Source organism: Pseudophryne corroboree, chromosome 1 (assembly GCF_028390025.1).
Source record: "Pseudophryne corroboree isolate aPseCor3 chromosome 1, aPseCor3.hap2, whole genome shotgun sequence".
NCBI lineage: Eukaryota > Metazoa > Chordata > Amphibia > Anura > Myobatrachidae > Pseudophryne > Pseudophryne corroboree.
The window spans coordinates 1,250,060,280-1,250,314,385 of NC_086444.1; the positions used below are offsets into that span (position 1 = coordinate 1,250,060,280).

General features: G+C 48.9%; 1 protein-coding gene across 8 annotated transcripts; it reads left to right on the forward strand.

Annotated features, from left to right (window-relative positions):
• Positions 1-11,318: 11,318 nt before the first annotated feature.
• On the forward strand, positions 11,319-219,886 carry LOXL3 (lysyl oxidase like 3). Of its 8 annotated transcripts, none has more exons than XM_063925875.1 (19): positions 35,529-35,778; positions 35,869-36,036; positions 73,052-73,366; positions 76,514-76,677; positions 90,004-90,215; positions 96,126-96,185; positions 111,347-111,406; positions 121,007-121,030; positions 123,272-123,322; positions 139,839-140,073; positions 140,154-140,334; positions 146,688-146,842; positions 185,003-185,158; positions 185,313-185,472; positions 192,259-192,502; positions 193,900-194,015; positions 208,852-208,988; positions 212,828-212,939; positions 218,519-219,886. In XM_063925875.1, the coding sequence occupies exons 1-19, from the start codon at positions 35,739-35,741 to the stop codon at positions 218,590-218,592; spliced, it is 2,664 nt and encodes an 887-aa protein (XP_063781945.1). In that variant the 5' UTR covers positions 35,529-35,738; the 3' UTR covers positions 218,593-219,886. The 8 variants fall into 8 exon arrangements, with proteins under 8 accessions (XP_063782003.1, XP_063781994.1, XP_063781945.1 ...); XM_063925866.1 differs by lacking the exon at positions 185,003-185,158 and adding an exon at positions 161,046-161,213 and having other exon boundaries at positions 35,531-35,778; XM_063925924.1 differs by lacking the exons at positions 35,529-35,778; positions 35,869-36,036; positions 185,003-185,158 and adding exons at positions 11,746-11,787; positions 161,046-161,213.
• The last annotated feature ends 34,220 nt before the right edge of the window (positions 219,887-254,106 follow it).

A 254,106-nucleotide genomic window follows, 5' to 3' on the forward strand; every position in this document is an offset into this window, starting at 1 on the left:
CACCCAGCGCCGTCACTGTCCCAGCCATCCCCCTGCTTGCCACATCCCACCGCATCACTGCTACACTGCCCCCTCCCTGCCTCACCCCGCACTGCTACACTGCCCCCTCCCTGTCAAACACCCAGTGCCGTCTCCATCTTATCCCGCCCGCTGCCTTCCTCACCCCGCCCCCTCACCGCTACACTACCCCCTCCCTATCACTCATCCTGCGCCATCTCTGTCATGCCCTGCCCACTGCCTGCCTTACCCCGCCCCCTCACTGTTACACTGCCCCCTCCTTGTCTCACCCTGCCCCCTCACTGCTACACTGCCCCCTCCCAGTCACACACCCAGCGCCGTCTCCGTCTTACCCTGCCCGCTGCTTGCCTAACCCCACCCCCTCACTGATACACTGCCCCCTCCCTGCCTCACCCCACCCCCTAACTGCTACACTGCGCCCTCCCTGCCTCACCCCCCCAACTGCTACACTGCCCCCTCCCTGTCACTCACCCATCGCCATCACTTTCACACCCCGCCCCCTCACTGCTACACTGCCCCCTCCCTGCCTCATCCCGCCCCCTCACTGCTACACTGCCCCCTCCCTGCTTCACCCCGCCCCCTCACTGCTACACTGCCCCCTCCCTGTCACTCACCCAGCACCATCACTTTTACACCCCGCCCCCTCACTGCTACACTGCCCCCTCCCTGCCTCATCCCGCCCTCTCACTGCTACACTGCCCCCACCCTGCCTCACCCCACCCCCTCACTGCTACACTGCCCCCTCCCTGTCACTCACCCAGCGCCATCACTTTCACAACCCGCCCCCTCACTGCTACACTGCCCCCTCCCTGCCTCATCCCGCCCCCTCACTGCTACATTGCCCCTCCCTATCACTCACCCAGTGCCGTCTCTGCCATACGCCGCCCCCTCCCTGCCTATCCCCGCCCCCTCACTGATACACTACCCCCTCCCTGCGTTGCCCCGCCTCCTCACTGCTTCACTGCCCCCTCACTGTCACACACCCAGCGCCGTCTCCATCTTACCCCGCCGGCTGCCTTCCTCACCCCGCCCTCTCACCGCTACTCTACCCCCTCCCTACCACTCATCCTGCGCCATCTCTGTCATGCCCTGCCCACTGCCTGCCTTACCCCGCCCCCTCACTGTTACACTGCCCCCTCCCTGTCTCACCCCACCCCCTCACTGCTACACTGCCCCCTCCCAGTCACACACCCAGCGCCGTCTCCGTCTTACCCCGCCCGCTGCCTGCCTAACCCCGCCCCCTCACTGCTACACTGCCCCCTCCCTGCCTCATCCCGCCCCCTCACTGCTACACTGCCCCCATCCTGCCTCACTCCGCCCCCTCACTGCTACACTGCCCCCTCCCTGTCACTCACCCAGCACCATCACTTTCACACCCCGCCCCCTCACTGCTACATTGCCCCTCCCTATCACTCACCCAGTGCCGTCTCTGCCATACGCCGCCCCCTCCCTGCCTAACCCCGCCCCCCCTGCATTGCCCCGCCCCCTCCCTGCTCCCTGAGGGTGTTTCTACCGGTGGAGAAAGCGTTGGTGATACAATCAATGGTCCCGGAGGTCCTGAAACCTCCCGGTTCATCAGTGCATTGGCCTTCTGGGGAAGATCGTTGCCTCTTACGAGACTCTACAGTATGAAAGATTTCATGCACGGTCCTTCCAACTGTATCTACTGGACAAATGGTCGGGATCTCATCTTCACATGCACCAGCGGATTCGCCTGTCGCCGAAAGCCAGGATTTAGCTCTTCTGGTGGCAGGTTCAGGATTCAGAATTGGATCCTTCTAACCATGGACGCAAGTCTCAGAGGTTGGGGAGCAGTCACCCAAGGGGAAAACTTCCAAGGAAAGTGGTCAAGTCTGGAATCCATCCCTCTGATAAACATTCAGGAACTAAGGACAGTGTACAACGGACTTCTACAAGTGGCACATTTTCTGCAAGATCAGGCCATTCAGGTTCAGTTGGACAATGTAACGACGGTGTCCTACATAAACCGACAGGGCAGAATGAAGAGCAGAGCCGCAATGTCAGAGGTGACAAGAATCCTCCTCTGGGCGTAAAAGCATGCAGTGGCGCTGTCAGCAATCTTCATTCCGAGAGTGGACAACTGGGAAGTGGACTTCCTCAGCAGACACGATCTCCATCCAGGAGAATGGGGCCTCCACCCGGAGGTGTTCGCGGAAGTAACATGTCACTGGGGTGTACCTCAAATAGACATGATGGCCTCCTGCCTCAACAAGAAGCTTTGGAGGTACTGTTCCAGGTCGAGAGACCCACAGGCAGTGGCGTGACTCCGTGGGTGTTCAAGTCAGTGTATGTGTTCCGTCCACTTCCACTCATCCCAAGGATTGTCAAACTAATAAAAAGAACAAGAGTTCAGGCGATCCTCATTGCTCCGGACTGGCCAAGAAGGGCTTGGTACGTGGATCTTCTGGAATTGCTGCTGGAAGATCCGAGGCCTCTTCCTCTTTGCGAGGGCCTTCTGCAACAGGGGACATCGTTCTCCCCTCGCCGTTGCTTCATTCCCCGCTGACATGGGCAAGTGTGTATGCACTTGGCGATGCCGGCACCCTGCCGGGTCCCCGCTGCTGCCAATATCGGCGTCGGTGGGGACTTGTTTACTGTTTATGGGCCTTAGATGGATAAATAATACAGGAAACATTGAATCCAGCAGGTGGCACTATACCATCATGTACATGGAGTTCTATGGTGTACACTGGGTCTCATTCATGCTTGTAAGCAAAGCAATATAGCAAGCAACTGGGCAAAACCATGTGCACTGCAGGGGGGCAGATGTAACATGTGCAGAGAGAGTTAGATTTGGGTGTGTTATATTGTTTCTGTGCAGAGTAAATACCGGCTGCTTTGCATTGTAGCCCACAAATGTTAGACAGCTTTATTTATACATTGCAGTTTAGACGTCAGTTTGGACCCCCTCCCGCAGATCTTACACCATTGGAGGTATATGTAAACCATTGTGTTTGCGTACATCGCTGCATTAGGGGGTCACACACAATGCCAGCATTCCCGCAATTGGTTGATGCGTCTGAGTTGCTATAAAGCCGCACAGCGCAGAGTCGTGGCTGTCATTGGGAGCATGGAACGGTATGGTCAGATGCATGGCACTGTACCGTCTGTTGCACGTACTATGGGCGCGACGCTCACAGCGGAGACCGTACTGTGACGGGGAGTCTGCACCTAGGCTAGAGTGACCATATTACCTGGGACGCTCAGGGATTACACAAGTTCTGGGTCTGGCTGACTTCTAGCCTACATTCCAGCTGGTTTTTATCTGCCCCAGAACCTGTGTAATCCAGAAGCGTCCCAGGTACAGGGGATATTATGGTCACTCTAGTCCCCATCCTGTATTCCCCCAGTAGCTGTATCTTCATAGCTGCAGTATACAGTGAGAGAGAGACCTCTCCTCGGACGCTGGATCATTTCCGTCCTCCGGTGATACATCCAGATCTCCCTGTTATACACACAGTACTCTATGACTCAGTTGTGCACTTGTGTGTCAGTGTAATTGTAGATCTCCCTGTTACATACACACAGTACTCTATGACTCAGTTGTGCACTTGTGTGTCAGTGTAATTGTAGATCTCCCTGTTATACACACAGTACTCTATGACTCAGTTGTGCACTTGTGTGTCAGTGTAATTGTAGATCTCCCTGTCACACACACAGTACTCTATGACTCAGTTGTGCACTTGTGTGTCAGTGTATTTGTAGATCTCCCTGTCACACACAGTACTGTATGACTCAGTTGTGCACTTGTGTGTCAGTGTAATTGTAGATCTCCCTGTCACACAAACAGTACTGTATGACTCAGTTGTGCACTTGTGTGTCAGTGTAATTGTAGATCTCCCTGTCACACACACAGTACTCTATGACTCAGTTGTGCACTTGTGTGTCAGTGTATTTGTAGATCTCCCTGTCACACACACAGTACTGTATGACTCAGTTGTGCACTTGTGTGTCAGTGTAATTGTAGATCTCCCTGTCACACACACAGTACTGTATGACTCAGTTGTGCACTTGTGTGTCAGTGTAATTGTAGATCTCCCTGTCACACACACAGTACTCTATGACTCAGTTGTGCACTTGTGTGTCAGTGTAATTGTAGATCTCCCTGTTACATACACAGGACTCAATGACTCAGTTGTGCACTTGTGTGTCAGTGTAATTGTAGATCTCCCTGTCACACGCACAGTACTCTATGACTCAGTTGTGCACTTGTGTGTCAGTGTATTTGTAGATCTCCCTGTCACACACACAGTACTGTATGACTCAGTTGTGCACTTGTGTGTCAGTGTAATTGTAGATCTCCCTGTCACACACACAGTACTGTATGACTCAGTTGTGCACTTGTGTGTCAGTGTAATTGTAGATCTCCCTGTTACATACACAGGACTCAATTACTCAGTTGTGCACTTGTGTGTCAGTGTAATTGTAGATCTCCCTGTCACACACACAGTACTCTATGACTCAGTTGTGCACTTGTGTGTCAGTGTATTTGTAGATCTCCCTGTCACACACACAGTACTGTATGACTCAGTTGTGCACTTGTGTGTCAGTGTAATTGTAGATCTAACAACTAATTGACGTTACTATTAAAGCAAAATCAATACAGGCGCTATAATAAAAAAAAAAAAATGTGTTCACACTAATATATTAGTACATAAACTGCAGCTCCCATATAAGGTGTCTGTAACACCTAAAAACACAGTATATTTTTTTGATATAATTATAATTATAACTATATAAGAGAGCGCAAGGTGCTGAATTGATAAATACAATTTATTAAAATGTTTAAAAAATATTAAATACAATCAATAAACAAGAAATAAACTGATTAAGGAGCATAAGATCGACTGACCATCCTAGTAATTAATAGGAATGTCCCATTTTTTGTGAAGCATGGAGTATCCAATTAGTATTAGTGGAACTAATACAGAGTATTAATGAAGAGACGTCTCACTTCAAGCTCTGTTTAGAATACAAAGTCCACCGTGGATTAAAATGCCTCCGTATAAGTTATACTGGAAAAGGTATGTACTATAAGGGAATTTAGACGCCACCCTTGATGAGATTGATATCTCCAAGCCAACGTACTGCTTCACTTTTCAACCCCCACACATAACACTGGAAGCTCACCACAGAAAAGATGAACAGAAGCCGTGTCCTGTAGCAGTCAGGAGGCCAGATAATGCGGGAGCAGCGGTGTGGAGACGATGGCAGGTCTCAGATATCGATAACACCGCAAGAGTGGAGACGATGGCAGGTCTCAGGTGTCTGCTGCACCGCAGGTGTGATGATGGAAACAAGCCGTATCCTGTAGCACTCTGGAGGCCAGGCAATGCGGGAGTAGCAGTGTGGAGACGATGGCAGGTCTCTAGTGTGGTAATGAGCGGACGTTGGCAGGTCCCGGGGGGGGGAAGCAGACGCGGCTGTTGGTGGCGGAGATGGTCGACAGTCAGCCCAGCAACAATTGTAGAGATGGTCAGGACCATAAAGTTGTAGCTCCAGCCCTAATTAACGCGTTTCTCCGACTTAGGGGCAGTCGGTTTCATCAGAATGAGTTCCTGTGCTTTAGAAGTAGCTGATATTTAAAGGGATCATCATCCAATGAGAGACGCCTCCTAAGCACTTACTTTGGATTAAAAGCACCTGAATCAATTAATACCAGTGTGAACCTAGTTATACATAAAATTCAAAATACAGACCATAACCATTGTGCTTTCAAATTTATAGCAAGACCATTACCATTCATTAGATAACATCTTACACTTTCTAACTAAACAAATATAACTATCTAATAATTAATAAATAATTAGTTAAGTAAATAAAATAAAACAAAATACAATCTAGCAGGCAGCACAGAGAGATAAATAACTTACATAATTCTTATATATTAGTGAAATATACCTATTGTTAGCATTGGTTGGTAAAAGTCCCTGTGGCTCACCACACTAATACCACAAGCCCCCAACTGCACAGACCCGGGTTCAAATACCACCACAGAGACACTTACAATTAGTCATTATTATTTTGTTCTATAATTCCATTATTACTATTATGAACAAAAAATAAATAAAAATATAGAACCCAAGTTCAATTAAATTAATTAAATTAACCCCCTTACAGAGTCATAATCCATTGTCCATTACAATTCAGAAAGGACATATGAAAAAAATATATTTTATAAGAATGATGATGCATAGCACCTGTAAATGGATATATATACATACAGAATATTTACTTAGTATAATGTCCACCACATTGATACAACTCGCAATGTAGATGTATTTGAAACCTTGAAAGTTGACTGGTATTCACTCATCAGTTGAGGGAAATCATTAGTATAGATACGTCCAATGACAACCACTTTATCAAGTTTATATATTGAATCCCCTAAATCAGATGTTATTCATTTCGATACAGTCATTTAGACCATCTGGAAAGAGAGTACCAAGCGTATGTATCCAAAAGGCCTCTCGCTTACATAGGCGATTATATCTATCGCCACCCCTAGTAGTAGGTTCAATATGTTCAATACCCTGTATACTTATACATTTGACATCTCCATCATGGTTATCTAAAATATGCCTAACTAGACTGTGTTGACTAGTACCTCTTTTAATATTATTCTTATGTTCCAAAAACCTAATGTGTAACAAACGTATCGTCCGACCCACATATTGTACCCCACAGATACAGCTTATAGCATAAACAACATAATCCGTTCTACAATCAATGCTGCCCCGTATCTCAAATTGTGTGCCATAAGTATGTGAATGGACTTTAGTAGTCTTATCCATAATGAATAAGCAAGTATCACACCTCAGTTTCTTACATTTATAGCACCCATGAGGCCTTTTCGGTCTCTGTAGCCACATATTCTTACTAGCTATTGAATTAGTGTCCAAGGTTTTGAAATGACTAGGGGCAAGATACGTTTGTAAATTTGCAGCTCTTTTGAATGTTATACACGGTTTCTCATCTAATATAGTGGATAAAATTCTATCTGTTTTCAACACAGAGTAATTTTTATTTATAATGGTTTGAAGTTCTTTTGACCCTGTATTGAATTTTGTAATAAATCTGGGCTGTTGTAAATCAACCTTAGGGAGGTGATCATCCCCCAATTTTGGTACTAATAAGGAATCTCTATCCCTCAAACGTGTCTCCAATAAGGCATCCTCCATTAATTTATCCGGATATCCCCGGTCTTTAAATGCAGAAGTAAGTGCTGAGGCTTGACTCTCAAACTGTACTAACTGGGAACAATTACGGCGAATTCTGAGATATTGGCTTTTAGGGATGTTATTGAGCCAAGGGCGAAAATGGCAGCTTCCATAATTCAAAAAATTATTAGTATCTACCTCCTTACGGAAAGTAGAAGTGACAATTGTATCCTCGTTGATAGATAGATCAATATCCAAGAACGTAATATGTGAATCGTGAACAGTGCTCGTGAACTGTAAACCATAATCATTAGAATTAAGAAATGTGAGAAAAGATATAGTGGATTGTAAGTCCCCATCCCAGATAAAGAACAGGTCATCGATGTAGCGACCATATAGTACCAAGTTCGCCCCGAATGGGCCTCCCCAAATAAGGGACTCCTCCAAACGACCCATATATAAATTAGCAAAACTCGGGGCGAACCTGGCACCCATCACCACACCGAGGACCTGTAAATAAAACAAACCATCAAAAGTGAAATAATTATGAGATAATTTAAATTTAATAGCGTCAATGATGAATTGACGCAGTGAGTCATCCATAGAATTATCTGTTTTTAAATAATATTCAACAGCCAATACTCCTAAACCATGCGGTATGTTACTATATAGGGACTCCACATCGCAAGTAAGAAACATATAATTACTTTTCCATTTTACGTTCTTAATCATGTTTAAAAATTGGGTGGAGTCCCTAATATATGATTTAAGAGTAGTGACATGGGGTTGAAGAAATGAATCAATGAAGGCAGACAAATTAGAGGTGAGGGACCCAACACCAGAAATAATAGGACGCCCAGGAGGTGATAGGAGTGATTTGTGAATTTTAGGAAGGTGGTAATATGTGGGGATAATTGGAAATTTATTAAATAAAAAAGCATATTCGGTCTTGGATATTGTCCCATCCCTCATCGCAGAGTCCAAAAGTATCTTAATTTCACACTGAAATTTCATAGTAGGATTCTCGCTCAATGTTGTATAGAATCGGTTATTATTTAATTGTCTAAGTGCTTCAATGACATAATCGCTGCGATCTTGTATAACTGTACCCCCTCCCTTATCTGCTGCCTTAATGATAATACTATCATCCTGACTCAGTTGTGCACTTGTGTGTCAGTGTATTTGTAGATCTCCCTGTCACACACACAGTACTGTATGACTCAGTTGTGCACTTGTGTGTCAGTGTAATTGTAGATCTCCCTGTTACATACACAGGACTCAGTTGTGCACTTGTGTGTCAGTGTAATTGTAGATCTCCCTGTCACACACACAGTACTGTATGACTCAGTTGTGCACTTGTGTGTCAGTGTAATTGTAGATCTCCCTGTCACACACACAGTACTCTATGACTCAGTTGTGCACTTGTGTGTCAGTGTATTTGTAGATCTCCCTGTCACACACACAGTACTGTATGACTCAGTTGTGCACTTGTGTGTCAGTGTAATTGTAGATCTCCCTGTCACACACACAGTACTCTATGACTCAGTTGTGTACTTGTGTGTCAGTGTAATTGTAGATCTCCCTGTTACATACACAGGACTCAATGACTCAGTTGTGCACTTGTGTGTCAGTGTAATTGTAGATCTCCCTGTCACACACACAGTACTCTATGACTCAGTTGTGCACTTGTGTGTCAGTGTATTTGTAGATCTCCCTGTCACACACACAGTACTGTATGACTCAGTTGTGCACTTATGTGTCAGTGTAATTGTAGATCTCCCTGTCACACACACAGTACTGTATGACTCAGTTGTGCACTTGTGTGTCAGTGTAATTGTAGATCTCCCTGTTACATACACAGGACTCAATTACTCAGTTGTGCACTTGTGTGTCAGTGTAATTGTAGATCTCCCTGTCACACACACAGTACTCTATGACTCAGTTGTGCACTTGTGTGTCAGTGTAATTGTAGATCTCCCTGTTACACACACAGGACTCTATGACTCAGTTGTGCACTTGTGTGTCAGTGTAATTGTAGATCTCCCTGTTACATACACAGGACTCAATGACTCAGTTGTGCACTTGTGTGTCAGTGTAATTGTAGATCTCCCTGTCACACACACAGTACTGTATGACTCAGTTGTGCACTTGTGTGTCAGTGTAATTGTAGATCTCCCTGTTACATACACAGGACTCAGTTGTGCACTTGTGTGTCAGTGTAATTGTAAATCTCCCTGTTATACACACAGTACTGTATGACTCAGTTGTGCACTTGTGTGTCAGTTTAATTGTAGATCTCCCTGTTACATACACAGGACTCAGTTGTGCACTTGTGTGTCAGTGTAATTGTAGATCTCCCTGTCACACACACAGTACTCTATGACTCAGTTGTGCACTTGTGTGTCAGTGTATTTGTAGATCTCCCTGTCACACACACAGTACTGTATGACTCAGTTGTGCACTTGTGTGTCAGTGTAATTGTAGATCTCCCTGTCACACACACAGTACTCTATGACTCAGTTGTGCACTTGTGTGTCAGTGTATTTGTAGATCTCCCTGTCACACACACAGTACTGTATGACTCAGTTGTGCACTTGTGTGTCAGTGTAATTGTAGATCTCCCTGTCACACACACAGTACTCTATGACTCAGTTGTGTACTTGTGTGTCAGTGTAATTGTAGATCTCCCTGTTACATACACAGGACTCAATGACTCAGTTGTGCACTTGTGTGTCAGTGTAATTGTAGATCTCCCTGTCACACACACAGTACTCTATGACTCAGTTGTGCACTTGTGTGTCAGTGTATTTGTAGATCTCCCTGTCACACACACAGTACTGTATGACTCAGTTGTGCACTTATGTGTCAGTGTAATTGTAGATCTCCCTGTCACACACACAGTACTGTATGACTCAGTTGTGCACTTGTGTGTCAGTGTAATTGTAGATCTCCCTGTTACATACACAGGACTCAATTACTCAGTTGTGCACTTGTGTGTCAGTGTAATTGTAGATCTCCCTGCCACACACACAGTACTCTATGACTCAGTTGTGCACTTGTGTGTCAGTGTAATTGTAGATCTCCCTGTTACACACACAGGACTCTATGACTCAGTTGTGCACTTGTGTGTCAGTGTAATTGTAGATCTCCCTGTTACATACACAGGACTCAATGACTCAGTTGTGCACTTGTGTGTCAGTGTAATTGTAGATCTCCCTGTCACACACACAGTACTGTATGACTCAGTTGTGCACTTGTGTGTCAGTGTAATTGTAGATCTCCCTGTTACATACACAGGACTCAGTTGTGCACTTGTGTGTCAGTGTAATTGTAAATCTCCCTGTTATACACACAGTACTGTATGACTCAGTTGTGCACTTGTGTGTCAGTGTAATTGTAGATCTCCCTGTCACACACACAGTACAGTATGACTCAGTTGTGCACTTGTGTGTCAGTGTAATTGTAGATCTCCCTGCTACACACACAGGACTCTATGACTCAGTTGTGCACTTGTGTGTGAGTGTAATTGTAGATCTCCCTGTTACACACACAGTACTCTATGACTCAGTTGTGCACTTGTGTGTCAGTGTAATTGTAAATCTCCCTGTTATACACACAGTACTGTATGACTCAGTTGTGCACTTGTGTGTCAGTGTAATTGTAGATCTCCCTGTCACACACACAGTACAGTATGACTCAGTTGTGCACTTGTGTGTCAGTGTAATTGTAGATCTCCCTGTCATACACACAGGACTCTATGACTCAGTTGTGCACTTGTGTGTCAGTGTAATTGTAGATATCCGTTACACACACAGTACTGTATGATTCAGTTGTGCACTTGTGTGTCAGTGTAATTGTAGATCTCCCTGTTATACACACAGTACTGTATGACTCAGTTGTGCGATTGTGTGTCAGTGTGATTGTTATGTAATGTTGTGTTATAGGGTGGCAGGGACGGCGTGCTTTCACATGAGGTTAGTGTGGAGCAGCAGGTGTGTGCAGAGACGGGTGTAATGACATCCAGTCCAGGTTTTCCTAAGATTAGTGGTAAGCCATGAACATGGCTAATTAGCAGCACCTGACTTCTGCCTTTAAAGTTGTGTCAGTACTGATCTGCAGGGCTTCCGATGGTGAACCAGTCGCCCCGATGATAGGCTGAGGGATATGGGGATACGATAGGAAGTCATATGGATGTGTTACCAACTTGCTTCTGAACTGTAAAGTGCTGCGCTGTTACATGTGTGCTGCGTGTACCTAACCTGTTACCTGCCTGAGAATGCAGGATCCGCTTGAACCTTGGAATCCAGCGTATGTGATCCTCTCACGTTATGTACAGGGGTCTGGTTGTATAATATTATTAGTATATGTAATAATAAAAGGCTGGATAACATTAGATCTGACGCTGTTCCCGATAATGCCTCCTGTCAGGGTGTCTGCCTGTTGTGTCTGGTAATGAATTGCTCTGCATTTAGTACAGGTCAGCCTGCCTAGTGTCAGGAGATATGAGACCTCTACTGTGATGTGACCTTTCCTCTCTCTTCCACAGGTACCGTGTATGATTCTTCCTCCCATCAGATGCTGCAGCCGTGTGAGTATATAGCACATTGCACTGGTAATGATCGTGCTGTATACAACTAAGTTATTATCTCTCCTGCAGAGCACTGTAATTAATGACTGCTGTGTAATAATGTGCAGAGGTGACAGCGTTTCATCTCTCCTGCAGAGCAATTAATGACTGCTGTGTAATACTGTGCAGAGGTGACAGCGTTTTATCTCTCCTGCAGAGCATTGCAATTAGTGACTGCTGTGTAATACTGTACATAGGTGACAGCGTCTCATCTCTCCTGCAGAGCATTGCAATTAATGACTGCTGTGTAATAATGTACATAGGTGACAGCGTTTCATCTCTTCTGCAGAGCATTGCAATTAATGACTGCTGTGTAATGCTGTGCAGAGGTGACAGCGTTCCATCTCTTCTGCAGAGCATTGCAATTAGTGACTGCTGTGTAATACTGTACATAGGTGACCGCGTCTCATCTCTCCTGCAGAGCATTGCAATTAGTGACTGCTGTGTAATACTGTACATAGGTGACCGCGTCTCATCTCTCCTGCGGAGCATTGCAATTAGTGACTGCTGTGTAATACTGTACATAGGTGACAGCGTCTCATCTCTCCTGCAGAGCATTGCAATTAGTGACTGCTGTGTAATAATGTACATAGGTGACAGCGTTTCATCTCTTCTGCAGAGCATTGCAATTAATGACTGCTGTGTAATGCTGTGCAGAGGTGACAGCGTTCCATCTCTTCTGCAGAGCATTGCAATTAGTGACTGCTGTGTAATACTGTACACAGGTGACAGCGTCTCATCTCTTCTGCAGAGCATTGCAATTAGTGACTGCTGTGTAATACTGTACATAGGTGACCGCGTCTCATCTCTCCTGCAGAGCATTGCAATTAGTGACTGCTGTGTAATACTGTACATAGGTGACCGCGTCTCATCTCTCCTGCGGAGCATTGCAATTAGTGACTGCTGTGTAATACTGTACATAGGTGACAGCGTCTCATCTCTCCTGCAGAGCATTGCAATTAGTGACTGCTGTGTAATACTGTACATACAGTAGGTGACAGCGTTTCATCTCTTCTGCAGAGCATTGCAATTAATGACTGCTGTGTAATAATGTGCAGAGGTGACAGCGTCTCATCTCTCCTGCGGAGCATTGCAATTAGTGACTGCTGTGTAATACTGTACATACAGTAGGTGACAGCGTTTCATCTCTTCTGCAGAGCATTGCAATTAGTGACTGCTGTGTAATACTGTGCATACAGTAGGTGACAGCGTCTCATCTCTCCTGCAGAGCATTGCAATTACTGACTGCTGTGTAATACTGTACATACAGTAGGTGACAGCGTTTCATCTCTTCTGCAGAGCATTGCAATTACTGACTGCTGTGTGCAGAGCTATGATCAGGTAACCACACTACTATACGTATCCGGCATCTGCAATCAACTTCCAGTTTTTAATTGCTAATGTACTAATTGTATTGTATGAGATCCTGCGCTGTGTGCACCGGTCAGAGCTGGAAGCGACGTCCTGACATAAAAATGTCTTTAAATATATCTACTATACATTAAGCAGCCGGTTGCTGTAAAATGAATAATATAATATCTGACATCAGTGTTTATCCTGACGGGGGAAATATGCTGAGACATAGCGTTGTAATAATAAGCGGTCAGTGTCCCAGCGCACATACCAATATAACAGTCCCCTCCGGCCACAGCTATGTCAGGGAGAGTCCTGCCCCGGGCACTGTGTGATGGGACGTGTGTGCTGGAATGCTCTGCCGCTCTGTGTGATGGGACGTGTATGCTGGAATGCTCTGCCGGTCTGTGTGATGGGACGTGTGTGCTGGAATGCTCTGCCGCTCTGTGTGATGGGACGTGTATGCTGGAATGCTCTGCCGGTCTGTGTGATGGGACGTGTGTGCTGGAATGCTCTGCCGGTCTGTGTGATGGGACGTGTGTGCTGGAATGCTCTGCCGCTCTGTGTGATGGGACGTGTATGCTGGAATGCTCTGCCGGTCTGTGTGATGGGACGTGTGTGCTGGAATGCTCTGCCGCTCTGTGTGATGGGACGTGTATGCTGGAATGCTCTGCCGGTCTGTGTGATGGGACGTGTGTGCTGGAATGCTCTGCCGCTCTGTGTGATGGGACGTGTATGCTGGAATGCTCTGCCGGTCTGTGTGATGTGACGTGTGTGCTGGAATGCTCTGCCGGTCTGTGTGATGTGACGTGTGCTGGAATGCTCTGCCGCTCTGTGTGATGTGACGTGTGCTGGAATGCTCTGCCGGTCTGTGTGATGTGACGTGTGTGCTGGAATGCTCTGCCGGTCTGTGTGATGTGACGTGTGCTGGAATGCTCTGCCGCTCTGTGTGATGTGACGTGTGTGCTGGAATGCTCTGCCGGTCTGTGTGATGTGACGTGTGCTGGAATGCTCTGCCGGTCTGTGTGATGGGACGTGTGCTGGAATGCTCTGCCGGTCTGTGTGATGGGACGTGTGTGCTGGAATGCTCTGCCGCTCTGTGTGATGGGACGTGTATGCTGGAATGCTCTGCCGGTCTGTGTGATGGGACGTGTGTGCTGGAATGCTCTGCCGGTCTGTGTGATGGGACGTGTGTGCTGGAATGCTCTGCCGCTCTGTGTGATGGGACGTGTATGCTGGAATGCTCTGCCGGTCTGTGTGATGTGACGTGTGTGCTGGAATGCTCTGCCGGTCTGTGTGATGTGACGTGTGCTGGAATGCTCTGCCGCTCTGTGTGATGTGACGTGTGCTGGAATGCTCTGCCGCTCTGTGTGATGTGACGTGTGTGCTGGAATGCTCTGCCGGTCTGTGTGATGTGACGTGTGTGCTGGAATGCTCTGCCGGTCTGTGTGATGTGACGTGTGTGCTGGAATGCTCTGCCGGTCTGTGTGATGTGACGTGTGTGCTGGAATGCTCTGCCGGTCTGTGTGATGTGACGTGTGTGCTGGAATGCTCTGCCGGTCTGTGTGATGGGACGTGTGCTGGAATGCTCTGCCGGTCTGTGTGATGTGACGTGTGCTGGAATGCTCTGCCGGTCTGTGTGATGGGACGTGTGTGCTGGAATGCTCTGCCGGTCTGTGTGATGTGACGTGTGCTGGAATGCTCTGCCGGTCTGTGTGATGGGACGTGTGTGCTGGAATGCTCTGCGTGTCTGTGTGATGGGACGTGTGTGCTGGAATGCTCTGCCGGTCTGTGTGATGGGACGTGTGTGCTGGAATGCTCTGCCGGTCTGTGTGATGGGACGTGTGTGCTGGAATGCTCTGCCGCTCTGTGTGATGGGACGTGTATGCTGGAATGCTCTGCCGGTCTGTGTGATGTGACGTGTGTGCTGGAATGCTCTGCCGGTCTGTGTGATGTGACGTGTGTGCTGGAATGCTCTGCCGGTCTGTGTGATGGGACGTGTATGCTGGAATGCTCTGCCGGTCTGTGTGATGGGACGTGTGTGCTGGAATGCTCTGCGTGTCTGTGTGATGGGACGTGTGTGCTGGAATGCTCTGCCGGTCTGTGTGATGGGACGTGTGTGCTGGAATGCTCTGCCGGTCTGTGTGATGGGACGTGTGTGCTGGAATGCTCTGCCGCTCTGTGTGATGGGACGTGTGTGCTGGAATGCTCTGCCGCTCTGTGTGATGGGACGTGTGTGCTGGAATGCTCTGCGTGTCTGTGTGATGGGACGTGTGCTGGAATGCTCTGCCGGTCTGTGTGATGTGACGTGTGCTGGAATGCTCTGCCGGTCTGTGTGATGGGACGTGTGCTGGAATGCTCTGCCGGTCTGTGTGATGTGACGTGTGCTGGAATGCTCTGCCGGTCTGTGTGATGTGACGTGTGCTGGAATGCTCTGCCGGTCTGTGTGATGGGACGTGTGCTGGAATGCTCTGCCGGTCTGTGTGATGGGACGTGTGTGCTGGAATGCTCTGCCGGTCTGTGTGATGTGATGTGTGCTGGAATGCTCTGCCGGTCTGTGTGATGTGACGTGTGTGCTGGAATGCTCTGCCGGTCTGTGTGATGGGACGTGTGCTGGAATGCTCTGCCGGTCTGTGTGATGTGACGTGTGCTGGAATGCTCTGCCGGTCTGTGTGATGGGACGTGTGCTGGAATGCTCTGCCGGTCTGTGTGATGGGACGTGTGCTGGAATGCTCTGCCGCTCTGTGTGATGGGACGTGTGCTGGAATGCTCTGCCGGTCTGTGTGATGGGACGTGTGCTGGAATGCTCTGCCGGTCTGTGTGATGTGACGTGTGCTGGAATGCTCTGCCGGTCTGTGTGATGGGACGTGTGCTGGAATGCTCTGCCGGTCTGTGTGATGTGACGTGTGCTGGAATGCTCTGCCGGTCTGTGTGATGGGACGTGTGTGCTGGAATGCTCTGCCGGTCTGTGTGATGTGATGTGTGCTGGAATGCTCTGCCGGTCTGTGTGATGTGACGTGTGTGCTGGAATGCTCTGCCGGTCTGTGTGATGTGACGTGTGCTGGAATGCTCTGCCGGTCTGTGTGATGGGACGTGTGTGCTGGAATGCTCTGCCGGTCTGTGTGATGTGATGTGTGCTGGAATGCTCTGCCGGTCTGTGTGATGTGACGTGTGTGCTGGAATGCTCTGCCGGTCTGTGTGATGGGACGTGTGTGCTGGAATGCTCTGCCGGTCTGTGTGATGTGATGTGTGCTGGAATGCTCTGCCGCTCTGTGTGATGTGACGTGTGTGCTGGAATGCTCTGCCGGTCTGTGTGATGTGACGTGTGTGCTGGAATGCTCTGCCGCTCTGTGTGATGTGACGTGTGCTGGAATGCTCTGCCGCTCTGTGTGATGTGACGTGTGCTGGAATGCTCTGCCGCTCTGTGTGATGTGACGTGTGCTGGAATGCTCTGCCGGTCTGTGTTATGTGACGTGTGCTGGAATGCTCTGCCGGTCTGTGTTATGTGACGTGTGCTGGAATGCTCTGCCGGTCTGTGTGATGTGACGTGTGTGCTGGAATGCTCTGCCGCTCTGTGTGATGTGACGTGTGTGCTGGAATGCTCTGCCGGTCTGTGTGATGGGACATGTATGCTGGAATGCTCTGCCGGTCTGTGTGATGTGACGTGTGTGCTGGAATGCTCTGCCGGTCTGTGTGATGTGACGTGTGTGCTGGAATGCTCTGCCGCTCTGTGTGATGTGACGTGTGTGCTGGAATGCTCTGCCGGTCTGTGTGATGGGACGTGTGTGCTGGAATGCTCTGCCGCTCTGTGTGATGTGACGTGTATGCTGGAATGCTCTGCCGGTCTGTGTGATGGGACGTGTGCTGGAATGCTCTGCCGCTCTGTGTGATGTGACGTGTATGCTGGAATGCTCTGCCGGTCTGTGTGATGTGACGTGTGCTGGAATGCTCTGCCGCTCTGTGTGATGTGACGTGTATGCTGGAATGCTCTGCCGCTCTGTGTGATGTGACGTGTGCTGGAATGCTCTGCCGCTCTGTGTGATGTGACGTGTATGCTGGAATGCTCTGCCGGTCTGTGTGATGTGACGTGTGCTGGAATGCTCTGCCGCTCTGTGTGATGTGACGTGTATGCTGGAATGCTCTGCCGCTCTGTGTGATGTGTGCTGGAATGCTCTGCCGGTCTGTGTGATGGGACGTGTGTGCTGGAATGCTCTGCCGGTCTGTGTGATGTGACGTGTGCTGGAATGCTCTGCCGCTCTGTGTGATGTGACGTGTATGCTGGAATGCTCTGCCGGTCTGTGTGATGTGACGTGTGTGCTGGAATGCTCTGCCGCTCTGTGTGATGTGACGTGTGCTGGAATGCTCTGCCGCTCTGTGTGATGTGACGTGTATGCTGGAATGCTCTGCCGGTCTGTGTGATGTGACGTGTGCTGGAATGCTCTGCCGGTCTGTGTGATGTGACGTGTATGCTGGAATGCTCTGCCGGTCTGTGTGATGTGACGTGTGCTGGAATGCTCTGCCGCTCTGTGTGATGTGACGTGTATGCTGGAATGCTCTGCCGGTCTGTGTGATGTGACGTGTGCTGGAATGCTCTGCCGGTCTGTGTGATGTGACGTGTGCTGGAATGCTCTGCCGGTCTGTGTGATGGGACGTGTGTGCTGGAATGCTCTGCCGGTCTGTGTGATGTGACGTGTGCTGGAATGCTCTGCCGGTCTGTGTGATGTGACGTGTGCTGGAATGCTCTGCCGGTCTGTGTGATGGGACGTGTGCTGGAATGCTCTGCCGGTCTGTGTGATGGGACGTGTGCTGGAATGCTCTGCCGCTCTGTGTGATGTGACGTGTATGCTGGAATGCTCTGCCGGTCTGTGTGATGGGACGTGTGCTGGAATGCTCTGCCGCTCTGTGTGATGTGACGTGTATGCTGGAATGCTCTGCCGGTCTGTGTGATGTGACGTGTGCTGGAATGCTCTGCCGGTCTGTGTGATGGGACGTGTGCTGGAATGCTCTGCCGGTCTGTGTGATGTGACGTGTGCTGGAATGCTCTGCCGGTCTGTGTGATGGGACGTGTGTGCTGGAATGCTCTGCCGGTCTGTGTGATGTGATGTGTGCTGGAATGCTCTGCAGGTCTGTGTGATGTGACGTGTATGCTGGAATGCTCTGCCGGTCTGTGTGATGTGACGTGTGTGCTGGAATGCTCTGCCGGTCTGTGTGATGTGACGTGTGTGCTGGAATGCTCTGCCGGTCTGTGTGATGGGACGTGTGCTGGAATGCTCTGCCGGTCTGTGTGATGGGACGTGTGCTGGAATGCTCTGCCGCTCTGTGTGATGGGACGTGTGCTGGAATGCTCTGCCGGTCTGTGTGATGTGATGTGTGCTGGAATGCTCTGCCGGTCTGTGTTATGTGACGTGTGCTGGAATGCTCTGCCGGTCTGTGTTATGGGACGTGTGCTGGAATGCTCTGCCGGTCTGTGTGATGGGACGTGTGCTGGAATGCTCTGCCGGTCTGTGTGATGTGTGCTGGAATGCTCTGCCGGTCTGTGTGATGGGACGTGTGCTGGAATGCTCTGCCGGTCTGTGTGATGTGTGCTGGAATGCTCTGCCGGTCTGTGTGATGGGACGTGTGCTGGAATGCTCTGCCGGTCTGTGTGATGTGTGCTGGAATGCTCTGCCGGTCTGTGTGATGTGACGTGTGCTGGAATGCTCTGCCGGTCTGTGTGATGGGACGTGTGCTGGAATGCTCTGCCGCTCTGTGTGATGGGACGTGTGCTGGAATGCTCTGCCGGTCTGTGTGATGGGACGTGTGCTGGAATGCTCTGCCGCTCTGTGTGATGGGACGTGTGCTGGAATGCTCTGCCGGTCTGTGTTATGGGACGTGTGCTGGAATGCTCTGCCGGTCTGTGTGATGGGACGTGTGCTGGAATGCTCTGCCGGTCTGTGTGATGTGTGCTGGAATGCTCTGCCGGTCTGTGTGATGGGACGTGTGCTGGAATGCTCTGCCGGTCTGTGTGATGGGACGTGTGCTGGAATGCTCTGCCGGTCTGTGTGATGTGACGTGTGCTGGAATGCTCTGCCGGTCTGTGTGATGGGACGTGTGCTGGAATGCTCTGCCGGTCTGTGTGATGGGACGTGTGCTGGAATGCTCTGCCGGTCTGTGTGATGGGACGTGTGCTGGAATGCTCTGCCGGTCTGTGTTATGTGACGTGTGCTGGAATGCTCTGCCGGTCTGTGTGATGGGACGTGTGCTGGAATGCTCTGCCGGTCTGTGTGATGGGACGTGTGCTGGAATGCTCTGCCGGTCTGTGTGATGGGACGTGTGCTGGAATGCTCTGCCGGTCTGTGTGATGTGACGTGTGTGCTGGAATGCTCTGCCGCTCTGTGTGATGTGACGTGTGCTGGAATGCTCTGCAGGTCTGTGTGATGTGACGTGTGCTGGAATGCTCTGCAGGTCTGTGTGATGTGACGTGTGTGCTGGAATGCTCTGCCGCTCTGTGTGATGTGACGTGTGTGCTGGAATGCTCTGCCGGTCTGTGTGATGTGACGTGTGTGCTGGAATGCTCTGCCGCTCTGTGTGATGTGACGTGTGCTGGAATGCTCTGCAGGTCTGTGTGATGTGACGTGTGTGCTGGAATGCTCTGCCGCTCTGTGTGATGTGACGCGTGTGCTGGAATGCTCTGCAGGTCTGTGTGATGTGACGTGTGTGCTGGAATGCTCTTCCGGTCTGTGTGATGTGACGTGTGTGCTGGAATGCTCTGCCGGTCTGTGTGATGTGACGTGTGTGCTGGAATGCTCTGCCGGTCTGTGTGATGTGACGTGTGTGCTGGAATGCTCTGCCGGTCTGTGTGATGTGACGTGTGTGCTGGAATGCTCTGCCGGTCTGTGTGATGTGACGTGTGTGCTGGAATGCTCTGCCGGTCTGTGTGATGTGACGTGTGTGCTGGAATGCTCTGCCGGTCTGTGTGATGTGACGTGTGTGCTGGAATGCTCTGCCGGTCTGTGTGATGTGACGTGTGTGCTGGAATGCTCTGCCGGTCTGTGTGATGTGACGTGTGTGCTGGAATGCTCTGCCGGTCTGTGTGATGTGACGTGTGTGCTGGAATGCTCTGCCGGTCTGTGTGATGTGACGTGTGTGCTGGAATGCTCTGCCGGTCTGTGTGATGTGACGTGTGTGCTGGAATGCTCTGCCGGTCTGTGTGATGTGACGTGTGTGCTGGAATGCTCTGCCGGTCTGTGTGATGTGACGTGTGTGCTGGAATGCTCTGCCGGTCTGTGTGATGTGACGTGTGTGCTGGAATGCTCTGCCGGTCTGTGTGATGTGACGTGTGTGCTGGAATGCTCTGCCGGTCTGTGTGATGTGACGTGTGTGCTGGAATGCTCTGCCGGTCTGTGTGATGGGACGTGTGTGCTGGAATGCTCTGCCGGTCTGTGGGACGTGTGCTGGAATGCTCTGCCGGTCTGTGTGATGGGACGTGTGTGCTGGAATGCTCTGCCGCTCTGTGTGATGTGACGTGTGCTGGAATGCTCTGCCGGTCTGTGTTATGTGACGTGTGCTGGAATGCTCTGCCGGTCTGTGTGATGTGACGTGTGCTGGAATGCTCTGCCGGTCTGTGTGATGTGACGTGTGTGCTGGAATGCTCTGCCGGTCTGTGTGATGGGACGTGTGTGCTGGAATGCTCTGCCGGTCTGTGTGATGTGACGTGTGCTGGAATGCTCTGCCGGTCTGTGTGATGTGACGTGTGCTGGAATGCTCTGCCGGTCTGTGTGATGGGACGTGTGCTGGAATGCTCTGCCGGTCTGTGTGATGTGACGTGTGTGCTGGAATGCTCTGCCGGTCTGTGTGCTGTGACGTGTGCTGGAATGCTCTGCCGCTCTGTGTGATGGGACGTGTGCTGGAATGCTCTGCCGGTCTGTGTGATGTGACGTGTGTGCTGGAATGCTCTGCCGGTCTGTGTGATGTGACGTGTGCTGGAATGCTCTGCCGGTCTGTGTGATGGGACGTGTGCTGGAATGCTCTGCCGGTCTGTGTGCTGGGACGTGTGCTGGAATGCTCTGCCGGTCTGTGTTATGTGACGTGTGCTGGAATGCTCTGCCGGTCTGTGTGATGTGACGTGTGCTGGAATGCTCTGCCGGTCTGTGTGATGTGACGTGTGTGCTGGAATGCTCTGCCGGTCTGTGTGATGTGACGTGTGCTGGAATGCTCTGCCGGTCTGTGTGATGTGACGTGTGCTGGAATGCTCTGCCGGTCTGTGTTATGTGACGTGTGCTGGAATGCTCTGCCGGTCTGTGTGATGTGACGTGTGCTGGAATGCTCTGCCGGTCTGTGTGATGTGACGTGTGTGCTGGAATGCTCTGCCGGTCTGTGTGATGTGACGTGTGTGCTGGAATGCTCTGCCGGTCTGTGTGATGTGACGTGTGCTGGAATGCTCTGCCGGTCTGTGTGATGTGACGTGTGCTGGAATGCTCTGCCGGTCTGTGTTATGTGACGTGTGCTGGAATGCTCTGCCGGTCTGTGTGATGTGACGTGTGCTGGAATGCTCTGCCGGTCTGTGTGATGTGACGTGTGTGCTGGAATGCTCTGCCGGTCTGTGTGATGGGACGTGTGTGCTGGAATGCTCTGCCGGTCTGTGTGATGGGACGTGTGTGCTGGAATGCTCTGCCGGTCTGTGTGATGGGACGTGTGTGCTGGAATGCTCTGCCGGTCTGTGTGATGTGATGTGTGCTGGAATGCTCTGCCGGTCTGTGTGATGTGACGTGTGTGCTGGAATGCTCTGCCGGTCTGTGTGATGTGACGTGTGTGCTGGAATGCTCTGCCGGTCTGTGTGATGGGACGTGTGTGCTGGAATGCTCTGCCGGTCTGTGTGATGTGACGTGTGTGCTGGAATGCTCTGCCGGTCTGTGTGATGGGACGTGTGCTGGAATGCTCTGCCGGTCTGTGTGATGTGACGTGTGTGCTGGAATGCTCTGCCGGTCTGTGTGATGTGACGTGTGTGCTGGAATGCTCTGCCGGTCTGTGTGATGGGACGTGTGCTGGAATGCTCTGCCGGTCTGTGTGATGTGACGTGTGCTGGAATGCTCTGCCGGTCTGTGTGATGGGACGTGTGCTGGAATGCTCTGCCGCTCTGTGTGATGGGACGTGTGCTGGAATGCTCTGCCGGTCTGTGTGATGTGACGTGTGTGCTGGAATGCTCTGCCGGTCTGTGTGCTGGGACGTGTGTGCTGGAATGCTCTGCCGGTCTGTGTGCTGGGACGTGTGCTGGAATGCTCTGCCGGTCTGTGTGCTGTGACGTGTGTGCTGGAATGCTCTGCCGGTCTGTGTGATGTGACGTGTGTGCTGGAATGCTCTGCCGGTCTGTGTGATGTGACGTGTGTGTGCTGGAATGCTCTGCCGGTCTGTGTGATGTGACGTGTGTGCTGGAATGCTCTGCCGCTCTGTGTGATGTGACGTGTGTGCTGGAATGTTCTGCCGGTCTGTGTGATGTGACGTGTGCTGGAATGCTCTGCCGGTCTGTGTGATGTGACGTGTGCTGGAATGCTCTGCCGGTCTGTGTGATGTGACGTGTGCTGGAATGCTCTGCCGGTCTGTGTGATGTGACGTGTGCTGGAATGCTCTGCCGGTCTGTGTGATGTGACGTGTGCTGGAATGCTCTGCCGGTCTGTGTGATGTGACGTGTGTGCTGGAATGCTCTGCCGGTCTGTGTGATGTGACGTGTGTGCTGGAATGCTCTGCCGGTCTGTGTGATGTGACGTGTGTGCTGGAATGCTCTGCCGGTCTGTGTGCTGGGACGTGTGCTGGAATGCTCTGCCGGTCTGTGTGATGGTACGTGTGCTGGAATGCTCTGCCGGTCTGTGTGATGGGACGTGTGCTGGAATGCTCTGCCGGTCTGTGTTATGGGACGTGTGCTGGAATGCTCTGCCGGTCTGTGTGATGGGACGTGTGCTGGAATGCTCTGCCGGTCTGTGTGATGTGACGTGTGTGCTGGAATGCTCTGCCGGTCTGTGTGATGTGACGTGTGTGCTGGAATGCTCTGCCGGTCTGTGTGATGGGACGTGTGTGCTGGAATGCTCTGCCGGTCTGTGTGATGTGACGTGTGTGCTGGAATGCTCTGCCGGTCTGTGTGATGGGACGTGTGCTGGAATGCTCTGCCGGTCTGTGTGATGTGACGTGTGCTGGAATGCTCTGCCGGTCTGTGTGATGGGACGTGTGCTGGAATGCTCTGCCGGTCTGTGTGATGTGTGCTGGAATGCTCTGCCGGTCTGTGTGATGTGACGTGTGTGCTGGAATGCTCTGCCGGTCTGTGTGCTGGAATGCTCTGCCGCTCTGTGTGATGTGACGTGTGCTGGAATGCTCTGCCGGTCTGTGTGATGGGACGTGTGCTGGAATGCTCTGCCGCTCTGTGTGATGTGACGTGTGCTGGAATGCTCTGCCGCTCTGTGTGATGTGACGTGTGCTGGAATGCTCTGCCGGTCTGTGTGATGGGACGTGTGTGCTGGAATGCTCTGCCGGTCTGTGTGATGTGACGTGTGTGCTGGAATGCTCTGCCGGTCTGTGTGATGTGACGTGTGCTGGAATGCTCTGCCGGTCTGTGTGATGTGACGTGTGTGCTGGAATGTTCTGCCGGTCTGTGTGATGTGACGTGTGCTGGAATGCTCTGCCGGTCTGTGTTATGGGACGTGTGCTGGAATGCTCTGCCGGTCTGTGTGATGTGACGTGTGCTGGAATGCTCTGCCGGTCTGTGTGATGGGACGTGTGTGCTGGAATGCTCTGCCGCTCTGTGTGATGTGACGTGTGTGCTGGAATGCTCTGCCGGTCTGTGTGATGGGACGTGTGCTGGAATGCTCTGCCGGTCTGTGTGATGTGACGTGTGCTGGAATGCTCTGCCGGTCTGTGTGATGGGACGTGTGCTGGAATGCTCTGCCGGTCTGTGTGATGTGACGTGTGCTGGAATGCTCTGCCGGTCTGTGTGATGTGACGTGTGTGCTGGAATGCTCTGCCGGTCTGTGTGATGGGACGTGTGCTGGAATGCTCTGCAGGTCTGTGTGATGTGACGTGTGCTGGAATGCTCTGCCGGTCTGTGTGATGTGACGTGTGCTGGAATGTTCTGCCGCTCTGTGTGATGTGACGTGTGCTGGAATGCTCTGCCGGTCTGTGTGATGGGACGTGTGCTGGAATGCTCTGCCGGTCTGTGTGATGTGACGTGTGCTGGAATGTTCTGCCGGTCTGTGGGACGTGTGCTGGAATGCTCTGCCGGTCTGTGTGATGTGTCGTGTGCTGGAATGCTCTGCCGGTCTGTGTGATGTGACGTGTGTGCTGGAATGCTCTGCCGGTCTGTGTGATGGGACGTGTGCTGGAATGCTCTGCCGGTCTGTGTGATGGGACGTGTGCTGGAATGCTCTGCGTGTCTGTGTGATGTGACGTGTGTGCTGGAATGCTCTGCCGGTCTGTGTGATGGGACGTGTGCTGGAATGCTCTGCCGGTCTGTGTGATGGGACGTGTGCTGGAATGCTCTGCCGGTCTGTGTGATGTGACGTGTGCTGGAATGCTCTGCCGGTCTGTGTGATGGGACGTGTGCTGGAATGCTCTGCCGGTCTGTGTGATGGGACGTGTGCTGGAATGCTCTGCCGGTCTGTGTGATGTGACGTGTGTGCTGGAATGCTCTGCCGGTCTGTGTGATGTGACGTGTGCTGGAATGCTCTGCCGCTCTGTGTGATGTGACGTGTGTGCTGGAATGCTCTGCCGGTCTGTGTGATGGGACGTGTGCTGGAATGCTCTGCCGGTCTGTGTGATGGGACGTGTGCTGGAATGCTCTGCCGGTCTGTGTGATGGGACGTGTGCTGGAATGCTCTGCCGGTCTGTGTGATGGGACGTGTGCTGGAATGCTCTGCCGGTCTGTGTGATGGGACGTGTGCTGGAATGCTCTGCCGGTCTGTGTTATGTGACGTGTGCTGGAATGCTCTGCCGGTCTGTGTGATGTGACGTGTGCTGGAATGCTCTGCCGGTCTGTGTGATGTGACGTGTGTGCTGGAATGCTCTGCCGGTCTGTGTTATGTGACGTGTGCTGGAATGCTCTGCCGGTCTGTGTGATGTGACGTGTGTGCTGGAATGCTCTGCCGGTCTGTGTGATGGGACATGTGTGCTGGAATGCTCTGCCGGTCTGTGTGATGTGACGTGTGCTGGAATGCTCTGCCGCTCTGTGTGATGTGACGTGTGCTGGAATGCTCTGCCGGTCTGTGTGATGTGACGTGTGCTGGAATGCTCTGCCGGTCTGTGTGATGGGACATGTGTGCTGGAATGCTCTGCCGGTCTGTGTGATGTGACGTGTGCTGGAATGCTCTGCCGCTCTGTGTGATGGGACGTGTGTGCTGGAATGCTCTGCCGGTCTGTGTGATGTGACGTGTGCTGGAATGCTCTGCCGGTCTGTGTGATGGGACGTGTGCTGGAATGCTCTGCCGGTCTGTGTGATGTGACGTGTGCTGGAATGCTCTGCCGGTCTGTGTGATGTGACGTGTGCTGGAATGCTCTGCCGGTCTGTGTGATGGGACGTGTGCTGGAATGCTCTGCCGGTCTGTGTGATGTGACGTGTGTGCTGGAATGCTCTGCCGCTCTGTGTGATGGGACGTGTGCTGGAATGCTCTGCCGCTCTGTGTGATGGGACGTGTGCTGGAATGCTCTGCCGCTCTGTGTGATGGGACGTGTGCTGGAATGCTCTGCCGGTCTGTGTGATGTGACGTGTGCTGGAATGCTCTACCGGTCTGTGTGATGGGACGTGTGCTGGAATGCTCTGCCGGTCTGTGTGATGGGACGTGTGCTGGAATGCTCTGCCGGTCTGTGTGATGTGACGTGTGTGCTGGAATGCTCTGCAGGTCTGTGTGATGTGACGTGTGTGCTGGAATGCTCTGCCGGTCTGTGTGATGTGACGTGTGTGCTGGAATGCTCTGCCGGTCTGTGTGATGTGACGTGTGTGCTGGAATGCTCTGCCGCTCTGTGTGATGGGACGTGTATGCTGGAATGCTCTGCCGGTCTGTGTGATGGGACGTGTATGCTGGAATGCTCTGCCGGTCTGTGTGATGTGACGTGTGCTGGAAAGCTCTGCCGGTCTGTGTGATGTGACGTGTGCTGGAATGCTCTGCCGGTCTGTGTGATGTGACGTGTGCTGGAATGCTCTGCCGCTCTGTGTGATGTGACGTGTGCTGGAATGTTCTGCCGGTCTGTGTGATGTGACGTGTGTGCTGGAATGCTCTGCCGGTCTGTGTGATGGGACGTGTGCTGGAATGCTCTGCCGGTCTGTGTGATGGGACGTGTGCTGGAATGCTCTGCCGGTCTGTGTGATGGGACGTGTGTGCTGGAATGTTCTGCCGGTCTGTGTGATGGGACGTGTGCTGGAATGCTCTGCCGGTCTGTGTGATGGGACGTGTGCTGGAATGCTCTGCCGGTCTGTGTGATGGGACGTGTGCTGGAATGCTCTGCCGGTCTGTGTGATGTGACGTGTGTGCTGGAATGCTCTGCCGCTCTGTGTGATGGGACGTGTGCTGGAATGCTCTGCCGCTCTGTGTGATGGGACGTGTGCTGGAATGCTCTGCCGCTCTGTGTGATGGGACGTGTGCTGGAATGCTCTGCCGGTCTGTGTGATGTGACGTGTGCTGGAATGCTCTACCGGTCTGTGTGATGGGACGTGTGCTGGAATGCTCTGCCGGTCTGTGTGATGGGACGTGTGCTGGAATGCTCTGCCGGTCTGTGTGATGTGACGTGTGTGCTGGAATGCTCTGCAGGTCTGTGTGATGTGACGTGTGTGCTGGAATGCTCTGCCGGTCTGTGTGATGTGACGTGTGTGCTGGAATGCTCTGCCGGTCTGTGTGATGTGACGTGTGTGCTGGAATGCTCTGCCGCTCTGTGTGATGGGACGTGTATGCTGGAATGCTCTGCCGGTCTGTGTGATGGGACGTGTATGCTGGAATGCTCTGCCGGTCTGTGTGATGTGACGTGTGCTGGAAAGCTCTGCCGGTCTGTGTGATGTGACGTGTGCTGGAATGCTCTGCCGGTCTGTGTGATGTGACGTGTGCTGGAATGCTCTGCCGCTCTGTGTGATGTGACGTGTGCTGGAATGTTCTGCCGGTCTGTGTGATGTGACGTGTGTGCTGGAATGCTCTGCCGGTCTGTGTGATGGGACGTGTGCTGGAATGCTCTGCCGGTCTGTGTGATGGGACGTGTGCTGGAATGCTCTGCCGGTCTGTGTGATGGGACGTGTGTGCTGGAATGTTCTGCCGGTCTGTGTGATGGGACGTGTGCTGGAATGCTCTGCCGGTCTGTGTGATGGGACGTGTGCTGGAATGCTCTGCCGGTCTGTGTGATGGGACGTGTGCTGGAATGCTCTGCCGGTCTGTGTGATGTGACGTATGTGCTGGAATGCTCTGCCGGTCTGTGGGACGTGTGCTGGAATGCTCTGCCGGTCTGTGTGCTGGGACGTGTGCTGGAATGCTCTGCCGGTCTGTGTGATGGGACGTGTGCTGGAATGCTCTGCCGGTCTGTGTGATGTGACGTGTGTGCTGGAATGCTCTGCCGCTCTGTGTGATGGGACGTGTGCTGGAATGCTCTGCCGCTCTGTGTGATGGGACGTGTGTGCTGGAATGCTCTGCCGGTCTGTGTGATGTGACGTGTGTGCTGGAATGCTCTGCCGCTCTGTGTGATGGGACGTGTGCTGGAATGCTCTGCCGCTCTGTGTGATGTGACGTGTGTGCTGGAATGCTCTGCCGCTCTGTGTGATGGGACGTGTGTGCTGGAATGCTCTGCCGGTCTGTGTGATGGGACGTGTGTGCTGGAATGCTCTGCCGGTCTGTGTGATGTGACGTGTGTGCTGGAATGCTCTGCCGGTCTGTGTGATGGGACGTGTGCTGGAATGCTCTGCCGGTCTGTGTGATGTGACGTGTGCTGGAATGCTCTGCCGGTCTGTGTGATGTGACGTGTGTGCTGGAATGCTCTGCCGGTCTGTGTGATGTGACGTGTGCTGGAATGCTCTGCCGGTCTGTGTGATGGGACGTGTGCTGGAATGCTCTGCCGGTCTGTGTGATGGGACGTGTGCTGGAATGTTCTGCCGCTCTGTGTGATGGGACGTGTGCTGGAATGCTCTGCCGGTCTGTGTGATGGGACGTGTGTGCTGGAATGCTCTGCCGGTCTGTGTGATGGGACGTGTGCTGGAATGTTCTGCCGGTCTGTGTGATGGGACGTGTGTGCTGGAATGCTCTGCCGGTCTGTGTGATGGGACGTGTGTGCTGGAATGCTCTGCCGGTCTGTGTGATGGGACGTGTGCTGGAATGCTCTGCCGGTCTGTGTGATGTGACGTGTGCTGGAATGCTCTGCCGGTCTGTGTGATGTGACGTGTGCTGGAATGCTCTGCCGCTCTGTGTGATGTGACGTATGTGCTGGAATGCTCTGCCGCTCTGTGGGACGTGTGCTGGAATGCTCTGCCGGTCTGTGTGATGTGACGTATGTGCTGGAATGCTCTGCCGGTCTGTGGGACGTGTGCTGGAATGCTCTGCCGGTCTGTGTGATGTGACGTGTGTGTGCTGGAATGCTCTGCCGGTCTGTGTGATGGGACATGTGCTGGAATGTTCTGCCGCTCTGTGTGATGGGACGTGTGTGCTGGAATGCTCTGCCGGTCTGTGTGATGGGACGTGTGCTGGAATGTTCTGCCGGTCTGTGTGATGGGACGTGTGCTGGAATGCTCTGCCGGTCTGTGTGATGTGACGTGTGCTGGAATGCTCTGCCGCTCTGTGTGCTGGAATGCTCTGCGTGTCTGTGTGATGGGACGTGTGCTGGAATGCTCTGCCGGTCTGTGTGATGGGACGTGTGCTGGAATGCTCTGCCGGTCTGTGTGATGGGACGTGTGCTGGAATGCTCTGCCGGTCTGTGTGATGGGACGTGTGCTGGAATGCTCTGCCGGTCTGTGTGATGGGACGTGTGCTGGAATGCTCTGCCGGTCTGTGTGATGTGACGTGTGCTGGAATGCTCTGCCGGTCTGTGTGATGGGACGTGTGCTGGAATGCTCTGCCGGTCTGTGTTATGGGACGTGTGCTGGAATGCTCTGCCGGTCTGTGTGATGGGACGTGTGCTGGAATGCTCTGCCGGTCTGTGTGATGGGACGTGTGCTGGAATGCTCTGCCGGTCTGTGTGATGGGACGTGTGCTGGAATGCTCTGCCGGTCTGTGTGATGTGTGCTGGAATGCTCTGCCGGTCTGTGTGATGTGTGCTGGAATGCTCTGCCGGTCTGTGTGATGTGTGCTGGAATGCTCTGCCGGTCTGTGTGATGGGACGTGTGCTGGAATGCTCTGCCGGTCTGTGTGATGGGACGTGTGCTGGAATGCTCTGCCGGTCTGTGTGATGTGACGTGTGCTGGAATGCTCTGCCGGTCTGTGTGATGGGACGTGTGCTGGAATGCTCTGCCGGTCTGTGTTATGGGACGTGTGCTGGAATGCTCTGCCGGTCTGTGTGATGGGACGTGTGCTGGAATGCTCTGCCGGTCTGTGTGATGTGTGCTGGAATGCTCTGCCGGTCTGTGTGATGGGACGTGTGCTGGAATGCTCTGCCGGTCTGTGTGATGTGACGTGTGCTGGAATGCTCTGCCGGTCTGTGTGATGTGACGTGTGTGCTGGAATGCTCTGCCGGTCTGTGTGATGGGACGTGTGCTGGAATGCTCTGCCGGTCTGTGTGATGGGACGTGTGCTGGAATGCTCTGCCGGTCTGTGTGATGTGTGCTGGAATGCTCTGCCGGTCTGTGTGATGTGTGCTGGAATGCTCTGCCGGTCTGTGTGATGGGACGTGTGCTGGAATGCTCTGCCGGTCTGTGTGATGGGACGTGTGCTGGAATGCTCTGCCGGTCTGTGTGATGGGACGTGTGTGCTGGAATGCTCTGCCGGTCTGTGTGATGGGACGTGTGTGCTGGAATGCTCTGCCGGTCTGTGTGATGGGACGTGTGTGCTGGAATGCTCTGCCGGTCTGTGTGATGTGACGTGTGCTGGAATGCTCTGCCGCTCTGTGTGATGTGACGTGTGTGCTGGAATGCTCTGCCGGTCTGTGTGATGTGACGTGTGTGCTGGAATGCTCTGCCGGTCTGTGTGATGTGACGTGTGCTGGAATGCTCTGCCGGTCTGTGTGATGTGACGTGTGCTGGAATGCTCTGCCGGTCTGTGTGATGGGACGTGTGCTGGAATGCTCTGCCGGTCTGTGTGATGTGACGTGTGTGCTGGAATGCTCTGCCGGTCTGTGTGATGTGACGTGTGCTGGAATGCTCTGCCGGTCTGTGTGATGTGACGTGTATGCTGGAATGCTCTGCCGGTCTGTGTGATGTGACGTGTGTGCTGGAATGCTCTGCCGGTCTGTGTGATGTGACGTGTGTGCTGGAATGTTCTGCCGGTCTGTGTGATGTGACGTGTGTGCTGGAATGTTCTGCCGGTCTGTGTGATGGGACGTGTGCTGGAATGCTCTGCCGCTCTGTGTGATGGGACGTGTGCTGGAATGCTCTGCCGGTCTGTGTGATGGGACGTGTGCTGGAATGCTCTGCAGGTCTGTGTGATGGGACGTATGTGCTGGAATGCTCTGCCGGTCTGTGGGACGTGACGTGTGCTGGAATGCTCTGCCGGTCTGTGTGCTGGGACGTGTGCTGGAATGCTCTGCCGGTCTGTGTGATGGGACGTGTGCTGGAATGCTCTGCCGGTCTGTGTGATGGGACGTGTGTGCTGGAATGCTCTGCCGGTCTGTGTGATGTGACGTATGTGCTGGAATGCTCTGCCGGTCTGTGGGACGTGACGTGTGCTGGAATGCTCTGCCGGTCTGTGTGCTGGGACGTGTGCTGGAATGCTCTGCGTGTCTGTGTGATGGGACGTGTGCTGGAATGCTCTGCCGGTCTGTGTGATGGGACGTGTGCTGGAATGCTCTGCCGGTCTGTGTGATGTGACGTGTGCTGGAATGCTCTGCCGGTCTGTGTGATGTGTGCTGGAATGCTCTGCCGGTCTATGTGATGGGACGTGTGCTGGAATGCTCTGCCGGTCTGTGTGATGTGTGCTGGAATGCTCTGCCGGTCTATGTGATGGGACGTGTGCTGGAATGCTCTGCCGGTCTGTGTGATGTGTGCTGGAATGCTCTGCCGGTCTATGTGATGGGACGTGTGCTGGAATGCTCTGCCGGTCTGTGTGATGTGTGCTGGAATGCTCTGCCGGTCTATGTGATGGGACGTGTGCTGGAATGCTCTGCCGGTCTGTGTGATGTGACGTGTGTGCTGGAATGCTCTGCCGGTCTGTGTGATGGGACGTGTGCTGGAATGCTCTGCCGGTCTGTGTGATGGGACGTGTGCTGGAATGCTCTGCCGGTCTGTGTGATGTGACGTGTGCTGGAATGCTCTGCCGGTCTGTGTGATGGGACGTGTGCTGGAATGCTCTGCCGGTCTGTGTGATGTGTGCTGGAATGCTCTGCCGGTCTGTGTGATGTGTGCTGGAATGCTCTGCCGGTCTATGTGATGGGACGTGTGCTGGAATGCTCTGCCGGTCTGTGTGATGTGACGTGTGTGCTGGAATGCTCTGCCGGTCTGTGTGATGGGACGTGTGCTGGAATGCTCTGCCGGTCTGTGTGATGTGACGTGTGCTGGAATGCTCTGCCGGTCTGTGTGATGTGACGTGTGTGCTGGAATGCTCTGCCGCTCTGTGTGATGTGACGCGTGTGCTGGAATGCTCTGCCGGTCTGTGTGATGGGACGTGTGCTGGAATGCTCTGCCGGTCTGTGTGATGTGACGTGTGTGCTGGAATGCTCTGCCGGTCTGTGTGATGTGACGTGTGCTGGAATGCTCTGCCGGTCTGTGTGATGTGACGTGTGCTGGAATGCTCTGCCGGTCTGTGTGATGGGACGTGTGCTGGAATGCTCTGCCGGTCTGTGTGATGGGACGTGTGCTGGAATGCTCTGCCGCTCTGTGTGATGTGACGTGTGTGCTGGAATGCTCTGCCGGTCTGTGTGATGTGACGTGTGTGCTGGAATGCTCTGCCGGTCTGTGTGATGTGACGTGTGTGCTGGAATGCTCTGCCGGTCTGTGTGATGGGACGTGTGCTGGAATGCTCTGCCGGTCTGTGTGATGGGACGTGTGCTGGAATGCTCTGCCGCTCTGTGTGATGTGACGTGTGTGCTGGAATGCTCTGCCGGTCTGTGTGATGTGACGTGTGTGCTGGAATGCTCTGCCGGTCTGTGTGATGTGACGTGTGTGCTGGAATGCTCTGCAGGTCTGTGTGATGGGACGTGTGCTGGAATGCTCTGCCGGTCTGTGTTATGGGACGTGTGCTGGAATGCTCTGCCGCTCTGTGTGATGGGACGTGTGCTGGAATGCTCTGCCGGTCTGTGTGATGGGACGTGTGCTGGAATGCTCTGCCGGTCTGTGTGATGTGACGTGTGTGCTGGAATGCTCTGCCGGTCTGTGTGATGGGACGTGTGCTGGAATGCTCTGCCGGTCTGTGTGATGGGACGTGTGCTGGAATGCTCTGCCGGTCTGTGTGATGTGACGTGTGCTGGAATGCTCTGCCGGTCTGTGTGATGTGTGCTGGAATGCTCTGCCGGTCTGTGTGATGTGTGCTGGAATGCTCTGCCGGTCTGTGTGATGGGACGTGTGCTGGAATGCTCTGCCGGTCTGTGTGATGTGTGCTGGAATGCTCTGCCGGTCTGTGTGATGGGACGTGTGCTGGAATGCTCTGCCACGGCAGCCCTTATGTGCCGGCACAAATCCCTCGGAAAAATGGCCGCAGCAGCCATTTCTGAGTGACTTGCGCATGTGCACTGAAGTTGTCCCCGGGAACAATTCGTGCGCAGTACTGGTGCCGGAGAGGAGGCTGCACGCGGGTCCCCGCCTCTATTATAACGCACCTTGCCGTAGGCTGCGCATATTTATCAAAGTGTGATCAGAATTGAAGCATAACGTCAGCGTTACACCCGCGCTGCACTGAGGAGGAGGTTACACCCGCGCTGCACCGAGGAGGAGGTTACACCCGCGCTGCACCGAGGAGGAGGTTACACCCGCGCTGCACCGAGGAGGAGGTTACACCCGCGCTGCACCGAGGAGGAGGTTACACCCGCGCTGCACTGAGGAGGAGGTTACACCCGCGCTGCACTGAGGAGGAGGTTACACCCGCGCTGCACTGAGGAGGAGGTTACACCCGCGCTGCACTGAGGAGGAGGTTACACCCGCGCTGCACCGAGGAGGAGGTTACACCCGCGCTGCACCGAGGAGGAGGTTACACCCGCGCTGCACCGAGGAGGAGGTTACACCCGCGCTGCACCGAGGAGGAGGTTACACCCGCGCTGCACCGAGGAGGAGGTTACACCCGCGCTGCACCGAGGAGGAGGTTACACCCGCGCTGCACCGAGGAGGAGGTTACACCCGCGCTGCACCGAGGAGGAGGTTACACCCGCGCTGCACCGAGGAGGAGGTTACACCCGCGCTGCACCGAGGAGGAGGTTACACCCGCGCTGCACCGAGGAGGAGGTTACACCCGCGCTGCACCAAGAAGGAGGTTGCACCGACGCTGCACCGAGGAGGAGGTTGCACCGAGGAGGAGATTGCACCGAGGAGGAGGTTGCACCCACGCTGCACCGAGGAGGAGGTTGCACCCACGCTGCACCGAGGAGGAGGTTGCACCCACGCTGCACCGAGGAGGAGGTTGCACCCACGCTGCACCGAGGAGGAGGTTGCACCCACGCAGCACCGAGGAGGAGGTTGCACCCACGCTGCACCGAGGAGGAGGTTGCACCCACGCTGCACCGAGGAGGAGGTTGCACCCACGCTGCACCGAGGAGGAGGTTATATGCACAATCACTCATTTATAATAACACGTGCCAGTTCAGCGGGGGGTAAATGTCATGGGGTGGGGGGGGGGGGGTAAATGTCATGGAGGTGTGAGGGTGGCCAGCGAAGCAGCTCTCTCTCTGGGTATCAGCCGGCACACCACGTGGACCAGTGATCTGCTGTTCTCTTACTACTCTTCCAGAATGTGCAGGAGGTGTGAGGGTGGCCAACGAAGCAGCGCTCTCCCTGGGTATCAGCCGGCACACCACGTGGACCAGTGATCTGCTGTTCTCTTACTACTCTCCCAGAATGTGCAGGAGGTGTGAGGGTGGCCAGCGAAGCAGCTCTCTCCCTGGGTATCAGCCGGCACACCACGTGGACCAGTGATCTGCTGTTCTCTTACTACTCTCCCAGAATGTGCAGGAGGTGTGAGGGTGGCCAACGAAGCAGCTCTCTCCCTGGGTATCAGCCGGCACACCACGTGGACCAGTGATCTGCTGTTCTCTTACTACTCTTCCAGAATGTGCAGGAGGTGTGAGGGTGGCCAACGAAGCAGCGCTCTCCCTGGGTATCAGCCGGCACACCACGTGGACCAGTGATCTGCTGTTCTCTTACTACTCTCCCAGAATGTGCAGGAGGTGTGAGGGTGGCCAGCGAAGCAGCTCTCTCTCTGGGTATCAGCCGGCACACCACGTGGACCAGTGATCTGCTGTCGTCTTACTACTCTCCCAGGTTGTGCAGGAGATGTGAGGGTGGCCAACGAAGCAGTGAGCTCTCTGGGTATCAGCCGGCACACCACGTGGACCAGTGATCTGCTCTCCTCTTACTACTCTCCCAGAATGTGCAGGAGGTGTGAGGGTGGCCAGCGAAGCAGCGAGATCTCTGGGTATCAACCAGCACACCACGTGGACCAGTGATCTGCTGTTCTCTTACTACTCTCCCAGAATGTGCAGGAGATGTGAGGGTGGCCAGCGAAGCAGCTCTCTCTCTGGGTATCAGCCGGCACACCACGTGGACCAGTGATCTGCTGTCCTCTTACTACTCTCCCAGATTGTGCAGGAGATGTGAGGGTGGCCAACGAAGCAGCGAGCTCTCTGGGTATCAGCCGGCACACCACGTGGACCAGTGATCTGCTGTCCTCTTACTGCTCTCCCAGATTGTGCAGGAGGTGTGAGGGTGGCCAACGAAGCAGCGAGCTCTCTGGGTATCAGCCGGCACACCACGTGGACCAGTGATCTGCTGTCCTCTTACTGCTCTCCCAGAATGTGCAGGAGATGTGAGGGTGGCCAACGAAGCAGCGAGATCTATGGGTATCAGCCGGCACACCACGTGGACCAGTGATCTGCTGTCCTCTTACTGCTCTCCCAGAATGTGCAGGAGATGTGAGGGTGGCCAGCGAAGCAGTGAGCTCTCTGAGTATCAGCCGGCACACCACGTGGACCAATGATCTGCTGTCCCTGTGCAGGAGACTGGTGGGTGTGTTTGTGTGGCGGCGGGGGGGGCAGCCTCACGGATGATTAGGGTCCATGACGCGATTTGCGGGGAATTTTGTCATTGTGACTTGGCACTCCCATTGCCCAGTGCTATAAATGTTGGCATTGTACAGCAAGGGAGGGTCTGCGATGCCATGTACGCCCCGTGCCCCTCTGTAATGTCAGCCTCTGGGATCCCCTACCAGTTACTGTGGGGCACATATGTAGCCCATAGAGACATTACACAGTAGGACAGTGTGTTCTGGGGTGGGCTATGTACAGACATGACAGCGGCCAGGGCACCTCAGGTTACACACATGGGGGGTGAGTGTGCTCCTCTATAGGTGTGTGTGTATGTGGCAGGCTGCACACCGCCCCCCTTCTCTCATTCCTTGTTTGCCTGAAATCCTGCAGGACGTGGAGGGAAAAGTCTGAACAGAGACACACACACAGAAGCTGAGGAGAGGAGGAGAGAGACGAGGAGGAGGGCGGCAGGAAGAAGGCAGACCACTGAGGCAGACGAGGAGACAGGGGAACCTCAGGCTGCTGCAGGAGCAACTCCAAAACTAGCCCACAACTACGGTCAGTGAGGTGGGACACATTGGAGGCTGGGTGCATGACACGGGGGGCTGCTGTGGTACAGGGGTATATGGAAGTGTGACTGGATGAGTGTGACACAGGGGTATATGGAAGTGTGACTGGATGAGTGTGACACAGGGGTATAGAAGTGTGACTGGATGAGTGTGACACAGGGGTATATGGAAGTGTGACTGGATGAGTGTGACACAGGGGTATATGGAAGTGTGACTGGATGAGTGTGACACAGGGGTATATGGAAGTGTGACTGGATGAGTGTGACACAGGGGTATACGGAAGTGTGACTGGATGAGTGTGACACAGGGGTATATGGAAGTGTGACACAGGGGTATATGGAAGTGTGACACGGTATATGGAAGTGTGACTGGATGAGTGTGGTACAGGGGTATATGGAAGTGTGACTGGATGAGTGTGGTACAGGGGTATATGGAAGTGTGACTGGATGAGTGTGGTACAGGGGTATATGGAAGTGTGACTGGATGAGTGTGACACAGGGGTATATGGAAGTGTGACTGGATGAGTGTGACACAGGGGTATATGGAAGTGTGACTGGATGAGTGTGACACAGGGGTATATGGAAGTGTGACTGGATGAGTGTGACACAGGGGTATACGGAAGTGTGACTGGATGAGTGTGACACAGGGGTATATGGAAGTGTGACACAGGGGTATATGGAAGTGTGACACGGTATATGGAAGTGTGACTGGATGAGTGTGGTACAGGGGCATATGGAAGTGTGACTGGATGAGTGTGGTACAGGGGCATATGGAAGTGTGACTGGATGAGTGTGGTACAGGGGTATATGGAAGTGTGACTGGATGAGTGTGGTACAGGGGTATATGGAAGTGTGACTGGATGAGTGTGGTACAGGGGTATATGGAAGTGTGACTGGATGAGTGTGATACAGGCGTATATGGAAGTGTGACACAGGGGTATATGGAAGTGTGACTGGATGAGTGTAATTCAGGGGTATATGGAAGTGTGACTGGATGAGTGTGATACAGGCGTATATGGAAGTGTGACACAGGGGTATATGGAAAGTGTGACTGGATGAGGGTGACAACGGGGTATATGGAAGTGTGACTGGATGAATGTAACACAGGGGTATATGGAATTGTGACTTGATGAGTGTGATACAGGGGTATATGGAAGTGTGACTTGATGCGTGTGATACAGGGGTATATGGAAGTGTGACTGGATGAGGGTGACACAGGGGTATATGGAAGTGTGACTGAATGTGTGACACCGGTTATATGGAAGTGTGACTGGATGAGTGACAATGGGGTATATGGAAGTGTGACTGGATGAGTGTGATACAGGGGTATATGGAAGTGTGACAACGGGGTATATTGAAGTGTGACTGGATGAGTGTGATACAGGGGTATATGGAAGTGTGACTGGATGTTTGACACAGGTATATGGAAAGTGTGACTGGATGAGTGTGACACAGGGGTATATGGAATTGTGACTGGATGAGTGTGACACAGGGGTATATGGAATTGTGACTGGATGAGTGTGATACAGGGGTATATGGAAGTGTGACTGAATGTGTGACACGGGTTATATGGAAGTGTGACTGGATGAGTGTGACAATGGGGTATATGGAAGTGTGACTGGATGAGTGTGATACAGGGGTATATGGAACTGTGACACAGGGGTATATGGAAGTGTGACTGGATGTGTGACACAGGGGTATATGGAAGTGTGACTGGATGAATGTAACACAGGGGTATATGGAATTGTGACTGGATGAGTGTGACACAGGGGTATATGGAAGTGTGACTGGATGTGTGACACAGGGGTATATGGAAGTGTGACTGGATGAGTGTGACAATGGGGTATATGGAAGTGTGACTGGATGTGTGATACAGGGGTATATGGAAGTGTGACAACGGGGTATATGGAAGTGTGACACAGGGGTATATGGAAGTGTGACTGGATGAGTGTGACACAGGGGTATATGGAAGTGTGACTGGATGAGTGACACAGGGGTATATGGAAGTGTGACTGGATGAGTGTGACACAGGGGTATATGGAAGTGTGACTGAATGAGTGTGATACAGGGGTATATGGATGTGTGACACAGGGGTATATGGAAGTGTGACTGGATGAGTGTGACACAGGGGTATATGGAAGTGTGACTGGATGAGTGTGATACAGGGGTATATGGAAGTGTGACTGGATGAGTGTGATACAGGGGTATATGGAAGTGTGACTGAATGAGTGTGATACAGGGGTATATGGAAGTGTGACACAGGGGTATATGGAAGTGTGACTGGATGTGTGACACAGGGGTATATGGAAGTGTGACTGGATGTGTGACACAGGGGTATATGGAAGTGTGACACAGGGGTATATGGAAGTGTGACTGGATGAGTGTGATACAGGGGTATATGGAAGTGTGACTGGATGTGTGACACAGGGGTATATGGAAGTGTGACTGAATCCAGTGGGAATTGTGGGGGTGAATCGTATCGTATCGCTGGGCTGCTAACTTTGCTGTTCTGCGTTCAGTTAGTCGCCACCCAAGGGGGAGTGTAAATTCGCCGTGTGATCCCATGTGTACGCTGAGCTGTAAAAATTCAGTGTGTGCGCAGCCCAGGACTCACTACTCCAGTGCGATGAGAACAGGCTGATCGGGGCTGGAGCTGACGTCATACACCCTCCCTGACAACGCTTGGTAACGCCTGCGTTTTTCCAGACACCCCCAGTAAACGCTCCGTTACCAACCACAAAATACTTTCTCCTGTCAATCACCTTGTGAACACCCGTGCAAACTGATTTTTCGCACCATCCCGTTGCTGGCCGCCAATGCCCGTTGTTGCTGTCTGACGTGCATGCGCAGTTAGTGAAAACGCACAGCAGCAATCAGGAATGAATTCCCCCCCCAGTGTCCGCTTCCCTCCTAACCGATGCACCAGACCACATCAGGTAGCTTGCTGAAAGCTCTCTGAGGAGAAGAAACCAAACGCCTGCAGGGTCTTTGTTTTATATTGAAGACGTAGAGGTCACTTCGCTGCGGAGTATCCTCAGAAGCCGGGAATGCTTGGACCTCGGTGATGGGAGGGAGTCACTCCGAGGTCTTTCCAAACTTCCTACAATAGCCATTAATTTCCTGATCAGTGTCTGCAATGTGTCTGCCACAGGTCTGGTGGAGCAGCAGGAAACTTTATCAATGAGTTATTTATTCAGTCTCGCCTTATTCCTCAAGAATCCTCGGAAACTCCCATTTATGTTACATTCCTAGATGGGGCCACCACTCTAGGGAGGCACAAATCATTCCAAGCCTCATCCTCTGAAACGTTCTGTATGGGTTCTCCACAAAGTCATTATTTTTCTTAGTCCTCCAGTCACCAGAAGACCCTGAATCCTGAGGTATCCGTGGATAATATTCCATAACCCCTGGCATTGATTGGGCCAATGATCAGATCGGTCATGCAGTAACACTCTCCATCAGTCACGTCTGACCATACCAGTACGTATTACCTCTTAGAATGTACTGGTATGGTCTTAGAATGTACTGGCATGGTCTTAGAATATACTGGAATGGTGTTGGAATGCACTGGTATGGCCTTAGAATGTACTGATATGGCCTTAGAATGTACTGGAATGGTCTTAGAATGTACTGGTTTGGTCTTAGAATGTACTGGTATGGCCTTAGAATGTACTGGTATGGCCTTAGAATGTACTGGTATGGCCTTAGAATGTACTGGTATGGTGTTGGAATGCACTGGTATGGCCTTAGAATGTACTGGAATGGTCTTAGAATGTACTGGTTTGTTCTTAGAATGTACTAGTATGGCCTTAGAATGTACTAGTATGGCCTTAGAATGTACTAGTATGGCCTTAGAATGTACTGGTATGGCCTTAGAATGTACTGGTATGGCCTTAGAATGTACTGGTATGGCCTTAGAATGTACTGGTATGGCCTTAGAATGTACTGATATGGCCTTAGACTGTACTGGCATGGTCTTAGAATGTACTGGCATGGTCTTAGAATGTACTGGCATGGTCTTAGAATGTACTGGTATGGCCGTATGCGGCCTAAGAGGATGTGTTTTTGAAGAATTTTTGCTTTTCTTCCACATGGAGTTTATGGTGTGTATTTAATAAACTGTGGGTTTTTAATTGTTGAGATGTTGCTCATAGCAACCAATCAGACTCTGGCTATTAGCTTCTAGAAGTTGCTAGATAATTGACAAGTAGACTCTGGTTGCTAAGGGCAACATCTCCACGTTTGAAAACTGCACTAAATATAGTTTAAGGTGAACAAACAAAAGATCACAGGTAGCATTTGAGTCATTGTCAGAGGGGGATTCATTGGTGCTTTTCCTTCCGGCCCTCTTTACTTCCTGCCAAGGGGTTCCTGTACTCGAGCATTGGAGAGATGGCAATGCTGGAGTAGGGAAGTCCCAGTCGCGTAGGTCGAGTTTCGGTAGGCCAAGACCTTTACAGAACATAGGGAGATCAGGGTAGGAGTTGAGGATGTGGGTTTTCCCCGATGAGGTGACTTGGAGATTAAAGGGGAAGCCCCAACGGTATTTCAGCTGACGTTTACGGAGCTCGTCCGTTAGGGGCTTGAGGGCTTTCCGTTGTTGGAGGGTGTGCCAGGACAAGTCTTGGTAGATATGGATCATTGAACCGTTGAAATCAACTCCATCGAGTTGGCGTACCTTGCGCATGATGTCGTCCTTCTGAGAAAAATAATGCAATCTGCAGATGACATCACGTGGTCTGTCTGCGGAGAGACCCCTTGGTTTCAGAGCACGGTGGGCCCTATCGAAGGTGATAGTATCGTTGGGATCGTTACCTAATATCTCGTTAAAGATTTTCGTAAGAGCATCAATCAGGCCTGTTTGAGTAACGTCTTCTGGCAATCCCCGCACACGGATGTTATTTCTCCTCCCTCTGTTATCCAAATCTGTTAACCGTGTTTGGAGAGAGCGAATCTCTGTCGACTGAGCTTCAATGACATTCGTCAATGACTTCAGGAATGTGTCGCAAGAGACCTGGTGATCCTCCAAACTTGACACCCGGTCAGAAATGTGAGAAATATCCTGTCTCATGGTAGCCAGTTCACGTCTCACTGTATCTTGTAGATCCTGTTTAGTGGGTAGATTTTTCATATAGGCTAAGATTTCTTGTAGATCCCTACCTCCTGGAGGGCAGGCATGCGGTACGTCCGCATATGGAGGGGATGGGTGAGGGGCAGGCGGGAGAGGGGGAGTTTGAAGCAGGAGGGTTTTCTGTTAATGCGGGCGAGGTGGATTGTAAGAATGATCTCATAGCGGACTGCGACATGTTCCCCCGTGGAGTCGATGTGCCGGTCTTTTGAGAAGATTTCTTGTTCCTGGGCATCACTCAATCAGCATCGAGAAGCTTAGATTCATTAAGGTCAAGATAACGAGGTGAAATGAGGTTGCATAACTCACATAAGAATGCCTTCAGCGGTGTGGCTCCCGGTGGGTTGGCGTCAGCAGTTCATTACGGTATCAGTGGCATCGGCAGCCTAGCGTAGCACACATCTATAGCACTAGACCGCTGGGGCATCTCGGTAAGTCACCGCAGGTGCTCCGGCAACTGGAGGCCGCGGCCGTGAGGGAAAGGGTGCCGGCTTCGGGCGTTGCGAGCCGCTGGCAGGCGTTCCGGGCCGCTCGTCCGAGGCCTCAGGGAAAGCCGCAGGCGCAGTGTTGAAGACTGCCACGGAGGAGGTCAGGTACAAGGAGGAGATATGTTTAGAATGGGGCGATTCTCTCTGTGAGGCCCATTGGCGCCGGAGGGCAACTCCAAGCATCAAGTAGCGGGGGTCAGTAAGGAGGGGGCCCCTAGCCGTGGTGTAGAACTAATGGAGGTTTATTGAGGAGGTTCTGCAGCTCCAGTGCAGTCTGGAAGCGGTGGGCCCAAGCTCTAATATAACTGGCTGTGTGGTTAGAGGCAAGGAGGGTGTCAAGCCATGCATATATGTAGATCGGAGGAGGGAGAGTTCCTCACCGCATTATCGGTAGGTCCCAGCGGCGACAGTGCGTCTCCAGTCTACCACCCTCGTGGGATCCCCAAGCAGTCTCCAGGTGTAGGGAAGGTGACAGGGGCCAATATATAGGTGCAGCAGTCGGGCTCTCCGGGCGGCTGCGGGGGAAGGCAGGAGGCACCCTCTGCGCGGGTCAGGTCAGCGGGCAGCAGTCAGAGGTGTAGGAGGTGGGATAGGGAGGTACACCTTACCAGGATCCAGGCTGGCTATGTGGCAGTGGCGTCCTCCCCTCCGACTCCACGAAGCCGTCCGCAGCAGTCGCGGGAAGATGGCCGCCGGGTCCCGCCGTCACCAAGGCAAGGCATAGCGCGGTTTTCTGTAGCGGGTCCTCCCGCAATGGTTGTTGCGGTCGCGGGCCGAGTAAGACCCGCTGCGGCCAGCGACCTGGGCCAGAGAGAGAGCGGGTCCACACATTGCCAATTCGGAGCTCCCGGAGGTCCGGCGGGCGTGCTCCCAAATTGAGGCCCCGGCTTGTGCACACGTTGTAGGCCGCAGTCTGCGGGAGCGTCCAATCTGCTCCCCGACTCCGCGGCCGCAGGTATCTAGCAGTGGGGGGACAAGAGGGTAGTAGGAGAGAGGTGGAGGGGGCTAAAATAGCAGTATTGAGCGGGCTAGGACGGATATAGGTGGCACAAAGCAGGAGCTGTGAGAAGCTGCGGCTGCTCTCCTCCGTTGCCCGGTCAACCACCTGCACTAAATATACTCATTTTGACTTTTTGAATTCCCGGCGCTAAACTAGTCAAAGGACGTTTTTCTTCACTGTGTCTTCTTACTCCTAAAGCAACTGAAGAATACGTTTCTGAGAACCTTCAGACAGGAATTATTAGGCCTAAAAAAGGGACTTGGACTCTGCCAGATAAGTAAAAAACCAATACCCCCCCCCTGCCTCTTATTCCAGAATTATTGAATCAACTAAACAAAGTAGTCGTATACTACAAGGTAGTCCTCAGAGGGGCGCATAATTTGAACCGGATTAAGGAAGAGTTCTTAGAGATTTCCTTGAACACATTTGTGGCATTATATCTTGATGGTATCTTCATTTATTCTTCATCATTGCTGGATCATTTCTTTGATGTATGACAAGCGCTCCAGAAACGAAGAGAAAACCATCTGTATGCCAAACTATTGCGTATTCACAGTCACTACTACAGAGTCACTTTCATGGGCTACATCATCTCAGCCCAGGGTTTTTCCACGGATCAAGCTAAAGTAAGTAGTACCTTTATTAGGATGGGGCGGCCTGGAAATCTCAGACAAGGTTTTCTAGGTTTAGCAAATAGTTGTGAGACCGTAGTCAGGAATGTCTATTTTGGTGGCGACACTGTCAGCACTCACTAGAAGGAAAGGAGGTTCCTTCAACTGGTCTTTAGAAGCTATTCAGGTATTCCCAGATTTAAAGAAAGCCTTTTTTGTTCAGGCCCCATACTCATTCACCCAAATCGCAGGAAAAAAACATTGTTTTTGTGGAGGTAGACATCATTGGGGCTGGGGGTGGCCTCTCTCAAAAGGAGCCTTCAGATGCCAGATTGCATCCTTGTGAATTCTTCTCTAGGAACTTCTTGTTGGTAGAAAATCGTTATGATATTGGCAATAGAGAGCAGTTGGCAATTAAATGGGCATTAGAAGACTGGCGTCATTGCTTAGAAGCAGTGGAATATGTATTTACTGATCTTGTGCATCATTAATCAGCCCAAAGACTTAATCCTTGAGTCCAGTTTAAGATGCTTATTGTTGGCTTGACCCAATGTTCTCTCGCAGGGTTCTGTGCCTCAGTGATATAGGTATCTAGGACTCTTCTTTCTAATCTCTCTAGCGAGAATAGAAACCAATCCCCCTTCAAACTCTTCAGTCCAAGCTATTTGTACCAAAGACATACGGGCAGGAAGCTCACTACCTCAACTCAGCGGCCATCCTGGCATCAGTGAGACTCTTCCGCTACTCAAATGTTCACTCTGGTGGCCCCATCTCTTCAGTGATGACTGGAAGCTTGTGCGGGAGGGTATAGCAGGTCATACAGGGGACTACTGGGTGAGGAGTGTAGGGGTCATGCAGGGGAATATAGGGTGAGGGGTGTAGGGGTCACGCAGGGGAATATTGGGTGAAGGGTGTAGCAGTAATGCAGGGGAATATTGGGTGAGGAGTGTGGGGGTCATGCAGGGGAATATTGGGTGAATGGTGTAGCAGTAATGCAGGGGAATATTGGGTGAAGGGTGTGGGGGTCATGCAGGGGAATATTGGGTGAAGGGTGTAGCAGTAATGCAGGGGAATATTGGGTGAAGGGTGTAGCAGTAATGCAGGGGAATATTGGGTGAAGGGTGTAGCAGTAATGCAGGGGAATATAGGGTGAGGGGTGTGGGGGTCACGCAGGGGAATATTGGGTGAAGGGTGTAGCAGTAATGCAGGGGAATATTGGGTGAGGAGTGTGGGGGTCATGCAGGGGAATATTGGGTGAAGGGTGTAGCAGTAATGCAGGGGAATATTGGGTGAGGAGTGTGGGGGTCATGCAGGGGAATATTGGGTGAATGGTGTAGCAGTAATGCAGGGGAATATTGGCTGAGGAGTGTGGGGGTCATGCAGGGAAATATTGGGTGAGGGGTGTAGGGGTCACGCAGGGGAATATTGGGTGAAGGGTGTAGCAGTAATGCAGGGGAATATTGGGTCAAGGGTGTAGCAGTAATGCAGGGGAATATTGGGTGAGGAGTGTGGGGGTCACGCAGGGGAATATTGGGTGAAGGGTGTAGCAGTAATGCAGGGGAATATTGGGTGAGGAGTGTGGGGGTCATGCAGGGGAATATTGGGTGAAGGGTGTAGCAGTAATGCAGGGGAATATTGGGTGAGGAGTGTGGGGGTCATGCAGGGGAATATTGGATGAAGGGTGTAGCAGTAACGCAGGGGAATATTGGGTGAAGGGTGTAGCAGTAATGCAGGGGGAATATTGGGTGAGGGGTGTAGGGGTCACGCAGGGGAATATTGGATGAAGGGTGTAGCAGTAACGCAGGGGAATATTGGGTGAAGGGTGTAGCAGTAATGCAGGGGAATATTGGGTGAGGGGTGTAGGGGTCACGCAGGGGAATATTGGATGAAGGGTGTAGCAGTAATGCAGGGGAATATTGGGTGAAGGGTGTAGCAGTAATGCAGGGGAATATTGGGTGAGGGGTGTAGGGGTCACGCAGGGGAATATTGGGTGAAGGGTGTAGCAGTAATGCAGGGGAATATTGGGTGAGGGGTGTAGGGGTCACGCAGGGGAATATTGGATGAAGGGTGTAGCAATAATGCAGGGGAATATTGGGTGAAGGGTGTAGCAGTAATGCAGGGGAATATTGGGTGAGGAGTGTGGGGGTCATGCAGGGGAATATTGGGTGAGGGGTGTAGGGGTCACGCAGGGGAATATTGGGTGAAGGGTATAGCAGTAATGCAGGGGAATATTGGGTGAAGGGTGTAGCAGTAATGCAGGGGAATATTGGGTGAGGGGTGTAGGGGTCACGCAGGGGAATATTGGATGAAGGGTGTAGCAGTAATGCAGGGGAATATTGGGTGAGGGGTGTAGGGGTCACGCAGGGGAATATTGGGTGAAGGGTGTAGCAGTAACGCAGGGGGATATTGGGTGAAGGGTGTAGCAGTAATGCAGGGGAATATTGGGTGAGGGGTGTAGCAGTAATGCAGGGGAATATTGGATGAAGGGTGTAGCAGTAATGCAGGGGAATATTGAGTGAGGAGTGTGGGGGTCATGCAGGGGAATATTGGGTGAAGGGTGTAGCAGTAATGCAGGGGAATATTGGGTGAGGAGTGTGGGGGTCATGCAGGGGAATATTGGGTGAGGGGTGTAGGGGTCACGCAGGGGAATATTGGGTCAAGGGTATAGCAGTAATGCAGGGGAATATTGGGTCAAGGGTGTAGCAGTAATGCAGGGGAATATTGGGTGAAGGGTGTAGCAGTAATGCAGGGGAATATTGGGTGAGGGGTGTAGGGGTCACGCAGGGGAATATTGGATGAAGGGTGTAGCAGTAATGCAGGGGAATATTGGGTGAGGGGTGTAGGGGTCACGCAGGGGAATATTGGATGAAGGGTGTAGCAGTAACGCAGGGGGATATTGGGTGAAGGGTGTAGCAGTAATGCAGGGGAATATTGGGTGAGGGGTGTAGCAGTAATGCAGGGGAATATTGGGTGAGGGGTGTAGGGGTCACGCAGGGGAATATTGGATGAAGGGTGTAGCAGTAATGCAGGGGAATATTGGGTGAGGGGTGTAGGGGTCACGCAGGGGAATATTGGATGAAGGGTGTAGCAGTAATGCAGGGGAATATTGGGTGAGGGGTGTAGGGGTCACGCAGGGGAATATTGGATGAAGGGTGTAGCAGTAATGCAGGGGAATATTGGAAGAAGGGTGTAGCAGTAATGCAGGGGAATATTGGGTGAGGAGTGTGGGGGTCACGCAGGGGAATATTGGGTGAGGAGTGTGGGGGTCACGCAGGGGAATATTGGGTGAGGAGTGTGGGGGTCACGCAGGGGAATATTGGGTGAGGAGTGTGGGGGTCACGCAGAGGAATATTGGGTCAAGGGTGTAGCAGTAATGCAGGGGAATATTGGGTGAGGGGTGTAGGGGTCATGCTGGGGAATATAGGTGAGGGATGTAGGGGTCACACACAGGGCATATTGGGTGAGGGCTTTGGGGGTCACACGGGAATATTGGAACTACAGGATAGAATATTGGAATCTTACTGTTGCTGAGTAGAAGTTATGGAACAGATAATCTGCATAAATCACGCACTGAACATCTGTGTAACACACGTAAAACGCTGAATACCACAAACTAACTCTCCTCAGATGTTCCTGAGCTGGGAACATTCTGCTGATGGCAGAGCATTGTGACGGTCTCTGTACTAGCACACGGGGTAGAGTGGACAGGGGACATAGATGAGATACACCAGACACTAGGGGGCGCCGGTTCTCCTGTATAATGGTCAGGGACTGTGTGTGTACAGGACGGGTCTCTGGCAGAGCATTGTGTCTCTGTACTAGCACCCGGGGTAGAGAGGACAGGGGACATAGATGAGATACACCAGACACTAGGGGGCGCCGGTTCTCCTGTATAATGGTCAGGGACTGTGTGTGTACAGGACGGGTCGCTGGCAGAGCAATGTGTCTCTGTACTAGCACCCGGGGTAGAGAGGACAGGGGACATGGATGAGATGCACCAGACACTAGGGGGCGCCGGTTCTCCTGTATAATGGTCAGGGACTGTGTGTGTACAGGACGGGTCTCTGGCAGAGCATTGTGTCTCTGTACTAGCACCCGGGGTAGAGTGGACAGGGGACATGGATGAGATGCACCAGACACTAGGGGGCGCCGGTTCTCCTGTATAATGGTCAGGGACTGTGTGTGTACAGGACGGGTCTCTGGCAGAGCATTGTGTCTCTGTACTAGCACCCGGGGTAGAGTGGACAGGGGACATGGATGAGGTGCACCAGACACTAGGGGGCGGCGGTTCTCCTGTATAATGGTCAGGGACTGTGTGTGTACAGGACGGGTCTCTGGCAGAGCATTGTGACTGTCTCTGTACTAGCACCCGGGGTAGAGTGGACAGGGGACATGGATGAGATACACCAGACACTAGGGGGCGCCGGTTCTCCTGTATAATGGTCAGGGACTGTGTGTGTACAGGACGGGTCTCTGGCAGAGCATTGTGTCTCTGTACTAGCACCCGGGGTAGAGTGGACAGAGGACATGGATGAGATACACCAGACACTAGGGGGCGCCGGTTCTCCTGTATAATGGTCAGGGACTGTGTGTGTACAGGACGGGTCTCTGGCAGAGCAATGTGTCTCTGTACTAGCACCCGGGGTAGAGTGGACAGGGGACATGGATGAGATGCACCAGACACTAGGAGGCGCCGGTTCTCCTGTATAATGGTCAGGGACTGTGTGTGTACAGGACGGGTCTCTGGCAGAGCATTGTGTCTCTGTACTAGCACCCGGGGTAGAGTGGACAGAGGACATGGATGAGATGCACCAGACACTAGGTGGCGCCGGTTCTCCTGTATAATGGTCAGGGACTGTGTGTGTACAGGACGGGTCTCTGGCAGAGCATTGTGTCTCTGTACTAGCACCCGGGGTAGAGTGGACAGGGGACATGGATGAGGTGCACCAGACACTAGGGGGCGGCGGTTCTCCTGTATAATGGTCAGGGACTGTGTGTGTACAGGACGGGTCTCTGGCAGAGCATTGTGACTGTCTCTGTACTAGCACCCGGGGTAGAGTGGACAGGGGACATGGATGAGATACACCAGACACTAGGGGGCGCCGGTTCTCCTGTATAATGGTCAGGGACTGTGTGTGTACAGGACGGGTCTCTGGCAGAGCATTGTGTCTCTGTACTAGCACCCGGGGTAGAGTGGACAGAGGACATGGATGAGATACACCAGACACTAGGGGGCGCCGGTTCTCCTGTATAATGGTCAGGGACTGTGTGTGTACAGGACGGGTCTCTGGCAGAGCAATGTGTCTCTGTACTAGCACCCGGGGTAGAGTGGACAGAGGACGTGGATGAGATACACCAGACACTAGGGGGCGGTGGTTCTCCTGTATAACGGTCAGGGACTGTGTGTGTACAGGACGGGTCTCTGGCAGAGCATTGTGTCTCTGTACTAGCACCCGGGGTAGAGTGGACAGAGGACATGGATGAGATGCACCAGACACTAGGGGGCGGCGGTTCTCCTGTATAATGGTCAGGGACTGTGTGTGTACAGGACGGGTCTCTGGCAGAGCATTGTGTCTCTGTACTAGCACCCGGGGTAGAGTGGACAGAGGACGTGGATGAAATACACCAGACACTAGGTGGCGCCGGTTCTCCTGTATAACGGTCAGGGACTGTGTGTGTACAGGATGGGTCTCTGGCAGAGCATTGTGTCTCTGTACTAGCACCCGGGGTAGAGTGGACAGAGGACATGGATGAGATGCACCAGACTCTAGGTGGCGCCGGTTCTCCTGTATAACGGTCAGGGACTGTGTGTGTACAGGACGGGTCTCTGGCAGAGCATTGTGACTCTGTACTAGCACCCGGGGTAGAGTGGACAGAGGACGTGGATGAAATACACCAGACACTAGGTGGCGCCGGTTCTCCTGTATAACGGTCAGGGACTGTGTGTGTACAGGATGGGTCTCTGGCAGAGCATTGTGTCTCTGTACTAGCACCCGGGGTAGAGTGGACAGGGGACGTGGATGAGATGCACCAGACACTAGGGGGCGCCGGTTCTCCTGTATAATGGCCAGGCACTGTGTGTGTACAGGACGGGTCTCTGGCAGAGCATTGTGTCTCTGTACTAGCACCCGGGGTAGAGTGGACAGGGGACATGGATGAGATGCACCAGACACTAGGGGGCGCCGGTTCTCCTGTATAATGGCCAGGGACTGTGTGTGCACAGGACGGGTCTCTGGCAGAGCATTGTGTGTCTGTACTAGCACCCGGGGTAGAGGGGACAGGGGACATGGATGAGGTGCACCAGACACTAGGTGGCGCCGGTTCTCCTGTATAATGGTCAGGGACTGTGTGTGTACAGGACGGGTCTCTGGCAGAGCATTGTGTCTCTGTACTAGCACCCGGGGTAGAGGGGACAGGGGACATGGTTGAGATACACCAGACACTAGGGGGCGCCGGTTCTCCTGTATAATGGTCAGGGACTGTGTGTGTACAGGACGGGTCTCTGGCAGAGCATTGTGTCTCTGTACTAGCACCCGGGGTAGAGTGGACAGGGGACATGGATGAGATACACCAGACACTAGGGGGCGCCGGTTCTCCTGTATAATGGTCAGGGACTGTGTGTGTACAGGACGGGTCTCTGGCAGAGCATTGTGTCTCTGTACTAGCACCCGGGGTAGAGTGGACAGGGGACATGGATGAGATACACCAGACACTAGGGGGCGGTGGTTCTCCTGTATAACGGTCAGGGACTGTGTGTGTACAGGACGGGTCTCTGGCAGAGCATTGTGTCTCTGTACTAGCACCCGGGGTAGAGTGGACAGGGGACATGGATGAGATACACCAGACACTAGGGGGCGCCGGTTCTCCTGTATAATGGTCAGGGACTGTGTGTGTACAGGACGGGTCTCTGGCAGAGCATTGTGACTGTCTCTGTACTAGCACCCGGGGTAGAGTGGACAGGGGACATGGATGAGATGCACCAGACACTAGGGGGCGCCGGTTCTCCTGTATAATGGTCAGGGACTGTGTGTGTACAGGACGGGTCTCTGGCAGAGCATTGTGTCTCTGTACTAGCACCCGGGGTAGAGTGGACAGGGGACGTGGATGAGATACACCAGACACTAGGGGGCGGTGGTTCTCCTGTATAACGGTCAGGGACTGTGTGTGTATAGGACGGGTCTCTGGCAGAGCATTGTGTCTCTGTACTAGCACCCGGGGTAGAGTGGACAGGGGACATGGATGAGATGCACCAGACACTAGGTGGCGCCGGTTCTCCTGTATAATGGTCAGGGACTGTGTGTGTACAGGACGGGTCTCTGGCAGAGCATTGTGACTCTGTACTAGCACCCGGGGTAGAGTGGACAGGGGACATGGATGAGATACACCAGACACTAGGGGGCGCCGGTTCTCCTGTATAATGGTCAGGGACTGTGTGTGTACAGGACGGGTCTCTGGCAGAGCATTGTGTCTCTGTACTAGCACCCGGGGTAGAGTGGACAGGGGACGTGGATGAGATACACCAGACACTAGGGGGCGCCGGTTCTCCTGTATAATGGTCAGGGACTGTGTGTGTACAGGACGGGTCTCTGGCAGAGCATTGTGTCTCTGTACTAGCACCCGGGGTAGAGTGGACAGGGGACGTGGATGAGATACACCAGACACTAGGGGGCGGTGGTTCTCCTGTATAACGGTCAGGGACTGTGTGTGTATAGGACGGGTCTCTGGCAGAGCATTGTGTCTCTGTACTAGCACCCGGGGTAGAGTGGACAGAGGACATGGATGAGATGCACCAGACACTAGGGGGCGCCGGTTCTCCTGTATAATGGTCAGGGACTGTGTGTGTACAGGACGGGTCTCTGGCAGAGCATTGTGTCTCTGTACTAGCACCCGGGGTAGAGTGGACAGGGGACATGGATGAGATGCACCAGACACTAGGTGGCGCCGGTTCTCCTGTATAATGGTCAGGGACTGTGTGTGCACAGGACGGGTCTCTGGCAGAGCATTGTGTCTCTGTACTAGCACCCGGGGTAGAGTGGACAGGGGACATGGATGAGATGCACCAGACACTAGGGGGCGCCGGTTCTCCTGTATAATGGTCAGGGACTGTGTGTGTACAGGACGGGTCTCTGGCAGAGCATTGTGACTGTCTCTGTACTAGCACCCGGGGTAGAGTGGACAGGGGACATGGATGAGATGCACCAGACACTAGGGGGCGCCGGTTCTCCTGTATAATGGTCAGGGACTGTGTGTGTACAGGACGGGTCTCTGGCAGAGCATTGTGTCTCTGTACTAGCACCCGGGGTAGAGTGGACAGGGGACATAGATGAGGTGCACCAGACACTAGGGGGCGCCGGTTCTCCTGTATAATGGTCAGGGACTGTGTGTGTACAGGACGGGTCTCTGGCAGAGGCTGAGGACCCCGCAGCAGTGAATAATTAGACATGTCAGGATTTTGGGACGCTGACTGTTTGCTCATGGAATTGAGGTCATGGAATTTGTGCATTCACCACGCTGGAAGGAACAGCTGTGCTGGGAATTCCTCTCCTCCTGTGCTAGAAGCGTTATTATACCATGAATAGCTCATCTATAGCTCTGCCCCAGGCCATAGCGCATTACCCAGAACTAAGAGGTCTTTCTGCTCCAATCAGAGCCTGTTCCTGCACATTCACTACATACTGAGTGCTACCGTGCTGCCACTTCCCAGTCTCCACAGCTACAGCCCCTGACGTGTGCCCCAGACACACAAGTGTGTACTTCCAAACTATGTGCATTATATACACACCGCTATCTGCCCCTTCCTCTGTATATACACCGCTATCTGCCCCTTCCTCTGTATATACACACCTCTATATGCCCCTTCCTCTGTATATACACCGCTATCTGCCCCTTCCTCTGTATATACACACCGCTATCTGCCCCTTCCTCTGTATATACACACCACTATCTGCCCCTTCCTCTGTATATACACACCACTTTCTGCCCCTTCCTCTGTATATACACACCGCTACCTGCCCCTTCCTCTGTATATACACACCGCTACCTGCCCCTTCCTCTGTATATACACCGCTACCTGCCCCTTCCTCTGTATATACACCGCTATCTGCCCCTTCCTCTGTATATACACACCGCTATCTGCCCCTTCCTCTGTATATACACACCACTATCTGCCCCTTCCTCTGTATATACACACCACTATCTGCCCCTTCCTCTGTATATACACACCTCTATCTGCCCCTTCCTCTGTATACACACCTCTATCTGCCCCTTCCTCTGTATATACACCGCTATCTGCCCCTTCCTCTGTATATACACCGCTATCTGCCCCTTCCTCTGTATATACACCGCTATCTGCCCCTTCCTCTGTATATACACCGCTATCTGCCCCTTCCTCTGTATATACACCGCTATCTGCCCCTTCCTCTGTATATACACACCGCTATCTGCCCCTTCCTCTGTATATACACACCGCTATCTGCCCCTTCCTCTGTATATACACACCGCTATCTGCCCCTTCCTCTGTATATACACACTGCTATCTGCCCCTTCCGCTGTATATACACACCGCTATCTGCCCCTTCCTCTGTATAAACACACCGCTATCTGCCTCTGTATATACACCGCTATCTGCCCCTTCCTCTGTATATACACACCGCTATCTGCCCCTTCCTCTGTATATACACACCACTATCTGCCTCTGTATATACACCGCTATCTGCCCCTGCCTCTGTATATACAGACCGCTATCTGCCCCTTTCGCTGTATATACTCACCACTATCTGCCCCTTCCTCTGTATATATACACACCGCTATCTGCCCCTTCCGCTGTATATACACACCGCTATCTGCCCCTTCCTCTGTATATACACACCGCTATCTGCCCCTTCCGTTGTATATACACACTGCTATCTGCCCCTTCCGCTGTATATACACACCGCTATCTGCCCCTTCCGCTGTATATACACACCGCTATCTGCCCCTTCCTCTGTATATACACACCGCTATCTGCCCCTTCCTCTGTATATACACACCGCTATCTGCCCCTTCCTCTGTATATACACACCGCTATCTGCCCCTTCCTCTGTATATACACACCGCTATCTGCCCCTTCCTCTGTATATACACACCGCTATCTGCCCCTTCCTCTGTATATACACACCGCTATCTGCCCCTTCCTCTGTATATACACACCGCTATCTGCCCCTTCCTCTGTATATACACACCGCTATCTGCCCCTTCCTCTGTATATACACACCGCTATCTGCCTCTGCCTCTGTATATACACACCGCTATCTGCCCCTGCCTCTGTATATACACACCGCTATCTGCCCCTTCCTCTGTATATACACACCGCTATCTGCCTCTGTATATACTGTTAGGGTATGTTAACCTGTTCAGGTCTGGTCTATAAACTCTCTGCAGTCATCAGTCAGAATTCTGTTTCTTTTGCAACCGGTTGGAGATGAGTGAATTAAAAGGTGACACAGGATCATGTGTAACCTAAGCAGACCATAGTTGACCTGGCTTAGGGGCCATATAAGGTTTATTTTTATAGCTTAAAGACAAAGGATTCATGTTTGCCAATACATTCAGCCAATCAGAATACACCATGTATGTCTCAAAAACTGTAATACATCAATTGTCATACAAGATTATAATTAGCAATTAGAACATTCTTGAATATAGTTTATTGCTTCATGATTATCAGTCTTTCGGACATAAACTTCTTTCCAATTAGCCTTGGATACATCTGGCGTTGCCTTGTCCTTGAACACGTCATGCTTTAAAACAAGATATTTGAGGTATATAGTCTGAATATATCAGTCCAATATTTTTAAGGATACACGAACACATTTTGTGATTAACAGTAAATATCTTAATCAATGCAAAAAAGCGTGAATCAATATATTTGCTATACTGCGGAAGCTCCTACACCATCATTTCCCCTCTTTTTGATTCCACTTTTTCTCCCTATTCTACCTACACTAGGCCTGAACTATTCGCTTTCAGTAAACCAGTCCCCTGGACTTATAGTCCAAACCTTGGGGATTACCCCTAACAACAACCAAAGGATAAGCAACTTCATTCTTCTGGCTGGAGAGTCACTGGCAACTTCTTCGAGTGGGATGCATGTAATCAGGTATCACGACCTTTCACCTTAATTTATGGTAGACATGGTTAGCAGCACTTGATATGGACCATCATATCTTGGTTCAAAGGTCTTTCTCACATGTCTCTTTAAATAGACCCAATCTCCTGGATTTAGCTTATGCGTAGCTGATCCTTCTGGGTCTGGAATGGAAGAAAACACTCGGCAATGGAGGTTAGTCAATGTTTTACAGACCTCCTGTACATAACCTGTTAAATCACCATGATTATGTTGTAATTGTTGTGGATAATAACAACCTGTTCTTAGAGCTGACCCAAACAATATTTCATATGGAGTCAGTTTACTAGGTCTCATAGGTGTGGTCCTAATATTGAACAAGACTATAGGTAGGCATTCTGGCCAAGTTCTTTTGGTTTCTGTCATCATTTTCTGTAGTTTTAGCTTAAGGTCAAAGTTCAGATGTCCCCCCCTCCCACTCGCCTGGGGGCGGTAAGGCACGTGAAAGGCCTGCTGTACCCCCAAATCTTTCATTATATGCTGCATGACTTCTCCTGTGAAATGTGTACCTCTATCTGATTCTATAACCTCAGGTACCCCAAATCTACATACTACTTCTGCTATCGGTTTCTTTGCAGTGGTTTTTGCTGTGGCTTTGCTTACTGGCCAGGCTTCGGCCCAGTGACTAAACATGTCCGTTGTTACTAGTACATATTCATATGGACCGCTTCGTGGCAACTGTATATAGTTGATTTGTAGTCTTTGAAATGGGTAAGAGGCTTTGGGTATAGTTCCTAGAGGTGTCTTGGTTCTTTGTCCTGGATTGCTGATTCCACAGATCCAGCATCCTGCTACAAAGTTTGTTGCAGCTTTATTGAAGCCTGGAGCTATCCAATGCTCTTGTACTCTATTTACCATGGCTTCCTTTGAATGATGTACTTGTCCATGAGCTACTTGTAACATAGGTGGAAACAGAGCTGCTGGTAGACAGTACTTTAATTCTCTTGACTTCCAAAGTCCATGTTCATCTTCTGCCCCCAATCGTCTCCATTTCTCCTTTTCTCCTTGTGATGCTTGTTGTTGAATTTTGATCAACTCCTCTTCATTGGGCATTTGCTTCACATCTTGAGCTACTAAGACCTGCTCAGGTTCTTTTGATTGTAAGGCAATTCTCTTGGCTTCTGCATCTGCAAATGCATTTCCTTTAGCTTCCATGGTTTGGCTCTTAGTATGTGCTTGTACCTTGATTATGCCAATCCTTTTAGGTAGTTCCAATGCTCTGAAGAGTTCCATAATCAAACTGGCATGTTTGATGGGTTTTCCATTTGCACCTTTTGAAGTCCCTACTTTTCCAAATAACAGCGTAATCCTGGGACACCTCCCAAGCATAGCGTGAATCCGTGTAGATGTTAGCTGTCATGTTTTCAGCATGTATGCAGGCTCTGGTCATTGCTATGAGTTCTGCTTCTTGTGCTGACATTCTTGGTAGCAATGGTCCAGAGTCTATGACTTCAGTTTCAGTTGTTACTGCATATCCTGTCCTTGGGGATCCATTATCATAATATCTTGATCCATCGACGAACAGGTTCATGTCTGGATTGTCCAGTGGTGTATCTTGGACATTAGGAAGAGGTAAAGTCTCTAATTCCATGAGGGCTAGGCAATCATGTGGAAATGTTTGTGTTGTATTTTCTGCGTCTGTAGCAGCATTTTCCTCCTCATCTGACGATTTACCATCATTACCATTTCCCCCTCTCCTCCCCTCTTTTGAATCGTTGATGGGAAGGAGTGTAGCTGGGTTTAGTACAGTGCATCTTGTGATGGTGACATGGGAGGCGCTTAATAGTGCTACTTCATATTTGGAAAGTCTGGCTGCAGAAAGATGCTTGCTTTTTTTCTTGACTTAGTATTTCTGTTACAGCGTGCGGTACTTGTATACACAGTGGATGATCATGCACAATGATGTCTGTCACCTTTTCCTTCAGTATTGCTGCTGCTGCCACTGCTCGGACACAGGATGGTGCTCCTCTGATAATCGGATCCAGCTGGGCTGAATAGTATGCCACTGGTCTTTGTTTTGGTCCGTATTTCTGGGTGAGCACCCCTAAAGAATGCCCTCTGTTTTCATGGCAGAATAGGTTAAAAGGCTTTTTGTAATCAGGCAATCCCAATGCTGGGGCTGTTATTATGGCTTGCTTTAGTTTTCTTACTGCTTCTTCAATGGTGTCCCTGTTTTCTGCTGACGCCTCCTTTTTTGTTAATTCATATAGGGGTTGCATCAGTAATGAGGCTGAGGGTATCCATTCTCTGCAATAACCAATAAGGCCCAGAAAAGCTCTGATTTCCTTTAATGTTCTTGGGGTTTTTGCTTGAGTTATTGCTTTTGTTCTTTCATCAGTAAGATGCCTTGTTCCTTGGGATATGCAGTGTCCTAAAAAGATAACTCTTTTCTGTACTAGCTGTAGTTTGGCTTTTGACACTCAGCATCACTACTCATCTTTTTGGCAGAAGAAGATTGCAGTTTCCTTTTTTCACTTCTCTTCTGTCTGTGCAGCAATAAGCAGATCATCGACATATTGAACTAACTGGGTGTCTGTAAAGTGCGGTCTCCATTTCTGCAGGTTTAATGCCATTGCCTCTGAGAAATCTGATGGACTGGTTGCTCCCCCTTGGGGTAATCGTGTCCAACAATATTGATTACCTTCGTGAGTGAATGTTAGAAACTTCTGGCTTTCCCATTCATCAGTAGATAATCTGTTTTTCCCTCCTTTTGAATCTTTAGATTCAACACCTTTATTGATTAATGCTAGAAAAGGGTTGCTGAGTTGAGGGTAATACATCGTCTGATGGTTACTTGTCGCACTTTGGCAGTGCTACTTCATACATGGTCAGCCTTGCCACTGACAGGTGTCTGGTTCTTGCTTGTTGAAGCTTCTCTGTACCTGCATGTGGACCCTGGATGATAAGTTCATGATTCAGCACTATGCCTGTGCTCTTGTCCTCTTCTAGGACTTCTGATTCATCACGGTGTCTGTGCTCTTATACTCTTCTAGGGCTGTTGCTGCTATCACTGCTCTGATGCCGGTAGGTGCTCTTTGATTACCGCTGTCAAGCTTGCTTGAGTTGTAGGCCACTGGTCTTCACCTCAGTCCATGATTTTGCATAAGGACTTCTATGTATGGCCTCCTTCTTTAATAGTCAGGTAGTTCTAGGGCTTGAGATGAGGCAACTGCTGTTTCCAACTGTTCAATAGCCTAATTCATCTGTTGCTGTATGTAGGATGCGGACCCTCCTCCCTTTCAGTGTTGTCATACAATGCTTGCATGTAGACTGGTGCTAGAGGTATCCGTGTTCTGTAGTGTCCTACTAGGCCCAGGAATGATCATCTGACTTGCTTGACACTAGTTGGCATCTTAGCTTGCAGTCTGAATCTTTTCCTTCTCACTTTTGTTAGATGTCTGGTACCTTGGGTGTCCTAGGAAGATTAACTCTTGCTTGACTAGCTGCAATTTCTCTCTCCTTCTGAGGCTCTGCAGCCTTGGTCTTCCAGAAACTTCACTAAGGACACTGCCCCTTCTTGGTACTTCTTTTAGTGGTGGTGGCAATCAGCAGTTCATTCACATCCTGTATTTAGCTGTGTTTTGTGGATAAATCACTTGGTGATATAGCCCCTCCACATGGCTATCCTGGTACAGTAGTATTGCTTCCTTTCTTCTACAACTGGTACTGCGGGAATGAGCCAATACTGAACTTCTGTTTTAACTTGCTTCTAAATGGCTTTTTGTTCTTTCCTTTGATAAGTTGCTGGAAAGATAAACTTCTGCTGGTGTGTACTGTATTCTCCTTGGATAAGCTTTAGTACATTGTGCTTCAGCAAAATCACTGGACATGTATTCCGAGGTCAAGAACTGGGCTGGTATTGGTGACTGTAGTTCTTGCATCTCCTGTCCTTTTAAGAATTTCTGATATCAGTTCTTGTGGTATCTCCCTCTGCTATCTTCTGCGTGTGCTGGCTCCAGTATTCATTAGGCACAAACGTATTTCTCCAGTGGGCAAGGTGACTGCAATCATACCTTCTGCTGTTTCCTCTGGAGACATTATGTTCACTGGGGAGTACCTGAAGAAGCTTGTACTTCATATTGGCAGAAGAAGCATCATTCCTTTGTCTTCTGGAACTTTTTCTGTATTGTTCCTTATTATTTGCTTTAAACCCCGGAGCTTCTGTTGCTTTAAATCATTGCATTATCTCTGTAATCTTGCCATGTAGTACTGACCACTTGTCAGATGTCTTTCTTTGTCCTCCTTAAAGCAGACTTCCTTTAGTCTCCAAACTTTCATGCAGCCTTCATATTGTTTCTCAACTTTTCTTTTTCCAATCACCTCTCTTTATGATTCATTCATTATTCTTCATACTTTGTCCTTTCTTTACTTGCATATTCTTTCTTACTGCTGCTGGCATGTCATCGTCTTAGTCCAAGTCCACCCAGGCTGGTGTTTAACATAATGATGTTTATGCTGGGAGTTGTTGTTCCTCTTTGTCTTACTTTTCCTGTGAGAGATAGTCTTGTATAGCAGCTTGTATTTCAGGTTACATCTTTGCTTTCTTGCAGAGCCCCCAAATGTTAGGGTATGTTAACCTATTCAGGTCTGGTCTATAAACTCTCTGCAGTCATCAGTCAGAATTCTGTTTCTTTTGCAACCGGTTGGAGATCAGTGAATGAAAAGGTGACACAGGATCATGTGTTACCTAAGCAGACCATAGTTGACCTGGCTTAGAGGCCATATAAGGTTTATTTTTATAGCTCAAAGACAAAGGATTCATGTTTGCCAATACATTTAGCCAATCAGAATACACCATGTATGTCTCAAAAACTGTAATACATCAATTGTCATACAAGATTATAATTAGCAATTAGAACATTCTAGAAAATGGTTAGTGCTTCGTTTATCAGTCTTTCGGACATAAACTTCTTTCCAATTAGCCTTGGATACATCTGGCGTTGCCTTGTCCTTGAACACGTCATGCTTTAAAACAAGATATTTGAGGTATAAAGTCTGAATATATCTGTCCAATATTTTTAAGGATACACGAACACATTTTGTGATTAACAGTAAATATCTTAATCAATGCAAAAAAGCGTGAATCAATATATTTGCTATACTGCGGAAGCTCCTACACCATCATCATCTTAGTCCAAGTCCACCCAGGCTGGTGTTCAACATAATGATGTTCATGCTGGGAGTTGTTGTTCCTCTTTGTCTTACTTTTCCTGTGAGAGATAGACTTGTATAGCAGCTTGTATTTCAGGTTACATCTTTGCTTTCTTGCAGGGGTAGGGCTTAACCTCCCAATCCAGTCGTTGCAATGGCTGATCTGTAAGTAAACGTAGAGGAATCTGGTTGTGCATAAAAACAGCTCTTGAAACCCTTGTGTCTCCTGTGGGTAAAGTCACTTTTATCGAACTGCCAGTGGTGACTGAGTACACTGTTGCCGACACGGGAGTTGCACACCCTCATATTCTATCATCTTGTGTGTCGTATAGTGACTTTATCATAGTAAGTTCTGATGGACTCAGTCTTCTCCTGTTTCAAGTTTGGGGCTGCTGGTGCCCTGAGTGTCTGTGCATGACACCATCTCTTAAGTCTTGTCATGTACATCTTTCCACTTTCGAACGTTGTTCTATTTCCCTCTGCCGGGGCGGCCTCTATGGCTGGGCAATCGTTTGCTGCAATTGCTGCTGCCATGGTGCTTACTGCTTGAGCTGTTCCTGGTCCTAGTATAGCCTCACACAACTGGTGATAGTCGACCCATGCTGGTGTCCATATGGCTTGAATTCTTTCCATATAGGCATAAAATGCTGTTGGGTTTTTTCTAGGATCTGGGGACTCTGCAACTATTTTTGCAAGATCGTTGCCATACCAGGGTTTGTGGTGTTGGCTCTGTACGATGTATGGTTCATCCACCCTGGTTGCATCATTTGTGTTGCGTATTCTCTGCACTTGTACTGGATACAGAGCAATAGGCAATGTTGACCGTCTTTCAGCATTTCTGGTTGCATAGTTATCTTGGCATGGCGGTTCATGGGGTGAAATCCAGTTTTCACAATTTGGGCAATGTTCATATCCTTCTGGAATGCAAAACTGATATACCGGACACAACCTTTCTGGAAAATATGTCCGTTTATTCTGTACATTATGCACCTGGGCATGAAAAGCTGTAGAGGCTGTGTCTTGATCCCTTGCTTCTCCTCTTCACCTGATTTGCACCCTTTCGCCTATAGTTCCTGATTGTGGACAATTGTTTACTGGACTCATAGCTTGATTCCAGGTGTCCACCACTCGTTTAAACATGAGGGGAGCTTTAGGTGGCCAGTTTCTTTGGTTTGATCTTGTTGGGGTTTCTTGTGATAAAGTATCAGGACACTGGGGCATACTCTGTACACATAGCTCGGGTAAATCATTCGGGTTTTCAACCACAGATTCTTTCAAGATAGGGCTGATTATTTGCCACTCTTTTCCTGGTTCATCTCTTTTCAATTTTACTGTTAGTGAGCTTGCAGATGATTCCATTCTGTTCATACTAGGGGTACCTTGGTGTGCATGCATGTCTGGGTATAGGAGTGGGGTATAGTGTGCAGGTGCTGTTTCTGAAATTACAGGCAGTGAGTTTAACGCTGGTTGTGGTGCTATTGAGTACTCTGGTACAATGGGGAAATCATTTTCCTCATCTCTTCCTTTATTCTTTACTTCTAATTCTTTTGCTACAGTGATCCAGATGGATGCTTGATCTCTACAATTATGCTTAATTATCCAACTCTTGTTACAGGAGGCAAATGTTGTTGTTGTTTTTTGTTTTTTTCTAGGTCTAGTGTCCCTTCTGACGGAAAACCTGCTGTTTTGTAAATTTTTCTTATTCCTTTCAGAGCTTTCCTCCCCTCCCTGTTACTAACAATATCCACGGGTTTGAACCCATCCTGATGTGGTATTTTAGTAACCCCTTATGAGGGACTTAAAATCTCCTTTCAGAGCTTTTCTCCCCTCCCTGTTACTAACAATATCCACGGGTTTGTCGGGCCCTGACATCTTTACAGACCGCGCTCCCATGCCTGGGTGAACGTGCGCGGAACCCCTCCTGATGTGGTATTTTAGTAACTCCTTATGAGGGACTTAAAATCTCCTTGTGAGACGCTGACTCAGAAGAGATTCTTCAATCCTTGTACCTAAAGAGCTCCTTAAATCCGTCTGTGGACAAATGACTGGGGTTGTAGTGTTGCCCCTTCCTCCCTGTATTGGTGGAAAATCTGTTAGTACTGCTCCCCAAGTGAGACCTGCATAATAGATTATTTCTTCTGGATCACTGAGATGCATCCCTAATATTATTGTTAAGTCACTCCAAGGGTCTATCCCCCTGCCTATATAGACTCCTGCTTGTACCAGTACCCCTGTTGTTCCTTGTGTTCTTGGTAAACTCCCCACTATTCTTGGAATACGTTCACCTTGTGTCTCTTTCAGACAGTAGCTGTTCTTTATTACTGACCCAATCCTACCCCTTAACTGTCTTGCATAGGGACATACAATATATACAGTACAATGTGTGCAGGAGAATCTAGTTACTGACACTGGTTTCATTATTCAGCAGACAACCCGACTCCCCCCCCCATCTTTTCAAAAGCATATTGGCAGAGTACATACAACAGTGCAAGGATCCAAAAACAAGGATGACCGTAAATGCTATATCTGTTATCTGTGTGCACGGCAGCTGTTTGAGGCTGCACGGGCAAATGGGTCTTAGACCTGGGATTATGTGGTTCCTAGGCCAACGGGTTATGATGTTAGACCAATCATTCTCAATGTAATGTTCCAACAATTCTCTTTTTAAATGACAACCTATTGTACAATAAAATTCATCATCATTTTCCACATAACCAAATGAGACTTCAGTGCTTGTAATTGCCACCAATCTCGGTGCTACAGACCCTTTGTATTTTCTTAACACAACAACACAAGTACAAGATTTGCATACACCTCTTTGGTTATTTCTCAATTCAAACTGTTTATCAGCATTAGAATACACCTTGGCCATACGCCACCTTTTAAAAATGTAACATTTTTCTGAATATTTGATTAATTCCCCCTGTACACTTGTGACAAATTAGCTGAAGATATTTACCCACAATTCAACAATATAACATAAATGTATGGTACCTTAAAAAATTTCTTCTGACTGACACTGGGTTCTTTAAGATATTCTCTGATCTTCCCGACTGGACTTCCCCAGATTCATACAAGAAACGCTGATTCAAGTGAGCAGGTAGAAATCTACACATTAAATCTCACTTACCGGTTTTTTTTATCAGCGGTTCCTGAAAGATCAGAGGATTTGTTGCCAGTGGAGGAGATGCTGGAATATCCCGGACGAGCCCCCAAATGTTAGGGTTTGTTAACCTATTCAGGTCTGGTCTATAAACTCTCTTCAGTAATCAGTCAGAATTCTGTTCCTTTAGCAACCGGTTGGAGATCAATGAATGATAAGATGACACAAGTTCATGTGTAACCTAAGCAAATCATAAATGACCTGCTAGGGGCCGTCATAGCTTTATTATTTATAGCTTAAACAAAATTACGCTTGCCAATACATTTTAGCCAATCAGAATACACCATGTATGTCTTGAAATACATCGATTGTCATACAATGTTCCAAGTGGCAACTAGAACAGCCTTGAAAATGGTTATTGTTTCGTTTATCAGTCTTTCGGACATAAACTCAAAAGATTTCTTTCAACATTCTTCTCAATTAGCCTTGGATATATCTGGTGTTGCTTTGTCCGCCTTGGATACATTTAATGTTGCATTTGTCCTTGTACAAGTCATGCTTTAAAACAAGATATTCAGCAAATATAGTATTCTGATTATCTGTGCAATATTTTTAAGGACACATGAACCCATTTTGTGATTAACAGTAAATATCTTAATAAATGCGAAAAAGCGTGAATCAATATATATTTGCTATACTGCGGAAGCTCCTACACTATCAGCTGCTATCTGTCACTGTATTATATACACACGCTGCTATCTGTCACTCTGTATTATATACACACTGCTATCTGTCACTCTGTATTATATACACACTGCTATCTGTCACTCTGTATTATATACACTGCTATCTGTCACTCTGTATTATATACACACTGCTATCTGTCACTCTGTATTATACACACACTGCTATCTGTCACTCTGTATTATATACACACTGCTATCTGTCACTCTGTATTATACACACTGCTATCTGTCACTCTGTATTATACACACACGCTGCTATCTGTCACTCTGTATTATACACACACTGCTATCTGTCACTCTGTATTATACACACACTGCTATCTGTCACTCTGTATTATATACACACTGCTATCTGTCACTCTGTATTATATACACAATGCTATCTGTCACTCTGTATTATACACACTGCTATCTGTCACTCTGTATTATATACACTGCTATCTGTCACTCTGTATTATATACACAATGCTATCTGTCACTCTGTATTATACACACTGCTATCTGTCACTCTGTATTATATACACTGCTATCTGTCACTCTGTATTATATACACACTGCTATCTGTCACTCTGTATTATACACACACTGCTATCTGTCACTCTGTATTATATACACACTGCTATCTGTCACTCTGTATTATACACACTGCTATCTGTCACTCTGTATTATATACACACACTGCTATCTGTCACTCTGTATTATATACACACTGCTATCTGTCACTCTGTATTATACACACACTGCTATCTGTCACTCTGTATTATATACACACTGCTATCTGTCACTCTGTATTATATACACAATGCTATCTGTCACTCTGTATTATACACACTGCTATCTGTCACTCTGTATTATATACACACACTGCTATCTGTCACTCTGTATTATACACACGCTGCTATCTGTCACTCTGTATTATACACACGCTGCTATCTGTCACTCTGTATTATACACACATTGCTATCTGTCACTCTGTATTATATACACGCTGCTATCTGTCACTCTGTATTATATACACACTGCTATCTGTCACTCTGTATTATATACACACTGCTATCTGTCACTCTGTATTATATACACACGCTGCTATCTGTCACTCTGTATTATATACACACACTGCTATCTGTCACTCTGTATTATATACACTGCTATCTGTCACTCTGTATTATATACACACTGCTATCTGTCACTCTGTATTATACACACACTGCTATCTGTCACTCTGTATTATATACACACGCTGCTATCTGTCACTCTGTATTATACACACTGCTATCTGTCACTCTGTATTATACACACTGCTATCTGTCACTCTGTATTATATACACACTGCTATCTGTCACTCTGTATTATACACACACTGCTATCTGTCACTCTGTATTATATACACACGCTGCTATCTGTCACTCTGTATTATACACACTGCTATCTGTCACTCTGTATTATATACACACTGCTATCTGTCACTCTGTATTATACACACACTGCTATCTGTCACTCTGTATTATATACACACGCTGCTATCTGTCACTCTGTATTATATACACACTGCTATCTGTCACTCTGTATTATATACACACTGCTATCTGTCACTCTGTATTATATACACTGCTATCTGTCACTCTGTATTATATACACACTGCTATCTGTCACTCTGTATTATACACACACTGCTATCTGTCACTCTGTATTATATACACACTGCTATCTGTCACTCTGTATTATACACACTGCTATCTGTCACTCTGTATTATACACACACGCTGCTATCTGTCACTCTGTATTATACACACACTGCTATCTGTCACTCTGTATTATACACACGCTGCTATCTGTCACTCTGTATTATACACACATTGCTATCTGTCACTCTGTATTATATACACACTGCTATCTGTCACTCTGTATTATATACACACGCTGCTATCTGTCACTCTGTATTATACACACACTGCTATCTGTCACTCTGTATTATATACACACGCTGCTATCTGTCACTCTGTATTATACACACTGCTATCTGTCACTCTGTATTATATACACACTGCTATCTGTCACTCTGTATTATACACACACTGCTATCTGTCACTCTGTATTATATACACACTGCTATCTGTCACTCTGTATTATACACACTGCTATCTGTCACTCTGTATTATACACACTGCTATCTGTCACTCTGTATTATATACACACACTGCTATCTGTCACTCTGTATTATACACACTGCTATCTGTCACTCTATTATATACACACACTGCTATCTGTCACTCTGTATTATATACACACACTGCTATCTGTCACTCTATTATATACACACACTGCTATCTGTCACTCTGTATTATATACACACTGCTATCTGTCACTCTGTATTATATACACACGCTGCTATCTGTCACTCTGTATTATATACACACACTGCTATCTGTCACTCTGTATTATATACACACGCTGCTATCTGTCACTCTGTATTATATACACACTGCTTATATACACACTGCTATCTGTCACTCTGTATTATACACACACTGCTATCTGTCACTCTGTATTATATACACACGCTGCTATCTGTCACTCTGTATTATATACACACACTGCTATCTGTCACTCTGTATTATATACACTGCTATCTGTCACTCTGTATTATATACACACTGCTATCTGTCACTCTGTATTATACACACACTGCTATCTGTCACTCTGTATTATATACACACACTGCTATCTGTCACTCTGTATTATATACACTGCTATCTGTCACTCTGTATTATATACACACTGCTATCTGTCACTCTGTATTATATACACACTGCTATCTGTCACTCTGTATTATACACACACTGCTATCTGTCACTCTGTATTATATACACACGCTGCTATCTGTCACTCTGTATTATACACACTGCTATCTGTCACTCTGTATTATATACACACGCTGCTATCTGTCACTCTGTATTATACACACTGCTATCTGTCACTCTGTATTATATACACACACTGCTATCTGTCACTCTGTATTATATACACACACTGCTATCTGTCACTCTGTATTATACACACACTGCTATCTGTCACTCTGTATTATATACACACTGCTATCTGTCACTCTGTATTATATACACACTGCTATCTGTCACTCTGTATTATATACACAATGCTATCTGTCACTCTGTATTATACACACTGCTATCTGTCACTCTGTATTATATACACACACTGCTATCTGTCACTCTGTATTATACACACGCTGCTATCTGTCACTCTGTATTATACACACGCTGCTATCTGTCACTCTGTATTATACACACATTGCTATCTGTCACTCTGTATTATATACACACTGCTATCTGTCACTCTGTATTATACACACACTGCTATCTGTCACTCTGTATTATATACACACGCTGCTATCTGTCACTCTGTATTATATACACACGCTGCTATCTGTCACTCTGTATTATATACACACGCTGCTATCTGTCACTCTGTATTATACACACTGCTATCTGTCACTCTGTATTATACACACACTGCTATCTGTCACTCTGTATTATATACACACACTGCTATCTGTCACTCTGTATTATACACACTGCTATCTGTCACTCTGTATTATACACACACTGCTATCTGTCACTCTGTATTATACACACACTGCTATCTGTCACTCTGTATTATACACACACTGCTATCTGTCACTCTGTATTATATACACACGCTGCTATCTGTCACTCTGTATTATATACACACGCTGCTATCTGTCACTCTGTATTATATACACACGCTGCTATCTGTCACTCTGTATTATATACACACACTGCTATCTGTCACTCTGTATTATATACACACACTGCTATCTGTCACTCTGTATTATATACACACTGCTATCTGTCACTCTGTATTATATACACACTGCTATCTGTCACTCTGTATTATATACACACTGCTATCTGTCACTCTGTATTATATACACGCTGCTATCTGTCACTCTGTATTATACACGCTGCTATCTGTCACTCTGTATTATACACACTGCTATCTGTCACTCTGTATTATACACACTGCTATCTGTCACTCTGTATTATACACACTGCTATCTGTCACTCTGTATTATACACACGCTGCTATCTGTCACTCTGTATTATACACACTGCTATCTGTCACTCTGTATTATATACACACTGCTATCTGTCACTCTGTATTATATGCACACTGATATTAGAGATGAGCGTGTTCCCTGATATCTGAAACCCCTCGGGAACTTCACTGTCCGAGCCCAGATCAGAGTCCGACTCAGGACTTCCCGCCAGACTCTGAGCCCAGAACGAGGCAAAACGTTGTCATCCCGCTGTTGGATTCTCGCGGGTTTTGTATTCTATATAAACAGCTGCGCGTCACCACCATTTTCACTCAAGGCTTGGAGAGTGAGGAAGACAGACCTCTGTCTCTCTGTGGGTGGTGGCGTTGGGTGGGGTCAGTGTGTGCTCTGTAGGCAGGGGCGGATCCAGAAAAAAATTACAGGGGGGGCACCATAAGGGGCGTGGCTTCGTTGGAATGGGCGTGGCTTCGTTGGAATGGGCGTGGTATTGCAGGAAAAGACTACCTTATACCCCAGTTTTGCAACCTGCACGCCCAGACGTTGGCCACCACAGGAAAGAAAAATAATCCTGATTCATGCCCCTTACATTATTTGTCATTTTTCCTCCTTATAGTAATGCCCAGTATACATTATGCCACATACTGCAATGGCCCTTAGACATTATGCCACACACAATAATGCACATGACACAGTATGCACACACCGTAATGCCCCACGACACATTATGCCACACACCGTAATGCCCCCGACACATTATGCCACACACTATAATGCCTGTGACACATTATGACAGGAATTGCAATGCCCGTTATACATTATGCTACACACTGCAATGCCCCTGATACATTATAGCACATACAATGTCTGTGACACATTATGACACACACTGCAATGTCCGTGTTACATTATACCACACACTGCAATGCCCGATACATTATAGCGCATACAATGCCTGTGACACATTATGCCACACACTGCAATGACCTTGAGACATTATACCACAATGCCCGTGATATAGTATACCATACACCGTAATGCCTGTGACACATACCGCAATGCCCGTTATACCATATGCCACACACCGCAATGCCCGTTATATATTATGCCACACTGCAATGACCCTGAGACATTATACCACATACCACAATGCCCGTGATATAGTATACCACACACCGTAATGCCTGACACATTATGACACACACCGCAATGTCCGTGATACATTATGCCACACACTGCAATGACCCTGAGACATTATACCACATATCACAATGCCAGCGATATAGTATACCATACACCGTAATGCCTGTGACACATTATGACACACACCGCAATGTCCGTGATACATTATGCCACACACCGTAATGCCCATTACACTTTAAGTCCTACAGTAAGGCTTCTAATTACTTTTCAAATACCTGCTCGTTGTCAGGGGTTTCATGCACTGGGTGTCATGCTCGTTGCCAGGGGTTTCATGCTCTTGGTTCCATGCTCGGTGCCAGGGGTTTTCATGCTCAGGGTGTCATGCTCGTTGCCAGGGGTTTCATGCACTGGGTGTCATGCTCGTTGCCAGGGGTTTCATGCACTGGGTGTCATGCTCGTTGCCAGGGGTTTCATGCACTGGGTGTCATGCTCGTTGCTAGGAGGTAGTCCTTGTTGCTAGGGCTGTGCTCCCAGTGCCACATATGTCACTAGTGCCAGATATTCCCCCACGGTGCCAGGTACTCACATACCCCCAGTGCCAAATATAGCCCCCGCCCCATGTGCCAGGTACACATATGCCCCCCAGTGCCACGTATGCCCCCAGTGCCACATATGCCCCCAGTGCCAGATATCCCCCCCCAGTGCTATATATGCCCCCAGTGCCACATATGCCCCAGTGCCAGATATTCCCCCCAGTGCCACATATGCCCCCAGTGCCAGATATTCCCCCCCCCAGTGCCACATATGCCCCCAGTGCCAGATATTCCCCCCAGTGCTATATATGCCCCCAGTGCCACATATGCCCCAGTGCCAGATATTCCCCCCAGTGCCACATATGCCCCCAGTGCCAGATATCCCCCCCCAGTGCCATATATGCCCCCAGTGCCAGATATTCCCCCCAGTGCCATATATGTCCCCAGTGCCAGATATTCTCCCCCCCCTCCCTGCCAAATATGCCCCCAGTGCCAGATATGCCCCCTCAGTGCGCCCCCCCCCCCCCCGCTTCCTCCGCCGCCGCCGCTCCCCTGCTGTTAGGAGGGACACGGAGGGCACAGTGCACGCCTCCCTGTGTCCCTCCTGTGTCTCCGGCGGCCGCGGGTCACTCTAATAAAGGAAGTGCTCACGAACGGCACTTCCTTTATGAGACCCGCGGCCGCCGGAGACCCAGGAGGGACACAGGGAGGCGTGCACTGTGCCCTCCGTGTCCCTCCTAACAGCAGGGGAGGAAACGAGACCGCAGACTGACATGCGGACGCTCGTCCGCATGTCAGTCTGCACTAAATCAGTGGCGCCCCCGCAGCCCCTCGCCCCCAAGCCACCGCGAGGGCTGCGGCGTGCGCACAAAATAAAAATAAAAATACAAAAATCAACTAAAAATGACAGGGGGGGCACGTGCCTTGGTGCCCCCCCCCCCCTAAATCCGCCACTGTCTGTAGGGGTGCTGCTGCAGCCACTGTGGTGTACCTGTGCTGTGTTAAGGTTGCTCTCCTGGCTGTCGCTGTGTTGTACAAGGGTCAGGGGCACTGTCCTCCTGTATACTGTGAAAATACAGTGCAGTGCTGTCCCTGTCTTGTATGCTGTAAAAATGAAGGGGTGCTGTTAAAATGAAAGCACACTGGTCATCTATGCTTTAAAATACAGGGGTGCTGCTGTTAAAATACTATTACACTGGTCCTGTATGTTGTGCAAAATTCAGGGGTGCTGTTAAAAAAGCACAATCTTCCTGTATGCTGTAAAATATAGGGGTACTGTTAAAATAAAAGTACCCTGATCCTGTGTGCTGTAATAAAGGGGTGCTGTCCTGTGAAATGGAGAACAATTTGGAGGAAAATACAGTGGAAGATCAGGAACCACCTCCAGTTACTAGTACTAGTGCTGAAGCTGCTGCTGCCAACAGTCGTGACATTGACGACGCAATTCCACCAACGTCGTCTGCTAAGGCCGATGCCCAATGTCATAGAGGGCGTGTAAAATCCAGGAAGCAAAAATTAATAATCAGGAAAAAAAAAAGAAATGATCTGATGAGAAACGTAAAATTGGCAATACGACACAGAAGTAGCAAGGAAAGGCTAAGGCCTTGGCCTATGTTCATGACTGGTGGCTCAGTTTCTCATGAGGATGGAAGCCCTCCTCTCTCTCAAATTTTAAAGAATTAAGATTGTTAAAGCACAGGAATAAACAACTGTGCATTCAGAGATATCCCAAATCCTCAAGGAGAGTCCAAGTGTGTCCTCGGCTGTGATGTCTAGGCCTGACATTCCCAAGACTGTATAGAAAGAGGAGGCTCCTACCACCATTTGCACACCCTCTGCAAGTGCTGGGAGGAGCACCGCTAGTCCAGTTGCTGATATTGAAATTGAAGATGTCACTGTAGAAGTACACCAGGATGAGGAGGATATTGGTGTTGCTGGCACTGGGAAGGAAGGTGATGTAGTTTGTTTGAATAAGGCACCAGTGGAGACAGTTGTTGTACATGGGATGAGAAAGCCCATTGTCATGCCTGGGTAAAATACCAAAAAAGCCACCTTCAGTGTGGAATTATTTCTCCATAAATCTAGACAATAGGTGTCAAGCCATCTGTTGACTCTGTCAATCTGTAATAAGTAGGGGTAAGGACGTTAACCACCTAGGAACATCCTCCTTTATACGTCACCTGTAGCGCATTCATCAGAAGTCAGTGTCAAGTTCAGAAACTTTGGGTAAGAGAGTAAGCAGTCCACTGACACCTAAATCCCTTCTTCCTCCTGTACCCAAGCTCCTGCAAGCCACACCACCAACTCCCTCAACGTCAGCTTTCTCCTCAGTCAGGAACATCAGTAGTCCTACAGGCCATGTCACTGGCAAGGTTGAGGAGTCCTCTCCTAACCGTGATTCCTCGGGAGGATCCTTGAGTGGTACGCCTGCTGTTGTTGCTGCTGGGAGTCGATCGTCATCCCAGAGGGGAAGTCGGAAGACCACTTGTACTACTTCAAGTAAGCAATTGACTGTCCAACAGTCCTTTGCGAGGAAGATGAAATATAACCGCAGTCATCCTGTTGCAAAGTGGATAACTGAGGCCTTGACAACTATGTTGGTGTTAGACGTGCATCCAGTATCCGTCATTAGTTCATTGGGACTTAGAGAATTGATGGAGGTATTGTGTCCCCGGTACCAAATCCCATCTACTTCTACTTCACTAAACAGGCGATACCGAGAATGTACAGAGACGTCAGAAAAAGTGTCCTCCGTGTCCTAAAAATGCAGTTGTACCCACTGTCCACTTAACCACGGACATGTGGACAAGTGGAACAGGGCAGACTAAGGACTATATGACTGTGACAGCCCACTGGGTAGATGTATGGCCTCCCGCAGCAGCACCAGTAGCAGCATCTCGCAAACGTCAACTCGTTCCTAGGCAGGCTACGCTATGTATCATCGCTTTCCGTAAGAGGCACACAGCTGACAACCTCTTATGGAAACTGAGGAACATCATCGCACAATGGCTTACCCCAATTAGACTCTCCTGGGGATTTGTGACATCGGACAACGCCACCAATATTGTGCGTTCATTACATCTGGGCAAATTCTAGCACGTCCCATGTTTTGCACATACAATTAATTTGGTGGTGCAGAATGTTTTTAAAAATGACGGGTGTGCAGGAGATGCTGCCGGTGGCCCTAAAAATTGTGGGCCACTTTCAGCATTAAGCCACTGCGTGCCGAAGACTGGAGCGCCAGCAAACACTCCTGAACCTGCTCTGCCATCACTTGAAACAAGAGGTGGTAACGAGGTGGAATTCAACCCTCTATATGCTTCAGAGGATGGCGGAGCAGCAAAAGGCCATTCAAGCCTGTATTATATACACACTCGGACAGTGCTCTATGGCTCCGGGTGTCATTGCCCTACGGTCAGTGTTCTATGCCTCTGGGTGTCATTGCCCTACGGTCGGTGCTCTATGCCTCTGGGTGTCATTGCCCTACGGTCGGTGCTCTATGCCTCTGGGTGTCATTGCCCTACGGCCGGTGCTTTATGACTCTAGGTGTCATTGCCCTACGGTCAGTGCTCTAGGCCTCTGGGTGTCATTCCCCTACTGTCAGCGCTCTAGGCCTCTGGGTGTCATTGCCCTACGGTCAGTGCTCTAGGCCTCTGGGTGTCATTGCCCTATGGTCAGTAACCGTCTAAGTTGCCCCAGCCTCTTATGTCGTCTGTTATAAGAAGTGTGTGTGTGGGACGGGGGAAGAGGGGGGGAGGGTTATTTGGGGAGATGTAAGGAGTGCATGCTGGCTGCATCCACATTCCAGTCATTAAGTGGTGTTATTCTCTTTCTGCCCTCAGGACCATATGCCAGGATGGATCTATCAGCCAGTCTATGGGTGCTCTGCACAGTGTCTGCACTTGTTCCAGTCTGGACCCAACAAACCCCACTGCCTACAAACCGCTCCCCAAATCAGAGCAGCAGCGTGAAGTTCCGCCTGGCCGGGTTCCCCCGCAAGCACAATGAGGGCCGGATAGAAGTGTTCTACAATCAGGAATGGGGCACAATATGTGATGATGACTTTACAATGGAGAATGCGCATATTCTCTGCCGACACCTGGGATTTACAGAGGCGACGGGATGGACGCACAGCGCCAAATATGGCAAAGGGATAGGTAAGTTCTTATGATAATGCTTCTGGTGTAAGTTGTAGTTAAGGGATAGGTAAGTACTCATGGTGATGTCTCTGGTGTAAGTTGTAGGTAAGGGATAGGTAAGTTCTCATAGTGATGTCTCTGGTGTAAGTTGTAGGTAAGGGATAGGTAAGTACTCATGGTGATGTCTCTGGTGTAAGTTATAGGTAAGAGATAGGCAAGTTCTCATAGTGATGTCTCTGGTGTAAGTTATAGGTAAGGGATAGGTAAGTACTCATGGTGCTGTCTCTGGTGTAAGGGATAGGTAAGTACTCATGGTGATGTCTTTGGTGTAAATTATAGGTAAGAGATTGGTAAGTTCTCATAGTGATGTCTCTGGTGTAAGTTGTAGGTAAGGGATGGGTAAGTACTCATGGTGATATCTCTGGTGTAAGGGATAAGTAAGTTCTCATGGTGATGTCTCTGGTGTAAGGGATAGGTAAGTTCTCATGGTGATGTCTCTGGTGTAAGTTGTAGGTAAGGGATAGGTAAGTTCTCATAGTGATGTCTCTGGTGTAAGGGATAGGTAAGTACTCATGGTGCTGTCTCTGGTGTAAGTTATAGGTAAGAGATAGGTAAGTTCTCATAGTGATGTCTCTGGTGTAAGTTGTAGGTAAGGGATAGGTAAGTACTCATGGTGATGTCTCTGGTGTAAGTTATAGGTAAGAGATAGGTAAGTTCTCATAGTGATGTCTCTGGTGTAAGTTGTAGGTAAGGGATGGGTAAGTACTCATGGTGATGTCTTTGGTGTAAGGGAGAGGTAAGTACTCATGGTGCTGTCTCTGGTGTAAGGGAGAGGTAAGTACTCATGGTGCTGTCTCTGGTGTAAGGGAGAGGTAAGTACTCATGGTGCTGTCTCTGGTGTAAGGGAGAGGTAAGTACTCATGGTGCTGTCTCTGGTGTAAGGGAGAGGTAAGTACTCATGGTGCTGTCTCTGGTGTAAGGGAGAGGTAAGTACTCATGGTGCTGTCTCTGGTGTAAGGGAGAGGTAAGTACTCATGGTGCTGTCTCTGGTGTAAGGGAGAGGTAAGTACTCATGGTGCTGTCTCTGGTGTAAGGGAGAGGTAAGTACTCATGGTGCTGTCTCTGGTGTAAGGGAGAGGTAAGTACCCATCCAGTGCGGCTCCATCGCAGGCGCCTATCTCCACCGGAAGTGCACAGAGACGCTCTCCTATTCTAGTCACAGACTGCCAGACAGAGACGCCCGGCTGTAGCCGCGCCCAGCCACAGACTGAGCCACGATTAGCCTGGCTCCATCTGTAAGTTCCCATAGCGACACTTCTGGTGTAAGTTATAAGTACAGTGGTGCTTGAAAGTTTGTGACCCCTTCAGAATTTTCTATATTTCTACAGAACTTTGGCCTAAAACGACCTCAGATTCTCACACAAGTCCTAAAAGTAGATACATTTTTGGCTTGGGGGAGAAAAATGTCTAGTTTACGCCACTGACAGAGCAGGAATGTTTTATAGCGACCCAGAGAACGGGAGCCAGGAATGTCAGTCCAGATAGACCACAGGTTCTCAAACTCAGTCCTCAGGACCCCACACAGTTCAGGTTTTCCAGGTCTCCTCACAGAGTCACAAGTGAAATAATTAGCTCCACCTGTGGACCTTTTGAAATGTGTCAGTGAGTAATGAATACACCTGTGCACCTGCTGGGTGACCTGCAAAACATGCACTGTGTGGGGTCCTGAGGACCGAGTTTGAGAACCTGTGAGATTGACACACATGGGCCCTCATTCCGAGTTATTCGCTCGCTAGCAACTTTTTGCAGCGCTGTGATCAGATAGTCACCGCCTATAGGGGAGTGTATTTTCGGTTTGCAAGTGTGCGATCGCTTGTGCAGCTGAGCGGTACAAAAAAGTTTTTTGCAGTTTCTGAGTATCTCTGGACTTACTCAGCCGCTGCGATCACTTCAGCCTGTCCGGGGACCAGAATTGACGTCAGACACCCGCCCTGCAAACACTTGGACACACCTGCGTTTTTCCAACCACTCCCAGAAAATGGTCAGTTGCCACCCACAAACGCCTTCTTCCTGTCACTCTCCTTGCGATCGGTTGTGCGAATGGAGTCTTCGTTAAATCCATCGCCCAGCATCGATTTGCTTTGTACCAGTACGACGCGCCTGTGCATTGCGGTGCATACACATGTGCAGTAGTGACCTGATTGCTGTGCTGGGAAAAACTGCAGCGTGCGATCAACTCTGAATGACCCCCCTAGAGCGGAGGGAGGTGGCACATATACAATACACCTGGAATAGGAGAGGTGGCTGAGCATACAGATAGGGGGTCCTAACCGTGTGGAACTTACTGTTTGTCATGAAGGTAGCAGGTGACGATGAGGAAGATGTAGGACATAAGAGAGGATACACTAGGAGGGCTGTAAGAACATGGGTGGCCAGCTGTGCCGAGTGCAGGTCAGCTTCCGGGAGGTGTTTGCCATATAACACACGTGTACATACGGTATATCACATATGTATAAAGTGTGCAGGCCAGGGGTCGCCTGTAGGCCTATAAATAGTACAGTGTCCCCCGTTACATAGCCCTTGTAGAGCGTAACGGGTGTAAGGAGGGTGCTCCTCTTTCTTACACTGCCTGGCGTGATGATGAGGATGTGGTGTAGGACTAAGGTTGTTCCCCGATGATGATGATGATGTGATGTACGGCTAAGGTTGTTCCCTGATGATGATGATGATGATGTGTAGGGCTAAGGTTGTTCCCTGATGACGATGATGATGATGATGATGTAGGACTAAGGTTGTTCCCCGATGATGATGATGATGTGATGTACGGCTAAGGTTGTTCCCTGATGATGATGATGATGATGATGTGTAGGGCTAAGGTTGTTCCCTGATGACGATGATGATGATGATGATGATGTAGGACTAAGGTTGTTCCCCGATGATGATGATGATGTTGGACTAAGGTTATTTCCTGATGATGTAGTGTACGGCTAAGGTTGTTCCCCGATGATGATGATGATGATGTAGGACTAAGGTTGTTCCCTGATGACGATGATGATGTAGGACTAAGGTTGTTCCCCGATGATGATGATGATGATGATGTAGGACTAAGGTTATTTCCTGATGATGTAGTGTACGGCTAAGGTTGTTTCCTTTTCTTTCATGAAGGTCGTATCTGGCTGGATAATGTGATCTGTTCAGGGTCTGAGAAAAGTATATCAGACTGCAGCTCCCGTGGGTGGGGGAACAGTGACTGCACACATGAAGAGGACGCTGGTGTTATCTGCAAAGATGAGAGGATCCCGGGTTATGTGGAACCCAACACTATTGAGGTAACAAGCTTATCCTATTGAGATGTCTGCAGCTGAGATTTACCCCCCCTACAGGCGGGATTAGGGATGGGAGACACTAAAGCTCTAACATTGGGGTTACCGCAGATAATGGAAACATCGGTTTCTTACCATTCCTAGCCTGAGCATAAAACCACATAAAGACCACAGAAACCTCCACCACTAAGTCCCATAAATCAGAACTTACCAAGAACCAGAAGAAGAAATACAGGCGTGCTCTGTCCTGTATACAGTTACACCTCGGAGCGCTCTGTCCTGTATACAGTTTATTTGTTATTTATTTATTTACCATTTCTTATACAGCGCAGCAAATTCCATTGCGCTTTACAACTGAACACAATTAGAAGACAAAATTGGTTAAAAACAAACAGTCATAGAGGTAGGAGGGCCCTGCTCGCAAGCTTACAATCTATGGGGAAATAGGCATTGATACAAGAGGATAGGTGCTGTCTATTGCATAGTTGTCCACCAGATTGCAAAGGTTCTTGGTGGACTGCATGATATCACATCACAGCAGTGATGAACCGGGGTCAGGAGGACAGAACCAAGAAAGGGCCGTGTCCTGAAGACCTAGGGACTGCAATGTTTGTATGAGAGTGGTCAACAGTATCAAAAGCAGCAGAGAGATCTAGAAGAATAAGAATTGTGTAATGGCCTTTAGACTTCGCAGTGACTAGATCAGAGCTGGCCAAACCGGTCCTCGAGATCTACCAACAGTTCACATTTTCCAGACCACCTAGCTGCTGCACAGGTGTAGTCATTACTAATTAAGATGTGCTGCATTCATTCCTAACTGACAATTCTACAGATCTCCAGGAGGCCTGGAAAACATGAACTGTTGGTAGATCTCGAGGACCGGTTTGGCCAGCCCTGGACTAGATCATTCACTACTTTAGCCAGTGTTGTCTCTGTGGAGTGTTGAGAGCGAAAGCCTGACTGAAGTGGGTCCAATAAGTTGTATGAGTTAGTGTGTGAGGCGAGTGTAGGCAAGTTTCTCAAGTAGCTTGGAGAGACATGGGAGCTGAGAGATAAAGCGGGGGAGAGGGGCATGGGAGCTGAGAGATGGGACGGGAGAGGGGCATGGGAGCTGAGAGATGGGACGGGAGAGAGGCATGGGAGCTGAGAGATGGGACGGGGGAGAGGGGCATGGGAGCTGAGAGATGGGACGGGAGAGAGGCATGGGAGCTGAGAGATAGGACGGGGGAGAGAGGCATGGGAGCTGAGGGATGGGGCGGTAGTTTGAGAGAGAGTTGGGGTCAGAATTTTGTTTTTTTTCAGAATGGGAGTTATCACTGCATGCTTGAACAGTGAAGGAAAGATACCAGTAGAGAGAGAGGTTAAAGATGTTAAGGTTGGGATGAGCACAGGAGACAGAGCTTTACTTATTTGTGAGGGTAAAGGATCAAGAGGAGAGGTAGTAGAGAAGCAGGATGAGAAGAGTGATGATACTTCATCTTCATTAGTGGGATCAAATGAAGAGAAAGTGCCAGAGGAATCAGGTAAGGAATTGAGCAGGTCACTGGCTGAGGAAGAGCATACCATTTCATCTTGGATTTTGTCAATCTTGTCCTTGAAGTAGGAAGCAAGCTCTTGCGCCTTGATAGTGGCTGGTGGGTTGGGTAAAGGAGGGTTGAGAAGTGATTTAAATGTATTTAAAAAGTAATTTGGGGTTAGTGGCTTGAGCAGAGATGAGTTTGGAAATATGTTTGTTTGGCAGAGTCCAGAGCATTACGATAGGAGTGGTAGACAGTCTTATATGTGAGAAAGTCACTTAGAATACGAGATTTACGCCACTGGCGTTCAACTTTACGTGACCTTGTCTTGTTAATTTAGAGTGCCACGGAAGACATCTAGGCCTACGTGGAGTATGATGGGTAGCCCTTAATGAAGTGGCTCCAGCTATCTCTAGAGTCTGGTTCAGGTGTGATACAGCCATCTCCGGAGAAGTGAATGCAGAAATAGGTGAGAGCAGTTGTTGCAGAGATGTGGAAAGTTCTTGAAGATTGTGTTAATATTTCTATGGGTTTGAGGAGGATTGGAGGATGTCAGTGGCACCGAGTTTGAAGTATTAGAGGAGAGCATGCAGGTGATTAGGTTGTGATCTGAGAGAGGGAAAATAAGATTTTACTCACCGGTAAATCTATTTCTCGTAGTCCGTAGTGGATGCTGGGAACTCCGAAAGGATCATGGGGAATAGCGGCTCCGCAGGAGACTGGGCACAACTAAAGAAAGCTTTTAGGTCACCTGGTGTGCACTGGCTCCTCCCACTATGACCCTCCTCCAAGCCTCAGTTAGGACACTGCCCGGACGAGCTGACATAATAAGGAAGGATTTTGAATCCCGGGTAAGACTCTTACCAGCCACACCAATCACACCGTATAACTCGTGATACCATACCCAGTTTAACAGTATGAAAACAACTGAGCCTCTCAACAGATGGCTCAACAATAACCCTTTAGTTAAAAATAACTATGTACAAGTATTGCAGACAATCCGCACTTGGGACGGGCGCCCAGCATCCACTACGGACTACGAGAAATAGATTTACCGGTGAGTAAAATCTTATTTTCTCTGACGTCCTAGTGGATGCTGGGAACTCCGAAAGGACCATGGGGATTATACCAAAGCTCCCAAACGGGCGGGAGAGTGCGGATGACTCTGCAGCACCGAATGAGAGAACTCAAGGTCCTCCTCAGCCAGGGTATCAAATTTGTAGAATTTTGCAAACGTGTTTGCCCCTGACCAAGTAGCAGCTCGGCAAAGTTGTAAAGCCGAGACCCCTCGGGCAGCCGCCCAAGATGAGCCCACCTTCCTTGTGGAATGGGCTTTTACTGATTTAGGATGCGGCAGTCCAGCCGCAGAATGCGCCAGCTGAATTGTACTACAAATCCAGCGAGCAATAGTCTGCTTAGAAGCAGGAGCACCCAGCTTGTTGGGTGCATACAGGATAAATAGCGAGTCAGTTTTCCTGACTCTAGCCGTCCTGGAAACATAAATTTTCAAGGCCCTGACTACGTCCAGCAACTTGGAATCCTCCAAGTCCCTAGTAGCCGCAGGCACCACAATAGGTTGGTTCAAGTGAAAAGCTGATACCACCTTAGGGAGAAACTGGGGACGAGTCCTCAATTCTGCCCTATCCATATGGAAAATCAGATAAGGGCTTTTACATGACAAAGCCGCCAATTCTGACACACGCCTGGCTGAAGCCAAGGCCAATAACATGACCACTTTCCACGTGAGATATTTTAGATCCACGGTTTTAAGTGGCTCAAACCAATGTGATTTTAAGAACTCAACACCACGTTGAGATCCCAAGGTGCCACTGGAGGCACAAAAGGGGCTGAATATGCAGCACTCCCTTAACAAACGTCTGAACTTCAGGTAGTGAAGCTAGTTCTTTCTGGAAGAAAATCGACAGAGCCGAGATCTGTACCTTAATGGAGCCTAATTTCAGGCCCATAGTCACTCCTGCTTGTAGGAAATGCAGAAATCGACCCAGTTGAAATTCCTCTGTTGGGGCCTTTTTGGCCTCGCACCAAGCAACATACATCCGCCATATGCAGTGATAATGCTTTGCAGTTACATCTTTCCTGGCTTTAATCAGCGTAGGAATGACTTCCTCCGGAATGCCCTTTTCCTTCAGGATCTGGCGTTCAACCGCCATGCCGTCAAACGCAGCCGCGGTAAGTCTTGGAACAGACAGGGCCCCTGCTGCAGCAGGTCCTGTCTGAGCGGCAGAGACCATGGGTCCTCTGAGATCATCTCTTGAAGTTCCGGGTACCACGCTCGTCTTGGCCAATCCGGAACCACGAGTATTGTTCTTACTCCTCGTTTTCTTATTATTCTCAGTACCCTTGGTATGAGAGGCAGAGGAGGGAACACATAAACTGACTGGTACACCCACGGTGTCACTAGAGCGTCCACAGCTATCGCCTGAGGGTCCCTTGACCTGGCGCAATGTCTCTCTAGTTTTTTGTTTAGGCGGGACGCCATCATGTCCACCTGTGGCCTTTCCCAACGGTTTACCAACAGTTGGAAGACTTCTGGATGAAGTCCCCACTCTCCCGGGTGTAGGTCGTGTCCGCTGAGGAAGTCTGCTTCCCAGTTGTCCACTCCCGGAATGAACACTGCTGACAGTGCTAAGATGTGATTTTCCGCCCATCGGAGAATCCTTGTGGCTTCTGCCATCGCCATCCTGCTTCTTGTGCCGCCCTGTCGGTTTACATGGGCGACTGCCGTGATGTTGTCTGATTGGATCAGTACCGGCTGATTTTGAAGCAGAGGCCTTGCCAGACTTAGGGCATTGTAAATGGCCCTCAGTTCCAGAATATTTATGTGTAGGGACGACTCCTGACTTGACCAAAGTCCTTGGAAATTTCTTCCCTGTGTGACTGCCCCCCAGCCTCGAAGGCTGGCATCCGTGGTTACCAGGACCCAGTCCTGTATGCCGAATCTGCGGCCCTCTTGAAGATGAGCACTCTGCAGCCACCACAGTAGAGATACCCTGGTCCTTGGAGACAGGGTTATCAGCCGATGCATCTGAAGATGCGATCCCGACCACTTGTCCAAGAGGTCCCACTGAAAGGTTCTTGCATGGAACCTGCCGAATGGAATTTTGCTTCGTAAGAAGCTACCATTTTTCCCAGGACTCGTGTGCAGTGATGCACCGATACCTGTTTTGGTTTCAGGAGGTTTCTGACTAGAGATGACAGCTCCTTGGCTTTCTCCTGCTGGAGAAACACTTTTTTCTGTTCTGTGTCCAGAACCATCCCCAGGAACAGTAGGCGTGTGGTAGGAACCAGCTGTGACTTTGGAATGTATAGAATCCATCCGTGCTGTTGTAGCACTTCCCGAGATAGTGCTACTCCGACCAACAACTGCTCCTTGGACCTCGCCTTTTATAAGGAGATCGTCCAAGTACGGGATAATTAAAACTTCCTTTCTCGAAGGAGTATAATCATTTCTGCCATTACCTTGGTAAAGACCCTCGGTGCCGTGGACAGTCCAAACGGCAGTGTTTGGAATTGGTAATGGCAATCCTGTACCACAAATCTGAGGTACTCCTGGTGAGGATGGTAAATGGGGACATGTAGGTAAGCCTCCTTGATGTCCAGGGATACCATGTAATCCCCCTCCTCCAGGCTTGCAATAATCGCCCTGAGCGATTCCATCTTGAACTTGAATTTGTATGTGTTCAAGGATTTCAAATATAAAATGGGTCTCACCGAACCATCCGGTTTCGGTACCACAAACAGTGTGGAATAGTAACCCCGTCCTTGTTGAAGTAGGGGCACCTTGACTATCACCTGCTGGGAATACAGCTTGTGAATTGCCTCTAGCACAGTCTCCCTGCCTGAGGGAGTTGTCGGCAAGGCAGATTTGAGGAAACGGCGGGGGGGAGACGCCTCGAATTCCAGCTTGTACCCCTGAAATACTACTTGAAGGATCTAGGGATCCACCTGTGAGCGAGCCCACTGATCGCTGAAATTATTGAGGCGGCCCCCCACCGTACCTGGCTACGCCTGTGGAGCCCCCCCGTCATGCGGTGGACTCGGAGGAAGCGGGGGAAGAATTTTGATTCTGGGAACTGGCTGACTGGTGCAGCTTTTTCCCTCTTCCCTCGTTTTACACGCTTGCATTTCTGAAGCCGAAAGGACTGTACCTGATAATACAGTGCTTTCTGAGGCTGTGAGGAAACCTGAGGTAAAAAAAATTTCTTCCCAGCTGTTGCTGTGGATACGAGGTCCCAGAGACCATCCCCAAACAATTCCTCACCCTTATAAGGCTCTATGTGCCTTTTAAAGTCAGCATCACCTGTCCAGTGTCGGGTCTCTAATAACCTCCTGACCGAATGGACATTGCATTAATTCTGGATGCCAGCCGGCAAAATATCCCTCTGTGCATCCCTCATATATAAGACGACGTCTTATGTTCGCAAAATAGTATCCCTGTTTGACAGGGTCACAGACCACGCTGCAGCAGCACTATCTGCAGGTCTCAGTCTAGTACCTGAGTGTGTAAATACAGACTTCAGGATAGCCTCCTGCTTTTTATCAGCAGGTACCTTCAAAGTGGCCGTATCCTAAGACGGCAGTGCCACCTTTTTTGACAAACGTGTGAGCGCCTTATCCACCCTAGGGGATATCTCACAGCGTAACTTATCCTCTGGCGGGAAAGGGTACGCCATCAGTAACTTTTTAGAAATTACCAGTTTCTTATCGGGGGGAACCCACGCTTTTTCACACTTCATTCACTCATTTGATGGGGGAACAAAACACTGGCTGCTTTTTCTCCCCAAACATAAAACCCTTTTTTAGTGGTACTTGGGTTAATGTCAGAAATGTGTAACACATTTTTTATTGCCGGGATCATGTAACGGATGTTCCTAGTGGATTGTGTATATGTCTCAACCTCGTCGACACTGGAGTCAGACTCCGTGTCGACATCTGTGTCTGCCATCTGAGGGAGCGGGCGTTTTTGAGCCCCTGATGGCCTTTGAGACGCCTGGGCAGGCGCGGGCTGAGAAGCCGGCTGTCCCATAGCTGTTAGGTCATCCAGCCTTTTATGTAAGGAGTTGACACTGTCGGTTTATACCTTCCACCTATCCATCCACTCTGGTGTCGGCCCCCAGGGGGCGACATCACATTTATCGGCATCTGCTCTGCCATCACATAAGCCTCCTCATCAAACGTGTCGACACAGCCGTACCGACACACCGCACACACACAGGGAATGCTCTGACTGATGACAGGACCCCACACAGCCCTTTGGGGAGACAGAGAGAGAGTATGCCAGCACACACCAGAGCGCTATATAATTTAGGGATTAACACTATATTGAGTGAATTTTTCCCAATAGCTGCTTGTATATACAATATTGCGCCTAAATTTAGTGCCCCCCCTCTCTTTTTAACCCTTTGAGCCTGAAAACTACAGGGGAGAGCCTGGGGAGCTGTCTTCCAGTTGCACTGTGAAGAGAAAATGGCGCCAGTGTGCTGAGAGAGATAGCTCCGCCCCTTTTTCGCAGACTTTTCTCCCGCTTTTTTATGGATTCTGGCAGGGGTAATTACCACATATATAGCCTCTGGGGCTATATATTGTGGTATTTTTGCCAGCCAAGGTGTTTTTATTGCTGCTCAGGGTGCCCCCAGCGCCCTGCACCCTCAGTGACAGGAGTGTGAAGTGTGTATGAGGAGCAATGGCGCACAGCTGCAGTGCTGTGCGCTACCTTGGTGAAGACTGATGTCTTCTGCCACCGATTTTCCGGACCTCTTCTTGCTTCTGGCTCTGTAAGGGGGACGGCGGCGTGGCTCCGGGAACGAACACCAAGGACGGGTCCTGCAGTCGATCCCTCTGGAGCTAATGGTGTCCAGTAGCCTAAGAAGCCCAAGCTAGCTGCAAGCAGGTAGGTTCGCTTCTTCTCCCCTTAGTCCCTCGATGCAGTGAGCCTGTTGCCAGCAGGTCTCACTGTAAAATAAAAAACCTAACATATACTTTCTTTCTAGGAGCTCAGGAGAGCCCCTAGTGTGCATCCAGCTCGGCCGGGCACAGAAATCTAACTGAGGCTTGGAGGAGGGTCATAGTGGGAGGAGCCAGTGCACACCAGGTGACCTAAAAGCTTTCTTTAGTTGTGCCCAGTCTCCTGCGGAGCCGCTATTCCCCATGGTCCTTTCGGAGTTCCCAGCATCCACTAGGACGTCAGAGAAAGGGGTGTTAGTGAATTCAGAAACTGAGCATAGTCTGGTGAATACTAGATCAAGGCAGTGGCCCTCCTGATGAGTAGGGGAGTCAGTCCATTGGGAGAGGCCGAGAGAGGAGGTTAGAGAGAGTAGATTGGAGGCATGAGCAGCAGATTTTGGACTATCGGTAGCAATATTGAAACCTTCCATGATGATGGAGGACTTGTCAGAGGATAGAAAGTGAGGGAGCAATATGCACTCCATTGAAGCCAATGGTGGGAACTTTGCGGTCAGCGGTTGACCGAAAGTAACCTCACCGCTGGCCGCAAAGTTCCTACCATTGGCTACAATGGAGCGCATAGGCGCTACATTGTATCTGTGCCATGTGCTGCCTGACAGACACTACAGGAGCACACAGCCAATCAGGAGAGTGCCACGACGTGGCGCTCCCTGATTGGCTGAAGGGACCCTCTTTGACACGAGTCAGGGGGGGTCCTGGCAGTCAGGGAAAGGGGTCCCATGTGTAAACATGGGACCCCTTTCAGTGCGTGGTCGGGTTTCCGTTTTATTATTTTGCCAAGTACGTGGATTATACAAAGGTCTCATTCTACACTGGATTCTGTGAGTATAATTTTTTTCACAGGTACCCCAAGGATTCTACAGGGACAAGGGGACCGAGCCTCGTGTGAACATAGGTAAGTATGTATGTATGGAGGTGTGCATGTATGTAATAAACTTATACTTTCACGGTGTGTGTGTGTGTGTCCTGTTTTTTTGGGGTTATTTTTTTAGTAGTAGTACTACAGGTACCAGCGGGCCCGGTTTTCCACCGCATGCTGGTACTTGTGGTTCTCCAAGTACCAGCTTGCGGGGGAGGCTTGCTGGTACTAGTAGTAGTAGTAGTAGTAGTAGTAGTAGTAGTAGTAGTAGTAGTAGTAGTACTGCTACTAAAAACAATATTCACATTTTGTAAACAAGGCTATCAGCCCCCCATCCGCCGCCCTTGGATGGGGGGGGACAGCCTCAGGCTTCACCCCTGGCCCTTGGGTGGCTGGAGGGGGGGACCCCTTGATTTAAGGGGTTCCCACTCCTCCAGGGTACCCCGGCCAGGGGTGACTAGTTGGGTATGTAATGCCAGGGCCGCAGGGACCAGTATAAAAGTGTCCCCCGGCTGTGGCATTATGTACCTGGCTATTGGAACCCGGTGCTGGTTTCAAAAATACGGGGGACCCCTACGCTTTTTGTCCCCCGTATTTTTGGAACCAGGACCAGGCGCAGAGCCCGATGCTGGTTGATTAAATATGGGGGAACCCCTGTCATTTTTTCCCCCATATTTTGTCAACCAGGACCGGCTCAAAGAGCCCGAGGCTGGTTTGGCTTAGGAGGGGGGACCCCACGCAATTTTTAAAACTTTTTTAAGACTTTAATGAATTTTTTAAGGTACACAATGAAGCCTGCACGGATCTCACAGATCCGGCCGGGATTCCTTGTGTTTTGTCAGGCAGTGTTTTACTCATCACTCCCGTAAAACACTGCCTGATATTACGAATCACATCGACATCGGAAAAAACGAATGTGCAAAACTTAGCAGCTTAGTGAATGACCGTATCAGGATTCAAAAAGTTGCAGCAAAATGCACCCGATACCATTCGAGATCAAACACCCTTCAAAACGGCAAAAACATGAATATTAGTAAATAAACCCCATGTAGTCTGGGGTCATAAATATTGTTACTTCCTTAAATCATCAAAGATCTTCCTTTGGTTATTTGAAGTGTATCTATATTTGTTTGTCTCGGGTGTTAGCATCCACAATTGGAACTTGTTGGTACGGTTGAAGTTCAATAGATCTTATGTTGTCATTGTTTCTGTCCTGCCATATAACTGGACAAAAGCCAGATGGCTTACACATTTCCTAAAGATATGCACATCCTTGCTTGTGGTCTTAACTCTGCATTTACATTCCCCTGCGCACACAAGCATATGTTTGCATATTATGGGCCCAAGCCAAGTGACCTATTCACTTTATCTACCGGATTCTAATTGTTTATTTGTTGTGACTCAAGCATACAGTATACATATACTTCCATCTATATACATGTTACTAAATTCTCTAAATATATAACTAATATGTTCAAGCCTATTTCATACCTATTTCTTACGATAAACTATATACACTCCTAACTGGTTAAAATCACATTGGATCGTTAATCATAATTCCACTCAGAATATTTGCTCTACTGCTGGCACCTACTAAATTATATTTTGTTTATATAACATATATGGTAACATAGGCCTGGGGGTGAGTGTGAAGTTGGAGACCACTGTTTGACAGTGCCGCAGGGGATCCCGTGTCTGCTTGTGTGAGCCATGTTTCTGTTATAGCCAGCAGAATGAAGTTGTTAGATATGAAGAGGTCATGAACAGATGTTAGTTTGTTACAAACAGAGCGTGCATTCCATAAACCACATTTTAGGGATTTAGAGGGTGATGGGAGATATGTGATGTTTATGAGGGTGGCTGGATTTCTATATTGCTGTGAATCAGGTGAATGTGAGTGGGACAGGTGTTTGGGGCCTGGATTAGGTGAAATGCCACCAGCTAATAGCAGGAAGGGAGAAAAGTAGATATAGGTGTACGAGGTACGTGAATGTTTTTTTTATGGTGTCCAATTGTGCTAAAGTACAAAGATGACTAAAAAGCTCATGAGTGTTAATAAGAGGTGTGTGGATAATTGAGGCGGTAATGTGTACAGAGGGGTGGGTTTCAGGGAGAGTAGACAATGTATTTGCTTTGGAGACAATACCTTGGAGTGAAATGAAGTACAACAATTTGAGGTGCATGGTGTGTTTGTGAAAGAAGGTATTGGGGCTAGAGCAAGAATGTATTTGCAAGTGTTTGAGTTGAACATTCAAATACTTGATTACTGGTGATGTTCAGCTGTTCATTTACAAATACCTTATGAATGTGAATGCACGTTAACCAGCACAGCTGACCTTAGATTGCATGTAATTAAAACTATGGCTAATTAATACAGGCTACCAATGAGAAAAATGTGATGTTGATGAAAGGCGATAGATTACACTGTATCGGACTAGGCAAACAGCCATATAGACCTTCATGAAGTATGGATTAATACTGAAAATTTGAAGTACAAGTATTATAATTGCATGCAAATCTTGATATTACAAATGGTGCTAAGCATAGATTGTTTGCATGATGATCACAAACTGTATACAGTTACACCTAGGAGTGCTATGTCCTGTATACAGTTACACATAGGAGCGCTCTGTCCTGTATACAGTTACACCTAGGAGCGCTCTGTCCTGTATACAGTTACACCTAGGAGCGCTCTGTCCGTTATACAGTTACACCTTGGAGCACTCTGTCCTGTATACAGGTACACCTAGGAGCGCTCTGTCCTGTATACAGTTACACCTAGGAGCGCTCTGTCCGTTATACAGTTACACCTTGGAGCGCTCTGTCCTGTATACAGTTACACCTAGGAGCGCTCTGTCCTGTATACAGTTACACCTTGGAGCGCTCTGTCCGTTATACAGTTACACCTTGGAGCACTCTGTCCTGTATACAGGTACACCTAGGAGCGCTCTGTCCTTTATACAGTTACACCTAGGAGCGCTCTGTCCTGTATACAGTTACACCTAGGCGCGCTCTGTCCTGTATACAGTTACACCTAGGCGTGCTATGTCCTTTATACAGTTACACCTAGGAGCGCTCTGTCCTGTATACAGTTACACCTAGGAGCGCTCTGTCCTGTATACAGTTACACCTAGGAGCGCTCTGTCCTGTATACAGTTACACCTAGGTTTGCTCTGTCCTGTATAAAGGTACACCTAGGCGCGCTCTGTCCTGTATACAGTTACACCTAGGCGCGCTCTGTCCTGTATACAGTTACACCTAGGCGTGCTCTGTCCTGTATACAGTTACACCTAGGCGTGCTATGTCCTGTATACAGTTACACCTAGGAGCACTCTGTCCTGTATACAGTTACACCTAGGAGCGCTCTGTCCGTTATACAGTTACACCTAGGAGCACTCTGTCCTGTATACAGTTACACCTAGGAGCGCTCTGTCCTGTATACAGTTACACCTAGGAGCGCTCTGTCCTGTATACAGGTACACCTAGGAGCGCTCTGTCCTGTATACAGTTACACCTAGGAGCGCTCTGTCCGTTATACAGTTACACCTAGGAGCGCTCTGTCCTGTATACAGTTACACCTAGGAGCGCTCTGTCCTGTATACAGTTACACCTAGGAGCGCTCTGTCCTGTATACAGTTACACCTAGGAGCGCTCTGTCCTGTATACAGTTACACCTAGGAGCGCTCTGTCCTGTATACAGTTACACCTAGGAGCGCTCTGTCCTGTATACAGTTACACCTAGGAGCGCTCTGTCCTGTATACAGTTACACCTAGGAGCGCTCTGTCCTGTATACAGTTACACCTAGGAGCGCTCTGTCCTGTATACAGTTACACCTAGGCGCGCTCTGTCCTGTATACAGGTACACCTAGGCGCGCTCTGTCCTGTATACAGTTACACCTAGGAGCGCTCTGTCCTGTATACAGTTACACCTAGGAGCGCTCTGTCCTGTATACAGTTACACCTAGGAGCGCTCTGTCCTGTATACAGGTACACCTAGGAGCGCTCTGTCCTGTATACAGGTACACCTAGGAGCGCTCTGTCCTGTATACAGTTACACCTAGGAGGGCTCTGTCCTGTATACAGTTACACCTAGGAGGGCTCTGTCCTGTATACAGTTACACCTAGGCGCGCTCTGTCCTGTATACAGTTACACCTAGGCGCGCTCTGTCCTGTATACAGTTACACCTAGGCGCGCTCTGTCCTGTATACAGTTACACCTAGGCGCGCTCTGTCCTGTATACAGTTACACCTAGGAGCGCTCTGTCCTGTATACAGTTACACCTAGGAGCGCTCTGTCCTGTATACAGTTACACCTAGGAGCGCTCTGTCCTGTATACAGTTACACCTAGGAGCGCTCTGTCCTGTATACAGGTACACCTAGGAGCGCTCTGTCCTGTATACAGTTACACCTAGGAGCGCTCTGTCCTGTATACAGTTACACCTAGGCGCGCTCTGTCCTGTATACAGTTACACCTAGGCGCGCTCTGTCCTGTATACAGTTACACCTAGGCGCGCTCTGTCCTGTATACAGTTACACCTAGGCGCGCTCTGTCCTGTATACAGTTACACCTAGGCGCGCTCTGTCCTGTATACAGGTACACCTAGGAGCGCTCTGTCCTGTATACAGGTACACCTAGGAGCGCTCTGTCCTGTATACAGTTACACCTAGGAGCGCTCTGTCCTGTATACAGTTACACCTAGGAGCGCTCTGTCCTGTATACAGTTACACCTAGGAGCGCTCTGTCCTGTATACAGTTACACCTAGGAGCGCTCTGTCCTGTATACAATTACACTTTGCAGTATACATTTATTTGCATAGCCCCCACTCCTCAATGGATGACTCTATTCCCCATCAGAAGATGCCAAATTAAGTCCCATGTTCTTTGCTTTCATGACATTGCCTTAGGCCTTGGATGAACAGGTAACTGACTGACTGACAGTCTCTTTTTTTTGTTTCAATATTTGACCAGACAGAACAGAGGCAAGTGGAGGAAATACGTCTGCGCCCTGTGATTGCTAATGCTAAGAACCGTCTACCCATCAATGAAGGGATTTTGGAAATAAAATATAGGGATGCCTGGGAACAGGTGTGCGATGAGGGATGGAGTCAGAAGAACAGTCACGTGGTCTGTGGAATGCTTGGATTCCCATCGGAGAAGAAATTCAACAAAAACTTCTACAAGTAAGAGAGTTGTAGAGAAAGGAGAGTACCCTGGATGAGTAGATTGATGGGCAGACTGACAGGCAGCTTTGGAGGAATAATAGAGAGGAGGTCACTGATCATGAGTAGGGTGACAAACATGTTGCATGGAGTGATGGAGTAGGAGGTCAGTCTGGTTAAGCAGGATGACGGATAAGTAGGGTGGAGTGGGAGGTTACTTTTGGTGAGCAAGATGACTAACAAGTTGGGTGAAGTAAGGGAGAGAGAGGCGATTATCCTGATGCACACGGGAGTAGTAATGGAAAATGCGAAAGTCACCCTTGGTTAAGAGGGTGACAGACATGTTGGGTGGAGTAAAGGAAAGACAGCAGGTTACCCTAGATGAGGAGGGTGACAGACATGTTGGGTGAGGTGTTGGAGAGGGAGGAGTCAGTCAGGGTTTGGATGGTGACAGACATGTTAAGTGGAGTGCAAAGGAGGTAGTCACCCTGAGTGAGTAGCGTGAGAGACAAAATGGGTGGAGTAAGGGAGAGATAGACGTAGCTACCCTAGATGAGAAGTGTGACAACCATATTGGGTAAAGTGATGGAGAATGAGGTCAACTTGGGTGAGGAGCGTGACTGACAAGTGGGATAAGGTGTTGGAGAGGGAGAAGATTAGTCTGGGTGTGGAGTGTGACAGACATGTTGGGTGGAGTGATGGAGAATGAGGTCACCTTGAGTGATTGGAGTTTCAGTTTTGGTGAAATGTCACCAGCTAATAGAATCAATAGTGAGAGTGAGAAATATATTTGTAGGAGGATTGTAAATTTTTTTTTTTTATGGTGACTAGTTGTGGATGTTATTGTCAATGCATAATGATAAGTAAAAAGCTCATGAGTGTTAATAAGAGGGGAGTGAATAATGGAGTCAGAAATGTGTATAGTGGGGTAAGTTGCAGGGAGAGTGAAAAGAGGGGTAAGTTTCAGGGAGAATGAATGATGTCATTGCTTTGGAGAGAATACCATGGAGTGAAATGTGGAAAAGCAATTTGTGGTACATGGTGTATTTGAGATAAAACTAAAGTAATTTAGGCTAGAGTGCAATGTAGTTGCAATTGTTAGTTATATGTTCAAATACATATTTACTGATGTTGTTCAGCTGTTCATTTTCAAAAACTTAGTGTTGTGAACAATTTGTGTATGTGAACGCACGTTGACCAGCACAGCTGATCCTACATTGCATCTAAAGGAATACTATGGCTACTGTATTTAATACAGGGTACCAGTGAGGCAGGTGTTTAGCTGTTGAAAGGTGATAAATTACACTGTATATGACTAAGCAAACACCAGTCCAGTATGCCTTCAAGTAACTATGATTACAATTTTAAACACAGGTATTTGCAATTGCAAGCAAATCATGACATTACAACTGTAGTTTCATATGTTCAAATCGGTTTCTAAGTGTTCTCAGACAGCATATTTCTAATTGAAAGATATGAACTTACCTTTAAATACACAGGTGAGTTTGCATGAGGGTATTCCTTAGCCAATAAAATGTATGTTTCTGTCTGTTTGCATCCTGTTTAAGTCCTGGATAGGTTCTAAATTTTCATAACTTTGGGGTTCAGAGTCTGACAGAGTCCTGTCTCATGTAACTTTGGGGTTTTGAGTCAGACTGAGTCCCAGGTCATGTAACTTTGGGGTTCAGAGTCTGAACTGAATCCCATCTTATGTAACTTTGGGGTTCTGAATTGGACTATGACCCGGCATGGGTCGACCTGGAAAGTTCGGAACTCGGTTCTAAAAACCAAATCTTGAGTGTTATGGATTGTATGTAGGTCCTTCCCTGCAGTGGCGTGACTAGAGGCTTGGGGGCCCCTGGCAAACTCTCAGGGTGGCCTCCTATTTGATTTCTGTAAACCCTTAGGACTACATGTTTTCTCATATCTGAATTTCTGTATCAAGCTTATTAGAAATCCATGTGATGGTGCTGCATCTAATGTCCACTTACCCAGCTGCTGCTAGTCGTTATCAGTGGTAGCTGCTGCCCCTGGGCAGACCACACATATCATGGGGGAGCCGATTAAAACCTCTAATGTTGCGTTTAATAGATGTGATGGCTGCTTCAGTTCTTCCTCTACAAGCTAACCCCCAGACTCTCATTGGCTAGTGTAACTGATATAGGTGACCCTGCTACAGCTTGGCTCTTCAACCTGTGGCCCTCCAGCTGCTGTGGAACTACACGTCTCAGTATGCCCTGCCACAGTTTTGCAATTAAGGCATGCTGGGATGTGTAGTTTCACAACAGCCACCACAGGGCACATGTCACTGATATAGGTGACCCGCTACAGGACCTAGTCACCACAGGCAGTGGTGCCGAGAGGGTACTAATTACGCGGGCCCAGGCCTGATGAAGGGGCCCTGTGGGGTCCAGACCCCCATTCCTAACCTGGCAGCTGCAGATCTCCTCAGCCCAGCACATGCTGCTGTAAATAAAAGCTTGTTATCCATTCAAAGAGAATAAAAGATTTGAAATATTGCTTAGGTATCTACAGTACTAAATGGTTTGCATTCACTTTTACTCAGATTACTAGTGCTGGCCAGGCACTATAATTACCCTAAGGCACACTGCGTCACAGTTATCCTCTTCTGTACAAATGGGAGCAGGACGGGTGTCCTTTTACTGATAGTATCACTTACCTCCTGAACCCTGTGCTGACTGAGCTGTGTGCAATGGTCTGCTGGTCTTGTATGATGCAAACCCGGGCCTGGCTGTATTATCCTCTGTTATTCAAGATGGATATGATGTTACACCTGATTCCTTTTTCAGATTCAAGCAAGAACCAATGAGCTATATATAAAATATATATATAAATATAATATAATTTTTATTTTATTTTATTATATCAATCAGAGGTTGTAATTCTCTCCAAGATAAGTATATACTGTAGGTAAATAGGTGAATTTGTTGATGGGTAAGTTACAGAAAAATGTCTGTGTCCTTTGTGTCTTTACTGGATAAGAACATGGAGACACAGTTGGGTGGCCACAGGGGCGGGGTGGGGATAATCGTGACATTAGACTCCGCCTCCTCACAGAGTAAACAACAAAATTGCTAGAATTTGCATAGGGGCGAGAATAAATTAATGTGATTAGCATAGAATTGCGTCATTAGCTCCGCCCAGTCTGCCAGTACTGTAGGTTCCCTGTACTTATCTCCTCATTCTGCCCACTTCACTATAATGTGGTACAGAATGTGGGAGGGCTGCCGACTCCTTCTGGGATATGGGGGACTAGGCAAGTATGGATAAGAAGCTGAAGAACAAAGGTGTGCACCAGGTCCTGACAGAGATAAGACGCCGCCTATATAATAGTACAGGAAAGGCTGCAGATTATGTAACAGGTATAACTTCTGTTCAGAAAGGGTGATTCAAAATTTTGTTTCAAAAACTGTGCAGGAAATGGGAACACTGAATACTCCAGTCAGGTATGGATGAGGTGGCCTATCTTTTAGGGTATGTACCGAACATGTGCACCATCTTAAAATCGGCCATCTTGGATCTAAGTCGGTTTTCCCATTTCCTGCAGCTTTTGAAACAAAAGGGTGTACTACGACTTTTGAATCACCCTGTATTTGTGTGCACTATGAAGCTGCAATGTAGTAATTCAATATGCACACGCCTTATATGGGTGTGGCGCCTCCTCCCTACCTTACATGGGTGTGGCACCTCCTCCCTGCCTGCCTTACATGGGTGTGGCGCCTCCTCCCTGTCCGCCTTACATGGGTGTGACGCCTCCTCCCTGCCCGCCTTACATGGGTGTGGCGCCTCCCTGCCCGCCTCCAGACAGGGAGTCCCTTTCCGTCACTGCCTTCCCCAGCCAAAAATATGGACTCTGCTCAGTCAGCTGCGACTGATGTAAGCTCCTTCCTGCACCGCGCAGCGCTCACCTCCTCCACAGTTACCTCAGGGCACACGCACTCCAAGCAGCACCCACGGGTCCCCCCAAAAATAAGCTCTGTCACAAGAAGTCAGTTTCCCGCTGCCTGCACGTGCCAGTTGCTGTACTCTCTCAGTTTAGTACAGTGTCTTGCCGCGTGCCTCACAATATATTCCCCACAGACCCTACTGAGCAGCCCGTTAAGCTCCACGGTGGGGGGGGGGGACACAGCTTCATTAATAAAATATAATGTTAGCCTCTGCGCAGGGGTCATTAACATGATGGGGTATCACACTTTTCTGGGTGCCCGGGAGTGCCACCCTAATTTTGGTTGGCACTCCGGGGTAAGCAAGTGTGACGTATACTGTGCCAGTGTCTCCTACGCATGTGCTGGTCTCTGGGGATTTGTCCCCGGTGATTGCTGTACTAAGCAGATCTCTGGGAAAATGGCAGTAGAGTTTGAGCCCCTGTGCTCCAGCGACCACAGAGAAGCATTATAAAGCGTTTTATTGCTATACGTGTACTATAGAGCTGTACGTGTGACGGCAGGTAATAATAATGTTATTTATATTCTATAGCACTTAGCTCTCAGTAGGCCTCAGAGCGCTTTACATTTATAGCACAAAATACAAACCCAGCGTAACAAGGGGCGTTAGTGAATGGGCGAGGACACGGGAGGTTGTGTGTATTTCTAAAGGAATCTTCAGCGGGGGCTTCTCGCACAGTGCGCGGCAGCGAGTTCCATAGTGTCTTAGCCACATGGCTAAAAGCTCCACCCCCAGATGAATTCCGGGAGATTCCTGGTTCTGCTAATAGTCCTTCATCTACAGATCGGAGCACTAAGGGATCAGAAATACTCCAGGCTGTTTCTAGGCAGTTTGGCTCCAAGTGTGAACATGAAAAAAATGCACCCCCGTCATTTTAAAAAATGCCACATTTGTGCGCCGTAAGTGGGCGGGGCCTCTCTGCAATGGGTGTTACCTTGCAGGAAAAGACTAACTTACACCCTGGGCCATTTTTAGGACCGGGTGATCTGTGCATCTGCTGCTAGTCTCTGCACAGTATTACATGCGTGCTAGTCTCTGCACAGTATTACATGCGGTCTGACCAACTGCATGGAATACTGATGAAAGTGTCCGTCACAAAATGGCCGCCACCTTAGAGAAGACAGTTTTCCCCTGACACCATATTATACACCACACAGTAATGCCCCAGACACCATATCAAGCTATGCCCACACACAGTAATGCCCCTGACACCATATTACTGTTGTACCTCACATAGTAATGCTCATGCTCCTTTATACTGTAAAATGAGGCCAGTGCCTCACCACTTGCTCGTTGTCCCGCCACCACCAGCTGCAGCCTCCTGATTCTCACGAGTCACACGTCCAACCTCACTGCATGCGGGTCATCGGTACCGGCACTTCCGGGATCACTGCTCACTCCGGCCTCCTTCCCAAAGCCTCCTCTAGTAAATATCCCTCGCAAAATGGCCACCGCCTCCTCTAGCATCCTAAAAAACGGTATTCTCTGAGGCGGCGGCCACTTTGGGAGGGACATTTTCAACAGTATTCCATGTGGTCAGCAAGATCGCATGTAATACGGTGCAGACACTGGCCACAGGCGCCACGGGCGGTTGTACGGCTCGCCCCGACACTAAAACATCCCTGACTTCAGTTACCTTGGGCCCCGGTCACGTAGGGCTGTGAAAGCCAATAGGCCAATCTTGAAAACAATCTGCCATTTTACAGGCAGTCAGTAGGATGGGGTTATGTGGCTGGAAATGGCGGTGCCAGGTAGAGGGCATTGCAGTATTCTAGGCGTGATGATACAAATGCACACAGGTATATAACGTACCAGCTGTATAACACACCCAGCACAACCCCTGGCCTATACCTAGTCCACGGAGACGCCGCTGTACGGACCCGGCAGCCATGGTTTGGGAGTAACGGGTGAGTTTGTGTTTTGCTCCATATCTGCTCTGATCTTTCTTCATTTCACGTTTTTCAGACAAGTAAAACGGTCACCAAACAAAAAACGCTCCACCAAAACCACGAGAAGACACAGAAGGTAACGCCGGGCAGTTTATTCACTGGCAGCTTCTTTCTGTACAAAGAACGCCAAATAAACTCCCATATACTATAATATATGTATTAACCACGTCAGGGGCAGCACCGGGCATGTACAGTCTACAGATCCGTGTCTTCATGCCTGGCCACTAACCACAGAGCTGCCGCCACATCAGGGAATTACCCACAGGGTATACAGTCCTACCTGCCACTAACCACAGAGCTGCCGCCACACCAGGGAATTACCCACAGGTTATACAGTCCTACCTGCCACTAACCACAGAGCTGCCGCCACACCAGGGAATTACCCACAGGTTATACAGTCCTACCTGCCACTAACCACAGAGCTGCCGCCACACCAGGGAATTACCCACAGGTTATACAGTCCTACCTGCCACTAACCACAGAGCTGCCGCCACACCAGGGAATTACCCACAGGGTACACAGTCCTACCTGCCACTAACCACAGAGCTGCCGCCACACCAGGGAATTACCCACAGGGTATACACTCCTACCTGCCACTAACCACAGAGCTGCCCCCACACCAGGGAATTACCCACAGGGTATACAGTCCTACCTGCCACTAACCACAGAGCTGCCCCCACACCAGGGAATTACCCACAGGGTACACAGTCCTACCTGCCACTAACCACAGAGCTGCCCCCACACCAGGGAATTACCCACAGGGTATACAGTCCTACCTGCCACTAACCACAGAGCTGCCCCCACACCAGGGAATTACCCACAGGGTATACAGTCCTACCTGCCACTAACCACATAGCTGCCGCCACACCAGGGAATTACCCACAGGGTATACAGTCCTACCTGCCACTAACCACAGAGCTGCCGCCACACCAGGAAATTACCCACAGGGTATACAGTCCTACCTGCCACTAACCACAGAGCTGCCGCCACACCAGGGAATTACCCACAGGGTACACCGTCCTACCTGCCACTAACCACAGAGCTGCCGCCACACCAGGGAATTACCCACAGGGTACACAGTCCTACCTGCCACTAACCACAGAGCTGCCGCCACACCAGGGAATTACCCACAGGGTATACACTCCTACCTGCCACTAACCACAGAGCTGCCCCCACACCAGGGAATTACCCACAGGGTATACACTCCTACCTGCCACTAACCACAGAGCTGCCCCCACATCAGGGAATTACCCACAGGGTATACAGTCCTACCTGCCACTAACCACAGAGCTGCCGCCACACCAGGGAATTACCCACAGGGTATACAGTCCTACCTGCCACTAACCACAGAGCTGCCCCCACACCAGGGAATTACCCACAGCGTATACAGTCCTACCTGCCACTAACCACAGAGCTGCCACCACACCAGGGAATTACCCACAGGGTACACCGTCCTACCTGCCACTAACCACAGAGCTGCCACCACACCAGGGAATTACCCACAGGGTACACAGTCCTACCTGCCACTAACCACAGAGCTGCCACCACACCAGGGAATTACCCACAGGGTACACCGTCCTACCTGCCACTAACCACAGAGCTGCCCCCACACCAGGGAATTACCCACAGGGTATACAGTCCTACCTGCCACTAACCACAGAGCTGCCGCCACACCAGGGAATTACCCACAGGGTATACAGTCCTACCTGCCACTAACCACAGAGCTGCTGCCACACCAGGGAATTACCCACAGGGTATACAGTCCTACCTGCCACTAACCACAGAGCTGCCGCCACACCAGGGAATTACCCACAGGGTATACAGTCCTACCTGCCACTAACCACAGAGCTGCCGCCACACCAGGGAATTACCCACAGGGTATACAGTCCTACCTGCCACTAACCACAGAGCTGCCGCCACACCAGGGAATTACCCACAGGGTACACAGTCCTACCTGCCACTAACCACAGAGCTGCTGCCACACCAGGGAATTACCCACAGCGTATACAGTCCTACCTGCCACTAACCACAGAGCTGCCGCCACACCAGGGAATTACCCACAGGGTATACAGTCCTACCTGCCACTAACCACAGAGCTGTTGCCACACCAGGGAATTACCCACAGGGTATACAGTCCTACCTGCCACTAACCACAGAGCTGCTGCCACACCAGGGAATTACCCACAGCGTATACAGTCCTACCTGCCACTAACCACAGAGCTGCCGCCACACCAGGGAATTACCCACAGGGTATACAGTCCTACCTGCCACTAACCACAGAGCTGCCCCCACACCAGGGAATTACCCACAGGGTATACAGTCCTACCTGCCACTAACCACAGAGCTGCCGCCACACCAGGGAATTACCCACAGGGTATACAGTCCTACCTGCCACTAACCACAGAGCTGCCCCCACACCAGGGAATTACCCACAGGGTATACAGTCCTACCTGCCACTAACCACAGAGCTGCCCCCACACCAGGGAATTACCCACAGGGTATACACTCCTACCTGCCACTAACCACAGAGCTGCCCCCACACCAGGGAATTACCCACAGGGTATACAGTCCTACCTGCCACTAACCACAGAGCTGCCGCCACACCAGGGAATTACCCACAGGGTATACAGTCCTACCTGCCACTAACCACAGAGCTGCCGCCACACCAGGGAATTACCCACAGGGTATACAGTCCTACCTGCCACTAACCACAGAGCTGCCCCCACACCAGGGAATTACCCACAGCGTATACAGTCCTACCTGCCACTAACCACAGAGCTGCCACCACACCAGGGAATTACCCACAGGGTACACCGTCCTACCTGCCACTAACCACAGAGCTGCCGCCACACCAGGGAATTACCCACAGGGTACACCGTCCTACCTGCCACTAACCACAGAGCTGCCGCCACACCAGGGAATTACCCACAGGGTACACAGTCCTACCTGCCACTAACCACAGAGCTGCCGCCACACCAGGGAATTACCCACAGGGTATACACTCCTACCTGCCACTAACCACAGAGCTGCCCCCACACCAGGGAATTACCCACAGGGTATACACTCCTACCTGCCACTAACCACAGAGCTGCCCCCACACCAGGGAATTACCCACAGGGTATACAGTCCTACCTGCCACTAACCACAGAGCTGCCCCCACACCAGGGAATTACCCACAGGGTATACAGTCCTACCTGCCACTAACCACAGAGCTGCCGCCACACCAGGGAATTACCCACAGGGTATACAGTCCTACCTGCCACTAACCACAGAGCTGCCGCCACACCAGGGAATTACCCACAGGGTATACAGTCCTACCTGCCACTAACCACAGAGCTGCCCCCACACCAGGGAATTACCCACAGCGTATACAGTCCTACCTGCCACTAACCACAGAGCTTCCCCCACACCAGGGAATTACCCACAGGGTATACACTCCTACCTGCCACTAACCACAGAGCTTCCCCCACACCAGGGAATTACCCACAGGGTATACACTCCTACCTGCCACTAACCACAGAGCTGCTGCCACACCAGGGAATTACCCACAGGGTATACACTCCTACCTGCCACTAACCACAGAGCTGCCCCCACACCAGGGAATTACCCACAGGGTATACAGTCCTACCTGCCACTAACCACAGAGCTGCTGCCACACCAGGGAATTACCCACAGGGTATACAGTCCTACCTGCCACTAACCACAGAGCTGCCGCCACACCAGGGAATTACCCACAGGGTATACAGTCCTACCTGCCACTAACCACAGAGCTGCTGCCACACCAGGGAATTACCCACAGGGTATACAGTCCTACCTGCCACTAACCACAGAGCTGCCGCCACACCAGGGAATTACCCACAGGGTATACAGTCCTACCTGCCACTAACCACAGAGCTGTTGCCACACCAGGGAATTACCCACAGGGTATACAGTCCTACCTGCCACTAACCACAGAGCTGCTGCCACACCAGGGAATTACCCACAGCGTATACAGTCCTACCTGCCACTAACCACAGAGCTGCCGCCACACCAGGGAATTACCCACAGGGTATACAGTCCTACCTGCCACTAACCACAGAGCTGCCCCCACACCAGGGAATTACCCACAGGGTATACAGTCCTACCTGCCACTAACCACAGAGCTGCCGCCACACCAGGGAATTACCCACAGGGTATACAGTCCTACCTGCCACTAACCACAGAGCTGCCCCCACACCAGGGAATTACCCACAGGGTATACAGTCCTACCTGCCACTAACCACAGAGCTGCCCCCACACCAGGGAATTACCCACAGGGTATACACTCCTACCTGCCACTAACCACAGAGCTGCCCCCACACCAGGGAATTACCCACAGGGTATACAGTCCTACCTGCCACTAACCACAGAGCTGCCGCCACACCAGGGAATTACCCACAGGGTATACAGTCCTACCTGCCACTAACCATAGAGCTGCCGCCACACCAGGGAATTACCCACAGGGTATACAGTCCTACCTGCCACTAACCACAGAGCTGCCCCCACACCAGGGAATTACCCACAGCGTATACAGTCCTACCTGCCACTAACCACAGAGCTGCCACCACACCAGGGAATTACCCACAGGGTACACCGTCCTACCTGCCACTAACCACAGAGCTGCCGCCACACCAGGGAATTACCCACAGGGTACACCGTCCTACCTGCCACTAACCACAGAGCTGCCGCCACACCAGGGAATTACCCACAGGGTACACAGTCCTACCTGCCACTAACCACAGAGCTGCCGCCACACCAGGGAATTACCCACAGGGTATACACTCCTACCTGCCACTAACCACAGAGCTGCCCCCACACCAGGGAATTACCCACAGGGTATACACTCCTACCTGCCACTAACCACAGAGCTGCCCCCACACCAGGGAATTACCCACAGGGTATACAGTCCTACCTGCCACTAACCACAGAGCTGCCCCCACACCAGGGAATTACCCACAGGGTATACAGTCCTACCTGCCACTAACCACAGAGCTGCCGCCACACCAGGGAATTACCCACAGGGTATACAGTCCTACCTGCCACTAACCACAGAGCTGCCGCCACACCAGGGAATTACCCACAGGGTATACAGTCCTACCTGCCACTAACCACAGAGCTGCCCCCACACCAGGGAATTACCCACAGCGTATACAGTCCTACCTGCCACTAACCACAGAGCTTCCCCCACACCAGGGAATTACCCACAGGGTATACACTCCTACCTGCCACTAACCACAGAGCTTCCCCCACACCAGGGAATTACCCACAGGGTATACACTCCTACCTGCCACTAACCACAGAGCTGCTGCCACACCAGGGAATTACCCACAGGGTATACACTCCTACCTGCCACTAACCACAGAGCTGCCCCCACACCAGGGAATTACCCACAGGGTATACAGTCCTACCTGCCACTAACCACAGAGCTGCTGCCACACCAGGGAATTACCCACAGCGTATACAGTCCTACCTGCCACTAACCACAGAGCTTCCCCCACACCAGGGAATTACCCACAGGGTATACACTCCTACCTGCCACTAACCACAGAGCTTCCCCCACACCAGGGAATTACCCACAGGGTATACACTCCTACCTGCCACTAACCACAGAGCTGCTGCCACACCAGGGAATTACCCACAGGGTATACAGTCCTACCTGCCACTAACCACAGAGCTTCCCCCACACCAGGGAATTACCCACAGGGTATACAGTCCTACCTGCCACTAACCACAGAGCTGCTGCCACACCAGGGAATTACCCACAGGGTATACAGTCCTACCTGCCACTAACCACAGAGCTGCTGCCACACCAGGGAATTACCCACAGGGTATACACTCCTACCTGCCACTAACCACAGAGCTGCCCCCACACCAGGGAATTACCCACAGGGTATACAGTCCTACCTGCCACTAACCACAGAGCTGCTGCCACACCAGGGAATTACCCACAGGGTATACAGTCCTACCTGCCACTAACCACAGAGCTTCCCCCACACCAGGGAATTACCCACAGGGTATACAGTCCTACCTGCCACTAACCACAGAGCTGCTGCCACACCAGGGAATTACCCACAGGGTATACAGTCCTACCTGCCACTAACCACAGAGCTTCCCCCACACCAGGGAATTACCCACAGGGTATACAGTCCTACCTGCCACTAACCACAGAGCTTCCCCCACACCAGGGAATTACCCACAGGGTATACAGTCCTACCTGCCACTAACCACAGAGCTGCCCCCACACCAGGGAATTACCCACAGGGTATACACTCCTACCTGCCACTAACCACAAAGCTTCCCCCACACCAGGGAATTACCCACAGGGTATACACTCCTACCTGCCACTAACCACAGAGCTACCGCCACACCAGGGAATTACCCACAGGGTATACACTCCTACCTGCCACTAACCACAGAGCTGCTGCCACACCAGGGAATTACCCACAGGGTATACAGTCCTACCTGCCACTAACCACAGAGCTGCCGCCACACCAGGGAATTACCCACAGGGTATACAGTCCTACCTGCCACTAACCACAGAGCTGCTGCCACACCAGGGAATTACCCACAGGGTATACAGTCCTACCTGCCACTAACCACAGAGCTGCCGCCACACCAGGGAATTACCCACAGGGTATACAGTCCTACCTGCCACTAACCACAGAGCTGTTGCCACACCAGGGAATTACCCACAGGGTATACAGTCCTACCTGCCACTAACCACAGAGCTGCTGCCACACCAGGGAATTACCCACAGCGTATACAGTCCTACCTGCCACTAACCACAGAGCTGCCGCCACACCAGGGAATTACCCACAGGGTATACAGTCCTACCTGCCACTAACCACAGAGCTGCCCCCACACCAGGGAATTACCCACAGGGTATACAGTCCTACCTGCCACTAACCACAGAGCTGCCGCCACACCAGGGAATTACCCACAGGGTATACAGTCCTACCTGCCACTAACCACAGAGCTGCCCCCACACCAGGGAATTACCCACAGGGTATACAGTCCTACCTGCCACTAACCACAGAGCTGCCCCCACACCAGGGAATTACCCACAGGGTATACACTCCTACCTGCCACTAACCACAGAGCTGCCCCCACACCAGGGAATTACCCACAGGGTATACAGTCCTACCTGCCACTAACCACAGAGCTGCCGCCACACCAGGGAATTACCCACAGGGTATACAGTCCTACCTGCCACTAACCACAGAGCTGCCGCCACACCAGGGAATTACCCACAGGGTATACAGTCCTACCTGCCACTAACCACAGAGCTGCTGCCACACCAGGGAATTACCCACAGGGTATACAGTCCTACCTGCCACTAACCACAGAGCTGCTGCCACACCAGGGAATTACCCACAGGGTATACACTCCTACCTGCCACTAACCACAGAGCTGCCCCCACACCAGGGAATTACCCACAGGGTATACAGTCCTACCTGCCACTAACCACAGAGCTGCTGCCACACCAGGGAATTACCCACAGGGTATACAGTCCTACCTGCCACTAACCACAGAGCTTCCCCCACACCAGGGAATTACCCACAGGGTATACAGTCCTACCTGCCACTAACCACAGAGCTGCTGCCACACCAGGGAATTACCCACAGGGTATACAGTCCTACCTGCCACTAACCACAGAGCTTCCCCCACACCAGGGAATTACCCACAGGGTATACAGTCCTACCTGCCACTAACCACAGAGCTTCCCCCACACCAGGGAATTACCCACAGGGTATACAGTCCTACCTGCCACTAACCACAGAGCTGCCCCCACACCAGGGAATTACCCACAGGGTATACACTCCTACCTGCCACTAACCACAGAGCTTCCCCCACACCAGGGAATTACCCACAGGGTATACACTCCTACCTGCCACTAACCACAGAGCTACCGCCACACCAGGGAATTACCCACAGGGTATACACTCCTACCTGCCACTAACCACAGAGCTGCTGCCACACCAGGGAATTACCCACAGGGTATACAGTCCTACCTGCCACTAACCACAGAGCTGCCGCCACACCAGGGAATTACCCACAGGGTATACAGTCCTACCTGCCACTAACCACAGAGCTGCCGCCACACCAGGGAATTACCCACAGGGTATACAGTCCTACCTGCCACTAACCACAGAGCTGCCGCCACACCAGGGAATTACCCACAGGGTATACAGTCCTACCTGCCACTAACCACAGAGCTGTTGCCACACCAGGGAATTACCCACAGGGTATACAGTCCTACCTGCCACTAACCACAGAGCTGCTGCCACACCAGGGAATTACCCACAGCGTATACAGTCCTACCTGCCACTAACCACAGAGCTGCCGCCACACCAGGGAATTACCCACAGGGTATACAGTCCTACCTGCCACTAACCACAGAGCTGCCCCCACACCAGGGAATTACCCACAGGGTATACAGTCCTACCTGCCACTAACCACAGAGCTGCCGCCACACCAGGGAATTACCCACAGGGTATACAGTCCTACCTGCCACTAACCACAGAGCTGCCCCCACACCAGGGAATTACCCACAGGGTATACAGTCCTACCTGCCACTAACCACAGAGCTGCCCCCACACCAGGGAATTACCCACAGGGTATACACTCCTACCTGCCACTAACCACAGAGCTGCCCCCACACCAGGGAATTACCCACAGGGTATACAGTCCTACCTGCCACTAACCACAGAGCTGCCGCCACACCAGGGAATTACCCACAGGGTATACAGTCCTACCTGCCACTAACCACAGAGCTGCCGCCACACCAGGGAATTACCCACAGGGTATACAGTCCTACCTGCCACTAACCACAGAGCTGCCCCCACACCAGGGAATTACCCACAGCGTATACAGTCCTACCTGCCACTAACCACAGAGCTGCCACCACACCAGGGAATTACCCACAGGGTACACCGTCCTACCTGCCACTAACCACAGAGCTGCCGCCACACCAGGGAATTACCCACAGGGTACACCGTCCTACCTGCCACTAACCACAGAGCTGCCGCCACACCAGGGAATTACCCACAGGGTACACAGTCCTACCTGCCACTAACCACAGAGCTGCCGCCACACCAGGGAATTACCCACAGGGTATACACTCCTACCTGCCACTAACCACAGAGCTGCCCCCACACCAGGGAATTACCCACAGGGTATACACTCCTACCTGCCACTAACCACAGAGCTGCCCCCACACCAGGGAATTACCCACAGGGTATACAGTCCTACCTGCCACTAACCACAGAGCTGCCCCCACACCAGGGAATTACCCACAGGGTATACAGTCCTACCTGCCACTAACCACAGAGCTGCCGCCACACCAGGGAATTACCCACAGGGTATACAGTCCTACCTGCCACTAACCACAGAGCTGCCGCCACACCAGGGAATTACCCACAGGGTATACAGTCCTACCTGCCACTAACCACAGAGCTGCCCCCACACCAGGGAATTACCCACAGCGTATACAGTCCTACCTGCCACTAACCACAGAGCTTCCCCCACACCAGGGAATTACCCACAGGGTATACACTCCTACCTGCCACTAACCACAGAGCTTCCCCCACACCAGGGAATTACCCACAGGGTATACACTCCTACCTGCCACTAACCACAGAGCTGCTGCCACACCAGGGAATTACCCACAGGGTATACACTCCTACCTGCCACTAACCACAGAGCTGCCCCCACACCAGGGAATTACCCACAGGGTATACAGTCCTACCTGCCACTAACCACAGAGCTGCTGCCACACCAGGGAATTACCCACAGCGTATACAGTCCTACCTGCCACTAACCACAGAGCTTCCCCCACACCAGGGAATTACCCACAGGGTATACACTCCTACCTGCCACTAACCACAGAGCTTCCCCCACACCAGGGAATTACCCACAGGGTATACACTCCTACCTGCCACTAACCACAGAGCTGCTGCCACACCAGGGAATTACCCACAGGGTATACACTCCTACCTGCCACTAACCACAGAGCTGCCCCCACACCAGGGAATTACCCACAGGGTATACAGTCCTACCTGCCACTAACCACAGAGCTGCTGCCACACCAGGGAATTACCCACAGGGTATACAGTCCTACCTGCCACTAACCACAGAGCTTCCCCCACACCAGGGAATTACCCACAGGGTATACACTCCTACCTGCCACTAACCACAGAGCTTCCCCCACACCAGGGAATTACCCACAGGGTATACACTCCTACCTGCCACTAACCACAGAGCTGCTGCCACACCAGGGAATTACCCACAGGGTATACACTCCTACCTGCCACTAACCACAGAGCTGCCCCCACACCAGGGAATTACCCACAGGGTATACAGTCCTACCTGCCACTAACCACAGAGCTGCCACCACACCAGGGAATTACCCACAGGTTATACAGTCCTACCTGCCACTAACCACAGAGCTGCCGCCACACCAGGGAATTACCCACAGGGTATACAGTCCTACCTGCCACTAACCACAGAGCTGCTGCCACACCAGGGAATTACCCACAGGGTATACAGTCCTACCTGCCACTAACCACAGAGCTTCCCCCACACCAGGGAATTACCCACAGGGTATACAGTCCTACCTGCCACTAACCACAGAGCTGCTGCCACACCAGGGAATTACCCACAGGGTATACAGTCCTACCTGCCACTAACCACAGAGCTGCTGCCACACCAGGGAATTACCCACAGGGTATACACTCCTACCTGCCACTAACCACAGAGCTGCCCCCACACCAGGGAATTACCCACAGGGTATACAGTCCTACCTGCCACTAACCACAGAGCTGCTGCCACACCAGGGAATTACCCACAGGGTATACAGTCCTACCTGCCACTAACCACAGAGCTGCTGCCACACCAGGGAATTACCCACAGGTTATACAGTCCTACCTGCCACTAACCACAGAGCTGCCGCCACACCAGGGAATTACCCACAGGGTATACAGTCCTACCTGCCACTAACCACAGAGCTGCTGCCACACCAGGGAATTACCCACAGGGTATACACTCCTACCTGCCACTAACCACAGAGCTGCCCCCACACCAGGGAATTACCCACAGGGTATACAGTCCTACCTGCCACTAACCACAGAGCTGCTGCCACACCAGGGAATTACCCACAGGGTATACAGTCCTACCTGCCACTAACCACAGAGCTGCCGCCACACCAGGGAATTACCCACAGGGTATACACTCCTACCTGCCACTAACCACAGAGCTGCCGCCACACCAGGGAATTACCCACAGGGTATACACTCCTACCTGCCACTAACCACAGAGCTTCCCCCACACCAGGGAATTACCCACAGGGTATACAGTCCTACCTGCCACTAACCACAGAGCTGCTGCCACACCAGGGAATTACCCACAGGGTATACAGTCCTATCATGGGGAATGTGTGCGGTACTAGCCACCTCCCAGTCATTGCCCAGGAGCCCCTGTCATGGAGAATGTGTGCGCTACTAGCCACCTCCCAGTCATTGTCCAGGAGCCCCTGTCATGGGGAATGTATGCGCTACTAACCACCTCCCAGTCATTGCCCAGGATCACCTGTCATGGGGAATGTGTGCGCTACTAGCCACCTCCCAGTCATTGCCCAGGATCACCTGTCATGGAGAATGTGTGGCTACTAGCCACTTCCCAGTCATTGCCCAGGATCACCTGTCATGGGGAATGTATGCGCTACTAACCACCACCCAGTCATTGCCCAGGAGCCCGTATCATGGAGAATGTGTGCGCTACTAGCCACATCCCAGTCATTGTCCAGGAGCCCCTGTCATGGAGAATGTGTGCGCTACTAGCCACCTCCCAGTCATTGCCCAGGAGCCCCTGTCATGGAGAATGTGTGCGCTACTAACCACCTCCCAGTCATTGCCCAGGAGCCCCTGTCATGGGGAATGTATGCGCTACTAGCCACCTCCCAGTCACTGCCCAGGAGCCCCTGTCATGGGTAATGTGTGCGCTACTAACCACCTCCCAGTCATTGCCCATGAGCCCCTGTCATGGAGAATGTGTGGCTACTAGCCACTTCCCAGTCATTGCCCAGGATCACCTGTCATGGGGAATGTATGCGCTACTAACCACCTCCCAGTCATTGCCCAGGAGCCCCCGTCATGGAGAATATGTGCGCTACTAACCACCTCCCAGTCATTGCCCATGAGCCCCTGTCATGGGGAATGTGTGCGCTACTAACCACCACCCAGTCATTGCCCAGGAGCCCCTGTCATGGAGAATGTGTGGCTACTAGCCACTTCCCAGTCATTGCCCAGGAGCCCCCGTCATGGAGAATATGTGCGCTACTAACCACCACCCAGTCATTGCCCAGGAGCCCGTATCATGGAGAATGTGTGCGCTACTAACCACATCCCAGTCATTGTCCAGGAGCCCCTGTCATGGAGAATGTGTGCGCTACTAGCCACCTCCCAGTCATTGTCCAGGAGCACCTATCATGGGGAATGTGTGCGCTACTAGCCACATCCCAGTCATTGTCCAGGAGCACCTATCATGGGGAATGTGTGCGCTACTAGCCACATCCCAGTCATTGTCCAGGAGCCCCTGTCATGGGGAATGTGTGCGCTACTAGCTGCCTCCCAGTCATTGTCCAGGAGCCCCTGTCATGGGGAATGTGTGCGCTACTAGCTGCCTCCCAGTCATTGCCCAGGAGCCCCTGTCATGGGGAATGTGTGCGCTACTAGCCACATCCCAGTCATTGCCCAGGAGCCCCTGTCATGGGGAATGTGTGCGCTACTAGCCACATCCCAGTCATTGCCCAGGAGCCCCTGTCATGGAGAATGTGTGCGCTACTAACCACCTCCCAGTCATTGCCCAGGAGCCCCTGTCATGGGGAATGTGTGCGCTACTAACCACCACCCAGTCATTGCCCAGGAGCCCCTGTCATGGAGAATGTGTGCGCTACTAGCCACCTCCCAGTCATTGCCCAGGAGCCCGTATCATGGAGAATGTGTGCGCTACTAGCCACCTCCCAGTCATTGTCCAGGAGCCCCTGTCATGGGGAATGTATGCGCTACTAACCACCACCCAGTCATTGCCCAGGAGCCCCTGTCATGGGGAATGTATGCGCTACTAACCACCACCCAGTCATTGCCCAGGAGCCCCTGTCATGGAGAATGTGTGCGCTACTAGCCACCTCCCAGTCATTGCCCAGGAGCCCCTGTCATGGAGAATGTGTGCGCTACTAGCCACCTCCCAGTCATTGCCCAGGAGCCCGTATCATGGAGAATGTGTGCGCTACTAACCACCACCCAGTCATTGCCCAGGAGCCCCTGTCATGGAGAATGTGTGCGCTACTAGCCACCTCCCAGTCATTGTCCAGGAGCCCCTGTCATGGGGAATGTATGCGCTACTAACCACCACCCAGTCATTGCCCAGGAGCCCCTGTCATGGAGAATGTGTGCGCTACTAGCCACATCCCAGTCATTGTCCAGGAGCACCTATCATGGGGAATGTGTGCGCTACTAACCACCTCCCAGTCATTGCCCAGGAGCCCCTGTCATGGAGAATGTGTGCGCTACTAGCCACCTCCCAGTCATTGCCCAGGAGCACCTATCATGGGGAATGTGTGCGCTACTAGCCACCTCCCAGTCATTGTCCAGGAGCCCCTGTCATGGAGAATGTGTGCGCTACTAGCCACCACCCAGTCATTGCCCAGGAGCACCTATCATGGGGAATGTGTGCGCTACTAGCCACCACCCAGTCATTGCCCAGGAGCCCGTATCATGGAGAATGTGTGCGCTACTAGCCACTTCCCAGTCATTGCCCAGGAGCCCGTATCATGGAGAATGTGTGCGCTACTAACCACCACCCAGTCATTGCCCAGGAGCCCCTGTCATGGGGAATGTATGCGCTACTAACCACCACCCAGTCATTGCCCAGGAGCCCCTGTCATGGAGAATGTGTGCGCTACTAGCCACATCCCAGTCATTGTCCAGGAGCACCTATCATGGGGAATGTGTGCGCTACTAACCACCACCCAGTCATTGCCCAGGAGCCCCTGTCATGGAGAATGTGTGCGCTACTAGCCACCTCCCAGTCACTGCCCAGGAGCCCCTGTCATGGAGAATGTGTGCACTACTAGCCACCTCCCAGTCACTGCCCAGGTGAGGGAGCCCATTTGGAAAGACACAATATTAGACTTAATACTTACAAATGGAGACAGAATATCAGACGTAAAAGTGGGTGAAAACCTGGGATCCAGTGATCATCAAGCAGTATGGTTCAGCATAAAGACAGAGACTGACTCGTCCCACATAAAGACAAAGGTGCTGGATATTAGGAAGGCTGTTGTAGGGATGGGAGAATGTGTAAGCGAAAATTTTTGAAAATGTGGCGGAACGTGGAAGCAGTGCAGGAGAGGTGGGAAACATGGGGGGGTCATTCCGACCCTTCGCATGCAGCGGTTCTACGCTGTGGTGCGAACGAGTCGTAACTGTGCGACCAAAATAAAGAAGGAAGAAAGTGATTGCTAGCGCAATCGCAAGAAGATGGACAGCGGGCAGGCGTTCCGGGGCGTCGACTCACTGTTGGGGCTAGTGGTCCAGTGAAAGAGAGCTCTGTAGAACCAGTATACCATGGATAGAGCAGTAGGCCATAACTAGACCTGCGCCGAAGCGGTGTGTGTTTACATGTATTATAGTATAGGCAGTGTGGTTACGGCTCCGGTCTGCACCCTGTTCTGCGCCTGCAGTGCCAGCTTGTACCTGCAGTCCAGACTGCTGGCCGGTATCGATGGTTGCTGAGATAGGTCCTCTTTAGATGCAGATTGGAAGGACAGCCGGTAGAGCCCATCTTCTCCCAGGGCTATGCTTCCCCCATACACATCACATTCCCATGCGCTGTGACCTTCTATATCTCGGTAATAGTGCACTGCCCTGTATTATAACAATGTGCATCCTACCAGCGATACAGCCTAAGAGTAAACCAGCCGAATCCTCAGCATTAATGTGGACAGTCACTGGAGAATGTCCAGCAAAGGTCCAGCTCTACGTATCCCTTCCTCTGCCCCAGTGTAAGAGCCTGCAGGAAGCCCCTGCAATGTGGCAGTAAGTCAGTGACCTCTCATTACACAGATCATTCCCATCATTCCATCCTCACATAAGCTGTACAATGATATGACCTCAGCCTGTGCCCCTACATACCGCTAATCTGGCTGTTATCTTCCTACAGACGTGTGAAGAAACCTGTGGTCTCTAAACGGGTCCCCAAGGTGGTGGCTGCAAGCCCCAGGTATCGGGACAGTTTATTCTTAGTGATTCCTTCCCAGAAAGGAACAAGGAATAAGCTTCAGTCTCTACTAATATTGTAACAAAGACTGAATTACAGTAGGAGTAATAAATTACTGTAATACTCTGTTGCTCCCTGTGTGCGCCCTTTTATCACTTCTGCTATTCCTCTGCATGTGTGCTCCAATTTCCTCCAGTGTCCCCCATTCTGCTACTGGGCACCCCCATCTCTCCTATTTCTCCACGCTTGTCCTCCTATATCACCCAGTGTCCCCCACACTCCACTACAGAGATCTGGGTGTACATCCTCCTCACTTGGCCTCCTATATCACCCAGTGTCCCCCTCACTCTTCTACTTACTGTGTACCACATCTCTTCTGTTCCTTCCCCTCATGTGTCCCCCTATCTCACCCAGTGTCCCTCATACTTTTTTATGGTGTACCAACAGATCTCCTGTTCCTGCTCCTCATGTGTCCCCTTATCTCACCCAGTGTCCCCCACACTCTTCTACTTACTGTGTACCACATCTCTTCTGTTCCTTCACCTCATGTGTCCCCCTATCTCACAGAGTGTCCCCCTCACTCTTCTACTAACTGTGTACCACATCTCTTCTGTTCCTTCCCCTCGTGTGTCCCCCTATCTCACCCAGTGTCCCCCTCACTCTTCTACTTACTGTGTACCACATCTCTTCTGTTCCTTCCCCTCGTGTGTCCCCCTATCTCACCCAGTGTCCCTCATACTTTGTTATGGTGTACCAACATATCTCCTGTTCCTGCTCCTCATGTGTCCCCTTATCTCACCCAGTGTCCCCCACACTCTTCTACTTACTGTGTACCCCATCTTTCCTGTTCCTTCACCTCATGTGTCCTCCTATCTCACCCGGTGTCTACTACACTGTTAGGCTGTACCCACACATCGGGTGTCGTACGGTATGCCGGCGTTTGGGCTCCCGGCGACCAGCATACCGGCGGCGGGAGCCCGACCGCCGGCATACCGACAGCATGGCGAGCGCAAAGGAGCCCCTTGCGGGCTCACTGCGCTCGCCACGCTGCGGGAATGGTGGCGCGCTATGCGCGCCACACTATTTTATTCTCCCTCCAGGGGGGCCATGGACCCCCACGAGGGAGAATAGTTGTCGGTATGCCGGGTGTCGGGATTCCGGCGCCGGTATACTGTGCACCGGGATCCCGATATTCGGCATACAGAAGACCACCCCCACACATCTCCTGTTCCTTCTCTGCATGTGTTCTCCTATCTCACCCAGTGTCCCAAACACTCTGTTATGGTGTACCCACATCTCTCCTGTTCTGTGCATGTGTCCTCCTATTTCACCCATTGTCTAACACACTGTTACGGTATACCACCATATCTCCTGTTTCTCTCCTCATCTGTCATCTGTATACCTCCATATCCCCTGTTTCTCTCCTCGTGTCCTCCTAGCTCACTGTGTCTACCACTCTGTTATGGTGTACCTCCATATCTCCTCTTTCTCTCCTCGTATCCTTCTAGCTCACTGTGTCTACCACTCTGTTATGGTGTACCTCCATATCTCCTCTTTCTCTCCTCGTATCCTTCTAGCTCACTGTGTCTACCACTCTGTTATGGTGTACCTCCATATCTCCTGTTTCTCTCCTCATGTGTCCTCCTAGCTCACTGTGTCTACCACTCTGTTATGGTGTACCTCCATATCTCCTCTTTCTCTCCTCGTATCCTTCTAGCTCACTGTGTCTACCACTCTGTTATGGTGTACCTCCATATCTCCTGTTTCTCTCCTCATGTGTCCTCCTAGCTCACTGTGTCTACCACTCTGTTATGGTGTACCTCCATATCTCCTGTTTCTCTCCTCATGTGTCCTCCTAGCTCACTGTGTCTACCACTCTGTTATGGTGTACCTCCATATCTCCTGTTTCTCTCCTCATGTGTCCTCCTAGCTCACTGTGTCTACCACTCTGTTATGGTGTACCTCCATATCTCCTGTTTCTCTCCTCATGTGTCCTCCTAGCTCACTGTGTCTACCACTCTGTTATGGTGTACCTCCATATCTCCTGTTTCTCTCCTCATGTGTCCTCCTAGCTCACTGTGTCTACCACTCTGTTATGGTGTACCTCCATATCTCCTGTTTCTCTCCTCGTGTGTCCTCCTAGCTCACTGTTTCTACCACTCTGTTATGGTGTACCTCCATATCTCCTGTTTCTCTCCTCGTGTGTCCTCCTAGCTCACTGTGTCTACCACTCTGTTATGGTGTAACTCCATATCTCCTGTTTCTCTCCTCGTGTGTACTCCTAGCTCACTGTGTCTACCACTCTGTTATGGTGTACCTCCATATCTCCTGTTTCTCTCCTCATGTGTACTCCTAGCTCACTGTGTCTACCACTCTGTTATGGTGTACCTCCATATCTCCTGTTTCTCTCCTCGTGTGTCCTCCTAGCTCACAAATGGTCGACATGGCTGGTGTTATGTGTATACATGTGGTGTTGTGTGTATACATGTGGTGTTGTGTGTATACATGTGGTGTTGTGTGTATACATGTGGTGTTGTGTGTGTGTGTATATGGCCGTGCCCACGTCTTCCTCGCTCTCTCATGTGTGTATACATGTGGTGGTGTGTGTGTGTGTGTGTGTGTGTGTGTGTGTGTGTGTGTATATGGCCGTGCTCACGTCTTCCTCGCTCTCTCATGTGTGTATACATGTGGTGTTGTGAGTATACATGTGGTGGTGTGTGTGTGTGTGTGTGTGTGTGTGTGTGTGTGTGTGTGTATACATGTGGTGTTGTGTGCGCCCATTCACCTGTTCCTCATTCAGTCTTCTGAATCGATAGCCATATGTTCTCTGTACAGCGCTGCGGAATATGTGTGTGCTATGTAAATAAATGATAGTTCCCATCTGGGCTACATGACTTGTAGAATTCTAGGTGTAATAATCCCATCATGGCTTCATAACTCTCTATTATTACATTCTCCGCTGTGATGTCTCTATAGTCGCATCATACTGTCCACACTGACTTTATTACAGTCCCTCCTATTTGTTCTATGGGTCGTCCCTATCCTGGGGTCCTGACTGTCTACTGACTAATAAACGGTCTATTATTCATCATCAATGAATCGAGTGACTTCATTAAAGTCCCCAACAATAAAGGTTCTTCTAGAATCCATGGCTGTACACAATACAGGGTCTGCTAATAAGTGTCATTGTACATTTATTTTCTTACTGCCTCCAGGACAGGGACAATGAGGGGTAACTACTCCTCATCTATAAAGGCTCTACAGTCCCCAATATAACTCTCTACTGACTATAGTACAATGCTCACAGTTATGTGTCTAACAGACTCCATCCTTCGTCCACAACTCTGTACTTATTCCATTACAGCCTACACTTTGCTAATTCCAGTGCCATTCCTATAATACTATCTTCACAACAAAGGATCTAGTCTCCATCATAGGTCCATGCCTTTCCACTGACTGACTGTTAGATCTGACACAATAAGGTTTCTACTAGTACCCACCATAGCTCCATGCCTCTCCACCGATTCTTAGATCTGACACACTAAATATTCAACTGTTACCCATCACAGGTCTATGCCTCTCCACCAGCCATTAGAACCTCCACAATAAAGGTTCAACTAGTACCTACCATAGGTCCATGCCTCTCCACCGATTCTTATATCCGACACACTATGATTCTACCAGTACCCACCATAGGTCCATGCCTGTACAACAACTGTTAGATCCTAAACAATAAAGATTCTACTAGTACCCAACATAGGTCCATGCCTGTACACCAACTGTTAGATCCTACACAATAAAGTATCTACTAGGATACCCCATAGGTCCATTCCTTTCCACTGACTGTTAGATCCCACACAATAAAGTTTTCTACTATTACCCAACATAGATCCATGCCTCATCACTGACAGATTATAGTCCCATGTCTCTCTCTTAATTCCACTACAGTCCCTACAAAAATGGTCTATTTCCCATTTAGCTCCATGAATCACAATACATGGCCCTTCAGTTCACATTATGAGTCCATGACTTACCAATGGTTCTACTACAGTTCTTATAATACTGAATCTACGAGTTATTGAACTCCACAGAAAGAATGTCAGTAACACTAGTAGGTGAGATCCCAGTACCACTATATAACATTGCCATTCACTGGGTTTATGAAACTATGAAGTACTCCAAGCAAATCAATATAGTGAGTGAAGGCTGACAAGGACGGTGACATATAGCCCGGGATGTAATGATGACCAGGGCGATGACATATAGCCCGGGATGTAATGATGACCAGGGCAATGACATATAGCCCGGGATGTAATGATGACCAGGACGATGACATATAGCCCGGGATGTAACAATGAGCAGGACGATGACATATAGCCCGGGATGTAACGATGAGCAGGACGATGACATATAGCCCGGGATGTAACGATGACCAGGGCGATGGCATATACCCCGGGATGTAACGATGACCAGGGTGATGACATATAGCTCGGGATGTAATGATGACCAGGGTGATGACATATAGCCGGGATGTAACGATGACCAGGGTGATGACCTATAGCTCGGGATGTAACGATGACCAGGGCGATGACCTATATCCCGGGATGTAATGATGACCAGGGCGATGACATATAGCCCGGGATGTAATGATGACCAGGGCGATGACCTATATCCCGGGATGTATCGATGAGCAGGGCGATGACATATAGCCCGGGATGTAACGATGACCAGGGCGATGACATATAGCCCGGGATGTAACGATGACCAGGGTGATGACCTATAGCTCGGGATGTAACGATGACCAGGGCGATGACCTATATCCCGGGATGTAATGATGACCAGGGCGATGACATATAGCCCGGGATGTAATGATGACCAGGGCGATGACCTATACCCCGGGATGTATCGATGAGCAGGGCGATGACATATAGCCCGGGATGTAACGATGACCAGGGCGATGACATATAGCCCGGGATGTAATGATGACCAGGACGATGACATATAGCCCGGGATGTAACGATGACCAGGGCTATGACATATACCCCGGGATGTATCGATGAGCAGGGCGATGACATATAGCCCGGGATGTAACGATGACCAGGGCTATGACATATAGCCCGGGATGTAACGATGATCAGGGTGATGACATATAGCCCGGGATGTAACGATGACCAGGGCGATGACATATACCCTGGGATGTAACGATTACCAGGGCGATGACCTATACCCCGGGATGTATTGATGAGCAGGACGATGACATATAGCGCCGGGATGTAACGATGACCAGAGCGATGACATATACCCAGGGATGTAACGATGACCAGGGCGATTACATATACCCCGGGATGTAACGATGACCAGGGCAATGACATATAGCGCCTGGATGTAACGATGACCAGGGCGAAGATCATATATACCCCGGGATGTAACGAGTCCGAGTGGCCGTGTGGGCATTTACAAGTCTAAACCATGCCGTGTACAGAACATGATTGTCCCTTTAAAAAACACGTCTGAGTTCGGCCACGCGGACTCGTTACATCCCGGCTATTGTATGAATGGTGAAGAGTTAATGAGACAGTCATCACACACACACACATCACTGGGAATACATAGGAAATGCCGGCTGTCACTATACACAGTGGGACCCCGTCTCCTGTCGCGACAGGTTCTATTCCCACTCAGTGTATTCAACCGAGTGGGAATTACGGTGGGTGTCGGAATGCCGTCTCTCGGCTTATCGCCGGGTAAAGGGATAGCCGGGTCGGTCTCCTGAGCGCTGGGATCTCAGCAGCCGTAAAGTGACTGCATCCCCCATCACTGTACTCTTGTAGAGGCCTGTCACAGTGATATCGCTCATTAGACATGGGGTCATGTGATCACAGGACGACCTCTCCTCACTGTAACACTGATATCGCTCATTAGACATGGGGTCATGTGATCACATGATGACCTCTCCTCACTGTCACAGTGATATCGCTCATTAGACGCGGGGTCATGTGATCACAGGACGACCTCTCCTCACTGTCACAGTGATATCGCTCATTAGACATGGGTTCATGTGATCACATGATGACCTCTCCTCACTGTCACAGTGATATCGCTCATTAGACACGGGGTCATGTGATCACAGGATGACCTCTCCTCACTGTCACAGTGATATCGCTCATTAGACATGGGGTCATGTGATCACATGATGACCTCTCCTCACTGTCACAGTGATATCGCTCATTAGACATGGGTTCATGTGATCACATGATGACCTCTCCTCACTGTCACAGTGATATCGCTCATTAGACATGGGTTCATGTGATCACATGATGACCTCTCCTCACTGTCACAGTGATATCGCTCATTAGACACGGGGTCATGTGATCGCAGGACGACCTCTCCTCACTGTCACAGTGATATCGCTCATTAGACATGGGGTCATGTGATCACAGGACGACCTCTCCTCACTGTCACAGTGATATCGCTCATTAGACATGGGGTCATGTGATCACATGATGACCTCTCCTCACTGTCACAGTGATATCGCTCATTAGACATGGGGTTCATGTGATCACATGATGACCTCTCCTCACTGTCACAGTGATATCGCTCATTAGACACGGGGTCATGTGATCGCAGGACGACCTCTCCTCACTGTCACAGTGATATCGCTCATTAGACATGGGGTCATGTGATCGCAGGACGACCTCTCCTCACTGTCACAGTGATATCGCTCATTAGACGCGGGGTCATGTGATCGCAGGACGACCTCTCCTCACTGTCACAGTGATATCGCTCATTAGACATGGGGTCATGTGATCGCAGGACGACCTCTCCTCACTGTCACAGTGATATCGCTCATTAGACATGGGGTCATGTGATCACAGGACGACCTCTCCTCACTCTCACACTGATATCGCTCATTAGACACGGGGTCATGTGATCGCAGGACGACCTCTCCTCACTGTCACAGTGATATCGCTCATTAGACACGGGGTCATGTGATCGCAGGACGACCTCTCCTCACTGTCACAGTGATATCGCTCATTAGACATGGGGTCATGTGATCGCAGGACGACCTCTCCTCACTGTCACAGTGATATCGCTCATTAGACATGGGGTCATGTGATCACAGGATGACCTCTCCTCACTGTCATAGTGATATCGCTCATTAGACACAGGGTCATGTGATCACAGGATGACCTCTCCTCACTGTCATAGTGATATCGCTCATTAGACGCGGGGTCATGTGATCACAGGACGACCTCTCCTCACTGTCACACTGATATCGCTCATTAGACACAGGGTCATGTGATCACAGGACGACCTCTCCTCACTGTCACACTGATATCGCTCATTAGACACAGGGTCATGTGATCACAGGACGACCTCTCCTCACTGTCACACTGATATCGCTCATTAGACGCGGGGTCATGTGATCACAGGACGACCTCTCCTCACTGTCACACTGATATCGCTCATTAGACACGGGGTCATGTGATCACATGATGACCTCTCCTCACTGTCACAGTGATATCGCTCATTAGACGCGGGTTCATGTGATCACAGGACGACCTCTCCTCACTGTCACAGTGATATCGCTCATTAGACATGGGGTCATGTGATCACAGGACGACCTCTCCTCACTGTCATAGTGATATCGCTCATTAGACACGGGGTCATGTGATCGCAGGACGACCTCTCCTCACTGTCACAGTGATATCGCTCATTAGACATGGGTTCATGTGATCACAGGACGACCTCTCCTCACTGTCACACTGATATCGCTCATTAGACGCGGGGTCATGTGATCACAGGACGACCTCTCCTCACTGTCACACTGATATCGCTCATTAGACGCGGGTTCATGTGATCACATGATGACCTCTCCTCACTGTCACAGTGATATCGCTCATTAGACACGGGGTCATGTGATCACAGGACGACCTCTCCTCACTGTCACAGTGATATCGCTCATTAGACATGGGGTCATGTGATCACAGGACGACCTCTCCTCACTGTCACAGTGATATCGCTCATTAGACATGGGGTCATGTGATCACATGATGACCTCTCCTCACTGTCACAGTGATATCGCTCATTAGACATGGGGTCATGTGATCACATGATGACCTCTCCTCACTGTCAGTGATATCGCTCATTAGACATGGGGTCGTTATGACAGGACGACCTCTCCTCACTGTCACAGTGATATCGCTCATTAGACATGGGGTCGTTATCACAGGATGACCTCTCCTCACTGTCACAGTGATATCGCTCATTAGACATGGGGTCATGTGATCACATGATGACCTCTCCTCACTGTCACAGTGATATCGCTCATTAGACATGGGGTCGTTATGACAGGACGACCTCTCCTCACTGTCACAGTGATATCGCTCATTAGACATGGGGTCGTTATCACAGGATGACCTCTCCTCACTGTCACAGTGATATCGCTCATTAGACATGGGGTCATGTGATCACAGGACGACCTCTCCTCACTGTCGCACTGATATCTCTCATTAGACATGGGGTCGTTATCACAGGACGACCTCTCCTCACTGTCACACCGATATCGCTCATTAGACATGGGGTCATGTGATCACAGGACGACCTCTCCTCACTGTCACAGGAAATGTCTCCAGGCTGAAGAATAGGATTTCATAGACACACATCACATGTCATCCTCTAGTCTATAGGAGATGAATAATCATCGACCATATTTACACTGCAAGCACAGATAGACAGGAGGATAGTCAGTCATATGCAGAGATGTACCCATGGGTGTAAGCTCCGTCCGCCATACTGACCTGCATTGGCCATTTCATGCCTATCTATCAATCCAAAATAATACTCATTTCAATAGAACCTTTTTCATGTTACAGTACTTATTTCTTGCCTCCCCCCTCTTCTGACACCATATACAGCATTTGGCTCCTGACACCATGCACTTGGCACCTGGCTCCCATCCTCTCCATCCTCTAGGCACCTGGCTCCCATCCTCTAGGCACCTGGCTCCCATCCTCTAGGCACCCTGACTCCCATCCTCTAGGCACCTGACTCCCATCCTCAAGGCACCTGACTCCCATCCTCTAGGCACTCTCTAGGCACCTGACTCCCATCCTCTAGGCACCTGACTCCCATCCTCTAGGCACCTGACTCCCATCCTCTAGGCACCTGACTCCCATCCTCTAGGCACCTGGCTCCCATCCTCTAGGCACCTGGCTCCCATCCTCTCCATCCTCTAGGCACCTGGCTCCCATCCTTTAGGCACCTGGCTCCCATCCTCTCCATCCTCTAGGCACCTGGCTCCCATCCTCTAGGCACCTGGCTCCCATCCTCTCCATCCTCTAGGCACCTGGCTCCCATCCTCTAGGCACCTGGCTCCCATCCTCTCCATCCTCTAGGCACCTGGCTCCCATCCTCTAGGCACCTGGCTCCCATCCTCTCCATCCTCTAGGCACCTGGCTCCCATCCTCTAGGCACCTGGCTCCCATCCTCTAGGCACCTGACTCCCATCCTCTTGGCTTCTTGCATTGTCTTTATGACAGGAAAATGTTGACCTAGAGATAAATGTCATTATTTTTTTCTGTTCTGTTTTCCCCTTCTTAGAGGAACTAGACTGACCAGTATCAGGTTTGTATGATTTAATGGTTCTGCTGTGCTAATAAGGTGTTACTTGTTGAGATCTTAAAATGTATTGTAACTCAGATAGCATATAATGTATAAAATCCCATGTACATTATCAGAAGTAAAGAAACTCTGGACAATAATCTAGAATGGCTGCAAAACTGCTACAATCCTGGCACTCAAAAAACAAAATGTCTAATACTTAATCCCCTCTTGTATGAAAGTAAAGCTCCCTTCTGCCAGTGGATGATTCGTCATTCTGTAGAGTCATTCCCTAGGAATACTAAGCTCTAGTTACAAGTGTTGATTAGCTGAGATCCTATCCATCAGGAGAATTCGGGTTATTCCCAGGGTAATGTGATGCCCTCAGTGCGTCATGTTACAGTTTGGAATCATCATACTGTATCAGTACTAGCAATAGATGTAACCTGCCATCTCTGAAGTGAGTCCATGGTAATCTGCAAACATTTATACCAAGGAAATGAAGAAGATTCACAAGCAAAAGGTCTACTGATCATGATGCTATCATTTCCCCAGCAGAGCAGGCCAGCTATTCTTCATCATGGCCCATTATAATCTATTCATTACATGCAGTCTCTACAGTAAAAGTCGTACTAGTGCCCAATCAGCAGCACCGTTCATCTATAGTGATTCCATTCCAGTCCTCACCACAGGCTGTACAGCACCAACAGATAGGAGACTGTAGTGATTCCATCCCAGTCCTCACCACAGAATGTGCACCACCACCAGATAGGAGACTAGTGATTCCATCCCAGTCCCCACCACAAGATGTGCACCACCACCAGATAGGAGACTGTAGTGATTCCATCCCAGTCCCCACCACAGAATGTGCACTACCACCAGATAGACTGTAGTGATTCCATCCCAGTCCCTACCACAGGATGTGCACCACCACCAGACAGGAGACTGTAGTAAATCCATCCCAGTCCCTACCACAGGTTGTGCACCACCATCAGATAGACTGTAGTTATTCCATCCTAGTTCCCACCACAGGATGCACAGCACCACTAGATAGTAGACTGTAGTGATTCCATCCCAGTCCCCACCACAGGTTGTGCACCACCACCAGATAGGAGACTGTGGTAATTCCATCCCAGTCCCCATCACAGGATGTGCACCACCACCAGATAGGAGACTGTAGTAATTCCATCCCAGTCCCCATCACAGGATGTGCACCACCACCAGATAGGATACTGTAGTGATCCATCCCAGACCCCATCACAGGATGTGCACCACCACCAGATAGGAGACCATAGTGATTCTATCCCAGTCCTCACCACAGGATGTGTACCACCACCAGATAGGAGACTGTAGTGAGTCAATCCCAGTCTCCACCACAGAATGTGCACCACCAGCAGATAGGAGACTGTAGAGCTGAATCAGATGTCTCAGTTTCAAGCAGCACAGTTCAGCCTACATGATGCTTTCTCATGGTGAAGTTTATATGGGTAGTATGACTGCATTTCATGTCCCCATAGGAACTCCTCTTCCAGTTCCTGAGTCTGAGTGTATATGTTTTTCACCATAGATGGCCCTGTAATTGGTACAGTGGGGATCTGGACCACAGTGGAGAGGAGATGAAGATCCCCATTATTGGAAGGAAATAAACTTTGATAATATTATATCAAAGTTTACATGGAACATATCTGATATTATTTATTCCATGGAGAATAACTGGAGCCAGTCTACTCTAGCCCCTGGATTCCATACATCCTGACCCTATGACCTCTTCAGTCCTCACCAGTGCTAGGTCAGCTTTCTGACTAGTTGTTGAATCTTGGAGGTGTCTTCACTAGAGGCCTCATAACCAGTACTCAAATGTTAGGGATATGGGGTGTGAAGAACATGCAGATTTATAATGGAGTGTCCCATCAACACTCCAGGCCTTCCTGTATCTTTCATAATTAGACCAGCTGTGGCCATTAATGGGGATTACAGTATTGGACAATACATCTTACATATAAGTTATTACTGCTAGAGATCTGACTATGTAGACACCAGTCCCAGGACATGTTTCCTGTATGGAAAACTAGAATCTAGGCTGCAAGACAATTACTGTAGGTGCACATGAGCCGACTGGGGGGCTCTCTATATGCCCAGGATGGCTTAAGGAGTGGCAGAGTGACCCAACGAGGCATTACTCAGATATTTCCATAGTATACCTCACCTGTGACACAGATAACATGACAGTCAGTGGTTTGTGATCACCTACCCTCTATCTCACAGATCCCCTCCTAGCCAAGATCCCCAAAAGAAGGAGCTGAAGACCAGCAACAGGTAACAGGCACAATCAGGGTGGCCGGTGGTCGTACCTCTCATGTACGGGGGGAAGTGGTTACGTGTCATTTGTCCTTTTGGGTGGCTTGGAACTTTGTCGGTGCACTCTGCAATTTCTGCTATGTATAAGGTCATAGTTGTATACATAGACAGACAGTCTGTGTGATTATATGTGTGTCATATGTCATAGCGTTATATGTGTGTCATAGAGTCATAGCGTCCAGCACTATATAAATATAATCTTTTCAGCTCCTCCAGGGGCTCACAGAAAGTTTTGTGAACCCCTGTTGGAGCTGGAACGGTTGTTTCATGGTTATATATAATGTGGTATATTGTTGCTTTATCTGTGGTGGCTTTCCATATGGTTCTTTGTGTTGTTTTGCTACTTGATTGGTTATGGTGATTTTTGGCAGTTGCATTAATGATTACTGTATGTAAGCTGTGTACATGCCCTGGACTCACTCTGACCTCTACAGTGACCTGACGCCATATAACCCATCCTCATCCTCTGTACTATAGGGTAGGAAACTCGTACAGATATGCTGTAGTATCTGTATGGCCCAGCAGGTGGTGCTGTCTGGGGATGGCACCATATAGAGACCCCACCTGCTCTTACATTGGAGTCAGGACTCCTGGTGGTGCTGGGACATGTTGTGTTACGCCCTGTCTCAGGCTTTAGTTGGCAGCTGTCTTCTTGGGTGGACATGATTCTGACCTATTCATGGACCTGGTGACTTCGGACATCCCCAAGTTAGATCTCACATTGGGGCATCTGTATCTAATCATGTAGAGAGATAAAGTAACCACCAATCAGCTCTGAACTGCCATGTTACAGGCTGTGTTTGAAAAATGACAGGAGCTGATTGGTTGTTACTTTATCTCTCTACAGTTTATCTCTCCAATCTTTGATAAACCTCCCCCAATGAGTTTCCCCATTCCCGGCTTTTCTCCACTCTTTGTTTCCTCGTTGCTGTCTTTAGTACTTGTCTTTGTAGCTCATTGACCGGTTGCTCCTGTACATTGCGTCTGCTGGAAGCCTGCATTCACTTGGGTGACCTCCCGTCTTGTTTTTGCTGTACATAGCCACCGTAGTGTGACTCATTGCACAGTATTTCTGGTCTCTCCTGCTGTTTTCCCTGGGATCACTGCTACCACTGACTCATCCTGCTACTGGGCTGCCCTGAGATTCCGGCTCTGGTCCTGTCCGCAGCCTCTCATTCTCTCCATCCTACGTCCACCTACCTGACACCTCCAGCATCACCGGAACGCTTCTAGGGCACAATACGCTAAAGCGCGGTTTTCATTGCAAAAGTGTCAGATTTACTAACGGAAGTGTGCAGTTTGAAGCCTCCATCCTGATGTGTCTTAGACGGTGAGGTATACAGGCACAGTGTAAGTATACAAGCCGTGCAGTTTCCAAACACATCCGGCGGACAGAGAGCGGTAGATTTGTGGGACATGGTACTGGCAGACAAGACACTGACCATCACATGCCGTTATATTGCTTTCAGGGAGACTCTCAAACTTGGGTGGGGGTCTCCCGACTCCTAAGGTGACCATAATGAATGATTCATAGGAATCTGAAATTGCAGTAAAACATCCTACACACAGGAGCCCCAGGAGAGAGATCCTAGGAGGAGAAAGCATTATACAGAGATCCCTGCTCACGTGCTTGGACTCCCTGCTCGGATCCCTGCTCAGCTCACTGCTCGGATCCCTGCTCAGCTCACTGCTCGGATCCCTGCTCAGCTCACTGCTCGGATCCCTGCTCAGCTCACTGCTCGGATCCCTGCTCAGCTCACTGCTCGGATCCCTGCTCAGCTCACTGCTCGGATCCCTGCTCAGCTCACTGCTCGGATCCCTGCTCAGCTCACTGCTCGGATCCCTGCTCAGCTCACTGCTCGGATCCCTGCTCAGCTCACTCCTCGGATCCCTGCTCAGCTCACTGCTCGGATCCCTGCTCAGCTCACTGCTCGGATCCCTGCTCAGCTCACTGCTCGGATCCCTGCTCAGCTCACTGCTCGGATCCCTGCTCAGCTCACTGCTCGGATCCCTGCTCAGCTCACTGCTCGGATCCCTGCTCAGCTCACTGCTCGGATCCCTGCTCAGCTCACTGCTCGGATCCCTGCTCAGCTCACTGCTCGGATCCCTGCTCAGCTCACTGCTCGGATCCCTGCTCAGCTCACTGCTCGGATCCCTGCTCAGCTCACTGCTCGGATCCCTGCTCAGCTCACTGCTCGGATCCCTGCTCAGCTCACTGCTCGGATCCCTGTTCAGCTCACTGCTCGGATCCCTGTTCAGCTCACTGCTCGGATCCCTGTTCAGCTCACTGCTCGGATCCCTGTTCAGCTCACTGCTCGGATCCCTGTTCAGCTCACTGCTCGGATCCCTGTTCAGCTCACTGCTCGGATCCCTGTTCAGCTCACTGCTCGGATCCCTGTTCAGCTCACTGCTCGGATCCCTGTTCAGCTCACTGCTCGGATCCCTGTTCAGCTCACTGCTCGGATCCCTGTTCAGCTCACTGCTCGGATCCCTGTTCAGCTCACTGCTCGGATCCCTGTTCAGCTCACTGCTCGGATCCCTGTTCAGCTCACTGCTCGGATCCCTGTTCAGCTCACTGCTCGGATCCCTGTTCAGCTCACTGCTCGGATCCCTGCTCAGCTCACTGCTCGGATCCCTGCTCAGCTCACTCCTCGGATCGCTGCTTGGACGCATTGCTCAGATCCCTGCTCAGCTTGCTGCTTGGACTCACTGCTCGGATTGCTGCTCAGCTCACTGCTCGGATCCCTGCTCGGCTCACTGCTCGGATCCCTGCTTGGCTCATTGCTCGGATCCCTGCTCGGCTCCCTGCTCAGCTCACTGCTCGGATCCCTGCTCAGCTCCCTGCTCGGATCCCTGCTCAGCTCCCTGCTCGGATCCCTGCTCAGCTCACTGCTCGGATCCCTGCTCAGCTCACTGCTCGGATTGCTGCTTGGACACTTTGCTCAGATCCCTGCTTGGATTGCTGCTTGGACCCACTGCTCGGATTGCTGCTCATCTCACTGCTCGGATCTGTCAAAGTCAGAAAAAATATCTCTATGCACACTACCATATTTGCACCTCACACAGGTCCGTGCTGCGCATGCGTACGCTCTCCCGTACGTGCGCATACTCACAGTCGCGGGCACCCGCAGGCGCATGGTATGCGTATTTACGGTAGAGTTTATGCGATCATAGCGTGCGACTCAATCATTACATATTTTCACTAATAATGTATTTTGTAGATTATGGTCCCTTTGATAGAATCTGAAAGTTTGGTTAATATAGAATGTTCATGAACAGAGGAATCCCTCTTTGTTTGATATGAAGGGTCAGATAGGAGTAATACAGTGGTGTTTAGTATCCATCGGAAGAGTATAAAATTAGCGATATTCCGGTGTTGGTTTGAAGCAGATCAATCGCTCGTGCGAATAGTTATGGACATAAGAAGTTTATGAACATTTACTTTATTTGCACTTTATTACCCATGCGGCGGGAAACCCAGTTTCCCTCCCACCTGAGCAGTTGGAAATAGTCACAGCCCACCTGTATGAATCAACCTATGACCTTTTGTTATAATGCGAAGCCAAATTCCTGTGTCCAATGAACAATGAGATTGTAGGGACCATTGAATTGTATTGTGTGTGGGGCATAAATAGCAGGCCGACCATATCCAACTTGACTCTCTTCAACGGTTCTCATTGCTGATAATCGGGAGCTGGATATCGAGGCGCATGCGATCGTTCCCCTTGTGCGTAAGTTTTCTCCGTAATCATATTGTCTTACTGTGAGCCATCTCTCTCTCTCTCTCTCTATCTCTCCCTCTCTCTCTACTCTTTCTCTCGTATTTTCCTTAAATTGTATTGTATTTTATTTCCTGTGTAGTTTATCTGGTTAGTTGGTTTATGTTATACTGTAGTGTATGCTTTGTACTGTGATTCTTTTTACAAGTAATAGTCATAATACACATAATAGGTTTCGGACCCTAAGCCCAGGTATCTGTGTATTCTTTATAGTGTTAAGTATTCTCTGAGCGTCGGTGACGCTCAAGCAGCTTTGTAGTTAATCAGGTTACACAAGGTTGCACTTACACTTTGTCTCTACACTAAGGTTTACTGTGTATTTCATTGTTAGAGGTATAGATATAAAGGTTTAACGTTGTGAGCGTCTGCATCGCTGGTGATCTCCTCGTGGTCCCGAGCGCTGCTACGCTATAGCGAATCATTACGATAAGTCAACAGCCAATAGTCTGCCTGCCTGCGATCACCTGGCCGTGAGTGAACGTGACGCCTGAGCGTCTCGATCACAGCTAAGCGATCGATACGCAACTTGCGTACCCTTACGGTACTTCTTACGTAGATAGCGTACAGTGTTCTTAGACCTCATAAAGGGTTATATACACGATAAATATTTAGCTTTATCAATTGGAGGCTCGTCCTGTCCTTCACATATCTGCACTAGGTAGATCAGCAGACATTATCCCTCAGCAAAGGGCGGGAGGTTGTCTCGTAGTGCTGGCGGGATAAGCGTCTGCTTCGCTTAGATAAAGAGTGCTGAAGGAATCCGGGAACCGGAGGTAAGAACAAAACGCTTGTGTCTTTTAAAACTGTTTATTTGTCTTCTGTCTTGCGTACACACGCACGCATACATATATCTGCATTTCTTTTTCATTTTCGTATATCACTATTCTGTTTGCCAATTTTATAGTTGATAGAAAAGTGCTAAAAGAGACTTGCTGTTATTTCATAGTTTAAGAATAGAGGTAATAGTTAAAAGTGTAGAGAAACACACAGGTTTGCCTGGGAGATAAGGCAAAGCCAGTGGGGTACGCGGTAGATGATCAGGGATCGTCTACATTGATAAAAGTATATTGTGTTACGGTGGATCTTTGCATTGCGTACACGTGTCTCTAACAAAGACTAGCGTACGCAATCCAAAGGCCGACGCACGCAGCGTACATTACGCAACGGAGCGTCCGGTTACGCCCACATAGCTCAAATCACGAAAAGTTGAATTTTAGCGCAAAGCGATAATTAACGCAAAGGCGATGGTTAGCGCTAAGCGGTAAATAGCGCAAAAGGCGATAAATAACGCAAGTCTATTTTTGGAAAGTCTGAAATTTAGTTTAACAGATCCTGCTCCTAATTGGTAACACAGCTGGGCTAAAGGAAATTTCTGCGCAGAAATAGAAATAGAAACAAAAGTGTACATGTGATGAGTGAGTGTTTTTACAATTTTTAAAGGTTGAACCACAAGAAAAGTCGAGTACTCGTGAGGTACATGCGTGTAAGTGACGTGCACGGTGGCTAGGGAGGCATCTCTGGTTAAATATACAATTTTGAGCATTAGAGTATAGCAGACCAGGAGGTCATACTAACAAGACCAGGAGGTCGCACCGTAACAAGACCAGGAGGTCATAACAGACCAGGAGGTCCAGGTACAGCCGACAAGGAAGTCCGCTATACAGTTCACAGGCACAACACCGAAAAGGGTTGGTGCAACACCCATATAGGCCATATAAGCTCTGGCTGAAGGAATTCGCAGTCGTAAGTTTCGATTCCATTGGTCTTTCCGTACATAAGCTTAGTTGTTTGTGTACTGAACGACTGGACCGCACGTAAGTGTGTGCAGTAGTTAGTAATCTGACCTAATACCATTAGAGTAAAGGGGTCACAAACGCTATCTGTACACTCTAACGTGATTTGTGTAATTTTTTTTATTTTAAGGGAAGTTCGCTGCTCACTCAGGAACTATCCAGCAACCAATAGTTACTGGAAAGAGTAAGTGTTCTTCGGATAACCCTCACAGGTTCCAGTAAATAGAGGTTCAGGTCGCAGGGGCCCTAGGTCGAGTACGCCAGCACCATATCGGTGTGATCAGGTCGTATAGGTCGGCGTGGGCGAGTGAGTGGGGTACTCGGTAAACCGCCACCGTCAGCCTATTGTTGGCATTTGGTTTTTCGTAAAGGGTTGGCTAAATAAAGCAACACTTTCGAACTATGGGGGCCACTTGTTCAGGTAGGGGGCGATCAACCTCGGTTCGGGTTGATTCAGTGGTCCGGCCAATTGGGTCGGCCAGGTATATCATGTGTGAGAAATATGGAAGTCACACAGAAACTTTATGTGATGAATGGGAGAGAATGACTGTGCATGACGGGGAGAAATTCCCGAGAATAGGGAGCTTCAGCTCAGAAGTGTTACAAAATTTAAGGAGGAGGATATGTCTCATAAAATCAACAAAGAGACGAATTCAGCATTATGATTATTTACAGTTGTGGCAACAGGAAGGTGAGATACAGAGAGGTTTGGCTCAGGCGGCGGGATCTGGCTCTAACAGAAAACTAATTGCCACGGCCCCGCCGCCACCATATATATCAGGAGAGAAGTTGATTACGGAGAAAGACGCACTAAGGTGTAACACAAAATCACTTAGTAACTGTGTAAATGTTAATGATAATGTTAACCCATTAACCCATGCAAGTATTAACCCGTGCAAGTTGTACCCTGTTTTGAACTTTCCTCAGGAGTGTGATCAAGAGGACGAAGCGGCAACGATTTCAGCACTCTCTCTAGCAGCCACCATAGCAGAGACCACAGTAGGCACAGCAACACCCACGAGATTAGTAAAGGCCCCTAGCGGAGGGATAGGTGAGGTCGTATCAACTGGTAAGTACGGCACCATGCATTATGCTGAAGCTATTTCACCACAGCCTGTAGAATCTACACAGAATGAGGTTGTTAGAATTACACCTGTTAGAGTAATAGCAGTGCCAAATGGGAAAACAGACGCATCAGGAGCCACTCCCATTAGGAACATTGCCATGTACACTCCATTTTCCCGAATGGAATTAAGGACCATAGTGTCTGAATTTCCTGACCCTAGAAAAGACTTAGTTGCCAGTCAAAAATACATCAGAGACTTAGGTAACACTGTAGAGCCCAACAATAAAGACTGGCAGATATTGCTGAGAGCATGTTTACCCTCAAATGTCGACGCAACTCAATTTTTAGCTGATTGCGGACTAGATCATGATGTACCTCTTACAGATGTGTACAACCAAGATAATGTGAAAAGAATAAACTTGCAGCTAAAAGAGTATTTCCCAGCAGTAGCTAAATGGAATAAGATATTCTCCATTAAACAGAAGGAGTCAGAGACAGCTGCAGAGTACTTTCACAGAGCATTATTAGAAATGGCAAAATACACAGGTATAGAGGACATTAAAACAGACACAAACCATCGGGAAGTAGCAGTATCGGTACTGATGGATGGTTTAAAAGAGTCATTGAAGACTAGGGTACAGACCACGCAACCATGTTGGCGAGGTCTGTCTGTGGCTACTTTGAGAGAGGCTGCTATTGATCACGACAGAAACATCACCAGACACAGGGAACAACAAGGTGACAAATTAATGTCAGTAAGTATACAGGCTCTGACCACAAGGCAGCCTTTGTTTGTATCACCAAATCCTGTGGGTAAGTCAAGTATGGTTACTTGTTATTCTTGTCACAAACAGGGACACATGGCACGAGATTGTAGAGTAAAGAATTCACGAAACACATACCAACCCCCTAGACAACGACACGACACACGACATTGGGAGCAAGGTCCGCAGAAACGGAGTTATGAGCCACATACAGGGGAAACAAAAAGATATCCCCCAAACAGAGACTGGCATGCCTCTGGTAGTTCCCAACTATCTCCCTCACAAATAGTTGCTGCCAGCGGGATTCAGGGAGGTCACCATACCCAATAGGGGTGTGGCCATACCTGTAATCTGCAGCCAGTGAAATTGATTGCCAACCTTAAAAATGAACCCGAGGTCGCAATCAATGTAGCTGGTAAAACTTTAAACTTTCTTGTAGACACAGGGGCGGCCAAGTCAGTGATAAATTCGACAGTGGGCATGAGAACCACTGGTAGGACAATTCCAGCCATGGGAGTAACAGGAGTAGTCCAGCACTACCCTGTTAGCAAACCAGCCGAGATTACAATAGGGCCTTTGCATACCAAGCATTCCTTTTTGCTGGCTGCATCGGCACCAACCAATCTCCTGGGAAGAGACTTACTGTGTAAAATGGGGTGCGTCATTTATTGTACTCCTGAAGGTGTATTCTTGGACATACCTGAGAAACACGCTCAGGAAGTGCGAGACATGTTAGACTCCCCATCAAAATTAATGTCACATACCATTATGACAAATAGGAATCCATCCCAAATAGAAGAGATGACATCTCAGATACCAGAGTCACTTTGGACAAAAGACGGACAGGACACTGGATTAATGGCAAACGTAGCTCCAGTAGTTGTACAAGTAAAAGATGGTAGGATAGCTCCAAAAATCCCACAGTATCCTCTGAAGCCAGAGGTGGAGTTAGGAGTTTACCCAGTAATAGAGCGCTTGCTACAACAGGGCATTCTGGTAAGAACGTCCAGCACTGCCAATAGTCCCATCTTCCCTGTTAAGAAGAGTGGGGGGAGGGGTTACAGGCTAGTGCAGGATCTAAGGGGGATTAACAAAATAGTTGAGAGTCAGTTCCCCGTAGTGCCAAATCCAGCTGTCATCCTAATGCAAATCCCTCCCACTGCCAAATTTTTCACTGTTATTGACCTCTGCTCCGCTTTCTTTTCGGTACCTCTGCACCCTGACAGCCAATATTTGTTTGCATTCACATACAGAGGAGTCCAATACACGTGGACTCGATTACCCCAAGGTTTCATAGATAGTCCAAGTATATTTTCTCAGGCTTTGCATGATTGTTTACAGTCTTTCCAACCAGTGAGTGGATCAGTATTGATACAGTATGTGGACGATTTATTACTGTGTTCAGATTCACTGGAAGCATCTCTGAAGGATACGAAACAGCTCCTGTTTCATCTTTCAGACACAGGTCACAAGGTGTCCAAAGACAAGTTACAATTATGCCAAACTAAGGTAAAATATTTGGGACACTGTCTAACACAAGGACTGAGACACCTGACCGCTGATAGAATCCAAGCAATTAGAGACATGACCCTGCCACAAACCCAGCAACAGATCAGAACATTTTTAGGAATGTGTGGGTATTGCCGTAATTGGATCCCAGGGTTTTCCATATTGGCGTTACCTTTGCAGGAAATGGTCTCCTCAAACAAACCTGATAGGATTTTGCATACAGACGAATCCGAAACAGCATTTGAGAGACTCAAACAGTGCCTAACGCAGGTGCCAGCGCTAGGTATGCCAGACTATGGGAAACCCTTTGAACTATACGGAACAGAAAGTGCTGGTTGCGCAGCAGGTGTACTAACCCAAAAACACGGTGATGCCAGCAGGCCAGTTGCATACTACAGCGCTCAGCTAGATACGGTAGCGCGATCCCTCCCCACATGCTTGCGAAGCGTTGCTGCGATAGCATTGCTAGTGACAAAAAGCGAAGATGTCGTGCTAGGCCACAACCTCACAATCCATACGCCACATGCAGTATCAGCCTTATTGAATTCTGCCCAAACCAGACACGTCTCATCAGCGAGGTTTACAAGATGGGAATTGGCACTAATGGCCCCCGTAAACATCACCATAAGGAGATGCAGTGCATTAAATCCTGCAACATATCTCCCAGGTGTGCCTGGTCAGGCACAAAGGGTGGAAGGTGAGAGTGCTGGGGAAGGAGGATTTAATACAAAGGAAGATACACATGATTGTATGGAATATTTGACCCAAAATTTTACCGCAAGGCCTGACATCAGTGACAACCCACTGGAAGATGCAGAACTCACGTTCTACACGGACGGTAGTTGTCACAGACAGTCAGACTCGGGAGACTTGTGTACTGGATACGCAGTCGTAAATGACCAAGACACCATAGAAGCTGAACCGCTAGGCCCACCTCACTCAGCCCAGGTTGCTGAACTGGTCGCCCTAACCAGAGCATGTGAATTGGCTAAGGGTAAGTCAGCCAATATCTACACCGATTCTAGATACGCATTCGGGGTAGTCCATGATTTCGGAGCCCTATGGCGCCTCAGAAATTTCATGACGGCAGCTGGTACACCGGTAGCGCATGCAGCTCACATAAAAAGGCTTCTAACAGCGATACAGGAACCCGACAGAGTGGCTGTTATCAAATGTAAAGCACACACATATAGCCAAGACCCGGTATCACTTGGTAACAGCCGAGCAGACGAAGCTGCTAAGTTAGCAGCTGCTACCCCCATACAGACAGACACCACACAATTAATGGTATTTAATACCATTAACACACAGAAGTTGTGTGAAATGCAAAATTTGTGTTCCACACAGGAAAGGGCAGTCTGGAAGGCAAAGGGATGTGGCCAAGAGTCCTCAGGACTCTGGACGGATGGACATGGTAAACCAGTGGCCCCCAGAGCATATCTTCCATGTCTGGCTGAGGCAGCTCACGGGCTGACTCATCTAGGCAAGGAAGGGATGTGCAAATTGGTAAGAGCCTATTGGTGCGCCCCAGGATTCTCCTCTCATGCGAGTAAAAGAGCAATGTCATGCCTTACCTGTTTGAGAAAGAATATTGGAAAGGCAATACCTACAGAACCATCCCATATCCCACCTGCCGGCGGCCCTTTCCAGGTAATACAAATTGACTTCATTCAATTACCCCCTTGTCGGAATTTGAAATATGTACTTGTTTGTATAGATGTTTTCTCGAATTGGGTCGAAGCATTTCCTGCAGCTACAAATACCGCTATGTTTACAGCTAAGAAAATTGTGCAGGAATTTGTATGTAGATATGGTATCCCTAGAATCATTGAAAGTGATAGGGGTACCCATTTTACAGGTGATGTCTTTCAAGGAATGTGTAAGTTGATGGGAATTGATAGCAAGCTGCACACTCCGTACCGTCCACAGGCGAGTGCGAAGGTCGAAAGAGTGAACAGCACTATTAAAAATAAATTGAGTAAAGTGATGGCAGAGACAGGATTGACGTGGCCAGAAGCTTTACCCATTGTATTGTACAGTATCAGAACCACTCCCAGGTCCCCTCTTAATCTGTCCCCCTTTGAAATCTTATTTGGTCGACAACCGCATGTCATGATTAACCCTCAGGATGATTTGAAATGTAACAATGAAGTAACTGTAAAGTACTTGATTAACATGAGTAAACAGTTGAGGAATCAAAATGATAATCTGAAGTTAGTGATTCCTGATCTACCTGATAGTAATTGTCATGACATTGAACCTGGGGATTATGTAATGATACGGAATTTTCTACGCTCAGGTTGCCTTATTGACAGATGGGAAGGACCATACCAGGTCTTATTGACTAGCACTACAGCATTGAAGGTTGCTGAGAGAGAGACTTGGGTCCATTCATCCCACTGCAAGAAGGTTGCTGATCCAGAGAAGTCCCGTGATAAGGAACAGACGGTAGAGGTTGTATCACTGGAGTGTCTGTTCCAGGAGGACTGAGGCGGCACCTGAGCCTTGAAGACCGAGAGCTGTTGTCGACTCCCCACTCCCTTTTATTGTTTTCTCCACTTCCCATCCCCTCTCCCTCAAATGTATTTTTCCTCCTTCTCATTCTTCTTCGTCTCCTCCTCAAAGATGGACTTGCCCCAAGAGACTGTGATCCGGATTTTCCTGTTGACCATGATGTTGACCAGAGCAGTCTGTTCCGGCGAGAGTACCATGGAGGTCGAGAGAGGTTCTGGAATGGGTTCCGATTATGATGATGGAGGCGTAGTTTTCCAAGATCAACCTAACCAACAAGCAAAGGCGAGTATCAGAAAACGATCCGATAGCATTGACCATAGAAGAAATTGTGACGGATTGTTAGCTGAAGAAAATTGTATCTGTAGGCTCTGTAACAATGTCATTGAAGATGGGTGCATTAAGAAATGCCAATACAGTTTTAATATCCATATGGACCGACATCCATTGAGTGATTATCACTCCTTAGTGGGTAATGTATTAAACAAAACAGATTGTTGGGTATGCTCTCAAGTACCTCAGGGTCATAGCAAATCAGGGCTAGTACCATTTCCTTTAACGATAGGGGAGGTACTTGAGTTAAATGGTGGGAGACCGGTGGACCGGAGGTTTAATATCTCCAGCCCTCCTAGTTTGAAGCTCCACCAATACCACGTGGATAGGTCCCTATTATGTTTTAACATCTCCAATCCCAGAAAGCCGGGAAATTGGGAAGTATCATGGAGTAACCACACCATGACCGTTTCACATAGAGCAGATAGAATGCCTACAGATACAGAGCTTGTACGCCACATAGCCAGTAGAGGAAAATCTTTCCGGTATAGATACACCCTAGGAAATAGGATTACTAGAGTTGGAGGAGTATCACCAGGATACTGTGCACATATCGTACAACCTGATACGTGCATTAAGCAGATGGAAGAATTAGGGCTAGGAGATTTCACCTGGAAGGTGTGTAATATGGTAATGTCTTTCTCCGTCCCATATGTTCTCCCCGATGATGCATATTTCATATGCGGGAGAAAGGCGTACAAGTGGCTTGCCCCAAACTCTGAAGGATTGTGTTATATTGGAAGAGTATTGCCTGAAGTGATGACTGTAACACATGATAAAATGAAAGACATACACCGTGGTGCCCAAGCTCCTTATACTCACACTCATTACGAGCACCTCGTTAAAAGACAACTGTCAGAAAGGTTAGAGCATCCGGCCTCTGATCTGATCCATGAATCCACCGGGATTCAGGTTCTGGTGGCGTTAGATTTCACTCGCACCGCTCGAGGAGTGATGAATTATAGATACATTTCCGCACTCGCCAATTTGTTAGATAATATCACTGAAATGTATGATGACACGTTTAGATACACTGGAAGAGAACTCCAAGCTTATAAAACAGAACTGGTACAGCATAGAATGGTTCTTAATTACCTCACAGCAGTGACAGGCGGATATTGTGTTACATTGGCAACACAGTACGGCATAAAGTGTTGCACGTATATCACAAATAGCACCGAGGATCCGGTCGAGGTCATAGACCAAAAGATGGACGATATTCTCCAATTGAAGTGGGAATTTCGCCGAAAACACAATCTCACTCTTGCTGCTGTAGGTAATGAGCTGACTGGTTGGGTGTCATGGTTGAACCCGCGAAATTGGTTCTCTGGTTTAGGAGACTGGGCTCAAGGAGTCATAATGGATGTTGGAAAGTTTCTCCTATGTATTTTAGGTGTCGTTATATCGATTGGATTGATATTTAGATGCGGGCAGGCTTTAATGAGGTGCAAACAAAGTACCAGAGTGATGAGTTTGAGGAGTGAGGAAACTGTAATTAACCTGGATTTGATTTACGACCCAACGATAGAAACAATGATGTGATGAAAATGCGATTTCTACGGTCCGTTTCTTTCACCTGTTTTTCTGGTTTTTCTCCAAGATAACAAGACCCCCTTGGACGAGGAAGTTGATGAGACGCTATACAGACAACGGATAGACCAAAGACGAAGTTTTGACCACTTGAGATATGGACACTTGATGAACTTTGCCATGGATCCCCAGTTTCCCTAGAATTTTTAAAATTACGCTAGCCCAACATTTTTTGTAAATCTAATGGCATTGACAAAGCTTATTGCTCACGCTTAATGAGCAAAACAGCGCAAAGAAGACGACTTTCAACTGATACCGAACAAAACTTCAACCGACAGATGTACATTAACCTGACATAGAATACCACCGCATTTACCGTAATTATGTCTTTTCTTCATTTCTACAACCCTCAGGTAATGACACCCATAGTATAGGGAATACAGGCACAGATATCAGCAATCACATATTCCCCCATTCACGTATCATCAACTAAAATGTGCTCCCCATTTTTTTCAAAATCCGAAAAGAGCTCGGTAAAGTTTGACAGCCCATCCACAGACCTGTACCACGGGATAAGAAGGAATTCAAATGTATACTTCGCAATACCTCGAAGCTTGATTTACAACACGTACGGCACAATGATACATGACCCCCCAAACATGGACTCATACACACATGCTTCTGCTATCACACTAGGTCATACCCTCTTCACACCTACTCCTCTCTCCTCCCTTACCCAACCATGGAAATGAATTAACCCCTGACATATATTTTTCTCCTTTTGAAATGTTTTCAGGAAGTGGCAGTTATTATTGACTGCCAAAGGGTGGACTGTCAAAGTCAGAAAAAATATCTCTATGCACACTACCATATTTGCACCTCACACAGGTCCGTGCTGCGCATGCGTACGCTCTCCCGTACGTGCGCATACTCACAGTCGCGGGCACCCGCAGGCGAATGGTATGCGTATTTACGGTAGAGTTTATGCGATCATAGCGTGCGACTCAATCATTACATATTTTCACTAATAATGTATTTTGTAGATTATGGTCCCTTTGATAGAATCTGAAAGTTTGGTTAATATAGAATGTTCATGAACAGAGGAATCCCTCTTTGTTTGATATGAAGGGTCAGATAGGAGTAATACAGTGGTGTTTAGTATCCATCGGAAGAGTATAAAATTAGCGATATTCCGGTGTTGGTTTGAAGCAGATCAATCGCTCGTGCGAATAGTTATGGACATAAGAAGTTTATGAACATTTACTTTATTTGCACTTTATTACCCATGCGGCGGGAAACCCAGTTTCCCTCCCACCTGAGCAGTTGGAAATAGTCACAGCCCACCTGTATGAATCAACCTATGACCTTTTGTTATAATGCGAAGCCGAATTCCTGTGTCCAATGAACAATGAGATTGTAGGGACCATTGAATTGTATTGTGTGTGGGGCATAAATAGCAGGCCGACCATATCCAACTTGACTCTCTTCAACGGTTCTCATTGCTGATAATCGGGAGCTGGATATCGAGGCGCATGCGATCGTTCCCCTTGTGCGTAAGTTTTCTCCGTAATCATATTGTCTTACTGTGAGCCATCTCTCTCTCTCTCTCTATCTCTCCCTCTCTCTCTACTCTTTCTCTCGTATTTTCCTTAAATTGTATTGTATTTTATTTCCTGTGTAGTTTATCTGGTTAGTTGGTTTATGTTATACTGTAGTGTATGCTTTGTACTGTGATTCTTTTTACAAGTAATAGTCATAATACACATAATAGGTTTCGGACCCTAAGCCCAGGTATCTGTGTATTCTTTATAGTGTTAAGTATTCTCTGAGCGTCGGTGACGCTCAAGCAGCTTTGTAGTTAATCAGGTTACACAAGGTTGCACTTACACTTTGTCTCTACACTAAGGTTTACTGTGTATTTCATTGTTAGAGGTATAGATATAAAGGTTTAACGTTGTGAGCGTCTGCATCGCTGGTGATCTCCTCGTGGTCCCGAGCGCTGCTACGCTATAGCGAATCATTACGATAAGTCAACAGCCAATAGTCTGCCTGCCTGCGATCACCTGGCCGTGAGTGAACGTGACGCCTGAGCGTCTCGATCACAGCTAAGCGATCGATACGCAACTTGCGTACCCTTACGGTACTTCTTACGTAGATAGCGTACAGTGTTCTTAGACCTCATAAAGGGTTATATACACGATAAATATTTAGCTTTATCAGATCCCTGCTCTGATTCTTGCTCTGATACCTGCTCGGCTAGCTGCTTGGACTCACTGCTCGGATCGCTGCTTGGACTCACTAATCGGGTCTCTGCTTGGATCGCTGCTTGAACTCACTGCTCGGATCGCTGCTTGGATCGCTGCTTGGCTCGCTGCTTGGACTCGCTGCTTGGCTCGCTGCTTGGACTCGCTGCTTGGACTCACTGCTTGGATCGCTGCTTGGCTCGCTTGCTGGGCTCACTGCTCGGATCGCTGTTTGGCTCGCTGCTTGGACTCACTGCTCGGATCGCTGCTTGGACTCACTGCTTGGCTCGCTTGCTGGGCTCACTGCCCGGATCGCTGTTTGGCTCGCTGCTTGGACTCACTGCTCGGATCGCTGCTTGGACTCACTGCTCGGATCGCTTCTTGGACTCACTGCTTGGATCGCTGCTTGGCTCACTGCTCAGCTCACTGCTCGGATCAGATTTCATGTACTCGGTTACAGTGAGTGTGTGATGCAGACTCTTACTCGCTCTCACTTGGGCTGCCAGTTTCCTTGTCTCTGACTGCTATGTTGGGACTGACGCTTTGTTCCCTACAATCCCTGTGGTCGGCCATGTGGTCCTGATTACAGCAGGAACTTTTCATCACATGTTTTTGCATTGGGCAAGATGTTTCGGTGCCTTTGGGCAGATATTTATCATTAATCTTGGGATGATTTTGGCGCATTGTAGGCTGTGGTCATTGAGCGCCACGTTTAGCGTTCCTCTGTTTCTTTACGTGAGTTTCCTCGCTGTCCCCTTACATGGGTCTCCTTGCTCTGGTCACTGTCTCTCCTGTGTCCCATCTGTAGCAGGACGGGCCTACTGTAATGTGTAAGTAAATATGTAATGAGCCATGAGTCCCCAGCACAGTGTATTAGACGAGGCAATATATGCTCAGCGGGGGATGCTGGGGTTACTCTGCTCACGGTCTCATCTCTCTCACGCAGGCTGTACCTGGACAAACAGAAGCCGTCCTTCCGCCTGCACTCGGTGAAGTGCGCTGGGACAGAAGTTCACCTCTCCCTGTGTCCTCTGGAATTCTACAAAGTGAACGGCACCGCTGGCTGCCAGGACGGAGCCCCAGTTGTGGTGAGCTGCACCCTTGGGCCTGTATTCTCTGCTCAGGCAGCCTCAGGGCAGGCAGCCATGAAGAAGAAGAAAGTGACGCAGCCGCAGCATGAGGTCAGTATGTGATACCATGAGCCGTAGGGGCCACGTGTACTCCTCATATGTCATTAATGTGACCCGTTCCCATCTTACAGGAGATCATCCGGCTGAAAGGGGGAGCACGTCCAGGGGAGGGTCGTGTTGAGGTCTTGAAGAATGGACAGTGGGGCACGGTGTGCGATGACCGCTGGGATCTGCAAGCAGCTAGTGTGGTCTGTAGAGAGTTGGGCTTTGGAAGCGCAAAGGAAGCCTTGACCGGAGCCCGCATGGGACAGGGTGAGTGGCCAGAGTGACCGCTTCCTGCAGACACGGGGCTGGGCTTTGTGCGCGCTCAGCTATTTCCCAGTATTGTCTGAGGCATATCCGCCAGTTCATGTAATAACAGGTATTGTCATTATTATATGAAGCCCTATAGCAACATTTACACTAACCCGCTTCTCTGTGTGTCCGGGTGCGGCAGCGTTATCTCATCATTGTAATAAGCACCAATACCCCGGGACCCGCGCAGGGGGTAACTCAGATTACTGACTCTTCATAATGAAACATCAGCTCATAAGTAGATAGGTTACAGACAAGAACCCTTCAAATAATGTCCAAAAATTATCTTCGTGCGGTCGCCGTAATACAGAGGAAAATGAAGTCTCGTTAGAGGCGTCACCACAGACAATGGGGGTCATTCCGAGTTGTTCGCTCGCAAGCTGCTTTTAGCAGCTTTGCACACACTAAGCCGCCGCCTACTGGGAGTGAATCTTAACATAGTAAAATTGCGAACGAAAGATTCTCAAAATTGCGTATAGACACTTCGTAGCAGTTTCTGAGTAGCTCCACACTTGGCATCTGCGATCAGTTCAGTGCTTGTCGTTCCTGGTTTGACGTCACAAACACTCCCAGCGTTCGCCCAGACACTCCCCCGTTTCTCCAGCCACTCCCGCGTTTTTCCCAGAAACGGTAGCGTTTTTTCGCACACACCCATAAAACGGGCAGTTTCCGCCCAGAAACACCCACTTCCTGTCAATCAATCACACTCCGATCACCAGAACGATGAAAAATCCTCATTATGCCGTGAGTAAAATACCTAACTGTTTAGCAAATTTACTTGGCGCAGACGCACTGCGGACATTGAGCATGCGCATTCGCGACTAATCGCTCCGTTGCGAAAAAAAAATAACGAGCGAACAACTCGGAATGACCCCCAATATTAATATAAGAACACACATTAATTTAGGAAAGTGCAGTGTGTGGGACAACGATATATTATAAAATCTCAGGTATGTCCGACCCAAGTGTTTATAGCAGTTATTCTGGCATACAATGACCATGACTGCGAGATCCAGCGATACAGTTCTACCCCTTCCTCACCGCGCTTTTCACCGGGGTTATTGCTGGAACAGCCTCAGTCGCAAGTCGGTCTGAAAGAGTCCCCTCAAAAAAAAAAAAACCAGGTCCAGTGTCCCGGCACTTCCACGCGGATAGCCACGCGGGTCGGTCTGGGTAGGGTCTCGGTTACTGGACAGTGTTAATGGTTCTACCTGGATCGCCCGACCTGGGCCCCGTTCACATTATCAGGTGACCCGGATCCCCATGTGCAGTGACCCGGAAATAACCCAGGTTGGTGCCGCGGTGTGAAGTGTTTGTCCCGGGCCTGACCCGGGACTTTGGCGTGAAAGGGGTTTGACTGATCAATAGACTTGTGTGTAATGGCAGTGACCAGAACAAATGGGTGAAAGGCAGCTACACAGAGAGGGTAACTGTGGGCAGAGATAGGGTGAGCCTAAGACCAGCGTGGGAACACATGTAAATAGACTGCCAGCCGCTCATAGGGTAACCCTAGCAGACTCCAGGTGTGAGGGGGTTCCCGGCGGGTCTGGTGGATGCTTTAAAGTAGCAATCATTAAAAAGGCAAAACAAGCCTGGATTTTCCTTTTAAGTGAAGGCTACTTTAAAACATTGGGCGGACTCACCGGGATCCAGGGTAGGTGGAGCAAGGAAAAGAAGGCTGAACAAAACATAAACAAGGAAGGTCAAATAGAGTGGCGTGGAAAGGCAAGGAAAGTGATAAGGACACGGAAGTGTAAGGAAAGCGAGAAGGACACGGAAGTGTAAGGAAAGCGATAAGGACACGGAAGTGTAAGGAAAGCGATAAGGACACGGAAGTGTAAGGAAAGCGATAAGGACACAGAAGTGTAAGGAAAGCGATAAGGACACGGAAGTGTAAGGAAAGAGATAAAGACAAGGCGGGGTAAGGAAAGCAATAAGGACACGGAAGTGTAAGGAAAGAGATAAAGACAAGGCGGGGTAAGGAAAGCGATAAGGACAAGTTGGGGTAAGGAAAGCGATAAGGACAAGGCGGGGTAAGGAAAGCGATAAGGACAAGGCGGGGTAAGGAAAGCGATAAGGACAAGGCGGGGTAAGGAAAGCGATAAGGACAAGGCGGGGTAAGGAAAGCGATAAGGACAAGTTGGGGTAAGGAAAGCGATGAGGACACGGTGGGGTTAGGAAAGCGATGAGGACAAGGTGGGGTAAGGACAGCGATAAGGACAAGGTGGGGTAAGGACAGCGATGAGGACAAGGTGGGGTTAGGAAAGCGATGAGGACAAGGTGGGGTAAGGACAGCGATAAGGACAAGGTGGGGTAAGGACAGCGATGAGGACAAGGTGGGGTTAGGAAAGCGATGAGGACAAGGTGGGGTAAGGACAGCGATAAGGACAAGGTGGGGTAAGGACAGCGATGAGGACAAGCTGGGGTAAGGAAAGGGATATGGACAAGGTGGGGTAAGGAAAGCGATAAGGACAAGGTGGGGTAAGGACAGCGATATGGACGAGGTGGGGTTAGGAAAGCGATAAGGACAAGGTGGGGTAAGGACAGCGATAAGGACAAGGTGGGGTAAGGACAGCGATGAGGACAAGCTGGGGTAAGGAAAGGGATATGGACAAGGGGGGGTAAGGAAAGCGATGAGAACAAGGTGGGGTAAGGAAAGGGATAAGGACAAGGTGGGGTAAGGAAAGTGATGAGGACAAGGTGGGGTAAGGACAGCGATAAGGACAAGGTGGGGTAAGGACAGCGATAAGGACAAGGTGGGGTAAGGACAGCGATATGGACAAGGTGGGGTAAGGAAAGCGATAAGGACAAGGTGGGGTAAGGAAAGCGATGAGGACCAGGTGGGCTAAGGACAGCGATATGGACAAGGTGGGGTAAGGAAAGCGATAAGGACAAGGTGGGGTAAGGAAAGCGATGAGGACCAGGTGGGCTAAGGACAGCGATATGGACAAGGTGGGGTAAGGAAAGCGATGAGGACAAGGTGGGGTAAGGAAAGCGATGAGGACCAGGTGGGGTAAGGAAAGCGATGAGAACAAGGTGGGGTAAGGAAAGGGATAAGGACAAGGTGGGGTAAGGAAAGCGATGAGGACAAGGTGGGGTAAGGACAGCGATAAGGACAAGGTGGGGTAAGGAAAGGGATAAGGACAAGGTGGGCTAAGGACAGCGATGAGGACAAGGTGGGGTAAGGAAAGGGATAAGGAGAAGGTGGGGTGAGGAAAGCGATGAGGACAAGGTGGGGTAAGGACAGCGATAAGGACAAGGTGAGGTAAGGAAAGCGATGAGGACAAGGTGAGGTAAGGACAGCGATATGGACAAGGTGGGGTAAGGAAAGGGATAAGGACAAGGTGGGGTAAGGAAAGCGATGAGGACAAGGTGGGGTAAGGACAGCGATAAGGACAAGGTGGGGTAAGGACAGCGATAAGGACAAGGTGGGGTAAGGACAGCGATATGGACAAGGTGGGGTAAGGAAAGGGATAAGGAGAAGGTGGGGTAAGGACAGCGATAAGGACAAGGTGGGGTAAGGAAAGGGATAAGGAGAAGGTGGGGTAAGGAAAGCGATGAGGACAAGGTGGGGTAAGGACAGCGATGAGGACAAGCTGGGGTAAGGAAAGGGATATGGACAAGGTGAGGTAAGGACAGCGATAAGGACAAGGTGGGGTAAGGAAAGGGATAAGGAGAAGGTGGGGTAAGGAAAGCGATGAGGACAAGGTGGGGTAAGGACAGCGATGAGGACAAGCTGGGGTAAGCAAAGGGATATGGACAAGGTGGGGTAAGGAAAGCGATGAGAACAAGGTGGGGTAAGGAAAGCGATGAGGACAAGGTGGGGTAAGGACAGCGATAAGGACAAGGTGGGGTAAGGACAGCGATATGGACAAGGTGGGGTAAGGAAAGCGATGAGGACAAGGTGGGCTAAGGACAGCGATGAGGACAAGGTGGGATAAGGAAAGTGATGAGGACAAGGTGGGGTAAGGACAGCGATAAGGACAAGGTGGGGTAAGGAAAGCGATAAGGAAAAGGTGGGGTAAGGAAAGGGATAAGGACAAGGCAGGGTAAGGAAAGCGATAAGGACAAGTTGGTGTAAAGAAAGGGATAAGGACAAGGTGGGGTAAGGAAAGCGATAAGGACAAGGTGGGGTAAGGACAGCAATGAGGACAAGCTGGGGTAAGGAAAGGGATATGGACAAGGTGGGGTAAGGAAAGCGATAAGGACAAGGTGGGGTAAGGAAAGGGATAAGGACAAGGTGGGGTAAGGACAGCGATGAGGACAAGGTGGGGTAAGGACAGCGATAAGGACAAGGTGGGGTAAGGAAAGCGATGAGGACAAGGTGGGGTAAGGACAGCGATATGGACAAGGTGGGGTAAGGAAAGCGATGAGAACAAGGTGGGGTAAGGAAAGGGATACGGACAAGGTGGGGTAAGGAAAGCGATGAGGATAAGGTGGGGTAAGGACAGCGATATGGACAAGGTGGGGTAAGGAAAGGGATAAGGACAAGGTGGGGTAAGGAAAGCGATGAGGATAAGGTGGGGTAAGGACAGCGATAAGGACAAGGTGGGGTAAGGAAAGGGATACGGACAAGGTGGGGTAAGGAAAGCGATGAGGATAAGGTGGGGTAAGGACAGCGATATGGACAAGGTGGGGTAAGGAAAGGGATAAGGACAAGGTGGGGTAAGGAAAACGATGAGGATAAGGTGGGGTAAGGACAGCGATAAGGACAAGGTGGGGTAAGGAAAGGGATACGGACAAGGAAATGTAAGGAAAACCAGTGATTCATTATGAAGATGATGAGAGAACATGCACAGGAAAGCTGAGATAAGACTATGCAATAGGGCAGGATACTACAACAGCAAAGCTGACCCGGCTATAGTAAATAGAGAGAATATTGCAGAACTAAAAGTGCAAGAACAGGTTAATATGTGCACCTCTTGCGGGAAGGACATCTTATTAGGGCGGCCACCAAGAGGTCTGTCTTCCATGGCAGAGACTGGAGGAACTCTCTATGGACAGTTATACCCAGGTCATAGAAAGCCCTGGTACTGGCTTGGGGTCATGACCTAAAAGGGGGCGTGTCTATGCCCATTAAAAATAAATGAGATTAAAAAAATATTTATTTGCTGCATAAGTGCTCCACAGGGGCGCCATTCACATCCAGAGGGGGTTGCTCTAGGAAGCGGGTCCCCCCTTCGGCTGGCGCCATCTTCCCAGTGATATTTGGGAAGATGACGCATGTGCTCTAGAGAGCAAAGACTGTCCGCTCTTAGGCCCTCATTCCGAGTTGTACGCTCGTTATTTTAAGGCGCATGCGCAATGTTCGCAGTGCGTCTGCACCAAGTAAATTTGCTAATAAGTTTGGTAATTTACTCACGGCTTTATGAAGAAATTTCTTCGTTCTGGTGATCGGAGTGTGATTGACAGGAAGTGGGTGTTTCTGGGCGGAAACTGGATGTTTTATGGGTGTGTGCGAAAAAACGCAGCCGTTTCTGGGAAAAACGCGGGAGTGTCTTAAGAAACGGGGAGTGTCTGGGTGAACGCTGGGTGTGTTTGTGACGTCAAACCAGGAATGAAACTGACTGAACTGATCGCAGTGGCAGAGTAAGTCTCGAGCTACTCAGAAACTGCAAAGAAATTTCTATTCGCAATTCTGCGAATCTTTCGTTCACAATTCTGCTATGCTAAGATTCACTCCCAGAGGGCGGCGGCTTAGCGTGTGCAATGCTGCTAAAAGCAGCTAGCGAGCGAACAACTCGGAATGAGGGCCTTACTGCGCAGCGCCAAAAAGCAATAGAACCAGTAAGCTACAGGTGCCGGAGGCCTTAGTGCTAGGGGACTCTAAAAGATAGGGAAGTGTAGAGATAGGGAGTAATACTGTTTCATTTACTGACAGTCCAATGTGATAGCAGCATGGAAGTAAATGCCACAGCAGGTTGCGTATCAGCCCTGGGTCCTGCGCATTGTCTCTGACCGCTCATTGTAGTGAGAGCGATGTATTTCTCTGTGATGACGGGAGTGCACAGGGAGGGGTGCAGTAAGCTCCTGTAGGGAATCAGTGGGGACCATATGTTAGTAACTAATGCTACATCTATACTATTGGCATAGCACTGCTCCTTACAATCCTTCCCCAGTCTTTAGGAGATGTATACTGGTTAGGGGGTTAGGTTTATTTAGGAGACAGGACAGTATACAGCGACGGGTGGTGAGATGGAGGATGGTTTCTGTATATCATCCTCCTCTTTATCCTGAACGCGCTGAACATCACCGTGATTCCTTCTCTCTGCGCTCTCCTCTCCAATGATGTATAACGTTCCTTCCTATAGGCATGGGACCCATTCACATGAACGAAGTCAAGTGTTCAGGAACTGAGAAATCCCTTCTCGAGTGTCAGTACAAGAACATCACAGAAGAGGACTGCAAGCACACCGAGGACAGCGCCATAAAGTGCAACATTCCATACATGGGGTACGACGCAACGGTCAGTAACCACAAGCCCTTACCAATCACATTGTGCGGTTATAGGGTGGTTGTATGGTGGAGTGATGGCTATGTGTGTGACGCAACGGTCAGTAACCACAAGCCCTTACCAATCACATTGTGCGGTTATAGGGTGGTTGTATGGTGGAGTGATGGCTATGTGTGTGACGCAACGGTCAGTAACCACAAGCCCTTACCAATCACATTGTGCGGTTATAGGGTGGTTGTATGGTGGAGTGATGGCTATGTGTGTGACGCAACGGTCAGTAACCACAAGCCCTTACCAAACACATTGTGCGGTTATAGGGTGGTTGTATGGTGGAGTGATGGCTATGTGTGTGACGCAACGGTCAGTAACCACAAGCCCTTACCAATCACATTGTGCGGTTATAGGGTGGTTGTATGGTGGAGTGATGGCTATGTGTGTGACGCAACGGTCAGTAACCACAAGCCCTTACCAATCACATTGTGCGGTTATAGGGTGGTTGTATGGTGGAGTGGTGGCTATGTGTGTGACGCAACGGTCAGTAACCACAAGCCCTTACCAATCACATTGTGCGGTTATAGGGTGGTTGTATGGTGGAGTGGTGGCTATGTGTGTGATGCAACGGTCAGTAACCACAAGCCCTTACCAATCACATTGTGCGGTTATAGGGTGGCTGTATGGTGGAGTGATGGCTATGTGTGTGACGCAACGGTCAGTAACCACAAGCCCTTACCAATCACATTGTGCGGTTATAGGGTGGTTGTATGGTGGAGTGATGGCTATGTGTGTGACGCAACGGTCAGTAACCACAAGCCCTTACCAATCACATTGTGCGGTTATAGGGTGGTTGTATGGTGGAGTGATGGCTATGTGTGTGACGCAAAGGTCAGTAACCACAAGCCCTTACCAATCACATTGTGCGGTTATAGGGTGGTTATATGGTGGAGTGATGGCTATGTGTGTGACGCAACGGTCAGTAACCACAAGCCCTTACCAATCACATTGTGCGGTTATAGGGTGGTTGTATGGTGGAGTGGTGGCTATGTGTGTGACGCAACGGTCAGTAACCACAAGCCCTTACCAATCACATTGTGCGGTTATAGGGTGGTTATATGGTGGAGTGATGGCTATGTGTGTGACGCAACGGTCAGTAACCACAAGCCCTTACCAATCACATTGTGCGGTTATAGGGTGGTTGTATGGTGGAGTGATGGCTATGTGTGTGACGCAACGGTCAGTAACCACAAGCCCTTACCAATCACATTGTGCGGTTATAGGGTGGTTGTATGGTGGAGTGATGGCTATGTGTGTGACGCAACGGTCAGTAACCACAAGCCCTTACCAATCACATTGTGCGGTTATAGGGTGGTTGTATGGTGGAGTGATGGCTATGTGTGTGATGCAACGGTCAGTAACCACAAGCCCTTACCAATCACATTGTGCGGTTATAGGGTGGTTGTATGGTGGAGTGATGGCTATGTGTGTGACGCAACGGTCAGTAACCACAAGCCCTTACCAATCACATTGTGCGGTTATAGGGTGGTTATATGGTGGAGTGATGGCTATGTGTGTGACGCAACGGTCAGTAACCACAAGCCCTTACCAATCACATTGTGCGGTTATAGGGTGGTTGTATGGTGGAGTGATGGCTATGTGTGTGATGCAACGGTCAGTAACCAAAAGCCCTTACCAATCACATTGTGCGGTTATAGGGTGGTTGTATGGTGGAGTGATGGCTATGTGTGTGACGCAACGGTCAGTAACCACAAGCCCTTACCAATCACATTGTGCGGTTATAGGGTGGTTGTATGGTGGAGTGATGGCTATGTGTGTGACGCAACGGTCAGTAACCACAAGCCCTTACCAATCACATTGTGCGGTTATAGGGTGGTTGTATGGTGGAGTGATGGCTATGTGTGTGATGCAACGGTCAGTAACCACAAGCCCTTACCAATCACATTGTGCGGTTATAGGGTGGTTGTATGGTGGAGTGATGGCTATGTGTGTGACGCAATGGTCAGTAACCACAAGCCCTTACCAATCACATTGTGCGGTTATAGGGTGGTTGTATGGTGGAGTGATGGCTATGTGTGTGATGCAACGGTCAGTAACCACAAGCCCTTACCAATCACATTGTGCGGTTATAGGGTGGTTGTATGGTGGAGTGATGGCTATGTGTGTGACGCAACGGTCAGTAACCACAAGCCCTTACCAATCACATTGTGCGGTTATAGGGTGGTTGTATTGTGGAGTGATGGCTATGTGTGTGATGCAACGGTCAGTAACCACAAGCCCTTACCAATCACATTGTGCGGTTATAGGGTGGTTATATGGTGGAGTGATGGCTATGTGTGTGACGCAACGGTCAGTAACCACAAGCCCTTACCAATCACATTGTGCGGTTATAGGGTGGTTGTATGGTGGAGTGATGGCTATGTGTGTGATGCAACGGTCAGTAACCACAAGCCCTTACCAATCCCATTGTGCGGTTATAGGGTGGTTATATGGTGGAGTGATGGCTATGTGTGTGACGCAATGGTCAGTAACCACAAGCCCTTACCAATCACATTGTGCGGTTATAGGGTGGTTATATGGTGGAGTGATGGCTATGTGTGTGATGCAACGGTCAGTAACCACAAGCCCTTACCAATCCCATTGTGCGGTTATAGGGTGGTTATATGGTGGAGTGATGGCTATGTGTGTGACGCAACGGTCAGTAACCACAAGCCCTTACCAATCACATTGTGCGGTTATAGGGTGGTTATATGGTGGAGTGATGGCTATGTGTGTGATGCAACGGTCAGTAACCACAAGCCCTTACCAATCACATTGTGCGGTTATAGGGTGGTTGTATGGTGGAATGACAGGATGGTTATAGGGTGGAATGACTGGATGGTTGTAGGATGGAATGACTGGATGGTTATAGGATGGAATGACTGGATGGTTATAGGGTGGAATGCAGGATGTTTATAGGATGGAATGACTGGATGGTTGTAGGGTGGAATGCAGGATGTTTATAGGGTGGAATGACTGGATGATTATAGGATGGAATGACAGGATGGTTATGGGGTGTTATGACTGGATGGTTATAGGGTGGAATGCAGGATGGTTATAGGGTGGAATGCAGGATGGTTATAAGGTGGAATGACAGGATGGTTATAGGATGGAATGACTGGATGGTTATAGGATGGAATGACTGGATGGTTATAGGGTGGAATGACAGGATGGTTATAGGGTGTTATGACTGGATGGTTGTAGGATGTTATGACTGGATGGTTATAGGATGGAATGACTGGATGGTTATGGGGTGTTATGACTGGATGGTTATGGGGTGTTATGACTGGATGGTTATGGGGTGGAATGCAGGATGGTTATGGGGTGTTATGACTGCATGGTTGTAGGATGGAATGACTGGATGGTTATAGGATGTAATGACTGGATGGTTATAGGGTGAATGACTGGATGTTTATAGGGTGGAATGACTGGATGGTTATAGGGTGGAATGACTGGATGGTTATAGGGTGAAATGACTGGATGGTTATAGGGTGGAATGACTGGATGGTTATAAGGTGGAATGCAGGATGATTATAGGATGGAATGACTGGATGGTTATAGGGTGAAATGACTGGATGGTTATAGGGTGTTATGACTGGATGGTTATAAGGTGGAATGACTGGATGGTTATAGGGTGGAATGCAGGATGGTTATAGGGTGGAAAGAGGATGGTTATAGGGTGTTATGACTGGATGGTTATAGGGTGTTATGACTGGATGGTTGTAGGATGGAATGACAGGATGGTTATAGGGTGTTATGACTGGATGGTTGTAGGGTGTTATGACTGGATGGTTGTAGGGTGTTATGACTGGATGGTTGTAGGATGGAATGACAGGATGGTTGTAGGGTGGAATACAGGATGGTTATAGGGTGGAATGACTGGATGGTTATAGGGTGGAATGACAGGGTGGTTATAGGGTAGAATGACTGGATGGTTATTGGGTGGAATGACTGGATGGTTACAGGATGGAATGACTGGATAGTTACAGGGTGGAATGACAGGATGGCTATAGGGTGGAATGACAGGATGGCTATAGGGTGGAATGACTGGATGGCTATAGGGTGGAATGACAGGATGGTTATAGGGTGGAATGACTGGATGGTTATAGGGTGGAATGACTGGATGGCTATAGGGTGGAATGACAGGATGGTTATTGGGTGGAATGACTGGATGGTTATAGGGTGGAATGACTGGATGGTTATAGGGTGGAATGACTGGATGGTTACAAGGTGGAATGACTGGATCGCTATAGGGTGGAATGACTGGATGGTTATAGGGTGGAATGACGGTATAGTTACACGGTGGAATGACGTGATGGTTGTAAGGCGGAATGACGGGATGGTTATAGGGCAGAATGACAGGATGGTTATAGGGCGGAATGACAGGATGGTTATAGGGTGGAATGACAGGATGGTTATAGGGTGGAATGACAGGATGATAGATATAATACACGATCAGTCATACCATTAAAACCACCTGCCTTCTATTGTGTTGGTCCCCCTTGGACCTATTGAGGCATCTTGCACCAAGACATTGGCAGCAGATCCTGTAAGGTGTGAGGTGTGAGGTGCGGCCTTCATAGCTCAGACTTGTTTTTCCAGCACATACACAGATATTCAATATGACGGAGATCTGGGGAATTTGGAGGCCGTCAACATCTTAAACTCTTTCTCATGTTTCTTAAACCATTCCAGAGCAATTTCTACAGTGAGACAGGGCTCATTATCCTGCTGAAAGCCACCACTGTGGTCATGGAATACTGTTGACATGAAGGGGTGTACTTATGTGTAACAATGGTTAGGTAGGTGGTACGTGTCAGAGTAACATCCACGTGAGTGCTAGGACCCAAGGTTTCTCCACAGAACATCGTGCAGAGCATCACACTGCTCCCACCGGCTAACCACCTTCCCATTGTGCTCCTGGTGCCATCTCTCCCCCAGGTAAATGACGCACATGCGCCCGGCCGCCCACATGACGTAAAGGAAAATGTGATTCATCAGACCAGGCCACCATTCATCAGACCAGGTCATCCATTGCTCCATGGTTCAGTTTTGATGCTCACCTGCCAATTATAGAAGGTTTTGGTGGTGAACAGGGGTCAGCATGGGCACTTTTACCTGCGTGCACCTGCGTAGCCCCATATGCAGCCAGCTGCGATGCCCTGTGTGTTCTCTATCATATATCCAGCAGTAACTTTACAGCAGCTCTTCTGTGGGATAGGACCAGGCAAACTCCCCATCTATGTTCCTGCCACATCACTGACCTTGTTACACTACTGGCCCTGTCACACCATCTATGGACCTAATTCAGACCTGGTCGCTGTTGTGTGAATTTGCAGAGGTTTGTGATCAGATAGTCATCGCCCAGCCAGAGTGAAAATCCGCCCCGTCCAAGTCTGCGTACGCCGTGCGAAAAGGTTTGTAAACACCACCCAGCTGCAAATCCGTTCACACCTCACTCACCATGGAATGGTTTTTCCAGTGTGTGCGTAGCCCAGGACTTACTCCTACAGTGCGATGAGAACAGGCTGATCGGGGCCGGAGCGGACGTCACACACCCGCCCTGACAACGCTTGGGAACGCCTGCGTTTTCCCTGACACTCCCAGAAAATGGCCAGTTACCGCCCACAAACGTCCGCTTCCTGTCAATCAGCCTGCGTTCGCCTAGTGATAAAAAATACACTAATTTCTTTTGCAATTTGGCCTCGCGCATGCGCACTACATTCCATACACGTGCGCAGTTTATAATCATCCGCCTTGTGAATTTGCACAACAGCGGTCAGGTCCAAATAAGGTCCTAGGTCCTTGTCTCATCTATGTCCATGTCCCATCTCTGACCCTGCCATACCTCTGACCTTGTCCCATCTACATCTATGTCACACCTCTGCCCTTGTCACACTTCTGACCCTGCCATACCGCCTGTCCTTGTCACACCTACATTCATGACACACCTCTGACCTTGTCACACCTCTGACCTTGTCACACCTCTGTTCTTGTCACACCTCTGACCTTGTCACACCTCTGTTCTTGTCACACCTCTGACCTTGTCACACTTCTGACCCTGCCATATCTCCTGTCCTTGTCACACCTACATTCATGACACACCTCTGACCTTGTCACACATCTGCTCTTGTCACACCTCTGTTCTTGTCACACCTACTGACCTTGTCACACCCCTGACCTTGTTACACCTTTGTTCTGTCACACTTCAACTCTCCAGCGCTATGTGTGTGAGACCCCTAGAGCCGATGAGAGGATCTTCTGCTAATAACAGCCACTACTGTTCCCTTAGAGCTGTATGCGCTCATCGGTACTTGAGATGCTGCCTGGACTTAAACCTCTAGCACTGGAGGCTCACACAATAGACTGGAGAACACAATGTAATAAACCTGGAGTGTAGCAGCTGGCAAGGCAAGAGTTAATTTCAGAGAAACTGGATATAAAAATGGTAACTGCAGACAGGCTTGAAAAGATATGGTAAAGACTGCAGGACTGGATATGGACTGGTTCCAGAACAAAGTGTTTGTTGCTGATGAACGCAACCAGGTGATGGTTAACTGCTGAGAAACAAACAGGTGCTGGGTTTGTACTGTGTTTGAAAGCAATGTGCTGACAGCATGAACCTAGTTACAGAGAGACTTGCTGAATGACCTGTGTGACTAGGCCGCAGACTGTAATAACACACAGCAGTATAGGTTCAGGTATACTGGAAATGCTAGAAACTTGTGACTACTGGAACAGCTGGAGCGAATGTACTTTGCTGCTAATAACCATGGACACACAGGCTGGATGTACACAGAATCAGAGCTGGCAGGGTATATTCACAGAGACTTGACAGGAGCCTGGACATGGATCAGGACCAGACATGAGAGTAACTGGAGGGCCATGGCAAGACAAGGACACAGAGCAGGAATGGACAGAGGATAACAGGTACAGGGCACAGGTGCAGGACTGGCAGGGACAGCACACTGAGGAATGAGGCAGGATACTAGGATGCAGGTACACAATGTAGGGCAAAAGACAGGAACAGAGAGGCAGACTGGGAACTGTACAGCGACCAAGTGACAGGCTGCACTAGGTTCAGGAACTCGGGAATATCACCGGCAGGGTGGAACTGATATCACTGACCTGGTTTGGGAGTGTTGTGGACTCGGGGCTTCTTCCGATGACCGGGAAGAGGAACCGCCACTGGGTCGTAGTAGAGATGGCCGGATGTAGGTCTTCCTCATGCAGAACTAAGACGGCAGGCGGGAGGCCCAGAGGAATTCTTGTAGGTCTCCTGTAAGACAAGACTTGTAGAAATAATGAAGGCTGGGGTACTGAGATATTGGAGACACTGTGGTATTGAAGGCACTGAGGTACTGGGAGTACAGGGAGTGCTGGGAGACCCTTGGAGGCACGGAGGTGTTTGGAGGCACGGAGGTGCTTGGAGGCACGGAGGTGTTTGGAGACACCGAGGTGTTTGGAGGGACGAGGTGCTTGGAGGCACGAGGTGCTTGGAGACACGGAGGTAACTGGAGGCACGGAGGTGCTTTGAGGCGCGGAGGTGCTTGGAGGCACGGGGTGCTTGGAGGCACGAGGTGCTTGGAGGCACGGAGGTGCTTGGAGGCACGGAGGTAACTGGAGGCACGGAGGTGCTTGTAGGCACAGGATGCTTGGAAGCACAGGTTGCTTGTAGGCACAGGATGCTTGGAAGCACAGGTTGCTTGTAGGCACAGGATGCTTGGAAGCACAGGATGCTTGCAGGGACAGGATGCTTGGAAGCACAGGATGCTTGCAGGGACAGGATGCTTGGAAGCACAGGATGCTTGCAGGGACAGGATGCTTGGAAGCACAGGATGCTTGCAGGGACAGGATGCTTGGAAGCACAGGATGCTTGCAGGGACGAGGGAGCTCTGGATCATAGCTTCCACAGGAGAAACGAAGATACTCAGGCATCGGATCTCTGCCTGGTATCTGATTTTAAATTCCCCGCCCTAGCCTGATTGGCGGAGCAGGCAGGTGACGTCAGACCTGCTCCGCCTCCTTGCCCTTGCTTGTGATGGCGGCGCCCTTGCTTCCGGGAAGCCGCCGGAGAGCAGCGCCGACCCGCCGCTGAAGCCGGAGACTGACAGGGGAAGAGAGGCGCCGGGCAGACCAGGCCACCCGCAGGGACAAGCGCGGTCGCCGCTGCCCGAGGTTCGTGACAGTACCCCCTCCTCCAGGAGTGGCCCCTGGACACTTCCCGGGCTTAGTCGGATGTCTGGAGTGGAAGATCCGAATCAGACGAGGAGCCGTTACTTCAGTAGCCCCAATCCAACTTCTCTCCTCAGGTCCATAACCCTTCCAGTCCACCAAGTACTGTAATTTTTTATGAAGATAACGAGAGTCCAGAATAGCTTTGATTTCAAACTCCGCTCCAGCTTCTGCCACTACGGACGTTGGCCTTGGGAGTGCTGAGTGGAATCGATTCAGTATGAGGGGACGGAGTAGAGAAACATGGAAGGCGTTAGGTATGCGAAGATGGGCAGGCAAACCCAGTTTACAGACCACAGGATTTAAGACTTGTAGCACAGGGTAAGGACCGATGAACCTTGGAGCGAATTTCATGGTGGGCACCTTCAACCGGAGATTCCGTGTGGACAGCCATACCCTGTCCCCAACTTTATATTGAGGTGCGGCTTGCCGTTTCTTATCTGCAAAGAACTTGTACCGAACAGAAACCTGCTTAAGATTAGCATGAACCTTTCTCCAAATTTGTCCAAAGTGTCGTAGAGTGGACGCTACAGCAGGAACCTCTATTATCGGAAGGCTTGGAAATTCCGGAACACGGGGATGGAACCCGTAGTTGACGAAAAATGGTGATTCCCCAGTGGAAGAATGAAACAAATGGTTATGGGCAAACTCCGCCCAAGGCAACAACTCCACCCAGTTGTCCTGTGAAGGAGAGAGATACAACCGAAGAAAAGTCTCTAGATCTTGATTGACTCGTTCCGTTTGTCCATTTGTTTGGGGATGATAAGCCGACGAAAACTTAAGTTTAATGTGTAGAGTTGAACAAAGGGCTTTCCAAAACCTGGCGGTGAACTGTACTCCACGGTCAGAAACAATCTCTTGTGGCAACCCATGCAAACGAAAATGTTCTCGGATAAACAATAGAGCCAGTTTCGGTGCTGTCGGAAGACCAGTCAAGGGCACAAAGTGTGCCATCTTCGAAAAACGGTCAACGATAACCCAAACGGTGTTGCAACCCTTGGAACAGGGCAAGTCAGTGATGAAGTCCATGGAAATGTGAGTCCAGGGTCTCACAGGGATAGGCAGAGGACGAAGTAACCCTGCAGGAGGCAGACGAGGAGATTTATGTTGTGTACATTGGGGACATGAATTAACGCAATCTTGTACATCCTTCCTCATGGTGTTCCACCAGTAAGACCTTTGCAGAAACTTGTACATCTTCTGAGCGCCGGGATGACCGGAAAACTTGGAGTTATGGACCCACCGTAGTATTCCTGGGCGGAATCTAGCTGGTACGGACATTCTTCCAGGAGGAGGAGCTGGAGTAGTTAAAGCAGCAGAGACAGAAACTGGATTCAGAATTAAACCCCGCTCCGGAGGTTCATCCTCGTCTGTGGGAACCTGTGAACGGGAAAGCGCATCTGCTTTAATATTGAGAGTCCCGGCACGGTACTTGATAATGAACGAGAATCGGGAAAAGAAAAGTGCCCATCTCGCCTGGCGAGGATTCAAACATTGTGCGGATTTGATGTACAGTAAATTCTTGTGATCCGTGTAGATGGTAAACACATGTTTAGCCCCTTCTAGAAGATATCTCCATTCTTCCAAGGCAGATTTGATTGCCAAGAGTTCCTGGTCTCCAATAGAGTAATTTCGTTCGGCTGGAGAGAATTTACGAGAGTGGAAGCCACACGGATGTAATTTCTTATCAGAGGAATGCTGGGAGAGGACAGCCCCCACCCCGACTGAAGATGCATCAACTTCTAAGAAGAAGGGTTCCTCGAAATTTGGTTGTTGGAGAACTGGAGCCGTCGTGAAAGCTAACTTTAAGCGAGAAAAAGCTACAATGGCTTCCGGAGGCCACAAACTAGGATTAGAACCCTTTCTCGTCAGGGCAGTAATGGGTGCAACAATGGTGGAGAAACCTTTAATGAATTTCCTGTAGTAGTTCGCAAAGCCCAGGAACCTTTGTATTGCTTTCAGGGAAAGAGGCTGAGTCCAATCACGAATGGCCGACAACTTTTCCGGATCCATGCGAAGCTCCGTCCCCGAGATGACATAACCGAGGAACGGAATAGATGTTACTTCAAAGGTACATTTGGAAAGCTTGGCGTAGAGATGATTCTCTTGTAAACGGTGTAGCACCTCTTTGACTTGAGTCCTGTGTTCGACAAGATTCTTGGAAAAAATCAGTATGTCGTCCAGATATACCACAACGCTCTGATACAGCATATCACGAAAGATTTCGTTGACGAATCCCTGGAAAACCGCGGGAGCATTACTAAGACCAAACGGCATCACCAAGTATTCGTAATGCCCATCTCGGGTATTAAAGGCAGTCTTCCATTCATCCCCCTCTCGGATGCGTATAAGATTATAAGCTCCTCTCAAGTCGAGTTTTGAAAAAATGCGGGCACCACGAACCCTATCAAATAACTCTGTGATTAGTGGCAAGGGGTATTTATTCTTAATAGTAATGTCGTTTAGGCCGCGGTAGTCGATGCATGGTCTCAACCCCCCGTCCTTTTTCTTCACGAAAAAGAAGCCTGCACCAGCAGGGGAGGAAGAGGGGCGAATGAATCCCTTGAGCATATTGGACTTAATATACTCCGACATGGCTTGAGTCTCGGGAAGAGACAGAGGATATGTGCGACCACGAGGTGGCGTCTTCCCTGGGACAAGGTCAATAGGGCAGTCCCAAGGCCTGTGAGGTGGTAACAGGTCAGCAGCTTGTTCCGAAAATACGTCCTTGTACCCTTGATATGCCTCCGGAATGTGCTCTTCATCCGTTTTGGAGGTAACACGGAGCGGACAAACAGGAGTAAGACAATTAGTGTGACAAAAGGAACTCCAGGACAGAATTTGTGACGACTTCCAATCGATGTGGGGGTTATGACTTTTCAGCCAAGGCATTCCAAGAACCAGATCATGGGGCATTTCTGGGATTACCAAGAGTTCCAAATCTTCCTGATGTAGAGCCCCGACCCGCAGCTTAACTGGCCCCGTGCGCCACATTATGAGACCTTTGGAAATTCTAGTCCCGTTGATAGCCGTCAGTGAAATTGGCCGCTCGATAGGCCGTAACTTTAAACCCAAACTTTGGGCACAGAAGGAAGAAACGAAGTTCCCTGCAGCTCCGGAATCCAATAGGGCTTCACAAGACCTGGAGACTGAATTGGAGACTAGAGTTACTGGAAGCAAGCAGTCCGAAGTTGGAGAAGCTTTTGTCGTAACTCCCAGCTTGACTCCTCCGGAACAAGCTAGGTCTGCCCGTTTCCCGGACGGACTTTACAAGATTTAAGAAAATGATCTGCGGCTCCACAGTAAAGGCAGAGTTTACCCTCACGACGACGCTGTCGTTCTTCCGGAGACAGTCGGGAGCGGTTAATTTGCATGGGCTCATCTGAGCTAGGTGAGGCCACCGGCCTAGGAGTAGGATTCCGGAACCTGGAACGATCCGAACGGTTACGTTCTCTTCCACGCTCCTGCATCCGAAGATCCACCTTGACGCAAAGGGAAATCAAATCTTCTAATGGATCCGGCAGATCTCTAGTAACCAGCTCGTCTTTCAGCCGGTCGGAAAGACCGTTCCAGAAGGCAGCTCTCAGGGCATCATTATTCCAGCGTAGTTCGGAAGCAATGGTCTGGAAATGAACCACGTACTGGCCCACGGAACGGGCGCCCTGCCGAACACGGAGCAAATCGGAAGAAGCAGTGGTCATTCTGCCGGGCTCGTCGAAAATCCTTCGAAAGGACGAGATGAAGTTGGTGTAGTTGGAAACCATGGGATCAGATCGTTCCCATAATGGAGACACCCAATCCAAAGCAGAACCTTCCAACAGAGAAATAATATATGCTACCTTGGACCGGTCTGTAGGAAAGTTGTGTGCAAGTAGCTCGAAATGTACCTCGCACTGGTTCAAGAAACCACGACAATTTTTGGGATTCCCATTATAGCGGGACGGAGTAGGCAACTGAAGGCGTGGAGTGACACCGGCCGATGGTTGAACATTGCTGGCAACGGCAACTGGTGCGACTGCTGGAACAGGAGCCGGAATTACTGAGGCCAGAGACGCCTGAATCTGATCCAGACGCCCGGACAACTGCTGGAGGTACTGCATCACCTGACCTTGTGCTGCTTCCTGACTTTGCACTCGAGAAGCCAGGTTCTGGATGGCACTAGAGTCCGTGTTCCGATCCCCCGAGTCCATGAGGCCTGAGTATACTATCACTGACCTGGTTTGGGAGTGTTGTGGACTCGGGGCTTCTTCCGATGACCGGGAAGAGGAACCGCCACTGGGTCGTAGTAGAGATGGCCGGATGTAGGTCTTCCTCATGCAGAACTAAGACGGCAGGCGGGAGGCCCAGAGGAATTCTTGTAGGTCTCCTGTAAGACAAGACTTGTAGAAATAATGAAGGCTGGGGTACTGAGATATTGGAGACACTGTGGTATTGAAGGCACTGAGGTACTGGGAGTACAGGGAGTGCTGGGAGACCCTTGGAGGCACGGAGGTGTTTGGAGGCACGGAGGTGCTTGGAGGCACGGAGGTGTTTGGAGACACCGAGGTGTTTGGAGGGACGAGGTGCTTGGAGGCACGAGGTGCTTGGAGACACGGAGGTAACTGGAGGCACGGAGGTGCTTTGAGGCGCGGAGGTGCTTGGAGGCACGGGGTGCTTGGAGGCACGAGGTGCTTGGAGGCACGGAGGTGCTTGGAGGCACGGAGGTAACTGGAGGCACGGAGGTGCTTGTAGGCACAGGATGCTTGGAAGCACAGGTTGCTTGTAGGCACAGGATGCTTGGAAGCACAGGTTGCTTGTAGGCACAGGATGCTTGGAAGCACAGGATGCTTGCAGGGACAGGATGCTTGGAAGCACAGGATGCTTGCAGGGACAGGATGCTTGGAAGCACAGGATGCTTGCAGGGACAGGATGCTTGGAAGCACAGGATGCTTGCAGGGACAGGATGCTTGGAAGCACAGGATGCTTGCAGGGACGAGGGAGCTCTGGATCATAGCTTCCACAGGAGAAACGAAGATACTCAGGCATCGGATCTCTGCCTGGTATCTGATTTTAAATTCCCCGCCCTAGCCTGATTGGCGGAGCAGGCAGGTGACGTCAGACCTGCTCCGCCTCCTTGCCCTTGCTTGTGATGGCGGCGCCCTTGCTTCCGGGAAGCCGCCGGAGAGCAGCGCCGACCCGCCGCTGAAGCCGGAGACTGACAGGGGAAGAGAGGCGCCGGGCAGACCAGGCCACCCGCAGGGACAAGCGCGGTCGCCGCTGCCCGAGGTTCGTGACAACTGACCAGGATCCCTAATAAAAGGGAGAGAGACCAATCACAGGAGTAATCAGGCTCGAGTCAGGAAATGAGGCATTCCAAACAGGTGTGCTGCTGCGTGTTGCAGCTAGCATCCCAGTTGCTAGGAGACAGCCAGAATATAGACAGGCAGAGCCGCAGTGATGTCCAGCAGCAAACCACAGCGGCAACACATAACAACAGTACTGACCTTGTCACACCTCTGACCTTGTTACACTACTGACCTTGCCACACCTGTTTCTGTCTCACCTCTGACCTTGTTACACTATTGACCTTGCCACACCTGTTTCTGTATCACCTCTGACCTTGTCGCACCTCGTGCCCTGTCACAAGACACACTTTATATGACCTGTTCCTCTCCTCCTCTCAGATAACCCTGATCACTCCCACCTTCAGAACTTCTCCTGAGATCCACCCCACCTATAGAATGCCACACACCCCTCATCTTCAGGCTTTCTCCAGACTCTTTAAAGAACTTTGAAAGTGGGAAGTACAGCAGAGAAAGTACTGCAGAATATGTGATCACTTCCTGTCCCCATTATATTAAACAGTTGTCGGGGAAAGCGGGAAATGAACCAGAATTTCATTCACTTTATTGTGTGTATGAAACCAAGGATCTTGTTCCTTACCTCTCAGATACGGCTGGCAGGGGGTCGATCCCCACATGAGGGGCGGGTTGAGGTTTTATTGGGGCCCCGAGGAGAAGAGCGCTGGGGACTGGTTTGTGGAAATGGCTGGGGAACCAAGGAGGCTGCAGTTGTGTGTCAGCAGTTGGGACTCGGATTTGTAAGCAGCGCCCTGCAGGTATGTATTTTACTGAATTACATAGTATGGAAAAGGTGGGGGTTCTCTGCATGTATATATGTACACACATTCCTTATACACTCTGCCTTCCCGTAATCAATAATAAATGTGTGAGGGCAGAGAGGGGGTGTTAGGCTGGGCTCCATGAATGAGTGTGTGTGTGGGGGGTGGGTGCAGGTTAGGCTCCATTAATGACCAGTGGTTTGTCTGGCACATTGATGAGTAAGGGGGGATGGGGGTCAGGTTTGGCTCCACGACTGAGTGATGGGTAGGGGTTTGCATTGGCTCCATGAATGAGTGAGGGGTTGAGGTCAGGTTTGTCCCCATGAATGAGTGAGGGGTTGAGGTCAGGTTTGTCCCCATGAATGAGTGAGGGCGAAGGTTTCAGGTTTGGTACGATTAATTAATGGGTGAGTGAGGGGTAGTGGTCAGGTTCAGCCCCATGAAAGAGTGAGGGGTAGTGGTCAGGTTCAGCTCCATGAAGGAGTGAGGGGTAGTGGTCAGGTTCAGCTCCATGAAGGAGTGAGGGGTAGTGGTCAGGTTCAGCTCCATGAAAGGAGTGAGGGTCAGGTTCAGCTCCATGAAGGAATGAGGGGTAGTGGTCAAGTTCGGCTCCATGAAGGAATGAGGGGTAGTGGTCAGGTTCAGCTCCATGAAGGAGTGAGGGGTAGTGGTCAGGTTCAGCTCCATGAAGGAGTGAGGCGTAGAGAGGTCAGGTTCAGCTCCATGATTGAGTGAGGGGTAGTGGTCTGGTTCAGCTCCATGAAGGAATGAGGGATAGAGAGGTCAGGTTTGGCTCCATGAACAAATGAGGGGTAGAGAGGTCAGGTTCGGCTCCATGAAGGAATGAGGGGTAGTGGTCAGGTTCAGCTCCATGAATGAGTGAGGGGGAGGGTCAGGTTCAGCTCCATGAAGGAGTGAGGGGTAGTGGTCAGGTTCAGTTCCATGAAGGAATGAGGGGTAGAGAGGTCAGATTCAGCTCCATGAAGCAATGAGGGGTAGTGGTCAGGTTCAGCTCCATGAATGAGTGAGGGGGAGGGTCAGGTTCAGCTCCATGAATGAGTGAGGGGGAGGGTCAGGTTCGGCTCCATGAATGAGTGAGGGGGAGGGTCAGGTTCAGCTCCATGAATGAGTGAGGAGGAGGGTCAGGTTCAGTTCTATGAATGAGTGAGGGGGAGGGTCAGGTTCAGCTCCATGAATGAGTGAGGGGAAGGGTCAGGTTTGGCTCCATGAATGAGTGAGGGGGAGGGTCAGGTTCGGCTCCATGAATGAGTGAGGGGGAGGGTCAGGTTCAGCTCCATGAATGAGTGAGGGGGAGGGTCAGGTTCAGCTCCATGAATGAGTGAGGAGGAGGGTCAGGTTCAGTTCTATGAATGAGTGAGGGGGAGGGTCAGGTTCAGCTCCATGAATGAGTGAGGGGGAGGGTCAGGTTTGGCTCCATGAATGAGTGAGGGGGAGGGTCAGGTCTGGCTCCAGTACTGAGCGGGGGCAGGTTTGGCATTAGGGTCTGTATGGTGTAGATAAGCGGAAAGACTAGTTGAGGCCTCCATGATTATACTTGGTTTCCTCTGTCGCTGGTGCTGTTACTAATCTCACTGCTGCTTTCTTATAACCTGGTCCCTGGTTCATGCGTGGTACGTCTGTAGAAGAATATGCAATGTGTAACAGCAGTGCAGAGTGTCTTCAGACATATTTAGAGCAGCTGAAGAACTAACGCAGTCCAGGTTACAGATGAGCCAGAGTCACTCCTCATGGAATTAATGTGCCATGTTCCTCTCATTCCTTACATATCTACATATGTGTAACATGTTCCTCATATAACATGTAAGATATGTCTCATGTACCATGTCCCCCTTATCCTTGTACACATTTAGCACACATTGGGCAATGCTGATACCACGGATCTGATGGTTACACCTGGGAGGCGCAGAACGTCCCATTGCTGGGAAGTAAGAGGAGAGTGGTTAGGGAGGTGCGGGCACTTGCGCAGGCGGCCATGTTCAGGCGGAGATACTGCGCCTGCATAGGGCTGGCGCAATCTCTGATGGCGTGATTTAACAACACACACGAATTAGCGCTGCAGCCGGTGAGCGTTTCAGTAGGAAGACATCGGCTGCAGTAGTATTAGTATGAAGACACAGTCATGTCCGCAACTGCGTCCTCCTCTGTTTCATCTCCGTTATATCCTTACCTGTACTGCATACATACATGTACCATGTGCCTCATACATTACATACATGTACCATGTTCCTCACACATTACATACATGTACTGTGTTCCTCATACCCTGCGTACATGTATCATGTTCCTCATACCCTGTATACATGTATTGTGTTCCTCATACCCTGCATACATGTACATGTACCATGTTCCTCACACATTACATACATGTACTGTGTTCCTCATACCCTGCATACATGTATCGTGTTCCTCATACCCTGTATACATGTATCGTGTTCCTCATACCCTGCATACATGTACATGTACCATGTTCCTCACACATTACATACATGTACCATGTTCCCCATACATTACATACATGTATCATGTGCCTCATAACCAGCATACATGTACCATGTTCCTCATACCCTGCATACATGTACCATGTTCCTTATACCCTGCATACATGGATCATGTTCCTCATAACCAGCATACATGTTCCTCATACCCTGCATACATGTACCGTGTTCCTTATACCCTGCATACATGTACCATGTTCCTCATACCCTGCATACATGTACCGTGTTCCTCATACCCTGCATACATGTATCGTGTTCCTCATACCCTGTATACATGTATCGTGTTCCTCATACCCTGCATACATGTACATGTACCATGTTCCTCACACATTACATACATGTACCATGTTCCCCATACATTACATACATGTATCATGTGCCTCATAACCAGCATACATGTACCATGTTCCTCATACCCTGCATACATGTACCATGTTCCTTATACCCTGCATACATGGATCATGTTCCTCATAACCAGCATACATGTTCCTCATACCCTGCATACATGTACCGTGTTCCTTATACCCTGCATACATGTACCATGTTCCTCATACCCTGCATACATGTACCGTGTTCCTCATACCCTGCATACATGTATCGTGTTCATCATACCCTGCATACATGTTCCATTTTCCTCATACCCTGCATACATGTATCGTGTTCCTCATACCCTGCATACATGTACCATGTTCCTCATACCCTGCATACATGTACTATGTTCCTCATACCCTGCATACATGTTCCATTTTCCTCATACCCTGCATACATGTACCATGTTCCTCATATCCTGCCTACATGTATCATGTTCCTCATACCCTGCATACATGTACCATGTTCCTCATACCCTGCATACATGTACCATGTTCCTCATACCCTGCATACAAGTACCGTGTTCCTCATACCCTGCATACATGTTCCATTTTCCTCATACCCTGCATACATGTACCATGTTCCTCATACCCTGCATACATGTACCATGTTCCTCATACCCTGCATACATGTACCGTGTTCCTCATACCCTGCATACATGTACCGTGTTCCTCATACCCTGCATACATGTTCCATTTTCCTCATACCCTGCATACATGTATCGTGTTCATCATACCCTGCATACATGTACCATGTTCCTCATACCCTGCATACATGTACCATGTTCCTCATACCCTGCATACATGTACTGTATTCCTCATACCCTGCATTCATGTACCATGTTCCTCATACCCTGCATACATGTATCGTGTTCCACATACCCTGAATACTACATGTACCGTGTTCCTCATATCCTGCATACATGTACCGTGTTCCTCATACCCTGCATACATGTACCGTGTTCTTCAAACCCTGCATACATGTACCGTGTTCCTCATACCCTGCATACATGTACCGTGTTCCTCATACCCTGCATACATGAACCGTGTTCCTCATACCCTGCATACATGAACCGTGTTCTCATATCCTGCATACATGTACCGTGTTCCACAAACCCTGCATACATGTACCCTGTTCCTCATACCCTGCATACATGTACCGTGTTCCTCATACCCTGCATACATGTACCGTGTTCCTCATATCCTGCATACATGTACCGTGTTCCTCATATCCTGCATACATGTACCGTGTTCCTCATATCCTGCATACATGTACCGTGTTCCTCATACCCTGTATACATGTATCGTGTTCCCCATACCCTGCATACATGTACATGTACCATGTTCTTCACACATTACATACATGTACCACGTTCCCCATACATTACATACATGTATCATGTGCCTCATAACCAGCATACATGTACCATGTTCCTCATACCCTGCATACATGTACCATGTTCCTTATACCCTGCATACATGGATCATGTTCCTCATAACCAGCATACATGTTCCTCATATCCTGCATACATGTACAGTGCTCCTCATACCCTGCATACATGTTCCATTTTCCTCATACCCTGCATACATGTATCGTGTTCATCATACCCTGCATACATGTACCATGTTCCTCATACCCTGCATACATGTACCATGTTCCTCATACCCTGCATACATGTACCGTGTTCCTCATACCCTGCATACATGTTCCATTTTCCTCATACCCTGCATACATGTACCATGTTCCTCATACCCTGCCTACATGTATCATGTTCCTCATACCCTGCATACATGTACCATGATCCTCATACCCTGCATACATGTACCGTGTTCCTCATACCCTGCACACATGTTCCATTTTCCTCATACCCTGCATACATGTATCGTGTTCATCATACCCTGCATACATGTACGATGTTCCTCATACCCTGCATACATGTACCGTGTTCCTCATATCCTGCATACATGTACCGTGTTCCTCATACCCTGCATACATGTTCCATTTTCCTCATACCCTGCATACATGTACCATGTTCCTCATACCCTGCATACATGTACCATGTTCCTCATACCCTGCATACATGTACCGTGTTCCTCATACCCTGCATACATGTACCGTGTTCCTCATACCCTGCATACATGTTCCATTTTCCTCATACCCTGCATACATGTATCGTGTTCATCATACCCTGCATACATGTACCATGTTCCTCATACCCTGCATACATGTACCATGTTCCTCATACCCTGCATACATGTACTGTATTCCTCATACCCTGCATTCATGTACCATGTTCCTCATACCCTGCATACATGTATCGTGTTCCACATACCCTGAATACTACATGTACCGTGTTCCTCATATCCTGCATACATGTACCGTGTTCCTCATACCCTGCATACATGTACCGTGTTCTTCAAACCCTGCATACATGTACCGTGTTCCTCATACCCTGCATACATGTACCGTGTTCCTCATACCCTGCATACATGAACCGTGTTCCTCATACCCTGCATACATGAACCGTGTTCTCATATCCTGCATACATGTACCGTGTTCCACATACCCTGCATACATGTACCGTGTTCCACAAACCCTGCATACATGTACCCTGTTCCTCATACCCTGCATACATGTACCGTGTTCCTCATACCCTGCATACATGTACCGTGTTCCTCATATCCTGCATACATGTACCGTGTTCCTCATATCCTGCATACATGTACCGTGTTCCTCATATCCTGCATACATGTACCGTGTTCCTCATACCCTGTATACATGTATCGTGTTCCCCATACCCTGCATACATGTACATGTACCATGTTCTTCACACATTACATACATGTACCACGTTCCCCATACATTACATACATGTATCATGTGCCTCATAACCAGCATACATGTACCATGTTCCTCATACCCTGCATACATGTACCATGTTCCTTATACCCTGCATACATGGATCATGTTCCTCATAACCAGCATACATGTTCCTCATATCCTGCATACATGTACAGTGCTCCTCATACCCTGCATACATGTTCCATTTTCCTCATACCCTGCATACATGTATCGTGTTCATCATACCCTGCATACATGTACCATGTTCCTCATACCCTGCATACATGTACCATGTTCCTCATACCCTGCATACATGTACCGTGTTCCTCATACCCTGCATACATGTTCCATTTTCCTCATACCCTGCATACATGTACCATGTTCCTCATACCCTGCCTACATGTATCATGTTCCTCATACCCTGCATACATGTACCATGTTCCTCATACCCTGCATACATGTACCGTGTTCCTCATACCCTGCACACATGTTCCATTTTCCTCATACCCTGCATACATGTATCGTGTTCATCATACCCTGCATACATGTACGATGTTCCTCATACCCTGCATACATGTACCGTGTTCCTCATATCCTGCATACATGTACCGTGTTCCTCATACCCTGCATACATGTACCATGTTCCTCATACCCTGCCTACATGTACCATGTTCCTCATACCCTGCATACGTGTACCGTGTTCCTCATACCCTGCATACATGTTCCATTTTCCTCATACCCTGCATACATGTACCGTGTTCCTCATATCCTGCATACATGTACCGTGTTCCTCATACTCTGCATACATGTATCGTGTTCCACATACCCTGCATACTACATGTATCGTGTTCCACATACCCTGCATACTACATGTACCGTGTTCCTCATACCCTGCATACATGTACCGTGTTCCTCATAACCAGCATACATGTACCATGTTCCTCATACCCTGCATACATGTACATGTACCATGTTCCTTATACCCTGCATACATGGATCATGTTCCTCATAACCAGCATACTTGTTGCTCATACCCTGCATACATGTACCGTGTTCCTTATACCCTGCATACATGTACCATGTTCCTCATACCCTGCATACATGTTCCATTTTCCTCATACCCTGCATACATGTACCATGTTCCTCATACCCTGCATACATGTACCGTGTTCCTCATACCCTGCATACATGTTTCATTTTCCTCATATCCTGCATACATGTACCGTGTTCATCATACCCTGCATACATGTACCATGTTCCTCATACCCTGCATACATGTATCGTGTTCATCATACCCTGCATACATGAACCGTGTTCCTCATACCCTGCATACATGTACCGTGTTCCTCATACCCTGCATACATGTACCATGTTCCTCATACCCTGCATACATGTACCGTGTTCCTCATACCCTGCATACATGTTCCATTTTCCTCATACCCTGCATACATGTACCGTGTTCATCATACCCTGCATACATGTACCATGTTCCTCATACCCTGCATACATGTATCGTGTTCATCATACCCTGCATACATGAACCGTGTTCCTCATACCCTGCATACATGTACCGTGTTCCTCATACCCTGCATACATGTACCGTGTTCCTCATACCCTGCATACATGTACAGTGTTCCTCATATCCTGCATACATGTACCGTGTTCCTCATATCCTGCATACATGTACCGTGTTCCTCATATCCTGCATACATGTACCGTGTTCCTCATACCCTGTATACATGTATCGTGTTCCCCATACCCTGCATACATGTACATGTACCATGTTCTTCACACATTACATACATGTACCACGTTCCCCATACATTACATACATGTATCATGTGCCTCATACCCTGCATACATGTACCATGTTCCTTATACCCTGCATACATGGATCATGTTCCTCATAACCAGCATACATGTTCCTCATATCCTGCATACATGTACAGTGCTCCTCATACCCTGCATACATGTTCCATTTTCCTCATACCCTGCATACATGTATCGTGTTCATCATACCCTGCATACATGTACCATGTTCCTCATACCCTGCATACATGTACCATGTTCCTCATACCCTGCATACATGTACCGTGTTCCTCATACCCTGCATACATGTTCCATTTTCCTCATACCCTGCATACATGTACCATGTTCCTCATACCCTGCCTACATGTATCATGTTCCTCATACCCTGCATACATGTACCGTGTTCCTCATACCCTGCATACATGTACCGTGTTCCTCATACCCTGCACACATGTTCCATTTTCCTCATACCCTGCATACATGTATCGTGTTCATCATACCCTGCATACATGTACGATGTTCCTCATACCCTGCATACATGTACCGTGTTCCTCATATCCTGCATACATGTACCGTGTTCCTCATACCCTGCATACATGTACCATGTTCCTCATACCCTGCCTACATGTACCATGTTCCTCATACCCTGCATACGTGTACCGTGTTCCTCATACCCTGCATACATGTTCCATTTTCCTCATACCCTGCATACATGTATCGTGTTCATCATACCCTGCATACATGTACCATGTTCCTCATACCCTGCATACATGTACCGTGTTCCTCATATCCTGCATACATGTACCGTGTTCCTCATACTCTGCATACATGTATCGTGTTCCACATACCCTGCATACTACATGTATCGTGTTCCACATACCCTGCATACTACATGTACCGTGTTCCTCATATCCTGCATACGTGTACCGTGTTCCTCATACCCTGCATACGTGTACCTCATATCCTGCATACGTGTACCGTGTTCCTCATATCCTGCATACGTGTACCGTGTTCCTCATACTCTGCATACATATATCGTGTTCCACATACCCTGCATACTACATGTACCGTGTTCCTCATACCCTGCATACATGTACCGTGTTCCTCATACCCTGCATACATGTACCGTGTTCCTCATACCCTGCATACATGTACCGTGTTCCTCATACCCTGCATACATGTGCCGTGTTCCTCATATCCTGCATACATGTACCGTGTTCCTCATATCCTGCATACATGTACCGTGTTCCTCATACCCTGCATACATGTACCGTGTTCCTCATACCCTGCATACGTGTACCGTGTTCCTCATAACCAGCATACATGTACCATGTTCCTCATACCCTGCATACATCTCGTCTCCATTGTACTACAATAGTTTTTGTATTGTGCGGTGAGCTTGTGCACGTTGTGTGTATGTGTATACGGGGTTAGTCATGTGGCGCTCTGTTGCATCATGGGAAGTTCCTGTATATACTCTCTGGGCCTCATTCAGTAATTGTCTCCACGCTGTCTGTGCTATCGCCGCATTGCCTCTCCTCCACATCGCTGGCGCACATACAGTGACGGGCAATGTCAGGATGGTGCGTAGGGGAAGTGGCGGCTTTATGCGGTGCACCAGGCTAGTGCTGGGTATTATATCCGCTTATCTCCGGAAGAGCCTGAATTCCTGGCATGGGAACCACACGGGCCTGAGAGACTTCCCCCAGAGAGTGTGGTCCATGGTGACCGCATCACGCAATCTCCCCAACATCCCAATGGTGCTATAATACACCGAGACCTGGTGACAGTGGCCGGGCACCGAGGTACGCGGTACCAGTGTGAGGTGACGTGCGCTGTGTGACATGGCGTTACAGGATGACCGGTACACGTAAGACGGCAGGCGTCAGACTCGTACACGTAAGACGGCAGGCGTCAGACTCGTACACGTAAGACGGTAGGCGTCAGACTTGTGCGCGTAAGACGGCAGGCATCAGACTCGTGCGCGTAAGACGGCAGGCATCAGACTCGTACACGTAAGACGGCAGGCATCAGACTCGTACACGTAAGACGGCAGGCATCAGACTCGTACACGTAAGACGGCAGGCATCAGACTCGTACATGTAAGACGGCAGGCATCAGACTCGTACATGTAAGACGGCAGGCATCAGACTCGTACACGTAAGACTGCAGGCATCAGACTCGTACACGTAAGACGGCAGGCGTCAGACTCGTACACATAAGACAGCAGGCGTCAGACTCATACACGTAAGACGGCAGGCGTCAGACTCGTACACGTAAGACGGCAGGCGTCAGACTCGTACACATAAGACAGCAGGTGTCAGACTCGTACACGTAAGACGGCAGGCATCAGACTCGTACACGTAAGACGGCAGGCGTCAGACTCGTACACATAAGACAGCAGGTGTCAGACTCGTACACGTAAGACGGCAGGCATCAGACTCGTACACGTAAGACGGCAGGCGTCAGACTCGTACACATAAGACAGCAGGTGTCAGACTCGTACACGTAAGACGGCAGGTGTCAGACTCGTACACGTAAGACGGCAGGCGTCAGACTCGTACACGTAAGACGGCAGGCATCAGGCTCGTACACGTAAGACGGCAGGCGTCAGACTCGTACACGTAAGACGGCAGGCGTCAGACTCGTACACGTAAGACGGCAGGCGTCAGACTCGTACACGTGAGACGGTAGGCGTCAGACTTGTGCGCGTAAGACGGCAGGCATCAGACTCGTACACGTAAGACGGCAGGCGTCAGACTCGTACACGTAAGACGGCAGGCGTCAGACTCGTACACGTAAGACGGCAGGCGTCAGACTCGTACACGTAAGACGGCAGGCGTCAGACTCGTACACGTAAGACGGCAGGCGTCAGACTCGTACACGTAAGACGGCAGGCGTCAGACTCGTACACGTAAGACGGCAGGCGTCAGACTCGTACACGTAAGACGGCAGGCGTCAGACTCGTACACGTAAGACGGCAGGCGTCAGACTCGTACACGTAAGACGGCAGGCGTCAGACTCGTACACGTAAGACGGCAGGCGTCAGACTCGTACACGTAAGACGGCAGGCGTCAGACTCGTACACATAAGACAGCAGGCGTCTCCACGTAGCATAAAACCTCAATATAATCAATGAGATAAAAACGAGCACATAGAATATTAGGAATCACATCACACCGGGTGTGGTCTATGGGTAATCACAGGGAAAGGGTAGATGGTAACCTGGGTATAAGGTGTCCTTCTCCTGGTCACCAAGCGTGGACAATACAAGCCACAACACTCTTTCCCAGCTACTCCCTTGTCCACCAACGCGTTTCAACTCCAAAGAGTCTTCCTCAGGGTGTAATAACAGTGGTCCAAGTCCTACATATTTATAGTATGCACAATAACCACACCCACTTCCTGTCACTAGGAGGGTGGAGATCACATAGCGTCTGTTCCAGCGCGCCAGAGGGACTGGGGGCATGGCGGCAGCTCACAGAGTGCTGTGCGTGCCCCCACTGTGACAAAATGAGGCGTGGCTCGCGATCACAGCATTCACGCAAAACCACGCCCCCTTGCCAACAGGCAACGCCCCTTTTCGGCAGTCCCGGCTTCAACCCTCCGGATGTTGGGAGGTATGTCCATGTACTTGTGCATTCGTAGATAGTCCTCTGTATACGATGCTCTAGCCTATCTACTTGTGCATTTGGAGATGTTCCTCTGTATGCTGCTACTGTATCACATGCTCACCCTCACGTTAAACCAGCCGGCCCATACTCCCCTGACCTCTCATTAACACGTGTTGTGAGGTCAGTGGCTGTGGAGGCACTGGCTAGTATCAGAGCTAGATTTCACACATATATGAGCCCAATGGTTCATGTAGGCCATAGGTCTTCAACCTGTGGCCCTCCAGCTGCTGCGGAACTACACATCCCAGCATGCCCTGCCTCAGTTTTACCATGCCTTAATAGCAAAACTGTGGCAGGGCATGGTGGGATGTGTAGTTCCGCAGCAGCTGGAGGGCCACAGGTTGAAGACCCATGATGTAGGCATTATACACAGGTGCAGCAGTATATACATGTGAGCATTATACACAGGTGCAGCGGTATATACATGTGGGTATTATACACAGGTGCAGCGGTATATACATGTGGGCATTATACACAGGTGCAGCAGTACATACATGTGAGCATTATACACAGGTGCAGCGGTATATACATGTGGGTATTATACACAGGTGCAGCAGTATATACATGTGGGTATTATACACAGGTGCAGCGGTATATACATGTGGGCATTATACACAAGTGCAGCAGTATATACATGTGGGTATTATACACAGGTGCAGCAGTATATACATGTGGGTATTATACACAGGTGCAGCGGTATATACATGTAGGCATTATACACAGGTGCAGCAGTATATACATGTGGGCATTATACACAGGTGCAGCAGTACATACATGTGAGCATTATACACAGGTGCAGCGGTATATACATGTGGGTATTATACACAGGTGCAGCAGTATATACATGTGGGTATTATACACAGGTGCAGCGGTATATACATGTGGGCATTATACACAAGTGCAGCAGTATATACATGTGGGCATTATACACAGTTGCAGCAGTATATACATGTGGGCATTATACACAGGTGCAGCAGTATATACATGTGGGCATTATACACAAGTGCAGCAGTATATACATGTGGGCATTATACACAAGTGCAGCAGTATATACATGTGGGCATTATACACAAGTGCAGCAGTATATACATGTGGGCATTATACACAGGTGCAGCAGTATATACATGTGGGCATTATACACAGGTGCAGCGGTATATACATGTGGGCGTTATACACAGGTGCAGCGGTATATACATGTGGGCGTTATACACAGGTGCAGCAGTATAGACATGTGGGCATTATACATAGGTGCAGCAGTATATACATGTGGGCATTATACACAGGTGCAGCGGTGTATACATGTGTACATTATACACAGGTGCAGCGGTATATACATGTGGGCATTATACACAGGTGCAGCGGTATATACATGTGGGCATTATACACAGGTGCAGCGGTATATACATGTGGGCATTATACACAGGTACAGCGGTATATACATGTGGGCGCTATACACAGGCGCATCGGTATATACATGTGGGCGTTATACACAGGGGCAGCGATATATATCCCAGGAGATCTGTAGTTTCTGCAAATCTCACACAACCCAGTCTGGCCCCAGCTATCATTCCATGGTCACAGGTATTTAGGGGGTTATTCAGAGTTGTTAGCTAGCCAGAAAAGTCAGTAATTGGGAACACCATGCTGCACTGCAGGTGCGGTATGCTATCACATTTCTTCTCCATTATGGTGTTTGGTCTGAACAAAAACTGAGCCTCTTTACCATGTCTTCATGTTCTTATGAATTGAGTTGCTGCCACATCATTGGCTGATTAGATATTTGCATTAACCTGCAGGTGCACAGGTGTGCCTAATAATGTGTGTCATGTTTGTGTGTGCGCTTATGGCAAGTACATGTTTTTATGTATGTAGGCACTGTCACATGTCAGTGTGTGGGTAGTACATGTATGTATGTATGTATGTATGTAGGGACTGTCACATGTCAGTGTGTGGGTAGTACATGTATGTATGTATGTATGTATGTAGGAACTGTCACATGTATGTAGATGTATTTATGTATGTAGTTACTGTCACATGTCAGTGTGTGGGAAGTACATGTATTTATGTATGTAGGGACTGTCACATGTCTGTATTTATGTATGTAGGGACTGTCACATGTCTGTATTTATGTATGTAGGGACTGTCACATGTCTGTACATGTATTTATGTATGTAGTTTCTGTCACATGTCAGTGTGTGGGTAGTACATGTATTTATGTATGTAGGGACTGTCACATGTCTGTATTTATGTATGTAGAGACTGTCACACGTCAGTGTGTGGGAAGTGTATGTATGTATGGATGGATGGACTGTTGCATGTCAGTGTGTGGGAAGTACATGTATTTATGTATGTAGGGACTGTCACATGTCTGTGTGTGGGAAGTACATGTATTTATGTATGTAGGAACTGTCACATGTATGTACATGTATTTATGTATGTAGTTACTGTCACATGTCAGTGTGTGGGAAGTACATGTATTTATGTATGTAGGGACTGTCACATGTCTGTATTTATGTATGTAGGGACTGTCACATGTCTGTACATTCATTTATGTATGTAGGGACTGTCACATGTCTGTACATGTATTTCTCTGACGTCCTAGTGGATGCTGGGAACTCCGTAAGGACCATGGGGAATAGCGGCTCCGCAGGAGACTGGGCACAAAAAGTAAAAGCTTTAGACTAGCTGGTGTGCACTGGCTCCTCCCCCCATGACCCTCCTCCAAGCCTCAGTTAGATTTTTGTGCCCGAACGAGAAGGGTGCACACTAGGTGGCTCTCCTGAGCTGCTTAGAAGTAAAAGTTTAAATAGGTTTTTTATTTTCAGTGAGTCCTGCTGGCAACAGGCTCACTGCATCGTGGGACTAAGGGGAGAAGAAGCGAACTCACCTGACTGCAGAGTGGATTGGGCTTCTTGGCTACTGGACATTAGCTCCAGAGGGACGATCACAGGTTCAGCCTGGATGGGTCCCGGAGCCGCGCCGCCGGCCCCCTTACAGAGCCAGAAGAGCGAAGAGGTCCGGAGAAAGCGGCGGCAGAAGACGTTCCTGTCTTCAAATAAGGTAGCGCACAGCACTGCAGCTGTGCGCCATTGCTCTCAGCACACTTCACACTCCGGTCACTGAGGGTGCAGGGCGCTGGGGGGGAGCGCCCTGAGACGCAATAAAAACGATATAAAAACCTTATATGGCTAAAAAAAAAAAAATGCATCACATATAGCTCCTGGGCTATATGGATGCATTTATCCCCTGCCAGTTTCCTGAAAAAAGCGGGAGAAAAGGCCGCCGTGAAGGGGGCGGAGCCTTTCTCCTCAGCACACAAGCGCCATTTTCTTTCACAGCTCCGCTGGAAGGACGGCTCCCTGACTCTCCCCTGCAGTCCTGCACTACAGAAACAGGGTAAAACAGAGAGGGGGGCACTATTGGCAGCTAATATATAAATACAGCAGCTATAACAGGGAGTAACACTTATATAAGGTTATCCCTGTATATATATAGCGCTCTGGTGTGTGCTGGCAAACTCTCCCTCTGTCTCCCCAAAGGGCTAGTGGGGTCCTGTTCTCTATCAGAGCATTCCCTGTGTGTGTGCTGGGTGTCGGTACGATTGTGTCGACATGTATGAGGAGGAAAATGATGTGGAAGCAGAGCAATTGCCTGTGTTAGTGATGTCACCCCCTAGGGAGTCGACACCTGACTGGATGGTAGTAATTAAAGAATTACGTGACAATGTCAGCACTTTGCAAAAAACTGTTGACGACATGAGACAGCCGACAAATCAATTAGTGCCTGTTCAGGCGTCTCAGACACCGTCAGGGGCGCTAAAACGCCCGTTACCTCAGATGGTCGACACAGACCCTGACACGGATACTGAATCCAGTGTCGACGGTGACGAGACAAAAACGTAATGTCCAGTAGGGCCACACGTTACATGATCACGGCAATGAAGGAGGCATTGAACATTTCTGACACTACAAGTACCACAAAAAAGGGTATTATGTGGGGTGTGAAAAAACTACCAGTGGTTTTTCCTGAGTCAGATGAATTAAATGAGGTGTGTGATAAAGCGTGGGTTTCCCCCGATAAAAAACTGCTGATTTCTAATAAATTATTGGCACTATACCCTTTCCCGCCAGAGGTTAGGGCACGTTGGGAAACACCCCCTAGGGTAGATAAGGCGCTCACACGCTTATCAAAACAAGTGGCGTTACCGTCTCCTGATACGGCCGCTCTCAAGGAACCAGCTGATAGAAGGCTGGAAAATATCTTCAAAGGTATATACACACATACCGGTGTTATACTGCGACCAGCGATCGCCTCAGCCTGGATGTGCAGCGCTGGAGTGGCTTGGTCGGATTCCCTGACTGAAAATATTGATACCCTGGATAGGGACAGTATATTATTAACTATAGAGCATTTAAAGGATGCATTACTATATATGCGAGATGCACAGAGGGATATTTGCACCCTGGCATCTAGAGTAAGTGCGATGTCCATTTCTGCCAGAAGAACGTTATGGACGCGACAGTGGTCAGGTGATGCGGATTCCAAACGACATATGGAAGTATTGCCGTATAAAGGGGAGGAGTTATTTGGGGTCGGTCTATTGGACCTGGTGGCCACAGCAACGGCTGGAAAATCCACCTTTTTATCCCAGGTCACCTCTCAGCAGAAAAAGACACCGTCTTTTCAAACCCAGTCCTTTCGTCCCTATAAGGGCAAGAGGGAAAAAGGCCGCTCGTTCCTGCCCCGGGGCAGAGGAAGGGGAAAAAGACTGCACCATGCAGCCTCTTCCCAGGAGCAGAAGCCCTCCCCCGCTTCTGCCAAGTCCTCAGCATGACGCTGGGGCTCTGCAAGCAGACTCGGGCACGGTGGGGGGCCGTCTCAAGAATTTCAGCGCGCAGTGGGCTCACTCGCAAGTGGACCCCTGGATCCTGCAGGTAGTATCACAGGGGTACAAATTGGAATTCGAGACGTCTCCCCCTCGCCGGTTCCTGAAGTCTGCTCTACCAACGTCTCCCTCCGACAGGGAGGCAGTATTGGAAGCTATTCACAAGCTGTATTCCCAGCAGGTGATAATCAAGGTACCCCTCCTACAACAGGGAAAGGGGTATTATTCCACACTATATGTGGTACCGAAGCCGGACGGCTCGGTGAGACCAATTTTAAATCTAAAATCTTTGAACACTTACATAAAAAGGTTCAAATTCAAGATGGAGTCACTCAGAGCAGTGATAGCGAACCTGGAAGAAGGGGACTATATGGTATCTCTAGACATCAAGGATGCTTATCTCCATGTCCCAATCTACCCTTCTCACCAAGGGTACCTCAGGTTTGTGATACAAAACTGTCATTATCAGTTTCGACGCTGCCGTTTGGATTGTCCACGGCACCACGGGTCTTTACCAAGGTAATGGCCGAAATGATGATTCTTCTTCGAAGAAAAGGCGTATTAATTATCCCTTACTTGGACGATCTCCTGATAAGGGCAAGGTCCAGGGAACAGTTAGAGGTCGGAGTAGCACTATCTCAGGTAGTACTACGACAGCACGGGTGGATTCTAAATATCCCAAAATCACAGCTGATTCCAACAACACGTCTACTGTTCCTAGGGATGATTCTGGACACAGTCCAGAAAAAGGTGTTTCTCCCGGAGGAGAAGGCCAGGGAGTTATCCGAGCTAGTCAGGAACCTCCTAAAACCAGGACAAGTGTCAGTGCATCAGTGCACGAGAGTCCTGGGAAAAATGGTGGCTTCTTACGAAGCGATTCCATTCGGAAGATTCCATGCAAGAACTTTTCAGTGGGATCTGCTGGACAAATGGTCCGGATCGCATCTTCAGATGCATTAGCGGATAACCCTATCTCCAAGGACAAGGGTATCTCTCCTGTGGTGGTTACAGAAGGCTCATCTTCTAGAGGGCCGCAGATTCTGCATTCAGGATTGGATGCTGGTAACCACGGATGCCAGCCTGAGAGGCTGGGGAGCAGTCACACAGGGAAGAAATTTCCAGGGCTTGTGGTCAAGCATGGAAACATCTCTTCACATAAATATCCTAGAGCTAAGGGCCATTTACAATGCCCTAAGTCAAGCAAGGCCTCTGCTTCAGGGTCAACCGGTATTGATCCAGTCGGACAACATCACGGCTGTCGCCCACGTAAACAGACAGGGCGGCACAAGAAGCAGGAGGGCAATGGCAGAAGCTGCAAGGATTCTCCGCTGGGCGGAAAATCATGTGATAGCACTGTCAGCAGTGTTCATTCCGGGAGTGGACAACTGGGAAGCAGACTTCCTCAGCAGACACGACCTCCACCCGGGGGAGTGGAGACTTCATCCAGAAGTCTTCCAAGTGATTGTAAACCGTTGGGAAAAACCAAAGGTGGACATGATGGCGTCCCGTCTCAACGAGAAACTGGACAGATATTGCGCCAGGTCAAGGGACCCTCAGGCAATAGCGGTGGACGCTCTGGTAACTCCGTGGGTGTTCCAGTCGGTATATGTGTTCCCTCCTCTTCCTCTCATACCAAAAGTACTGAGAATCATAAGAAGGAGAGGAGTAAGAACGATACTCGTGGCTCCAGATTGGCCAAGAAGAACTTGGTACCCGGAGCTGCAAGAGATGCTCACGGAGGACCCGTGGCCTCTACCTCTAAGGAAGGACCTGCTCCAGCAGGGACCTTGTCTGTTCCAAGACTTACCGCGGCTGCGTTTGACGGCATGGCGGTTGAACGCCGGATCCTGAAGGAAAAAGGCATTCCAGATGAAGTCATCCCTACCCTGATCAAGGCCAGGAAGGATGTAACTGCAAAACATTATCATCGCATTTGGCGAAAATATGGTGCGTGGTGTGAGGCCAAGAAGGCCCCTACGGAGGAATTTCAACTGGGTCGTTTCCTACATTTCCTGCAAGCAGGATTGTCTATGGGCCTAAAATTAGGATCCATTAAGGTTCAAATTTCGGCCCTGTCGATCTTCTTCCAGAAAGAACTGGCTTCAGTGCCTGAAGTTCAGACGTTTGTCAAAGGGGTACTGCATATACAGCCTCCTTTTGTGCCTCCAGTGGCACCTTGGGATCTCAATGTAGTTTTAGGGTTCCTAAAATCACATTGGTTTGAACCACTTGCCACAGTGGATTTGAAATATCTCACATGGAAAGTGGTAATGCTGTTGGCCCTGGCTTCAGCCAGGCGCGTATCAGAATTGGCGGCTTTATCCTATAAAAGCCCTTACCTGATATTTCATTCGGATAGGGCGGAATTGAGGACTCGTCCTCAATTTCTCCCTAAGGTGGTTTCAGCGTTTCACATGAATCAACCTATTGTGGTACCTGTGGCTACTAGGGACTTGGAGGACTCCAAGTTGCTGGACGTAGTCAGGGCCCTGAAAATATATGTTTCCAGGACGGCTGGAGTCAGAAAATCTGACTCGCTGTTTATACTGTATGCACCCAACAAGCTGGGTGCTCCTGCTTCTAAGCAGACGATTGCTCGTTGGATTTGTAGTACAATTCAACTTGCACATTCTGTGGCAGGCCTGCCACAGCCAAAATCTGTAAAAGCCCATTCCACAAGGAAGGTGGGCTCATCTTGGGCGGCTGCCCGAGGGGTCTCGGCTTTACAACTTTGCCGAGCAGCTACTTGGTCAGGGGCAAACACGTTTGCTAAATTCTACAAATTTGATACCCTGGCTGAGGAGGACCTGGAGTTCTCTCATTCGGTGCTGCAGAGTCATCCGCACTCTCCCGCCCGTTTGGGAGCTTTGGTATAATCCCCATGGTCCTTACGGAGTCCCCAGCATCCACTAGGACGTCAGAGAAAATAAGAATTTACTTACCGATAATTCTATTTCTCATAGTCCGTAGTGGATGCTGGGCGCCCATCCCAAGTGCGGATTGTCTGCAATACTTGTATATAGTTATTGTTACAAACAAATCGGGTTGTTTATTGTTGGAAGCCATCTTTTCAGAGGCTCCTACGGTTATCATACTGTTAACTGGGTTCAGATCACGAGTTGTACGGTGTGATTGGTGTGGCTGGTATGAGTCTTACCCGGGATTCAAGATCCTTCCTTATTATGTACGCTCGTCCGGGCACAGTATCTTAACTGAGGCTTGGAGGAGGGTCATAGGGGGAGGAGCCAGTGCACACCAGCTAGTCTAAAGCTTTTACTTTTTGTGCCCAGTCTCCTGCGGAGCCGCTATTCCCCATGGTCCTTACGGAGTTCCCAGCATCCACTACGGACTATGAGAAATAGAATTATCGGTAAGTAAATTCTTATTTTATGTATGTAGTTTCTGTCACATGTCAGTGTGTGGGAAGTACATGTATTTATGTATGTAGGGACTGTCACATGTCTGTATTTATGTATGTAAGGACTGTCACATGTCAGTGTGTGGGAAGTACATGTATTTATGTATGTAAGGACTGTCACATGTTAGTGTGTGGAAAGTACATGTATTTATGTATGTATGCATGTACTGTCACATGTCAGTGTGTGGGAAGTACATGTATTTATGTATGTACTGTCACATGTCAGTGTGTGGGAAGTACATGTATTTATGTATGTACGTACGTACGGTCACATGTCAGTGTGTGGGAAGTACATGTATGTACGTACGTACGTACGTACGTACGTACGTACGTACGTACTGTCACATGTCAGTGTGTGGGAAGTACAAGTATGTATGTATGTATGTATGTATATATATATGGACTGTCACATGTCAGTGTGTGGGAAGTACATGTATTTATGTATGTATTGACTGTCACATGTCTGTGTGTGGGAAGTACATGTATGTATGTATGTATGTATGTATGTAGGGACTGTCACATGTCTGTGTGTGGGAAGTACATGTATGGACTATCACATGTCTGTGTGTGGGAAGTACATGTATGGACTGTCACAAGTCTGTGTGTGGGAAGTACGTATATTTATGTATGTAGGGGCCGTCACATGTCTGTATTTATGTATGTAGGGACTGTCACATGTCTGTACATGCATTTATGTATGTAGGGACTGTCACATGTCTGTAAATGTATTTTATGTATGTAGGGACTGTCACATGTCTGTGTGTGGGAAGTACATGCATTTATGTATGTAGGGACTGTCACATGTCTGTACATGTATTTATGTATGTAGGGACTGTCACATGTCTGTGTGTGGGAAGTACATGTATTTATGTATGTAGGGACTGTCACATGTCTGTATTTATGTATGTAGGGACTGTCACATGTCTGTACATGCATTTATGCATGTAGGGACTGTCACACGTCAGTGTGTGGGAAGTGTATGTATGTATGGATGGACTGTTGCATGTCAGTGTGTTGGAAGTACATGCATTTATGTATGTAGGGACTGTCAGATGTCTGTACATGCATTTATGCATGTAGGGACTGTCACACGTCAGTGTGTGGGAAGTACATGTATTTATGTATGTAGGGACTGTCACATGTCTGTATTTATGTATGTAGGGACTGTCACATGTCATTTATGCATGTAGGGACTGTCACACGTCAGTGTGTGGGAAGTGTATGTATGTATGTATGGATGGACTGTTGCATGTCAGTGTGTTGGAAGTACATGTATTTATGTATGTAGGGACTGTCACATGTCTGTGTGTGGGAAGTACATGTATTTATGTATGTAGGAACTGTCACATGTATGTACATGTATTTATGTATGTAGTTACTGTCACATGTCAGTGTGTGGGAAGTACATGTATTTATGTATGTAGGGACTGTCACATGTCTGTATTTATGTATGTAGGGACTGTCACATGTCTGTACATTCATTTATGTATGTAGGGACTGTCACATGTCTGTACATGTATTTATGTATGTAGTTTCTGTCACATGTCAGTGTGTGGGAAGTACATGTATTTATGTATGTAGGGACTGTCACATGTCTGTATTTATGTATGTAGGGACTGTCACATGTCTGTACATGCATTTATGCATGTAGGGACTGTCACACGTCAGTGTGTGGGAAGTGTATGTATGTATGTATGTATGGATGGACTGTTGCATGTCAGTGTGTGGGAAGTACATGTATTTATGTATGTAGGGACTGTCACATGTCTGTGTGTGGGAAGTACATGTATTTATGTATGTAGGAACTGTCACATGTATGTACATGTATTTATGTATGTAGTTACTGTCACATGTCAGTGTGTGGGAAGTACATGTATTTATGTATGTAGGGACTGTCACATGTCTGTATTTATGTATGTAGGGACTGTCACATGTCTGTACATTCATTTATGTATGTAGGGACTGTCACATGTCTGTACATGTATTTATGTATGTAGTTTCTGTCACATGTCAGTGTGTGGGAAGTACATGTATTTATGTATGTAGGGACTGTCACATGTCTGTATTTATGTATGTAAGGACTGTCACATGTCAGTGTGTGGGAAGTACATGTATTTATGTATGTAAGGACTGTCACATGTTAGTGTGTGGAAAGTACATGTATGTATGTATGTACTGTCACATGTCAGTGTGTGGAAAGTACATGTATTTATGTATGTATGTACTGTCACATGTCAGTGTGTGGGAAGTACATGTATTTATGTATGTACGTACGTACGTACGGTCACATGTCAGTGTGTGGGAAGTACATGTATGTATGTATGTACGTACGTACGTACGTACGTACTGTCACATGTCAGTGTGTGGGAAGTACATGTATGTATGTATGTATGTATATATATATGGACTGTCACATGTCAGTGTGTGGGAAGTACATGTATTTATGTATGTATTGACTGTCACATGTCTGTGTGTGGGAAGTACATGTATGTATGTATGTATGTAGGGACTGTCACATGTCTGTGTGTGGGAAGTACATGTATGGACTATCACATGTCTGTGTGTGGGAAGTACATGTATGGACTATCACATGTCTGTGTGTGGGAAGTACATGTATGGACTGTCACAAGTCTGTGTGTGGGAAGTACGTATATTTATGTATGTAGGGGCTGTCACATGTCTGTATTTATGTATGTAGGGACTGTCACATGTCTGTACATGCATTTATGTATGTAGGGACTGTCACATGTCTGTAAATGTATTTTATGTATGTAGGGACTGTCACATGTCTGTGTGTGGGAAGTACATGTATTTATGTATGTAGGGACTGTCACATGTCTGTGTGTGGGAAGTACACGTATGTTTGTATGGACTGTCACATGTCTGTGTGGGAAGTACATGTATGTATGTAGGGACTGTCACATGTCTGTGTGTGGGAAGTACATGTATGAACGTATGGACTGTTGCATGTCAGTGTGTTGGAAGTACATGTATGTATGTATGTATGTAGGGACTGTCACATGTCTGTGTGTGGGAAGTACATGTATTTATGTATGTAGGGACTGCCACATGTCTGTGTGTGGGAAGTACATGTATGTATGTAGGGACTGTCACATGTCTGTGTGTGGGAAGTACATGCATGTATGTATGTATGTATGGATTGTCGCATGTCAGTGTGTTGGAAGTACATGTATTTATGTATGTAGGGACTGTCACATGTCTGTGTGTGGGAAGTACATGTATGTATGTAGGGACTGTCACATGTCTGTGTGTGGGAAGTACATGTATGTATGTACTGTATGTAGGGACTGTCACATGTCTGTGTGTGGGAAGTACACATGTATGTAGGGACTGTCACATGTCTGTACATGTATTTATGTATGTAGGGACTGTCACATGTCTCTGTGTGGAAAGTACATGCATTTATGTATGTGGGGACTGTCACATGTCTGTACATATATTTATGTATGTAGGGACTGTTGCATGTCTGTGTGTGGGAAGTACACATATGTTTGTATGGACTGTCACATGTCTGTGTGGGAAGTACATGTTTGTATGTATGTATGGACTGTCGCATGTCAGTGTGTTGGAAATACATGTATATGCATGTAGGGACTGTCGCATGTCTGTGTGTGGGAAGTACATGTATGTATGTATGTATGTATGTATGTATGGACTGCCACATGTCTGTGTGTGGGAAGTACATGTATTTATATAGGGACTGTCGCATGTCTGTGTGTGGGAAGTACATTGTATGTATGTACTGTATGTAGGGACTGTCACATGTCTGTGTGGGAAGTACATGTATGTATGTATGTATGTATGGACTGCCACATGTCTGTGTGTGGGAAGTACATGTATTTATGTAGGGACTGTCGCATGTCTGTGTGTGGGAAGTACATGTATGTATGTATGTATGTACTGTATGTAGGGACTGTTACATGTCTGTGTGTTGGAAGTACATAGTGTATTTAATACTATTTATGTATGTAGGGACTGTCACATGTCTGTGTGTGGGAAGTACACGTATGTATGTAGGGACTGTCACATGTCTGTGTGTGGGAAGTACACGTATGTATGTATGTAGGGACTGTCACATGTCTGTGTGTGTGGGAACATGAGATTGCTTCGTTACATGTATGTGGGCTGGCCTTGCTACAGGCGTGTTTCATGTGTATGTTACATGCAATGTGTGTCTCAGCTGCTGATTGTCTGCTGTGTGGCCACGGCTTGTTGTTAACCTCACGCTTGCTGCATCCCGCCGACCCTCTCAGATTCGTATTGCCGGGGGGCGCACACAGTTTGAAGGGCGCGTGGAAGTGAAGCTTGGAACATCTTGGGGCTACCTGTGCAGTGATGGCTGGACTACTAAGGAGGCCATGGTGGCATGTCGGCAGCTCGGCTTGGGGTACTCTCTGCATGCGGTGACGGTATGTACATTAGGGTGTAACTAAGGAGGACGCAGAGAGGGTAAATGGGGGTGATATCTATATATGTCCAGCCGCCCACATAGGAGTGTGAGTATTTGTGTGATGTTCCAACGCCGGACACTTCCTGTGCTGTTACGTGTCACTGTCTACGCAGGAAACCTGGTATTGGGACGCCAGTAATGTCACCGAAATGATTCTGAGTGGAGTGCGCTGTTCCGGCCCTGAGATGTCACTGCAGCAGTGCTACCATCACCGGACCGTCAGCTGCAAGAATGCCGGAACACGGCATGCGGCCGGTGTTATCTGCTCCGAGAGTGAGTATACGGCACCAGTAGTTTCTATTATTACTCATACTGTAGGTACAGTTTTTATTTTCTATTTGCTGGAGTCATTACATTGTGAGGAGGAGGAGGAGGATGTGGTTCCATGCTTCTAATGCTTCTATGCTGGAATAGAATGGGTGATGTGGAGGAGGAGGAGGATGTGGTTCCATGCTTCTATGCTGGAATAGAATGGGTGACGTGGAAGAGGAGGAGGAAGAGGAGGAGGATGTGGTTCCATGCTTCTATGCTGGAATAGAATGGGTGATGTGGAGGAGGAGGAGGATGTTGTTCCATGTTTCTATGCTGGAATAGAATGTGTTATGTGGAGGAGGATGAGGATGATGATGAGGAGGAGGAGGTGGTGGAGGAGGATGTGGTTCCATGCTTCTATGCTGGAATAGAATGGGTGATGTGGAGGAGGAGGAGGATGTGGTTCCATGCTTCTATGCTGGAATAGAATGGGTGATGTGGAGGAGGAGGAGGATGTGGTTCCATGCTTCTATGCTGGAATAGAATGGGTGATGTGGAGGAGGATGAGGAAGAGGAGGATGTGGTTCCATGCTTCTATGCTGGAATAGAAGGGGTGATGTGGAGGAGGAGGAGGAGGATGTGGTTCCATGCTTCTATGCTGGAATAGAAGGGGTGATGTGGTGGAGGAGGAGGAGGAGGATGTGGTTCCATGCTTCTATGCTGGAATAGAAGGGGTGATGTGGAGGAGGAGGAGGAGGATGTGGTTCCATGCTTCTATGCTGGAATAGAAGGGGTGATGTGGTGGAGGAGGAGGAGGAGGATGTGGTTCCATGCTTCTATGCTGGAATAGAATGGGTGATGTGGAGGAGGAGAGGATGTGGTTCCGTGCTTCTATGCTGGAATAGAATGGGTGATGTGGTGGAGGATGAGGAAGAGGAGGATGTGGTTCCATGCTTCTATGCTGGAATAGAATGGGTGATGTGGAGGAGGAGAGGATGTGGTTCCGTGCTTCTATGCTGGAATAGAATGGGTGATGTGGTGGAGGATGAGGAAGAGGAGGATGTGGTTCCATGCTTCTATGCTGGAATAGAAGGGGTGATATGGAGGAGGATGAGGAAGAGGAGGATGTGGTTCCATGCTTCTATGCTGGAATAGAAGGGGTGATATGGAGGAGGATGAGGAAGAGGAGGATGTGGTTCCATGCTTCTATGCTGGAATAGAAGGGGTGATGTGGAGGAGGAGGTGGAGGTGGAGGAGGAGGATGAGGAAGAGGAGGATGTGGTTCCATGCTTCTATGCTGGAATAGAATGGGTGATGTGGAGGAGGATGAGGAAGAGGAGGATGTGGTCCCATGCTTCTATGCTGGAATAGAAGGGGTGATGTTGAGGAGGAGGAGGATGTGGTTCCATGCTTCTATGCTGGAATGGAAGGGGTGATGTGGAGGATGAGGAAGAGGAGGATGTGGTTCTGTGCTTCTATGCTGGAATAGAAGGGGTGATGAGGAGGAGGATGTGGTTCCGTGCTTCTATGCTGGAATAGAATGGGTGATGTGGAGGAGCGGATGTGGTTCTATGCTGGAATAGAAGGGGTGATGTGGAGGATGAGGAAGAGGAGGATGTGGTTCTGTGCTTCTATGCTGGAATAGAATGGGTGATGTGGAGGAGGATGAGGATGCGGAGGATGAGGAAGAGGAGGAGGATGTGGTTCCGTGTTTCTATGCTGGAATAGAAGGGGTGATGTGGAGGAGGAGGAGAGGATGTGGTTCCATGCTTCTATGTTGGAATAGAATGGGTGATGTGGAGGAGGAGGATGAGGAGGAGGAGAGGATGTGGTTCCGTGCTTCTATGTTGGAATAGAATGGGTGATGTGGAGGAGGAGGATGAGGAGGAGGAGGAGGAGAGGATGTGGTTCCATGCTTCTATGTTGGAATAGAATGGGTGATGTGGAGGAGGAGGATGAGGAGGAGGAGGAGGAGGAGAGGATGTGGTTCCATGCTTCTATGTTGGAATAGAATGGATGATGTGGAGGAGGAGGAGGAGGAGGAGGAGAGGATGTGGTTCCGTGCTTCTATGCTGGAATAGAATGGGTGATGTGGAGGAGGATGAAGAAGAGGAGGAGGAGGATGTGGTTCCGTGCTTCCAATCTTGGATAGAATGTGTGATGTGGAGGAGGAGGAGAGGATGTGGTTCCGGGCTTCTATGCTGGAATAGAATGGGTAATGAGGAGGAGGATGTAGTTCCGTGCTTCTATGCTGGAATAGAATGCGTGATGTGGAGGAGGATGAGGAAGAGGAGGAGGAGGATATGGTTCCGTGCTTCTATGCTGGCATAGAAGGGGTGATGTGGAGGAGGAGGAGGAGGAGGAGAAGGAGAGGATGTGGTTCCGTGCTTCTATGCTGGAATAGAATGGGTGATGTGGAGGAGGAGAGGATGTGGTTCCGTGCTTCTATGCTGGAATAGAAGGGGTGATGTGGAGGAGGGTGAGGAGGAGGTAGAGGAGGAGGAGAGGATGTGGTTCCGTGCTTCTATGCTGGAATAGAAGGGGTGATGTGGTGGAGGAGGAGGAGGATGTGGATCCATGCTTCTATGCTGGAATAGAAGGGGTGATGTGGAGGAGGAGGAGAGGATGTGGTTCCGTGCTCCTATGCTGGAATAGAAGGGGTTATATGGAGGAGGAGGAGGGTGAGGAGGTGGAGGAGGAGGAGAGGATGTGGTTCCGTGCTTCTATGCTGGAGTAGAAGGGGTGATGTGGAGGAGGAGGAGGATGTGGTTCCATGCTTCTATGCTGGAATAGAATGGGTGACGTAGAAGAGGATGATGATGATGAGGAGGAGGAGGTGGTGGAGGAGGATGTGGTTCCATGCGTCTATGCTGGAATAGAATGGGTGATGTGGAGGAGGAGGAGGAGGATGTGGTTCCATGCTTCTATGCTGGAATAGAATGGGTGATGTGGAGGAGGAGGAGGAGGAGGAGGAGGAGGAGGAGGATGTTGTTCCATGTTTCTGTGCTGGAATTGAATGTGTTATGTGGAGGAGGATGAGGATGATGATGAGGAGGAGGAGGTGGTGGAGGAGGATGTGGTTCCATGCGTCTATGCTGGAATAGAATGGGTGATGTGGAGGAGGAGGAGGAGGAGGATGTGGTTCCATGCTTCTATGCTGGAATAGAATGGGTGATGTGGAGGAGAATGTGGTTCCGTGCTTCTATGCTGGAATAGAATGGGTGATGTGGAGGAGGAGGAGGATGTGGTTCCATGCTTCTATGCTGGAATAGAATGGGTGATGTGGAGGAGGAGGAGGATGTGGTTCCATGCTTCTATGCTGGAATAGAATGGATGATGTGGAGGAGGAGGATGTGGTTCCATGCTTCTATGCTGGAATAGAATGGGTGATGTGGAGGAGGAGGAGGAGGATGTGGTTCCATGCTTCTATGCTGGAATAGAATGGGTGATGTGGAGGAGGAGGAGGAGGAGGAGGAGGATGTGGTTCCATGCTTCTATGCTGGAATAGAATGGGTGATGTGGAGGAGGAGGAGGATGTGGTTTGATGCTTTTATGCTGGAATAGAATGGATGATGTGGAGGAGGAGGATGTGGTACCATGCTTCTAATGCTTCTATGCTGGAATAGAATGGGTGATGTGGAGGAGGAGGATGTGGTTCCATGCTTCTATGCTGGAATAGAATGGGTGATGTGGAGGAGGAGGAGGAGGAGGAGGATGTGGTTCCATGCTTCTATGCTGGAATAGAATGGGTGATGAGGAGGAGGAGGAGGAGGAGGAGGAGGAGGAGGAGGATGTGGTTCCATGCTTCTATGCTGGAATAGATTGGGTGATGTGGAGGAGGAGGAGGAGGAGGAGGATGTGGTTTCATGCTTCTATGCTGGAATAGAATGGATGATGTGGAGGAGGAGGAGGAGGATGTGGTTCCATGCTTCTAATGCTTCTATGCTGGAATAGAATGGGTGATGTGGAGGAGGAGGAGGAGGAGGATGTGGTTCCATGCTTCTATGCTGGAATAGAATGGGTGATGTGGAGGAGGAGGAGGATGTGGTTCCATGCTTCTATGCTGTAATAGAATGGATGATGTGGAGGAGGAGGAGGATGTGGTTTCATGCTTTTATGCTGGAATAGAATGGATGATGTGGAGGAGGAGGATGTGGTTCCATGCTTCTATGCTGGAATAGAATGGGTGATGTGGAGGAGGAGGAGGAGGATGTGGTTCCATGCTTCTATGCTGGAATAGAATGGGTGATGTGGAGGAGGAGGAGGAGGAGGAGGAGGATGTGGTTCCATGCTTCTATGCTGGAATAGAATGGGTGATGTGGAGGAGGAGGAGGATGTGGTTTGATGCTTCTATGCTGGAATAGAATGGGTGATGTGGAGGAGGAGGATGTGGTTCCATGCTTCTATGCTGGAATAGAATGGGTGATGTGGAGGAGGAGGAGGAGGAGGAGGAGGAGGAGGAGGATGTGGTTCCATGCTTCTATGCTGGAATAGAATGGGTGATGAGGAGGAGGAGGAGGAGGATGTGGTTCCATGCTTCTATGCTGGAATAGATTGGGTGATGTGGAGGAGGAGGAGGAGGAGGAGGAGGATGTGGTTTCATGCTTCTATGCTGGAATAGAATGGATGATGTGGAGGAGGAGGAGGAGGATGTGGTTCCATGCTTCTAATGCTTCTATGCTGGAATAGAATGGGTGATGTGGAGGAGGAGGAGGAGGATGTGGTTCCATGCTTCTATGCTGGAATAGAATGGGTTATGTGGAGGAGGAGGAGGAGGAGGAGGATGTGGTTCCATGCTTCTAATGCTTCTATGCTGGAATAGAATGGGTGATGTGGAGGAGGAGGAGGAGGAGGATGTGGTTCCATGCTTCTATGCTGGAACAGAATGGGTTATGTGGAGGAGGAGGAGGAGGATGTGGTTCCATGCTTCTATGCTGGAATAGAATGGGTGATGAGGAGGAGGAGGAGGAGGAGGCGGAGGATGTGGTTCCATGCTTCTATGCTGGAATAGATTGGGTGATGTGGAGGAGGAGGAGGAGGAGGATGTGGTTCCATGCTTCTATGCTGGAATAGATTGGGTGATGTGGAGGAGGAGGAGGAGGAGGAGGAGGATGTGGTTCCATGCTTCTATGCTGGAATAGAATGGGTGATGTGGAGGAGGAGGATGTGGTTTCATGCTTCTATGCTGGAATAGAATGGATGATGTGGAGGAGGAGGAGGAGGATGTGGTTCCATGCTTCTAATGCTTCTAAGCTGGAATAGAATGGGTGATGTGGAGGAGGAGGAGGAGGAGGAGGAGGATGTGGTTCCATGCTTCTATGCTGGAATAGAATGGGTGATGTGGAGGAGGAGGATGTGGTTTCATGCTTCTATGCTGGAATAGAATGGATGATGTGGAGGAGGAGGAGGAGGAGGATGTGGTTCCATGCTTCTAATGCTTCTATGCTGGAATAGAATGGATGATGTGGAGGAGGAGGAGGAGGATGTGGTTCCATGCTTCTATGCTGGAATAGAATGGGTGATGTGGAGGAGGAGGAGGAGGAGGAGGAGGAGGAGGATGTGGTTCCATGCTTCTATGCTGGAATAGAATGGGTTATGTGGAGGAGGAGGAGGAGGAGGAGGATGTGGTTCCATGCTTCTATGCTGGAATAGAATGGGTTATGTGGAGGAGGAGGAGGAGGAAGAGGAGGAGGATGTGGTTCCATGCTTCTATGCTGGAATAGAATGGGTGATGTGGAGGAGGAGGAGGAGGAGGATGTGGTTCCATGCTTCTATGCTGGAACAGAATGGGTTATGTGGAGGAGGAGGAGGATGTGGTTCCATGCTTCTAATGCTTCTATGCTGGAATAGAAGGGGTGATGTGGAGGAGGAGGAGGAGGAGGATGTGGTTCCATGCTTCTATGCTGGAACAGAATGGGTTATGTGGAGGAGGAGGAGGAGGAGGAGGAGGATGTGGTTCCATGCTTCTATGCTGGAATAGAATGGGTGATGTGGAGGAGGAGGATGTGGTTCCATGCTTCTATGCTGGAATAGAATGGGTGATGTGGAGGAAAAGGAGGAAAAGGAGGAGGAGGATGTGGTTCCATGCTTCTATGTTGGAATAGAATGGGTGATGTGGAGGAGGAGGAGGATGTGGTTCCATGCTTTTATGCTGGAATAGAATGTGTTATGTGGAGGAGGAGGATGATGATGAGGAGGAGGATGTGGTTCCATGCGTCTATGCTGGAATAGAATGGGTGATGTGGAGGAGGAGGAGGAGGAGGATGTGGTTCCATGCTTCTATGCTGGAACAGAATGGGTTATGTGGAGGAGGAGGAGGAGGAGGAGGAGGATGTGGTTCCATGCTTCTAATGCTTCTATGCTGGAATAGAAGGGGTGATGTGGAGGTGGAGGAGGAGGAGGATGTGGTTCCGTGCTTCTATGCTGGAACAGAATGGGTTATGTGGAGGAGGAGGAGGAGGAGGAGGAGGAGGAGGAGGATGTGGTTCCATGCTTCTATGCTGGAATAGAATGGGTGATGTGGAGGAGGAGGATGTGGTTCCATGCTTCTATGCTGGAATAGAATGGGTGATGTGGAGGAAAAGGAGGAAAAGGAGGAGGAGGATGTGGTTCCATGCTTCTATGTTGGAATAGAATGGGTGATGTGGAGGAGGAGGAGGATGTGGTTCCATGCTTTTATGCTGGAATAGAATGTGTTATGTGGAGGAGGAGGATGATGATGAGGAGGAGGATGTGGTTCCATGCGTCTATGCTGGAATAGAATGGGTGATGTAGAAAGGGCCTAATCTTCATATTTATCATCTGCAGCTGCCTCAGACCTGGTCTTGCACGCACCCCTTGTGCAAGAGACGGCGTATATTGAGGACCGACCATTGCACATGCTGTACTGTGCGGCTGAGGAGAACTGTCTGTCCAGCACTGCCCGCAACGCCAACTGGCCCTATGGACACAGACGACTGCTGCGCTTCTCCTCCCAGATACACAACATCGGGAGAGCCGACTTCAGGCCCAAAGCCGGCAGACATTCCTGGGTGTGGCATGAGTGCCATGGGTAAGTATCGTACATTGGATCTACTGCTACAAGCTAAACTACTTTCTTACATTTCAAAATATATTGCTAGGTATAATATGTTGTATCTGTTGAGTGTATTTATTTACTGCTTTTCTATGTGCTGAATATGTTTTCCTATAAAAAAATAAATATGCATAGCCAAAACAAACCCAATCAGAGCTATAGCAACTGCTCCGCCCACTGCTGGGTGACGTGCAAGGAAGCCATGAGCTATGGCATCTGCCCCGCCCACTGCCAGGTGATATAGACATAAGCTGTGAGACCAGGAGTTGGCCCCTTCCTCAGCAGGGTGACCTAGAAACTGTGAGACCAGGAGTTGGCAACTCTCTCAGCAGGGTGACATATACATAAGCTGTGAGATCAGGAGTTGCCCCTCCCTCAGCAGGGTGACATAGAAGCTGTGACACCAGGAGTTGGCCCCTCCCACAGCATGGTAACAGAAGCTGTGAGATCAGGAGTTGCCCCTCCCTCAGCAGGGTGACATAGAAGCTGTGAGATTGGGAGTTGGCCCCTTCCTCAGCAGGGTGACATAGAAGCTGTGAGATTGGGAGTTGGCCCCTCCCACAGCAGGGTGACATAGACATAAGCTGTGAGATCAGGAGTTGCCCCTCCATCAGCAGGGTGACATAGAAGCTGTGAGATCGGGAGTTGCCCCTCCCTCAGCAGGGTGACATAGAAGCTGTGAGATTGGGAGTTGCCCCTCCCTCAGCAGGGTTACATAGAAGCTGTGAGATCGGGAGTTGGCCCCTCCCTCAGCAGGGTGACATAGAAGCTGTGAGATTGGGAGTTGCCCCTCCCTCAGCAGGGTGACATAGAAGCTGTGAGATCGGGAGTTGGCCCCTCCATCAGCAGGGTGACATAGACATAAGCTGTGAGACCAGGAGTTGCGTCTCCCTCAACAAGCTGACAGACAGAAGCTGTGAGACCAGGAGTTGGCCCCTCCCAAAGGGTGACATAGAAGCTGTGAGATCAGGAGTTTGCCCTCCATCAGCAGGGCGACATAGAAGCTGTGAGATCTGGAGTTGCCCCTCCCTCAGCAGGGTGACATAGAAGCTGTGAGATCGGGAGTTGGCCCCTCCCTCGGCAGGGTAACATAGACATAAGCTGTGAGACCAGGAGTTGGCCCCTCCCACAGCAAGGTGACATTGACAGAAAAGTGACACCAGGAGTTGGCCCCTCCCACTGCATGGTAACAGAAGCTGTGAGATCGAGAGTTGCTCCTCCCTCAGCAGGGTGATATAGACATAAGCTTTGAGACCAGGAGCTGGCCCCTCCCCCAGCAGGGTGACATAGAAGCTGTGAGATTGGGAGTTGGCCCCTCCATGGTTCGGTGAGACAGACCAGCGGTGAGCACTCGTGTGATGCTCTCTCCACAGGCATTACCACAGCATGGACATTTTCACCAACTACGACCTGCTGACATCCAATGGGACCAAGGTGGCAGAAGGTCACAAAGCCAGCTTCTGCCTGGAGGACTCTGAGTGCCAGGAGTGTGAGTATACTGTCATGTTGGGGGCATAACCTATTAGTGTTACTAATATGATATGCGGCATGCCTATATTGTGTGTGTGTGACTGCGGCTGTATCTGCATATGAAATGCTACGTTACAGTGTCAGTAATAGGATATGCAGCATGTCTATATTGTGTGTGTGACTGCAGCTGTATCTGCATACAGAATGCTACGCTACAGTGTCAGTAATAGGATGTGCAGCATGTCTATATTCTGTGTGTGACTGCGGCTGTATCTGCATACAGAATGCTACGTTACAGTGTCAGTAATAGGACATGCGGCATGTCTATATTCTGTGTGTGACTGTGGCTGTATCTGCATACAGAATGCTACGTTACAGTGTCAGTAATAGGATATGCAGCATGCCTGTATTCTGTGTGACTGTGGCTGTATCTGCATACAGAATGCTACGTTACAGTGTCAGTAATAGGACATGCGGCATGTCTATATTCTGTGTGTGACTGTGGCTGTATCTGCATACAGAATGCTACGTTACAGTGTCAGTAATAGGATATGCGGCATGTCTATATTCTGTGTGTGACTGCGGCTGTATCTGCATACAGAATGCTGTGTTACAGTGTCAGTAATAGGACATGCCGCATGCCTATATTCTGTGTGTGACTGCGGCTGTATCTGCATACAGAATGCTATGTTACAGTGTCAGTAATAGGATATGTGGCATGCCTATATTCTGTGTGTGACTGCGGCTGTATCTGCATACAGAATGCTATGTTACAGTGTCAGTAATAGGATATGCGGCATGTCTATATTCTGTGTGTGACTGGGGCTGTATCTGCATACAGAATGCTACGTTACAGTGTCAGTAATAGGATATGTGGCATGTCTATATTCTGTGTGTGACAGCGGCTGTATCTGCATATAAAATGCTACGTTACAGTGTCAGTAATAGGATATGTGGCATGTCTATATTCTGTCTGTGACTGCGGTTGTATCTGCATACAGAATGCTACGTTGCAGTGTCAGTAATAGGATATGCGGCATGCCTATATTCTGTGTGTGTGACTGCGGCTGTATCTGCATATGGAATGCTACGTTACAGTGTCAGTAATAGGATATGCGGCATGCCTATATTCTGTGTGTGACTGCGGCTGTATCTGCATATGGAATGCTATGTTACAGTGTCAGTAATAGGATATGTGGCATGCCTATATTCTGTGTGTGACTGCGGCTGTATCTGCATATGGAATGCTATGTTACAGTGTCAGTAATAGGATATGCGGCATGCCTATATTCTGTGTGTGTGACTGCGGCTGTATCTGCATATGGAATGCTACGTTACAGTGTCAGTAATAGGATATGCGGCATGCCTATATTCTGTGTGTGACTGCGGCTGTATCTGCATATGGAATGCTATGTTACAGTGTCAGTATTAGGATATGCGGCATGCCTATATTCTGTGTGTGACTGCGGCTGTATCTGTATATGGAATGCTACGTTACAGTGTCAGTAATAGGATATGCGGCATGTCTATATTCTGTGTGTGACTGCGGCTGTATCTGCATACAGAATGCTATGTTACAGTGTCAGTAATAGGATATGCGGCATGCCTATATTCTGTGTGTGTGACTGCGGCTGTATCTGCATATGGAATGCTACGTTACAGTGTCAGTAATAGGATATGTGGCATACCTATATTCTGTGTGTGACTGCGGCTGTATCTGCATACAGAATGCTATGTTACAGTGTCAGTAATAGGATATGCGGCATGCCTATATTCTGTGTGTGTGACTGCGGCTGTATCTGCATATGGAATGCTACGTTACAGTGTCAGTAATAGGATATGCGGCATGCCTATATTCTGTATGTGACTGCGGCTGTATCTGCATACAGAATGCTACGTTACAGTGTCAGTAATAGGATATGCGGCATGCCTATATTCTGTATGTGACTGCGGCTGTATCTGCATATAAAATGCTACGTTACAGTGTCAGTAATAGGATATGTGGCATGTGTATATTCTGTGTGTGACTGTGGCTGTATCTGTATATAGAATGTTATGTTACAGTGTCAGTAATAGGATATGCGGCATGTCTATATTCTGTGTGTGACTGCGGCTGTATCTGCATATGGAATGCTATGTTACAGTGTCAGTAATAGGATATGCGGCATGCCTATATTCTGTGTGTGACTGCGGCTGTATCTGCATACAGAATGCTATGTTACAGTGTCAGTAATAGGATATGCAGCATGCCTATATTCTGTGTGTGTGACTGCGGCTGTATCTGCATATGGAATGTAACGTTACAGTGTCAGTAATAGGATATGTGGCATGCCTATATTCTGTGTGTGTGACTGCGGCTGTATCTGCATACAGAATGCTACGTTACAGTGTCAGTAATAGGATATGCGGCATGCCTATATTCTGTGTGTGACTGCGGCTGTATCTGCATATGGAATGCTGTGTTACAGTGTCAGTAATAGGATATGCAGCATGCCTGTATTCTGTGTGTGACTGTGGCTGTATCTGCATACAGAATGCTATGTTACAGTGTCAGTAATAGGATATGTGGCATGCCTATATTCTGTGTGTGACTGTGGCTGTATCTGCATACAGAATGCTACGTTACAGTGTCAGTAATAGGATATGCAGCATGTCTATATTTTGTGTGTGACTGCGGCTGTATCTGCATACAGAATGCTACGTTACAGTGTCAGTAATAGGATATGCGGCATGCCTGTATTCTGTGTGTGACTGTGGCTGTATCTGCATACAGAATGCTATGTTACAGTGTCAGTAATAGGATATGCAGCATGTCTATATTTTGTGTGTGACTGCGGCTGTATCTGCATATGGAATGCTATGTTACAGTGTCAGTAATAGGATATGTGACATGTCTATATTCTGTGTGTGACTGCGCCTGTATCTGCATATGGAATGCTACGTTACAGTGTCAGTAATAAGATATGTGGCATGCCTATAATCTGTGTGTGACTGCGGCTGTATCTGCATACAGAATGCTGTGTTACAGTGTCAGTAATAGGATATGCGGCATGTCTATATTCTGTGTGTGACTGCGGCTGTATCTGCATATAGAATGCTGTGTTACAGTGTCAGTAATAGGATATGTGGCATCCCTATATTCTGTGTGTGTGACTGCGGCTGTATCTGCATACAGAATGCTACGTTACAGTGTCAGTAATAGGATATGCAGCATGTCTATATTCTGTGTGTGACTGCGGCTGTATCTGCATACAGAATACTGTGTTACAGTGTCAGTAATAGGATATGCAGCATGCCTATATTCTGTGTGTGACTGCGGCTGTATCTGCATACAGAATGCTATGTTACAGTGTCAGTAATAGGATATGCGGCATGCCTATATTCTGTGTGTGACTGCGGCTGTATCTGCATATGGAATGCTATGTTACAGTGTCAGTAATAGGATATGCGGCATGCCTATATTCTGTGTGTGACTGCGGCTGTATCTGCATATGGAATGCTACGTTACAGTGTCAGTAATAGGATATGCGGCATGCCTATATTCTGTGTGTGACTGCGGCTGTATCTGCATATGGAATGCTACGTTACAGTGTCAGTAATAGGATATGCGGCATGCCTATATTCTGTGTGTGACTGCAGCTGTATCTGCATATGGAATGCTGTGTTTCAGTGTCAGTAATAGGATATGAGGCATGCCTATATTCTGTGTGTGACTGCGGCTGTATCTGCATACAGAATGCTATGTTACAGTGTCAGTAATAGGATATGTGGCATGCCTATATTCTGTGTGTGACTGCGGCTGTATCTGCATATGGAATGCTATGTTACAGTGTCAGTAATAGGATATGTGGCATGCCTATATTCTGTGTGTGACTGCGGCTGTATCTGCATACAGAATACTGTGTTACAGTGTCAGTAATAGGATATGCGGCATGTCTATATTCTGTGTGTGACTGCGGCTGTATCTGCATACAGAATGCTATGTTACAGTGTCAGTAATAGGATATGCGGCATGCCTATATTCTGTGTGTGACTGCGGCTGTATCTGCATACAGAATGCTATGTTACAGTGTCAGTAATAGGATATGCGGCATGCCTATATTCTGTGTGTGACTGCGGCTGTATCTGCATACAGAATGCTATGTTACAGTGTCAGTAATAGGATATGCGGCATGCCTATATTCTGTGTGTGACTGCGGCTGTATCTGCATACAGAATGCTATGTTACAGTGTCAGTAATAGGATATGCGGCATGCCTATATTCTGTGTGTGACTGTGGCTGTATCTGCATACAGAATGCGGTGTTACAGTGTCAGTAATAGGATATGCAGCATGCCTGTATTCTGTGTGTGACTGTGGCTGTATCTGCATACAGAATGCTACGTTACAGTGTCAGTAATAGGATATGAAGCATGCCTGTATTCTGTGTGTGACTGTGGCTGTATCTGCATACAGAATGCGGTGTTACAGTGTCAGTAATAGGATATGCAGCATGTCTATATTCTGTGTGTGACTGCGGCTGTATCTGCATACAGAATGCTATGTTACAGTGTCAGTAATAGGATATGCAGCATGCCTATATTCTGTGTGTGACTGCGGCTGTATCTGCATATAGAATGTAACGTTACAGTGCCAGTAATAGGATATGTGGCATGTCTATATTCTGTGTGTGACTGCGGCTGTATCTGCATACAGAATGCTATGTTACAGTGTCAGTAATAGGATATGTGGCATGCCTATAATCTGTGTGTGACTGCGGCTGTATCTGCATACAGAATGCTATGTTACAGTGTCAGTAATAGGACATGCGGCATGCCTATATTCTGTGTGTGACTGCGGCTGTATCTGCATATGGAATGCTATGTTACAGTGTCAGTAATAGGATATGCAGCATGTCTATATTCTGTGTGTGACTGTGGCTGTATCTGCATACGGAATGCTATGTTACAGTGTCAGTAATAGGATATGCAGCATGCCTATATTCTGTGTGTGACTGTGGCTGTATCTGCATATGGAATGCTACGTTACAGTGTCAGTAATAGGATATGTGGCATGTCTATATTCTGTGTGTGACTGCGGCTGTATCTGTATACAGAATGCTATGTTACAGTGTCAGTAATAGGATATGCGGCATGCCTATATTCTGTGTGTGACTGTGGCTGTATCTGCATATGGAATGCTACGTTACAGTGTCAGTAATATGATATGTGGCATGCCTATATTCTGTGTGTGACTGCGGCTGTATCTGCATATGGAATGCTACGTTACAGTGTCAGTAATAGGATATGTGGCATGCCTATATTCTGTGTGTGACTGCGGCTGTATCTGCATACAGAATGCTATGTTACAGTGTCAGTAATAGGATATGCAGCATGCCTATATTCTGTGTGTGACTGTGGCTGTATCTGCATATGGAATGCTATGTTACAGTGTCAGTAATAGGATATGTGGCATGCCTATATTCTGTGTGTGACTGTGGCTGTATCTGCATACAGAATGCTACGTTACAGTGTCAGTAATATGATATGTGGCATGCCTATATTCTGTGTGTGACTGTGGCTGTATCTGCATACAGAATGCTACGTTACAGTGTCAGTAATATGATATGTGGCATGCCTATATTCTGTGTGTGACTGCGGCTGTATCTGCATACAGAATGCTATGTTACAGTGTCAGTAATAGGATATGCAGCATGCCTATATTCTGTGTGTGACTGTGGCTGTATCTGCATATGGAATGCTATGTTACAGTGTCAGTAATAGGATATGTGGCATGCCTATATTCTGTGTGTGACTGTGGCTGTATCTGCATACAGAATGCTACGTTACAGTGTCAGTAATATGATATGTGGCATGCCTATATTCTGTGTGTGACTGCGGCTGTATCTGCATACAGAATGCTATGTTACAGTGTCAGTAATAGGATATGTGGCATGCCTATATTCTGTGTGTGACTGCGGCTGTATCTGCATATGGAATGCTATGTTACAGTGTCAGTAATAGGATATGTGGCATGCCTATATTCTGTGTGTGACTGCGGCTGTATCTGCATATAGAATGCTACGTTACAGTGTCAGTAATAGGATATGTGGCATGCCTATATTCTGTGTGTGACTGTGGCTGTATCTGCATACAGAATGCTACGTTACAGTGTCAGTAAGAGGATATGCGGCATGCCTATATTCTGTGTGACTACGGCTGTATCTGCATACAGAATGCGGTGTTACAGTGTCAGTAATAGGATATGCAGCATGTCTATATTCTGTGTGTGACTGCGGCTGTATCTGCATACAGAATGCTATGTTACAGTGTCAGTAATAGGATATGCAGCATGTCTATATTCTGTGTGTGACTGTGGCTGTATCTGCATATGGAATGCTATGTTACAGTGTCAGTAATAGGATATACGGCATGTCTATATTCTGTGTGTGACTGTGGCTGTATCTGTATACAGAATGCTATGTTACAGTGTCAGTAATAGGATATGTGGCATGTCTATATTCTGTGTGTGACTGCGGCTGTATCTGCATACAGAATGCTATGTTACAGTGTCAGTAATAGGATATGTGGCATGCCTATATTCTGTGTGTGACTGTGGCTGTATCTGCATATGGAATGCTATGTTACAGTGTCAGTAATAGGATATGCAGCATGTCTATATTCTGTGTGTGACTGTGGCTGTATCTGCCTACAGAATGCTACGTTACAGTGTCAGTAATAGGATATGTGGCATGCATATATTCTGTGTGTGACTGTGGCTGTATCTGCATATGGAATGCTATGTTACAGTGTCAGTAATAGGATATGTGGCATGCCTATATTCTGTGTGTGACTGCGGCTATATCTGTATACAGAATGCTGTGTTACAGTGTCAGTAATAGGATATGCAGCATGCCTATATTATGTGTGTGACTGCGGCTGTATCTGCATATGGAATGCTATGTTACAGTGTCAGTAATAGGATATGTGGCATGTCTATATTCTGTGTGTGACTGCGGCTATATCTGTATACAGAATGCTGTGTTACAGTGTCAGTAATAGGATATGCAGCATGCCTATATTATGTGTGTGACTGCAGCTGTATCTGCATATGGAATGCTACGTTACAGTGCCAGTAATAGGATATGCAGCATGTGTATATTCTGTGTGTGACTGCGGCTGTATCTGCATACAGAATGCTATGTTACAGTGTCAGTAATAGGATATGCGGCATGTGTATATTCTGTGTGTGACTGCGGCTGTATCTGCATACAGAATGCTATGTTACAGTGTCAGTAATAGGATATGCAGCATGTCTATATTCTGTGTGTGACTGCAGCTGTATCTGCATACAGAATGCTATGTTAGTGTCAGTAATAGGATATGCAGCATGTCTATATTCTGTGTGTGACTGCAGCTGTATCTGCATATGGAATGCTACGTTACAGTGTCAGTAATAGGATATGTGGCATGTCTATATTCTGTGTGTGACTGCGGCTGTATCTGCATATGGAATGCTATGTTACAGTGTCAGTAATAGGATATGCAGCATGTCTATATTCTGTGTGTGACTGCAGCTGTATCTGCATATGGAATGCTATGTTACAGTGTCAGTAATAGGATATGCAGCATGTCTATATTCTGTGTGTGACTGCAGCTGTATCTGCATATGGAATGCTACGTTACAGTGTCAGTAATAGGATATGCGGCATGCCTATATTCTGTATGTGACTGCGGCTGTATCTGCATATGGAATGCTATGTTACAGTGTCAGTATTAGGATATGTGGCATGCATTTATTCTGTGTGTGACTGTGGCTGTATCTGCATATGGAATGCTACGTTACAGTGTCAGTAATAGGATATGCAGCATGTCTATATTCTGTGTGTGACTGCAGCTGTATCTGCATATGGAATGCTACGTTACAGTGTCAGTAATAGGATATGTGGCATGTCTATATTCTGTGTGTGACTGCAGCTGTATCTGCATATGGAATGCTACGTTACAGTGTCAGTAATAGGATATGCAGCATGTCTATATTCTGTGTGTGACTGCGGTTGTATCTGCATATGGAATGCTACGTTACAGTGTCAGTAATAGGATATGTGGCATGTCTATATTCTGTGTGTGACTGCAGCTGTATCTGCATATGGAATGCTATGTTACAGTGTCAGTAATAGGATATGTGGCATGTCTATATTCTGTGTGTGACTGTGGCTGTATCTGCATGCAGAATGCTATGTTACAGTGTCAGTAATAGGATATGCAGCATGTCTATATTCTGTGTGTGACTGTGGCTGTATCTGCATATGGAATGCTATGTTACAGTGTCAGTAATAGGATATGTGGCATGTCTATATTCTGTGTGTGACTGCGGTTGTATCTGCATATGGAATGTTATGTTACAGTGTCAGTAATAGGATATGTGGCATGTCTATATTCTGTGTGTGACTGCGGCTGTATCTGCATACAGAATGCTACGTTACAGTGTCAGTAATAGGATATGTGGCATGCCTATATTATGTGTGTGACTGCGGCTGTATCTGCATACAGAATGCTATGTTACAGTGTCAGTAATAGGATATGTGGCATGCCTATATTCTGTGTGTGACTGCGGTTGTGTCTGCATATGGAATGCTATGTTACAGTGTCAGTAATAGGATATGCGGCATGCCTATATTCTGTGTGTGACTGCGGCTGTGTCTGTATATGGAATGTAACGTTACAGTGTCAGTAATAGGATATGCGGCATGTCTATATTCTGTGTGTGACTGCGGTTGTGTCTGCATATGGAATGCTGTGTTACAGTGTCAGTAATAGGATATGTGGCATGCCTATATTCTGTGTGTGACTGCGGCTGTGTCTGCATATGGAATGTAACGTTACAGTGTCAGTAATAGGATGTGCAGCATGCCTATATTCTGTGTGTGACTGCGGCTGTATCTGCATACAGAATGCTATGTTACAGTGTCAGTAATAGGATATGCAGCATGCCTATATTCTGTGTGTGACTGCGGCTGTATCTGCATACAGAATGCTGTGTTACAGTGTCAGTAATAGGATATGTGGCATGCCTATATTCTGTGTGTGACTGCGGTTGTATCTGCATACAGAATGCTGTGTTACAGTGTCAGTAATAGGATATGTGGCATGCCTATATTCTGTGTGTGACTGTGACTGTATCTGCATATGGAATGCTACGTTACAGTGTCAGTAATAGGATATGTGGCATGTCTATATTCTGTGTGTGACTGCGGCTGTATCTGCATACAGAATGCTATGTTACAGTGTCAGTAATAGGATATGTGGCATGCCTATATTCTGTGTGTGACTGCGGCTGTATCTGCATATGGAATGCTATGTTACAGTGTCAGTAATAGGATATGTGGCATGCCTATATTCTGTGTGTGACTGCGGCTGTATCTGCATACAGAATGCTATGTTACAGTGTCAGTAATAGGATATGTGGCATGCCTATATTCTGTGTGTGACTGCGGCTGTATCTGCATACAGAATGCTATGTTACTGTGTCAGTAATAGGATATGTGGCATGTTTATATTCTGTGTGTGACTGTGGCTGTATCTGCATATGGAATGCTACGTTACAGTGTCAGTAATAGGATATGTGGCATGTCTATATTCTGTGTGTGACTGCGGCTGTATCTGCATACAGAATGCTATGTTACAGTGTCAGTAATAGGATATGTGGCATGCCTATATTCTGTGTGTGACTGCGGCTGTATCTGCATACAGAATGCTATGTTACTGTGTCAGTAATAGGATATGTGGCATGTCTGTATTCTGTGTGTGACTGCGGTTGTGTCTGCATATGGAATGCTATGTTACAGTGTCAGTAATAGGATATGCGGCATGTCTATATTCTGTGTGTGACTGCGGCTGTATCTGCATACAGAATGCTATGTTACAGTGTCAGTAATAGGATATGTGGCATGCCTATATTCTGTGTGTGACTGCGGCTGTATCTGCATACAGAATGCTATGTTACTGTGTCAGTAATAGGATATGTGGCATGTCTGTATTCTGTGTGTGACTGCGGTTGTGTCTGCATACAGAATGCTATGTTACAGTGTCAGTAATAGGATATGCGGCATGTCTATATTCTGTGTGTGACTGCGGCTGTATCTGCATATAGAATGCTATGTTACAGTGTCAGTAATAGGATATGCGGCATGCCTATATTCTGTGTGTGACTGCGGCTGTATCTGCATACAGAATGCTATGTTACTGTGTCAGTAATAGGATATGTGGCATGTCTGTATTCTGTGTGTGACTGCGGTTGTGTCTGCATATGGAATGCTATGTTACAGTGTCAGTAATAGGATATACGGCATGCCTATATTCTGTGTGTGACTGTGGCTGTATCTGTATACAGAATGCTATGTTACAGTGTCAGTAATAGGATATGCGGCATGCCTGTATTCTGTGTGTGACTGCGGCTGTATCTGCATACAGAATGCTATGTTACAGTGTCAGTAATAGGATATGAGGCATGTCTATATTCTGTGTGTGACTGCGGCTGTATCTGCATACAGAATGCTATGTTACAGTGTCAGTAATAGGATATGTGGCATGTCTGTATTCTGTGTGTGACTGCGGTTGTGTCTGCATATGGAATGCTATGTTACAGTGTCAGTAATAGGATATGTGACATGCCTATATTCTGTGTGTGACTGCGGCTGTATCTGCATATGGAATGCTATGTTACAGTGTCAGTAATAGGATATACGGCATGCCTATACTCTGTGTGTGACTGCGGCTGTATCTGCATATAGAATGCTACGTTACAGTGTCAGTAATAGGATATGTGGCATGCCTATATTCTGTGTGTGACTGCGGCTGTATCTGCATACAGAATGCTATGTTACAGTGTCAGTAATAGGATATGTGGCATGTCTGTATTCTGTGTGTGACTGCGGTTGTGTCTGCATACGGAATGCTATGTTACAGTGTCAGTAATAGGATATGTGACATGCCTATATTCTGTGTGTGACTGTGGCTGTATCTGCATATGGAATGCTATGTTACAGTGTCAGTAATAGGATATGCGGCATGCCTATATTCTGTGTGTGACTGCGGCTGTATCTGCATACAGAATGCTATGTTACAGTGTCAGTAATAGGATATGCGGCATGCCTGTATTCTGTGTGTGACTGCGGCTGTATCTGCATACAGAATGCTATGTTACTGTGTCAGTAATAGGATATGTGGCATGTCTGTATTCTGTGTGTGACTGCGGTTGTGTCTGCATATGGAATGCTATGTTACAGTGTCAGTAATAGGATATGCGGCATGTCTATATTCTGTGTGTGACTGCGGCTGTATCTGCATACAGAATGCTATGTTACAGTGTCAGTAATAGGATATGTGGCATGTCTATATTCTGTGTGTGACTGTGGCTGTATCTGCATATGGAATGCTATGTTACAGTGTCAGTAATAGGATATGTGGCATGCCTATATTCTGTGTGTGACTGCGGCTGTATCTGCATACAGAATGCTATGTTACAGTGTCAGTAATAGGATATACGGCATGCCTATATTCTGTGTGTGACTGCGGCTGTATCTGCATATGGAATGCTATGTTACAGTGTCAGTAATAGGATATGCGGCATGTCTATATTCTGTGTGTGACTGCGGCTGTATCTGTATACGGAATGCTATGTTACAGTGTCAGTAATAGGATATGAGGCATGTCTATATTCTGTGTGTGACTGCGGCTGTATCTGCATATAGAATGCTATGTTACAGTGTCAGTAATAGGATATGTGGCATGCCTATATTCTGTGTGTGACTGCGGCTGTATCTGCATACAGAATGCTATGTTACAGTGTCAGTAATAGGATATGTGGCATGTCTGTATTCTGTGTGTGACTGCGGTTGTGTCTGCATATGGAATGCTATGTTACAGTGTCAGTAATAGGATATGTGACATGCCTATATTCTGTGTGTGACTGCGGCTGTATCTGCATACAGAATGCTATGTTACAGTGTCAGTAATAGGATATGTGGCATGTCTGTATTCTGTGTGTGACTGCGGCTGTATCTGCATACAGAATGCTATGTTACAGTGTCAGTAATAGGATATGTGGCATGTCTATATTCTGTGTGTGACTGCGGCTGTATCTGCATATGGAATGCTATGTTACAGTGTCAGTAATAGGATATGCGGCATGTCTATATTCTGTGTGTGACTGTGGCTGTATCTGCATATGGAATGCTATGTTACAGTGTCAGTAATAGGATATGTGGCATGCCTATATTCTGTGTGTGACTGCGGCTGTATCTGCATACAGAATGCTATGTTACAGTGTCAGTAATAGGATATACGGCATGTCTATATTCTGTGTGTGACTGCGGCTGTATCTGCATATGGAATGCTATGTTACAGTGTCAGTAATAGGATATGTGGCATGCCTATATTCTGTGTGTGACTGCGGCTGTATCTGCATATGGAATGCTATGTTACAGTGTCAGTAATAGGATATGCGGCATGTCTATATTCTGTGTGTGACTGCGGCTGTATCTGTATATAGAATGCTATGTTACAGTGTCAGTAATAGGATATGAGGCATGTCTATATTCTGTGTGTGACTGCGGCTGTATCTGCATATGGAATGCTATGTTACAGTGTCAGTAATAGGATATGCGGCATGTCTATATTCTGTGTGTGACTGTGGCTGTATCTGCATATGGAATGCTATGTTACAGTGTCAGTAATAGGATATGCGGCATGTCTATATTCTGTGTGTGACTGCGGCTGTATCTGTATATAGAATGCTATGTTACAGTGTCAGTAATAGGATATGCGGCATGTCTATATTCTGTGTGTGACTGCGGCTGTATCTGTATATAGAATGCTATGTTACAGTGTCAGTAATAGGATATGTGGCATGTCTATATTCTGTGTGTGACTGCGGCTGTATCTGCATATGGAATGCTATGTTACAGTGTCAGTAATAGGATATACGGCATGTCTATATTCTGTGTGTGACTGTGGCTGTATCTGCATATGGAATGCTATGTTACAGTGTCAGTAATAGGATATACGGCATGTCTATATTCTGTGTGTGACTGGGGCTGTATCTGCATATGGAATGCTACGTTACAGTGTCAGTAATAGGATATACGGCATGTCTATATTCTGTGTGTGACTGTGGCTGTATCTGCATATGGAATGCTATGTTACAGTGTCAGTAATAGGATATGAGGCATGTCTATATTCTGTGTGTGACTGCGGCTGTATCTGCACCTCCACGTGGCGTATTGAGGCAAGATGTGATTATTGAATGAGGCTAGGCTGGTAAGCCAGAGAATCCGTGCCGTGATGGTGGGATCTGCCCACACGATTGAAAGGGCTGCCTGAGGCTACTGCTCAGAAGGCCGGGGTCACACCTGTATGGAGCAGGCTGGAGTGTGAGAGGCTGTGTGTTATTTCCAGTGCATTTATGCTGACATTAAAGCCTCCGTTATTATTTATACCCAGACAAGCTACTGAGCCCCCAAACACAGTACCCCAGAACATTACACTATATACACGTGTACATTTACACACTTACAGGTAACGGAGCCCTAGTCAGTACATTGTGGATTGTTGCCGTGGAGGTGTCACACACGTGATCACAGGCCGCTCACATTAAAGGTCATTGTCTGGATGGAAGTGGTGTGAGAGCTGCAGGAACAGGGCAGAGCGCCACTTGTGGAAACGCAGGGAAATCTACCTACCTCTCTGCAATAACACACTCTAGAGGGGCAGTGTATGTCCGATCCTGGCGCACAGCATACCGACAGCTGGGCCAGCGCAAATGAGCTCCTTATTCTCCCTCCAGGGGGGCGTGGACCCCCAAGAAGGAGAAAAGGTATCAGTATGCCGGGTGTCGGGATTCCAGCGCCCGTATACTGTGCGCCGGGACCCCGACAGCCGGAAATCTGAAGACCACCCGCCGGGGAGGAAGGGTGCTGGTGGTAGAGTGTTTTAGTGTATGTCCATTAGTTGGGGGGGGGGGGTGGGCACAGAGTGCAGGGGGCCGGGAGGTAGGGTGGGGAGTGTATGTTCTGTGTGTGTGTGTGTATGTTCTGTGTGTGTGTGTCTGTGTATGTTCTGTGTGTGTGTGTGTGTGTGTGTGTGTGTGTGTGTGTGTATGTATGCTCTGTGTGTGTATGTTCTGTGTGTGTATGTTCTGTGTGTGTGTGTATGTGTGTGTGTATGTTCTGTGTGTGTGTGTGTGTATGTATGCTCTGTGTGTGTGTATGTATGCTCTGTGTGTGTATGTTCTGTGTGTGTATGTTTTGTGTGTGTGTATGTATGTTCTGTGTGTGTATGTATGCTCTGTGTGTGTATGTATGCTCTGTGTGTGTGTGTGTATGCTCTGTGTGTGTGTGTGTGTATGTATGCTCTGTGTGTGTGTGTGTGTGTGTATGCTCTGTGTGTGTATGTATGTTCTGTGTGTGTGTATGCTCTGTGTGTGTGTGTGTGTGTGTATGTGTGTGTGTGTATGTATGCTCTGTGTGTATGTTCTGTGTGTGTGGGGGGGGGGGGGGAGGGAGTGTTAGCTTATAACCGGGGGTCGGCAATGAGTGGTAGAACACCGTCAATCCGGCGTGTGACAGATGTTTTCATGCCTTACTGTGTTGTATGTTCTGGTGTATGTCCATCCTCTTACCCCACTGTCCGGCGCTGCAGAGAACCGAGTTACAATAATAACAGCACAGAGTATTTCAGTACAGCCACCTGCAGAGTATCCTAGGGAAGCATGTGTGAAGTGGGAGTGGCTAGATGAACACGTAACCAATCAGAGTGTCGCTATATGAAGGTAGGCTCCTGTACTGCGCGGTGGTGACTGTGCGGCTCTCTTTGCAGCGGTCAGTAAGCGGTACGAATGCGCCAATTTTGGAGAACAAGGTATCACGGTGGGGTGCTGGGACTTGTACCGCCATGACATAGACTGTCAGTGGATTGACATAACGGATGTAAAGCCTGGAAACTACATTCTGCAGGTAGGAACCGCAGAGAAGCGTTCTGTGTCACATTACACTATACTATACACGTGTGTGCCACGGAGTGCCGGGGGTAATACACAGCTGTAATCCTAGTGTTACACAATACGTATTGCCTGAGAGGAGACCCAGCACCACCGCCGGCCACACACCATACACTTACCCAGCACCACCGCTGGCTGCGTGGCACACACATACCCACTGCCTATTATATAGACACAATGTGCATATATCTGCTTCCTGCTACTGATATATGGCGGAATAATTCCCCCCATGTTTCTGTATTCTGTCCAGATGGGACAGCCATGACCGGGCATTGTCCCACAGACATGGTCCTGGTGTACCTCTACTGTACCTCCATCCCACACCTCACAAGCGTCCCGATTTCAGTGGACAGACCCACTTTCAGCCACTGTCCCGACATCCCACATGTGGACCGCGGTGTCCTGCGCTGGAGATAGGGTGGTTAGAAGACCCCGTTTAACTCGCTGCTCTGTCCCCATCTCACCCGCTGCTCTGTCCCCATCTCACCCACTGCTCTGACCCCATCTCACCCGCTGCTCTGCACGTACATGAGGTTTATTCACTGGAGAGGGACTGGAGGCACGAGCCGGGCATTTACCATGAGGCCGTGTCTCTTGCCCTGTCGCCCATCTTTAGCGCATGCGAACATCCTGATTTCCTTTTAAAGAAAGTTTGAAAGTATGCAGTCCTGGTCTGGTGTCTCTACATTGGTGACCTACCTCCCTGGAGTTATGTGTTTCCACCAAAACGGGTCTTCGCTTAACAGAACCAGCCTCAGTCGGAGGACAATCATGAAGTATAAATCGGACGGGAAGGCGGAGTCATTTCAATACTATAAGGATTGTAATAAAATATGCAAAAAAGAAATCAAAGCGTCTAAAATAGAAATAAAAATTGATAGCAAAGGAAAGTAAATCAAACCCCAAACATAAAAGACTATCACACCTATTGTAATGCTCTGGACAAACAAACATATTTCCAAACTCTTATTTTTGCTCATGCCACCAACCCCAAGTGACTTTTTAATGCATTTAAATCACTTGTTATTCCTCCCTCACCAATCCCACCAGCTACGATCAGTGCACAATATCTGGCTTCCTACAACAAGGACAATATTGATAAGATCTGAGATGAAATGGTATGCCCTTCCTCATTCAGTGACCTACTCAGTTCCCTGCCTGAACCCTCTGGCACCATCTCTTCATTTGATACCACCAATGAAGATGAAGTATCTGCACTCTTCTCATCCTGCTACTCTACTACCTCTACCCTTGATCCTTTACCCTCACAAATAAGTAAAGCTCTGTCTCCAGTGCTTATCCAAACATTAACTAACATCTGTAATCTCTCTCTGTCTACTGGTATCTTTCCTTCTCTGTACAAGCATGCAGTGATTACTCCCTGTGACCGGACTGTCCAGTACGAAAAGCCCTCACCGCTTTCGCGTCCCGTCCCCAGTGCACAGAATGGAAGTTTAGGTCACACGGAACCTGGACACATAGGGGATTCCCGCTTACTGTCAGTAACCGCCTGTTACTGAGTCCACCCACTGCGCCGTGGGCGGGTTTATGCTGCCACCACCAAACTCCTAACCTTCCGTGGCATTTGGAAACACGGTTCTGCTCTGTAAGTGCCGACACGCTGCCTTACCACACCTGTGTGGTGTTGACGAATCCCCACTAGTCGCTGGACTAGGCCTCTACCGGTAGCTGGCGGAAGGTGGAACTTGGAGACGCTGGTTCACCCTGGACAGCCGGTGAACGGGGCTAGGTTTTGCATAGTCCTGTAGGTCACAAGATGAAGCGTCGTCTTTAGGCAGAAGATCTTTATTTGCCCAAATTCAGCCTTCAAAAAGGCTCAGCAATACAGCAAGATGTTACTGCAGAATCGAACTGGTACAATACACCCTGGGTGCTCGCAGGCCTCCTTTTTATGTCAATTTTCCACACAGTACAACAGGGGGTCATGTCCCCCCTGAGTCCTTTCCATCCAATCAGGATATCTTACAAAATACAAATAAATTAATTACATTTCATAAGGAGTTAAGTGCAATAAAACAATATCCTCCTTCCTGTCACACAGACAACGTTTGGTATCAGTTTAACATTCACTATTGATAAATTTATCACATAGCTTCAAAATACAAATGTTTCTGTCTCATTCACATCTCCAGGCAATCCCAGTGTGTGGGATTACAACAGGAAAGGCTGCAACACAAACATACAGTCTTCCTTCCACCTTCGTTTGTATTTCAAAGATGATTGGCCACCAAGAGGCCGGCTAACTGACACTTACTTGCACATAGCAAGTCTGGAGCTAGGACAATTACCATACGACTTCCTATGCAAAAGTGTCTCAAGAACTATTTTCAAGGCCTTTTTAAAAACAAAATACCTTGTACTTTTCTCATAAGTGCCGTGTCCATCAGTTCATCATTCTCCAACTGCGCACTGCGCAGCGATATAACATATGACACATTATTAAACATATTTTAAATACCCGGTGCCTAGCACCCACAATACATTTAAAGATGGCGCCTAGCGCCAGTGCACAGTTTAAAAGTGGCGCCAAGCGCCCATTGTCCTCCTAATGGCGCCGGGCACTAGGGGTTAACCCCTTCAGTGCCACGGCCGCTATTGTCCATGTGGCCATCAGTGCTGTCCGGCCACACTCCCATTCTGAAAAAACAATATTCTGACTCTAACTCTCTCTAACTACCGTCCCATCTCTGCTCCCGTGCCTTTCTCCCGTCCCATCTCTCAGCTCCCATGTCGCTCCTAGCTAATTGAGAAACTCGCCTTTACTTGCCTCACACACTTTCTTCACTCACATAACTGACTAACGTAGTACTGACTAAAGTAGTGAATGATCTGGTCACTTCTTATTCTTCTAGATCTAATTAATTCTGAATGCAGCTGCGAGGCTAATCTTCCTCGCTAGACGTTCATCTGCAGATCCACTCTGTCAGTCCCTCCATTGGCTACCTGTATTCTACCATAGTCAATATAAAATACTTTTACTCACACACAAGGCCATTAACCAAACTACACCAACGTACATCACTTCTCTTATCTCATAATATCCCCCTACCCAACCTCTTCGCTCTGCACAAGATCTACATCTCTCATCAACACTCAATCGCTCCCATGCACGATTACAGGACTTTCTTCAGGCTGCATTACTCTGTGGAATGCCCTCCCACGTGCAATAACACTCACCTCTAGTCTCCAAACCTTCAAGTCTTCCCTGAAAACTCACCTCTTTAGGCACCTTTTAATTTTCCAGAGCCGCTCACATAACCTTCATAAGCTTTCCTATCCAATTAAATCCTCTCTGCACAGTCCATACATATCCTCACATATCTTCTCTCTCTTCATTTTCCCATCCTCCTGACCCCAGGCCAACATCACTGTGTGACCACATCATACAGCCTACCGAGAGCCTCTGCAATCTGGTAGACAATTATGCAAACTCTATCCTTGTGTATCAAGGCCATATTCCATATAGATTGTAAACTTGCGAGCAGGGCCTTCCTACCTCTGACTGTCTGTTATTACCCAGTCTTGTTTTATCATTGGTTTTGTTTTATTTTATTAGTGTAATTGTTTTGTTTTATGTTATTACTGTTTCCAATAGTAAAGTGCAACAGAATTTTCTGCGCTACAGTATATAGGAAACTATTAATAAATAAATAATACATCAGCCCGTTCCGTTCGTATATTACAAGCGATCCTGGGTGGTAAGATTGAATATAACAGTGAATATGCGATCTATGATAAATATCCCCCTTATTCTCTTATTTTGATTTTCCAAAGGTTGTTATTAATCCAAATTCTGAGGTGGCTGAGAGCGACTTCACCAACAATGCGATGAAGTGTAACTGCAAATATGATGGCCATCGGATATGGATACACAACTGTCACATAGGTGAGCATCTGGCTGTTCCTTAATTGTGCTATGCGGGAAGGTGAGAGAGCAGGTGTGCAGGGTAGTGGTGGGATAGGAGGAAGCAGGGGGAGATGTGTGTGCTATGCGGGAGGGTGAGAGAGCAGGTGTGCGGGGTAGTGGTGGGATAGGAGGAAGCAGGGGGAGATGTGTGTGCTATGCGGGAGGGTGAGAGAGCAGGTGTGCGGGGTAGTGGTGGGATAGGAGGAAGCAGGGGGAGATGTGTGTGCTATGCGGGAGGGTGAGAGAGCAGGTGTTGGGGGTAGTGGTGGGATAAGAGGAAGCAGGGGGAGATGTGTGTGCTGTGCGGAGAGGGTGAGAGAGCAGGTGTGGGGGGTAGTGGTGGGATAAGAGGAGGGGGAGATGTGTGTGTTGTGCGGAGAGGGTGAGAGAGCAGGTGTGGGGGGTAGTGGTGGGATAAGAGGAAGCAGGGGGAGATGTGTGTGCTGTGAGGAGAGGGCGAGAGAGCAGGCGTGGGGGTGGAGTGGTGGGACAGGAGGAAGCAGGGGGAGATGTGTGTGCTGTGAGGAGAGGGGGAGAGAGCAGACGTGGGGGGTAGTGGTGGAATAGGGGGAAGCAGGGGGAGATATGTGTGTGCTATGAGGAGAGGGGGATAGAGCAGGCATGGGGGGTAGTGGTGGAATAGGGGGAAGCAGGGGGAGATATGTGTGTGCTAAGAGGAGAGAGTGAGAGAGCAGTCATGGGGGTTAGTGGTGGGATAGGAGGAAGCAGGGGAGATGTGTGTGCTGTGAGGAGAGGGTGAGAGAGCAGGTGTGGGGGGTAGTGGTGAGATAGGAGGTAGCAGGGGGAGATGTGTGTGCTGTGCGGAGAGGGTGAGAGAGCAGGTGTGGGGGGTAATGGTGGGATAGGAGGAAGCAGGGGGAGATGTGTTTGCTGTGAGGAGAGGGTGAGAGAGCTGGTGTGGGGGTAGTGGAATAGGAGGAAGCAGGGGGAGATGTGTGTGCTGTGAGGAGAGGGTGAGAGAGCACGCGTGGGGGGTAGTGTTGGGATGGGCTTAAGCAGGGGGAGATGTGTGTGCTGTGAGGAGAGGGTGAGAGAGCAGGTGTGGGGTGTAGTGGTGGGATAACAGGAAGTAGGGGGAGATGTGTGTGGAGCGGGTGAGAGCAGGTGTGGGGGTAGTGGTGGGATAGGATGAAGCAGGGGGAGATGTGTGTGCTGTGAGGAGAGGGTGAGAGAGCAGGTGTGGGGGGTAGTGGTGGGATAGGAGGAAGCAGGGGGAGATGTGTGTGCTGTGAGGAGAGGGTGAGAGAGCAGGCGTGGGAGGTAGTGGTGGGATAGGAGGAAGCAGGGGGAGATGTGTGTGCTGTGAGGAGAGGGTGAGAGAGCAGGCGTGGGAGGTAGTGGTGGGATAGGAGGAAGCAGGGGGAGATGTGTGTGCTGTGAGGAGAGGGTGAAAGAGCAAGGACAGAAATTGTAATACTCCGCAGTTCTGATGTGTCACTCAGGAAAGATTGTGAGATATCTGTATATGCGGCCCATTATCCTCTGTCCTTACAAAGGATATCCCTCTTTTGGGGATCATAATGCAGACGACATGTGACTTCTCTCGGACGATCAGTCAGGGCACCCCTAGTCATCAAACATGATGGCGGAACTGGATTTTAGGGAAGACTCTAGTGAGGAAATCTATGAGGCCTTGTGGGGGAATGTCCTCAGAAATACCTCTAAGCAGGTTATTCCTCCTTCCTCTGTTATCTAAGTCATTGAGCCGATCCTGAAGGTGGTAAAGTGCCGCCACCTTCAGAATCGCAGCTGATGGAAGTGCATTTTGGGGGGCATTCAGTTGTTTGAAAAGTCAGTTTGGTGTCTGTTTTTTCCTATATATTAGATAGGAAAAACACTCAACTGAATATCCCCCTATTAGCGGATATAGAGCGGTATTCAAAAGTGATCTCCGTTATCGCGCATATCGCGCCCATAGTAATCTGGTTTAGCTGCATAAGGGGTTTGGCAGTTTGCTTCCCCGGGGGTAGCGAGCCAAAATGATGATACCATGCCCATTAGCAGAAGCAAAATGGGTGTAGAAGGCGGAGGAAAGAATTCAGCAGGCGAGTACCAAGATGTGTCACACAGATTGTCCACCCGGAAGCTGCCTCTGTACAGTGTCCTGAATCTGGCGCTCCAGCTGCTCAATGTCCTGTTTAGTCACAATGGGTCTCAGGAGCGGCAGAATCTGTGAAATGCTCCAAACTTCTGAGAGGACTTCATGGCTCAGGTGGGGTTCACCCATCTGGTAAGGTGAGGCCAAGGTGAAAGAGAGCTGAGCGGAGGAGGTGAGGAGGGTTTACCAGCCAGTGCAGAGGTTACAGATATTGCTTCATGTGAGAGTGGGATGGAGTATTGTTGGGATGGGCAGAATGTCTTCTCCGGTGGTTTCTTATATCTCCCTATGAGATAAATGAATGAATTATGTAAATTGCTCAAAAAAATAAAGGGAACACTAAAATAACACATCCTAGATCTGAATGAATGAAATATTCTTATTAAATACTTTGTTCTTTACATAGTTGAATGTGCTGACAACAAAATCACACAAAAATTATCAATGGAAATCAAATTTATTAACCCATGGAGGTCTGGATTTGGAGTCACCCTCAAAATTAAAGTGGAAAAACACACTACAGGCTGATCCAACTTTGATGTAATGTCCTTAAAACAAGTCAAAATGAGGCTCAGTAGTGTGTGTGGCCTCCACGTGCCTGTATGACCTCCCTACAACCCACACAAGTGTCTCAGGTAGTGCAGCTCATCCAGGATGGCACATCAATGCGAGCTGTGGCAAGAAGGTTTGCTTTGTCTGTCAGCATAGTGTCCAGAGCATGGAGGCGCTACCAGGAGACAGACCAGTACATCAGGAGACGTGGAAGAGGCCGTAGGAGGGCAACAACCCAGCAGCAGGACCGCTACCTCCGCCTTTGTGCAAGGAGGAACAGGAGGAGCACTGCCAGAGCCCTGCAAAATGACCTCCAGCAAGCCACAAATGTGCATGTGTCTACTAAAATGATCAGAAACAGACTCCATGAGGGTGGTATGAGGGCCCAACGTCCACACGTGGGGGTTGTGCTTACAGCCCAACACCGTGCAGGACGTTTGGCATTTGCCAGAGAACACCAAGATTGGCAAATTCGCCACTGGCGCCCTGTGCTCTTCACAGATGAAAGCAGGTTCTCACTGAGCACATGTGACAGACATGACAGAGTCTGAGACGCCAAGGAGAATGTTCTGCTGCCTGCAACATCCTCCAGCATGACCGGTTTGGCAGTGGGTCAGTAATGGTGTGGGGTGGCATTTCTTTGGGGGGCCGCACAGCCCTCCATGTGCTTGCCAGAGGTAGCCTGACTGCCATTAGGTACCAAGATGAGATCCTCAGACCCCTAGTGAGACCATAAGCTGGTGCGGTTGGCCCTGGGTTCCTCCTAATGCAAGACAATGCTAGACCTCATGTGGCTGGAGTGTGTCAGCAGTTCCTGCAAGACGAAGGCATTGATGCTATGGACTGGCCCGCCCGTTCCCCAGACCTGAATCCAATTGAGCACATCTGGGACATCATGTCTCGCTCCATCCACCAACGCCACGTTGCACCACAGACTGTCCAGGAGTTGGCGGATGCTTTAGTCCAGGTCTGGGAGGAGATCCCTCAGGAGACCATCCGCCACCTCATCAGGAGCATGCCCAGGCATTGTAGGGAGGTCATACAGGCACGTGGAGGCCACACACACACTACTGAGCCTCATTTTGACTTGTTCTAAGGACATTACATCAAAGTTGGATCAGTCTGTAGTGTGTTTTTCCACTTTAGTTTTGAGTGTGACTCCAAATCCAGACCTCCATGGGTTAATAAATTTGATTTCCATTGATAATTTTTGTGTGATTCTGTTGTCAGCACATTCAACTATGTAAAGAACAAAGTATTTAATAAGAATATTTCATTCATTCAGATCTAGGATGTGTTATTTTAGTGTTCCCTTTATTTTTTTGAGCAGTGTATTTCTATTTACATGAGGCAGACACCAATAAGGTAAAGTAGAAACATACAGCAGTGTACCATGGGCAAAGCTGCCTCTAGTCTGACCTCAACAAGGACTGGCAAGTAAAGTGGGAGAGGTAGTGCAGGAGCCGGCCCAGCACCCGCCACTCACAGACACTGCCTCTGATTTGGGGCCCCGGTGTAGGGAGCCACAGGGTCAGCAAGACACACATAGTGTCCACAACCTGGGCAGAGACTCCTGGGGAAGTGTAGGCAGTCCAGGACCCGGCTGGCAAGATCATGGGCCACAGCGTCACAGACCCACAACTTGAGGCTGCAACTTCTGAAGGGAGAATTCCACTGGAAGTGTCTGGGCACCTCTAACAGAGCCACCGGAGCTGCGGTGGACTGGGCATGGGGAAGCCCCTTATTAAACCTTAATTATTGGCTCATCCACAGGAGCATGAGAGAGGCACATCCGCTCTTAGTGCCAACCAAACCATGCCCCCCAGATGTAGATATTATTAGCCATGTCATCAACATAACATTTGGCATTCTGGTCTTCACACTGAACATGCCGAGTCCACAACTCACTAACATATTAACTAACTCCAAAAGCCCTGAAGCTCAGTGTGACACATCAGATATACAAATGGTAGAGAACATGCTTAGACATTTCCAGCTCCCAGAATCAGCAAATTGTAACATACCTCAGAGCTCCAACCATGCACGGAATGTGTCCGGTCATGGTACAGGGGGCTTCCAGGGGAGGACTCTCAGATTGTTCCATTACCTCTACTACTGATATTAGTGGAGATAGAGTTTGGGGTCTACCGTAAATATAAACATTTGATGAATATCTCCTCAAGACCTGTTTTTGGACAATATCTGCAGATTTCAAGTACTCCCTGGAGGTATCTAAGGGGGAACAGCAGCAGATCTGGAAATCGGTCACACAAACAGCCACTACAGGTTTCTGTGGGGGGCTGCTATGTGTGAGATCCATGGTCCTGAATGCGAGGCAATAGTCCAGCCAGAGCAAGAAGCAGGAAGTAAGGTGAAGACATCAGCAATGGCCGAATCCCTCTCCTCAGTGTCTCTGTATGTGTCTTACTTTATGCCGGACCTCACTTGAATATAATGAGAGTTGTTGTACATTGTTACACTGGTTTATGCTGGACCTCACCTGAATATAATGAGAGTTGTTGTACATTGTTATACTGGTTTATTCTGGACCTCACCTGAATATAATGAGAGTAGTTGTACATTGTTACACTGGTTTATGCTGGACCTCACCTGAATATAATGAGAGTTGTTGTACAATGTTATACTGGTTTATGCTGGACCTCACCTGAATATAATGAGAGTTGTTGTACAATGTTATACTGGTTTATTCTGGACCTCACCTGAATATAATGAGAGTTGTTGTACATTGTTACACTGGTTTATGCTGGACCTCACCTGAATATAATGAGAGTTGTTGTACATTGTTATACTGGTTTATTCTGGACCTCACCTGAATATAATGAGAGTTGTTGTACAATGTTATACTTACTGTGTTTTGTTGTTTCAGGTGATACTCTGAGTGAAGAAGCCAACAAGAGGTTTGAACAATACAGGGGGCAGCTCAACAATCAGATTCTTTAACTGCAGACACTTTTATTCACCTCCATGTGACTGACCATCTGTGTCCTCAGATGTCCAAACTATTTCTATATAGGATGGGCAGAAATGTCTCCCTGTGCACCACAACTCTCAGTCACACCCTGCCACGTGCCTTACTCCCAGTACTGTACCCACCAAACAGCCTCTAGTTACGCCCTGCCACGTTCCTGGTACAGTACCCACCAGACAGCCCCTGGTCACGCTCTGCCATATGCCCCATTCCTGGCACCAGTAATGTACCCACTAGCCAGCCCCTGGTCACGTTCTGCCATGTGCCCCACTCCCAGTGCTGTACCCACCAGACAGCCCCTGGACACACCCTGCCATGTGCCCCATTCCTGGTACCGGTAATGTACCCACCAGACAGCCCCTGGTCACGCTCTGCCACATTCCTGGTACAGTACCCACCAGACAGCCCCTGGACACACCCTGCCATGTGCCCCATTCCTGGTACCGGTAATGTACCCACCAGACAGCCCCTGGTCACGCTCTGCCATATGCCCCATTCCCGGCACCAGTAATGTACCCACTAGCCAGCCCCTGGTCACGTTCTGCCATGTGCTCCACTCCCAGTGCTGTACCCACCAGACAGCCCCTGGTCACTCCCTGCCACATTCCTGGTACAGTACCCACCAGCCAGGTCCTGGTCATGTCCTGCCATGTGCCTCAATCCTAGTACTGGCAATGTTCCCACCAGCCAGGTCCTGGTCACGTTCTGCCACGTGCCTCAATCCTAGTACTGGCACTATTCCTACCAGCCAAGTCCTGGTCATGTTCTGCCACGTGCTCCATTCCTTGTACTGGTAATGTTCCTACCAGCCAGGTCCTGCTCATGTTCTGCCACGTGCCTCAATCCTAGTACTGGCACTATTCCTACCAGCCAGGTCCTGCTCATGTTCTGCCACGTGCCTCAATCCTAGTACTGGCAATGTTCCCACCAGCCAGGTCCTGGTCACGTTCTGCCATGTGCCCCGTTCTCTGTACCGGTAATGCCAGACAAGCATTGCACCATTATGGGCCCTGACTATGTTGGAAATAGTTGATCTCATGAGCGCAGTCCCACGATGTGAACAGTCTGTGGTCATTATGTTCTGCTAAGCTCTGCACAAGATGGATTCTGAGAACTCTGACGTTTCTTGTTATTGACTAATAAAAAATGAGCCGGTTGTGGCAGAAAATGCAATCAGTATACAGTGCCTTGCTAAAGTATTCACCCCCCTTTGCATTTTTCATGTTTTTTTGTCTCACAACCTGGAATTAAAATGGATTGTTTGAAGTTTTGCATCATGTCATTCACAGAACACGGCTACAACTTTGAAAATGTTTTTTTTTTTTAATTGTGAAGCAATCAACAAATAGGACAAAATAACAGAAAACGTCAGCGTGCATAACTATTCACCCCCCTAAAGTCACTACTTTGTAGAGCCACCTTTTGTGGTAATTACAGCTGCAAGTCGCTTTGGATAAGTCTCTGTGAGCTAGCCACATCTTGCCACTGGGATTTTTTTCCCATTGCTCAAGGAAAAACTGCTCCAGCTCCTTCATCTTGGATGGTTTTTGCAATCTTCAAGTCTGACCACAGATTCTCAATTGGATTGAGATCTGGATTTTGACTAGGCCATTCCAGCACATTTAAATGTTTCCCCTTAAACCACTCAAGTGTTGCTTTAGCAGTATGCTTGGGGTCATTGTCCTGCTGGAAGGTGAACCTCCGTCCCAGTCTCAAATCACAGGCAGACTGAAACAGGTTTTGCTCAAGAATATCCCTGTATTTAGCACCATCCATCTTTCCCTCAACTCAAAACAGTTTCCCAGTCCCTGCTGCTGAAAGACATCCCCACAGCATGATGCTGCTACCACCATGTTTCACTGTGGGGATGGTGTTCTTAGGGTGATGGGATGTGTTGGATTTGCGCCACTCATAGCATTTTCCTTGGTGGCCGAAATGTTTAATTGTAGTCTCATCTGACCAGAGCACCTTCCTCCATGCATTTGGGGAGTCATCCACATGCCTTTTGTCAAACTCAAAACATGCCTTCTTATTTTTAACACTAAGTAATGGATTTTTCCTGGCCACTCTATGGAGTGTACAGCTTATTGTGGTCACATGCGCAGATACACCAGTCTCTGTTGTGGAACTCTGCTGCTCCTTCAGGGTTACCTTTGGTCTCTGTCCTGCATCTGATTAGTGCCCTCCTTGCCCGGTCTGTGAGTTTTGGTGGCCAGCCCTCTCTTGGCAGGTTTGTTGTAGTACCATGTTCTTTCCATTTGAAGATGATAGATTTGATGGTGCTCCGGGGGATCATCAAAGATTTGGATATTTTTTTATAACCCAACCTTGACTTGTACTTCTCAACAACTTTGTCCCTGACTTGTTTGGAGAGCTCCTTGGTCTTCATGGTGTGATGCCTCCTGCTTAGTGGTGTTGCAGCCTCTGGGGCCTTTCAGAAAAGGTGTGTTTATACTGACAGATCATGTGACACTTAGATTGCACACAGGTGGACTTCATTTCACTAATTATGTGACTTCTGAAGGTAATTGGTTGCACCAACACTTTTGAGGGGCTTAAAAGCAAAGGGGGTGAATACATATGCACATGCATCTTCAGATTTTTATTTATAAAATTTTTCTCATTTCACTTCACCAACTTAGACTATTTTGTGCATATCCATTACATAAAAGTCAGATAAAAAATAAATTAAATTACAGGTTGTAATGTAACAGAATAGGTAAAAATTCAAGGGGGGTGAATACTTTAGCAAGGCACTGTACATAATGTAGAGGCGTGGTGACAAGGCACTGTAATGCCACCACCACATCGGGATCCTCTCTTAGACCTATGAGAATTCCATGTGGGAAATGCATGGTAAACATATGAACATATGGATTACAACATGGATATGGCGATGCCTACATATAGTTAGTTACACATCCACGCATATCCTGCCAGAAAGTATGCCAGTAGTGACTGGTCACACATACAATACTCTCACATGGGTGCTAGCACATGTCCTCACATGAGACATGTTCCTCAGAGGTGCTCACATGAGACATGTTCCTCAGAGGTGCTCACATGAGACATGTTCCTCAGAGGTGCTCACATGAGACATGTTCCTCAGAGGTGCTCACATGAGACATGTTCCTCATTGGTGCTCACATGAGACATGTTCCTCATTGGTGCTCACATGAGACATGTTCCTCATTGGTGCTCACATGAGACATGCTCCTCATTGTGCTTACATGAGACATGCTCCTCATTGGTGCTCACATGAGACATGTTCCTCAGAGGTGCTCACAAGCGACTCAGCCTGACACTTATACTACTATACAGTTGTGTATTTTTCCTCTAATAAATTCCTTGTGTATGGAGTCTGTGATTATGGAGTTACTTATTGGTAAAAGGGAACAAGGAAAACCTGATGCTCAATGCCCAAATAACAGGTAGAAGACTCTGGGAGTCATTACTGGTATGCATGTGTGACAGTATACAGGGGGGCTCCCATACTACCAAGTGAAGTAGGTGACACTAGACAAAGCAGTTGTCTCACTACCAGCAGGATAGGACTGCCCGCTGGGCTGATGGGAGGGTCAGTAGTCAGAGGCGGAGCTGTATGGAAGCCTGGTGTAGCAGATGCCAGAGACACCACCTGGTGCTCTGCTTGCTATTATGGACATGACATGAGGTCATGACATCATGTCTCACATACTAGGAAAGGCTCAGACCCACTCAGGGAGCCAAGAGGAAGACACCAGTAGCAGGACACCATTGCCGAGGAAGGCTTGTGCACCTTAAATACAAGGGCTGATCTTTAATCTCAGTCTAACTACAATCTTGGGCACGGGAAGAGAAAGGGGGTGGGGGGCAGGGCTTGCCCCAGCATGGGACTTGAAGATACATATATAGGACAGTATTGGATAAATGGACTCCTCAATGTAAATGTAATTCTATTTATTATTCTTATTAATTAATGGTCCAAAATCTTAGTTTGGCCAATAGGTAAATAATGTATACACTGCGCAAGACCGCCCCACAGGCTGGGTCCTCCCGACCCCTCCCTTCCCAGTAACATGCGAACACTTCGCTAAGCAGCGCAGCACTCACATGATAAAGGTAGCCCACTGCCTAGGCAGACGGCGGGGCACCATGATTTGGGTCACGCAGCCGTTGCAGCCTGCCTTGCATACAGTCCAGACATGCCTGCGTTGTCTGGACTACGTCCCCCCAAAAAAACGCGTCAGCGCCCCCGCCCCGTGAACACCTCTGCCTGTCAATCAGGCAGAGGCATTTGCATAAGTGAGAAGCGTCGCATCTCACTGTGTGCGCACGCTGCACAAGGGCTTTAACATGCTACCACATCGCAGATGCGTCTCATGCTGAATTAGGCCCTCAATCCGTCACATTCGGGGTGTTATTTACACTGTGACAGATAACCACTAATGGTGCTCAGACAGAAATGATCTGGCTGTTGGATTGGTTAGAATGCATTTGAAACAATTATATGAGGTTATTGCAACAATATATGGTATCGGATGTGAACGAGGAGACTGCTGATCCTGATACGGGTTGTGTGCATTAAGTTTCCGGATGTACAAAGAGTAATATATTTACAAACACAGTGAACATTCGTCAGAGGAGCATGTGCTCAAACCCCTTGGTGAAGCATCTGGGCCAGTCCAAAGCAGGTATGTCTTCTACACGCTGGATGAAAGTATCTGCTGCAGCTTCCATTGACTCAGAACTAGGAATGAGCAGGTTCGGATCTCAGAGATCCAACCCCCCCCTCCCCCCCCACCACCAAACTTCACAATCTGAGCCGGGATCCGAGTCCAGCTCGGGACTTCCTGCCTTGCATGATTCCCAGATCAAGGCAAAACATCATCATCCCATTGTCAGATCTAGGGTCGGACTGGCCCACAGGGGAAACCACCGGTGGGTAAGCCCCACTTCCTGGTGCCCCATTCCTTCCTCTAGGGATCAGGTTCCAGACTGTGCACTTGTATTATACATGGTAGATATGTTGCATTACACTGCACAAGTCTATTATGTATTTCAAGCCTATGTGGAGGTTGGCCACACCCCCTTTGTAGGCTGACCACACCCCTAAGTATGGTGACCCTATAACTGTATTCCCCCCGGTGGGCCCTTCATGCCCCAGTCCGACACTGGTCAGATCTCGCTGGTTTTGGATTCCATATAAGGAGCCGCATGTTGCAGCCATTTTCACTCCAGACTTGGACAGTGAGGGTGACAGACCTCTCTGTGGGTGGTGGCGTACAGGGGTGCTGCTGTCCTGTGCTGTACAGGAGGAGTGCTGTTCTGGGTGGTGTCCTGTGCTGTTACGGGTGCTGCTGTCCTGTGCTGTACAGGGGTGCTGTCCTGTGCTGTACAGGGGTGCTGCTGTTCTGTGCTGTACAGGGGTGCTGCTGTCCTGTGCTGTACAGGAGGAGTGCTGTTCTGGGTGGTGTCCTGTGCTGTTACAGGTGCTGCTGTTCTGGGTGGTGTCCTGTGCTGTTACGGGTGCTGCTGTCCTGTTCTGGGGTGGTGTCCTGTTCTGCTGTACAGGGGTGCTGCTGTCCTGTGCTGTACAGGGGTTCTGCTGTCCTGTGCTGTTACGGGTGCTGCTGTCCTGTGCTGTACAGGAAAAGTGCTGTTCTGGGTGGTGTCCTGTTCTGTTGTCCTGTGCTGTACAGGGGTGATGCTGTTCTGGGGTGTCCTGTGCTGTTAGGGGTGCTGCTGTCCTGTGCTGCACAGGGGTGCTGTTCTGGGGTGTCCTGTGCTGTTTGGGGTGCTGCAGTCCTGTGCTGTACAGGGGTGCTGTTCTGGGGTGTCCTGTGCTGTTCTGGGGTGTCCTGTGCTGTTTAGGGTGCTGCAGTCCTGTGCTGTACAGGGGTGCTGTTCTGGGGTATCCTGTGCTGTTAGGGGTGCTGCTGTCCTGTGCTGTACAGGGGTGCTGTTCTGGGGTGTACTGTGCTGTTAGGGGTGCTGCTGTCCTGTGCTGTTCTGGGGTGTCCTGTGCTGTTAGGGGTGCTGCTGTCCTGTGCTGTTCTGGGGTGCTACTGTCCTGTGCTGTACAGGGGTGCTGCTGTCCTGTATAGGGGTGATGCTGTCCTGTGCTGTACAGGGGTGCTGTTCTGGGGTGTCCTGTGCTGTTTGGGGTGCTGCAGCCCTGTGCTGTACAGGGGTGATGCTGTCCTGTGCTGTACAGGGGTGATGCTGCCCTGTGCTGTACAGGGGTGATGCTGTCCTGTGCTGTACAGGGGTGATGCTGTTCTGTGCTGTACAGGGGTGCTGCTGTCCTGTGCTGTACAGGGGTGATGCTGTCCTGTGCTGTACAGGGGTGCTGTTCTGGGTTGTCCTGTGCTGTTCTGGGGTGTCCTGTGCTGTTAGGGGTGCTGCTGTCCTGTGCTGTACAGGGGTGCTGTTCTGGGGTGTCCTGTGCTGTTAGGGGTGCTGCTGTCCTGTTCTGGGGTGTCCTGTGCTGTACAGGGGTGCTGCTGTCCTGTGCTGTACAGGGGTGATGCTGTCCTGTGCTGTACAGGGGTGCTGTTCTGGGGTGTCCTGTGCTGTACAGGGGTGATGCTGTCCTGTGCTGTACAGAGGTGCTGTTCTGGGGTGTCCTGTGCTGTTAGGGGTGCTGCTGTCCTGTTCTGGGGTGTCCTGTGCTGTACAGGGGTGCTGCTGTCCTGTGCTGTACAGGGGTGATGCTGTCCTGTGCTGTTCTGGGGTGTCCTGTGCTGTTAGGGGTGCTGCTGTCCTGTTCTGGGGTGTCCTGTGCTGTACAGGGGTGCTGTTCTGGGGTGTCCTGTGCTGTACAGGGGTGCTGTTCTGGGGTGTCCTGTGCTGTTAGGGGTGCTGCTGTCCTGTTCTGGGGTGTCCTGTGCTGTACAGGGGTGCTGCTGTCCTGTGCTGTACAGGGGTGATGCTGTCCTATGCTGTTCTGGGGTGTCCTGTGCTGTTAGGGGTGCTGCTGTCCTGTTCTGGGGTGTCCTGTGTTGTACAGGGGTGCTGCTGTCCTGTGCTGTACTGGGGTGATGCTGTCCTGTGCTGTACAGGGGTGCTGTTCTAGGGGTGTCCTGTGCTGTTAGGGGTGCTGCTGTCCTGTGCTGTTCTGGGGTGTCCTGTGCTGTACAGGGGTACTGCTGTTCTGTGCTATACAGGGGTGATGCTGTCCTGTGCTGTTCTGGGGTGTCCTGTGCTGTTTGGGGTGCTGCAGTCCTATGCTGTACAGGGGTGCTGTTCTGGGGTGTCCTGTGCTGTTTGGGTTGCTGCAGTCCTATGCTGTACAGGGGCACTGCTGTAAAAATACAGGGGTGCTGTAAAAATAAAGGAATGCTGCATCCCTGTCCTGTATGCTGACAATAATGGCGCTATGTCAATGTTTCAACAATATATATATATACATACACTCACGTGTTATACACAGTATCTCCAATTCTTGAATCCTCATACAAGTGCAGATTCCAATGGACATATGTGAATAAAACAGAAACAAAACGTGTAAAATCGTCTCAGTTCCTTATTTCTGACAAGGATGGACTTCCCCGTGGTATAGCGGGCGGAAAGTGATGATGTCTCCTCCACCCGAAATCTTGTCAGATGTGAATCTCCAACTAGCAGCGGGAATTACACCACGTGACACAAGCGATAAGCGCTTACATGTAAGCCAGTGTTACGCCGGCATATGGAGGTTTCTCTTCCCCTTTTCCTCTTTGTTCTCCACAGCCATGTAATAACGACAACTATCTGTGGAATTAAATGCAAAAGGTTTTTTAATAACTAAAAACAAGGGGTAGTCCAGCCACAGTGACAGAATCAGACCTCATATGGGCATAAAGTATAGATTGTTAATACAACATACAGCAGATGCTAGAATCCCGGGACTTACTCCTGAATATGTTGCCCCAGTAGTAGTTATCCGATCTGTCACTGCCTTGTAACCTCTTCCAACGCTCTAGACGTCTTTTTCAAGGATGGGTGACTGTCCTCTGGCTCAGGTATTTATACCTGGTGGCCGGAAGTTCAAAACCGGAAGTTCCCAGTCTCATGCAAATAAAACTCAGTTTATCTGATGAGAAACGTAAAATTGGCAATATGCCATTCGCGACACGGAGATGGCAAGGAAAGAGTAAGGCCTTGGGCTATGTTCATGACTGGTGGTTCAGCTTCTCATGAAGATGGAAACCCTCCTCCCTCTCTAAAAATGACAAAAATTAAGCTTGTTAAAGTAAAAAACAACTGTGCATTCAGACTCAGAGATATCATAAATCCCCAAGGAGAGTCCATGTGTGTCCATGGTTGCGATGTCTAGGCCGGACCTTCCCAAGACTGTATGGGAAGAGGAGGCTCCTACCACCATTTGTACACCCTCTGCAAGTGCTGGGAGGAGCACCGCCAGTCCAGTTGCTGATATTGAGATTGAGGATGTCACTGTAGAAGTACACCAGGATGAGGATATGGGTGTTGCTGGCACTGAGGAGGAAGTTGATGATGAGGATTCTGATGGTGATGTGGTTTGTTTGAATAAGGCACCAGTGAAGACAGTTGTTGGCCATGGGATGAAAAAGTCCATTGTCATGCCTGGGCAAAGTACCCCAAAATCCACCTCTTCAGTGTGGAATTATTTCTCTGTGAGGATGAGGATGTAAATACCAAAGGAGGGTGAGGAATATGAGGATGAGGACAACATCTTGCCTCAGTAGAGCCAGTTTGTGCAAGGAGAGATTGCTTCTTTTTTGGTAGGGGTCCAAACAAATCAACCATTTCAGCTACAGTCATGTGGCAACTGCCAGAGAGAACTAAATTTTCCAAACACACCTATGTCTATATGTCTGCCATATAATTCCAGGGGTACCCTGTCTGTACCTGCCCATCTCTATTAGATATATCTTCTAGGGTGCACTGTGTACCCAGCATTAAAGATAGGTTCTTCTAAATTATTTCATGTTAGGGACTCAAATTAATGGCTCCAATTAGTCAACCTTATTTTTGATTTATTAATGTTCCACATTTTAGGATTTTTTACAACAGTGGTGACCAACGCGTAGTTCTTGAGCCACATGCGGCTCTTTCTTTATTCAAATGTGGCTCCCAACACTCAAAGTCACGTGACCACAAGAGATCTGTAAACTGACGCACTCCAGCCAGACATGCAGCAGTACTACATAGAATGAGAACTGAGGGAGCCAAATACACAGGCAGGAGCTGGCTGGAGTGACACATGGGGGAACTGAAGTCTATTATGTGAATCTGGCTTTTCAATATATTTTATGCAGATCTGGCCTTTTCAATTATTTGATGTAGAAGTGGCTTTTTCATTGTATTTTATGTTGGATCTGGCTTTTTCAATGTACAGTATTTTATACAGGGGCGTGGTCTAGCAGGCACAAGGTCACAGGCCATTTTTGCAAGTGCGCCTTCGGCTCGAAGTCGGCTCTTTGATGTACCTAACAAGATATCTTGGCTCTTTGTCTCTGACTGGTTGGCCACCCCTGATTTACAAGATGCGCATTTGTTGTACGGGATTCTTTTCCTTTATTTTGTAAATGTTTTCTCCTTAATAATTGCACAATGTAAGGGCTGCATAGGGTTATCGCAAGGCCTCGCGGTGTTAGAACAGAGTTTTAGTGATCTTGCATTGCTTCAGCTTTCCATTGCACTGCAGCACTAGATGGGCCAGGAACTCCTTTGAGGCACAAACAGTTACTGAATAAGGGCCCAGTATGGAGTCTCATGGTGGCTTACAGCCAGGAAGATGTCTGGATTGCCAGGCTGAGGCATGCTGGTGGCACAGAGGTTAGCATTGCTTCCTCCCACAGTCCTACTTGTAATATGAAATGAGTTTCCACTAGAGTGGTAAGCTCCACTAGGGCAGGAGCTCAATAAATTTATTCACTGCACAGTCGTGCTTAGTACTGTACTGAACCCACAAGAACTCAACTTGCCCCATCCGGGGCTGCTGTGGGGGCTCAGGAGGGGCTGCTAAAACATCTAAGGGGCTGCTTTATATAAAAATAAAATATGAATAAAATAAACAAGACACACAGGTATGCTCACATGTGTGTAACTGGGACACAGGTATGCCCACATGCGTGTAACTGGGACACACAGGTATGCTCACATGCATGTAACTGGGACACAGGTATGCTCACATGCGTGTAACTGGGACACAGGTATGCTCACATACGTGTAACTGGGACACACACGTATGCTCACATGCGTGTAACTGGGACACACAAGTATGCTCACATGCGTGTAACTGGGACACACAGGTATGCTCACATGCGTGTAACTGAGACACACAGGTATGCTCACATGCGTGTAATTGGGACACACAGGTATGCTCACGTGTGTAACGGGGACACCCAGGTATGCTCACATGCTTGTAACAGGGACACACAGGTATGCTCACATGCGTGTAATTGGGACACACAGGTATGCTCACATGCGTGTAACAGGGACACACAGGTATGCTCACATGCTTGTAACAGGGACACAGGTATGCTCACATGCGTGTAACTGGGACACACTGGTATGCCCACATACGTGTAACTGGGACACACTGGTATGCCCACATGCGTGTAACTGGGACACACATGCGTGTGACTGGGTCAGACAGGTATGCTCACATGCATGTGACGGACACAGTTATGCTCACATGCGTGTAACTGGGACACACTGGTATGCCCACATGCGTGTAACTGGGACACACAAGCATGCTCACATGCGTGTAACTGGGACACAGGTATGCTCACATGCGTGTAACTGGGACACACATGTATGCTCACATGCGTGTAACTGGGAGCTGTGAAAAATGACATATGTTAACATGAATGTTATTGAGGTTAATAATACCGTAGGATCAAAGTTACTCCCAAATTCTGTGATTTTAGCTGTTTTTGTGGGGGGGTTTTCAAAAATCATCCAGATCCGAGCATGGAACCAGAACCAAAACCAAAACACGAAAAGTGCCCGCCGCTCATCTCTTCTTCTATCACATCTCAGACGCTTGTGACATTACAGAGCGGCAGCGCCACCTGCAGACCTCACAGAGGTATTACTCTTCAAGATACTGTAGGATCTGACAATTAAAATGATTAATTACATACATTTCCAGTGAGAGTGATTTCACTTAACTGAGCGTCCACCTGGAAGGGATACAGTGTCTATAAATCATATACTACCACAATCCTCACCTTCTGTCACATTAACCCTAGAAAATAAAAGAAACAGAACTTTTTCCAGGTTTATTTCCATATTATAACCAACATGAGAATGAAAATACCACTTACACAAAAACTTTATTAATTGACATATTATAATGACTATAATATAGAGATGTGCGGCTGGCACTTTTCCTGTTTTGGTTTTGATTCTAATTCCCTGCTCGTGTTTTGGTTTTGGATCTTGATGATGGGGGTCATTCCGAGTTGTTCGCTCGCAAGCGGATTTTAGCAGATTTGCTCATGCTAAGCCGCCGCCTACTGGGAGTGAATTTTAGCATCTTAATATTGCGAACGATGTATTCGCAATATTGCGATTACACACCTCGTAGCAGTTTCTGAGTAGCTTCAAACTTACTCGGCATCTGCGATCATTTCAGTGCTTGTCGTTCCTGGTTTGACGTCACAAACACACCCAGCGTTCGCCCAGACACTCCCCCGTTTCTCCGGCCACTCCTGCGTTTTTTCCGGAAACGGTAGCGTTTTTTCACACACTCCCATAAAACGGCCTGTTTCCGCCCAGTAACACCCATTTCCTGTCAATCACATTACGATCGCCAGAACGATGAAAAAGCCGTGAGTAAAAATCCTAACTGCATAGCAAATTTACTTGGCGCAGTCGCAGTGCGGACATTGCGCATGCGCATTAAGCGGAAAATCGCTGCGATGCAAGGATTTTTACCGAGCGAACAACTCGGAATGATCCCCGATGTTAGAAAAAAAAAAAAAAAAAAAGCTACAATCACAGAATTTGGGGGTAATTTTGATCCTACGGTATAATTAACCTCAATAACATTCATTTCCACTCATTTCCAGTCTATTCTGAACACCTCACAATATTGTTTTTAGGCCAAAAGTTTGCACCAAGGTGGCTGTATGACTAAGCTAAGCGACACAAGTGTGCGGCACAAACACCTGGCCCATCTAGGAGTGTCACTGCAGTGGCGGCACAAACACCTGGCCCATCCAGGAGTGGCACTGCAGTGGCGGCACAAACACCTGGCCCATCTAGGAGTGGCACTGCAGTGGCGGCACAAACACCTGGCCCATCTAGGAGTGGCACTGCAGTGGCGGCACAAACACCTGGCCCATCTAGGAGTGGCACTGCAGTGGCGGCACAAACACCTGGCCCATCTAGGAGTGGCACTGCAGTGGCGGCACAAACACCTGGCCCATCTAGGAGTGGCACTGCAGTGTCAGACAGGAGGGCAGATATCCAAAAAAAAGACTCCAAACAGCACATGATGCAAAAAAAAGAGGTGCACCGAGGTTGCTATATGACTAAGCTAAGCGACACAACCACCTGGCCCATCTAGTAGTGTCACGCAGTGGCTGAATGACGAGAGTGGGCCGCAATTGATCGGTCCACTGACAGCATTTCCAGCATGCCCCTGTCATTTTTTTTTAATTCTGCAATTGGTGGACTTATACGGCAGTACCCCAAGACTAATACAGCAGTACCCCTGGACTCATACGGCAGAGTCAGACAGGATGGCACTTTTCAAAAACTAGGCCCCAAACAGCACCTCATGCAAAGATGTAGAAGAGGTGCAATGAGGTAGCTGTATGACTAAGCCAAGCAACACAAACAATTCCCACTGGAATTATACGTCCAAATCACTGGAATTAAATGGCAAAATGGAAGTTGAGGGCTTCCATCGTCATGTGAAGCTGAACCACTAGTCATGAACATAGACCAGGGCCTCAGCCGTTCCTTGCCACTCCGTGTCGTAAATGGCATATTGGCAAGTTTATGTTTCTCCTCAGACCATTTACATTTATTTTTTTGGTTCTTTTTACTGAACTTTGGCTTTTTGGATTTTACATGCTCTCTACGATCACATTGGGCATCGGCCTCGGCAGAAGACGTTGATGGGATTTCATCGTCTATGTCATGACTAGTGGCAGCAGCTTCAGCACTAGGAGGAAGTGGTTCTTGATATTTCCCTATTTTATCCTCCAAATTTTTGTTCTCCATTATGTTTCTGGAATTATATAACAATATGCGGCACAGGAATGGCTGATGCACAGGACACTAACACTGGTCTGATACAGCACAGCAGCACTGTAAGGGACTTGTTATTATTATTATTATTATTATTATAATACAGCAGCAGCGTATCTCATCACTGGAATGACTGATGGACAGGACACTACCACTGGTCTGCACAACACAGCACCACTTTATACAGCTACACTGGATATATGGCAGCAGAGGACACCAACACTGTGACTACACTGGACTGATGCAGCACAACACAGCAGCACTGGACATATGGCAGTAAGGACACAACCACTGTGACTGGACAGATGCAGCACAACACACGGACACTGAGATAACGGAGACACGTCCTCTCTGTACACTCTCCAATGCCAGAGTGAAAATGGCGGGGACGCGCGGCTCCTTATATGGGATCCAAACCCCACGAGAATCCGACAGCGAGATCATGACGTTTTGCCTCGTTCTGGTTTCCGAGTCAGGCGGGAAAACCCGAGCTGGGCTCGGATCCAGACTCATATGGTGAAGTTTGGTACGGTTTGGTTCTCTGAGAACTGAACCCGCTCATCTCTACTATAATACCTGGTTCACATGTGTGATAATACCATATTTGCAGACTCCAGGAGAAGCCCGGATAGAAGATGCAAATAACCGCACTGGGGGCGCGGCTGGGCTCTCCACGATGTTAGGCCCGACCCTATCACTGCAAAATGGCACAAATCATGGGTCCACCGCGAGGGGATCCAGTCAGGATCTTGGCGGTCTGTATCCCAGCGGTCAAAATACTGACGCTGGAATCCTGACACTACTCGGAATGCCGACACAAGCATCTCCCAGTCCAACTGACAGGTAAGCCGCGGGGGGAAGGGAGGGTAGAGGTTAGGTTTAGGCTGTGACAGAGGGTTGGGGCTAGGCCGTAGGAAGGGGAGATAGGTTTAGTCACCCCTGGGGAGGGGTAGGCTGCGGGAAGAGGAGCTAGGTTTAGGCACCCCCGGGGATGGGTAGGCCGCAGGAAGGGGAGATAGGTTTAGTCACCCCTGGGGAGGGGTAGGCTGCAGGAAGGGGAGCTAGGTTTAGGCACCCCCGGGGATGGGTAGGCCGCAGGAAGGGGAGATAGGTTTAGTCACCCCTGGGGAGGGGTAGGCTGCGGGAAGGGGAGCTAGGTTTAGGCACCCCCGGGGATGGGTAGGCCGCAGGAAGGGGAGATAGGTTTAGTCACCCCTGGGGAGGGGTAGGCTGCGGGAAGGGGAGCTAGGTTTAGGCACCCCCGGGGATGGGTAGGCCGCAGGAAGGGGAGATAGGTTTAGTCACCCCTGGGGAGGGGTAGGCTGCGGGAAGGGGAGCTAGGTTTAGGCACCCCCGGGGATGGGTAGGCTGCGGGCAGGGGAGCTAGGTTTAGGCACGCCCGGGGAGGGGTAGGCTGCGGGAAGGGAAGCTAGGTTTAGGCACCCCCGGGAAGGGGTAGGCTGCGGGAAGGGAAGCTAGGTTTAGGCACCCCCCGGGGGATGGGTAGGCTGCGGGAAGGGGAGCTAGGTTTAGGCACGCCCGGGGAATGGGTAGGCTGCGGGAAGGGAAGCTAGGTTTAGGCACCCCCCGGGGAATGGGTAGGCTGCGGGAAGGGAAGCTAGGTTTAGGCACCCCCCGGGGAATGGGTAGGCTGCGGGAAGGGGAGCTAGGTTTAGGCACCCCCCGGGGAATGGGTAGGCTGCGGGAAGGGGAGCTAGGTTTAGGCACCCCCGGGGATGGGTAGGCTGCGGGAAGGGGAGCTAGGTTTAGGCACCCCCGGGGAGGGGTAGGCTGCGGGAAGGGGAGCTAGGTTTAGGCACCCCCCGGGGAATGGGTAGGCTGCGGGAAGGGGAGCTAGGTTTAGGCACCCCCGGGGATGGGTAGGTTGCGGGAAGGGGAGCTAGGTTTAGGCACCCCCGGGGAGGGGTAGGCTGCGGGAAGGGGAGCTAGGTTTAGGCACCCCCGGGGAGGGGTAGGCTGCGGGAAGGGGAGCTAGGTTTAGGCACCCCCGGGGAGGGGTAGGCTGCGGGAAGGGGAGCTAGGTTTAGTCACCCCCGGGGAGGGGTAGGCTGCGGGAAGGGGAGCTAGGTTTAGGCACCCCCGGGGAGGGGTAGGCTGCGGGAAGGGGAGCTAGGTTTAGTCACCCCAGGGAGGGGTAGGCTGCGGGAAGGGGAGCTAGGTTTAGGCACCCCCGGGGAGGGGTAGGCTGCGGGAAGGGGAGCTAGGTTTAGTCACCCCCGGGAAGGGGTAGGCTGCGGGAAGGGGAGCTAGGTTTAGGAACCCCGGGGATGGGTAGGCTGCGGGAAGGAGAGCTAGGTTTAGGCACCCCCGGGGATGGGTAGGCTGCGGGAAGGTGAGCTAGGTTTAGGCACCCCCGGGGAGGGGTAAGCTGCGGGAAGGGGATCTAGGTTTAGGCACCCCCGGGGATGGGTAGGCTGCGGGAAGGGGAGCTAGGTTTAGGCACCCCCGGGGATGGGTAGGCTGCGGGAAGGGGAGTTAGGTTTAGGCACCCCCGGGGAGGGGTAAGCTGCGGGAAGGGAGCTAGGTTTAGGCACCCCCGGGGAGGGGGAGGCTGCAGGAAGGGGAGATAGGTTTAGGCACCCCCGGGGATGGGTAAGCTGCGGGAAGGGGAGCTAGGTTTAGGCACCCCCGGGGAGGGGTAGGCTGCGGGAAGGGGAGCTAGGTTTAGGCACCCCCGGGGAGGGGTAGGCTGCGGGAAGGGGAGCTAGGTTTAGGCATCCCCGGGGAGGGGTAGGTTGCGGGGTTGAGGGTTAGGTTTAGGTTGTGGTGAGCGAGGGCAGGTTGGGTGGAATTCTGGAGATTTACCAACTCTTACGGGGGCCCGGTGGATACCTGAGAAATTGGGTGTTTGGCAGATCCTCCAGGAGAGAAGGTAAGTATGATTATACCCTTTTAGTAACCACTGGAACCTTATTCATGGACACAGGGCCATCTCCAGGCCTGCTAGCACCCTGAACGAGAATTTTAGGAGCGCCCCGCCTCAATGACATGTGAAGAGGAGGGCGTTACTTGCTTGTGCCTATGGCACGTGTGCTCCTGGAAAAGTAGGCATTGCCTCCTAACAAGGGTGGCCTGAAGGGGATTCTGTATCCGTATGACAGGAAGAGGGATGACTTAGAGAAGCCCCCCTGCAAATGATAAATTTGCACCTTTCCTCCAGTAAGTAAAAAAGGGTCAGTACGCGCTGTAGGCCAAAAAATAGAAACATACATAGAATTTGTCGGCAGATAAGAACCACTTGGCCCATCTAGTCTGCCCCTTATTTTTTTAATATTATTTTTTAACACTAACCTTATTTGATCCTTATTTCTTTGTAAGGATATCCTTATGTCTATCCCATGCATGTTTAAATTGCTCTACTGTCTTAGCCTCTACCACCTCTGATGGGAGGCTATTCCACTTGTCCACTACCCTTTCTGTGAAATAATTTTTCCGCAAATTTCCCCTGAACCTCCCCCCCTCCAGTCTCAGTGCATGTCCTCGTGTCCTATTGCTTCTCTTCATTTGGAGAATGTTTCCCTCCTGGACTTTGTTAAAAACCCTTCATATATTTGAAAGTTTCTATCATGTCCCCCCTTTCCCTTCTCTGCTCCAAACTATACATATTGAGATTTCTTAGTCTTTCTGGGTATGTTTTGTGATGTAGGCCATGCACCATTTTAGTTGCCCTCCTTTGTACAGTTTCTAATGTATTAATATCCTTTTGAAGATATGGCCTCCAGAACTGAATACAGTATTCTAGATGAGGCCGTACCAATGACCTATACAGTGGCATTATTACTTCTTTCTTTCTGCTGCTGATTCCCCTCCCAATGCAGCCAAGCATCTGACTAGCCTTCCTCATTGCCTTGTTACATTGCTTACCTGCTTTTAAGTCATCTGAAATAGTGACTCCTAGATCCCTTTCCTCCTCAGTAGTTTCCAGTATAGTGCCATTAATACTGTATTTAGCTTTAGGATTTTTGAGACCCAAGTGCATGATTTTGCATTTTTTGGCATTAAACTGTAATTGCCAGACTCTTGACCATTCCTCTAGTCTACCTAGATCCTCAATCATTTGTTTTACCCCACCTGGTGTGTCTACCCTGTTGCATACCTTTGTGTCATCTGCAAAAAGGAATACTTTCCCTTTAATGCCATTTGCAATGTCACCAATAAAGATATTAAAAAGCACTGGTCCAAGTACAGATCCCTGGGGTACTCCACTGGTAACATTTCCCTCCTGTGAATGCACTCCATTTACCACAACTCTCTGTTTTCTATCCTTCAACCAAGATCTTATCCATTCAATAATCCTAATATCCAATCCCAAACTTTCAAGTTTATTTAGCAATCTGCGATGTGGAACTGTGTCAAAAGCCTTACTAAAGTCTAGATAAGCTATATCCATGGCTCCACCTTTATCCATCACTTTAGTCACACAATCAAAAAAGTCAATAAGATTTGTTTGACATGATCTCCCCCCAGTGAATCCATGCTGTTTGGGATCCAGTAAATTGCCGGATTTGAGATAATCTACAACTCTTTCTTTTAAGAGTGTTTCCATCAATTTCCCTACTACTGATGTAAGACTCACTGGTCTGTAGTTGTTTGCCTCTTCCTTGCTTCCACTTTTGTGCAGTGGGACTACGTTTGCTCTTTTCCAGTCCCCTGGAATTTCTCCTGTAGCTAATGACTGGTTGAATAATTCTGTCAATGGTGCTACCAGCACCTCTTTAAGTTCTTTTAATATCCTTGGATGTATCCCATCTGGCCCCATAGATTTGTCCACTTTCAGCTTTGAGAGTTCTGTTAGGACCTTCTCCTCTGTAAATGTACTTGTTTCATTTTCCTGAATATCCCTGCAACTTAACTGTGGCCCCTTCCCCTCTCTTTCAGTAGTAAATACTGAGCAAAAATAATCATTAAGATGATCTGCTATTAAATTGTCTCCTTCAACAAGACTCCCAGTGTCCGTCTTTAGTTTTATAATTCCGCCTTTTGTTTTTCTCTTTTCGCTTATATACCTAAAAAAAAGTTTTGCCTCCTTTACCCACTGACTGGGCCATTTTCTCCTCAGCTTGTGCCTTTGCACATCTGATTACCTTCTTTATCTCCTTCTGTCTAACAAGATATATCTTTTTGTCTTCATTATTTTGTGTCTGCTTATATTTCCTAAAAGCCATCTTTTTTGCTCTCACAATATTTGCTACTTCTTTTGCAAACCACACTGGCTTCCTTTTCCTTGTGTTTTTCCTAACAGTTTTGATACAAAGGTCTGTTGCCTTCAATATTGCACATTTGAATGTTTCCCACCTCTCCTGCACTGTTTCCAAGTTCCTCCACTCTGCCAAAGAATCGCTTACACATTTTCCCATCCCTACAAAATCAGCCTTCCTAAAATCCAACACCTTTGTTTTTGTATGGGACGAGTCAGTCTCTGTCTTAATGCTGAACCATACTGCTTGATGATCACTGGATCCCAGGTTTTCACCCACTTTTACGTCCGATAATCTGTCTCCATTTGTAAGTATTAAGTCTAATATTGCGTCTTTCCGAGTGGGCTCCCTCACCAATTGGTGGAGGGATGCTCCCTGAAGGGAATTTAAAATGTTCCTACTTCTAGTGGAACTAGCAACAGACACCTCCCAGTTTACATCAGGAAGATTAAAGTCTCCCATGATTATTACCTCTCCTTTTAATGCCATTTTAGTTATGTCCTGCAATAGTTCTTGTCAAGTTCCTCTTCCTGACCTGGTGGCCTGTATATCACGCCAATACAAATAATCAACTTTTCCCCTGTTTCTATGGTCACCCAAAGGGCCTCAGTTTTTTCTTCAATACTTTGTATTAATGTAGTATTTATGGCATTTTTTACATACATTGCTACCCCTCCTCCGATTTTTCCAATTCTGTCCTTCCTAAATAAAGTATATCCCAGTATAGCTATGTCCCAGTCATGATTTTCATTGTACCATGACTCTGTAATTGCCACAATGTCTAGATCATCCCTTGTCATTATTGCAGTTAGTTCTGGGATTTTATTTCCTAAGCTCCTAGCATTTGCACACATAGCTTTTAGAGTTTTGTTTGTGCTTTTTCTGTTCCTAGCTATGTTCTTCTCTCTACCTATTTTTATTTGGTTTTGATCTGAATTATCTTCTGTTGCTGTGGATATGCTTCCTATTCCTTTTGCCTGCAGAAACAATACCTCTGTGTTGGGTGTGGTCTCATAAGGAAGAGGCATAGCCACACAATAATGCCAATTCAAATTACACCACGCAGTAGCACAATCTTATTCACATTACACCACACGTAGTGCCCTTGATTTATATTGCACCACACGCTGTAGTAGAGTACCTTTTTTATGTTATGCCACACAGCAGTACCCCTTTTATACAATGGGCCTAATTCAGATCTGTTCGCTCGCTATTTTTTGCAGCGCTGTGATCAGATAGTCGCCGCCTATAGGGGAGTGTATTTTAGCTTTGCAAGTGTGCGAACGCGTGTTCAGCCGCCCTGTACAAAAACAGCTTGTGCAGTCTCTGAGTAGCTCTGACCTTACTCACCCGCTGCAATCACATCAGCCTGTCCGGGCCTGGAATTGACGTCAGACACCCGCATTTCAAACGCTTGGACACGCCTGCGTTTTTCCAACCACTCCCAGAAAACGGACAGTTGCCACCCACAAATGCCCTCTTTCTGTCAATCACCTTGCGGTCGGCTGTGCAAATGGATTCTTAGCTAGAACCAGAGCACAGCAACGATCCGCTTTGTACAAGTACGACGCGCCTGCGCATTGCGGTGCATACGCAGTAGTTACCTGATCGCTGCGCAGCGAAAAATGCTAGCGAGCGAAATGATCTGAATTAGGCCCAATGCCCACAGTAAAAGTGCCCCTAACACATAATGCCAAAAATAGTAGTTCCACACACAATACCCACAGTAGTAATCCCCTTTACACGTAACACTCACAGTAGTAATGCCCTTTACACGTAACACTCACAGTAGTAATGCCCTTTACACGTAACACCCACAGTAGTAATGCCCTTTACACGTAACACCCACAGTAGTAATGCCCTTTACACGTAACACCCACAGTAGTAATGCCCTTTACACGTAACACCCACAGTAGTAATGCCCTTTACACGTAACACCCACAGTAGTAATGCCCTTTACACACAACACCCACAGTAGTAATGCCCTTTACACACAACACCCACAGTAGTAATGCCCTTTACACACAACACCCACAGTAGTAATGCCCTTTACACACAACACCCACAGTAGTAATGCCCTTTACACACAACACCCACAGTAGTAATGCCCTTTACACACAACACCCACAGTAGTAATGCCCTTTACACACAACACTCACAGTAGTAATGCCCTTTACACACAACACTCACCGTAGTAATGCCCTTTACACACAACACTCACAGTAGTAATGCCCTTTACACATAACACCCACAGTAGTATAAGTACCGCACATAATTCCCACAATAGTAGTGCCCAGAGGAGAGGGAGGAGGGAACCGGAGGTACCTGACATGGGAAGCTGTTCTTCATGCTGTCGGTGCTGCTGTCACATGTACAGCAACGAGTAGAGAGGAAGCGGGAGTGACCTAACACATCACTAGTCACCGCAGGTCCTGGGTCCCAACGTCCGCACCAAACCGTAGCCCAGCCACTACATCAGCCTGCGGGCTGCCAGCCCCATCAGAGTGTCCCGGCTGAGTGATGTCACACGCTGCACGCCAGCTCCTTAAGAAGAGACTGGGTGCTGCAGGGACAGGGAAGGTGATGGAGACTGGGAGGTTAGACTTGGAGGAGGCCGTGGTTGTGTGTGGAGACTGAGCGCTGCAGGGAAAGGAGACTGTGACTGAATGAGGCTGAGTCGGAGACTCAGTGACGAGTGGTGCGGCTGGGCGATGTCAGCACACATGGTAACAGCTGCCGGACTCTCTTTCCCCTACCGGTGCTTCGTCTCCAGTAAGGGAAGCAGCGCAGGGACAGAGCCGGGAGAGGGGGACACGGCTGATTGGCCGGCGCGGGTCATGTGGTGCTGTGGTCTCTCTGGCTGCAGCTGGACGCTTGGGTGTCCGCTGCAGTAGTCAGGATGGAGGAGGTCGGAGAGGGGAAGGGAGCCGGGCAGAAAAGCATAGCTTTGTGCGGATGGGCTGAAACTTGGTGTGCCCATTAAGGGAGGCGCCCTGCGCGGCCGCATGTGTCAAACGTGCCTGGAGCTGGCCCTGCATGGACAACCGATGGCCTTCCAGATTCCCCGAGAGTAAAACCGGCTGCTCATTGAGGATCTCACTAGTAGTAGGGGACGGTAATGCAAGGAATTCACCATGGTTGTAAAGGTGCTTCCCAGTGGGCTCCAGGATAAGTTGTGGGAGGACAGTAGAGAGGAGATGATGCAGAAAGTGAGCAGTAATAAGACGTGGAACACGTGTGGCATCACCGCCTTCCCAGATTAGGCCGTCCCTCCAAACTGGATGACCGATGTCTGATTCCAGGATGTTTCCTAATGCATTCACGGCAGCCATCCTGTATGTAGCAGCTGTGCAGTTATATGGTAATGCTGTAGACACTTGGAAATGTACTGAGACGCCAACCGGCAGCTTCGCAGATCCAAGCAACTGCATACAAATACATAGCAATGGTCACAGGTCCTTCCTTAATCTATGCTCTAAAAATGGCCACAGGAACGGAGATGCTGGCGCCATGTATTCTGCATACTGGGTCGCAGTTACAGTGCATCAAGAAAGTATTCACAGCGCTTCACTTTTTTCCACATTTTGTTATTCCACATTTTGTTATGTTACATCCTTATTCCAAACTGGAATAAATTCAAAATTCTACACACAATACCAAATGACAACGTAAAAAAGTTTTTTTTTTTAGATTTTTGCAAATATCTTAAAAATAAAAATCACATGTACATAAGTATTCACAGCCTTTGCTCAATACTTTGTTGATGCACCTTTGGCAGCAATTACAGCCTCAAGTCTTTTTGAATATGATGCCACAAGCTTGGCACACCTATCTTTGGGCAGTTTCGCCCATTCCTCTTTGCAGCACCTCTCAAGCTCTATCAGGTTGGATGGGAAGCGTCGGTGCCATTTTCAGATCTCTCCAGAGATGTTCAATCGGATTCAAGTCTGGGCTCTGGCTGGGCCACTCAAGGACATTCACAGAGTTGACAAAGTGGGATTGTATCTGCACACACACAATTTTATTATACCAGATTAGGAACTATATAGAGCTCCGAAAAATGACCCCTATTGCATTTAGGTATTCACCATTATTTGTGGGGGTGCTATCGACTACAGCTAAAATTAATCAACAGGAGAAAAAGAAAAGAGGACTGTATTGTCGATGCACAAAAAGAAGGGTGACCTAATTATCACAACCTTATGAGAAAATTCCTAAAATTTTACTTTTATTGGTGTCGGTGTCGAATTAAAATAGTGTGACGATAACTAACACACAAACTACAAGTATAGACGAAACATAGAGGTTAAAATCAAGACATATACAACATATACCACAGGTGCAATGAAATAATAAATGTGATTAAAGATTAAAATTATGTGTCCGCGTGTCTGTTCTTATGTCCAATTATGTAGTATTGCTCACAATCTTCACTCAGTCTGATAATCGTTGTCAGTAGTTGGTCTTCCTATATCACATGACCATTTGTCAGTATCTACAATGTCATGAATATCCCACTCCTATGTTTATAATTATAGCTGACAATATAATTCCAATAGTGTCTGTAATATCCACACTGTGTAAATCTTATATTATAGGCATAAAGATCTGTCTTGTTCCCCACTCCCAATGAAGTACTTTCATCACACTTGAATGGGTCCCACTCAGTCTGGACTATTTTATGTCCTAATATGCAACCTTGTTAGGGTGGAATATCATTTACTGTATATATATCATTTATTCAGTACTAGATGCATCTTTCCTGAGCCTTCTAAGGAGCATTCATTGAAAATGCAGGTTGGATTCTTCTGCCTGAGAAATGGCACATACAATATATTGATTGGTGCTTGTGTGTGGATTATTGTTATGGACAGTGCTAGTAGGCTACAGTATACCAGTATTTATATGTAATTATATTTAATGTGCTCTTGGTTTTAATGAGACTCCCTGTAATCATGTAGGGCAATTATATCAGAAATCATGCCATTTCCTATAGTGAGTGAATACTTTCCTCACACTTCAATGTAAATGTTATAGATGTACAGCAGTATACTATATTCTAGTGCCCCTCTTAAAGATGGCACCTCCTGTATTACCAGACTCAATATATCTGGGTTAGAGAGGGATAATTATGTCCCTTGTCAATTATAGGTAACCAGCTAGTTATTAATAGTAAATTATACAATGTTGGCTTATATTACTACCTCTAGAGATGTATACATACTAAATTAGCTGTGCTGATTATTTCTCAAAAGGCACATGTTCTGAGGTATTCCTTATATCAATATACCTGCTGCAAGAGTTAATATTGAAACACTTGATCTATTGGCATTTATTAAATTATATCATAAGTGTCTCCACATGCCTTTTGGATTATAGGTAACCAAACAATTGTAAGTTATGAATAAAACATTGCTGCCTCTAGAAATATAGATGTGCTAACTTGTCTGTGCTGATAATTCTCAAACAGCCCAGATTCTGAGGTATTTCTAATGATGTTCATGTATCTGCTGCACAGATTGATACTGTAACGTTTAATCTATTGGCATTGGTTAGATTGTATCATGGGGGGTCATTCCGAGTTGTTCGCTCGCAAGTGGATTTTAGCAGATTTGCACACGCTAAGCCGCCGCCTACTGGGAGTGAATCTTAGCATCTTAAAATTGCGAACGATGTATTCGCAATATTGCGATTACACACCTCGTAGCAGTTTCTGAGTAGCTTCAGACTTACTCGGCTTCTGCGATCATTTCAGTGCTTGTCGTTCCTGGTTTGACGTCACAAACACTCCCAGCGTTCGGCCAGACACTCCCCCGTTTCTCCGGCCACTCCTGCGTTTTTTCCGGAAACGGTAGCGTTTTTTCCCACACGCCCATAAAACGGCCTGTTTCCGCCCAGTAACACCCATTTCCTGTCAATCACATTACGATCGCCAGAACGATGAAAATGCCGTGAGTAAAATTCCTAAGTGCATAGCAAATTTACTTGGCGCAGTCGCAGTGCGGACATTGCACATGCGCATTAAGCGGAAAATCGCTGCGATGCAAAGATTTTTACAGAGCGAACAACTCGGAATGACCCCCATACATGTCTCCTCATGACTAACAGGTGGCCTAAAGAATTAGCTATGAGACATTGTTGCATTTCAGTCTGTGTAAACCACAGCACTATTAATTACTGCTTTCTCACTGACATAGACAGACTGACTGTGTCTACTGAATTAACACACTATCACTTCATGGAAATACAGATCTCTATCAGTAATTAGTCCGTCTGCCTCCTATTCAGTGCTGCAGATGCTATTGGAATCTAACTAATCACATAATCAGAACTAGTTATACATTGAATTCATATATGAGCAAGGACATAGACTGACACGCGGACACACGCTACCCACACGCGTGTTTCGCCGTTACTCTGACAGCTTCGTCAGGGCTGAACTAGAATGCCTCTCCTGGCATGATATTTGAGCTATTGCCGTTGGCCAATCAGTGTGATCTAACTGATCACGTGTGATTACTAGCCAATCGCTGTGCCCCATTGGCGGTCACATGCTCCATACAGCCAATCACAGGATACTTTGGTCTCCGTGGTAACGGCTGGTAGCCGCGTCGCGTTCCCGGACACTACTGATTGTCCGTGCCCCTTCCTCTGTATAGTAGTAATTTTGTTGAAGTATTCATATACTTTATTTGGATAGAACAATCCGTCCTTTGATGTCCCTAATTCTGCTTGTTTAATCCAGTTTGAAACATTGGGTGTTGTTCTTCTCACATGATATATGTATGCTCCTGCTTGAGGTACTATTATTGGTATACATGTCCAGCGTCAGTATTACCCTGTACTCTGTATAATATATACACTCTCTAGGTTCTACTGAATATATACTTAGATATAGATCGCAGGTTCCTGGTCCTTCCAGAAGTATAATCATTACCTCATAATTGCTATCATAATGCTAAAAGCTTATCTGTAACAAGTAAGTGTATATAGAGAGTAGAAAATGATCACAGAATTTCATCCATTATATGGTATTGGTCATTTGCTAAATGCAATATGGCAAATAGATAAATATATCAATAAAGAGTCATCAAATTAATTGTGAATCACCCATATATGGGTGTCCTATCATACATATTCATCACATATGTCCCATTGATTTTAAGGAGTAGAGACTATTACCTCCTACTTTATACTGTTAATTATGTACATGGGGGCCATGATGATATTATTTATATTATATAGATATATACTTTGAGGTACTCTGTTAGTGATACTAGGTGTTAATGAGAAGTGAGGTCCTTATTACATATGGGAAAAATCAGGATTTTGGTACTTACCGATAAATCCCTTTCTCCGATTCCACAGGGGCCACTGGAGCGTAGTTACAATGGGGAAATAGTAGGCAGTAATTGGGAGCTGGCACTTTAAAAAATTCTAACCCTGTGGCTAGCTCCTCCCCTACTATCTCCCCTCCAAGCCAGTCTACGTAAAACTGTGCCCGAGGAGAGCTGGAAAAAAACCAAACCTTAAGGTAGAGGAGGTTAATGACGCCCTGTAAACCAGGATAACCCAAACTAAACCTGGAACAGAACCTGACAAAAACCAGGCTAGCCTGAACTCAACAAGCAGTCATATGGTGACCTGCAAACCGTTAAGCAAAAAACAAGGAGGAACAGCGCTGGGCGGGCGTCCAGTGGCCCCTGTGGAATCGGAGAAAGGGATTTATCGGTAAGTACCAAAATCCTGATTTCTCCTTCATCCACTAGGGGCCACTGGAGCGTAGTTACAATGGGGACGTCCCAGAGCTCCCAGAACGGGTGGGAGAGCGCTGAGAGTCCTGTAAAACCGCTCGGCCAAAGTGAGATGCAGAGGCCGCAAAAGTGTCAAACTTGTAGAATTTGACAAACGTATGACGGCCGGACCAAGTAGCCGCCCGACATAAAGTAGTCATAGAGACCCCCCGGGCAGCCGCCCAAGAAGGTCCCACAGAGCGTGTGGAGTGTGCTGAAATGGAAGATGGAGGTTCCCGAGAAGTCGCCAAATAAGCTTGTCTGATGGTCAGTCGAATCCATCGAGACAAGGTCTGCTTAGAGGCCGGCCAACCACGGCGGGCAGCGTCGTACAGCACAAATAAGGAATCAGACTTCCGAATAGCCGAAGTCCTATCCACATAGATCTTGAGCGCTCTTACAACGTCCAATGATCTCGCATCCGGAGAGTCCCCCGAGAGGGCCGGGACGACAAGCGGCTGATTGATGTGAAAATCAGACACCACTTTAGGTAGAAAGGGTACGAAGCTCGGCCCTATCCGCATGAAACACCAGGTAAGGGGACCTGCAAGAGAGAGCCCCCAGTTCCGACACCCGTCTAGCTGAAGCCAGCGCCAGGTGTGATATTTTATCTCTACTGATTCCAGGGGCTCAAACAATGAAGACTGCAGAAAGGACAGGACAAGACTGAGGTCCCATGGCGCTGTCGGAGGACGGAAGGGAGGCTGTATTCGAAGAACCCCTTGAAAGAAGGTCTGAACCTCAGGCAGCAAGGCTAACCTTTTCTGGAAGTAAACCGAAAGAGCAGAGACCTGCACTTTTAGTGAGCCCAGTCTTAGGCCTGCTGAAAAACCCGCCTGCAAAAAACGGAGAAGACGGGCTAAGCTATACACGGAAGGAGAAAATTCTCGACGTTCACACCATGCTACATAAGCCTTCCAAATGCGGTAGTAGTGAGAAGATGTAACCGACTTTCTAGCCCGAAGCATAGTAGGTATAACTGTACGAGGAATCCCCTTCCTTGTCAAGATGGCTTTCTCAACAGCCACGCCGTCAAACGTAGCCTGCGTAAGTCTGGATAACAAAAAGGACCCTGTTGTAGAAGGTCGTCTCGTAGTGGTAGGGTCCAAGGCTCGGCCACCGACAACAGATGTAGAGTGGAGTACCAAACCCTGCGTGGCCAATCCGGAGCCACCAGGAGAACCAGAGTGTCTTCTCTCTTGATGCGTTGCAGAACCTTCGGCAACAGCGGGAAAGGAGGAAAGAGGTAAACGAACTGGAAATTCCAAGGAGCCGTGAGAGCATCCACGTCCGCCGCCTCCGGGTCCCTCGTCCGAGAGTAGTAAAGAGGCAACTGATGGTTCAGGCGGGACGCCATGAGGTCGATCTGTGGTTTTCCCCACCGGCGGACCAGTTGCCAAAACACCTGGGGATGTAGTGACCATTCTCCCGGGTGCATGTCCTGCCGGCTTAGATAGTCGGCTTCCCAACTGTCCACTCCCGGAATGAATATTGCCGAGAAGGACAGAGCATACTTCTCCGCCAAGAGAAGGATGTTGGTGACTTCCCTCATCGCTGCGCGGCTGCGAGTGCCGCCCTGACGGTTGATGTATGCTACCGTCGTGGCGTTGTCGGACTGAACTCTGACCGCTCGACCTCGCAGGAGGTGATGTGCCTGCAGCAGGGCGTTGTACACCGCCCTTAGTTCGAGGATGTTTATGGGGAGAGCGGATTCGTGGATTGACCAGCGCCCCTGAAACTGATGTCCCAGGGTCACTGCCCCCCAGCCTCGCAGACTGGCGTCCGTGGTGAGGAGAGTCCAATCCCATATGCCGAACCGTCTTCCTTCCAACAGATGGGTCGATTGGAGCCACCAGAGCAGCGATGACCGTGCCTTTGGAGATAGCGTCACCCGCTGATGAAGGAACAGATGAGATCCTGACCATTGATTTAGAAGACACAGTTGAAACGGTCGAGAGTGGAAGCGACCGTACGGAAGAGCCTCGAACGCTGCTACCATCTTTCCCAGCAGGCGAATGCACAGATATACTGACACCCGACGGTGTTGAAGGACCAATCTTACCAGTGTCTGCAGAGAAAGTATCTTGTCCCGCGGAAGGAAAACCCTCTGATGGACTGTGTCGAGAATCATTCCCAGAAACAACAGCCGTTGTGAGGGGCATAAGTGAGACTTCGGAAAATTCAGGACCCACCCGTGTCGGATCAGAAGGTCCTGTGTCATCCGGATATTCTGAAGTAACCGTTCTGCTGAGCTTGCTTTTATTAGCAGATCGTCCAGATAGGGAACAATTGTCACACCCTGCTTCCGAAGCAGGGCCATCATGACCGCCATGATCTTTGTGAACACTCTGGGAGCAGAAGAGAGACCGAAAGGAAGGGCCTGGAACTGTAAATGAGCGTCCTGTATTGCGAACCGGAGAAAAGCCAGGTGAGGAGGCCAAATGGGAACATGTAAGTATGCGTCCTTGATGTCTAAGGATGCCAGAAACTCGTCTTTTTCCAACCCCGCAATAACAGACTGGAGGGACTCCATCTTGAACTTGAACACCTTCAAATACGGATTGAGATCTTTCAAGTTCAGGATTGGTCTGACTGAGCCGTCCGGCTTCGGTACTAGAAACAGGCTTGAGTAATAGCCCTGTTTTCGATGATGCGAGGGAACAGGGATCACAACCCTTGCAGACAGAAGCTTCTGGACCACGGTTTGTAAGGCAACTCCCCGGTTGTCGGAAACTGGCAAACCCGTGGTAAAGAACCGCTGGGGTGGTTGTTCCTGAAAAACGAGCTTGTAACCGCAAGTGATGAGATCCCGGACCTAAGCATCTGGGCAGGACTGTATCCAGACCTCCTTGAAATCCCACAAACGAGCTCCCACCCTGTGATCTCCCAGGTGGGAGGGAAGCCCGTCATGCGGTGGCAGTACCAGAAGACTTAACGTCTGACTGGGCTGAGGCTGCGGAACCTCTACCCCTGCCGCCGCCTCTACCTCTATGGCCACGGAAGGTAGAAGCTCCACCCCTGGCCTGTCCTCGAAACCTGGAAGGGGCACGAAAGGATCGAAAAGAGGACCCCTATATGGTCTGCGAGCGGCTGGAGCAGCAGAAGGAAGATAAGCCGACCTACCCCCCGTGGCCGTAGAGATCCAGGCATCCAGATCCTTACCAAACAGAAACTCCCCCGTAAAGGGTAACGCCTCTGCCGCCCTTTTGGATTCCGTATCCGCATGCCAATGCCAGGAGCCATAGCGCTCTGCGGGCCGCAATTGTTAAAGCGGAAATTCTAGCTCCGAGAACACCTATGTCCTTGGACGCTTCGCAAAGATAAAGGGCTGATTCACGGATGTGTTCTGCCAAGTCTATCAATTGATCCGCCGGTAATTCGTCAGGAATTCCAGAGGACAATTGTTCCGCCCAAGCTTCGATCGCCTTGTTGACCCAACAACCTACCTGCGCCGGGCGCTGCAAAACCCCTGCCGCAGAGTAAATATTCTTTAAGGTAGACTCCAACTTCCTATCTGACGCCTCCTTAAGTGAAGTTGCCCCCGGAACAGGCAGGACCGTCTTTTTGGACAGATGAGACACCGAAGGATCCACGATCGGCGAGTTCTCATAGCGCGTTCTGCTACCTGCGGGAAAAGGATAGGAAGACAACATTTTTCTTGATACCTGAAATTTCGCGTCTGGATGCTTCCAGGCTGTTGTTATAAGCGCATCCAGCTCCTCCGAAACTGGAAAAGTCACTGGCAGGTATTGGTCGGTGCTAAACCTTGAAGGGCGTAAGGTGTCTTCCGTCTCCTCCACCTGTAAGACTGAGCGAATAGCAGTAATAAGAGCCTCTATACCCTGAGCTACTGGTTCAGAGTCCTCATATACCTGATTGTCAGTATCCTGGATATCCACATCCTGTATATCCTGCACATCTAACCCCGCCTCATCTAATTGAGGCATATCATCATCAAAGTCCTGTAACACAGAGGCTAGCAATCTCTTTTTTGCAGCCTGTTGGGGGGGGCTAAAGGACGGGGCTTGGGAAGGTATTACAGCCCTGGAAAGCCCTTCCACTGACTTTGCCAATGAGACTGCCCATGCAGGTTCTGGCGCCGGTACCGGGACAAGCTGTCGGAACCGGGCCGCCTCTCTATCTTCCCGAGAGGCTTTAAGCTCCCCAGTCAGCAGGGACATCACCTCTGTGAGCTGTGTCGACCATGTCGGGGCGCTCTGGGGTTCTGAGGAGGGCTGAGCTGATGGCTGTGACTCCTCACCTAAAACCTGACCCTGCTTTTGTGCTGCCTTGGAGCCTTTGGTGGTCATGGCAGCACCTAAACTTGATACCCTTCCCCCACAGGAAAACAGCTATAGGGAGAATGGGAGGGAGGGGAGGGAGGGGAGGGAAGCAGGGAAAAGAATGCAGCCACAGCAGCCGATCTGTCCTGCACGATACTGTGTGCAGTGACAGGCTGCAATAAACAAATAGTGTACCTGCAGTGCCCCCGAGTGCCCCCCTTCCCCACTGTAACTGCTCTTGTGTGGTCGCGTGGCCTCCGTCCCGCGCTGCTGCTCACAGGAAAAGAACGGGTCCCCAGCGTGCGCTACTTCCGGGCGCGCAGAGCGGGATTAAGCCCCGCCCCCCTCCTTGACGGCGCCAAATTTAAAACTCCTTATGTCGGATCCCTGTAGCGGCTGTGAGCCGCGCTGGCGGGGATCCGAGCAGTGAGGAGAGCGGGCGGCTGGCGGGCGGGCGAGCGGGAGCGCGGCACAGCGCTGTTACTTTTTTTTTTTTTTTTAATAAATAAAAATGATTAATAATAATCCGAGGGGGGGTTGTTAGGGTGCTGTAGGGGTGTTCTGTCACTGTCCCCCTGTAGTCACCAATAATAAAATTAATTCTTCAGAACCCCCCTGTCACCCCTTCATCCCAACACTCTGGGTGGGGGGGATATACACACCTTTCAGTGGTGGAGGGTGGCCCCGACACACGCCGCTCGCAGCGGTGTCCGGCCGTCAGATACTCACCGCTGCCGTAATCTTCTGCTGGATGGAGTGGTCCCGACACGTGCCGCACGCAGCGGTGTCCGCCAACTCAGGAGAGCTCAGTGTCTCCCTCAGCCGGGGCCCATCCCGAGCCGCACGCAGCTGCGATGGGACCCCGCCGGCAGCTCCCACGGTGCAGACTGGCAGTGGCAGAGCTGCCAGTCTGTGCGTGTGTGTGAAGAAAAATAAAATAATAAAGAAAAAAGAAAAAAATTCTTCAGCTAAACCCAAGTGAACCAGCTCACCTCGGGCACTAAACTAAGACTGGCTTGGAGGGGAGATAGTAGGGGAGGAGCTAGCCACAGGGTTAGAATTTTTTTAAAGTGCCAGCTCCCAATTACTGCCTACTATTCCCTATTGTAACTACGCTCCAGTGGCCCCTAGTGGATGAAGGAGAAAATAATAAGAATTTACTTACCGATAATTCTATTTCTCGGAGTCCGTAGTGGATGCTGGGGTTCCTGAAAGGACCATGGGGAATAGCGGCTCCGCAGGAGACAGGGCACAAAAAGTAAAGCTTTTCCAGATCAGGTGGTGTGCACTGGCTCCTCCCCCTATGACCCTCCTCCAGACTCCAGTTAGGTACTGTGCCCGGACGAGCGTACACAATAAGGGAGGATTTTGAATCCCGGGTAAGACTCATACCAGCCACACCAATCACACCGTACAACTTGTGATCTAAACCCAGTTAACAGTATGATAACAGAGGAGCCTCTGAAAGATGGCTCCCTAAACAATAACCCGAATTAGTTAACAATAACTATGTACAAGTATTGCAGATAATCCGCACTTGGGATGGGCGCCCAGCATCCACTACGGACTCCGAGAAATAGAATTATCGGTAAGTAAATTCTTATTTTCTCTATCGTCCTAGTGGATGCTGGGGTTCCTGAAAGGACCATGGGGATTATACCAAAGCTCCCAAACGGGCGGGAGAGTGCGGATGACTCTGCAGCACCGAATGAGAGAACTCCAGGTCCTCCTTTGCCAGGGTATCAAATTTGTAGAATTTTACAAACGTGTTCTCCCCTGACCACGTAGCTGCTCGGCAGAGTTGTAATGCCGAGACCCCTCGGGCAGCCGCCCAAGATGAGCCCACCTTCCTTGTGGAATGGGCCTTAACAGATTTAGGCTGTGGCAGGCCTGCCACAGAATGTGCAAGTTGAATTGTGTTACAAATCCAACGAGCAATCGACTGCTTAGAAGCAGGCGCACCCAACTTGTTGGGTGCATACAGTATAAACCAGGGACGTGCGGTGAGCTAAATGGCTCAGGAGGCACTGGCTGACCCCAGAGCCAGATTTACATGCAATATATGAGCCAAAGGGTACATCTGGGCATTATACACAGGTGCAGCATTATAAACACCTGGAAATTTGGTGAGTTTTGATCTGAGATGTGCGGAGAAGATAAGCAGGTGAGGCACTGCCTCACCTGCCATAGACTTTTTACCCCAGAGTTTGGGCTATAAAAATTACTAGAATAATGCAAAGAAGATATTTCAAACAAATTATTAGTATTTTTCATATACTTTATTCAGTCAAAACTCTGGTTTAAACGTAAGTATGACAGGAAAGGCTCTGCCTCACCTGCCTCACCCCACCGCACGTCACTGGTATAAACAGCGAGTCAGATTTTCTGACTCCAGCCGTCCTTGAAATGTATATTTTTAAAGCTCTGACAACGTCCAACAACTTGGAGTCCTCCAAGTCGCTTGTAGCCGCAGGCACTACCATAGGCTGGTTCAGGTGAAACGCTGATACCACCTTAGGGAGAAAATGCGGACGCGTCCGCAGCTCTGCCCTATCCGAATGGAAAATTAAATAAGGGCTTTTATAAGATAAAGCCGCCAGTTCAGATACTCTCCTGGCGGACGCCAGGGCCAGTAACATAGTCACTTTCCATGTGAGATATTTCAAATCCACATTTTTTAGTGGTTCAAACCAATGGGATTTGAGGAAATCTAAAACTACATTTAGATCCCACAGTGCCACCGGAGGCACCACAGGAGGCTGTATATGCAGTACTCCTTTGACAAAAGTCTGGACCTCAGGAACTGAGGCCAATTCTTTTTGGAAGAATATTGACAGGGCCGAAATTTGAACCTTAATAGATCCCAATTTGAGACCCATAGACAATCCTGATTGCAGGAAATGTAGGAAACGACCCAGTTGAAATTCCTCCGTCGGAGCACTCCGTTCCTCGCACCACGCAACATATTTCCGCCAAATGCGGTGATAATGCTTCGCGGTGACTTCCTTTCTAGCCCTAATCAAGGTAGGAATGACTTCTTCTGGAATGCCTTTTCCTTTTAGGATCTGGCGTTCAACCGCCATGCCGTCAAACGCAGCCGCGGTAAGTCTTGGAATAGACACGGTCCCTGCTGAAGCAGGTCCTGTCTTAGAGGTAGAGGCCACGGATCGTCCGTGACCATCTCTTGAAGTTCCGGGTACCAAGACCTTCTTGGCCAATCCGGAGCCACTAGTATCGTTCTTACTCCGCTTTGCCGTATGATTCTCAATACCTTTGGTATGAGAGGCAGAGGAGGAAACACATACACCGACTGGTACACCCAAGGTGTTACCAGCGCGTCCACAGCTATTGCCTGCGGATCTCTTGACCTGGCGCAATACCTGTCCAGTTTTTTGTTGAGGCGAGACGCCATCATGTCCACCATTGGTCTTTCCCAACGGTTTATTAGCATGTGGAAAACTTCTGGATGAAGTCCCCACTCTCCCGGGTGAAGATCGTGTCTGCTGAGGAAGTCTGCTTCCCAGTTGTCCACTCCCGGGATGAACACTGCTGACAGTGCTATCACGTGATTCTCCGCCCAGCGAAGGATCCTGGCAGCTTCTGCCATTGCACTCCTGCTTCTTGTGCCGCCCTGTCTGTTTACATGGGCGACTGCCGTGATGTTGTCCGACTGGATCAACACCGGTCTTCCTTGAAGCAGAGGTTCCGCCTGGCTTAGAGCATTGTAGATTGCTCTTAGTTCCAGAATGTTTATGTGAAGAGACTTTTCCAGGCTCGACCACACTCCCTGGAAGTTTCTTCCTTGTGTGACTGCTCCCCAGCCTCTCAGGCTGGCGTCCGTGGTCACCAGGATCCAATCCTGTATGCCGAATCTGCGGCCCTCCAATAGATGAGCCCTCTGCAACCACCACAGAAGAGATACCCTTGTCCTTGGAGACAGGGTTATCCGCAGGTGCATCTGAAGATGCGTGCATTGATGTACAGACACCTTTCCTGGTTTTAGGAGATTCCTGACCAGGTCGGATAACTCCTTGGCTTTTTCCTCGGGAAGAAAAACCTTTTTCTGAACCGTGTCCAGAATCATCCCTAGGAACAGCAGACGAGTTGTCGGCATTAATTGGGATTTTGGAATATTCAGAATCCATCCGTGCTGCTTTAGCACCTCTTGAGATATTGCTAATCCCATCTCTAGCTGTTCTCTGGACCTTGCCCTTATTAGGAGATCGTCCAAGTATGGGATAATTAATACGCCTTTTCTTCGAAGAAGAATCATCATCTCGGCCATTACCTTTGTAAAGACCCGAGGTGCCGTGGACAAACCAAACGGCAGCGTCTGAAACTGATAGTGACAGTTTTGTACAACGAACCTGAGGTACCCCTGGTGTGAGGGGTAAATTGGAACGTGGAGATACGCATCCTTGATGTCCAAGGATACCATAAAGTCCCCTTCTTCCAGGTTCGCTATCACTGCTCTGAGTGACTCCATCTTGAACTTGAACTTCTTTATGTACAGGTTCAAGGACTTCAGATTTAGAATAGGCCTTACCGAGCCATCCGGCTTCGGTACCACAAATAGAGTGGAATAATACCCCTTCCCTTGTTGTAGAAGAGGTACCTTGACTATCACCTGCTGAGAGTACAGCTTGTGAATGGCTTCCAAAACCGTCTCCCTTTCGGAAGGGGACGTTGGTAAAGCAGACTTCAGGAAACGGCGAGGTGGATCTGTCTCTAATTCCAACCTGTACCCCTGAGATATTATCTGCAGGATCCAGGGATCTACCTGCGAGTGAGCCCACTGCGCGCTGTAATTTTTGAGACGACCTCCCACCGTCCCCGAGTCCGCTTGAGAAGCCCCAGCGTCATGCTGAGGCTTTTGTAGAAGCGGGGGAGGGCTTCTGTTCCTGGGAAGGAGCTGCCTGTTGCAGTCTCTTCCCCTTTCCTCTGCCTCGTGGCAGATATGAATAGCCCTTTGCTCT

Coding starts and splice junctions, on each gene's coding strand:
- LOXL3 (XM_063925866.1), top strand. CDS start 35,739: ATGACAGCGGCCAGGGCACCTCAGGTTACACACATGGGGG. Junction 161,214..185,312: donor TTGTAAGCAGCGCCCTGCAG/GTATGTATTTTA, acceptor CTGTCTACGCAG/GAAACCTGGTATTGGGACGC. Junction 212,940..218,518: donor GATACACAACTGTCACATAG/GTGAGCATCTGG, acceptor TTGTTGTTTCAG/GTGATACTCTGAGTGAAGAA.